Below are 288,358 nucleotides of genomic sequence, written 5' to 3'. Positions count from 1 at the left end.
TTATCACCACATTAGGTATGTGAGCAATGGGTAGAGACTCCTTTGCCCATTGTTGAAATGGAGCCACCTCTGATGTAGAACACAGCAGCTGTTTAACAGTGCACCCCAGCATTAACAACAGTTTAGGGCAAGAAGTGAAGACTGTTGTTTCTAGTTGAAGTTGCAAGAGGAATTTAGTAGACAGAATGTAATTACTGACTTAGAATTTGACCAGGATCTGGAAGTCAATACCTTGTCTCTATGAAAAACGCCACTGGATATTTGACATCTGTGTATGGTCAGGAGACTGATTTGTTCAACACCCCTCAAGCGCCATCCTGGGGCACTGGCTTATTACTGACACAGAAGTGCAACTACTAACTATGGATTCATATACATCTTTTTCTGCAGCACTTGAGAGCTCAGTGGACGTGGGTTCCCATCCTAGCTCTGACCTAGCCAGACCCTGCTCCTCTTGCATAGCTGTGGATCAGGTTAAAGGAAGCGAGCATGGAAAATTAGAAGGATTTTCTGCCATGTGCTTTGCTTCACTTCATTCAGATTACAAGAATTAGTTTCATTTTAAAACCTTTACTGAGTCACCAAGCAAAAATTTTTAAAAAACCCATAATCATTACCAAAAATTGGCTCTGGAGTAGTGTTCCATGTAGAGCTGCTCATCGGAAAAAGGAGCCAAATGAATGTCACTAAATGTTGGAAACATCATTCCTAGTAAACAAAAGATAATATACAGTAGCAAAATTCAAATGTCTGGTTAGCCCTATGGAAATATGTACAGAAAATACCAGCAAGCAATAATTGCTTTGCACCTCGAACAGACTAACATCAAATCCCATTACAGGTAATAATATGTAGTTTTTTTAAATGCAGTTATAGGTTAAAGCAATCAATAACAAAAATATCCACTTATGAAGTGGGTCAGGATATTTCAGAAGCCTGCCAAGAATGATAAAGCATTATAAGTTTTATGTTCCTATATTAGACATTTAAATCATTTTCTCTTTCTTTGAATTAAGTAAAATGCTGGATGTTACTCTAAAATACCTTTTCACCATTTCCACAATTGGAGAAACATGCTTATTTAGAGCTGACCATATTCACAACTCTTTCCACAGATATTATCACAGAAGATATGTCAACAGACTCAATCATAAATCAAACTGCAGAGTACCAACTAGGTAATCCTCAAGAGGTCTAGCATTAGCAGCTTGACATAATAATTACATGGGAACCTTGTTTCCAGATATCTCAAAAACGCTTTACAAAGCATTGATAAAATAAAGCTCAAACATGTAAAGAGAAGTATTATATCAATTTTACAGGTGGTGAAACTGAGGCATATAGAAGTTTACATAGCTCACACAACAAGTTATTGACAGAGCCGGGAAAAGGATCCAGGTGTCATGACTTACAGACCTATATTAATTAGGGACTGAATCCAATGGCCACTGAAGTCAATGGGAATTCTTCTACTGATTTCAGTGGGCACTGGATTAGGCTGCTTGATAAGATTTCAAAAAAAAAACAACATTAAAGAAATATTTTGCACACTGTTGTTTGTGCATCAATGGGGAGCAGGAGCCATAAAATAGTCATTTTTGGACTGGAACATGTTTCTTCAAACATCTGTTTTAACTGGTGCAAAATGTGGTGCACAAATGAAAGAACAAATGGCTTTCTTTTTGCAAATACAACATGTAGCAAGGGACCACAGGAATTTCAAAAAGAATCACACACCCACTCAGTAAATAAACATGCCTTTTAAGACCTGCTGCTTAGAGAATACTAATACTTCTGCAGAGTAAAACCTGGGATGGGGATTAAAGGTTTTTTAAATTGCTCATGAGACCATGCTGCTTCAGCTTCTGCTACTACACACTTGCCACTTATACAGCATTTTACATTTTCAATGTCATCTATAAACAATAATTAATTCTGGAGAAACGATGGGCGAGGTAATATCTTTTATTGGACCAACTTCTGTTGGTGAAAGGGACAAGCTTTGGAGCTGCACAGAGCTCTTCAAATCTGAGATCGATGCAGCTTGAAAGCTTGTCTCTTTCACCAATAAAAGATATTATCTCACCCATTTTGTCTCTTTAATACCCTGAGACCCACACAGCTACAAAAACACAGCAAATAATAACTAATTCTAACTACCATTCATGTGTGAGGTAGATATAAATGAGTCTCATTTACATTATACAGATGGGGAAACAGATTCAGATAAATTAAGGCCTACATCCTCAAGTGTCCATTAATTTTTGATCCCCTTAGTTTTTAAGTGAGCAACTTTAATTTCAAAGGGCCCAATTTTCAGAAGTGCGAAGCACCCACACTCCAACTGAAGATAATAGCACTTGCAAGTCATTAACACTTCTGAAAAAATCAGGCTCTACCGTATGTCAACATTGCAATGAAAGCCCAGGCTTGGACGCATGCTTAAGCCCAAACCCCGCTTCCAGCTGTACACAATTCTGTGCGACTCAGGGTTGGGCCCACGTCTCAGGAGCCTGCAGCGTGGAGGGTTTGACTTGGGTCCAAACTCCATCTATTGTAGTATTGATGCAGATCAGGCCCAGGCCCCCCAGACTCTGGTCCTGTGAGTCTGAAAATGTATCTCACAATCCCGTAGGATGGTCTTCTTAATCAACACACAGGAAATGGAAGCCACCCCTTGGTTCAAGTACAGCTGCTCCGCATTTAACAGTTCCATTTTATTCTGTCTGCTGAGCTGCGAGCATAGTGAATCTTCTCCATCATTTGTAATGGCCACCGATATGAAGAAGTCTTTTGCCAATCATGTTGCTAACTGGACAAAGAAGTGCAGCCAGATTTTGGTTAATCTCCAGTGCGAGGCAAGCACTTTAGCAAAGTGACTTTAGCAAGAGTTCCAGGGATGACGACACATACAGTACCAGGAAATATGAAAGAAGCTTGCAGCATAGGGGATTCACTGGACCAGTGCATGGAGCGGATTAAGCAGTACAAGAACGACAGGAATTTCCCATCATCCTGCCCCTTTTTGAAGGAGTTTGACTGGGTGCTGGATACTGTGCTGAGCACTGAGCCACCAGTGCTTCACAACATCCTGGTCAGCCAGGACAGTGACCTTCTCATCCCTAAATCCACTCTAGGACTGGAGAGGAGCCAGTAAGTGCCAGATGAGGCTGCCAAACTGACTCTTGTGCTCAAACTGGTCCCCAAGGAGGCTTTGCTGCCAGAGTAGCGGCAGCACATTCTGGGTCTCTATTCAGAGGAGCTTTTTGATGCCCACCCCCCCACCCCCAAGAAAGGGCCAGCTACAGAACAGGCAGCAGAAACACAAGAGGCAGAAGGAACAGCTCAGCCTGGTAAGTTTCTGGCGCCATGTTTGTTGTTATTAATATAGGGGGTTGGAAGGATTTCCAGTTTATGACCCAAATGAAAAATGTATTACAAGCCATGGGCAGCAGCAAGTATCTCCTAATGGTGGACTGCTTGGCAGTACATTGGCATCGCCCCTCTGCCCCCCAAACCACCAGGTGGAATTCAAAATGGAGACTGAGAAGTGCAAACAACAGCGAAATAAGCATTTGAAATTAACTTTTTACTGGAAACTTGCACATTCTTACAGAGATGTGCTGGGGTGTTAAAAGTAAGAACTTTATATTGCCTTTCAGAATGCCATGCCATGCAAATCAGGCATTGCACAACGTTAAGCGCCACCTGTAAAAGAGAAAAGGTTGGGTGGGAGCTGGAAGTGTGGAAGGTTGAATACAATCCAAGAGTGATGAAATCTATGCCCAAAGTATGGCCAGGGTTTTTATGCAGTCCAGAAACGTGCTGCGGGGAGGGGGTTGGCTGTTTAGTTCTGTGAGAGTTCCTGTGCATTTGCTTGTAGTCCCAGGGTAAATGTGTTCAGAGCAGCTTGCACCAGGAGCCATGGGGAGGCAGTAATTCGTTTGGATGCTAATGCAGTATCCTGTTAATTCACTCATAAATTTTGATCTAGTCCTGGGCACTGACAGCCACAAACTTTTCCTGTAGTAGAAACTCTAGACAGGTAGTCAAATTTTCAATGAAGGGCATATTGTCGCCAGCCCACTTCACTCATAGATGTGCAGCTCTGTCACCATAAGTCTGAAAATCTCTGTGACATACTCCTCCACCCCATCCAAAGGACCAAGCAGGTCTACAATTTTTAAACAAAAACCAATTATAAATAGTAACTCATCATTGTTTGTGCAGTCTTTTCACTGTGATTAACTGAGTTGTGTCCATGGAGCTTCTGGGATACACTTTTTCAAAGTATCATTTTTTGGCCTTGGAGATTCCACAAGGCGCTTTTGCCTACTGAACCTGTTGTGAAGCACTGAAACAATAATGTACTGTTTGATGTCTGCTTTTTGGCCCTTCAACCTCTGCTGGTCCTTCCACCTCAGCAATATGGGCCCACTGCAGCAGGTCCTCGGGATGTAGAACTGTAACAGACCAGTCCAAGCAGAAGTGTTTCCATGATAAACTTATCATGGACATTCTGGACAGTGCCAACAAGCGGGTGCAGCACCAAAGTAAGCAGAAAGGCACAGGCAGGCTGCTGAGCTAAAGGACAGAATTTCAATGCACCAGGAGAGGCTTGCAGCGCAGTTTCTGTAGCAGGAACATGGGCTGAGGGTGATGACAGAGCCCAGCAGAAAGACCTGTTTGAGAGGCTGCTTATGCTTGTGGCTGCTCCTGCTGCATCCACACCATGTCCTGGGTCCCCTCCATGGAACCACATGCTGTAGACCAGGAACATTTTGAACAATTCCATGGCTGGGTGGCCCATGCAATTGGGACTTACAAGAAACTGAAGAGAGCAAATCTACCACATGCAGTCCTCCCTACCCCCTGCAGGCTTCCACACATGTGCAGATGCCCACCCCTGTAAACGCCTCCACCCTCTGCAGCGGCACCAAGCGTGTGCCAAATGTGGAAGGAAGGGAAAGGAGAACAGGGTGCCGGGGTACACACAACAGCAGAGGGTTTATCTGTTAGCAATGTTTTACCGTTTAATGTGCAGTTTATGCACTGTGTTTTATTAATGGTTTTGGTGTTGGTTTATTACTGGTGTTTTGGCATGTGAATGACAGCTGGCCTGCCTGGCACTTTTTTCTTCTCATTCAGGTTAAAAAATAAAGGCTTTTCTTTTATTAGGACATTTCATTACCATTACGGCATCACATCATATAAGCTGTATTTCACATAATAAAGATAAAACACATGATAAAGGACAACTGGTAAGTTGTATCCAAACGCTATTTCTCAATACATTTTATCTACATCAAGCCATACTGTGTATCTACAGTTCTTGCCACATACCCACTTCCCCATTTCATAAGCACTTATGTCATTCACAAGTACAATCCATGGCAATCAATCCCTGCCCTCACAGTCCCATTTCATTACATGATGTGGCTGTACCTCATTTACTGTAACCATTGTAAAAGCACATTAATAAAAACACACTCCTCTTCCATGCAAATCCATAATGTGTGAGCATAGAGCATCCCTGATTTGTGTTCCCTGGGCGCATCCTGCCCCAGATGGGATAGGTGCGCTTTCCGATCCATTACTGTCATAGCTCCATTCAGAGGCAAATGGCTTACCTTTGGCTTCAAAAAGACTGTGAAAAGCACTGCAAGCCACAGTGATGCAGACAGCACTGATGACACTGGAATCCAAACAGGTCTGCAAACAGCACCAGCAGGATTTCATTTGCCAAACACACATTCAATCACCATTCTGCAGCTGCCCAGAGCATAAATAAACCTTCTTTTGCCAGGGCCTCTGAGATCAAGAGATGGCTTCATAAGCCAATGCAAACGGGGGTGCACAGAGTCCCCCAGAATAGCAGTGGGGATAGTAACTCTATTTATGACAATGCCGTCTGGTAGCAAGAGCGTCCCAGTCTATGCATGACTGTAGACTCCCAGTTGTCAGAAAAACCTAGCATGGTGCATTTTCCAGTGCAGCCCATGTCGGTGTCCATAAGTTGGCCTCAGTGTTCCACAGAGGCCTGCATGACAATGGCCACTTTGTGGTTTACATACTCATGTGCTTCTTGAGGAGAGCAAATTGTCGGCACGAGTCCCATCAATGGCCCTAGTCCAGTTTGGAAATCCCATTCTGGAAAGCCAACGATTACTTCAGGAATATTGTTTATGCCCACCACTTGTGGGTAAATCACATGCCTGATTGCCCCATGCTGCTACAGGTCTCTTGCTAACCGATTTGGCATTGGAAAGTCAACTGTGGGTAAGATGGTGGCAGAAGTTTCTGAGGCAATCAGCTTCCAAACAGCTATAACAACCTGCTTCTAGACTCATGTGGACACCCTCCTTTGTTTTTCCTGACACTGGAGGGCTGGGGCAAGCTGCTCACAAAGCTCCAGAAATGTAGCTTTCTTCATGAGAAAATTTTGGGCACACTGCTGCTCACCCAAGGTCTTCACCACAATGTGGTCCCACCGATCTGTCCCTGTGGCTCTGCTCCAGAAGTACTTGTCTACATAGGGGGTATCAGCACCTATACTGACAGTCGCAAACAGCATCAGCCAGTTCAAGTCTTCCATGTTTCCATGTGTGTATCTCCTCCTCCCGTCAGGTGCCTTCTGTAGGTCAGAAAACGATGTCGGAATGTCTATCAGCATCTCATGGATGCCCTGTCTGTTTGCTGAAACTTGAGTGAAAGTACAAGCAAGCACAAATGTGACTCCTCCATGTTGCTGGCTCCAGTTGCAGGGAGCATGCAAACCCAAAAGATAGCACAGCAGGTTATGTTGGGAACTTGGCAGCGGCAACAACTTCCTGTAATGTGTAGGGTGGATAGGCAAGTTTTCCCACACCGTACTGTCAACTGAGGGCTAGAGTGGCCACAGCTGGGGAGGGTGCTAGGAACCATGGGACATGGCGGTCTGACTTGAGTCTGCGTAATGCGCTGTGAACATTGGAGCCCCAAGTTTGCAGCCTGGGTCCAGAAACTGTAAATCTAGGGTCACCAATTAGTGTGGACACTCGAGCTTTGGGCTTGCAAGCCTAAGGTCTGTGGGCTCAAGTCCACTAACCCTGAGCTTACATCGCAGTCTAGACATACCCTAATAGTTTGTAGATGGGTACCCAAAATCAGAGGCACTAAAATTAATGGACACTTTTGAAAACAAAGGCCGAAGTGACTTTTGTAAGGCCACAGACCAAGTCCGTGGCAGAACCAAGATTAACTCCCAGTAGTTCCCAGTTCCTAGTCCTGTGCTCAGCCTATTAGCCCATGTTCCCATAAGTAGTTTAATATGCTAAAAACAAAAGTCTTCAACTTCCACACCCTGTTTTTCACAGTGTCATATGAGAAAGTCTCTCTCTTTTTAACAAAAACTATGTTAGTGATCTTTTAGTTTGTTTTCAGGAATTCACCTAGTGAAATATAACTTATGGCAACTGCAGGTTCAGACTTGCCTACAAGGAAATTTCTCAGGAGGCCCCTGGATTTAGAAGCCTCCTTCAAAACTTCTCCAACCAGTAACAGATTGAAACACAGATCGTATTGAACTGACCTGTGGATCTCAGTTGTCTCTGGCTGGATTGGACACATCACTAGAAAACAGTGGTGGTACCAAGAGGCCTTGGAATTAGGAATTTGGGTGGGGTCTGACTAGAGCTGGTGAAAACATTTCAAATTTCATATTTTTTTTCAAAGAAAAAAGAACACATTTTTCATGACGTTTCCCATTCTTTGCCCAACTCTAGGTCTTTATCTTCCTTCAGTTGCCTTGCATTTTAGTTTAACTTGCCATCATGTTTTGCATTATAAACTCTGAACTGAGAGGCAACCCTTAATGCATACGGTGGCACATTAAATTGAATGACACAAGAGGCAGCCAAGGGCAACACATCCAGCACATACAGTTTAAGTGCTCAAATAGCTGGGCTCACCGGCAAATCACAATATGAAATAGTAACAGTGGTGCTTCCAACATGCTCAAATGAAGGACGAAAATTCAACTCCCACTCCTACAGAGCCTACAGGAGGTGGTGAAACACAACACCAACCAGTGCTGTCCAGAGCCACCATTTGGAGGTCCTTCTTGTCTCCTTTCTCTGAAAACTGGCATTTTCCCCAATCCATCACTGGGCAACAGTGCTGGCATACTCACCATTTGACTTCAACCATTTTTTGGAATGGAGGTAACTTTCCAGCATCCTCTCATTGAACAGCATGTAACCCATTGGTTCAGAAATAACCACATCAACGTTCTCCGGTAAAGAGATTTCCTCAATTTTACCTGATAAAACCATGATCTTATCAGAGAGGTTGTTACTTCTCACTAGTATCTGGAAAGAGAAAGGAAAAAAAACAAGCATGTTGGCTTCTTTGATTATGCATTGTTCTACTGGAGGTCTCTGGGTAACGTGAAACCCTCTGGATTGTTCAGTATCTAGTAACTTTATCAGCCTTTGAAAAGCCTGCACTGTAATTAAACTTTAAAAAATGGTACAGACTCATTCCTTACTACAAATAGAGTTTCTAAATACCCTGCAGAGACAAACTCATAGAAGTGTGCAGAATCAGCAAGTGGCACTACAAGTTACATCATCTTTTCAGAAATAATTAGAATCAATATCTAGAAGAAAAGAATACAACACATGCACACACAAAGAAAGAGGGAAGTTAATATCCACTACAGAAGAACACACAGTAGGGATCTTTAAGATTCTTCACAAAGATCTAGAAAAGGCTATTCCTAACTGATCTACACAATCATAAAGGCATTAATGTTCTCAGGGGATGAATGTTCTCAGAGGCTGAGGAAAGTTTGAGGCAAGATGTTTCTAAACAAAAACAAAACAAGGAATAACCTTTTATAGAGCATGCACAATCCCTAGGTACTATGTGCAGAATCCTATGCAGGCTGAGAACCCCAGGGCAAACTTTTCTTAACTTTTTGATCTACATTTCTTTCATCTGAACAAGGGAAATGGACTCAGAATTTTAGGTACTGTGTAGCAAGATGTTATGGGAAGGAATAATCTCTAAAGTTACTCTGATTAGAAATGTATGTCATATTTATCTGTAATGTACAGGTCTCTTTGTAGTGCCAAAATATGTTTAGATAATGTTTAGAATTTGCCTTTAGGATACAAATACATACTATGTTATACATACTGATAACATTATCTCATGTGAACCAGTCTGAATGGGGAAAGGTTGTGCAAGGGGATGCTGTACCATGGAGCACTGTTCTCTGGGGGCACCTTCTGCAACAGCACAGTGGGAGGAGATTCAGAATGAGAAAGGGACACACCAGGAGAAGCAACCATACAAATCCATTGGCCAAATATAGTTACAGTGGGCTGCAGCTGTCAGCAAAGCCTTGAGGCTGCACCAGAGGTGACACAGAGGCTGTGTATCCTGTCCCTGGATTGAGACACACCTTCACCCCAGTCCTTGAAAGCCCATTTCCTGCTTTGTGTATGGGACCATGATTTGAGTCTATGCATTCTGCATTATAACGTAGACCACATTAAACAGGAGGGAGTTGGGGAAAAGAAATCTTTTACATGAAGGTATGTGGATTTCCAAGAAAACAGCTGATTAGAAGAGACAAATCTCCCAGTGTTTAAGTTTAGTTCAGGTGCTAGTGGAAGAGATCTTCAGACTTATTTCCACAATTCATTGTCAGGGAAAACGCCGTTCGGTGGCTGGAGTAAGCCACTAGCAATGAGTTGTTTGACCCTGAGCTACAATGAACAGGATCCAGGAACAGAAGACAGGGAAAGGCAGTGTGTATCCCCAGTAGTCAAAACAGATTTTCATGTTAGAGCTCACTTGACAAACACTATTGAGTTTGCCCCCATGAAAACAGCCTTTTATTGAACTTGATCCTACAGACAGATGTAGTTTTCTGAGTCTGGTTTCTGATATATGATTATGGGCACATATGGTATTGCCCTGGGTACATGTCTTGTTCCTCTTCAATTTTGTAAACTTTGGGAGAGTGTTCACAGAGGCCATTCAGCTATTTTACCTGTCTTGTCCATTTTGTCAACAGTTCAATAGCAAGGTTATTTAAAATGTGACTAGAATGTTCTAAAAAGACAAGGTACAATCCTTCAGCATCATGAGGTTTTTTCCAAACCCAACACAAAAAGCACATTATTGCTGATATCCAAGAAAGTTAGTTTAATTAAAGCTCCTTAATTAATGAGTCAGGAGGTCATTTGTTTAATCATATTTGTAACCAAAAGAAATAACTGAAGTGTATTTTTTTTCACATGGAAATCAAAGTAGCATGCAATTTCTTCTTAGTAAGCTAATGTTCTTGCTAAGGTAGTTATAAAAAGAATGTAATAAGTATCAACTTTCCTTTACATGGTTCTTTTCACTTTGAAGGATGCCAAAGCTCTTTATGAACTACAGAGTATATACTGTACATATGAATCACTTTCACTCCTGACTCTGGGATGGAACACAGCAGATGTTTAACAGAGCAAACTGCATAACAGTTTAGGGCAGGAAGTGAAAACAAATATCACAGCCAATCAAAACTACAGAGGGAATTGGGTTGGTAGGTAGAATGAAATTACCCAAACTAACATTTGTCCAATCCCACCCCCGGCCAAAACCAAAACACACAGACCTATTATTGTGAATACTGCTGCTTGATTCCCCCCACCCCACCTCATCACAGCCTCAAATACTCAGGAATTGGTTCATATCTTACCCAAAACACAGCACATCTCTAATAGCATGGTGTCCCCAAAACCAATACGCACTCAGCTGGAAGAGTGCCACCTAATGAATCATCATCTTCATTTCCTGCAAGACCCTGCATTTATTTGGAGGACTCTCACCCAAATCCTGTCCAGGACTAACCCAGCTTAGCCAGACAAATTTAAGAACACAACCTGTGGTAAGCCAAATTAAGTTTTCACCAAATACTTACAGTTGGAGTTAACACGGCTTCCTATAGTTAAAGGTGCCAATACTTTCTATTATCTGACTTTGTTTTCCATTGCTTTTCACTTTGCTAAACTTTAACCATTCAGGTTGAAATTTTCAATGCTGGGTGTCTGCCCTCAGACTGAAAATTTTTGGAAAATTTCAGTTGAAATAGTTCAGCCATTTCTGATGGTGAAATCAGGGAAAATTCGTTGATTTGCCCATGTAAAAAAATTCTCAGAACCATTTTGCTGAAAACCTTTAGCACATCCATTCTCTAGAGAAGGAATCTGAAATATGGCTGGGGAGTCACTCTAATGTCAGGGATGTGTCTTTTGCTAGCCCTATGAAAATTCACCCAAATTTGGCCAAATTATGAGCCTTTGGGGAAAAAATCATAGGTCACACATGCTCAGTAGAGCTGTACTTGTTTGAGAGGCAACTACAGTCTCCAAAGATTTGGTCCGTACTGAGCATGCTCCAGCTACAGGGGGCTGGGCAGAATTTTCCCACAATTGCTCCTGCCAACTGTCAGGGACAGCTGTGGCTTAAGGTATAGGAACTAGGAGCTCCTATGCTGTTAGTGCCCCAAGGTAGTGCCCAGGTGGAGTGGAGAAGGAGAAAGCCACCTGAGTGGTATACTGAGGGGTGAGGACTGGATGCAGGAGCCAGAGAGTGGGGGGCAGCACCAAGGAAGGGGAACAGGAACAGAGGGAGACAAAGGCAGGCTGTGGGAACAGGAGCAAAACAGTTTATAACCACTAGAGAACACTCTCTTCCAGAACCTGCAATTGAACCCAGGAGTTCTAAGTCTCAAACCGGTGCTTTTGCCAGTATAAGCTGCATCTCCAATAGGAGGGTTCACTGATGTAGCTATACCTGTACAGATATACTGACAAACCTTTTCTAGTGTAGTGTAGGCTTCAGATAAAACATTGACAAACTGTCTCATCCCTTTCTAGCAGCTGGTCCACATACAAGACAATAGACTACTACTGCTACCCAATTACACAATCAGCTCAAGTATTAGAGGTCTGTTCTGTGGATCTCAAGATTTGAACCCTGCTGAGCCTAGTTAAGAGTCAATATGATTCCATGTGACAGAATTTCAGGGGTGTGTTTGTTTTAATTAGGAAATTGCATTAAAAACTATATTAAAAGATTACAATTGCAAAGTCAAGCACTCAAAAATTAGGAAATGCCACAATTTCCACACATGTGCCATCTTTAGTTCTGCCCCCCTTGGGTATATGCATTACGACATAATATGTGATCATGTAATGAGGATTGCAGGAAGAAAAAGGATGATTTAATGTGGATAAATATAAAGTAATGCACATTGGAAAAAATAACCCCAGCTATACATACACTATGATGAGGGATTATTTAGCTACAACTAATCAGGAAAGAGATCTTGGAGTCATCGTGGATAGTTCTCTGAAGACATCCACGCAGTGTGCAGCAGCAGTCAAAAAAGCAAACAGGATGTTAGGAATCATTAAAAACAGGATAGAGAATAAGACTGAGAATATCTTATTGCCCTTATATGAATCCATGGTACGCCCACATCTTGAATACTGCGCACAGTCGTGGAATCCTCATCTCAAAAAAGATATACTGGCATAGGAAAGGGTTCAGAGAAGGACAACTACAATGATTAGCAATTTGGAACAGGTCCCATATGAGGAGAGATTAAAGAGGCTAGGACTTTTCAGCTTGGAAAAGAGGAGACTAAGGGGTGGATATGATAGAGGTATATAAAATCATGAGTGATGTGGAGAAAGTGAATAAGGAAAAGTTATTTACTTGTTCCCATAATACAAGAACTAGGGGCCACCAAATGAAATTAATGGGCAGCAGGTTTAAAACAAATACAAGGAAGTTCTTCTTCACACAGAGGATAGTCAACCTGTGGAACTCCTTGCTTGAGGAGGTTGTGAAGGCTAGGACTCTAACAGGGTTTAAAAGAGAACTAGATAAATTCATGGAGGTTAACTCCATTAATGGCTATTAGCCAGGATGGGTAAGGAATGGTGTCCCTAGCCTCTGTTTGTCAGAGGGTGGAGATGGATGGCAGGAGAGAGCTCACTTGATCATTACCTGTTAGGTTCACTCCCTCTGGGGCACTTGGCATTGGCCACTGTCGGCAGACAGGATATTGGGCTGGATAGACCTTTGGTCTGGCCCACTTTGGCCATTCTTATGATCTCATGGTTAAGGCAGCTGAATGCTGCCCTGAAAAACTGGATCCTAACCCTGCCTCTGCCACAGAGTTCCTATGTGATGCTAGGCAATTAACTTGAACCAAACTTCACAGGTGGTCACTAATTGTGTGTTCCATATTTTCTTGGTGTCTGAGACACTCATGGCCAGATTTATAGAGAGTTCATGACTGAAACTGACCTTAACAGGAACTGTGCTCTATAATGAGGCGCTTACATTGGCCAGAGACAAATTTGAGTGTAGACACATGCACAACTAGGTTAACGTAAGAGGACTTCTGTTGACCTAATTTTGTAGCGTAATTTGGTGATTATATTTTGGCCTCACTTGGCCCTGGATTTTACTGGAAGTAGGAGCTATGAATATTTCATATGTATTCATATAGTAGGCTTATGTTTATGAATCTTTTGTAACTTTCATCTCTCTCATCTATAGACATTTTATCTAGGGGAAAAGGGGGACACAATTTGGGATGTAAAATCCTTAACTTCAAAGTACTTAATGCAGTTTGATTGGTGATTCTGCCTTTTCATCTCATGACATGAGCCATTGATCAGAGTTCCAACTAGTGTAAAATTCCAGGTGCAAAAATATAATTCGAAGTTAAAAAATGGAACTATGTGACAACTCTAACTTTCAAAATGGTAAGTTCTTTATGACTTTACAATTAAAGTTTTACTGTCATAGCAAGTCAGTTCATCCTACGTCAGTAGCAACCAAAAGTTACTAGCATCTGATAGCTGTTCTATGGCCTAGATGAAATAACTCCAGTGTTCTCAGTTCAATTTCTGCCAGCCAGGTGTTTTTCCCTATAAAAACTGGCACCTAAATTGGCACAGATTGATTCCTTTGTAGATACAGACAGACTGAGGTTTGAATAGGTGTAGAGGTGCCATGATCCCCCGTATCAATGGAGGCCTTGGCAGGGCAGTGTGAGGAAGCTGTCCCTGCTATTGCCTGTGAAGTACCTCTTAGATGACATTTCTTTGGTTATCCACGTATCTCTTGGGCTGTCAAAAAAATATCAGAACGGCCATACGGGGTCAGACCAATGGTCCATCTAGCCCAGTATCCTTGTCTTCTGACAATGATCAGTGCCAGATGCTTCAGAGGGAGTCAACAGAACAGGGCACTTTATTGAGTGATCCATCCCCTGTCATCCAGTCCCAGCATCTAGCAGCCAGAGGTTTAGTGCCCCCTCCATGCCCATAGAATGCTTGACCCTGATGAGAAGGAAAAAGAAGAGGACTCAGGAAGATAGGTTCAGCGAGATCCTGCAAGCCAGTGCTGCATCAGACAGTGAGCAAAGGGCCTGGAGGGTGAACATGGCAGACACCATAGAGAAGGAAAGAATGGACAGGAGAAAGGCCCAGGAGTCCCAGCAGGAAAAGTAGAGGAAGATGCACCAGGACATAATGGGGCTTGTCTGGAAGCAAACACACACTCCTGTTGCCCTATAGATTCAACAGTCATGGGCTCATCATCCTTTGCAATCAACGGAGAACTGCACTACAGCACTTCCCTACACCTCCCAACATTCCACATGGCAACAGGAGCCACATCCCTACCACTACAACCGTACCCACGGGAATGGGAAGGACAACCCCAGCTTCCCTTACACTGACCTGCGGGAGCCACAGTTACTGAGTGTGTAGCCAAAATGGCCTGGAATGGACACGAATATTCTTTCCCCTTGTTAAGTTCTGTTCCATTAATTTATTTTTTAAGCTTTATTGTGTTTGTTTCTGGAATTGCATACACATGTTTCACACTGCTTTTGGTACACAAGGAATTTCTACTTTTTTTTTAAATTAATTAGTCTTTTTTGCTTCACAACATGTACTGCAGAATGCGTAGAGCTACACAAAGCACTTGACAGCTTGTTATTGTACCGGGCCACAGAACTCATAAGTTCAGTGAAAAACAAAGTGTACATATTAAAAATATACAGCAAGCACTACATAATTCAGAAATTATGCATTAAAAGACACATATTCATAAATATTCATCAAGCACTACACAACTCCTTCCTAATAGCCCCCCAAAAAACTTTAGGGCCAGGTAGAGCACGGTTCACCAAACCCATTACTGTGGCTAACTGTTAAAGTGCTCTTTCAAGGTCTCCCTCAGCACCATAGCTCTGCATTGAGTTCTTCTAATGGCCTTTGTGTCTGGCTGTTCAAACTCAGCAGCTCCCCACCTCTGCCCTTCACCCCAGCAGTAACTCCCCCCACCCTGCCTTTTGCCTCACAAATATCACTCAGGACACAACAAGCAGCTATAATCACTGGGATATTTTTCTCACTGAGAGCCAATCTTGTGAGTTACTACCACCAGTCGCTCTTCAATCTACCAAAAACAAATTAAACTGTCCTCCAGCACCTGCTGAGCTGGTTGCTGAAGCTTCCCTAGGTGCTGTCAAGGTGGCCAGCGTACAGCTTCATGAGCCAGAGAAACAAAGGGTCCCCAAGGATCTCTACTGACATTTCAACATTGCCAATGGTAATTTGCCAGGTGGGAAAGAATGTCCCTATTTGCAGTTTTTTGAACAATCCCATATTCTTAAAGATGTGAGCATCCCACATCTTCTCAGACCAGCCCACACGGATGTCAGTGAAGCATCCCTGGTGATCCACCACTGCTTGCATAACCATAGGAAAGCAGCCCTTTCTGTTGATGTACTCTGAGGCAAGGTGTGCTAGTGGCAAAATAGAGATTTGTGGGCTGTCAGTTCAGGAAGTCCATTACTGAAAAACCATCCACTTTGTCCTGCACATTGCTGAGAGTTACAGCCCTGCGTAGCAAGAGACAATTAATAGCCCTGCGTATTTGCATGACAACGGCCCCACTGTGGATTTTCCAGCTCCAAAGTGATTGCCCACACTCTGGTAGCAAATATGGCACTGCAAGGTTCCACATGGCAATTACCATTTGCTTCTCCACTATCAATGCCACTCTTATTCTGGTCTCCCAGCACTGGAGGGCTGGGGCGAGCTCAGCACACTGATCCAGGAATGTGGTCTTTCACATCCAGAAGTTCTGCAGCCACTGCTTGCCATCCCAAACCTGCATTACAATGTGATCCCACCAGTCAGTGCTTGTTTCTCAGGCCCAAAAGCAGTGCTCCACTGTCTGCAGCTGCTCTGTGAATGCCAAAAACCACCTTGAATCAGTTTTGTGATGTCCTTCAACAAACTGTCCTCAAAGAAATCGGCATCTCCCCTATTGCATCCTCTGCTTGCAACACTCATGACAACAACACAGAGCTGTGTGGGCTCTGTGCTTCTGTCAGAGATAGCGGACAGTAAAAAATGCTGTGGAGGTTTCTGAGATTTTAAACAAGGCATGAAAACTGCAGGAAATGGATGGCGCATGATGAGACCCTGATCCCTTGCTCCCAGTCACTCTGCGCGATTTGTTTTTGCCCCACCATGCATTGCTAATATCTCCCAAAAGACAGCACCCAGGATGATGGCAAGGGGCCCACTGACTGGTAGCAATGTGGTGAGTAGCAGCACCAGTGCAAGGAACCAAATATGCATGTGCACAAGCAATATACTCACTGCAGCAGCTTTATGACAACATAACTACTGTTGACTAGAAATGTAGATATGGCCTAACTTGAATACTAGCAACAACAAACCCTATGAGAGGCAAAATCAGCTTAGTCCAGATTAGTGTAGCCAATACATGACATGATCTTCAACAAGAACTTCTAATTTATAATCTGTAATACACCAGTCAAACATACGTGAGACATTTTGCAATCAAAAGATATTTCTATTAACAACTAATGTGGATCCACTGATCAGGTAGCGACAGGGGAGCTCCTGTTTTTTAAGAAAAGTGAGTCTGGAACCTAATTCTTGACCCTCATTTCCAACACCCTGCCCCCAAATGGATCTCCAGTTGTTCATACTGACCTCTTGCTAAAATAGGTTGTCTGTGAAACCTTTTTAACTAGAGACTGCTTATTTAAATATACACGCCCATATTGAAAATATTTTTGATTTCATGCACATGGCAAGTGCCGAGTGAGAGCAACGCAAGTTTGTCATGAGTGTACAGCAAGTTACCCAAACAGGCTAGAGCTCTACGGGAACTGGTGACACTGGGCAAGAAATATGATGCAAAATGAGACTAGATTTATACACACATTGACAGTGTGATAGTCTCCTACACAGCATATCACAGATTCCTGCAATAACCAACCTTGCCCATAACCAAAATAGACATGCTTTTATTATGTATATCAATGTATTTAAACTAAAGAAACAAAGTACCTGGGTAGTTTCAGTGTTTCATAACAAAGAACAGGTTTATGAAGAAAACAGAACATTCCATCTCTTTTTCCCCTTCTCTGCCTTTGATTTTTCAGAGAATGAACAGCAGGTATGTGTGTATTGTTTTTAATAGCAAGTGTCCAGCCAGTGACCTAGATTTCAGAACAATATGAAAGCAGGGCAAGAAGACATTGATGAAAAGATAAGACTGTACACACACATTCCACAAAACAAAATACTACAACTAAATTACTCTCTGATGCAATTCCATTGACTTCAAAGGAGTTGCATCAATCTGCCACCAACTGAGGGTATGTTAGTGTTTTGGTTATTTTTTCCCCTTTATCTTCTTTATGCAGCATTCATGACACATACAAGTCCTAGTCAAACAGGTGGACCTTTATTTGATCAGTGAAGAGTTTCTTGACTAATCTCAAATACATACAGGTAACAACAGATCTCTCAGGTACATCCCTCCTCATCAGGATCCCTAACCTGATTCCATTGAAGCCATGGCAAACTCCCACTGAATTAAACGGAAGCATGATCAGGAGAAGGTGTTGTACAATAAACTTCTTACCTACGATAATTTTGGAGGATGTTATACCATTTCATCCTCCACCTGGCTTTCTCCAGAGAAACCCCACTACATCTTTTATACTCTGATACCTGATAATTAAGAATATATTTCCTCTCCCTTAGCTCATACTAGTATATTAAACAAAATACTTTTAGCTTCCCCTATGTAACAGAAGAAGTGGTTTTCTTCTTGCTTATTATATAACTTTGTAATTGGTTTTAAGAACACAAATTTCTCCAAAGTACAATGCAGCTCCCAAAGACATGACAAGCAGTATAAAATATTTCATATATTTTAAAAAGTAGTCTATTTGCTAAGCCTGCCACAGGGCTTTGCCAAAATGGAAAAAGTGACAGCAGCCTTTGCAAATTAAAATGTAAATATTGAGTAGACAGCTTTTTACTTATTGATTTGGTAGCCAGAAATTTTTTAGATTCCTCTTAGGAATTGTATCCCTAAGTGCAATTGTCAGAGAGAAAACCACGTCCTCTTATCTGAAAATGGGCATACACAAGTTTCAGAACAGAATTTAAGTTTAATTTTTTCACATTTTCCAACAAAGGATCTAATTCTGCAAACCATTACTCACACATGTAGTTCTTACTTTTGTGAGTACTCTTATGCACACAAAGATTATTCACCTGAGTAAGAGTATGCAGGATGAGCTCCAAATTCAGTAATTTCAAGTTATAGCATAAACCAATTTTAAAAACTCACAACACATGTATACAATGCCAAACTGAAATCTTTTCAATTTTGAAAACTGAATTAATGGTAATTTCCAATGCTACCCTTGCTCATGGACCTCTTTGCCATTTGGGAGTTTTTACAATCACACTTTCTTTGAATATATAAAGTTTGTCCCTCCTTGGTAGCCATTCAAAAGATAAATACAAACAAAACAGGAAAGCTGACTATACAGAGGAAGCGCTGAAAATCATTACACAAAACTGCTATAAAGTGCACAAAATAAACAAACTTTTCTAATCTTTCTTTTATAGAAATTTTAGGTGCTACTTGTAACAATAGTTGATAAAAAAAATTGAACTCAAATGCAGCTTTTACATTGACAATGTGTCTAACACTTTCATACAATTTCTAATTAGGCTCTGATAAAACCTTCGATATCCACTCATATTTCAGTTGCTTATTACTATTTTTTTTTAAATCAGCAAAGGCACCAATCTTAAATGCTAACATTCACATTTCAGCTATTTTCGCTGGAATCCTCTTGTAAACAATGAGGGAAAGAACTCTGGAGGTAAAAGAACAATGGCTCAAAACTATCCTTGAGCATCATTCTGAGATGCAAAAATGCAGTCACTGGGGAGCAGTCTTGTCTATTCCCAGTAGGGTTCATAGGCTAGTTAATGCCTCATAATTATCATTCATTAAGTGTATTGCAGTAGTGCCTAACAGCCTCAGTCATGGACCAGGACCCCATTGTGGTAGGGCTGTGTAAGCAGAGAACAAAAAGATGGTCTCTCCCGAAACAGCTTACAATGAAAGTAACTGATCTACAGTACCGAAGGCAATAGATCAATCTAACAATATTAGATGAAAATCAGGAGCCCATGATAAGTACCAGGTGCTCATCTACCAATGCAGTCCAAGTTTGTACTTGGACTGATAAAATTCAAGAGGATCAGAGGCATTTAGATATTCAGAATTTTCTCACTACAGCCTTCTCAATTATCTAAGCCAGGAATAGGAAGCTAATAGCAAAGGCCAGAGACTCCGCTCTGGCTGAGCTGGGCTCAGTGCATGGTCAGGCTGGGGGAGAAGCAAACGTGCTTCCATGCCACCTTTGTAGCACCCTAATCCTGGGACTACTTAAGCCCCAGATCACATCCCCTTTTCAATCACTGCACCCTGTTCACTGAGTATAGAGAAGCATGCAGGAGCCACTAGGCTGGTTGTAGAGCACATACAAATTTCCATGTACACTGGGGGAATCCTCAGAAGGACACTTAGTGGCTTCATGTTTCTTTTGTGCACCTGGAGCAGGGCCAATGATCTGGCCTGGGAGAAACAGTTTGCCACTTTCTCGGCATCCAGTTGTGTTTTTCTGAGCAACAGTCATACGACAGCTTCCTCAAGAGAAGCCAACAACCTGCTCCTCCTAAGGGAAGAAATGACATACTCTCAACCCTTTATCCAGTGACACTCTATGCTGCAAAGTCCCTCAAACATCTGTTTTCCATCACCATTTTACATGAGCCCAACAAAACAGCACTGGATGTTAACACTCAGTGTAGCAGATGAGATAACTGCAATATTTACATCGTAAATTGTTTGCTAAGACATAATGTAAATAACTGAAAATGCAAACAGGTGCAGTTTGTCTATTTGTTGCTCAGATTACAATATGGTACAAATAAATATTAGGTAAACACTACACTACAAACAGGTGCAAGTGTTCTGCCTCTGTCACCATTTCTCCTTCATCTCTGCGGAAGTGGCAACTGCTCCCAACTCATGTGAAACACCTTTCTCAATTACATTAGCTGTACAGCATGCATGGGCACGTACACACAAATCAGTCCTCTCAAGACTACCCGTTTTTTTTTTAATAAGATCTGTACCCTCACTGTTGGTAGTGGAAGCAGCTAAATGGCAGCCTTAAGAATAATTAATTCTACACAAATCTCTTCTTCTTGATTCTCTCATAAGATTAGTCATCATGGAGCTCCCAGAAGGGCTTTCCTTTACTGGTACCGCAAGGCAAACACACTTGGATTCCACAAGGACTACTTGTTTATTTCTGATGATCCCATCACTAATCCTTGCAGTTTAATCATTTTTAACTCATGCATAGTAACCCTTTCTTCCCTCTTATTCAAGTGCTCTACATAAAAAAAATGTTCAGCCCAGTAATACTGTTTTTTCCCCGTGGCCTTACATGAGCTGCTTAGAATAACTAGGGTGACCATATGTCTGGTTCTGGCTGGGACAGTCACTTTTTTAAGCCCTGTCCCTGCCGTCTCGACTTTTTTTTGCTCTTGCCAGCTTGATCAGTTGGCAGGAGCAAACAGGACAAATGCCCACTTCTGTCAAAAAAGTGGGGTGCGGAGGAATGTGGGGGGAAGGGACGGGGAGGGGCAATGCCAGCCTCGCACCGGGGCCAGTCAGTGTTTGGGTGAGCAGCGATGCTAGTCCTGTGTGGGGAGGTGGGGGCTGGGCTTGGGCAAGCAGCTTGGGCCCACACCATGCCGGAGGCGGAGGGAGAGGGAGGGGCACTCGGGCTAGCCCCATGCGGTGTTCCTTCTTCCCTCTGGGAAATACGGTCACCCTAAGAATAACATTTTATGTTTAGACAAATCTAGTATTATTGCCAGGTACCCACTCCCAACCTTGTTTCCCCTGGTTTTGCCTAATGGATTTACTATAATGAAGTTAGAAGACTCAGATTATGCATTCATTTCATGGCTCATTCGTACACCACCAAGGAGTATTAGCTATACCCCCTCCCTCACCGCGCACCAAATTGTTTGTTTTCTTGGGCAAAGGCTGTTTCAATCTTTTCCCCCTCCTGCAGGCAAAGTGACTGTGTGGAGCAGGATCCAGCTGTCAGCAGCTGCATATCCAAGGTGTGGAGTCATGGAACAGGAAAAAAGTTGGCACACTGGTCTGAAAACCAGCTAAAGAGCTAGACACACAGGGTTTCTTTATGCCATACTACATACTGAAGCTGGAAAGAGGCTACTAATAGATGAATCAGTGCTGGTAGGGATGGAGCCCCTCTTTTATAAAATTTTCCAGTTTGCAGGCAATGTTAACAGGAAGGCACAGCACAGGATGACAGCTATGATCTCATTATTTTAAGCATGGTACACTGTCACTGCATGGGAGGAAAAAGAACAGATTATATTCCTTGGACTGTAATAGGGAGTCACATTTGATATCATTTTTTAATTCTTGCTGCAATCTTTAGGCCAAATTCTTTCCCTTACATGAGCTTAAATCCAAAGTAACTCTATTGGCTTCTCTGGAGTTACACCAGATGTACACCTGTGGTATGGACCATGGAATCTTTCCCTTTATCTTTCCTGCACAGTTTAGTGAAGCCACATGAGAAAATGTAAATGCCAGCAAATTAAATTACCAAACACTGAAAAGGTCACAGGAGTACTGCACAGTACAGAGTGAAGTAAAATTCTTAGAATATTGCAAAAGGAAATATCTTAAACAACTAGATAATTCAGCTGTAACCAGCATATCTCCTTATGCAGCACCCATTATAACTTACCCCTTAATTGCCCTATTTAGAAATCCTATGTAACCACTACACATCTGTAGGCAACACACAGCATTCATCTTGAACTTCAACCGTCTTATTGTTGTGTACTTTTGAGTGTCTGCTAGTCATTGTACAGAGTTCAAATCAGATTTACACAACAAAAAGATCTACTGCAAAACCACCATATATCTCAATAAACTACTACTGCATTACTTTCTATGGTGCAAATATAAGGAATATGATTTTACTGCAGTCAGCAAATCAGATTGTTGCATTGTTGTCATATGGCCCATGTTAAAGTGGAAAGAGCACAGAATGAGCTCACTGCAACTGAACGTGCTCTATCTTTGTTCAGCTGGCCAGAAGAAAAGGGGTTGTTGTTCCAATAAGAGCCCCCACTCCCAACTGGATGGCAGAGGTGATAGGAAGGGGAAAATTTACCTGGACAGAACAGGGAGGACAAGACGTGATGGACAAGGTGTGTGTGTGTGTGTGGAGGGGAGGAGGAAGGGGGCAGTGCCCTCCAGGGACCTGGGGGTGGTATTTATACCCCAGGTACTTCCAGAGAAGCACAAGACTGCGCGCTGCCTCCACCTGCAGGCACCACCCCCACAGCTCCCATTGGCTGTAGTTCCTGGCCAATGGGAGCTGCTAAGTCAGCGCTCTGGGCAGAGGCAGCACGCAGAGCTGCCTGGCCAAGCCTCCACCTAGCAGCTGAGTGAGAGGGATGTTGCCACTTCCGGGGAGCCCCCAGGTAAGCGCCGCCCAGAGCCCGCCCCACCCCGTCCCGTGTCCCATCCCCCTGTCCCCGCCACACCCAAACTCTGCTGCTGTGGGGGAGCATGAGGGCATGGTGGCCCGAGACGGCCCCAGCAGTGGCTGGTGTGCCTGGTGCAGGGGCTGACTGAGCTGCCCCTGATCCAGCCACACTGGCCACTGCAGAAGTCACAGAGGTTACGGAAAGTCATGAAATCTGTGACCTCCATGACAAACTCACAGCCTTAATCATGACCTGTATTATACAATTTATTGTTGAGTACTACCGTACACATTGAGTGAATAAAGTTGTGGTCTAATCCTCATACATTGCCTCGTCTTTCTTCCAGTGGGGCTGGGACAATCATAGAAATGTAGGGCTTAAAGGGACCTCAAGAAGTCATCAAGTCAATTCCCCTACACTGAGGTAGGAGCAAGTATATCTAGACAGGTGTTTATTTAATCTGTTCTTAAAAACCTCCAATTACGTGGATTCCATAACCTCCCTTGGAAGCCTATTCCAGCACATAAGCACCCTTACGATTAGAAAGTTTTTCCTAATATCTTATTTAATTCTCCCTTGCTGCATATTAAGCCCATTACGTCTTGACCTAGCTTTGGTGGACATAGAGAACAATTGATCATCGTCTTCTTTATAACAGCCCTTATCAATATTTGATGACTTATCAGGTCCCTCGCTCAGTCTTCTGTTCTCAAGACTAAAACATACCCATTTTTTTTAACCTTTCCTCATAGGTCAGATTTTCTAAAACTTTTATTATTTTTGTTGTTCTCATCTGGACTCTCTCCAGTCTGCCCACATCTTTCTTAAAATGGGGCCACCAAAATTAGACATGGTTCCCCAACTGGGGCCTCATTGCTGCCAAGTAGAGTGGAACAATTATCTTCCGTATCTTACATATGACAATCCTGTTAATGCACTCACAAAATTAGCCTTTTCTGCAACTGCACCACATTGTTAGTTCATACTCAATCTGTGATCTACTATAACCCACAGATCCTTTCCAATAGTACTACCACCTAGCCAGTTACTGTATTTCCCATTTTGTATTTGTGTTTGATCTTTCCTTCCTAAGTGTAGTACTTTGCATATGCCTTTACTGAATTTCATCTTGCTGATTTCAGACCAATTCTTTAATTTATCAAAGTTGTTTGGAATTCTAATCTTGTCCTTCACAGTGTTTGCAACCCCTCCCAGCTTGGTTTTATTCACAGATTTTATAAGCCCACTCTCCACTCCATTATTCAAGTAATTAATCAAAATATTGAATAGAACCAGAGCCAGGGCTGACCCTGCAGGATCCCTCTAGATACATTCTCCCAGTTTGACAGTAAACCATGGATAACCATTCTTTGTGTACGGTTATTCAAACAATTGCGCACCAACCTTATAATAATTTCATCTAGATCACATTTCCCTAGCTTGCTTAGGACAATGTCATGTGGGACACCATCAAAAGCTTCACTAAAAATCAAGATATATCATGTCTATTGCTTCCCCCCCAGCCACTGGGCCACTAACCTTGTCAAAGAAGGAAATTAGGCTAGTTTTTCTTGACAAAATCACGTTGGCTATGACTTATCACTCTATCATCCTCTAGGTGCTTACAAACTGATTGTTAAATAATTTGCTCCAGTATCTTTTCAGGTAGTGAAGTTAGGCTGATGAGTTTTCGCAGATAATCATTAATAGTTCCAAGATTGCTTCAGCTAGTTTCCTAGGGTGAATTTCATCAGGCCCTACTGACTTGAATACATCTAACATTTAAATATTCTTTAACCTGTTCTCTCCCTATTCTGGCTTGCATTCATTCCCCCTTGTTCTGATTTTGTCCCTACACACTTGTGCTATTCTTTTGTACTCATTCTAAGCAATCTGTCCATGTTTCCACTTGTAGGATTCCTTTTTGATTTTCAGGTAATCAAATTGCTCAAGAGGCAAAACATAGTGCCCTCTTACTATTCTTCTTATCATTCCTTTGCATCAGGATAGTTTGCTATTGTGCCTTTAATGCTGTCTCAGAGAAACTGCTAGCTCTCCTGAACTCCCTTCTCCCCCTTAGATTTTCTTTCTAAGGGACCTTATCTACTAACTCTCTGAGCTTATTAAAGTCTGCTTTTAAAAAGTCCATTCCCCTTATTCTGCTGCTCTCACTCCTTCTTTTCCTTAGAATCAGGAAGCCTATCATTTCATGATCACTTTCACCCAAGTTGCCTTCCCACCTTCAGATTCACAACCAATTCCACCCAAGTCAGAATCAAGTCTAAAATGGCTGCCCCCCGGTTACTTCCTCCACCATCTGAAACAAGAAATTGTCCCCAACACATTTCAATAAACGTATTGGACATTTTGTGTTTTTCAGTATTATTTTTCCAGCAGATATCTGGGTAAAGTCCCCCACTATTACCAGGTCTCTGGATATTTGTTCTAGAAAAGCCTCAATGAATGTAACTTGTTAATTTAACATTCTACAGTATATACTTTGGACATCTGAAACAGATGGCAAGAAATACCACAAGAGGAATGATGACTGTAACCAGGAAGAAACTGACAGAAACTAATCCATTCTTGTTATAACCCAGGCATTATATATTAGAACATTGCTAATGAAGACTCACTGTGTGTTACTAGATTTTAAGAACTAGTATGTGAAAAAGCACACAATAAAAGTGTTAAGGTTACTGAACCACTCAGTGTGCTTTATTTAACAAACTATTTTTGTCAAATTATAATATTTCATAATGTGTTAGTCAACCTTACTTTAAAAAGTAAGGAAGGGATGACAGGTTACCCACTAGTATAGGCTCTGCAGCTGTGGGAAGAAAGCCATTTTATTTACAGCAGCATTTGTTGTTGCCTTCTCTGTCACTTTTAGAGTGAGTGAACTGGTGCTTATGGCAGCTGTGGACAGGTCCCATTAAATGTAATAGATGATGTGCAACTATTTGCAGGAGCAGTGTCCCTGCACTTTTGGTACTCAGAAACAGACCAGAAGGGAAAGGAGGCTTATGTGGTGCTGAAGGAATGTGCAGATGGGCGCTTGTGCCCTATAAAGGCAATAAAAGCCTTGCTAAAAACCTGGGGCCTGCAACCAGGATCGCTGTTCATACACGATGATGGCAGCTGTCTGGCAAGGTACCGATTCAGTGCAGTATTGAGAAAAACCCTGCGCTGCTGTGGTCTTGACCTCCCTCCAAATTCGGTACTCATTCTCTCAGGATTGGGACAGCAACATCAGCAGTTACAAGGGGTTTCAGCTCCCAGCAGGTGCAGGCAAGAGGGTGCTAGAAATCATGGTGTTACAGGACTTACGTCTGCACCAAGCAAAAGACGGCAGGGAACAGCAAAACGTAACTATCTTGTTTGTTTCAGAAGCTACACATAGCATATGCAATATCTGGGTTTGTGGGTACTTTGTGGTGCATTGGGCCCACAAGAGGGCAGCTAGTATGGCAGCTGGATCTCAGCTGGGCTGCAGGGGTGAAGTTGTTCATATCGAGAAGAGACATGCAGTGGGATCAGCTCATGCCACTTCTGCACTCACTGACAGGCAATCACTGGGAGCAGACCTAGCGCATGTGGGCAAGGCTCGTAAGAAAGTAAATAAGGGGGTCACCATGATATTCCTGGAGAAAGGGGGCTCAGTGTTACAGCACAGGGACATCCATTACAATCAGCCAGAAGTTTGGGGGGATGATGGCGTACGTTGGTCAGATGCAGGTTCTGACATACAGCTAGAGGATGTGTGGGCATGGATTGGACAGGTGGTGTGATACCAGGCGGCATGCTTGGGTAGGGAGTGACCATGCTAGAAAGTTGGTATTTGGAAATTCAGTGCTCTGTCAGCTAATATTGTTTGTGTTGGTGACTGACTACAAGACATTCTTCCTTCTAAAACAATAATGAATCCACATTCCAGCACAGGGAAGGGAGTACTGTGCTCCTGAAGGTATCATAATTTGAATGAAATGTAAAACCAAGAAGCTGAGAAGGCCATTCATTAGCCCAACTTCTTCTTATGTCCAGTGTAAATTCCAATTTGGGCAACTGCATTTTTCCCACCCAACATTCTCCCTCCTGTAGTTACAACTGAATAAGGTGTTTTTCATTTCTGCTCCTAAACTGTCAGATATTGCTAAGCAGTTGTAGCATTTAACCCTAGAGGTAGTTGACATTGTTATACATATTCCCTTTTTAAAAATTATTTTCAGTGTTAATTTAGTGTTTGTGAGAATAGCTGGGCTGACAGCCTTGGGACTGAAGTTTTCTGTCTATCCACAAAAATAAAAGTGGTGCAAGCGCAGTCAGCAGCAGTGCAATCTGCCCCACCAATGTACGTTAGCCATCACCTGGAGAAACCAGCTCTCAGAGTGGGAAGGTAATTCCGTTACCGGACCTAATGGATTCTTGGTCGCTCTCTACCAACAGGGCACCAGTTATTCTAATAAAAGATTTATATTGCACCATAAGTTTATATAGCACTTGATAGAACGCAGACGTGGCATGAACTCGATCACAACTGTGAGGGGTGTGTGTCTATGCATTTCTTTATGTATAATCTACCTCTCCACAGGCTATCAGCTCATTTCATGTAAAACACTGATTAACCTACTGATAACAATGACTTTTGTTTACTTCTGACCTGGACCAAATTCAAACCTGTGATCAAAAGGCAAAACATTCCATATCTCATTTCCAGTGTCCCAGGTCATTTGAGTTCCCTTTTGTTCTTTATTATTAGAGATCGGGTATCCCATTGTCCTGAACGCTGCTAGTTAATACTTCCATTTACCATGAAATTAAGAGACTGGACCACAAATTTAACCCCACCGAACTTGTCCTTGCAGCCCCAGCGAAGTCAGAAAAGACGGTTACTCACCGTTGTAACTGTTGTTCTTCGAGATGTGCTGCTCCTATCCATTCCAGTTAGGTGTGCGCGCCGCTCGTGCACGGCTCTTCGGAACATTTTTACCCTAGCAACTCCGGCGGGCCGGCTGGGCGCCCCCTGGAGTGGTGCCACTATAGCGCTGGATATATACCCCAGCCGGCCCTTCTGCTCCTCAGTTCCTTCTTGCCGGTTACTCCGACAGTGGGGAAGGAGGGCGGGACTGGAATGGATAGGAGCAACACATCTCGAAGAACAACAGTTACAACGGTGAGTAACCGTCTTTTCTTCTTCAAGTGATTGCTCCTATGCATTCCAGTTAGGTGATTCCCAAGCCTTACCTAGGCGGTGGGGTCGGAGTGAGACGTGGCAGAGTGTAAGACTGCTGAGCCGAAGGCTGCATCGTCTCTGGATTGTTGCACCAACGCGTAGTGGGAAGCGAAGGTGTGGACAGAAGACCAGGTGGCCGCTCTACAGATGTCCTGGATGGGTACATGGGCCAGAAAGGTGGCAGACGAGGTTTGCGCCCTCGTAGAGTGAGCGGTGAGGCGGCGTGCTGGCAAGCGAGCAAGCTCGTAGCATGTCCGGATACATGCAGTCACCCAGGAGGAAATCCTTTGGGAGGAGACTGGCTCGCCCTTCATGCGATCAGCAACCGCTACAAACAGCTGGGGCGAACGCCGGAAGGGCTTCGTCCGCTCTATATAAAAAGCGAGGGCCATGCGGACGTCCAGGGTGTGAAGCTGTTGCTCACGAGGTGAGGCGTGCGGCTTCGGGAAGAAGACCGGAAGGAAAATGTCCTGGTTGAGGTGGAAGGCCGACACCACCTTAGGGAGGAAGGCCGGGTGTGGTCGAAGCTGCACCTTGTCTCCATGGAAGACGGTATACGGTGGACCAACCGTTAGGGCACGGAGCTCGGAAACTCGTCTTGCTGACGTTATAGCGACGAGAAAGGCCATTTTCCACGAGAGATAGAGCAGGGAGCACGTGGCCAGGGGCTCGAAGGGTGCTCCCATAAGCTTGGCCAGAACTAGGTTCAAATCCCAGGACGGGGTAGGATGTCGTATTGGCGGGTACAAGCGGTCCAGGCCCTTAAGGAAGCGGGAAACCATCTGGTTGGAAAAGATGGACCGACCTCCTATGGATGGACGAAAGGCGGACACGGCTGCCAGGTGTACCTTCAAGGAGGAGACCGCGAGTCCTTGTTCCTTAAGGGACCAGAGGTAGTCCAGGATCGTAGGAATAGGGACCAGGAAGGGATTAAGGCCTCTGTGATCGCACCAGAGCGCGAAATGCTTCCATTTCGCGAGGTAGGTTGAGCGAGTGGAAGGCTTTCTGCTTTCCATCAGGACTTGCTGCACCGCCGCCGAACAGTCCCGCTCCGCGTGGGTCAACCACGCAGGTACCAAGCTGTAAGATGGAGGGACTGTAGGTCCGGGTGGCGGAGTCTGCCGAAGTCCTGCATGATGAGGTCCGGCCATAATGGAAGGGGAATGGGATCCTGAACGGAGAGCTCGAGCAGCAGAGTGTACCAGTGCTGCTGTGGCCAGGCCGGAGCGACGAGAATGAGGCGGGCCCTGTCCCTCCGAAGCTTGAGTAGCACCCGGTGTATGAGTGGGAACGGAGGGAAGGCGTAGAGGAGGTGATCCGTCCAGGAGCAGAGGAATGTGTCCGACAGGGAGCCTCTGGAGCAACCCTGGTAAGAACAAAACCGGTGGCACTTCCTGTTCTCCTTGGTGGCAAACAGGTCTATCTTGGGAAACCCCCACCTTCGGAAAATTGTGAGCACCATATCCGGACGAAGGAACCACTCGTGGGCGAGGAACGACCTGCTTAGATGGTCGGCCAGCGTGTTCTGCACTCCTGGAAGAAAGGATGCTGCCAGGTGAATCGAGTGGGTTACACAGAAGTCCCACAGGAGCATCGCTTCCGTGCAAAGCAGGGGGGAGCGGGCTCCACCCTGCTTGTTGACATAGAACATCGCCGTCGTGTTGTCTGTGAACACCGCCACACAGCGCCCTTGCAGATGGGCGCAGAAGGTGTGACACGCCAAGCGGATCGCTCGCAGCTCCCTGACGTTGATATGGAGGGAGAGCTCTCGGGGCGACCAGAGACCCTGGGTGTGTAGGTCGCCAAGGTGAGCCCCCCATCCCAACGCCGAGGCATCCGTGGTCAGGGTGACGGATGGGCGAGGAGGGCGGAACGGGACTCCTGCACACACGACCTCTGGGTCCAGCCACCAGCTGAGCGAACCGAGGATTGGCTTCGTGACCGTGACCACCATGTCCAGAGGGTCACGGTGCGGACGGTACACCGACGCCAGCCAAGTTTGAAATGGGCGAAGGCGCAGCCTCGCGTACGTGGTCACGAACGTGCAGGACGCCATGTGGCCCAGGAGGCGTAGGCAGGACCGAACCGTTGTCGTGGGAAAAGCGTGCAGGTCCCGGATGATGGAGACCATCGTCTGGTGCCGAGGTCGAGGGAGGCAGGCCCTGGCCAAACTGGAGTCCAGGACCGCTCCGATGAACTCCACCCTTTGTGATGGAGTTAAAGTGGACTTCTCGGCGTTTATGAGAAGGCCCAGGTACCGAAACAGGGCTAGGATCTCGGCCATTTGACCTGCCACTAGCTGTCGGGATGGCCCGCGAACCAGCCAGTCGTCGAGATACGGGTAGACGTGCATGCGACGACGGCGGAGGGCGGCGGCAACCACTGCCATGCACTTGGTGAAGACCCTCGGCGTGGTGGAAAGGCCGAAGGGTAGTACCGCAAACTGGTAGTGCACCTTGTTGACTACGAACCACAGGTAGCGTCGATGGGGAGGGTAAATTGCGATATGGAAGTACGCATCCTTCATATCGAGGGCGGCAAATCAGTCTCCCGGATCCAGGGAGGGAATGATGGTCCCCAGGGTGACCATGCGAAACTTGAGCTTGAGCAGGTACCTGTTGAGCTCCCGGAGGTCTAGTATAGGTCGGAGACCTCCTTTCGCCTTGGGGATGAGAAAATATCGGGAATAAAATCCCCTGCCTCGCATGTCGTTTGGCACCTCCTCTATGGCACCCAAGCTCAACAGAGCCTCGACCTCTTGCAAGAGGAATTGCTCGTGAGAGGGGTCCCTGAAGAGGGACGGGGAAGGTGGGTGGGAGGGAAGGGGCGAAACAAACTGAAGGTGGTAACCATACTGGACCGTGCGAAGTACCCAGTTGTCCGTTGTTATTTGGGACCACGCCGGGAGGAAGTGGGAAAGGCGGTTGCAAAATAACGGGGAAGGATCCGGCAAAGAGTCTGATGGGCCGTCCTAGGGCATCCCATCAAAATGTCTGCTTAGGCCCTTGAGGGGCCTTGGAGGGCGCCTGGGCCTGGTTACGCCTGTTGCCCGATGGTCTACGGCGGTTTAGGCTGCCTCTGCGACTAGTATAAGGCCGTGACCTGGCCTGAGTAAATGGTCGGTATGGCTGTTGCCGGAACGACCTCCGTTGGGTAGCCGGTGTGTGCATACCCAGGGTGCGGATGGCGATTCGACCATCTTTGAGGGTCTGAATCCTGGAGTCCGTTTTCTCAGAAAAGAGACCCTGAGTGTCAAAGGGGACGTCTTGCAGGGTGTACTGCACCTCGGGCGGCAAGGTGGAGGACTGCAACCAGGAGATGCGTCTCATGGTCACTCCCGGAGCCAGAGTTCTGGCCCCTGAGTCCGCCGAGTCCAGAGCGGCCTGGATGGAGGACCGGGAGGCTTTATTGCCCTCTTCAAGGAGGGCAGAGAACTCCTGTCGGGAGGCTGTTGGGATCAGCTCCGAGAACTTGGATAGGGACACCAAAATGTCATAGGTGTAGCAACCAAGGAGAGCCAGCTGGTTGGCAATCCGGAGCTGGAGACCACCTGCCAAATAGACCTTCCGGCCCAACAGATCCATGCGCTGTGCGTCTTTAGACTTTGGCGCTGGAGCGGGTTGCCCATGTCTCTCCCGGTCATTTACGGACTGCACCACGAGGGAGTCCAGAGTCGGGTGCGTATATAGGTACTCGTAGCCGCTGGGAGGAACCGAGTACTTGCGTTCCACTCCGCGAGCGGTGGGAGGGACGGACGCCGGTGACTGGCAGATGGTAGTGGCATTCTTTTGTATGGTGCGGATAAAAGGTAGGGCCACCCGCAGCGGGGCCTCAGCTCCAAGCACCCTGGTCACCGGGTAGTCATCCTCAGCAACCTCTGCCACGGGGAGGTCAATAGCCTGCGCCACCCGGCGAAGAAGGTCCTGGTGGGCCCGCAAGTCAATCGGAGGGGGGTTCACTGTAGATGCCCCCACCACCGCCTTGTCCAGCGAGGAAGACGAGGACAGACCCTGGACCACGGCCTCTGGAGGTGGTTCTTCCAGGGGGTGGGAAGCCGCCTCGGCCACAGGATGCTCTGCCGCTACAGGTGGCGGTGGGGTCTCACCCTGTGATGATGGAGGGAGCCTGCTGAGCGTTGCTTCCAGCACCCTGCATTCGGAGCCCCTGGGGCACGGGGGGGGGGGGGCCTTGAGCCTCATGGTAGGCCCAGGGGGTCCAAAAGCCCCACTGCTGCGGACCGTGGTCCTGCCCTTGGGGGTCGGCCCGGAGATCTCCACCACTGTCCGCCTGAGAGGCGACCGAGGGTTGGCGAGAAGGCCATAGGGGGGCAGAGGCGCTCAAGGACTGCGCCGTCGATGCCGCCGGTCTGTCCCTGGACGGTGCCAGGGATCGGTGCCGGTCGTCGTGGTGCCGGGAGCGAGAGCGGGACCATCGACCGTGCCGGTGCCGGGAGGTCGACCGCGATCTCGACCGATGTCGGTGAGAGCGGCTTCGAGAGTCGCGGTGCTGGGAACGGTACCGGGAACCGGACCTCCTTCGGTACCGACGGTCTGGTGACCGGGAACGTCTCCGGGAGTGCGACCGGTACCGCGATGCGGAGCGGTACTGGGACTGCGACCGGCGCCGAGACGGGGAGCGGTACCGAGATGGTGATCGGTGCCGGGATCTGGATCGGCGTGACGGCGACCGTCTCCGGGATCGGGATCGGGACCTGGAACGCCGTCTATCCCATCTGTCAGGGGAAGGTGGCCTCATCATAGCCGGCTTTCCCACTGACTGTACAGCCCGCACCGGCGGTGCCGGGGGCCGGAGGCTCGGTGCCTCTGTGAGCTCGATGAGCTCTCTCGCCATCGAGAAAGTCTCGGGCGTCGACGGGAGAGGCAGCTCGACCGCGGTTGGCACCGGGGAGCAGGGCGGTACCAGACTCAACGGCCCTTGCGGCACCAGAGTCAACGGAACCGTGCACGGTCTGTGCACCACCACAGTTGGTGCCGGAGGTGCCGGTGGTGGCTGGGTGAGCGGACCCAACGCAGGTGCCTTGATAGGCTTCTGCTGCAGCTTTCGTTTCCCCGATGGCGAGAGGGAACGGTACCAAGGCCTCGGTGCCGGCTGCTTTCTTTTAAGAGTCTCGGTGCCGGACCGGTCGAAAACCGCTGGTGCGCTCCGTGCCGAAGACGACTGCGGAGCTGATGGTGTCGGCACCGCAGGGGTAAGCGCCGACTCCATTAGGAGCTGCTTCAATCTAATGTCCCGCTCCTTTTTCGTTCTAGGTTTGAACGATCTGCAAACTGGGCACTTATCTGCGTGATGAGCCTCTCCTCAACAACGCAGGCAGGAGTCGTGAGGGTCCCCAATCGGCATGTGCCGCTGGGAAGCCGCACAGGGCTTAAACCCCGGTGTCTTGGGCATAAGCCCGCACCGGTTGGGAGAAGAGGGGCTAAGCCCCCCTAATTCCCCTTAATCTATCTAAATACTAACTTTACTAACTATTTTAACTGACTATATACACTAAATACACAACAAGAAACAGAGAGAAGCTAGGGATGTGGAGGTCAAAGGAGCACTCCACTGTTCCAACGGCCGTCACGGGCGGGAAGAAGGAACTGAGGAGCGGAAGGGCCGGCTGGGGTATATATCCAGCGCTATAGCGGCGCCACTCCAGGGGGCGCCCAGCCGGCCCGCCGGAGTTGCTAGGGTAAAAATGTTCCGAAGAGCCGTGCACGCGCGGCGCGCACACCTAACTGGAATGCATAGGAGCAATCACTCGAAGAAGAACTTGGTCATACATCATTTTTCGGGGTGTAACTTTTCAGATGTTTTTTGATGTTTCTGGCAAATGACAAACATCACAAACAGTTCTCACTTTAATTAGCAAAGCTAAAACTCAGCAAGAGTTCTTCTATAACCTAAATTTGAAGACAGAAAAGATTTTCCAGAAAAAAAGTGGGCCTGCTCTGCATGTCTTTCCACAGTCCTTTCGGGTGCTTACACTCAACCTTTTTCTATACTTACCACCTACAAAATATATATACGATATCTTGTTTATGTATAAGCAAATTAACAAAAACTATGAGTAGCCTCTATTCAAGCATTTTTAACCACAGCATAAATAAGCAGGAAATATGAAGGTGATGCTGTTCGATTCCTAGCTCAATCTACATCTATCACCTATTTACCTTTGTTAAATCCAGAACATTTCTATAAGACATTCATTCACTGATACAAGTTTATAAAACAATGAACAGGGAGACTCTTTGGAGCCCTATATCAGAGCCAAAAGGAAAATGTTAAAAACCTACAGGTTTGTAGCTATGTATATTTGGAAAAAAAGTAAGTGTCTAATACTGCAGATGTTCTTCCTTTAAAACCCAAACAGCCTTAATTCCCAGTTGACAGGTTTCCTTATCACAAAAACCATTATTACAATTGACAATTGGCAGACAGCCCAAGGACTGAATTGGTTCTGCAGGATGAGCTACCATCTCAACTCTAGCAGAGCAAGATAGGGTCACATTGTTAGGGAAGCATTGGCAAACTTCCACTGCAGCTCCTTAATTGCTTTGTCTATGCTTAAAAGACTGGCAGTTCTGAGTGCTGTCCATCTAACATCTTTAAATTAGTATTACAACTCACTGAAAGAAAAAGAAGATATCTGGATCAGAAAGACATACAAAATTACATTATTTAGTAATCAATTACTTTAGGAGTTATTTCCCTCTCTCGACTTAAACAGGGCGAATATTATAGCTCAGTAAAGTGAGTGATTATTTCCTAAGACCAGGGAAAGAGCTGACTAACCACACTAAGGGTATGTCTACACTACCCGCTGGATCAGCTGGTAGTGATCAAACTATCGGGGATTGATGTATCGCGTCTCATCTAGACGTGATACATCGATCCCCGAACGTGCTCCCCGTCGACTCCGGAACTCCACCAGGGCGAGAGTCAATGGGGGAGCGGCGGACATCGATCCCGTGCCCGCGAGGATGCGAAGTAAGTCAATCTAAGTCGATCTAAGATATGTCGACTTCAGCTACACAATTCTCGTAGCTGAAGTTGTGTATCTTAGATCGATTCCCCTCCCCCCGCCAGTGTAGACCAGGCCTAAGGGATTGGAAATTAAATCAATAGTCAGAGCAACTACGGCCAAAATAATTTTTAAAAAAAATTAAAAAAAATACCCAGTTGCACAGAAACATCAAAAATAAGGGAAAGGCAAAAACAAATTTTGTGGGGGAGAAAAGATTTAATCATTGGTATTTTAAGGGCACTTGTGACCTTATCAAAAAGGAAGGCAAATTATTTATTATATTATTATCAGTATTACATTGCATCAAGTAGAACACCTTTAAAGATATTTTTAAATTATCAACACTAACACCACACATCCTTAGTCACGTTATAAACAGAAATCTGCAGCATTGCCATCTGCGAGATGTGGTCCTAGATATCTGCTGCCTTTGTGGTACACTAGTTACCTACAGTTTAACACCTGGTTTAACAAAACACTTACCTCGGCATATTTTGCCACTGAACTGGCTTCAACTGCATAGACTTTTCTCGCTCCAGCCTGCACTGCAAAAAATGAAAGGATTCCTGATCCACAGCCAACGTCTAGGACCACCTTGAAAACAAAAGGCACACCAAAAAAAAAAAAAGAAGGTTAGAAGGTGGATTATTTTTAAAGTTGTTGTTACATTCTTGAGTGTCTAAGTCCCAGAGGACCAAGCATGACATCCTAAAGAAATATTTAAACTGGGCAGAAAAATGGAACCATCATACATTTTATTTTGGGTGCTTACATTTAAAAAGAAACCAAAACTCCGGCTCTAGTTTCCAACTTTTCAGAGGGTGAGGATGTCACTATCATGTACCATAGAGAGTTACACTTCACCTCTGGCTTCATGCCTTGTATATCTCTCACTGGAACCTGCTACTGGGTTTCTATCTCTGAGACTTGGCATCCTCAGATTTGCTTTGTTCTGTTAGTCAGTAATAACACCAATTATTGTTGAATCCAGATAGGGGAGACTGGGAGTTTATGAGAGATTCAAATAACCTAAGACATGAAAGAGTTACTGAAAAATTGTACTGGCCACAGCTTGTGACATGTTAAAGAAGCTCAAGTGAGATTTGAGATTTTCCCTTTGTTTTAAAAAAAGTTCAAGTTTAAATACTCATAATGACAGAAAATTTGAAAAAGCCATTGAAATGGCTACACCCCACTCTGCTATACATTTTATTCTGATCTATTTTTGTATGAGACTTATTCACACGCACATAATTCATGTGTATACAACACAAATGTTTGAGCTTTAACTGTGTATTATATACATATAAGAATACAGACAGGGGCTCCCTCGTGGGCGTCCGCGGGCCGACTCAGGCCGCGCAAGTCTTTGAACCGCCGCCTTCCGCGGGCCGGGAGGCTCGCGGAGAGCGCTAGGTACCTGGCTCCTGGGTTGAGGGAAACGGTTCCCAATCCCGCTGGGGCGTACCCCCCCGCCGCCGCTCCCGGCCTACCCGCCGGGGCGGGCAGGCGCGGCGAGCGATGGACGGCACGCGCGGAGAGGTGGCTACAGGATTAAGATTTAGATAGATTAGACGTACATGCGCACACACACACATATATGTATGTATTTCATGCAATATTTTTACATATTGCTAGGACCATAAGTAGCTGGGTGTAGTTTTCAAATGAAGGCCCTGATTCTGAAAAAACTTATGCACATATTTAACTTTAAGCAAATATATCACTGCAGGACTGAGTTTTGTTTTGTTTTTTTTAAATGAAAACACTTATGCAGATGTATAACTTAACTCACATAAGTAGCCTTGTGGAGTCCTCCAATGGGATTCCTTATCGGAGTAAAGTATGCAGTGGGGGTTTCTTTCAATGTATTTTCTCTTTTCAAATGCTGGTGCCATAGATGTTGCCTAAACAGCCTGCATTTTGCTGCTAGCTTTATTACCAACACCAGTAGGTCCACACAAATCCCTCTGTACTGAGCTGCATAAAGAGTGTAGCAATGGAATTACAAGTCACTCAAGATCTCATGGTTAAAGAGATTCATAAGTGCATAGATATGGCTGAAAGTGTGCTCCACTTAAAAAAAAAACATACTTTATATGAAACCTAGGCTGTGTACTAATGAAAGCAATCCAACCGCCAGTGTATATTGTAACCAGTCTGAATCTCTGTTACACAGATACAGGGAATACTAAGGCAACTAACATTGTTTCTTTTATTTTACATAGTTTCAAATTAGGCCTTGGGGCCAAAACATTGCCTCTAATATTATTTTCTCTTCCTTGTGCAAGATTTTATTAAGCTCATTTTTTATTTCACAGACAACAGGCTGTCACAAAGCCAGTTTTGTTTCCATGCTTTGGTGGGTATTAGACAACACCTCATGCCCAGAGGAGCTAACTTCAAAACAGCGAAATACAGCAAATATTGGATAAAGGGGAATAAAGAAAAGGTAAGGGGAGGGAGCCAATGACAATCAAGCACTAGTTTCTATTTAACCACAGGGTCGAGGGAAGGATTTGTTGGTAGAAGATCTCTCAAAACCTTGTGGGGAACACTGCTTATCATAACCTTTCCTCTTTGTATATATTGAGAGGAGAGGGAAGAACCAATGGCTATGGTTAAACATTACCAATGGAATGGAAAGTGTGGCTTTCTACTTAGGGCCAGATTCTGAGCCCTTTCCTCACATCCAGCAACACACGTTACTTCTCAAATGGTTGATCTGAACTCGTGGAGTAAGGTACTGCTATAGGGCATGGAGGTGCCCCCTGCTGAGATAATGTGGTGCTGCAGGCATGCTTGCCTTGGTTTCCCTTCTTTCAGGGCCTTTTAAGAACTCCACACAGTCCAAATGGATGAGAGACAAGATTCCCCTGAAGGGGGTCTACTTTATTAAATCCAAAATAAGCTTGAACTAAAATCTCTTCCCTTGGGCTCGGGGGTTGCACAGCCTTCCTCCTTGGGGCCCGTGGTTCTCAGTCCTGGGAGCATTTCTTCCCTTAGGAAAGTTCCTTTCTCTGTGAGGACCTCCTGTAAGGAAGCCCTAATAGTCTTTTATCAGGCCCAGGTGCTCATTATCCAATTAACTGCCTAGATGGGCTCATTAAATTAGCTCTTCACAGGCAGCCTAGGCCCGGACTCCCTTTAAAAGGGCCAGCAATGTCATGACAGGCACTATCCACTGTAATGGCATAAGAACCCAGCCCCCAGTGGGTATGTCTACACTGCAAAGAAAACCCACAGCTAGCCATGCCAGCTGACTCAGGCTTGTGGGGCTCGGGCTGTGGGGCTGTTTCATTACAATATAGACTTCCCGGCTCGGGCTGCAGCTCAAGCTTGGAGGTCCACCCCACCTCGCAGGGCCCTACAGCTCATGCTCCAGCCTGAGTCCAGAAGTCTACACTTCAGTTAAACAGCCCCACAGCCTGAGCCCCATGAACCCAAGTTGGCTGGCACAGGTGTGCTGCAGGTGTCTAGTTGCTGTGTAGACATATCCACTGTGGTCACTAAGATAATGCACTGTGAAATTTCAATAAATGGAATCAGCTTTTTTTTTTTTTTCCATTCTTCAATAGCGCTTTTTTTTCCCAATAAGAAGTCAAAATATTCTTAATACAAGTGTATAGTTTTAGGACTGGCAGTTAGTGAGTTTACTCTATAAACGTATTTGCACTCATGTATTTATATCTATGTATAAGTAAATAAATAAATAAGGACAGGGACCAGCTCAAAGGCCCCAAAAGGTAGTAATTTGTGGGCGTTTCGAGAACTAGTCTGAAGTAGATGAGTGGCTACTTAAATAATTGTGAAAAATCAACATTTCAGGGCAGATTTGTGCTGTACCCATCTAATTAGAGTGAGGCATGATCCTGCAAACTCTCACACAGGTGAGTAATTTTCCACATGTGAATTTAGTGGGACTATTCACATGTGGAAAGATACACACATGCCTAAGCATTTGCAGAACAGAGATCTGCTCAGGCCTAATTTTTAGGCCTGACCAGGACCCATTCTGATCCCTACCTTTCCTCCCATCCCTTAGTCAGCGCTGCCACAGCCTTCTGCCCATGGGGTCGGCAGCAGTTGCATGCCGCATTCCTGTCAGCCACTGACCTCTGCTGTGCTGTGAAATAAGAAGTGCTAAGACAGCCAGCAGGAGTGGGGATGCAATCACTGCCACTCCGGCCCCACCAGCAGCAGTGGGAGAGTGCCTGAGGGGGTCCAGTTATTATTTCACCTGACCTGGACCCAACACTTGTAGTCTGGACCGATTGGGTTTGGGTTGGGTTGCAAGACTCTAGAATAAGGGCCTTATTCCTGAAAGGGACACCATCAGTTTAAAAAAATCAATCACAATATGCTCTAACTATTTCTACCATACTGTTGTTACTTGTAACATCTAATTATTGTCTGTCTGAAAGATTAGAAAGAGAAAATGAATTTCTCTGTTTACTGAGTGCCTTTGAGAGCACTTTTTATATAGTCTGCTTCCCTGTAGAATCAGGTCAGTTCCCCTTTGTTTGAGTGAGTCTTTCATACAAGAAAGGAGGGTGGGGAGGGGACTTTTTAAAATACAAGAAAAATGTGACTTTAAAAGTCACAAAAATTGGCTGGGGAGACTTAGGGTAGGTTTACACTTACCTTCCGGGTCGACGCGGTGAGTTCGACTTCTCGGAGTTCGAACTATCGCGTCTGATCTAGACGCGATAGTTCGAACTCCGTTTGCAGATAGTTCGAACTCTGCAAACGGCGGTGGCGGAGTCGACGGGGGAGCCGCGGAGTTCGACCCCGCCGCGTCTGGACGGGTGAGTAGGTCGAACTAGGGTACTTCGAATTCAGCTACACTAGTCACGTAGCTGAATTTGCGTACCCTAGTTCGACCCCCCTTCTTAGTGTAGACCAGGCCTTAGGGCAGGTGTAGTACATAGACTACTCAAATAATTTGTTTTAAAAATACACTTATGGGTAAAATTTTCAAAAGTGCCAAGTGACTTGGGAGTCTAAATCCCATTTTCAAAAGAGAATTAGGAAATCATTTCTAACTTTACACTTACCACCTATTTAAAAATATTTTATTTTTCATTTTAGCTTATTACTCCTAGTTATACCACAAGAAGACATCTTTACTTGGTGCCATGTTAGTGGCACTTCAACATTTGAACTCCAGGGTAACATTTTCAAAAGTGACATAGGCACTTAGAAATAATTTCCTAATGCCAAATAGTGAGGGAGACCAGACAAGAATAGAAAAAATGTATGATTAAAAAGTTTGAGGCAACACTAGTGAAAGTACTGTAGAGACAACACTTACAAGGTTGTTATAGAGAAGAGGACAATTTTAAGTAGTGCAGAGGACAACCCAAGCAATGTTTTCCAACTTTATTATTAAGGATTCATTACTTTTTAAAAATTGTCTCCATATTCTTTAGGCTTCCTTAAAACCACAAATGGTTGGTACAAGCACTTCCCACAGTTGGTTCTGAAGTAGGTCATCTGTTACCCTATTACAAACAGAATGTGTATTGAAAATACCACCAAGAACATTATCAAGGGATCCAGAATCAGTTTTTACCACCACAACTCAGACCAACTGCTTCATTCCTTCACAAGGATACTTTTCCCAAAAAATAATTGAAATGTGAAAGTGATTGCTTCTCCACCATATATGCCTTTCACACCAGGTAATTTGACTTCCTTACATCAAAGGAGCAAAGTGACAGAAATGTGAAATCAATGCAATGGCCAAACTGGCTAGGAAACAAGTAACACCTGAATCAAACCTCTTTTTGAAGATCTGGAAATTACTGTGCTCTTTTATCCTTTTCCTACTCCCTCTCCCACCCCACATCACCCTTCTTCTATATTTCAGTCTTTCATATGCCTCTATGCTTTCTGGCTTTAACAGTAAACACGGGTGCAGTATTTCTGCCCTGGTTAGCCAAAACCTAAGCAGCACTGGAGTTCTCAGATTCTCGTGGGAAAGAGTTTTCTCACAAAATATCCAATCCAATTTTTCTACCACAGTTGTTCTGAAACTTCTCATTTCACAGAATGGGGAATAGGGAGATCATTCTCTAGGTGGGTGGCCAGCAGCATCAAGTTTGTAACAGCTTTACTATTAGGTATGCAGAACAGAGGCCAAGGCAGCTCCAACAGTTGGAAAAATAAATACACCAAGAGAGAACGCAAGCAGCTGTACAGCTGTACAACAGCAATAGCTGCTAAAGGGGCCAGCAGGTACAAAATATACACAGCCCACACACTTCCACCTCCTTAATTCAGTGTAAAAGAAATGCTGCAAAATGTCTGTTAGTCTATAAGGTGCCACAGGATTCTTTGCTGCTTTTGTAAAAGAAATGTGCACAATTGGGTTCTGCTGTTCATTTTCTACCTTCTCACTATAAAAAACAAAAACACTCATTGGGGTTCTCATTGGTAGGGGGCCAAAGGACAAGGAGGGTCCCCAATCTACTGCTGTTCTACTAGTTACAGACCCTGTAATACAAGATTTCTACCTGTTCTGGTAAGAAAATTAATCAGTTGATGATGGAACAAATCAACAATCCAATACCATTCACACTCGTATGGGCCAGGTACTGGTGTTCCAGGCAAGCCCTCCCATGCTCCTAGCGCACTGGTATTGTTGAGTTGATGGGAGGGAGGGTTGTCTCAGGCATAAAAGGGGTTAAGATGTCTTAAACCCTTTTGTTTTACTTTTATGAAATTAAACAGTTAAGTATGGTTTGAGGTTTGCATAAAGGTATGACTGGCCTATTCCCACTGCAAACAGGCATCATAAAATGTATCTTAACCTTTTACTAAACACATAAAAAGAAGAAAAACCCAGTTAGAACATTAGAAACTTTAAAAAGTGAAAAGAAACTTTATTTTAACTATTTTCTTTATTTTGACTTAAGTTTTATGAAGGGGAAATGTCTTGCTTAATCATTTAGATTGTATTAAAAGTCTTGTTTTGGGGTGGTGTCAATTTTAGATGGCCATGAGTTGAAGTCAGCCTTGTTTTTTGATATTGTCTTAAAAAGCAGATAAGTGCACACAGAAAGCAGGAGTTGGAGGAAGACATTACAGGTGCAGTGCACATTCTCCCTGTAGATTGCTCTATAAAGACTTCTACCAATTTGCAGCAGGGATATTCAATTAAACTAAAAGATGGCAAATTCAAAACTGATAAAAGGAAACATTTTTTTTCACACAATGTGTAAAAAAAGTAAACAAACTGTGGAACTCATTGCCACAAGATGATGTCTTTAGGGGTCAAAATTTAACAAAATGGAGGGATAGCTCAGTGATTTGAGCAGTGGCCTGCTTAAACCCAGGGTTGTGAGTTCAATTTCTGAGGGCGCCATTTAGGGATCTGGGGCAAAAAATTGGGGATTGGTCCTGCTTTGAGCAGGGGGTTGGACTAGATGACCTCCTGAGGTCCCTTCCAACCCTGATATTCTATGTATATGGTACGATGGTTAAGCACTGGAATAAATTGCCTAGCGAGGTTGTGGAATCTCCATCATTGGGGATTTTTAAGAGCAGGTTGGACAAACACCTGTCAGGGATGGTCTAGATAATACTTAGTCCTGCCTTGAGTGCAGGGGACTGGACTAGATGACCTCTCGAGGTCTGTTCCAGTTCTATGATTCTATGAATATCCAGAGGTATGCTATGATATACATTTTGGAAAGGATATTCAACCTCATGCCTCATGATTTAAGGCAATCTCTTAACTATTAGCAAGTAGGAGGAGACCTAATCTTTTTTGTTTTGGGTTTTTTGGGGGGAGGGAGGGAAAGAGGGTAGATTGCCCCAAACCTACCTAATGCAAACTTTATCACACATTCCTGTGAAGCATCTGGGCACTGTCAGAGATAGTACACTGGACTAGATGGAACCAGTCTGAGCCAGTATCGCAATTCCTATTTCTCTCTCTCTCTCTCTCTGTATATATGTATAAAAAAGAGGTGGGCCTAAGGTGCCAAGTTCGGCTTCTGATTTCTTTGCCCAAAAATTTGAGGAGTGTTCAGATTTGGGTTTCTGGTTAGACCGCAGGGGCCAGCTGTGAAATTCCAATCTAATGTTTGGATCCAGGGTTTAGGTTCAAGTACATCTATCCTAAGGTACCTGTAATGGACCCATCACCATAGTGCCTAGGCATCCATATACTTGACACCTATTTTTGTAAACATATGTGTTACATATCAGTACACTGATGCACAAAGTTCTAGGAAAGATCAGACAGGAGAGTTCAATGTTATTCTTCAGGACACGATTATGTTTGGATCCAACAGAGCTTACCTTGTCTTTAAAATCTATGTGGTTCTGTAGGATAGCTCTGTGATATGTGGCCGTCCTCACAAAATCCTGCATCATATTCTGTTGTTGAGATAGACAGCCATAAAACTAAAAAGGAAAGGAGGAATGGAAAAATAGAAAAAGATAAAGCCCATCTTCTACCAAACTACCTGTATTTAACAGTAACAAGGGCCTGACCCTTTGCTGCAGAATCCTGAGCTAACTTTCTACCTGGTCCGGTGATTAAGGTCAGAAAAACAGGGAAACATCTATAACTTAGCTTCCACAAAACTGGCATTAGATGGCTTTGTTACCTGAAAATACTGAGCAGCAGATGCCTCTTCTGTTCGCTGATTGAAAACAGAGTGTTCCTTCTTCTGATTCCGGCACCTCTTCAGTGCATTTGAAAATGTGCTGTATTCTAGAAAAGAAAAAAAAGAAAAATAGAGCAAAATATGAAAGCTACTAACCCACAGAGAGCAAAACAGCATGTTCACAACAAGAACTCAGCGACAGATTTTGTTTGGAGTGGTGAAGGGGAATGGTGCCTCTTATAAAGTTAACTATTTATTAGCTGACACAACAGTCTCAGCTACAGTTGATTATTTACATTAAGAAAAAGTTATGTTAATGCAAAACAGCATAAGATGATGGCAGAGCTGGTAATGGAATGCATGTGTTAAATTATTAGGTTATATTACATGGTATGGAATTTTCCATCTTTCTTAAACTTTGGGGAGCCTTAAGAGGAAGGTCTCAGTATCTGAACTGATTATTGAGCACATGGGTGGACATGACACTGGTGCCCTGTGGAGAATCCCAGACAGGCCTGTTCAAGTGGCCATGAGTTATGGCTGACTCTGTTGGAGGAGTTTCTTTGTGTTGCAGAAAAGCTGGGCAAAGGGGAGTTAATGCTCAGCGTCCACCTAGAGTAGCCTCGGCCAATAATGAGAACACTAGGGATAACTGGGGGAGGAATGGCTTGTGCTAGGAGGGATCCATTTTAGGATTAAGTAACAAAAATTTGCGGAGCAGAGGGATGGGCTAAGAAACCGCTAGCTAGAGGCTGCTGAGGACCATGCACCTTACCAATATTCTAGCTAGCACCCCTGGAGCGGGCGACAGGCTGGGCGTCTGTGGATCTGAACATTTTTTACATTGGACATGTGATAGGAAAACTCAAGCAGGCCCAAAAGCAGACAACCAGATTGCTCAGCAGCTTTTGGATCTGATTGAAAAAACTGAAGCAAAACTTTTCACACAGGGAACAAAAGACAACACATATTAGAAATTCAATAAAAGTAAAATTTATTTAGAAAAGAAAAAGCTCTGAAAAGAGGTTTCTGCATAAATGGTAATAAAACCAAGCATGAAAGTCTTCCTCCTCTGTTCATGGCTGGCTCCTGAAATAAAAGTTAAAACAAGAGCAGTCAGAACCATTTTAAATAAACCATGCAATTCTAACAACTTACTGACCCCCCCAAAAAAGAGAAAGGGGACGTGGGGGAGAGAACTCCAAAACTCACAGGTTTTCAAATAAAAATAATTAATTTCTGAGGAATACAAAGTACATACGTAAGGAAGAAGTCACTTAGTGCTCTAGTCAAGTAGAAACTGTTTGAGTAGCAGCCCTTCAAACCCAGAGATCTGGAAAATAAAAATATAACACCAGTTAATCAGCCACCAATAATAAATCTCAGAATATGGTAACCAAGGGAAACAATCACCTCCTCCATCCTTTCTTCTATATTTGAGCTCCCCAAACCAGGACTTAAGTTGCACTGGTCCCTCTCTGCTGGGGACAGTTGCCACAAACAAGGCAAAGACAGACAGGTGAGACAGCAGCTGGCTTTCCTAACCCAGCCCATAAAAACTTCAACAAGTTGGACATGAGCTTTCCTAAGGGGAAACACACACACACACACACACACACACACACACACACACACACACACACACACACACACACACACACACACACACACACACACACACACACACACCATAAAAAGAAAAAAAAGTAGAGCTGATGAATCAAATACAAATAAAGGGTTCTACCCTATTGTCTTTGCTCAGGCAAACCTTAGTCAATGGGAGTTCTGTTTGAGTAGGAACCTCAAAGACAGACTCAGAAAGTAAAATTTGTAAATGTTTGGTAAAACATGGCAAACAGCATGCAGAACTCACTAGAAATTTAACAAGCTACTTACTTTTCTGTTGCTGCTACTCAGGTCTTTCAGCCCTTGTCCAGGTAGAGTCACTAAATCTGGAAAGGTGGACTTGAACAGAGTCTCCACCCTCCCTACAGCCATATATTCTGTTTCAGTGAGAGGGCTTAGCACTGATGAATAAGATAAACACATGCATGATTCCTCAAGCAAGTCTGAACCAAATCATGTAACAACCCACTGAACTTGTGGGGTAACCCAGGGCCAACTACTGCAAAGGCTTTATAGGTCTAAACCTAAGGCCTAGATAACACACTAAGGAGTATTAAGTTCAAAACCCATTGCTCTGGCGGACCCTGCCAACACCACCCCAACAGGGGATTGTGCACGTAGCAGTGGGAGAGCGCAGCAGGCCTGGCTCACTCCCAACCCAACCAGGTACACTTTGGCTGCAGAGGTAAGTACTGGGTAGGGGGAGGGAGGAGGAGCACTTGCTGCTACCATGGTGGGACAGTGGATCTCTGCTGCCACGCCTGTGAGGCAGGGGACAAGAAAGCCCATACTGCTACCACTATCTCTTTGGGAAGGGCAGGGCCCATCTGCCTGCCACTACAAGTGGGGCTCTGTGATGGGAACCCTGGGGTACAACCTGGAACTGGGGTAACATTGTGCCCTCTTAATGCTCCAGCCTGTGCTGTATCTCACAATGCTTTGCTAGTGACAAGCAGCAAACCCCTCAGGTGCTGTTATCACTCAGCACAACTGCATACAGAGCCCCACACTCAGCTATATTGCGTGAATGCTCCCTAAGCCACTCACAAATCACACAGAGAAAGGCACCAGCAAATCTCCCAAGCCCCCAGCCTTGCACCCCCGGAACATACTGTCTTGCCCTGGTCAGAAGCCTGTCTGCCCCTCCCTCAGTGTGGAGAGGACACACACCAGCCTTTGTAAACTGAGCTTAGCTTTCCCAAGCACTTCAACCAAAACACACTGGTTTTGGTAAAATATAAAACAAATGTATTAACTACAGAAAGAGAGATTTTAAGTGATTATAAGTGGTAGGCACAAAAGATCAGAGATAGTTACCAAAGAAAATAAAAAGTAAGCATGAAGTCTAAATCTTAAACCTTATTAGACTAGGCAGTATTTGGATCAAGCAGTTTTCTCACCCCACTGGATGTTGCGGGTGGGTTACAGTTCTTAATACGCAGGCTTCCCTTTTAAATCTGGGGCAGCATTCTTGTTGCTTCCAGCTTAAGTGAGGGAGGAGAAAGGTAAAAGCATAATGCCACTGTTCCCTATTTTATATCATCAGTCCATGTGCCTGGAAAACACTAGCCCAGATGTGTCCTGGTAGACTTTGCTGAGTCACAGAGGTGAGCAATCCCCCACTGTGTGATGCTTGCGCAACCCTCTTACAGCTTTTGTAAACCCCTTGATTACAATTTTCCTTCTGATTAAACAAATACTCTCCTGGGAGTGGGTTGTATGACATATCTATTAATGATACGACATGGGTGAATATGGAGGCTCCAGGATGCTGCATTGAGGTAGAGTGCCACAGGCTCCTGTTTGAAGATGGGGCCATGGTCAATGAGCAGGACCCAAGGATTAGGGTGGGGAGAGAGCCTGCCTTGCCATATGAGCCTAGGGTCCTGGACTGACTACATCCAGCCCTGGAGCAACCTATAAGCAATCTGGAATCAACATTGCCACTACATGATGCATTGCTGACATGCCCCTTTCCATCCCTCACAGCACAGAGAAAAAGTAAATTTGAAAAACCTCATTAAAAAGATACTCAGTTTCCATGGGATGAACAGAATCTTGGGAGGCCCAGCTGCTTGCCCTGCATCTAGAGGTGGGCCAGAAACTAACCCATTTCACTCTACTGCTTTGCTTCATGGGAAGATAACAGCAGAAAACAGTCCTGTGCCAGGGGAAAAATTCTTTTCCAAAACCAGCCAGTATCTTATGCCTCTTCCATTCCTTCCTAATTATTTGAAACGTGAGAGCTGGTGCAATAGCTTTGCCTTCCTTTCCTCTCCAAGGACAATCTTCACACACACACACACACACACACACACACACACACACACACACACACACACACACACACACACACACACACACACACACACACACACACACACACACACACACACACACACACTTTATCCTGTGTTAACACTTTTGAAGAGAACAGGAACCTTAACTATGACTCATCTTTGATCTCAGAGGATGTGCATGGTGGGAAGAAGAGAAAGAACTATGTTCATCTGCTTGTCGTACTTTCTCCTCTGGGTCTGGATAGATGATTGCAACAGTAATTGTCCACTTACAATCCCGGCAAATTATAAAATGAACAGACATTGGGTTAAAGAAGAAAGAATAGTGGTCCTAGATGAAGTGTTTAGACAAAAGTCTGGTCTTTTTCAGTACTGGCTTCGGATGCCCTTAGTCCATCAGTTTCCTTTACATAAGCCCTGGGTGGATGCTGGAAGAATATAAGAGCCTCTTGAAGAATGCAAAGGAGAGAAATGAGGAAAGAGACAAACATGCCTTGTGTCCCTCTCCACTCTCCTCAAAAATACAGAATTCATTAAAAAAACCCTGCAGTTGGCTACTAGAACTTGCCGTAATAGTGGATCTGTACTGCCATCCTGTTATCCAAATATCACACAAGGTACTCAAGATTCAGGAACAAAAAATACCGGCTGCATTACATCTTCTAACTCCCAGCAAGCTTACAGTAAGCTTTTAATCCTGTCTCTATTTTCTGTGTGTACCTCAGTGGCTTACGCTACAGGAACTATTTGAGCTATTTTTATATAAAGAAATATGAATCTTGATCACCATTTTTGGGTAAGAAACAATGGATCCATTCCAGCAAAATGAAAAAAAAAGTCTTAGCTGAATAAATTAAATCATCAGTTTACGACGTTTCCATGAAAAATTATTTCACCTGTTTGAAACCCCCACATCTTTCTATCCAGCTTCTGACTGAATCAACGTACCACACAAAGCTCGCTCCTCTTACTTTGTTTCCATCTACTGAAATTTAAATGCTAAGCCCCTTCAACCTTTACAAATTTCACATGTCTAAAGAGAGAGTCTTTTACTATGCAGGAAATTATATAGATAAATAACTTCAAATTCCAGATCAGCCTGCAGATAGAAATTATTATTGCAGCTTGGCGATTTGATTCTTTAAATTTATGTTTGTTCTCTTCCTCATACAGAAGACTGTTCCCAACAGGAAATCATGTAGATTTAGTTAGGCAAAAAGTATTCATTACAAGGTTATCATTTTCAGATATTGTCTGAAACCTCAGTTACTTGCATTTGTCTATGTGAATCCCACAGTAAACAGCCACAGTTCTACATGTTTACCATTAACTGTGTAAAAACTGAACGAAAAAACTGTAAATAAAATGGAAACAGAAGATAAATCAGAAGTGACAATCTGTAATGGAAAAGCTGCATACTTTGGGTTCTTTTTAGTATGAATGGGGTGACTATTTCATTCATAGATTGTTCCTGAAGGAGGCAAAACATTGCTAGCCACTCTGTCTTCTATGTTAAGCAGGTATTTCCAATAACTCCTTTGGTTCCATTTGCAGCCCCCACACTGATGTAGTATTTTTCCTTTCTGGTTAATTACCCTACTAAACACAAAAAATCTCTTCAAACGTCTTAACATTTACAACTCCTAGCTGCTGATAACCATCACAGATCTTATGAATATGTTCACGATCATATATTGACTAATGTTCTTTGATTGAAACCTAGTTTTCTGACTTCCCAGAAGGCTAGGAATTTTATCTGCTCCAGCAGATCTGGAGACATGTCCAAAACATTGCCCCAGCCACTATGAAAATGGACTAGGTATATTTCTGTATTTAACAAAGATTTTATCCCAAATTGTCTTATTTTAAATATCTTTTCAACTTCAGTATGTAAAGCAGGCTTTCAAAGCTACATGCCAGCAGGAACATTTATAATTTTACTTGGACAAATAAAAAACAGTGTCCATGTCCAGCAAAAAAAAAAAAGTTACATAACTTAAGGCTGACTGTTCTTTGTAGTCTCTTTGTTGAATCAGAATTACTTGCAAGTCTTTGTTTGAATGTAAAGTTCAAAATAATCCACCCCAAGAATGGTTAAACACACAACTGGCACATTTCTGGGTTGCCCTGATTATAACTCTACATTTTCCAACCAAGTGCCAAACACTTGGTGCAAAAAAATCTATTCTACATTCCTGCTTGATTTTCAAGAACAAACAGAATATTTACTGTTAATCCCAGGGCCCCATTTGCCTTACGAAGGTTCTAGGACTCCGTACAACATGTTTCCTTCTAGGATGGTAGTGGAACTGATTCCCTTCTCAGAAGGCTGCTGGGTTGCCAGAGATGGTGCCACACTACTACCTGCAAGTTTGATTCTGCAGTGCTGTGTATTTAAAGTACTTGGACTGCTTTGTGGTCTGTAAACCCAAGTACAGCACTATTTAACCAAGTGGCACATGGCCTAGTAATCCGAGTCTCAAGATCCAGACTCCTCTAACTCTGCTCTGACAGAGACTCCTTCTGTTGCCTTGGGCAAATTACTTAACCTAGCTGCTTGTTTCTTCATGGGTAAAACACAGTAATACTTACCTATCTACTTCACAAGGTTCTTGTAAGGATTAGATTTTCAAAAGCATTTAAAGGTCATCTGCAAAGGAAAAGATACTGGGTTTTGTGGCCCTTTTTGCTTCTTTATGTCATACAAGGATGGCCTGAAAATTTTTTGCCACCTGCGTCCCAAAAAGTTTTTTTTTTTGTGTTTTTTTAAATAGTAGAAATTCAGGTCTTTTCTACTTTGGTCTTCCTTGAAGATACGATGGACAACTTGAGAATTGGAAGGATGATATCATAATATCAAGCAAGTCAAATCAATTTGAAAGGGGAAGTGATTATAATTTTTTGCTAAATAAAATCAAAATCCCAACCACACTTATCTAACTCACAATGTTCTATGAACGGTTGAAAGGAAATATCTGTCGAAGTTTCAAGACTTCTCTCTGCAGCGCAGACATATCCTTAGACTCCATTACCCAGCACTAGAGCGGATGCAAGTAGCTCTAAGGGATTCTACAGTCTGTAAATCAGTGTAAGAGGAACTAACTTGCTCCTCACCTGTGAAATTGGCCCTCAGTCTTTGAATAAGATTCTAAATAGCTTTAAGGAGAAGACTTTCCTCATATTGCCAACATTTTAAGACAGGGATCTTCAGTTCTGAAATTAGACCTGCCAATACATTACGCACTGTACTGTGCATACATTCAATTTGGCAGATCTTCCCCTCTCCCAGTTGTTGTTTGCTCTGTGGCTTTTCTCTGATACCCCACACTTCTTTGTCAAATTGCCTTTGCAATACATCAGGTTGAGAAATGATTTTTTTCCTGCATAAAATTTCAAACCAAATGAACAATTTTTCATTTTCAAAGTTTTCTGTGAAATATTCTGGTTTTTTTTGAAAAAAACCTGATTTTTTAAATTTTCAGATATTTTTCCAATTAAAACCTGATCTATTTTGACAAAAGGGATTTAAAAAAATTAATGAGGAAAGCCACTTTTTGTAGAAGAATGTTTCGATGGAATTTTTTTTTTTTACCAGCTCTACCTCTCAGCCATCTGATGTAGTTATTAACATTACCCAAAAATCCCCACTAGTCCAAGAAAATCTATACATCCAGTTTGGTAACATTTCAGAGGCATGCTGTATCTATACTGTGTTTATACACTATTTTAGTGCTTAGTGACTGCAATGAAGCAGTTCAAAGATCCTTTGTGGGCATGAAAACGGAACTGTCTAGTCATTGAGTAAAGGCAAGTTCTGGGTGCGTTACAGTTAAATTCCCAGGATACAAACCAATAAATGAGTTTTTGTGAGGGGGTCACCCTATGATGTGAGTAGCCCAGACTTCTTTCAAGAGGGGAGCAGATGCCCCGATACTCTGTCACAACTCATGCTGACCAACCTGTACCGTACCACTGTAAAATGCCAACCAAATGCTACATGACATTGTATTAGCAACACAGCTATACTGATTTCTTTCTGAGACATGCCTAGCCTCACTGTAGATGAAACATACTCAAATATGGAACATAATATTAGTGCACCTCTCCCATCTGCTCAGAGCAGATGGAGTCTCTCAGCATTATCACCATGGGGGCCTCCAGTAATAAAACTGGAAGGGCGTGGGAGAGAAAAACAAAACAGAATATGGCAAAAAGAGAATTACGATTGGAAAAAAAACAGAGTACAAAAATAAAACCACTAGTGATAAGTCATTAAATAAATGCATACTACAATTAGCCTCTAGCCCTTTTGATTTCAGGCAGTGGAGAATAATTCAGACACATTAGATGGAACATCGGCTGGAGTCTGCAATTAGAGAGTTGTGGTTCTACTAACAGTAAATTTGGGCCGTGATCTGTACGTTTACACAGCAGTGAATTTGGTCCCATGTCTGAAACAGAGGAACACAAGACTCTCTAGGTGATGATTGGGTTATACAGAATATATGAAACCCTGCTAGGTTCATCAGCTCTTCTACTGTTAATCAGAGAAACACTCTTACATGCACAACACCAGGATCTCAAAACTCCAACCAAGGAAATGGAGGGTTAATTCTCCCTTTGATAAGGACAGTACCATTGATGATGGCATTAGCATTGAAATCAACTATATATGCTCATCAAGGATAGATTATCTTCCAAGTATCTGATGCAGAAACAAAACAAACAAATCAACCTACCCTTTTACATACTCAAGATGATATATTGGGATTTGAAGTTAGCAGTGACCTAGCAGACACAGTAACAGCAGTAGTAACAACTGCAAGAGGGGCAGCATACACCTGAAGGAAAAGTCTCTCAGGAGTCCTTGTGGACTGTCACAAGTTTGGTAGCAAAGGAATTTTTCTCTTAAAATAACAAAAAAACAAAATTCTGCAGAATGTGAGCCTTTACATAGCCATAAACATGGCAGACTAGACAAATGGAATTCAGATGTTCATTTTAACACTTAATTTATTAACATTTCAATCAACATTAAATAATTTGTTTGTGAACATGACGACTGAACATTACATTATAATTTGCAAACTAATTCAGTTATTTCTACAGCTTGTTTCCAAGTGATTTCTCTTCTGTCCTTTTAAGCTCTTCTATTGATTCCAAACTTACTGCAAAAATGTTGGGAATGGTTTTGTCCCACGCACACTAGTGGGTGAATCACTTCCCGCATCAATACAGGAGAACCTGATGCTCACAGACTTTGTCGTCAATGGGCCAATTTGCAAACACAGAGGGGATTTTATATCAACTGTGTTTTTTTGATATGCAACAGGACTGATGGCACCAAAGTGGTTCATATCCAAAATAAACCAATAATGATAAAAGGAGCCAATCACCATCATCAAACTGTCTTCTCAGCAGAATATTAAAATAGTACCTTCAATTTCAAGCTACTATAATACTACAAAAAAACTTGAGCTACAGGAAGTTATCACCCATTTTATCAACCTCATATTAAAATGGATTATACATAAACTTAAATCAGGACCGTTTTAATTATTATTTGCATTTGAGATATAGTGGAGCGTTTAGAAATAATCCTGCAAATTGGAGAGAGCAGTGTCATGAGATGTGGCTATTAAAGTTCCATCCCAACTTTGCACAAAGATTATATAATTACTGTAACTGTCCAGAACCTCTCTAATTTAAACGACAATCTCAGAACTAAAGGAAAGTGGTGGATTCTCCATCTTTTCAGATCTGTACATCAAAACTAGATGCCTTTCTCTTTTAGCCAAAATACAAGTTATTGGGGTTAATACCAGGGGTGGCTCCAGGCGTGCTTGGGGCAGCACACCATGGGGGGCGCTCTGCCAGTGCTGCGAGGGCGGCAGGCAGGCTGCCTTCGGCGGCTTGCCTGCGGAGGGTCCGCTGATCCCGCAGCTTTGGAGGACCTCCCACAAGCATGCCGAAGCCGAAGCCGCAGGACCAGCGGACCCTCCACAGGCACGCCGCGGAAGGCAGCCTGCCTGCCGTGCTTGGGGCGGCAAAATGCTTAGAGCTGCCCCTGGTTAATACAATGGTAACTGGGTGAAATGTAATGGGTTGTGATATACAGGTGGTCAGATCAAATGATCTAATGGTCCCTTCTAGCTTTAAACTCTATGAATCTATGTTAATTACAGAGAACAAACATGTTTGGTAACAGTTAATTTTCATAACTGAAGCATGGTTGTAGACCATATGCACCACAGTAAACAATTATTAGTTCGACATGGAAAATGTGTTATTGCCTAATTTTTTAGCTCTGTATCATACTTAAAGAAAATGTACACAATGCTATATGTCTACATCTAGGTACATCCTCTAATAAGGCTGATGAATATATGGGGGTGAGACGCTAGGTCCGTCATGAGAGATCAGGGACATGTTCCTCCTCACTTAATCTAGAGATAGTGAAGACTCACAGTCCCAGTGTGCATAGCGCAGGCAGAAATCAACAGATACATTAATCAGTGTGCAGATTTTAGTTTGCTGGAGTGCACTCCAGATTTGCAGGGATTATGTTTTATTAGTTTTCAAAAGGTAATGGGTTAATGGCATGGTATTTTACCAAACGTATTCCACAGTTTCAATGTACAAGCCATGGTGTGTTGACAATCATCCATGGAGTGTTTCCCACAACCTAATTTTTAATCATTTCAAAGAGAATATGTTTTGCCATGTCTTAAGATGCTGATAAATTACATAAACAAACGCATACTGTCACATTCACCTTTTAAAAGCAACACAAACCCTGAAACTACCCTCTGTTCACATGGAGGGAATAAAGCTCTGTACCTTAAAAAGCGCTGATCAAATTCCAGCCAAAAATTTAAACAAACAAAGTTTACGCATAGTGTGTTTTCTATGCTAAGTACTATAGATTAACCACAGAAAACAATACAGGGCCAGCACAGGGTACCACCAGACTTTGTGAAATATACAAACTATGGTGAGTAATGTCATTAGACTGGAGTTGAGCAAAAAATTGGAATTTCTGTCCCCATGGGAAATTAGGATACTTAAATATTTGTTTTCATCACAAATTAGGATGGAAAGTTGACATATCAGAATTTTCCCAGAATGAAGAGTTCTGAAAATTTTTCATTTAGAAATGGTGAAATGTTTTGTTTCAGCATTTTCAATTGAAACTGACCATTTGGATATTTCCAAATCAAAGTGTTTTATTTCAGTTTGCTGAACTGACACTAAATGTTTTGTTTCAAGTCAGTTCAAATTGAACTGCATCTACTGGTGGTGACACTTTGCATCATGGGAGTTGTAGTTCAGGTGTTTGATGCCCACATTCTCTCCTATGGACCAGACTGCCTACCCAGACTATATCTCCCATGATGTAATGTGTTTTGCCTCTGATCGTGTCTCATGGGACATCATGGGAGATATAGTCTAGTCAGGGAGCTTGGCCCATAGGAGATAATAGGGACATCAGGCAACTGTCCTAGCACTGCCACAAGGCAATCTGGCACCATCAGGAGATGCAGTTTAATGCTGAACTCATAATGGAACTGTTTGTTTCAAGTCATCAAAGTGAAATATTTCAATTCGGGTCAAATCAACTCAAACCAAAATATCTGCAGGGGGAGGTGCGGGTTAAGAGAACACAAACTGTGTAATAGAGGGCTACATTATTTCATTCATCCAGCAGTTCTACATACACAGCCCCATTTCATCAGGCATAATATTACATGCCAAGCTACATATAGATGGAGATGGATCCCTGAACACCTTACTTCACATAGGGTCCAACAAAACCAAGGCCCACCCTTGTTCATGACACACTGACACTCAAATGACTTGGTAGATACAGCAATTTGTAGAATAGTTAACCAACTCAATTTCAAAATAGTGCCAACATTGTCTAATACCTGTCCTGCTTAACTGATTGAACTAGAATATATATTTAAACAAGAAATTAATCCAACAAACCCTGTACTCTCACTGGAACATGACAATTGAAAATTAAGTGGGAGTGAAACACTCCAGGTGCTTAGACATTTCCCTAAGGCACAAATTTTAAAATTTCAATGCAAAAATCGAGAAAAAAAAATTATTGAAACACTCTTTGGAAATTCCAAGGGATGTCTTTGCTGAGACTGAGAACAGAGCTACCAGATAACATTAAAGGCGGCGGCAAACAAACCATAACGTGACTTTTTCAGCCAGATAACCCCCTCTTCTGAGAGAAAAACAGCTCCATTATGTAGAGGTTTACATGCAGGTGGATCAAAGAGTGGTGAAGAGAGCTATGGCTGAGCTAAAAAAAAAAAAAATCAGTTTCCAAGTAACTGTCTTCATGTCATTTACTCAGACACTTTGGCGGAATATTAATAATATTGACTGTAAAACAGAAAATCTGGAAATTTAAAATTATCCAGATCAGAACTAAAAAAAGACATGAAGGAAATAAAAAGCAAAAATATGTTCTAACTCACATGGCTACATAATAAAAGAAAAAAGCACTGGATTACACAGTTGTCACATTTGATAAACCACATTAAACTTCAAAAAATAAATATTACCATGCAGGGAGAAAGAAAACAACATGGATTAACTCCTAGATCAGGGGTTCTCAAACTTCATTGCACCGTGACCCCCTTTTGACAATAAAAATTACTATACGACCCCAGGAGAGGGGATCGAAGCCTCAGCCCACCTGATTCCCACTGCCCCAGGTTGGGGAGCCAAAGCCCGAGCCCCACTCCCCTGGGTGGGGAAGGGGTCAAAGCCGAAGCCCAAGGGCTTCAGCCTCAGACAAGGGGCCTGTAACCTGAGCCCCACTGCCCAACAAGTCTAAACCAGCCCTGGGGATCCCATTAAAATGGGGTCCCGACCCACAGTTTGAGAACTGCTGTCCTAGAGCAATGGTGGGATGTCACATGACACACAAAAGCTGGGAAGATGTGATTGATCTTTCTCCTGCTCCCTTAAATCTCCTTTTTATAATCATTTTACCAATTGCTGACCTTAAACACCAGCAATGGATACATTCGCACAGATAAACTAAGCAAGAGATTGGAGGAATAAGAGGTTCTGAAAAACAAGCAGCATGATATCACATTGAGATAACATGGCAGCAGCAGAATCAGATTAGCCCTTGGGATACCCTTTAGATCTTATTGCCTTGCAAATAGTCAGTGAGATATTCAAAATAGCGTGTAAGTTTTTGGTCCTCAGGCTCCCTCATTGGATCAAAGACTAGAGAGTCCATGAAGGTCATGACAATGGAAGCTATCACTCCAGGGGATGGCAGACTCAAAGTGCCAACAGCAAGAATAACAGACATGAAATATAACAGAAGGCATAAAAATCATTTACTGAGCCATCCAGAGAGAGAACAGAACAGCAGGCCTCAATATCACTTTATGTATCTTGGATCCTGCACTCCAAACACAGCCTGGAAAACAATGAGGAAGCACACAACTCCCTGGAAGCAACACAGGTCATAGTGGTAGCTATTTTAATGAACAACTATATTTTGATGTCTAACAAATGCTTCTTCCACTCAGCTGGAGAGATCCTCCACTGGGTTAAAACTTCAGGGCACTGTGAACCCACAGAGAGGTGAAAGCAGCCAGAGCACTCCAGGACCAGGATCTCTATTTATATCTGCAAAACTAGGGGTGCAGTTGTGCATATATACATTTTCCAATACAGTCACACTTTATTCTTATGCATTAGTAACATTTACGATTTTTTTCAGTAAATTCTATTAATTTAACCCTGTTCTAAACTGACTGTAATAAAGCAGGTCTAGGTGAAGCAAACCATCTCCTCTTTTTAGAGTCCCATGGAAAAAAGTCAGAACTTTAAAAAGATACTAGCAAGTGATTACATAGTTATATTGGAGTAGAACTTCACATGATGCATATTAAGATTCTGAATCAGCAAAACACTTAAGCAGGTGCTTAACTTTAAGCATGTGACCAGTCTCATTGAAGAATGTGAGTAGTCAATGAGACTACTCACATGCTTAAAATTAAGCATTTGCTTACATATTTTGTTGAAACAGGGCCTAAGTGTGCAGCTGAAGTTGAAAAAGCAAAAGTGTATGAATAAAAATCAGATTATTTTCAGAATCGCAGCTAAAAGACCTAGTGCAACCAAAAATTACTCAATATAGAGGTGTGCAAAAATACATGAACAAATTAACCAGTGGACAATCTAGCCATAGGAGAGCTTTTCCAGAGAGCAAAGTGGTCTCTATATGCAAATTTCACAACCAGGTCAGGGCACCACAATGGAACAAATATGTACAGGTGTTTTGCATGGAACGTAATATGAGTATTTGCATTTTTGACATGCCTATGTGCTGTTGCATTCAAGTGCAGGCATAATTTTAAAAAGTCACTATCAAATACGTTATGTCTGCTTAGGTCCATATCGCATCAACAGGTACAATTTATTCATATAGCAAATACATTCTTTTGGAAATCTAATATTTACTGTATATGTAAAAATTCTGTGCCTGGAGATCAATAACATCAAATACTTAAAGTGAAAAACTATAGCTAACCTATTTCCTTCCCCCCCCCCTTTTACTGCACCCACTTGCATGTAGCATAGAGTATTGTTGCTGTCTGATTTTTTTTTTTTAAAGGATTTGAGAATTGAGTTGATTAGGCTGTGTAAACACAACTACTGTTTGCTTGTCTGTTTGATTTCTGGAGTCACTCCTCAAATAGCAATATGCCAGGACTAGGAGGGTTGTAAAGGAGGAATCTGCATTCCTACGGCCACCCTGAAAGAGCAATTTATCCTATCATCATCATGTAATTCTGTGCTAAATTAAGCAGGGCATCTGTACTATGGAGCAGACCTACACACCAAACCTACCACAGATGGGCTACAGACTGGTTGGTTAATCTGTTCCAAATAAATTATCTTTGTTTTTGAAAGAAAAGCCTGTAGGTACCAGATACATTAACTTTCATTTTCATGGCCTGCTTGAGCCTATTCAGATGTTGCACATATGTTCAGCAGGAAATGGAGGATAAAATCTATGATTTACTGCTGTCAAAATGCTGGAAGCAGAAAGGCACAGAACAACAGTTCTCTGCCTGGGCACAAGTGGGGCATGCATTTTTCCCCATCTAGAAAAGAAATAGGACTTTGAGAACCCACAGCTACTAAAACATATTTTTATAACTATAAAAATCTCTTGAAATTTAAAACGACAAAGACTTCACTTCAAGTTTGCAGACGGTAGCATTATTTTCTCTCATTGAAAAAAAAAATTATATGCACCAATAAGGCCTAGGACACGAGACAAAAAATGGCTGCTGCCCTTTAATCTGTAATTCATAAAATGTTGTTCGCTTTCTCATAACTGGGGCACCGTTCAGTATTATGCAGTATACTATCTTTATACATTTAAAATATTATTTAACTTGTCATTCAGGAATCATGCAAAAAGAAATGCCATTTTTATTGACAACTTCAAGTTTACTCAGCAGCTGGTATATTATATTTGATATCAACAGGGTATTTTTTTTAAACAACACTTTTTTTGTGTCTCTGGGTAAAGTAACTTGCATGGATTTACATGGACATTTCACTTTAATTTTTTTCCCATTTTCAAATATAATGAAGAGAACATTGGACAATGGCTTGTTTCCAACTAGCTACACGTAATACTGTATTCTCAATTTCTTATAAATTTTTTAGCTAACAGTTCCATAATATGAACCTGTTTTAATAACTATATCAGATCTCTCTAAAGAGTAGGACCAAGCCTCATGAAATCTTTCTTTCCTGGCAAAACTGCATTTGCCCACTAATGTCCAGGCCATTCCCCTTTGGAACAGAGTGAGCTGGACAGGGGACACTGTTGACACTTTTGAGTGCTTGTTTGGAGTGACCCTTTCCTGCTGTTTGCAGCAGAGGGAAGTAGAAGAAAAAACAGACTCCTTGTGCCCTGATCTCCTAAACCTAAAATGCCCTGCAGATTTGGGACCTTAATGACTAAATGAGACACTTTGGAGAACACAGAAAACATTAAAAAAAGAAAAACTTGTCAGGCTAAATCCTCAAGACATACATCACAGATTATTTATGAAAAGATCTGTTAAACAGCTCGGAAATTTAGCAAACAGATAACTGAAAGGTCAAAGTGTGGTTTTACATTGGTGTACTGTATAATGTCAAAACACTGGGAAAGGTCAAGAACAGTCAGGATTTTAAAATAAGTTATTCAAACCCTGGCACTGAAGATTTATCCAATAATTCATCCACACAGCTATCCTGATTATTTGTCAAGTCCCCATTTATTACTGGATTGTTCTATAAACACTGTTTTGGCATTTTCATTTTTTTAAAAAAGTATTATTTCTTCTCAGTTGTGACACTATTTTGTGGGAAACAATACCGAGCTATAATTTTACGTTGTAACTATGTTGCTCTAGCAATGTAGGAGGATGCATGAATAATTTTCCCTTATAGATGCAAGTGAGATGATCTAATAATACACCGCTTTTAAAAACTGCCAGGAGGTGGTGGTGGTAGTGGTGGTAATGGTTGTGGTACCTGACCAAAGACCAGATGATCTAGAAAAAGGAAAATTCTATTCATCATCGTCATCATGTTCCCATTACACCTCTGGCGTTTACGGCAGCAACGAAGCTCCTCTACTCCTGTCTGTTTCTGGCAAGTCTTTCAGTGGTTACCCAGCTGTGCCCCAGGTTTTTCAGCTCGGCTTCCACAGCTCTTTATCATGTTGTTTTCAGGCAGCCTCATTTGTGCTTGCCTTCAGGTGTTCACCTTTTTGCTACTCTGGTGATGGAAACAGTTTCCATCCAAAGCACATGGCCAATCCAACTCCAACGCCTCCTGGTAACGATGGTGCTCAGATCCTCTTGGCTGCACTGTGTCAATAGATCTTGGTTTGAGATTGTCCTGGGCCAAAAGATATGGAGGATTTTTCTGAGGCAGGCTCTATGGAATGAAGATGGTTTGGACATGTCATACTTTCTCATTCCCCAGCATTCTGTACTATAAAGTAATGTTGAAAGTACGCAGCTCCGATAAATCTTGAGTTTAGTTTTCATGTTGTACTTTGATGATTTCCAGACTGTATTTAAGCTCCTGAAGGTGTTCCTGGCTTTACTGATTTTGTTCTGGATGTCCTGGCTTGTTCCACCATCCTGGCTGATGGTGCTGCCCAAGTACATGACTGTTTCTACATTGGTGAGAACATAATCCTCTATCCGTACTGGTGATAGTGAGGCACTATTAAAGGTCATGATATCTGTCTTATTATGGTTGATTTTCAGTCCAATTTGCTGGCTGAATGCGTTGAGTCAAGTTGTTTTTTCTTGTATATGGTGTTGGGTATGTGATAGGAGAGCAAGAATTCTAGTCATGCTATGTCAAAATTACATTTGGTCTGCAATGCACATTCCTCAGAATAAATGAACTAGGCTTTTGAATTGCCCTGCACAGGAACTAAGCAAGCTTTGAAAAGTCAATGTGAGAACATTTCTCGTATTTATGCATATGGCTATTATAATAAAATTATATTAAAGTAAATTTTGCGGCTGTTAGACTTAGGACGAATTTGATCAAGTGGAACTGCAATTATTAAAGTTTCACAAGTTCACTTAAATGCAGTTGATAAATAATTTTTTAAAAGAATGACAGTGGGATTCTTTTTCAGCATCAGTAGTACACTAATGTACAGAAACAGAATACATACCGACTGAAGGTGTATGTTACAGTACACCAATGAGCGTAGGTGCTTATATTTTGGTAGAAAAGCTAAAAACAGTAAGGAATTGCTGGTTTCAAAAGCATTTGAATTACCAAACTGTTCAATGACATAATTGTAGATTAAGAGCTTAGCCTTAAGGAAAGAACAGCTTTCAGGACAATTAAAAAACTTCTGGCTCTTACACACAGAGACTTACTTACATTTATCAAGGATGAAATGTTAAGAGTACCATATTCAACTGTTATCTGTCCTCAAGAATAAGAATGGGTTCCTGGTGGTGTTTTTGAAAATTGATGCCTTGTATATCAATGGCTGCTTAAAGCAGCAAAGACGTATACGTCTGTTAGTCTATAAGGTGCCACAGGACTCTTTGCTGCTTTTATAGATCCAGAGTAACACGGCTACCCCTCTGATAAATGGCTGCTTAGAATCTGAGAGTGATATGTCAAGTCACATGGATCATGAACTTCATAACATACTGCAGTGTGTAATAGATAATGTAGAACAGAGGGAAAAGATAGGAGGAGTTTTAGTAAAAATATTCACAGAGTAGCAAAGGGAGAGAAAGACGATTCTCAGAAATGCAAGATGTCCGTGATGCGGCAAGCACTTACCAGAATGTGACTTGAATTGGAGTAAGGCACTGTTGTACCCCAGTGTAATTAGGACAGACTCTTTGCCCACACGACAGTATTCAGTGTCTCTGTTAACCAAGCATTTAAACACACAGACTCCATCAGCTGAAGGGGAAAAAAATACTTTAGAAATTTTTAAAAATTTAAACACATAACAAACAGAAGTATAGATATCTACAATTTAAAACTGCCCTAAGCATGCACTAAAGATGGGCAATTTAAGGGGGAAATTTATTTTCCAGTACAGTGATTCTCAAACTCCCCCGGCCACCCCACAATCCACAAAATGGCTGAAAATTCATCCCCCTACCATCCATATGCCACAGGCCTTTGTGAGCTGTGCTGTGTTTGCGGGGGGGGTGGGGGGGTGGGGAGGGAGGCAGCAGTAGATGCAGCAGGAGGAAGAAAGGTGAGAGTTACACCTCCTCTCCACAGCCCTGGGTTCCCACAGGGTCTTAGCAACAGTGTAATTATACTGTTTGCTCAGCTGGTAATATTTGGAGATATACCAATCTCCTAGAACTGGAAGGGACCTTAAAAGGTCATCAAGTCCAGCCCCCTGCCTTCACTAGCAAGACCAATTTTTGCCCCAGATCCCTAAGTGGCCCCCTCAAGGATTGAACTCACAACCCTGGGTTTAGCAGGCCAATGCTCAAACCACTGAGGTGCAGGCAGTCCTGTAAACAAACCACTTTTGGGTCACACCTTTGGTTCAGAACCTGCTGCTCTAACTAGTGGAGTTGCAAAGAAAAAATATAGGAATCGAGCTGTAGCAACAAAACAGAATGAAGGAACTTCAGCAATTTTTCCTTCTTTTGCATCTTTGGCATTTGGGTGTCACTAAATGCAGTTATACTATACCACGCTGTGTGCAAAATGAAATCCACCCATAAACTCTACTTTCTACAACTTTAGTGATAATGATCCAACTATTTGGCTTAACAAGAATACACTTTTAAGAACTCTTCAGCTGAGGTAAGCACAGGCACTACTCTTTGGGGAGGAAGATCCAAAATCAGAGGGTTAGAAAATGGTGAATGATCAGATTCCCTCAGAACCATCCTTGCAGCTGTTAGGAGGTGAGCATGTGACGCAGTTTGCATATGTGCATGCCCTGTAACAATATTCACCCTTACTTCCAGCAACGAGAAAATGGCTGGAAAGCTTCAAATTTATCTGGCATCTACAAAGCAGGGGCTACCAAAGATGAAGCCCTCAAACAGGGTTTTAAACTGCCACTCATCACCATAGTATCTAAGCTCCAGTGTTTTCAGAGACAATACTCTGATAGGAATCCCAGCACTTTCCCTTTTCCCTGATATTTGGGAGTCGGGAAGAGATACCATCTCACTGTTTCCAGACAGTTGCTCCTCTCATTATAGTGTAATCCTCTGTGTAATTTTAGTGTAATTCTCTGTCAGTTAAGTGTCTAGTAATTTTTTCAAGACCTACAAGTAAGTAAATGGGTTGGTAGAGCTGAATGAGTGAGTGTCGGGCGGGGAGGGGAAGAGATTTTGGGGGACAAATGAGAAAAAGCACGGGGGAGAAGGTGGAGCATATAGTGTAAGGAAAGAAAAGGACGTAAGAAAGTGGATTGAGAGAGAAGGGAAAGAGGGTACAGACAGTCAAAATAATGTAGAAAAATATACTATGATCTGATATAGAACATGAAAGAGAAAAACTAGAGTGAGGCCAGGATGGGAAAGGTAGCACAAAAAAGCAAGAGATTTAGTAAGTTACATTTAAAAACAGTAATTCAACAGAAAGTTAATGGTAACATACTGTCCATCAAATACACTATATTTATTCTTTTAAAAAGCAGGACGTTCCACTAAAGGGAAGGAGAGATACATAACAGCACACATACACCTCGCCCCCTCTGTCCCCCTTCTGACCATTGGGCTTTAGTCCTGGGGCTAGGAGGTGTAAGGTACTTTTTTCAAACTCTGCACTTCAAAGAGATCTGCTGTGGTGAGAAATAAATACAATATAAAGATAGTGGCCACTCTAATACACATTTTATATGTTATTTTAGGCTTATCTATTCAAAACCTACAAATTTTCAAGAGTGTGTTCCCAACTTGAGCTTGTACAAACCCAGACAAATACCTACAAATTTGGGTTTCAACACACACACACACACACACTTATGTATGCATGTAGCTTCCTCCCTGGACTCATGCCCATGAACACATCAGGATGGTCCATGAGTAATACAATTGCTTAATACATATAACCTCCTCAAGTAACAAGCCATAGTGACTATGCAATCAGCTACTCCCCCACAGTTATATAGGAGTTCTCCTTTAGTTCTAGTAGTAGAGGCCTGTGCTTTTCATGGTAAATCTCTCCAGGGTTCAATCCCCACTGAAAACGGCAATATCTATATAGCCACAGTCCATTACACAGATCTCACCTTTGGGAAATGAGACATTTTCTTTATCAAAGAACCAGTTCAAATAATCTCTTTGGAACAGTGAGCACACATGCATTCAAGAATGAATTTCACTCTTTCCCTACTCTATTATGTTACTGTTTTCTCAGTGTTGCAACTTGCATTCTTCTGTCAATTTATCCAGTGCCCACAATCAGATACACTGATTGAAAAATTTAGCAGACGTTTCATGGGAGTGGTAAGGCTGATACACAGTACAAAGTTACAAAGAGGGACTGGAGCTAATATGGAAGACAGATCTATATTGCTAGATTTACTGGGTGGCTTTTTGTATAGACAGACCTCAACTGCATGAGTACAGATCCAGATTTGGAGACTTACTCCTCCAAAATCCAGGCATTCTGAGTCAGCCACTTAGACAGAAGTGAGCTACAACATATGACATCAACAAATGAATCTGGATGTGGATCCCAGCTTTTCTAAAATTTAGAGAGGAGCTGGGGAGAGCAGGTTCAATATTGTGGTTCAGGCAGATTTCTTCTTGTCATTTTCCCAGTGTGTAATATTTTCACTGCAATATGAAAGGGTGGTGCTCACATACAGTACTTTTTAAAGAGGCAGCAGCATATACTACACCAGTAACTTAAAATGTAAAGACTGGGGAGAGATCACTAGTAGAGTAATAACCTGAGTATAAGCTTCACATAATTCTCAGTAACATCAATAAGATCTGGGTCTAGAACAAGTGCAAGACATACAGAAATAGATCCACACTAGCCTTCCAAGGACTAACTTTTGTCATCTTTGGATTTATACCTAAAACTAAAACTGCACAAATCTCTGTGGTCTCAATTCACATGGTCTCATATAAATCCTTTTCTTTGGTTTCTTCTTTTGTGAGGATTCATACTCCTTGACTTTTCCTTTGAGATCTGGTAGACCAGGAGCACTTTTCAAGAAACCTGCTATGCTCATTTGGGACATGTTCAGGGCACACAAGATAGATGAGGTGAAAAATGTGGCCAAAAAACCAACTTTGGCTGTAATACCTGGAGGCTTAACTTTCTGTTCTACAACCACTTGATGTCTGCCTGAACGAACCATTTAAAGACAGGCTATACAAAATGTGGTCTGAATGATGTGCTCAAGCATGGCAAAGTTGACAAAAGGCAGGAATCTTATGAAGCCCGAAATCAATCTGGTCACTCAGTGGGTCAAGTATGCGTGGGAGTCCATTCCCTCGGAAATGACAGAAAAATCATTTCGGAAATGCTGTATCAGCAATGCGCTCAACAGGTCAGAAGATGATGCCATATTTGATGATGACACAACAAAGGCTGATGATGAGAAGGAATCTGAGTCTGAAGATGACACTGCTGACATCTATGGTGACAATGCAGGTGCAGCTATGACTGAAGCAGAGTTTAATGAACTGTTTGGTGAATCGGAAACTGATTTGGACTTACAAGGATTTTAAGACTTTTTAAAGAAGTACCTTAGAGCAATATGAGACTTTAAAATCAATAAACGGATATTTAAAACATTGACGGTAATTTTGAAGGTGACTACATATTTGTTCAGTTATTATAACAAGTTTTTTATTAGATTTCATTAAAATAATTCTAGCAAAACTTTTGAGTGTTTCTTGTGATGCCAACTTTTAAAATATAGCAGGGGTCGGCAAACTTTGGCTCCTGGCCTGTCAGGGTAAGCCACTGGTGGGCTGGGACATGTTGTTTACTTGGAGCATCCACAGGCATGGAGCCCGTCAGCTCCCAGTGGCCGTGGTTTGCCATTCCCAGCCAATGGGAGCTGCAGGAAGTGGTGCAGGCCGAGGGATATGCTGGCTGCCACTTCCTGCAGCTCCTATTGGCTAGGAACGGCAGACCAAAGCCACTGGGAGCTGAGGAGCTCCATGCCTGCAAACACTCCAGGTAAACAAAATGTCCAGGCCTGCTATTGGCTTACCCTGATGGGCCAGGAGCCAAAGTTTGCCAACCCCTGAAATATAGGGTCAGCTTATGAAAGGGTTGTACAGTTTTTGCCATTTTTACCTATTCATCTTGGGGGTCGGCTTATAAATGAATGGGCTAATAAACAAGTATATACCCTAAGTGGTTGAAAGGTCAGTTATGTCCATTAAAAAAAAAACAATCCACAACACTTCATCTTATCTAATTTTAGTTGATTATATAACTGATACTTTGTTGGACTAGTAATCAACTAGTGGTCAAATGGTCATAGTGTATGCTGATAATTTGCCCTCTCATAAGGAATATAGCAGCATTCTCAATTAACTGGAGTTCATGCATGATCATATTAGACAGTAAGGTAAGGACATGTAAATATTCTCTCTCTCTTTTAAGAAACACTACCCAAGGATCTCAAAAAGTTGTAAAACATTAATAAATTAAGCCTCACAATCCACCAATAGAACTAAAATGAATGCTCCCCAGAAGTCACTACTTAAGATTCCAGTAGATATTAATGGCACCATTTTATCACAAAGCAAGAACTCCCTCCCTACCAAACACAGCCACCAGGAGCACATTATTTGGAGGAACAATTTGGCTACCATGAGTAATTTAAAATGACAAGGCTGGGAGCAATGTTTTTTTCATATCAGGTTTGGAGTTAAGTTCTTGGAGATCTAAAACCAAGTATTAAGTAGATGTGATGATACACATGATATAATTACTGGCCTCTCAGAGTCAGAATAAATGATAACAGTCCTACCTCTTATATAGCCCTTCATCTGTAGATCTCAAAGCACTTTACAAAGGAAGTCAGTAACATCCCCATTTGACTGATGGGGAAACTGAGGCAGGGAGAGGTGAAGTGACTTGCCCAGGGTCATCCAGTGGAACTGTGGCAGAGCTAGGAATAGGACCCAGGTCTACTGAGTCCCAGATCAATGCTCTATAGAAATTACAGCCCTCCTCATTCTAAAGAAAAATACTTGCTAGAGTATCTTGTTAATGCTACAAAACCAAGCAGTAAATCATCTTCATGCTGAGCAATGATGGGATCATAAGTGAGACTATTATGAATGGCAGTGAACTGAGTTCATTAAGACAGACTAGTGATAAAAATCAAGCACTGAACCCAAGAGATCTATTAATAGTCATTAGTGCCTAATGCAGTCAAGCCAATACTTTGCTCACCGTAAAAATCTAATGTAACAGATAATTCAAGTTGGATGAAGGCTGAAGGAGCAGACGCAAGCCTGGTATATAAACTCACAATACCTAATAAGCACCATTTTGGTAGTATAGTCAGAACTGAAACTAAACTAGAGCTTCTCAGAAGCTAAGCATTACTGAAGATGGACAGCATCTTTGAAGCAATTAACAAATGTTTGAAACTTTGCTCTGAAGGGAGTTTTGATGTTGGTGGGAAATTAATAAAGTCTTCACAGGTTAAATTTGTTTCTCTAAAATGTAGCAGTCTTAAGAGTGGATCCCAAGAAAGAATTCATTTTTGAGACGAAGGAATCAAAATAACTCAAGAGTGCTGCACAAAAGAGATATTTGGACCTTCAACTGCTCTGGAAGCTATTTTATACAATACTGCCAGCCAGTTGAAAAACATCTGATTCCAGTTTCCCAGAAGATTAATCATTTATTTAGGAAAAGAGATTACAAGAGTGAGAACATAGTAAGACTATTGGAGAAGATTTCAGCACCAAGAAACAGTTTTAGAAACTTAGGAAACAGAATGAATAACTACTTAAGACTATTGATCCTTGCAGGAAAAGCACTGAGTAGCGAGAATCTGGCAATCTCATCACCTTCAATCTCTGTCTTAAAATGCAGACTATTTTATAGAAATGGAAAGTCTTGCATTACACATTTCAGAAGAAGCTAAAAGATTAGTACCTCACATGGCTTCCATATTCATCCACCCACCCACACTTCAAAGCAAACACAGGCCCTACAAATTAAAAGAAAAAAGTGAATTACAGTATGAATGTTTGGCTCACTTTTTTTGATCTGCCACATAATCTGATCTTGCTACACACCTAATTATGATTTATTGCTTTGACTGATGCTGTACCATTTGCTTAATTGGTTTATAAACAAATAAGGAAATGTGCATAATCTGTAAGTCCAAAAGTCTCTGCTAATATGCAGTGTTTAACAGTTTTTACATTCACCAATTAAAAAAATTCCCACCTGGGATGATGACTAAAATTACTGAGCTTCTATCTGCAGATTCTTTACAACTTTAAAACTTGATTTACATGATTATACTTTTGTTGATAATGTGAGAAGAGAGCTGGCCACCTAAATAGAAGATGCCAAGATGTCACACTGTTGCAACATATGAAATGACCATACTGATTAGTGCACACTGAACCAGAGTCCTGCAACTAGGTTGCTAAAAACCAATGGCATTCAGTTTTTATGGCTCATTATCTTAAAGACAGTAACAGGAATGAGAAAGTTTATTTTGAAAGGAAAGCCAACATATCCGGGAGAGCTAAGAAAGATGGAATCATAAACATCTTTAGCATCTTTTACAGAATATCTTTGGAAATAATGATACCTAGATTGCAAATGCTGAACAGGGAAGAAAAGTGTGAACAATTTAGAGGAGGCAAAGGGGGGAGAGAGGGAGGGGGAAATCACAGGTAAGAGAAAGAATAAGGTGACTAAGAAAATGAGAGTTGGTAGCACTTATATATGTGACCTTCATCTACTGAACAAGACAATGCATCTGAAGTTGCCACACAGTAATGTATGAAAGAATTCAAAGCTGTACCCAAGTAGATATCACAGTAATCCACAATCACAGGCACAATAATATGAACTGGTTTCCAACAGTAGATCTACTAAATCAACAAGAAAGTGAACAGAAACAGAAGTTCCAGTCACCTAAGCGAGAATTCTAAGAGGGGACATACTAGTACATATGGCAGGACCGGTCTGGACTCAAGTTATCTTGCTGAAATAAAATGTCTGACATTCCCTCTGCATCCAGAATTTAATATCTTCAAGGACTGGAGCCTGAAATACTGCTTATGATACAACAAAGCATGAATCAGTTGGGGGCCTCAGCACAGTCGAGTTTCATATTGTCATGGATGAGACAATGGAGAGAAGGAAATCCAGGAAATGGAAAACAGCAGTGGTCTCATCACTGCATGGATGGCAAACAGACTATAGACTGTTATGGCAAAAGAAAAACTGGTTCTTTCTATTACAGACAAACATCATGACTACCTGTTATGTCTCAGAAGTGTTAATACATTGAAATCTACAAGGTTTATAAAACTTGACCAACTGCAGTATACACACCAACTTTTATAAAATATACACCAAGTATTCCTCTTACATTAGTATAGTAGTTGTTAAAGTTATCTTTATTGCTGTATCTGTATTTTCACTGCTGGCAATAATCTGTCACTTTTCTATCAGATCACTGCCTATTTGTAGGAAGGAAGGGAAGCAAACAGAATACTTATTTTCTTTCTTTGTACTTGGTAACAGACTGCCCCACAGTGAGATGCTCAAAAGATTTACAAGGTCTACAAGATTGAAGAGAAAATATAAGTTATAATTTTATAAAATGTATGTCAACATTTATGCAGTTGAGATTGTGAATAAAGGAGGAGATGGAAAAATGAGGAGCTACTACTGAGTAGAAGGCTTCAAACAGATGAGTTATAGATCAACAATCTATATGCTACTGAGATCTATCAAATAATTCACAAGTAAATATTAGTTCAACATGGGGCCTAGAATTATGCTAGCCTGGGAATGGGTTCTCTTGAGGCTGAGCATATCAAAAAGGAACTATGGACAATGCCACTTTTTGATCTATAGTGTTTTGAAAATTAGAATTATTGGCACCTCTGTAACCTAAAAAAATAATCAGGTATAAAGATTATTATTCCTAGTGGAGACCCTCATCGTTTCTGTCATCTAATGCTTCTAGGAGTGCTGGGACAGGAAGAGGAAGTACAGTGGCAAATGGAGTGTGTGCAGTAAGGAGAGAGGGAGGTAAATATACACATTTAGTGCAAACATTTCCTCCTGAATGTTATCTACACTTCCCCCCCCCCCACCAAAAAAAATATAGTTTTAGTTTGCAATGCAAATGAGGGTCTTGGGTGTTAAGAGATTAAACAGAAAATTGCACAGTTAGGGGCATCATACACACATTTGACACGTAGTCAGCTTCATAATAGGTGATTGCTGTTATTTGTATTGGGGTAGCACCTAGGAACCTCCCCATTACAGCGACTTGTGCTAGCACAGGGGTTCTCAAACTGGGGGTCGGGACCCCTCAGGGGGTTGCAAGGCTATTACATGGAGGGTCGCGAGCTGTCAGCCTCCACCTGAAACCCCGCTTTGCTTCCAGCATTTATGATGATGTTCAATATATAAAAATGTGTTTTTAATTTATAAGGGGGGGGGTCGCACTCAGAGGCTTGCTGTGTGAAAGGGTCACCAGTACAAAAGTCTGAGAACCCCTGTGCTAGCACTATACACACATATAGTACAAATGACAATCCCAGTTCCAGAGAGCTTGCAATCTAGGCGTCAGACAGCATGTGACAGGTGGACAAAGACAGTTGGTGGGGAAAATGAGGTAATAAAATGAACAGAGTTTAGCAGAAAAATGGAAGCCACAGCTTGCCTCTTGCTTGAGCAAACTTTTAAAAGTGTTTACAGTACTATTCAGTCAATACTGCCTGACTAGTTACAGGAACCTGTATAGTCAGTTTCACTAACTGCTGTCTAACATAAAAGGATAAAAAAATATATTTCTAATGTTAGGCCTTCTGTCTACACTACAACTTTTAATCTAGTTTGTAATCAGCGAATGACATACTGCCTCTAAATGGTTTTTGTCCACACACAACATAATTAATACACAGTAGATGTATGGCATCCTGGCCAGAAAGCTAAGCTGGCTCTCTATTTTCCTCCTGTAACCAGTTCTGAACAGTGTTTTATTTCTCGTGTAAACTGATCCCTCAAACTATCCCTGTGCATCCAGTATGGCCATCCCTTCTTCTTTACAGCTCTGTGGGCAGCAATTAGGACATCCTGGAGCACCTTGTCGGGTGTGCTGATGGAGCTGCTGTGCGCATACACCCTTGGGGCACTCCAACCCTGTTGAGGTGTCATTGATAGCACTTGCTGAAAAGTAAAAACCTATTTTCATTAAAAACTGTGAAATTATTTTCATTTCAAAGGGCTGGTCTACTCTTGAAAGCTGTACTGATCTAACTACATCAGTTAGGTGGAGGTTTTTTTGTTTTGGGTTTTTTTTTATTTGTTTTCTGATCAGCGTTTGTGCTGGTACAGCTATGTGTGGACAAAGTTATACAAAGGTGCCTTATGCCAACTATTCCACTTCCTGTACAGGAATAGCTATACCTGTTTAAAGCATCTTTTCACCCGTATAACTGTGTCCACACTAGGGGGATGTACAACTTTCCAGTATAGACAAAGTCAGAGTGTTTGAAATGGACTCATTTTTTATTGCAAAGTCTTGTGGGTTTTTTTTCAATTTTCCAAAAATATAATTGCAACTGGTTATCAAAGGTTTTCACTTAACAAAAACCTGTTTTTCATGAACTTTTTTTTAAAAAGGCCAATTTTTTACACACACACACTTACTTCAAAAAAATCAATCAGCTTTAATTAAAGGACAGATGCCCTGATTTTTTTTCTGAATGCAGCACCCAAACATGGTGAGGTAGATGCAGTCACAAACAAACTCAGCTGATACATGATTGTGCTGTGTGACTTTTTCTTCTCCACATAACTATGTCTTTGTAACTGGAACGGAGATATGCATGTCACAAATTGGTTACTAAAACATGGCTGTTTTTAGATTGGACTGGTGCTTAGGTATAATGAAGGGGAAAGGTTCTCTGCTATAAATATGATTTTAAGAGTTAGTAAATGGAAGAAAAAATTTCACAGAAGTGTTCATTTCCAGTTTTTACTTAAGTTTTCCAACAAGCTCTATTTTTTCCTTTGTCTGTGCCCTTTTATATCAATTTCATGGTAAATTCACTGCGTCTTCTGTTGTATCTCATCCTACAATGTGTAAACAACATACTACAGATAGGTCTTTCTTAACTCAAGGTACAGAAGTCTAGTGAATTGACTGCACATTTGGCAGATCCCTACGATCAGACTACAAGCTCTATCAGGCTAGAACCTTTTCTTCATACTTACTCATAAAGTGCCTAGGATAGTGTGGGCATTAAACAAAAACAAAGCAAAAAAATCTGTCTGTACAGAGCATCTTTAACTTGATTAGATATAATAAAATGTTGTGTGTTATTTGAAATGAAAAGTACCAGTCTTTATATTGTAGGATAAAAAAACACAATAAAAACAAAGTTAACTGTCACATCCTGTAAACATATTTTGCTACATAAATGGCTGTCTTTTTAGTTAAAAGACATTTTTATATCAGCAGCAAGAATCTATGTTATTTATGTTCCAATGCTCATTTACATTGGTGCTCAAGTACAGGCTACATAATTCACTGCAAATAGCTCCAAATAACCAATGCTTAGAGTAGACTGGAACTGGAGTGCCAGCTCTCATTGCACCAGCCAAAGAACAGGTTAGTTATTGGGAGAGCTGCTACTCCAATCCACAGGCAGAAGGGACATTCCCCAGGTGCTGCACTCTCCTGCTCCCAGTCTCACTCTGACACCTGCAAATAGCTTCCTACCAATCTCATGGAGAGCACCACCACAAACCCTACCCCCACCACTTAAAAGTAGGCCTTAAATGGGGCATAGACCTTAGGCTGGCCCTCTCCACAGGGATGAATTTCATCCCGCGAGAATAAGGCGTATAAACAGACTGACTTCTAACTAGAATAGTATTTTTACTGTAGTCAAGAGATCCAAATCTTTTCGAGCAAAGTTCATAGTGGAGGAAACGGTTTTTAATTTAGAAAATAGGACTGTGATAGGGTGAAACCCCATCACAGGATAAAAGGGGTAACTAACCGGAGCCAACATCTATTGCACCTGTGCTGTAGTTAATTAGTGGCTTCTCAGCCACAGGGTGCTGGACTAACAGGCCACAGGTGATAACTTGATAGACCACCTGTGCCTCAAAAGAGAGAGAGGATTCAGTCTGAATGGAGGAACCACTGATACTCTTGTGTAGGGGCTTGAAGCAGAGTCTGCAGGAGAACAGATGCCTCTGGAAGACGCAGTCTGAGAGGCCCAGGGCTCAATAACAGAGTTAGGGAAGAAAACAGTTGCTCCAAAGTAGTTGAGAAAGGAGACTGAAGTCAGAGTCCAGAGGAAGAGCTGATTTGTCTGAGCTTGTGTTACCCTAAAAAAGGGATCTGAACTAGATGTTTCTCAGCAAGAGGGCTGAATGGCGCACAGAGGTAGATGGCCTACTGGGAGTGCAGGAGATGAAGCCCTTTACAGCTCTGGGCCCTGATGCCAAGGGGCATTCGGACGGTGATCACATGACTCATAACAGGGATGTATATTCATGTAAAAGTATTACACCCAAAAGACTAAAGGGAAATAAGGGGCTTAAAACAAACAAAAGGAAGTATTTTTTCACACAACGCACAGTCAACCTGTGGAAACTCCTTGCCAGAGGATGTTGTGAAGCCCAAGACTGTAACAAGGTTTAGAAAAGAACTAGCCAAATTCATTTATGGAGGATAGGTCCATAAATGGCTATTAACCTCTGTTTGCCAGAAGCTGGGAACAAGTGACAGGGGATGGATCACTTTATGCTTACTTGTTCTGTTCATTCCCTCTGGGGCACTTGACATTGGCCACTGTTGGAAGACAGGACACTGGGCTAGATGGACCCTTGGTCTGACCCAGAATGGCCGTTCTTATGTTCTTAAGCCAAGCTCGATATCCTACCACGAGGCAAGATTTCAAAAGACACACATTGTGCTTGTTGCTTCTTGCTAATGTACAAGAGCAATCTGGAAGTATGCCTTTAAAACTACACACACCGGCCCCTCAAGAGGCTTGAAATGCAGAGGCTTTAGAGTACAAGCAGAGCGCAGTTGAGTGAAAATTTTACTTGTGAAATAAAAGGAAAGGCCAATAAGAATATAAAGCTGTGGTTTTGTCCAGTACCTTAAAAAAAAGCCATTTAAACAATGAGAAGAGGAATTGAAATGTCATCTATACTGGAGTAAAGACTATTTAACCCAGATTATTCTTTGATATTGCTTGAAAGAAAAACATTTGTAAATGTCAAAAGGCATCTAAAGAGAGCTACGCTAGGATTTCACTCTTATTTTCTTCCAGGCAGAAGGCTGTGTTCAAAATTCTGACATATCGTTTCCTTATCAGAAGAAACTACCAGCATCTGGGATCAGTGCGCACAGGAGACCAAAATACAGACCCACCAAGTGTCATGCATCTCATGTGACATTTATGAATTTGGCAGGTCTGTCCCACATCTCATGGAAAACTCATACAGAGAAAAAGAGAGAGAACTCATTTAGCAGGACCAGTGTGCCCTTTAGCACCACTACATACATCCACACAATTTAAGTAAAGTAGAAGTTTATGGCTATATGCAACTTATTTACAAAATAATCAAATTAGTTCACTGACTAATTTGTATAAACATCACACAGGGAGCTGCACCAAACTTGGCAACTATGAAAATGAGTTTGCCAGTTTCACTGCCTGAGGGCTCTATTATCTGAAACTGTCAATATTAAAGAACAAAATTATGTAATTGAATTTGTTTAAAATCCATTTCTGAGTGTTAATACTCATTTGCCAGAAGGCCAAACGCATAAAATTTTCATTTGATATTTAGGCCAGAAATTGTCTCTTGTTAGACACCTTGTAGATATTCTAATTCTCGATGTAATTCATCCCATATCACACAAAGCCCAAGTAATTAGACTTTGCATGGGGAACTCAGGAGGAGTAGCGAGAGATGGGATTTGCAGATTGGTCCCTCTGGGGCTACTGTTCCCACCTACATATGGGAACATTGCATGCTGAGCACCTGCACTCCCCAAACAGTGATTTTGTGCCACTGGATACATTTAAAATATTTATCTAATAGTCCCTGACTCCACACCCATGCCTTACTTAAATCCCTCTCTCCACTCCACCTGGCTTATCAGGGTTTTCAGGGACCCCCTTCTCCAGCATGCAGAGGCTGTCTGCCTGCAGAAACCCCCATGCAGGGGCGACTATGTATTTTGCTGCCCCAAGCACAGCTGTCAGGCGGCTTTCGGTGGCATGCCTGCTGGAGGTCCTCCGGTCCCGCGCCTTTGGTGTACCCGCGCCAAATTGCCGCCGAAACCGCGGGACCGGCAGACCTCCCACAGAAACGCCGCCGAAGGCAGCCTGACTGCTGCCCTCACAGCGACCGGCAGGCTGCCCCCCATGGCTTGCCGCCCCAGGCACACGCTTGGTGCGCTGGTGCCTGGACCCGCCCCTGGCCTCATACCATCCTATAGAGAGCTAAAGCAGATGTAAATTGTGTTGGAAAGTCTGCTGCAGGATCTTTCTGCTCAGCTTAATTTCAGCTCATGAATTTCCTCTGGCAATTTTTGAAGAGCATCCCTATCTACTGGATATCAGGCATGTGGGGAACTCGTATGGCACAGTGACCTCAGAGGAACTGTTTCGAAGGGCCTCCTATCCAAAATATTAGGAATGCAAATTGGCGCATAGGCTGAACTCCTTCAGATCTCAAACAGCCCTCCTCTCTCCAGTTTTCTTGGGTACTGAATAAATCCCACTGAATTCTTTCCCAGCTCACTGGACTTATTTGACCCCAGCACAGCATTTCTACTTGGTTCCTTTTTCCGAGTCCCCTTTCTCACCATTGTTTGTCTTGTTCTTTCCCCTCCACTTTTTTTTTAATTGTTCTCTTGTTTTTAAGTTCCTCTCCCCTCCTTCTCAGCAGAAAACTACATATTGCTTGGCACAGGGCTGTATGGGCACAGCCACTGGTATTCTCCACAGTTGTGCGACATGCCATAGGAACAGAGCAGAAAAGCCTGAGCTAGCAGATTGCTGATTGAACCTGCAGCAACATACATGAGAGCTACATTCGGGACTGCCATAGGAGCAAGGAGGCAAGATGGGAGACTTTCAAGCAGTCACTTGCAACTGGCAACAGAAGCAACTGCAAAATCAGTGGCAGGGGTGGTAGTTGGCAGTGGCTATAGAACATGAATTCTCCACCCTTTAATTCCTTTGTCCTGCATCCCTCTCCTCTCTAAGGGCTTGTCTACACACTTATTTTGCGGCAAGCTGAGATGTAAATCTACATTGTGCTGGCCTGCCAGGCATCAAGTGTTCATGTGGACCCAGCTGCTGCACATTAAAAGTTCCGCGGAGTGCTCTGAAACAGGAGTAGATTGAATGGCACTAGGAAACTTTTAGTGAATAGCAGCGGGGTCCACACAGACCGTAACTGCCTGTTTGGTACAAACTAAGCATTTGTGTAGATAAGCCTTAGTCGAGATAGAGAGAGAGAGAGAAAGAGAGAGAACAGTTTTTGTGTACTACAGTTCTACTTAAATAATTGATAGCTTAGAAAATTATTTAATGAGTTCCACAAAGCCAAAAAAAAAAAAAAAAGAGTACAATTCTTACTACCCAGAATACGATTGGCAAACTAACAGCAAAAGTCTTTTGTGATATAAATTGACCCAACTGTGGATCTGAAATACATTTGGTCCTTGATAAATTGAGCAGGATGAAAATCAGCAACAATTCTTTAAGAGCCCGATTCTCAGTGTTCACATGAATACTACCAATGTTTACAATTGTAAGAATTAAAAACCAAGAGAAATCTAACCACTGACAATTGTTAGAGATAACAGCTAGTATGTCAAAAACATCAGTACTAATACATTGCATTTATTGAACCCTTGCATTAGTTTATTTTCACATTAGTTATGTTTGAAGCAGAATGTCTAATGAAACCTATTTCTAGACAAATCCTGTTACTACAGGTGAGCATCTCTGTTGCAGTCCGTCAATTAAGGTAGGGTAACTTTCATACAGCAGTATTACGTTTGACTCCATATGCAACACAGGAAAAGAACTGCAAAGTCCTTTGCTGCCCCCATGTTTTAACTGACAAGAAGGTTTGAATTTGAGTATACAAATAGGCCTTTGCAGTCTTTTGCTGATGAGTTATCAATGAACCCTGAAACAGTAAACCACAAACTGCAGGTGTCTATAAAATGATTGCTGAGCTTGGGAATAGTGTATATAACATTTAAAATGGCACTAATTCAAAGCAGTCTTAATGGATCTGATGTGGAATTCATATTGCTTTAAAACATTAGATCAGAGGCATGTGTGTTTTTAATTCAGCTACACTTAGTAGAGAAAATGTTCTGCAGGATTTATGATTCAATATCTTCTTAAACTAATAAAAATTGAGAATAAATATAATAGGACTTGTTATAAAAAAAGCAAGACCTGTGTACTAAACTGGCGGCAGGGAAATCAGAGGGACAAGCTTAATATAATAAAGTATATGCCAGACTGTAGTTGTCACTAGATGAATACTCTATCTGTGTCTCTCTACAAGCCCTTCTGGGCTGTTGCTAGATGATAGCATGATGTGGATAGGTAACTGATTCTACTAGTCAGAAGCTAGCCTACAATTCAGGTGTGTTACATCACAACTGGTTTTCTCTATAAATGGAAGATATTTTAACACTTACATGCGCTGCCTCTTCAAAGCCTAATGGTGTTGATTTAAACTGGATGAAAACAGCTTCAGACAAAACTTTAGGCCAAAAAATACATGGCAGATTTTTAAAAATTGTACTGTACCAGATGAGACAATAGCCAATCTGCTGTATAGTTTTATACTGTCCCCATCAACACAGTATCTGAGAGCCTTCATTATAAGGCTGATAAGAAATTTGCTATTCTTTCTTATCTAAAAGGTATGCTGCCCTCATCTATAGCCAACACCCAATGGTTTAAAACAAGACAAAAACATCCCTGTAATGCACTTAGCCAGTTGTATAAGTCAACACCTACATATATACACATCCTGAAGTACAAGCCTTGATTTTTTGCATATAAATCAATAACTGTACTACACAATATTAAATTTGCTTAATTTATATTTTTACCGAAGTTTTGACTTGGGCTCTAATTTTGTTTGTTTGGCACAGAACTTACTATTTTAAGAGAGGAAAGCAAAATCTGTCCAGAAAGTTCACATTGACCAATGAGGGAAAATGGGAGCATAAAACCTATATGACTTGCATCATCGAAACCATATGCATGCAGAGTATTTGATTTTATAATGAGATGTGTGGTGATGCAGATGACACATCCAAAAGCAAGAATGAAGGCAATATTCTTCCTTCGAATTCCAGGAGTGGAGGGAAACCAAAACTCTTCCTCCCTTCTTCCCTCTCCCCGTTTTTAAAGCAAGAATCCAGTTGAAATGATCCTTGGCAGCAGATACTGAAATTCACAGTCTGAGCAGAAATATGATAAAGACTTAAAAAAAAAAACCTAGAGGAACAAGTTCTGCATAATTTCACTTTCACAGCTCAGTGCTCAGTGATATTTGAAATGAAAACCCTTTATCCCCTTGCTGGAAATATGTCTAGACAGTGATTGTTTACTTGAAAAACACAGTTATCGGCAAGATCTCTATTTCTGCACATATAGCCCTACTTTACAGTTGAGAGGCAGTAGATATTTAGTTTTATTTGCTTTTGGACTGCTGTTCCTTGACTTAAGGTATTAGGTGAGCTGGCTCTCTCCTAGAGGCCTTAAATAAATACCAAAAATGTACTCCCTGACACCAATAGTTATCTGGCCAATAACACCGCGGACCACCCAAAAAAAGCCTGTATATCACAGGCTCGTTTTCCCTAAACTACTGAACTTTTGCACAGAGTGTACAGTCTTCTTGGTCTATTTTAAAATATATTTTATTGACTTTTCAAGAAAACGTTTTTAAAAAATCCCCAAAGGCAATATTCAAAATATTTAAATAAATCCAACAATCGTTATTACCAACTTCCGGCCAAAGGAATGCCAACATACAAGTCTACTGCTTTAGCTTCCGTATTCTCTCTCTTTCCTGTCTCCACAATATATTTTAAAAAATAGGTCATGTGTCTAGAGGAAGACATACATAGAAGACATTCACCACCAAAATAAATTCCCACATTGCTTCCTTCCACATAACCTTGCCCCTTCACCTATTGTGTTTTTTGCTCTGTACACACCAAATCTAAAATAAAGGCATCACACAGGCAGGGTGGGGTCCAAATGGCCATGGTTACTAAATATACACAACATGCAAGGCCTAGCTGTATATACAAACTGGTGGTCTCGCGGGCTTCTAAAACACAGAACACAGGGAGTGCTGCTAAAAGGCTCACAAAATATGTAAAGGGACACTACACTATTCCTATACACTATGCCACCCCCAGAAAATAAAACCAAAAGTCACTTTTGGTGCACTAGAAATTTCGACAAATGGTTTTGTTCTTTTAGGACTCAGTCCTGCAGTTTGCAAAAACAGAGAGAGAGGGAAGAAAAGCTGCTCCTGGGTCACCTTCTCTGCCCCTGCTTCATAATACAAATAATTGCTATTGACTTCAATGAGAGTTACTCGTATCACAAGGAGTGCAATGACAGCACATCTATCGTTGGCCTCCATTCCAGGGTGCAAGAAGGCCCAGCTGTGGCCACATCTACTCTGACACCATCCCCCATCATCTTCACAGTGTGAACATGGTCAGGCAGGGTCAGATGATCCATTTTTATGAATCAGGCAAACGACATCAGGAGTCAGGACTCTCAATCTCCCCTTATGCTCCTTTAAAAAAAGTGAGCAAAATGCAACTGTACATCTATCCAAGGTTCTTCGGTGGCCCCTGTTATTTTAGTATCTGAAACACCTCACAATCCAATGTATTTATTCTCACATCATCTATGAGGTATGTATGCCAAATATTTTTTCCTTCCATTTATCTGATGGAGAAGAAAGTGGTTTGGATTTTTTGTTTTAATTTTTAGATCCACCTCCACCCCCCTTTAGGTGAGTTCCATTTTACTGCACATTAATGTGGGTCTTATAACCCGACTTTTGCAACTATAGCTGACTATTATGCACATGCACCTGTGAGGGCTCTAGTCTATCAGCTTCAGAACTCAGCTCTCTCTTTGTATTCTGACATGTGATTTAAGCAATACAATCTGTAACCACAAGCAGATTAGGAGTCACTTTCACTGCAAAGTGTGGGAAGAAAACTGTGTCATGGATAACAATATGATTTGTTCCTATTATAGAAAAGTATGCTGATTGCTCAAACTCCATTCTGTGGGCCTCAATGGGATGAAGTGTCATGTTGTGATTACCACACAAATTGTAACCAAACAAATTACCTTTTTCAGATGACATGGTAGCACGTACAGTAAAAATTTTAGGAGCAAATCTCAAGTTATAAAGGAGGAAGCTAGGGTTGGGCAAATAGGTTGATATATAGATCCAGGAGTTCTAGTATTTTTAGGATAGTCAAATCACCAAATCCAAATATCAGCCTCAGAACCATCTTCTCCTCAGCCATGCCTCCTCCAAATATTCATTGTTCATATTAACAAAGAGTGTTACCCAACTAAAAATGGTGCCCGAGTCAGGAGGTGGGGTGCAGGTAGCTCTGTATCTGTCCTCACTGAGCTTTTGGTTCAGTCAATCTCTCGCTGGATATTCTAGATTGTTCTAGATGTAGCCGGCAAAATGAAGGGTCAGAGACTGGAGTCAAGGAGAACACTCTAAAACAACCACGGGGGTGTGCAACTGAGAAAAAGGGTTGCCAGCTTTGGTTGGATGTCTTCCTGGAGGTTTCATCACATGACATAATCCTTAGTTAAAGATTAATCTTTAATTCTTGGAGAATCCAGGACAATCCTGGAGGGTTAGCAATCCCTGACATGAGCAAAGATGTTCAGTGTGGACTGATGCATGGATGTCATTATATTTCAGCGCCATTTTGGATACAGATTATTTATTTTTTATCAATATTTTTATTTGTCTTAAAACATGCACATGTCCTTTGAGAAATGCACTGAAGAGTCACCTTGAATGTCATGCAAGTACCTTGGAAAATGTTGGATGAAATTCTTTGTTGGTATAAATTGGTGCAGCTCCATTAGCTTCAAATTGGAAAATATTAATCAGAAGCTACTACTATAAATCCTTGTGATTTACAGAATACCTGCTGTAGCACTGGACCTGCACATAGTCCAGATGCAAAGAAACCAGTAGAAGTGCATAAGCTATCTCCCTGTACCTTTTAAGGACCTAGGGCAAGAAAACCAAAAATAGCATTTCATAATGCCCTGTGTACTGTTACCAGTAAATTGATCTCACACTGTTGGCTTCTGCTTAGCTTGACATTTAAGGAGTCTGTGCACCAATCTCTTTATATGAAAATGTCTTGGAGAGGACTGGTGTAAAGTGACCAGCCTTGCAGAAATTAAAGGTTAGACAACGTTTCCTCAGCCACCTTCGCGGCTGCTTTTTTCTGTTTTTCTTTTCACCTTTCTACCTATTACTTTTACAAGTGAAATATGGTTCATGTTTCCTAAACAGATGCATCTTGACACTATTTTAAAGGACAGAAGTAATTTGTCAAATAGGGAGTCGAACTATTGTATGAGAATAGGCAGGTCTGTGAAATATGGACAGTTATGTTATTTAAATGCATTCTATATGCAAAACTATACTTCTTTCATGTTAAGAGTGATTTTTTAAATTAAGTTTATATACGTAAATACATGCAATCAATAGCTAGGTATAATTGGATACGTTCTTTTGACAATAAATGCTAAATCTCAAAACATGTTGTTTTCATTAATGTTGAAAAGGCAATATAAAATAATGCAGCACAGTATCCTCATAAAATTTTTTGTACCAAAACACAAAAAGGCTAATATGTAATTTTTTCAAATATATAAAGTCACATGGGGAAAGTGATCTGATTTTGTGTGCAAATATCTTTTAAATGTCATTAACTTGCCTCACATTTTCAATTAGGTAGCAAAAAACAAAAACAAAACAGAACACACAAGAGTGCTATATCCTCTATGACACCAAATATTTTGAAATACAAATGAAACATTCACAAATCATCACTTTATTTTGCAATTTTATGTCTTTAAATATGTTTTGATTGTCTTACTAAAGTTTGGCTATATCAGCACAAATAAAAAACTTTAAAGGGTAAATTGGCATAATATGATTCACTCCACTTTTTTTTTTTAAACAATGTATTTTAGATGGTCATTGAAGTAAAAACAACAACAAATTTGATCAAAGGCATGGTATTCTGAGCGACAATACACAGTTAAAAACTAAATTTTTAAAAAGGTAAAAAACAGGAATGTTATATTATAGCTTGCTCATCTTTACCAACAGCTACTTTAAGCACTTGTGCATGGTATAGCAGGGAAAATTCCAGCAATTAAGGATTTGTAACACTTTATTTAAAAATATAAAATGAAATAGACTACAAGATGCAAATTAACATCTAATATTTAGCACCGGCATTCTGTAGTCAAAAGAAATGTCAGGATATTAAGGAGAAACGATTTTATTTAAGAATTCATCCCCAAAAGAGAGAGACAGACAGACAGAGACAGAAAATCCAGAACATTTTTCTCCATGAAGTTCTAAGGAATCTAGTCCATTCTTCATAATCCCCACCCCCAGTAACTGGACTGTAGCCATTGCCTGATGCACAAGATTTGCTTAACCCACAGGATGCATGTGTGGAAGTATTAGGTTTCTTTAGTCAATTGCGGGGGGGAGGGGAAGAGAGAGACTTATTAAATCTACAGGACTTTAGTGGAGCTACACCAGTTAAGGATCTGGTCCATCATTTTATATCATTCCTTCCTTTTGTTTCCAAACAACATTAGAAGTATTGTAACATCTAGCCTCAAGTTCAAAGTCTTTTCCCCCAGCTCACAGATATTGTATTTGATTCAGAAATGCCTGTCATGCATGATGTGCCAAATATATATCCAGCCAATAAAATCTCTTATAACTCAGACAAACAGGGGCACCTGCACTTTGGCATGCCAAAGCACTACATCTATAGAACATAGTAACTAATAATAAAATTCTGGCAATGGTCCTAGAGTTCAGCCAAAAAACTAGAATCTCTTCCTATGTTACTTTTCCATGCATGTTTGTACATGTTGTAACTGTCTAGATGCTAGTACAGTTTTGAACAAACTCTTCATGTTTCTAATTAGCTTGCTGAACACATAACCTGAGCTACAAACAACAAAAATGAAGTTCCCCAATAATTTATTTCTGCTACAATTCTGGAAACACATTCAAACAATTCCATTTCAGATTTGGAACATTCTATATATCTGACAATATGAGATGAATGGGAGGCTTCTCTCTGGAATACACTTCTTAGTTGCCAGAAATGTTTGGCATAAAAGCAATTGGCACTGAAGTGGTCACACCATCATGATCTCAACTTGCATGGTTCAGTTTTCAGTTACCTATTATTAAACAAAGAGTCATGATTATTTGTTTTTGGACACAAAGAATCTGATCCTAGAAACATATGTAGGAGTAACACATTACTCAGTTTATGCACATGAGTACTCCCCAACTGAAGTAAATGGGGCTACTCATATGACTAAAATTACTCATACATGTTTGCAGGATCAGGAATTCTGACTGTGACTAGAATGCTTATTGGATTTATTTAAATAAATACAAAGTGACACCATCAACTTAGAAAAGTCACACTTCCACTTGAAGAAAATTTAACTACTTTGGGTACAGATAACACTCAAAATTAATACCAAGTGAAAGACTAAGAGGAGGGTTTTTTTAGTTCATTTATTTTATGATTTGACAGCATTTTGAACATAGACAGTTTCCTGTTTCCACATACAGTCAGAGAGTTGTTTTATGGAGAAACAAAAGAGAAAAAAACATTTTAAAAAACAGGAAAAAGTGATCATAAAAATTACAAAAATTGGTAGATACTTTGAACTCTCTCTCTCTTTTTTTTTTAGGTCTAAATTTCAAGTTGATAGTGCTCTCTTAAGTTGGACTGATGTTTTACCATACAAACATTTTAAGGATACGCCTGCCCTTGCTTGAGGGAGTGTTGGGAGAGGGGAGGTTCCCTTGGCTGGATTACAGCACGAAAAATATTAACATTTAAAAAGAAATATTAATATAACAATTTGCAGTAAATAAACAAAATAAAAACAGCAGTGACTGCTTGGCATACATTTGCAGCAAAACTGACAGCAGGGGTGCAAATGAACAAAAGGAAGCATTGTCCAGTGCAGCAAAATTTATATTTTGTTGCTTATGTGATACTTGTCCCCTTAGGTGGTATAGATTAGACAAAACAGGCTCTCTTGCAGGGCTAATCCAAAACCCACTGAAGTCAATGGGAGTCTTTCCATTAATTTCAATGGGCTTTGAATCAGACTGTTGCATGCTTCTGTATCAATCCATTATTTTTCTCTGTACTTGAAATATAGTAAATTCAGCAACATAAACATATTCCCCTACAAAAACAAACAAACAAACAAAAACAAAAAACCCAGCACACGTCTATTTCAGGGGTAAGTTATCCCTTGACTATATAGTTAAGAAGCTAAACATAGTATACACTCTTACTTTCACACTAATTTGCAAATTCTTACTGTTTTTAGAAAATTTAGTTCAATTTTCCTGATTCCCCTGTTCTCCATGCTTCAGCTTCCCCCGTCTGTAAAATGGGAATTATACTTCTTCCTTTCCCCTATTCTTTGTCTATCTTGTCTAGTTAAGACTGCAAATTATTAGGACAGGGACTGATTCTGAATGTATCCTACCCAAACAAAGCCTCAGCTTTGGCTGGAGTACATCAATGCTGTTGCAATAAAAAAAGGTGGAACGGGTACTCATACTATGGTGATAAGCACAGCATAAAAAGAATAGATAAAACAAAATATGCACAAGTGAATCTTGATGGTACATTACATAAAATACATAAATGCCAGAGAGAGAAGTTAACTCAAACCAGGCTGCCACAACTGTGACCAAGCCTAGTAGTATCATAACTAGGGCTCCATGTTTGTCACAGAGAGCGCAGAAGTCATGGATTTAGTGACTTCCTGTGACCTCTGTGACTTCTGCAGTAGCCAGTGTGGCTGAACCCAGGGCCAGCTGCTGGCCCCCGTGGGCCTCCCCCCACGGCAACAGCCGGATTGGCAGTGGGTCTGCCTGGGCTCCCTCCGCAGCTGGTGCTGTAGGCCCCTGGGGCTCCCCTCCGGCAGCTGGTGCCACAGGCTCCCCCCTGGCAGTCCCTCCCCCGCTAAGATTCAATCAGGGGTATTTATGGTATAAGTCACAGACAGGTCAGGGGCTGTGATTTTTTGTTTCTTGCCCGTAACCTGTCCATGACTTTTACTAAAAATACCCATGATTAAATTGTAGCCTTAATCATAAGTCAGCAAAACAGTTTGTTAATAGTGATATTTATTAGTGAGAAGAGGGATTTTCAGTCTCTTTGCTTGCTAACGTGTTTTTAGCCTTGAGGAGTTTGATGCCATCTGTAAACCAGAGACCACATTTAGAGCTGAAGTTTAGAAAAGGGGTGGTATCATCATTGCAAGTGACACACATATAACCTGCCAGTCCCTGAGGCCAGCCCAGAGCATGTGCATATGTTCAGGTAGGCCAGGAAACTCAGAGTCTGACATTATTCCTAGAAAGCTGTACTTTCAGAATTAGCACCAGAGCCAATCAAGCTGCACTTTCAAACTGTTGCTACTATTTCAAACTACAGCATATTAATTTCTAGAGGAATACATACAAGGAGGTGCAGTGGGACGGTTTTGGAAGTGGTCATTTTCATACATGTTAAGGCCAGAAGGGTTCATTAGATCATCTGGTCTGACCTCCTGTATAATGCAGACCGTAGGCTTTTACCTGTATTGAGTGCCCAATAATTTGTTTGACTAAAGCATATCTCCCAGAAAGGCACCCAGTCTTGAAGACATTAAGAAATGGAGAATCCACCACACACCTTGGTAGTTTATTTTATCCTTTATATCCATTGAAGCAATTTCACACTCAAACATGAGGGGAAAAGTTGATGACTGGGGAGTCAACCCCGCTCCTTCCTCCTGCAACCTCCAATATGGACAAAGACTTAGGAAAATAATTTCCTTCCCCAAAAGATGTTGCTGAAATAAAAGAGCACGTGAAACCCACCAAATCTAAGAGGATTTCATAGCACTACTTGGTAACTACATGGAAAACAACAAAAATCTGAGGAGATTAATTAATAAAAACTGATATCAAAAGAAAAAAGGTGAAATCTGAGGTGAGGGGATTATAAAAAAAGCATAATTAGGGAAGTGGAACATTTTGAGGTCCAATTATAAGCAAAGGGGCAAAACCTGAGAGGATTTTATATCACTATTCTAGAAACAGATAGAAAAGGACTAATATGAGACTTTATATGATAGGAAAAAATCAGAGAGGATATTAAGACAATGACAGATAATTAGAAAGAAAATTGAGCCAAATATTAGGGGACTGTATATTAATATTTTAGAACTGGGAAGAAAGGGGGCAAAGCCTGATTATTTGATAATATTAGAAATAAGCAGCATGCTCTGAGCGGATTTTATATTGATATTCATAATATGAGAGAAAAAGGGGGAATCTGAAGGGTTTTTTTAATATCAATGTCCGATAAATAACTAGAAAATGGTGATTCCCCCCAGCCTGTCATTCACACAGGCAGCAGCAAGCCCTGGACTACTGTACTTTAACAAGGGAAGGCGGGGTGATGGAGCAGGAAGGATCGATGGAGTGAGTAGAGGGAAGCAGTGAGGAATGGACAGCTGGTGGTTCTGAGGGGAAGAAGGTGGGACAGGGCAAAGTGGGATTGGATGTACATTCGTATTCAATAATTTAGTAAAAATGGGGAAAAAATCTGTAGAGGATTGTACATCTATATTTAATAATTAGTTGGAAGTTTAAAAGCCAGTCAGTCAGGGTGTGGCCAACTGTCCCACCAGCAGCTCGGAGACACTATTCACCCATATTCCATTCAGGCCCTTATTACCACCCTCATCACCATAGTAGCCCAGTCCCTTCCACCAGGGCACCAAATTGCATGACGAGCAGTTGTTACATGTGACACTCTCTCTCTTTTCCCCCCAGTGAGAAATGAGTGCGAGGGGCTCTTTCATTTAATTTATTTGATACCTGCTGCTGGGCTCTGTTATTGACTGAGAAGTGCAGCAAGCATTGGGATTGCAAAGTGAGGATGCTTGAGGAGGGTCTTACAACTATACTGCTGCTAGAGGTGTAATTTCCAGATCAGGGAGGTGTATACACACTAAGCTTTGATTGAGCTAGCATGATAAAAAAAAAAAAAAAAACAGCATATCCATGGCAGTGCAGGCAACAGCACAGGCTAGCTGTCCTAATGTGTACCTGTGGTCTTGGATGAGACTGTGCTCACCTGTGCTGCCATGGCTACACTGCTATTTTGATCAAAGCTAGTATGTGTAGGAGTTTGTTTCACCTAGGAGCAGCTCCAGAGAAAGATACAGCTCCCGCACAGACAAGCTTTACCCCTGCCATGAGCAGCTCCACTGTACTTGGAAGAGTGGACTTCAGTCTTCACCCTGATGCTTCAAGCAATCTTTAGGTATCCTGGGCCCACCCAGACCATTGTGCACCAACCTAGGGGCTAGTCTGTCTAATATACTAACATGGCCCTCATTACTGTAGTATCTGAGCATCTCACAATCTTTTGTGTATGTATCCTCACAAAACACCTGTGAGGTAAGGAAGCACTATTCCCCCATCTAACAGATGAGGAATGGAGATATGGGGGGGGCATCATGTCAAAGGTCACACAGGAAGTCTATAGCAGAGCAAGAAACTGAACCTGGGTCTCCCAAATCCCAGGTTACCACCCTAACCACGGGGCCATCCTTATTGGATTAGGGTGAAGATAATATACCTTGGTGTTGGGTGCAGTATAAAAATCTACAACACATAAGATATGTTTGGGACATCCTAAAAAACAGCAAAACCCTATCCAGAATCCAGTCTAGTCTCCTGGAGGTTCATTATGAATAACGCCTGCAAACTGTTATATCAAGTGTCCTATCATATCTATTTACACCTCTGATTCATGTACATATATTCTGAAGTGTTAATAATTAACTGTCTTGGGCTCATTGCACATCCCCTATTTTTACTTGCCTGTATGTCCAGACCTGAAGAACCATTAGTTTGAAATCTGCTTTTCTTAATGAGAGAGTCTCAGTCCATGAAAATGCGTCAAAACCTCATGTAGTTTAGCTTAGTCTTTTAAGTTACACAAGTTTTCAATAAAAACAACGTCCCACTCACCATAAAGGCTAATCAGAGAGCATCGCTTTGGACAATCAAGGTATGTCTACACTGACAACAATAATAATCTCTGGCACCAAGTCTCAGAGCCCAGGTCACCTGACTCGGGCTTGTGGGGGTTGTACTACAGGGATAAAAGGAGCAGTGTAGAGGCTTGGGCTAGAGCTCGGGCTCTGACTGACACTCTCCCTCCACACCGGGGTTGAGTCTGGGCTCCAGCCCGAACCCAAATATCTACATTGCAGTTTTAGCCCCCATAACATCTGGGCTCAGACTTGCTGCCACAGGCCTTATTATTTTATTTATTTATTTATTTATTTATTTATGCAATGTTAACATATCCTCAGTGTCCTGAGGCAAACATATACTATGGGGATGCTGTTGCTATGGCCTGTCCCACATACTTAAACTTCAGTCTGTAACCAAGATGGATGTGAGCGAGCAGGTGTGGAGCATGGGGAAGGGGGAGGAAATCACACACTCACAGTAAAGCACTGAGATACTCTGCTCTTCATCAGTTCCTCTTTACAGTAACTAAGTATCATGCTACCCAGAGACATTCAGAAACCAAAGAGCTAGTGCCTATTCACAGGCATTTTATCAGCATTGATAAAGAAAAGCAGCAGCAAAGATACAAGCAAACCATTGAGAAAGTCACTGCAGAAACAAAGTCAACCAGTTTTGCTCTTCAATGTTAACTGTTCGAGTCTCTTGTCCATTCTGACAAATACAAATACTCAGTGCAAGACTACCAGGCACAGAAGGTCAGATTGACCTCAAACCGCAGCTGACCTTGGAACAGCACACAGCTGCTCAGAGCTCCCAGGTACAAGAGGGTTAAACCCACTGCTCCACCCCTTAGGAGGCTGCAGCATCTTATTGCCTCTCACCAGGTTCAGCCAACTCAGGTGGCCTGTGTTGTGGTAGAGGGTGGAGGAGAAAGGTGTTGTGTAACCGTGGCACAGGCGCTCTCTCCCCCTCCTTGGGGTGAAGGTGTATAAATGGCGAACATTACTCTGTCATTCAGAACCTGTATTAAATGAGGAAAAGAAGGCCTTTCTTCAGCAAAGTAACACTATCCAAGAAAGCACTTAAAGAAATGCTTAAAAAAATAAAGCATGTGCTCTAGGTAGTTTCCTCAAAACAGGCCTAAATCTGAACATAGGAAATGAAACCAGCACTGACATCTAACCTTCACCAGTGAATTTTTTTTTTAAAACCACTCAAAGAAATAATGCAGTCAATATATCCACTGTGTTTGAAATAAAGGAGAAAGAAGAGTGCTCGCTGTTTCTGGATAACCACTAATTGATAACCCCACAGCCTGATGCATGTTCACTTCTTTTGGATCTAAAGGCATTATAGGGGCACTAGATTTTTCACAACTCTATTCCCCATAATTGTGCATCACCACCAATATTGTCTTTATGGCTAAATGCAGTAAAGAATTAACTAGTTCTCACTTATTTCCCACTAAAAATTAAAAAAGAGTTGTTTTATCTGATTTAGAGCTTTTTTTTTTGTAAATGGAAAAGCCTGAAGATTGATATTAAGAAGTTCTGACATGCCAGTATTTGTTATTCATCTGGTCGTGTTGTTCTAGCAGAAACAGTACAGACAACACAAGAAAAAGTTAAGTATCTATTGTGCACTCACAGTCTAATCAAGAAGAATATGAGAGATTTACTATTTAGGTTGTGAGCTATATCTGATGGTCTTGGCTACTTAGAACATGCATGGTATAGTTACATAAAGCATACTACCTAGAGCATCCCATTTTAACACTGCTCATTGTTGAACCTAAGAATGAATTAATGGTATCTACAGCAAGGTTTTTCAAATTTTGAGAATACGATCACTTACCCAGATTACATAAAGGTAACATCTCGTTAATATTGTGGTTACTATAAACACAGATGTTATGCCAGATATGCTTCAAACCTACGCAGGTGACAACCAGAGCTTGGCCCATGTGAAAAATAAGGGAAATAAATGTTCAGAGTTATTGAAAAGTCTTGAGTTATGATCTGTTCTCATTAGAAGGCATGGAACTATGAAACAGAACAGCTACAGGAAAATCTCAAGATTCCTATTTTTAATTGCATCAGATTCAGCCATACTAATTCTTCCTTCATACAGACTAATCTGCTCCCTTTCAAGAGCTGCCTAATGGAAAGGACCTGCAGTTTCCCCTTGAAAAAAAGAAAAGAAAAAAAGTAATCCTCTAAAATAGGTGTGATAATTTAAACAACCTTTAAATTATTTGTTTAATCCCTCCAAGAAATCCTCTATGATTCAATGACACTTCTGAAAGACATGGAAAAGAGCAATTATAAGCCTCCATACAGCCAGAGTATCAGGGAGGGCCTGAATTATACTCCCAAAGTACCATCTTCATGATTTTCTTAGTCTTCAGGAGCAACCATTTGTCTTCACTAAGAAAAAGGAGGATTTGCATGGCATAAAAAGTAGATAAGAAGCTACAACAGCTTTGCTGCTTAGAACTGTTTGCAATCACTACTGTACTTGAGCGGACCATTGTTGCTAATAAAGACAATGCATATGTATTTACAGCACCAGAACAGATGTACAACTACTTTTCAGTTCCTAATACAGATTTCCAAATTTGATAAATTTGGTTCAGTTTATAACTAAATTGTAAGTTTTATATGTTTTAAAACTTATCAGGAGATTAAACAATCTAAATATCTACTTGGGGGAAGTAAAATAATAGTGCAGTTCATCAAAGTAAAAAGTATCTGATGTGGGGAAATGAATGGCCCAGGGGACTGGTAACAGAGTATGAACTGTGTCCCCTTCAGATTAACTGCTTGTATCGAGCTCAGGTGAGTATTGCCTGAAAATCATTACAATTAGTGTTTTGTGGCCTATGAGAAATGAGTTGGTCTTCTCAAACTAGTTCCATATCTCAAAAAATTCACTATTGCAAATTACAGAAGTTAGCACTCTTGTGCCAAGGATTATAATGAGGGGTAAGAATCCTCCATATTTTCCATGTTTCTGGAAAATGACAATGGCATATTACATACTTGTCATCTTTACTCAGTATTGCCAATTTTACACCAGCTAAGGATCTGGCTTAAGATATGTTCTAACAATTGGGCCTATAATTTTGCCTGCTTGGGAACTAACTATAAAAAGTAAGTCAAGTTGTTTTTAATAGTGAATGTTATTAAACAGGTGCAAAAAAACCCCAGAGAAATTAAAATTAGTCCAAATAAAAGGTCTAGCTGCCGTAGCTCAAGGACAGTAAGGTTGAATTTAATAAATAAAAAAATCATGGAAACAAAGTTACCTATGCCAAGTTCGGCCTTACACAAGTGAGTTAAATTGGTTAATTCAAATAATAAGATGAACTATGCTGCCCGTTTTTCAACCCACTCCTCTTTGCGGGGCTTGTTACAAGAAGACTTTAAAAAACTCTCATCTTATGTTCCTCTATCCCAAACCAGGAGGAACAGACCAGACAAAATGATTTTCTTTCTGAGAAGGACACGAGGTCTTGCTCTTGTTTAAGGAACTTTGTTCTTCACCAGGCTGCAAGTCCTGAAAGTCATCATATCATCATGATATCCTGTGCTCAGCCCATCAGTAAGGATACATAACTGTGGTATTTTCTGCCCAACCGTTCTTCCTCCTATCCTCCCTCTCAGCTTTTCGCTGAATCCTAATATCAATTGCACTGCATTCGTCAGCACAGCAAGATGAGATGGGCCATCCAGCCCTGCTTTGTCTGAGAAGGTGGCCAACCAAATGACATTCCTGACTGGAATGTGAGCCAGGGTCCAGAGCAACAGGTGTTGTGGCCAACGAGCCAGACTAAAGCATCCATTCATGACTGACCAACGTTCCAAGATCATGGACAAAAGCCTTATTTAAACCCCCCTCCCAACCATCTTTTCTATCCTCTTTCTTTTTCACCTTGTGTCTGTCTGTTAAAACTGGAAAAGTAAATAAATACCCTTCATAAATCATGATTGACTGACTCCAATCCTTTCCTTTTCATCAAAGAAAGGCTGTTAGTAAAATAAAAAACTAATATTTTGCCTCCAAAAGAAGAAAGACTTTAATAGGTTGTAATTACATTCATTTTGCATAATTACTCAATTTCAGTCTCAAAGTTCTTGTTTTGCTTTCTTGTTCTTTCTTGCATTTTAATCAATAACTTTTTAACTTTAGAATAAGTGCTTTTGGGTGTTTGCCAAAAAACTGAGTGAAGCGGCCTCCAGAAAATGAATTGTAACATTGAAACAATGTTGGACAGTGAGAAGATTTACAACACCTTAAACTCTTTTGGCTCTTGAAATCAATAAAACAGGTATCAACAATGGCTGAGGTAGTGAGGAACTTCTTTAGTCAATGTAGCCTCTGAGATAGTACTGCCCCCCATTCTCTCTCTCTCTCTCCCTCTCCCTCTCTCTCTCTCTCTCTCTCACACACACACACACACTTACTTCCTCCCTCCACCTTTCTGCCCTAATCTAGCTGGTTTATAGGTTTGGCTTCTCTCATAACTGGGAACCGATCATGCGCTATTGAAGTCAATGTGAGTTTTACCATCTACTTCTCTGGGCAGAAAACCAAACCCCTGCAGAGGAGGAGGATACCTTAAACAATTTATATCACCTCATTAAAAAATGGATCAAAGTTGGATACTATTTCTCCAAAGATTCAGAAGTTGGAAGCTTCAGTAGAACAAAGGGAACACTTAAGATATCAAATTATGCTGTATTTAAATATTAAATAAATGTTATTGAAAACATTAGTACCAGACAATGTTATGTTGCTTCTGAGATTGAAAGCCCTGGAAAAAAGTCCAGTGTCTGCAGTCTATAACCAATAGGCTTAAAAAAAATACTAAAAATAATCTTTTTACCTCAATGCTCAAATTATTTGAAAACTGTTGGATGAAAAATTTAATCCTGAGTTAGCCAAAGGACTTTTAATTTGTCTCAGTTCAAACTATTTTGAGAGAGATGGGTATACAGAGCAGGGACATCTTCAGAACCCTACACCTTATTTTCAATATTCTTAAAACTTGCATTTTTTTAAAAAATAATCAAAAGGGGAAAAAAGGCTTAATAATTTCCCAAATTTAAGACCCAGTTCTGTAAGACTGTTTCAATTTTCAAGTGAAGAATTTGTAAAACCTTTCTGCTCAACATGCAAGTTTTTTATGTAGCAAAACATGATACTTAGATATCTCCATCTTTTTATGATGGAGTACAAATTTGTGTTCCCACAGCTTACTTCTGAAATCTTAACTGTAAAACTAGCACTTGGAGGAAAGACTGTGGTTTTGAAAATCACTATAAATTCTTATCTTCTTGATTTCTGAATTGAAGCAAATCAACAGAGCATTTATTAGACTTCAAACTATGTCTCTGATTGAAATATATTTACTGTGGAATTTGTCCTATGTAATGTTTATGTGGGGCTGTGAATAGGTTTTTGATTGGCCTAATGTACTTCCCTTGGTGATTTCCTTTTTGGTTAATGTTCTACAGATTGTCTTGTAATTCAAGACCACTCTCAGATGCCCATACTTTTAAAAATAATAAAAAGCTAAAAAAAGAAAAAATTAAAAGTTAGCTTGTGTAAGTAAACTCACACTAACAACCAATAGAACAGAAATATATTTCAGTTATCCTCGAGTCTCCTCTCTTCAGTTTACACAACTTTCTGTTTCCCCCTCCCCAAAAACTCACAAAATATACAAAGAACAAAATGCATACTTATTCCAGATGTGAATTTCGACTAGCATGAGGCTACCAGTCTCTGAATTGGGAAGTCTGTTTTGAGTAAGATAGGATAGTTTAAATGTAACTACTGTCAGGGAGAAAAAAGAAAAGCAGCAGTGTTCAGTAGAGGAATTTTTTTCTTACTGGTTGAAACAAACAAGCCTCGTCATCCAGTTCATATTTGGCTCCTATACACTGTGCAATGCAGGTCCTGTGAATAAAACTGTTTCCATCATTAACCTATTTAGGCTATCATTCTTATGTGTATTTCAAATATAATTAAATATATTTGCTAGACAGCACTACTGCATTTTCCTATACATTCTATAAAGCCAGAAAATGTAATATGATTTAAGTTTGTTTCTAAACCAAAACAAGCATGTTCTCTTTCTTATTTTAAATAGCTTGACAATAATATTGTGATTCTATAAAAAAAGCACACTAGTCTCATTAAAAATTTGCTTTAGAAGGTTCAAAGCTTTGCTGGCTTAAATTTAAGGTTGCTATTTCTTTGTATATCAAGGAGTGTTACGGGGGAACACCCCCTGCCCCCCCCCCATACGAAAACCTACAACTTCTGAAGCATGGAAATAAACATTTAAGGGTGGGTAGAGAAATATTAAATGTTGCAAACTCTTGCGATTTTATCATAAATCTTGTGATTTTGGGGATATCTCCAGAAGCTGCAATCCAGAAATTGCATGAGAATCTCAGCTTTCATTTATTTAAAAACATTTCTACCCCTCATGGTTATGGAAAAAAGCTGTTCATGAAGTGAGTGAATCCTAAAGTCTCAGAAAACAGAAGGGGGGGCAACACTGATGATTAAAAAATAACCTCATGATTTTTGAACACCTGAGGTAGGCAGTACTAAAATATTCAAAATCACTCACAGTTCGTACATACAATTCCACTGTACTATTGTAAAATCAAATCACCTTAACTCCACCTCCATATACCTCTCTCGTCTCAGCCTAAAACATCAGACATACATTGTCACCCAGCTTAGCCATCCTACGTTATCATAAAAACTACAAACTCTGGCAAACTACAAACCACAACATATGACCCACACACAACCACACTCCACCTATAATTTCACTCTCCCATAATTAGCCAGAGATGACATCATCTTTATGTTCTTATGTGGCCTCATCATCATAGTACCTAAGCCCATCACAAATATTCACGAATGTATCTTGCTTGTTACTATCCATATAAAGACCAGAGATTTGAGCCTCCCCACCCAGCTACACCGCATGGTTTAGAGACTGAAATAGGTCACATCTTATTTTCCATGTACATTTCAGAAGCAGTACACCTTTTCCCCACCCCACCATCACAGCCATATCCAAAAAATCAACCTGCTACATCCACTTTCCCTATAATGGCTGGAAATCCCACTATTCACCCTTTGAATAAGAGTCAACAAGTCTGTCCCTTTGTGGACACAGTCTACATGTTCACCTACATCCAATCCACTCAATAAATACAGGCCACACACCTGATCATCACAGCAATATAGCACATTACCTAATTACCACACTAGAGAGAAAAGAGTCAACATGTGTACAGTGTGTATTACATTTTGATTCACCATTAGAACTAGCCAAAACTTGGGATTTCTGGTTCACAAGAAATTTTGATATTTCAAAATTTGCCATGAACTGGAAATTCAGAAAACCTTTTGTTTCAGAAACACCAACACACGGCATTTCTGAAAATATTTATGCTCCTTAGGAGCCCATCCCAGGACTTCCAGGCTCCCTGCTACGCATCTGGGGGCCAATCCCCAGGTTCCTGAAAGTTTTGGCATGGCGGGGCTGCCCTGCAGCCACAGACCCTGGAAGTCTGGGCTCCACAGAAGCCCTCCAGGAGATCTGGCAGAAAACCAGGCAAGTTTTCAAATGAAACCTACCTGATGGACAGGGTTCCATTGGAACCCTGCCTGTGGTACAATGAAAATTCATTGAATCCAAAGAGTTTCATGAAACTTTATGGGTTTGACAAATCTGCGTCTTCTCTGATGAGCTCTATTCATGGTCAGCATACAAAAATATGGTTAGTATTATGTCTTTGCTCTCTACACAGCATTAAGGATATGATGAAGCCATATGGACACAACTGGACTCCGAGTAACTGTATTTGCTACCTGCCTCTCCCCCCAGTTCCCCCGAGTCAGAGAGTGAGTCTCTCTCTCTCTCTCCCCGCCTCTCCATATATATAAATATAAATATAAATTTAGCTACTCTGTTAGATACCTGCTGCTTCTGCAATTGAAGATATGGAGGCCCAGTAGAGGGCTCCCAAAGGGATGCTACTCAATTCCTATATACTACAGTTAATAGAAGCATATCCCTGCTAGATGGATAGTGGGAAGCCAAGAGGGACAGAGTTACAGTTATTTTTTGGAATAGGTGAGCTAAATGTTTTATATGTACACTTACCCAAGAGTTTTAAGGACCAAGAAAGTATCTGAACATTTTTCTACCTTCCCTTGTAAGTAAGCAGCTAAATATTTATACTTAATACCCTTATTAACAGTACTATTATATAGCACTTGTCATCAATAAATCTCAAAGTGCTTTTCAATGGAAGTATCATTGCCATTTTACATATGGAGAAACTGAGGCACAGACCAGTGAAGTGACTTGCCCAACATCACCCAGACGTTTATTGGCAGAGGTGGGAATAGAATCCCAGGTCTGCTAAGTCCCAATGCAGTGCTCTATCCACTAGGCTACACTGCCTCATTGGTTAAGATTTATTTATTTTTTAACTCTAACATTCCTTGGTACACATATGTAGCAGAGCAACATTAATCAAGATTGAGGAAGCAAGTTTTTTATTTAACTTCCCTGTTTACAAAAAACAAAAACAGCAGCGACAAAAAACTTACTAGGCCAATAGAGCTTAGTAGCTCCACAGTGTCTTCTCTCCTGCCATTCCAAAATGCAATCTGGGCATGACTACAAGTCCCTGTTGCCCCAAGCTCACACTATCCAGCAAAGCTCATGAGCACCACAGGATCTCTGGCTCCCTATGGCTTCCATTTTCTGGCACAGCTTTGGAGCTCTGTAGAATACCTGTGTTTATGGCTCCTCTGCTTCAGCTCCTACATTGCATATGGCAACGTATCTTCAGCATTCCCATGACCCCTCCACTTCTGCACAGACTTTATAAAGCATCTGTTGTGCCACGCAGACTTCACATTGGTATACTGTACATGCTTTAATTAAAGCTGAAAGGTCTATATTGGTAAATAATTTCCAACATTTAAGTTCAGTTATCCTATTCTTTACATGGTAGTGGTATGTGACTGTGTTTAAAGTTTGAAGATTTGCAGTCAAGCTGTTTTTAGCTAGAGGGACGACCCTCTCCCCAAAAGAGGACTCAGAATAAAATATCAAGTTTTTAAATCATTCATAACTTAACAATGGTAGGACTAGTAGACTTCCAAGGTTCTGAACAAATGGTCTAGTAATCACAAAATTACTTGCCCTGTGCAATGTTAGAAGTCAACAACTTTGCACCTGTGGTATAATGGAACTCTCTACAGGAAACGTAAAGCTCCTCTGTGCAAGAGATGGTTCTTCCTCAGGGGCTGGCCCAAGACTGTGGAATGGACTCCCAGAGGAACTAAGGACCATCACAAATCTCACCCTCTTCCGCTCCAAATGCAGGATACACCTCTTCAGTGTTGCCTTCTCTAGCATAAACATATAGCAACGTGTGTGTATATATATTATATTCCAAAACACTCCACTGTGTACCCACTCTGCCACTGAGGGAAAGGATAAAAGAACAAACACATGACAGAAGTTGTCCTGATGCTTAATGCACTACTGGAAAGCACTCGAATAAGATGGTGAGCATGGTATAAAACCCAGATAGAACAGAATAAATGGACGTGATGATAGGACTTATGTTGGAAATCAGGGCTCCGTTATAACTACAGATCTGCTGCTACAGAGTGCCTCCATATTGACAGTCATTTTTAATCATCTGTAGCTCAAAGACAGGGTAACCAATTTTCCTTTACACTTTGAAGAAAAAAATAGCGTGCCATTCTGCAATGAAGCCATTGCTACAAATAAAGCCTACAGCTAGTAGACAAACCATGCAAGTCTGTAAAGACCAGAACAGAACCCTGGTTCTTAAGCACCAGAAAAAACAGTCTGCTACTCCTTGAGCTAAGAGAAAGCCTTCTACCTTGGTTAAGTAGAGGAGGAACCTTAATATTTGCTCTAAGCTGCAACCATCCACCAGAGGGCAAAGTACTCCCACACAATAATCATCACAACAAATATTAATAAGTTTGCTGAATTACAACTTTTTGCCTACACATAGCCTTTGCACAATTTTGGAAGAAAATTTAGTCACACAGAAAGTTTGAAGGGTTAGAAGTCATGTTTGAGCTACAGAGACACTAAGAAACAAGTCAAGATTTCAAGTCAGCATGTCTTTTAAAATAACCTATTTGTAAAGAGAAGACACATCATGACCAATTTTATTCAATCTTCACAGAAAAGTCCTCCTTATCTTTTAAAGTAAATGTGACAACTTTCAGCCCAAATCAAAATCAAAGGGGGCTAAAATAAGGCACATAAGAGAAGTGTTTGCAATCTTAATCTCTCTCTTAATACAGTAACTGCTCAAGCAGCAAATGATAAAACTGCCATATGGCTCTAAAAAGAATCTCCCCTCACACCTGGTCTGACAGTGCTTAGGGTGCTGTGTGAATGTGCAGGAGGCGAGGACAGGGAGATGTGCAAGCCATCTAAAGAGCTACAGTTGTGGATGCATTCCCCTCTTTTGCCAAGGATGGTACTGCCCCCAATGCTATTCAGTGTCCAAAAGCCATAATTGAGCCCTTAATAAACTGGAGCCTGATCCTGTACTCACATGAGTAGTCCGCACCGAAGTCAAACACTTGCATGATTAAGGAACTGCCTTTGGTGAGTAAAGGCTGGGAGGATCAGGCCTCAATTCTGTCCAAGTATCACATGTAAATACAAGCCTTTATTAGATCAGCATGGCAGCACCGGGACAAATCTGTGAATTGGATCAGCAGCAGAGAAACCAAAGCAGCATAAAAGGCTTTGGGATTTGTTATGGACTTCAAAGGCTGTTTAAAAACCTAGACTTGATAAAAAGAATGTCTTCATTGTATTTTTCAAGTTTTCAGTTGGGTCACACGATCCTTTTCCAATTCAAATATCTGTTAACTTTAAATGCTGGTAGAAAAATAAATTCCAGTGTATTTAATGGATGATGACTGTCAGTGCTTATAAAAGCTAAGTAAGTGTATCTGAGGCATTAAAATGGACATAACCAGTCAGATAAGTGATATCCAATCTTCCAAACAATGGACCTCTAAATCCCACTCCATACCATCTTACTATCCTTACCTATGGTCAGTTTTGGGGAGAGAGAGAAGGACTGACAAATGCTACATTGTCTGACTGTTTAGTAACATGGACAAGTATCTACTAACAATTAGGATGAGATCAGACTGATTTACACTATTGACCCAAACAGGATTTTAATCTGCTGTACCACCTAATCTCACACTCCCTTGCAGCACTTTTTGGGCCCAGTCTTCCAACGTGCCAATGGGAGTTAAAGGGTGCTCAACACATTGCAGGATAGTCCCAGAGTTCATTTGTTTTGCTAACTGACAGCACTCATTTTCCTTTTGTAGCCATTACACTTTTGAAGTATTTTTTTTTACTGTGCTCTCGCTAGCCCCAGATCCCTTCCCCCTATTTTTTTTCTTATTGAAAGCCTAATGTACTAGCAAATAAGTATATAAAATACACCACACATTGAACCAAGTGACCAAAGTTCTCTTTACATTTTGACAGAGCATGTGCACAGATGCACTCTTTACCTGTGCTTTGTGTGCTTGCCCCCTTTTGAATCCTAAAATAGCATGACACATTTGCAGACAACAATAAGAAGTGACTGGAGGGCTGATCCTTGCCATTCACAGTGTATGGAAAAAGGGATGTATTTTCTTGGATTTTATTTATGAGACTAATTGAACACCACTGCTAACAGTGGTTGGACATGGCTTTGATACATTGCCTTGCAGCATTACAACCAGACTAACACAGGGAACCAGTGTGTGAGAAGTTTTAAGTGTTAACATAAACAGAGTCAAATTAATGCATCTAGGGAATGGTTTGCCCCCCACCCCCATTCAATTTCGTTGCTTTTACCCTCTTGTCTAGGGAGGAATCAAGAGCTTATCCTTCAAGGATGTTAAACAAAGACCTATTCTATCTATGTCTGGTTAATGTTAAAAATCCCATAGCACGCACTTAAAATACAAAATAAAAATAAAACAGTAGGGGGAACAGCCCTGACATTTCCGCCAATACTTTTCCTCCATAAAATTAATTGATATCAAAAGGTCCTATGTGCATTTCACAAGCACATAATGGCAGCTATGTTTTCACTAAAGCCACAGTAAGAACCTGTATCTACTAATCCATTACTTCCTAGGACATTGTGAGATCATACCATTTACCCCACTATTATCAGCGGGGTTTGGTGCTGTACAAACAAATGGAGACACAGCGCCTGTCCAGCTGCAGCGTGTCTCTCCAAACATTGCTACTGCGCTCATCACCACAGTATTGTTATTCATTACTTGTACTGCAAGAGTAACAAGGGACCCTCAACGACAGGAGGTACACAGAATAAAGGAACAGCCCTGCCGCAAAAGCTGACAAAATGCAGTGTCTTCACCAGATGCTAAGCCATGTTCTCCTCCATTCAGTCACTGTTACAGCACCTGAAGCCGCGAATGGTGCATGGAGTAACTGACTCAAGAAGGGGCTCAGTGCACTGCGGACAAGGCAACTACTGACTACGCAGGAAGAAACTTCTGTCCTGCAACTGAACATGAAAGTCAGGTGGCCGCAGTCATTACACCCCCATTACATCGAATCTCGGCCTCGGCGTGAGTCTAGAGACACAGCCACTCTGCAACAAGTTGTGCTGCCTGCCGCGGGGGGAGAGGGATTCCCACGTTCAGAGCAGCCGCCCACGCTGCGCTCGGCGCAGCAGCCGCGCAAACGAAGACGGGCTGCGCCGAGCTGCCCAGTGCGCGCACGCGCCCCCAGGGGAGAGTTCCTCAGCCCCCCGCCATCCCTCCCTCCCTCGTGCAAAGCGAGCCCTGCCCCTGCAGGGGCGAGCCCCGGGGCAAGCGGGGCCCTGCTCGCCGGGCAGGGAGCTCGCTCCCACGGCGGGGGAAGGATGGGAAACAGTTTTCAACAGCAAGCCGGGCGCCCCCCCCCCGAGCTGCCCTGTCAGGAGCAACCCCCCGCCCGCGACAGCCACCAACCCACCCACGCATCCTCGCAGCCGCGCGTGCTCAATACTTCACCGTCTGTCACAGTCACGTCTGCATCCTCCTCGCCCGGCTGCACCGCCAGCTGGAGCGCGCCCTGGTTGGGGCTGGCAAGCTGCAGCCCCCCCCGCAGCTGCTCCTCGCTCACCAACAGCAGCTTCACGCTGTACTGCAGGAGCTGGTGCTGCTGAGGAGCAGCCATGATCCCTGCCGCCGCCCAGCCTCTGCGCTCAGGCGGCTGCTGCTGCTTCCCCGGCCCAGCGCAGCGCGCAAGGGAGCTGAGGAAAAGGGAGAGACGGCGGGTAGGTTTCACTGATAAGCAAGTCCCACATTTGAGACACCTCCCGGCTCTTTCTGGCATTGGCAACGCAGCATTCTCCCCTCCCTCCCTGCCTGCCTCTACAAAGCCGGCTCAGCCACTAGCAGTTTCCCAACCGCTCGGGGTAAGCCCTGTTTGGCGACATCTCGGCGCTTGCAGCAGAACAGTGACATCTCCTGGCCACCGGCGTGGCTACACCTGCGGACCGGAGGGCAGCCATGGCTTCCCGCAGGACTCTCCAGGCAGCCGTGCACAAGCCTGGCTCACGTGAGCACCCCCGCGCTGGAGACGCCTTGTGAGGCCTGCTTCAGTGCATCTCACCCTCCTGAGGAAGGATTTTGTGGTGAAACATTTAAAACCCGCTTTCCCCTCGAAAGCACCCACGTTCCGAATGCAGCAGTTTGCCCGAAAGCTGGGTGATGTGTGAGGCACTCAGAGCTGGGTGTCAATGAAGGTCACAGTTCACATTCTAAATGTGGGAATTTGAAAATAGCAAAACATCTGGGAGCAAGGTTCCCTGACCCCTGCTTTTCACATTCTGGGGAGATAAAGGGGGAGAGGGGGCTGGTTTAAATTGGCGGGGTCCAAACTAGTCCCTATTTTTTAAATTGTATTCTGGACTTCATTTTTGTGTGTTTCAGAATGGTTGTGAAGTTAGCCAAGACACCCAAAAATTCTCTCTCCTGGCAGTGTAAAAACTGTAGGGCTGCAGCATGTAGCTTGTTTGCCCTCTGTCCGCTGAGAACTGGGAAAGGAAAAGAAAAGAACCTGTGTTATTTGGAATGTAGTAAAACACACTGACGCTCCAATCCTGTAAACTCCGAGGATGGAATCTACAAAGGGATTTAGGGTGCATCTACACTGCAAAAAGAGATCCGTGGCAGCCAGTCTCAGAGCCAGGGTCAGCTGACTTGGGCTAGCCGTTTAGACAGCAGGGCTTGGGTTGGAGCCCAGGCCCCGAGACCCACTCCCACTTGCTGGGTTTCATAGGCCCAGGTTCCAGTCGGGCCCAAACATCTCCATTGCTATTTTTAGCCCTGTAGTGTGAACAGGAGTCTGTTGATCCAGTCCCTGAGACTTGCTGCTGCAGGTCTTTTTTGCAGTGTAGGCATATCCTCAAGCGCTGCAATGCTGAGCAAAGAAATGCCTAGAAAATCACATGTACAACACTGCTATCCCTGTGGGTGTCCTAACTACTGACTAGAGTCATTCTCTCTCTCTGCCCCAATGACCATGTAAGTATTTATCCACAGTGGAACAGTCATTGGGCTACAGAGTGAGAATGACTTTGTAATCCAGTAGTTAGGACAGGAGGTGGGAGACACCGAGTGCAGGCCCCCTGCTCTAATCACTATTTCATTATTGATCCACAATGGAACAGTTTCAATAGGAGATGCTGTGGGAGCCCCACATCAGAATATCCCATAAAACAGTGATTAGAACACTCTATTGAGAGATCCCTGTTCAAATCCTTTTCCCTCTTCCGTCAGAGAGAGAGGAATTGATGCTGGGTCTTCCACACCCCCGGTGAGTGCTCTAACCACTGGACTAAAAATTAGACAAAAGTTAAGTGCCACTTCCTCCTCCTTCTCTGGCTGGATTTTGAATGGGACCGAAACCAGTAGGTCTGCTCAGAGGCTGCCCACTGGATCAAGACCCCCAACATGACTTAGGTTGCAGAACACACGTCTTCCCCCAGTTTGTGAAGTGTTCTGGGCCTTAGGCGAGAGAAAGGCATCCAGATATCTAGAGTGTGGCTACAGTGCACACACACCCCAGTATCTAAAACATAGGCACCTAGTGAGTTTAGGTGCCTACAGGGTTAAGCAGCAGCCAACTGGGAGTTTCATAGATTGCAGCAGTATTGTGCATGGGGACTTAGGCACCAAAATTGCTTCATGGATCAGACACGAGTAAGGTAGTGCACACAAGCCACCCCATTCACTTCAATGGGCCTACTTAAATGCAAATCAATAATATACGTAAGTTAACAGTATGCCTAATTTGCAGCACTGGGGCCTAAAATCATATACTCTAATTTTTAAAAACATTAATAATTATTTTATCATTCAGGTAATTCTCAATTGTTCATATCCAAGCTTATTTTAAATGAGTTTGTGAGAGTGATTTAGTAAGATAATGTATCAAATGATTTACTAAAATCCAAATAATTCAGTCATTTTCTTCCCTGGTGTTTCTCCTTTATCCTCTTTGTTTCCAGAGAACTAATAAATGTAGCCAGAGTGGTGACCAGGAGATGTCACTATTTTGCTGTAAGAGCAACGTTTTCACTGAGAACTTTTCACTCTTGACAAGAGAAAAGTGCAAGGACATTATTAGTGAGACATTTTTGCTGTAAAAGTTAAGTGCAGGGATTGCATCACAGTACAAATATGATTTATTATTTTATTATTGACGATAAACTGTAAACTTTAAAAAGTAAATTAACAGTTTAAAATCCTAAACTAGAAACACAGCATGCATGTGGACTTGAAAATGAGAAATAAATAGGCCAAATTCAAGTTCTACATGTTATCAGCATAGCAATGGGCACTTAAACCACTACTGGATTGAAATATCAAAAAACAAACAACCCCTACAAAAAAACAAATCCCCATGTAATTTGCAGCTCATTTGAGAGGTTCCATTCTCTCCTTGATGTGTGGACCTAGATTCCCCTTCTTGTCAATGTGAGTAAAAGGCAAGCATGAAGACTAGAGAAGGGAATTCACAGAATTTCCTTTAAAATATTATTATAGCAGAATTATTTGCCAAGTGGGAAAATTCTTTTTTGCAATGAAAATATTAGTGGCAGGAGATAATAACTTATTTAATGTAGATAACATGAAAGTAATAGTAAAGAAATAATAGCTTATAAACAAAAAGAATTATAAAATAGAATTGTTTTCTATTTTTAACTCTTCCTTTCCTGCTAACCACAGTAACTACTCAATTAAAAGCAAACAAGATGGGGTCTGTGGAGATTATTAAAATGGTTAATTTAAGCAATGAGGATGGTATTTTAATTGAAACTTATAACACATATGAGCAATTATATTAGCTAGCATAAAAACGACAAGGCAACCAACCCTCCTTTTCAGGGCATAAAATGAATATCATGTCAAGTCAGCAAGAAAATTCCCCCCTTCCTCCTATGGTACAACAGTATATTATTGTAGGGTTTGCAGGGTCTATTATATTTTTCTTCTTCGCCTTCCTCCAAAGCTTCCAGCACAGGCAACTGTCAGAAACAAGATATAAGACTAGATGGTTTACTGGCTTTTTCAGGTGTCACAATTCCTATGTTTCTAAATGTTAATGCTTTCTACAATGCTAATTAAATGAACACACTACAAGGACAATCAGGTTGCTAATTAATATAGGCAACAGTAGCTCATTTTGCAAAAGATGGGTGTTCTGATAACAGCTGCATTCATAGTGGCGCCAACTTAGGTTTATGGGAATGTAACATAGTGGGTGAATTCCCCCTGCTGTGCAGAGGCCGGCATGACGCCTGTGTACAACGTAAGTCCCACTTAAGCATATTTTCTCTTGATATAGTTCCCAATTTGTCTCACTCAGATGTCTTTCCTTTTATAGTTCTTTACTCTGAGGTTGCTACTAAAATTTCAAGGTGAATATTTCAGATCTGGAGGGACTTTTTTCATGGCATTACCTCCAACTGGTAGGGAATTACTCTGCAAACAGTTGGCCATTGCAGAATCCGTTTTAGGGGAGGCAAAACTGAGCTTAACTTAATCAGCAGGAAAATTATGTAGTTTGCCAGAATTCAGGGCTGCATAAATTATGGTATTTCATTTCTGGAGTGCCGGGTAGAGAGGTAAATCATCATCAGGCCTATTCTGCTCACAGTTAATAAGAAACACTACAGGACCGCCTGAAGGAGAAGGTAAGATAAAACTTTAGAACCTGGGTAATTTTCCTGCATAGAACCAGCAGGTCCCCCAAGGAAAAATGGCAGGGCTGATCTGGAACTTCCTTGTGGAGACAGTAGTTATCCAAGAAATCTGAATCCTTCAAATCCATTTTATTGAAGCTTACTGGAGAGAGAGAGTTAACAGAGAACTCAGAGTCTAATGCTTTAATGCCCTTCTAGACTAGGTCCTTCAAGTGAGGCCCATACATGTAAGGCAGGGGTGGGCAAACTTTTTGGCCCGAGGGCCACATCTGGGTGGGGAAATTGCATGCAGGGCTGTGAATGTAGGGCTGGGGCAGGGGTGCAGGAAGGAGTGCAAGCTGTGGGAGGGAGTGCAGTGTGCAGGAAGGGGCTCAGAGCAGGGGGTTGGGGTGCAGGAGGGGTGCGGTGGGGGCTCAGGGCAGGGGGTTGCAGTGCAGGAGGGGTTTGGGGTGCAGGCTCCGGCCCAGCACCACTTACCTGGAGTGGCTCCGGGGTGGCAGTGGTGCACACTGGGGCCAGGGCCCCACGCCACTTCCAGAAGCAGCCGGTACCACGTCCCTGTGGCTCCTGGGGGAGGGGGAGCAGAAGGCTCTGTGTGCTGCCCTGTGAGTACCTCCGCAGTTCCCTGTTCCTGGCCAATAGGAGGTGCGGCGGGTGAAGCCCTCTGTCCTGCCACCCCAGGGACGTGGTGCCGGCCGCTTCCGGGAGCGGCATGGGGCACACAGCGCTACAGGGGTGGCAATCCCGCGGACCGGATCCAAAGCCCTGATGGGCCGGATCCGACCCGCGGGCCATAGTTTGCCCACCCCTGATCTAAGGGAACAGTATTACTGGGAATTTCAGCAACAGTAGCTAACTTGACCTTGACTGGTAGGGCACTGGAAGATTTGACTAACCCTTTTCCCCTTCACTACAATTGGTGATAGGGCTGTAGCCTCTACAAATGCTTTTGCTAACAGGTCTGGGAGAAAGGCGGAAAGAAGGACAATAGAGAGACTCAGTAGTAACTGTCCTTATTAATAGCTTTTTTCCAGCTGGTCAACTGTTTGTAAGACCATTGAAGATTGTACTTCACCAGAAGATTAAGAGGCTGGTGTTGTTTTTTTTTTTTTTTACTGTTTCAGAGACCACCACAGATGGCAAAGTTCTGGGAAGTCAGGCTACAAAATCTGGAGAGCCTGAATTAAATTGCCTTGTCATAAAAGTTACCTTGATTTATTTTTCTTTTGGCCTTTGCAGTTTAGTCAGATAGGTTGTCACCCAAGAGGGTTATTAGGAGAATTACCAGGAGAGTCTAAGAAGGAGAATGTTCCAGAATGAGACAAGGGACCTCAGAATGAGGCACAACTGGGCTGGGGCAGGCCAGCTACCAGCAAAGTGCACCAAGTAACCAAAGCCAGGCCCCACCGGGAGCGGAGGAGGGAGGACCCGCAGGCAGCATGCAGGGCGCTGCGTCGCGCGTCCGCGCGGCGCTCATGGCTCGCCTGCCGCAGGGCAGGCGGCAGGCCAGGCCCCGGACCCGGACCCCCCCCGCCAGCCGCGCCCGTGCTGTTCGCTGTTCCCGCTCCGCGGAGCTCCGCGGTCATGCGCGCCCGCGGTCTGCGCTCGTCCGGGGGCTCCGGGACCTGGACCTGCTGGCGCGAGGCCGCGGGCGGGGGGGGACCCGCCGCGGGACCGAGGAAGGGCGGCGCAGCACACCGCGCTGCCTGGGGCAGCCTAATTTCTAGAGCCGCCCCTGGCTGGGGCATTTGGAAAACAGATAAAGGTGCTTGGATTAATGGTAAAAAATTCAGCTATATCAAAGGTGGTATGCCTGTCTGCCTCAAATGTGTGACGGAAGTGAAAACTTATGGAGTTGTGGGCTAAACTTGCAAATCCAGAGAATATAATGATGCTCCTGCATATCATACATTCTGAAACCATTTCACTGAACCATACCTGTTTATTATTTCTGTATTTGTCTGGCAGAGGAGAAATAATAACGAGCATTTGTGGGATGTGAAATCAATCTCATTCAAGGAAAAACACCTTCATCATGTGCGTTTGGCTTCTTTGTCATGAGTTGTACAGTTATTAGCTCCCTAGTGGATGAATTCCATTAACTAGTGATGCTCATAATTGTGTTTCCACTGATAGTAGGTAAAGAACTTTAGGGTCCCATGTCTGTTAAAGAGTTTGTTACTAAACTTGTATTTGCCCCAAATACAATAAAACTATCTGCAGTAATTATGGGGCCATGTTCATGTAATGAAAATGAACATATTTCTGAGGCTACTTTCACCCTGACAAGTCCTCCCTATTATAAAAATTGGTTCAAGCTATCAAACACTTTTTGTGGAAAACCAAGAAAGCTAGGACTAGCATTATCAAATACAAATGTCCACAGAAGTAGGAGGCCTCATCTTTCTCAACTGGAAACTACAACTATGCAGCATCGCTGTGTGATTCAGGAATGGCTACACTTAGGTTCTAGCCGATAACAGGTGTTACCATGGCAAATGGTTGAACAAGCCATCATTTCTCCTGTAAGACTGAATTTTTTAGGCTCCTGTCTAAAGCATTATCTTTTGACTACCACATCTGTTGTACTGGCTCAACCTGCAAACAAAAAATCAAACCCTAGGTTGGTCCAAGGATTACAACTCTAAATGACTGCTTCATCAGTACCATTCTTATGTCTCTGAACCAACTGTAGCCACGACACAATACAGTTCGTATAAAAGACACAGAGAAACACCCACAATAAGAAAAGCCTCTGACATTTTATTTCCACATTTTACACAATCTTATAGAATACTATAGATGAAAGACCATCAGTCCCCATAAGTTCTGACAAAGACGTGGATTTGAAGTATTAGAGGCTAACTTGTCTAGAGCCTTTGATGCCATTTATAAAATATTAACTTGCAACAGATTCATAACCACAGTATTACATCATCCATAGACTGTAATATTCCTCTGCAACTGCAAACAAAATTTGGCCAGCACTGCCAATGCTATTTTGAACTGTTAGGTGGCACCCCCATTTCACTGTTTGTGGGAATGCCTTATTGTATAGAATTTATGAATTCAGTTTCAAAATTATTCTATAGAAATAATAGGAATGATAACTTTCACTCCAGTTCTGTGTTTTCTGTGTATCCGCAAAAGTCATAACGTCAGTGTTTGTGAAATTGCTGTTACCAGTCCATTTTCACTGATAGTGAAAAAGCTTATCCTAAATTTGTGGTTATCTGATGCAAAGCCCATATCTGACACCCGGAAACTTGAACTAAATATACTAAGTTTGTAAAGCATCCTTCCTTACTATCTACAAGAACACAACAACATATTTTATTGAATGTAGTTCACTTATTCAGACTTTCTCAACCTGGAAGACTAGATTGGATTGATCACTGCACATTCCACAGAACGATTTGCCCACCCTTCATATATATATACACATTGGTGGTAATTATGAAAGAAGCCCCAAGATAGGAAAAGTGCTTCAGATTTACCACAGACTAAAACACCTATCCTGCAAGCTGCTCTGCACAGTTGGAGCCCTGCACCTGTGCAGAGACAAGCTGACTTTAATGTGGGTCTTCCTGCACAGAGCAACTTGCAATTTAGGAGTCTAAGGGCCTGCCAGCTGTGGATAAGGTTGGCAGAATCAGACCCTATATGCACAATATTCCTTCAGCTGTGACTATAATATGGAACGTTGGGTGTAATGGATTAGCTGCTTCATGACATCTTGATTCTTAAATAGTCTTTATATTTCATAGATTATAAATTATAATGAGTGATAAGAAACAATAGCAGTTATATTTTTATATATACCTGTATTTATTTTTATTTCCCCCCCCGGTTTGTTTTAGTTGATTTACAGGGAAAAATAGTATTTAAGATATTACACCAAACCAGGAAGAAGGGAATGATTAATAAGTACTATAGTAGCTAAATAATTATTAGTGCATATTGACTCATGATTGCATCAGCACAAAGGTCTTGTATCAGGACACCATTTTTAATTCCATCAAAACTAAAAAAAATAAAATAAAGGCAGTTTACTACAATATTCACCTGTTATAAAAGGTAGAATAAATTATTTATTATTCAAAAGTCACAGCATAAATGGATAATGGAGATAAGTGTGAAGATTAAGACCCAGTCCTTCAAAGACTTAAGAACATGCTTAATGAAGTAAATGGGACTACTTGCGTACTTAAAGTTGAGCATATGCGTAAGTTTTGGCAGGACTAAAGCCTTATTGTGTGACTATCACCACAGCAACTAGATGCTATTACAAAAGTTTAAAACCATGTAAATGTCATGAAATTCCAGGAAATGAACTATCAAGTTAATAGGCTTCTTCATAAACCTCCTAAGCAGAGAGTAATCTACTGCCACTGCTATAACCAGAAATTAAAATTTTAAATAAATCAGTTAGGGCTTTTCACACGCACACATTCTACCTCATTGCAAGTAGGGAACAATGCCTTTTGCAAGGTACTGAAATTATTTTAGCCCTAATATTATACAAAACTCTTTTTCATATCTGATACATTACTTTTAGTTATATTACTAACTTCAAAGCTATTAAATATTTCCCTAGTATGAGAGGGATGGGGACTTTAAAAGCTTTGAGGGTAAATGACCAATAGCGTTGGTATTATTATAGAATATTGCAGATACACATCACAGAGCTAGTTGGTGAATATGCAGAGCCACAGCATTCACTTACCCTCAAGGAGCCTGACAGTGGGGAGAAGTCTGGCTATTTGGTCCCATGCTGAGCCTTGAGGGCTGTGGGTGAACATTTCTGTTCTGCATGTTCCTGAAGTTTGTCTGAAGAGCTGTGGTTGAGAGAATGGGGATTGGACTATGCTACACTAGTCTTTCATTGATGGAATGTGGGCCTGCTGATGGGATGAAAGTAGCATATTTCTGAAGATTGTTTAGATGCACTCCTGGATTTGGTTTTCTTGGGTGAAGCTTCAGCAAGGGAGGGGTTCAGCAAATAGTCCCAGAGGAAAAAAATACTTTCCTGAACTTCAGAAACAATGCTGAAAGGGAGAGAATGGTGATCACTGGTTGCTACTGACCTGCAAATATATGGTAAAATGATCATATTAGGGTGGAATTCACTTTGCCACCTAAAGCCCAAGTAACTAGAGCAGATGGGAAAGTAGAATCCATCTCCCCATATTACGGCCAATAAGGATGCTGCAATGTATCCCCATCTCTGACCATTACTCCAGCCTGTGGGCTGGAATAGCAGTTGCTACTACAACCTCTCAACATCTGTGCAAGATACTAGGACTTCAAGCTGAAGCTCTTGGGGCCCTTCCCTGCACTTTGGCCTTCATGGGATCAGCTCAGGGCCTTCCTCTGCTTTGCTGACAGCTCCTCCAACCCCACTCATCCCTAAATGGAAAAGGAGACCTTTCTCCAGCCCTCTGTACCAGACTGAATTTCACACTGCAAGAAAGAAGCAGGAAAGTCTGAACTCCCACACTTGTCCTGCTGCTGAAGACAACTTCCTTTGGCAAGCTAAGTGGGCTCTGGCTTGGAGTCCCAGGTACCCTGTTAATTAGCTCGAATTTTCTGGGAATCTGCCCAGATTAAGGAATCCCAACAGAGCTGGAGTGGCTGGAGCAGTTACAATAGCAAAAATGTCTCCAGGTTATGAATGCATAGCATTTCCACAGGAAAATGTGTTATGCAGAAGAATTCTTACTAAAAACGGTTCTGCTCATAAAATAGCCAGGACAAGCTGGTAACAGCAACACTGTTGTAGTACTATTGTCAAGAAGGTTTTTATAAAAATTCCCTGCTGCTAGACTAATCCAGCCACTGGGAAAGAATGCAAATAGGATTTAGCAAAATCTGGAATGAGATCAGCCACATCAACTACAAGTCAGCGCACCAACTCTATTTGGCATACCTCTGACTGTGCCAAAAATGGATCAAGGTTTCTCAACGGCCTATGTCGGGTCCCTGTGTGCATTGATGGTTCGCTTCATATATGTAATGGCATTTGGCACAGACACTGATGTGCAACGAAATGATTGTTGCAGTTTAGTTTGCTGTGAACCATGTGGCATTTTATACTATAGATGTAAATTGCTGAGAGGAGGCAAGTTAAATAGAATTTTAAACATGATACAGTACATATCTTATTTAATTGAGAGTCTCAATAGTGTACAGAATATTACCCTGTAAAATAGAAGCAATAAAAATAAGACAGTTCCTGTTCATAAACTGTATTATTTTGAATAGTGTCTTCCAGAAATAACAAATTTCTCTGGATTTCTGCCATGTTTTGTGCTGTGGGATGCATATTATAGCAGAGTCTGGAAGAACTGGAGTAAACAGCTTTGATATATGAAGCTAATTTAAATTATTTTTCTTAATACTAATAATGGGTCAGATCATGTAGCTTCTCTCAGATAAAACTCCCAGTGAAATTGGTGGGTATTTTACATGAGTCAGGACTGAATAATACAGCCTAATGACATTTATCAGGGTGGGGGAAGTTATTTTACAGATTCTTTGTGAGTAGATGTGTGTTGGAAGAAAAACATCTCAGCGTCACTGCTGCATCAGTCAAGCCAGGTCACCTCAATCTCCAATTACAAACCAACTTAGAGGATCCATAAATGGACCCTGACTGGTCAGTGGCATAGAAAGACTGATAGTCTTATCCGGTAGGCTTCTGTGCAGATTTCAGGACTGCCTCGTATTATGCTTTCAGACCTCATCTGAAATAAGCTGATTGAGGTAAAATACAGGTAGTGACTCTGGACTGTTGTGTAGTTAGTCGAAGTCACCAAATTTGAAGAGGCAACTTTTCTTTCTTTTCCTGAACCCTGTATAAAATGTGTGTTCTGCTGTGTTGATCCTGGCCTTTCAAGATCTTTGACACGCTGGGGTTTTGTTACTTAATGGGACTTCCCCAATTAAAAATAGCATTCCAAGTCCTGCACATGGAATACCGTGTCCAAAAATGTGAGCAGTGGACCTTTAGCAGTCCGTGAAGTGCTTCTGGAAGACTTTGGAGAGATGGCTGCTGGTATGATGCCACCTTTCCTCCTTATTTCCAGGTTAGTAGAGTGCATTAAAATAAGTTAGACAACATTGAATGCTTTCCTAATATTAATAAGCAAAACTTTCACTGGGAGGAAAAGTGGTCTGCATTATTGTGCCTGGGAGACAGTCCGTGAGAAAAATTCTCTACTAAGATGTGGTCCACACTGTAAGAGAGTTTGAATACTCCTGGCTTGCAAATACAATAATCATAAATCTACTTTTTTCTCTGCAAAATTGTATGTGTAAGGATTTGGGTGGCGGAGGGATTTCTTTTTTTTACTTTTGGGCCTGGCTCTCCACTGCCTTGATCCTTGTGTAGTCATTTACACGATTTACACTGGTATAAACCAGTACCACTTTGATTTGGTAGCGTTTTTACACTCATTTTGCACAGGTGATAATGCCTGTATTAGGGATAAAGCAGTGGAAAATCAGGGCCTCTACCTGTGGTGGTCCAAGCCTAAATATTTTCTTTATATACATTTTTCAGAATTGCATGTGCTGTCTTCAGTCCTGTAATAACTTCAACTACCTTTGCTTTTGAATTCTTGACTGGCTTTATTCTTTCTGAGAAGACCCTAAGAGTAGCATTGGGCAATTGCTCATTTACGCTGAGGGTGTCTCATGTGGGTTATTCTGTTGTCCAACTTGTCTAGCGTGTATGTGAAGCCATCAGAAGAGAGTCCGCAGTGCCAGATAACTTTCAGCTATATGTCCCTGTATTATCAGGTCAGGCTGGTGGAATCTCATTGGCTTATTCAAGTGTTTTGTCAGAATGAGTGCTGAGAGGTGAGAGAACTAGCTGCATCTCAGCTCAGAGAGGATTGGAGTTATTCTGGTTAGGTGGGAAATAACTGAAATAAATGGCAGAATTGAAACTGAATCCCTCAATTTGGTGGGGTATGTTTTCTTTTTGTTATTCATGTTCTCCTCCTCTGGGATCCCCAGCTAATTCTGGATGCACAGGCAGTGGCCAAGAAAGGTGTTTACTATCTGCAGCCAGAAGGCTGTGCCCTTCTCTCAGGTGTAGACCAGACTATAATAACCCATGCCTTTGTCACCTTGAGACTTATAGTAATGCGCTCTACATCAGGGATCGGCAACCTTTCAGAAGTGGTGTGCTGAGTCTTCATTTAATCACTCTAATTTAAGGTTTCGTGTGCCGGTAATACATTAACGTTTTTAGACGGTCTCTTTCTATAAGTCTATAATATATAACTAAACTATTGTTGTATGTAAAGTAAATAAGGTTTTTAAAATGTTTAAGAAGCTTCATTTAAAATTAAATTAAAATGCAGAGCCCCCTGGACTGGTGGCCAGGATCTGGGTAGTGTGAGTGCCACTGAAAATCAGCTCGTGTGCCGACTTCGGCACGCGTGCCATAGGTTGCCTACCCCTGCTCTACATGGAGTTAATTTTGAAAATTATTTGCAAGATTTAGCCAATGCAGAATGCAGTAGCCCAATTGTAGAAGAGTGTTTCTTGCAGGAAATACATTCACATGCGCTTTAAGAGCTGCACTGAACTCCAGTTTATTGCTGGATACCATTAGAAGTGTTGGTTTTAATACATAAATCCACAAAGGGTTGGATGCTGGTTCAAGAGACTCTCTCTCTGATATCCTGGCATTTGAGAACATCTTTCATATGAATCCAACAAACTTGATTTATAAAACTTGCCAGTTGAAAATTTCACTTTATTATTTGCCTCAAATGAAGGACCCTAATCTCAGGTTACATATTGTTGAAATCTGCTGACATGTCTCCTGGTAGTGTTCCGGGCTAGCGAGACGACTTCATTGAAAGAGAGGTTCTGAACATCCAGTTGGATTTCACTACAAAAAATTTGGAGGCACTGTGCTAAACAGAGCAAAATAAAGCAAGTGTTACAAGTTCAGTCTGAAGATCATAGAATCATAGAATATCAGGGTTGGAAGGGACCTCAAGAGGTCATCTAGTCCAACCCCCTGTTCAAAGCAGGACCAATTCCCAACTAAATCATCCCAGCCAGGGCTTTGTCAAGCCTGACCTTAAAAACCTCTAAGGAAGGAGATTCCACCACCTCCCTAGGTAACCCATTCCAGTGCTTCACCACCCTCCTAGTGAAAAAGTTTTTCCTAATATCCAACCTAAACCTCTCCCACTGCAACTTGAGACCATTACTCCTTGTTCTGTCATCGGGTACCACTGAGAACAGTCTAGATACACTCTTTCTATGGCAGGTCACACTAACGAAAAATAAAGCCCTAGTGTTACCGACTTTTGCAAATTTTATCTTGAGTCTCACATTATTTGGTGTTATTCTTAAAGCATCACCTCTTAGCATCATATCATTATGTGAAAAGCTCTGTTTTAATCAAAACAAAACCTTTTCCGTTGCAGTGAAAAGCTTGAAAATGTGACCCAAGTGCACCATAAAGGCTCAGGAACCAGAAGGCAAATAAAAAAGAACCCAAAATGCATAATTAAAAAAACCCAGAATTCTAAAGCAAATCTCATGGGTTTTAGGGCCTGACTAATGATTTATGAATGTGTGGTTTTGGCAGTGTTGAAGCCACTACTTTTTTGTGTTAAAGATGCGATGACATATTTGGAGAAGACATCTGCAGAAAATTAAAATTCACACCAAGATGCTCTCCACCGTGCTTCTACTCACAACAATCCCATATTTCTACCATGTGGAAGAAAAATGTTTTTGACTGTGTAATGAATAGGAGTTTGGAAAACCAATTAAACCCCACGAATTTCCATTAACTTTAAAAAAAATCATAACTTGCAAGAGTGTCTTTTCTGCCTAGCATGTTGAGACACTTAGTATATGTAGCTACAAAATACACTAGTGATAGCTACATAAAACTGAAAATATTCTTGAAATGAGCTGAGGTGAAAAAAGGTTCACATCTGCTATTTACTCTCTCCTACCAAACCAGAACCACCTTCAACCCTCAGCACAGATAAATGCACGAGAATAAATCTTAGCTATTAACAACCTAGAAAATTTCTGAATGAAATTTTGGATGAACAATAGTAAGACACCCATATCCACTTTACCAAATATTGCATAATGAAAAGTATATACTGTACAGTATGATTCTATGCATTGTAACTGAAATTAAATAAAGCAGAGGGACTGGATTATGCTGGAAAGGATTTAACACATATGCAGACTTTAAACATGTATGATGGGATTGCTCAAGAATCCAGATATCCGGCAGATTCATCAAAAGATTTGGCTAACTCATCAAATCTTAAAGTACATTGCATGCCTGGGGCTAATGGCACAAATGATGATGATGAGAGTGATGTCACAGAATAATACATTCTAAGGCATCTTTAGCAAACTGACATTTCAATGAATTACTCAAGAGTAAAAGACGTACAGAGGGTTAATTAAACGCCATATCTCTGCTGAATAGCCCCGCAATCAGGTTAGTGGGCACAATCAGCACAAATTTGTGGACTTATCTCAATTTTCATTTTACTGTTGCAGTGTACCTTTAAAAATGAACTGAACCAACATCTCCAAAGTGCACACAGCCAAGTGGCAGACACGTTACACAATACCAAACCGAGTCAACTATTCAGCAAGAATAAAAAATACGAATTTAAAATGAAGCCTCAGAAGATGACACAATAAATGAAATGAGTTAAAATACAAGCATTCCTGTCTCTTTCTCACTCATATCTGTGCCTTCCCCAATGCCTGGAACCTTTGAGTTGACCTAATCCACCCTTTTCTTCTTCAAGTCCTTTCTTAAAATGCATTTCTTATAAAAGGGCTAAAAATCCTACTCTTCCTCTCCAAGACAGAATGGTTAGAATAGAATAATTGGAGATATACCAATCTCTTAGAACTGGAAGGGACCTCAAATGGTCATGGTGTCCAGCCCCCTGCCTTCACTAGCAGGACCAATTTTTCCCCCAGATCCCTAAGTGGCCCCCTCAAGGATTGAACTCACAACCCTGGGTTTAGTAGGCCAATGCTCAAACCACTGAGCTATCCCTACCCTGTTAATAAAACAGACAAACAGAAAGTCTATTAAATAAAAATTGAAGAACTAATAAATCTGCTAAACTTCACTATTCAATCTTTCTGTTAGTTTTTTTTCCAGTGTTTTCCATGATGTATCTGAATTGTAAGCACTTTGTCTTCAATCCTGTCCGTAAGATGCAAAACATGCTGTTGGAAGTATACAAATAAATAAGTAAAAATGACAGTTAATCAGTGGCCTCTGAGTATAGGTGAGCAGGTAGGTAAATAGAATCGTCTTTGGATTTCCAGAGAGACTGAGCAGCTATAACTAGCACTGAAGGTAGCGAAGGTGAGGGGAGCTCAGCATCTCTTGAAATAGGGCTCTAATTGCATGCATCTTTCTGGACTTATGCACATCAATATACTCTGCATTTTCACATGTGAATCCATGCAGAAAATGTAGATTAAATCAACAAAGGGCAAACTTTCATGTTTAACCACCTTCCTTAGGTTTTAGCAGCCTAGGTCACTATGGAGTGAGCCTTGCAGCCAGGGGTAGACAGACTTACATGAACTGGGTTCAAGCTATCACACTCAACATGGCAGTATGGACATTGTGGCTTGGGCTGGAGCTCAGGCTCTGAAGCCTAGGGGGTCAGGTAGGCTCGACAGCTCAAGGTCCAGCCCAACCTGCAATGTCTGTATCTGCTATTTTTAGTGTGGTAGCTCGAGCCCTGCTCACATGAGTTTACCCAGGCTGGGAAGCTTGCTCCAAGTTGCCGTGTAGACATGCCTTATGAGGGCTACAGTGCATTTTTTAAACCTGGTTAAAACATAGACCCATCCACGCTGGCAAGCCGAGCTGTTGTATAGTCTGGTTCAGCCACAACCATTTTTATACCAAGTTTAAAACAGTTGTCAAACATTGTTATTTGTCCTATGCAAATTTTTCCTTTCTGATCTTTCAAATCCCCGTCAATAAATACAGTTAATTCTACTTCATTCCTCCATCCTTTTGTCAGTCTTTCTTATTTAGACTGTAAAAACTCTTAAAGACAGCAACAGTAGCTATATGTTTGAACCTTGCCTGTTACAATGGGATCCAAATCGCAGTTGGAGGCACCAGATTCTACTGTAATAAAAGTAAATAATAATAATAATAATGATCTTTACTGGACTTATTTGCAGTGCAGATCTTACCTGTATACTCTAGGTGTGTTCCGGACAGGAAACTTTCTATTGACAGCATGGGATTCCGAGCACAGAACTAGCATAGAGATCTGCAGTGCAAATTAAAGAGTGCAAAATTTTTCTCTGTGAGGAGAACTAAGCCATATAAAACTGGGGAGGAGGAATAAAAAGGGTCAAAATAATTTTTTTTTAAAAATCTAGGCTATATTATTATGATCTGAGGTCCTAAATTATAAGATATTTGTATTCTAAATTTAAATAATAATTTGTAAAATAAAATTTTAATCTGGGTTGAGAAATGGTATGCAATATCAGTGTGAAATTAATCAAACCAATTGAGTAATAAACACATTATAACCTGTTAATACTGGGATCATGGACAGCTCGTTAGCAGAAGAAGCACTTGATTTACTCAATTATATTTTCTATGGTCTGAGGCACACTACGCAATAGTTTTTAAATTTTATTTCTAGTATTTCTAAATATAAATATTTCTTGATTTATTATGAAGCCAGAAAGGTGATGTTATTTAATTTTTCGCCCAAAAATCAACAGTACTGTCAAATATTTGGCTATACAAGAAAATTAATAAAAACAGAAGCATTTAAAATTTGTTTGTAACAAGAAAACAAATTTATTGATTTTTAAAAGACAAGACACAATTTTGTTTTGAAAAACACAAGAAAGCTAGCCTGAGTTCAAGTCTGAAATATTCAGAAAAATCCTACTATCTTTAGTATGTTCCAGTCATTTGTTTAAACAACACACTAAAAGTTAATATATATTTTTATAATTATAAAAGTTCCCCAGTTATTGTACAGTACACAATACAAATTGCCCACAAACTATTATTTAGCTCCTGCCAATTTTGAGAGGACATGATATACTAAAAGATTTAGCATTTCTCACAAAAAATCACATCAGGAAATACATATTTACAAAATCAAATACATTATACAAAAAACTCATCACGTTATTCTGTAAAGATGTTTTCTTTAAATAATTAAAAAGTATATTTAACTGTAATCCAAAAACTGGAAAAGAACATTACATTATCTCACACATACAATCTACAAAAAAGTTGCTTACCTCATTTACATAACATATTCAGTCAATTGGAAAATAAAAGTTCAAATATCTCCTAGTGTTACAATGTTTCTGTGCTTGTGGGACTGAATAATGTAATCTGCCACTTACTAAGTGAAATTTAAATGATGGCACTTGAAAAAAAATAAAAATAAACACAATAAAGGAAGTTACCTAGAAGGTAAGAAAGCCCTGAGTGATAGTAGAATTTACTGATTGGTAAGCACTACAATTAACCTAATTAAAAGTTTACCATCTCAGGCACAAATTTCCAAGTTTTCTAAAGGCACTCACTTAAAGTTTCTGTAACAGTCTTGCTGGTTACTACTGTAAATCCAAATTTTTGATGGCAACGAGTGGGGTTGGGATAGGGGTAGGGAACTTGCTTTGGTACAGAATGATTCCTTTTTTGACCAACAAATATTTAAAATCTATATACTGGGTTATTTTAATTTTGTATGTAATGTATAAATATAAGCCAAATCACCTTAATATTTCATTCAAGGAAAATTTACTTGGGCTCCTCAGCCACTCACCAATGAACCCCCTTGGCAGACATCATCCTCGCATCGGGGGATAGCTGAAGAATATGACTACTTGGGATCCCTTTAGCACTCCTTAAGTAAAAAAATCTCTTGCTAACTTCAGTAGTTAACTTTCTTGAGCCTGAAGTACTGAATCGGGTCCCTGATAATCATGAGTCAAAGGAGGTTATTCCTCCCAATTCCTATATTCTTTTGACAGTCTTTTATTGTTTTAGAGTGAAATTCAGCCCAGTAAAACAGCCCCTGCAAGATCATCTGCACCACCTGAGCCCCATGTTAAACACAGATTCGGGAAAGCAATCAAGAACACGCCCAATTGTGACTTAAATGAGGCTCAACATCTTGTGCTGGGCCTTCTTCTCTGGGATGAATTTCACCCTTAACAATCAATGTAAATTAACAATTCTTACCAAATATTTCATTACTCAGGGCTTCCAATCCCATCATCATAATTTATTTTAAAAAATTCAAACAAAACAAAAGAATTAAAACAAATGTTTGAAAATAAGGCATATTTGACTTCAAACAAAAAAGGCAGTCACTTTGTAAGTGGCTTTTACTATTTTTAAGTAAAATTGGTAAATTAAACTCAGGTCTACTGGCACATAAAATCACTAGCAGCAATGATCAAGGCATGCAAACTGAGAAGCATTTACAGTAAATTATGAATAAAAAAATTGTTAAATTAAAACCCTTTGAGTATTGCATTTGTTTTAATTATGCATGAATTTGCATTGTTTATTTGACTAAAAAAGTTTACAACATATCTGCACTACACTACTGATGTAATTCCACTAAACATCTTAATATGAGACTTTTTTGCACTCAGCTAGACTAAAGCAAGCACAGCTGCAGATAATGGTGATCACTGGTTGATACTGCAGGGAACCAGTACAATATCTACAATATTCTCATATAGTAAGGTGACATTTAGAACTATTTTTTCAAAGAGTCTCCACCCACTTCTAAATTTGTGCCCTTATTTTTGTGTGCACAATTTATTTGTGAGAAAAAAAGGTGTTTTTTTTTTCAGATGCCAAAATGCAGGTGCAAATTTATAGGTTTTTTTTTTTTTTTTTTTTTAATTCTGACACTCAGTAAGGGCCATCCAAAAGTGCTTTCACAGATGAACTTGAACCAAGTGCCTCTATCTTCTTTGTTATCCATATGCCATTTCACAGTGACAAAATGTTTAAGTGGTATAAATAAAATTATGTTCTTTTTGCAATTGCGTATATAAAAGATTGTGCAGAAAATTTAACTGCAAACATCTCAAATGTCCTGCAAAATTCATCCTTACTTATTATGACAGTTTTGTTCTGTTTTTATTCCTAAAGATTTTCATTTACAGTACTGGTGCTTTTCAATGCTACCCTAATGAGATTTTCAAAATAGTCTAAAAATAACCCTTTTTGCTAAACTCCCACCTTTTAAAGGCATTTTAAGTACTTCACAACTTGTATCTATAGGACCATATATTTGACTCCTTCATTAAATATTTATGGGATTATGAAACTAAAGGAGCTGAAGTACCATTTTGCTGTAGACAGTATACAGAGATGGCAGTGAATATTTTAGCCTAAATCAATCAAGCCAACAAATTCAAAAGTCTATATAGTATGCAAGTATTTACTTTGGGGAAAAAACATTTGTTGCAACATAACCAGACACTTAGATGTATACAATATCTTCAGTAGCCTAATAATTAAATTACCTGAAAAGATTTTCCCCTTATCATGTGACTTACAATGCTCAAAGGGTTAATGCAAGGCATTACATCAAATTAATTTTCTAATACTAGAAATAAGCACTATGTTTATGCTTCTATTCCAGTTTTTTTAAATCACCAAAGTATCAGAGATACTATAATTCCATTCATTGACTTATTTTAACCATGTATACAGAGGTTGTCCTGTTCCACAGAGACAAGGGCCCAATTTTCAGGAATTAGTACTGCTCTCCCAAATTAATATTTCAAATTCTAAAATTACTGTAAAAAATGAGTTCTACTATTACAGAGTTTATAGATTTCTTTTTATGGCTATAAATGATTCTTTTGTTCTGTGAAATCACTTCTGTAAATGAAATAACTGCAATCCATTTTAAACTAATATATGTGTTTTCCTAAACAGTGCAGATGACATCTGGTAAGAACCACAAAGATATCAGATAAGGTCTTCAAATGAAAATAAATTTGAACATAGCAGTGTTTCAGACATTTAAAAATACCTTGTTTAAATTAAACAAATTTGTATATAGACCTATACATTCCTGAATGACAATACACCAGCATTTTATTGATTTTACCCATTTGTGAAACTCAAGGCAGTAATGTTGCACATCACTTATTTTGTAGGTAAACAATTTAAAAACGATTCTCCAGATGTTGTGTAAGGAATATTATCTCAACAAAGATGCATTAAACATGCTACAGTACAAGAGTAAGCAGAAAAAGAATAGCAAGTTGGAGAGACAAAAAGTAATTTTAAATCTAGTGTACAATGAAAAATGGACCAACAACTTTGCATACATATAAAAACTTGTGAAAATTGGGCCCTGTGTTTTGAGAAAGTGGTTCAACAATACCCCCCATATTGCTCACTGCATTATTTGTGCTAAAGGGGGAGAGGGATATTTTTAAAATAATTATTCTGAAATCAGTGTCTGGATCAGATAAAATCCACAAATCACATAGGCACTGACCCTGCAATTTGTAGCATATGGGCAAACTGCTGCACCCCCTCAGAGCACCAATGAAGTTGGTGGGCTTAAGGGTTGGCACTTAAGTCCAGCCACATGCTACACAATGCAGAACTGGAGACAGGGATTTTAAATCTCTGTTTTTACCAAAAATCATTAACCATGCCCATATATTAACAAATAGCAAAAGTGTGCAAATTGATTGATTATATACATAGTGTTTGATTTATTACAACTCCATTAAATGTAAAAAAACAAAACCAGAAACCCACAAAATACCACCCAAACGTGTAAATATACATAGTATTTTACTTCATTAAAGGAGAGATCTTGTAAGAAAGTGATAGAAATGTTATTTAAAATTGACACTGTAATCAAATTATAAACATGGGAATACAAACTCTATTTCGTTCAGTTAACTGAACATGCCATGATTCCAATTTATTTTGATAAATAACACTCTTTTTCAGATCACCTCTAGTTAATTAGGATTTCTGGCATGTTAGATTCTCAGATTTACCTAACGTTCTGGTTTTCATCTAAGGCATAAAAATTACTGTTGGTTCAAACTGTGAAATACATTCCATTTTTGTATGTACTCTTATTTTTTGCACAGTGGGAACAGTGAACAACTGGGGGGAGAAGTTGAATCATGGAGGGTTTACAGGCTCCACCTCTGATAGTAATCCAAATTTGCATGTTACAATCACACTTTTCCCTCAGCATGAGCAAGTCGAACATTAAAACAATACAGGACAATGACAAGAAAACATTTAAGGTTTGCCAACACAAAAGATGAAACCAGTAAATATACCTGGTCCAATTCAGAACATCGGTATTAGAGCATTAAAAGAAACTACGTTGAAAATGGAAAATATTTTGTTATTTTTATCTTTAATTTAACCTGTAAACAGTTCATAATGCACAATGAAGGGGAATAAATATTTCTCACAGCTTAGTTTTTTTTTTAAATGAGGGGTGCAGACACGCTCTTTTGTATGGAAAAAAACAAACCAGGACACTGAAATGATATCTGGGTGAACAAAACCTATGAAACTTAGAGCTTGCATACATTTCAAATACTGTAAATGACAAACCCTATCTTGCACTCTACTCAGGGAAAACACCCATTGATTGGTGCGAACTGTAGAGCATGTAAAATTGGGCCCCAAATTCTGCAAAGTACAACACTAAGCAATTTATACTTATTTTATACATTACAAATGTTTACTAGTGTATTAGGAAAATTTACTTGATCTGTATCAGTTCTTGGAGCATATGAAAACTCTAGCAAGAAAGATGTATGCTATAAATATACTGTTCATCTCACATGCTGTTCAGCCATTTGGTACATGTAAAAAAGATCAGTCCACAGACACACTAAATAAACCAGACTAAATAACTTCTTAGTTTTTTTTCCCCAACAGGCCCTTTCAATAAAACTGAAATGTGTGTGTGTGCTTTCCTTCATTTTTGGCTTTTTTGCTTGCTTGTTTATTTCCACTATTACAAATGGGTAGATTTGTGTGCCTGTTTTAAAAATAATGAAATGTATAAAATAATCACACATGCTTGTGAGATGTTTCATGTCAATTAAAATGGGATGTACACACATTCTCTATGATTTAGCCATTAAACGTAATTGCAGACTGACACCCCACCACACATACAAATTGAAAACATGCTCTGCATTAAGTACCTGCTCATTTTGTTTACTTTCTAAAATTAAAAGTAGACAAGGGTTTAGAAAATATATAACCATGCTTGGGGCTGGGGTTAACCTACTTTGTTAACATTTGAAGTTGGCATTAAAGCTAGTTTTGCTTTCCAGATCCCCAAGCATATCTTATTTGTAATAAAGTGAAATTCAGCTAGAAACAAGAAAAAATAGGTTTATTGTCACTCTAAGAGGGATATTAACACCATTTAGTAATAAAAAATTTCCTTTATTTCTTTGAAGAATATGTAACCTGCCCTTACTTCTTAGGGAATTTGAAAATGACAGGCACACCTTGTTGAATGAATTTAAGAGTTATTAATAACAAAAAGTACTAAATCTTAGCTTCAGTTCTGTTTAAGGCACCATGTAATAGCCGAGGTACAATGATCCCTGATGTACATTCTTAAATGGCAATGGTCCATCTAGCCACCTATTCAAATTCTACACAATTGGGAATAAGTACAAATGAGGTGTGCCAGTTACACTGCCTTATTTAATTTTTGTAAAAATTTAAATCCACTTACTTTAAGAACCAGGAAATATTTTTGAAGTAAATATGATGCAGGTTGCTACATTCCTTGCATTCTATAAGTTATCTTTTATAAGAGCAGCAGATTCAACTACTAGTAGGAAAAAGACCTGGAATAGAAGAAAGTCATCCAGATGGAATGGTTTCCTGTATGTCCAGTTCAGCATAAGTAGCACATACACTTAAAAAAATCAAGTCACTTCTTTTTCAACTTCAGTATCTAACTACTACAGTCCCACTTAACAGCTGAAAGCATCTGTGCAGTGGTCTCAAATATAGAATCAGTAGTCTTCAAACAGAGGAACTGGTATGCAAATAAAATGTAAAACTGATGGTTTCAATGGAAGTTTGCATTGTTTACGTGATGGTCTGATAATTATGTACATTTATTACGTACACATTACCATTCTCTCATTTAGTCTGCATTCATGAATGCAGAAAACACAACTCTTCCTTAGATAAAGAAAACAATAGATCTTCCCAACCCTCCAGCATTATAATAAAAATTCCTAAAACTTTCCCACTGAATGCTCAGAAATGTGATCAAAATAGTAGTGTCTTCTAGTTCTGTCCAATGAAAAGCACCTTTTTATGACAAATTTGATGCATCTGCTGTCAAATGAATATGCCTCCAGTGTAAATCAAAGAAAATATTTCTTTTGATATTTCACAGAAGTGCATCTAATTAAAAAACTATGTATATTAAATCATCACCATAACTAACAATTAACATTTTAAAAAAAACTATGAAAAAATTAAATTACTTTACTTATAAGAGGACAAAAACATTAATAGTAAGCTTTGCAAAATCCTTCTTGACATGTAAAACTAAGAAAACTCTTAATATTGAGTGACCAATGTAAAGTGATTTTGTTTACAAAAATTTTTTTTTAAACAGATCTGGTAAAATACATACACCCATTCCATTTCACAATTCCAACAAAGGTAATGTTCAGCAAAGCTAAAATTTGACAACAGTCGCCTTCAGACTTATTCTTGTTTTTTCATATTAAGCCCAACATCAACAGGGCTAATGTAATCTGGGGGGAAAAAAGCTTTAATATTTTGTTAGACTGCAGTATATGTATTTCCAGTAGCACTGCATTGTCTGATAGTCTGAGTACTTGTGACAATGTGCTCATTGTGAAGTGGGGTCAGGAGGTTCTGCTGTACTCCACTCTCTAGTACTGGCTGCATGCAGCCCACCTGAAATGCCTGGGTTAGCTCTGTTTTCTCTCTCTTGGCTTGTGGCTCTCCAGATTCCTCTAGCTCTTCATCTATTTCGCTTTCAACTTCACTGCCCTCATCTGCACAAACAAACAACCATGAAACTAGCACACAGTGAAAAATAATTGAAATACTGTGAATTACTAAGGCTTTTATTTTGCAAACAACACATAAGATATGAAAAATGGAAATCTAGCTACCTGAGATGGTATAAACTGAAAATTGAGATTTTACTGGGAAAACGTCAGTGCATAATGCGAGATTCATGTGTTCAGTGAACTCTCAGCTTCAAACATTATAGTACACATTTTTAATATTGCAATTGCTTTTTTCCCCTTCAAGTCAGCTCGAACAAATATAAAAGTGTCACTAAAGTAACAATAACTTTATACTTATATAATGTCTTTCATCTGCAGAATTTAACACAAACTGAGGTGAAGAGAAGCTAAGTGACTTGCCCAAGATCACATAGCAAGCCAGTGGGAAAGAAGAGAACAGAGGCCAGATTTGCTGATTCCAAGGCTCTACTTAGAGGACCTAGAAATTTACCTGATCTCTGTTATACTTCTCACCAGGGGCGGCGCCAGGCCCCAGCACGCCAAGCGCGTGCTTGGGGCGGCAAGCCGCGGGGGGCACTCTGCTGGCGCTGCAGGGGTGGCAAGCAGGCTGCCTCTGGCGGTTTGCCTGCAGAGGGTCCGCTGGTCCCAAAGCCGCGGGACCAGCGGACCCTCCGTAGGCAAACCGCCGGACGGCAGAACGGCAAAATTCCTAGAGCCGCCCCAGCTTCTCACTATTTAAAAAGTTTGCCAAATAACTAAGTGCTTGACAAACAATGGGCGCAATTTTGCAGTCCTTAGAGAAAACTCATACAGACTATCTATACACAAATGTGTATAGATTCACCCACCAGCATGTAGCTAGCTTTGGGGTGGGATTCTGAATACCTACTAATGTATAAACAATCAGCCCTTTTAAAAGATTTTCTTATTAGAGGCCATATCAGCAGCATCCTGTAATTATTATATACTGAAACATACAGTAGATATTATAGAACACTACTTCAGAAGACTATCACAATCTAGTTTTAGGCTCTGTGCTACTATATTTTAGGGCTGTCAATTAATTGCAGTTAACCCACACGATTAACTCGAAAAAATTAATCACGATTAATCACACTGTTAAACAATAGAACCAATTGAAATTTATTAAATATTTCTGGATGTTTTCTACATTTTCAAATATATTGATTTTAATTACAACACAGAATACAAACTGTACAGTGCTCACTTTATATTTTTTTAATTACAAATAATTGCACTGTAAAAAACAAAAGAAATAATATTTTTCAATTCACCTAATACAAGTACTGTGTGCAATCTCTTTATCATGAAAGTTGAACTTACCAAAAAATAACTGCACTAAAAATACAACAATGTAAAACCTTAAAGCCTACAAGTCCACTCAGTCCTCCTTCAACCAATTGCTCAGACAAGCAAGTTTGGTTAAAATTTGCAGGAGAGAACACTGCCTGCTTCTTGTTTACACTGTCACCTGAAAGTGAGAACAGGCGTTTGCATGGCACTTTTGTAGCCAGCATTGCAAGGTACTTATGTGTCAGATATGCTAAAGATTCATACGCCCCCTTCATTCTTCGGCCACCATTCCAGAGGACATGCTTCCATGATGATGATGCTCATTAAAAAATAATGTGTTAATTACATTTGTAACTGAACTCCTCGGGGGAGAAATGTATGTCTCCTGTTCTGTTTTTCCTGCATTCTGCCATATATTTCATGTCATAGCAGTCTCAGATGATGACCCAGCACATGTTCGTTTTAAGAACAGTTTCACAGCAGATTTGACAAAACGCAAAGAAGGTACCAATGTGAGATTTCTAAAAATAGCTACAGCACTCGACCCAAGGTTTAAGAATCTGAAGTACCAAGGTGTGGAGGATGCTTTCAGAAGACTTAAAAGAGCAACACTCAGATACAGAAACTACAGAACCTGAACACCAAAAAAGAAAATCAACCTTCTGCTGGTGACATCTGACTCAGAGGATGAAAATGAACATGTGTCGGTCCGCACTGCTTTGGATCATTATTGAGCAGAACCAGTCATCAGCATGGATGCATGTCCTCTGTAATGGTGGTTGAAGCATGAAGGGACATATGAATCTTTAGGGCATCTGGCACATAAATATCTTGCAGCGCTGGCTACAACAGTGCCATGTGAAAGCCTGTTCTCACTTTCAGGTGACGTTATAAATAAGAAGTGGGCAGCATTATCTCCTGCAAATTGTAGCTAAACTTGTTTGTCTGAGCGATTGGCTGAAGTAGGACTGAGTGGACTTGCAGGCTCTAAAATTTTACATTGTTTTTTATTTTTGAATGCAGGTTTTTTTGTATATAATTCTACATTTGTAAGTTCAACTTTCATGATAAAGAGATTGCACTATACTACTTGTATTAGGTGAATTGAAAAATACTATCTTGTTTTTTTACAGTGCAAATACTTATAATAAAAAATAAAGTGAACACTGTACACTTTGTATTCTGTTATAATTGAAATAAATATTTTTGAAAATGTAGACAACATCCATAAGTATTTAAATAAATGGTACTATTCTATTATTGTTTAACAGTGTGATTAATCGTGTGATTAGTAATGATTAATTTTTTTATCACATAATTAATCGCGATTAATTTTTTAATCACTTGACAGCCCTACTATAGTTACATAATATTAAGATTTGTCTTGCTCCAGATAATACTAGTTCTATAAAGAACTACATGTTCAAGAGATTAAGTACTTACCTTTATCCATATTTCCAGGGGAAACAGCATTTAAGTCGCCAAACTGCAAAATAATAAATATTCTTGGCTAGTCTTAAAATCCATATTGCACGTCCTATTTAAACATCAAACAAAATGGTGACACAGTCCATCCTTTTTATCATGTAGTTAGAAAATTATTTGCAATTTATCTCACCAATTTTTTAAAAGAGTTACAGTCAAATAACTGCTTTGCTGCCGTAGTGAAAAAACAGTAGGAGAAACCTTTGTATTTTGACTGGTCCACCTTAATCTGAATAATTCTGATTCTATAGTGCAGAGACCAGGAAACCTTTAAACCAAGATATCAAAAATAAGATGTACGACAGCATATTTTAGAAAAGACACAGTGAAGCTAGATATATACCAGTTGTAAAAAAAAAAAAATAGTTGCCACAATTGGTAGATTAATTACCTTGAAGATTTTTCTGCAAATAAGACCGTTTGGTTTTTCTTTTTGGTCATTTTTAAATACAATCTTTCTACTGACCAAAAAGGAAGCATATGTAAAGGTGAGGATGACAGGGTGCAGAAAATCAGAGAGATTTTCACTTAGTACAGTAGCTCATTTTCCATTCCCACTAAGGGTACGTCTACACTACGGGATTATTCCGAATTTACATAAACCGGTTTAGCAAAACAGATTGTATAAAACCGAGTGCGCGCAGCCACACTAAACACATTAAATCGGTGGTGTGTGTCCACGGTCCGAGGCTAGCGTCGATTTCTGGAGCATTGCACTGTGGGTAGCTATTCCGTCGCTATCCCATAGTTCCCGCAGCCTCCCCCGCCCCTTGGAATTTCCGGGTTGAGATCCCAGTGCCTGATGGGGCAAAAATCATTGTCACGGGTGGTTCTGGGTAAAAGTCGTCAGTCACTCCTTCCACTGGGAAAGCAACGGCAGACAAGCATTTCGTGCCTTTTTTCCCTGGATTGCCCTGGCAGATGCCATAGCATGGCAATCATGGAGCCTGTTTTGCCTTTTGTGACTGTCACCGTATGTGTACTAGATGCCGCTCACAGAGGCGATTCAGCAGCGCTACACAGCAGCATGCTTTTGCTTTTGCATGATAGCAGAGATGGTTACCAGCCATATTGCACCATCTACCATACCATAAATTGGTAATAAGATGATCGTGGCTACCAGTCCTTTTGCACTGCACCATTTGCTGCTGTCCTAAGTGCCCCTGGCTGAGATCAGGGGCAACTGAGATCAGCCAGGGGCGCAAAAGCCAAAATTGGGAATGACTCCCTGAGTCAATCCCTCCTTTTTGGTATCTAGAAATAGAATCAGTCCTGCCTAGAATATGGGCAAGTGTACTAGAGAACCACTGTATCATAGAACCAGAGAGCACAGCTGCTCTGTGTCAGATCCTGCAGAAATTATGAGCTGTATGCTATTCACAGGGGGTGCTCCTGCAACAACCCCACCTGTTCATTCTGTTCTTCCCCCAGCCTTCCTGGGCTACCATAGCATTGTCCCCCCACTTGTGTGATGACACAGTGACTTGTTAGTGAGAAATGAGTGGAAGGCAGCCTCCAGCTGCTATGATAGTCCAGACAGGACATTAAGCAGTGTGTAGGAGAGGAGACCAGCATCCCACTGCTAGTCCAGGGGCAACTGAATCTTTTCTTTACACATGAAGGGTGGGGGCTGATGGAGCTCAGCCCCCTGTTGCTATGATGAAGACGGTTACCAGCCATATTGCACCATCTAGCAGGAAAAATTAGGGGCAGGCACACTTGATCGACCTAACTGATGCTAGTCGGCATGGTTACCAGTCCTTTTGCACTGCCCCATGTGCCGATAGGCTGATGATGACGATGGATATCAGTCTTATTGCACCATCAGCCACCCATGGCAGGGGGGGAGCAAGGATGTTGGTGTTGAGTGCTGCAGCATCGTGTCTATCTGCAGCATTCAGTAAAGATAGGGTGACATGTAAAAGAGTCAAGAGAGGATTGTTTTCCCTTTCACTTCTGGGGGTGGGTGGGGGGGTGCGTAAATTGCCGAGCTATGCCCTGACCCACCGCGGACACTGTGTTTGACCCTAGAAGCATTTGGAGCTCAGCCAAGAATGCAAATACTTTTCGGAGACTGCAAGAACTGTGGGATAGCTTGAGTCCTCCAGGCCATGAGCGTCCATTTGATTCTTTGGCTTTCCGTTACGCTTGTCACGCAGCAGTGAGCTGAGTCCCTGCTATGGCGTCTGTCTGGAGATTTTTTAAAAATGATTTTGAATTTCGTCTTCTGTAACGGAGCGCTGATAGAACAGATTTGCCTGCCCTTACAGCAATCACATCCGCATGGTCCATGCTGGAGCTCTTTCTTTATTTTGATTTTTAACTGCCTCGCCACACGTGCTGATCGGAGCTCCACGCTGGGCAAACAGGAAATATTCAAAAGTTCGTGGGGCTTTTCCTGTCTACCTGGCCACTGCATCCGAGTTCAGATTGATGTCCAGAGCGGTCAGTGGTGCACTGTGGGATACCACCCGGAGGCCAATACCGTCGATCTGCGGCCACACTAACCCTAATCCGATATGGTAATACCGATACTAGCGCTACTCCTCTCGTTAGGGAGGAGTACAGAAACCGGTTTAAAGAGCCCTTTATATCGATATAAAGGGCCTCTTAGTGTGGATGGGTGTGGCGTTAAATCGGTTTTACGCTCCTTAAACCGGTTTAAACACGTAGTGTAGACCAGGCCTAAGATGCATTTTACCATGGTTTACATTAAGGAAATAACATCAAAGCTAAAATAAAAAAAACCCAGCAATGAAAATGGTGAAACAAATTAAAAACTGAAGTTAAAATCCTGATTAAAATAATTATCTGACATCTTTGCCAGGATCCTTGCCTGTTTTGAGTGCAAGCTCTTTGAGTAAGATATTCCTGCATTGTAAAGTTCAGAAAATATTGTTGGTGCCTATGATGTGTTGCCAATATTTAAACAAAAAGCTTCCACAACATTTCCCCTTAAGACCTTGTCTGTAATAGAGAAATTTGAACCCATGTCTCTGCATCATTGATGCAGTGACACTAGTGCACACACCTAATGTAGATGCATTGAATCAGTGCAAGTGTGCTCACCACAGCTGTATGTGGTGGATCCTTGTCCATCTGGCTTGAAGAAAAGGGGTTTCCCCTCCTACAGTAGAGGGGGAAGTTTACACAGATGGAGCAGGGAAGAGCAGAAAGCAGCTATACTAGGTTGGGGATGGGTGGCACATCAGGACATATATAAGCATAAGAACGTCCATACTCGGTCAGACCAAAGGTGCATCTCCATCAATATCCTGTCTTCCACCAGTGGCCAATGCCAGGTGCCCCAGAGGTACCTTACTGGGTACCCCAGTTATTTGGGAAGGATGAAGTACACTATCTGACAGGGGAGCAGATTATTTTTTTCCAGTATTTAGGAAAGAATCAGTAAATATCTGGGAACCCGGAGTGGGATGTGTGGGAGGCAGACAAGCTAAACTGTCTGTGCCTCCTTGTGGCAGATGTCCAGTGCAGATAACTGTATCCCTTCTGTAACAAGTATCAGATGAAATGGACTGGGAAAGGATTTGAAGCAAAGCATTCCATAAATGAGCTGAGGAAAGGAATTTGGGGGCTCCTACACCTGGTACAGGAGGGTGCTGAGTCCCTCTCCTTTTCTAGCCCTTTTTACCTCATGCAAGGGGAGGGTGGCTGGATTTCAGCAATGGGATGGCCAGGACCAGGTTGGAGATTATGTGGCAAATGATGATGACCTGCACTGTACAATTTTATTGCTGAATATTCCCAAATACAGAGATAGAGTTGCAGTCTAATTAAATCACATCAATTGCCTCGTCTTTCTTCCAGTGTGGCCAAATAGTTGGGGTTTACATCAGGTGTATCTTATTCTGGTAATTAACTGGTTTATGCAAACTAACTAAATGCAATGTTGCCTACTAGCCACCCACACCACCTGGAAAACAATCCTCCAGTTCCATCCCTTTTTTGAATGAGAAACTGTAGAACAAAATCTGACCTATAATTTTCAGGTCAGAACAACATATATTTATATAATATATTTCTAACACTACTTGGCTTCATTCTGGTCAAAAATACAGAAAGAATTAGCCGTCCTTTTGCTATTTCATCCAAAACCAGGAAATGCACATATATATAAATGGCATAAATAAAAAAATAGTTAATCGCTTTGCCCCCAAAACTCAAAACAGTTTTGGGTTGGTTCTTATTTGAGCTAAAGAAGTTTGTCAGTCCTCAATTTATACCAGACCATTATTGAAACCCTCATGCTAAACACCTCACAGTTGGCAAATTCTATTTCAATTAAAAAGACAGAAATATAGCAACTCTACATTTTGACATATTCCTTACTATACATACATTATAATGGGGAAACACTGCAATTAAAAAAAAAGCCAGTATTTGATATAAATATCTGAATGGTTAGCAGGTGGCTACTCAGAAACATAATGATTTATTTTTCTCAATTGTGTAATGCCGTATTATGTTGTATTAAGCCACACCACAAATTAAGCTAACAGTATATGGCACTTCCCCAACCTCTATTAAAGTAAAACATTTATGGATAATATTTAATAATAATATTAAATAGATCTTGAGGGAAGAATGCTGTATGATGTCAACTTAAGTTTTGAATTGACTTAACAATGTAACAGACATAACATGATGATTCCATGGTATAAAACCCACCACATTTCAGTTAGATTAGCCACCTGCTAACTATATGGGTCCCAATCCAGCAGCCACTTATGTATGGGGTTTAATTTATGTACAAGTATAGTACCAGTGAAGCCAAAAGGACTAGTTGTGTGTAAAATCAAGCATATGTAAGTGTTTGCACAACTGGGATCTGAGACATTTATATCTAATCCAAATTATTTATTTCAGATTTTCAGTTTATTATGCAAATGTTTAAGGAAATTAATTCTTACTTTCTGCAGATAGTTCACTGAAAAGAAGAGTTTCCAACTACAGCTTTATTTTACAATGTTTATAGAGTACTGAGTTGTGAGTGCTCAATAACTCTGCAAATCAGGCAATTTATTTAGTTGCCTAAACGTGGATTAAGATACCTAACTTTGGGCACTCAAGTTTGAAAGTGTTGGTCTATTTCAAACCCAGTCCAAACCTTATGTCTACAGCAGTTATATTACTAAGCTCTTCCCACATATAATTAGACTTTACAGATACTTTGTAAAGGTATATTCCAAATTCACCTCTAAATCAAGCAATCAAGTCTCTTGCATATTATCTTACCTCTCCCATAACTGCTATAGGTGTTTCTCCTGTTGCCTGAGCAACACGGTGTTCTACTAAGTAAAACATGTACTCATCATAAAGCAGTCGGATCAGATGAAAAGAGCCAAAGCTAGCAGCACTGCGCAAGGTTAAGTCTCGAATAACCATTGAGCTGTTTAAAAATGAAAAATATATATATATAAAATAAATATTAAAATTACCCCATATTTACAATTACATGCCTTATCCCTATGGTGAATTAACTCAGAGAAGAATCTTCTGCAGTTAACATTATCCACAGACACAAAACTCCTGAGTTATGGGGTTTTTGGTGTGCAATGTCAAGGAAACCAATGCAGGAAAGATATTAGAAAATATTATTTGCCTAAATAGTCCAGAATCTATATATCATGCCTTGCTCTGCAAATATGGATTATTTTAGCATAGACCCATCCCAAATATTTCTCAAATGTTAAATAGAGTAGGTGAGTTTGCATTTTTATATTATACTATTTTCAGAGAAGTCACTTTACAGGTAAACAACTTTCCCTTTTCTCTGAAATTATCATCTGTGAGCCCATACTCCTAGAATCTAGAAGCCAGATTTTCAAAAGTGTATTTCTTTATGCATGCACACCTTTCAATGCATTGGTATAGAATCATCCCAATTTGGGGGCACACATTAAAGGTTACATGCACATCAGTTAGGCACATGCAAAAATCAGCCCTTTGAAAAACTGGCATTAAAATACAAGAAAGAAAGAGTCTTCTATTTGAATCCTAAATAAAAAACATTGTAATTATTCTAGTTTAAACAAAGATCTGAAAGTACAAAAGAAAAGATGCCTTTCAGCTATACCATCATTCGTGCCAAAACTGCAACACAATGGTAGAGATTTCTCATTGATACAATTTTCAAAGCTGGTCATGTAAGTTGTGCCAATAAGTTAGCAAGTGTACCTGTTGTATGTACAAATGCAGTTTTTGTTTGAAAAAACTCCACAATATTAAAGACTCATAAAACAGATACTATAATGGATCATCTTTAAAAAATTAAGAAATATTCTGTCAATGTACTTTATACACACAGAAAAAAAGTTACATAATGTAACCATGTATTTATATACAAACATGACACACAAAGAATATACTTTATTTACCAGCTCTTCTTTGATAACAGAAGCAGAGCTAACACAGAATATTTACTTTTAGCTTGATGTTCATCTGCATATTAAAAAAGTCGGTCTTCAAAATGAAATAAAAATAGAAGACATGGTATTTTAATAAATAATATTAATAAAAATAATTGTAGTTATATAGTGTTTCATCCCAAAGATTTCCTGAACATGTTACAAACTTAGGACCAAATTTTGCTCTCATTTGCACTTGTACAATGCTTCTGAAATAGTTCACAAGAATCTCTCCTCAACCACTGAGTTGCATTCTGGCCTTGAATTTGAAGTTAACATAACCCTACCCTTTTGAAAAATGCTATGGAATCTTTAATAATGAGCGCTCTATGCTCCGATCTTGTTTTTCTTCAATGTTATCAAAATCTCTGTGTGTGCGCACACATCAACAGCAAAGTATGAAATGCACTGAAAACATTTTAGAAGAATTTTAAGAACTACCTGTAGAAAGACCATTTTAGCAGAAATTGCCGTGCTGCTTTAGGAAAGCTGGGTCTTCCTTCATATGGTTTCAATGCTTGCATCATTACATTATCGAGCCAGGCAGCCCACTGCTCCAGAGTGCTCTGCTGCTGAAGAGTCATCTTGAAGTCGGTTTCTAGTCTCTGAACCATGTTGTCATCACACTGGCATACCCAGGAAGCCTGCTCCTATTACAGTACATAACATATCTTCAATTAACATCAATACATGAAGCTTATGCATAAAAGGAAAATTATTATAAAGATTAGATAATCAACTGAATAAAGAGGATGAACTACTCTTTCCAGGCAAACTAATGAAGCCATTTTTATTTTCAAATCCCCTATAATCTCATTCTTACAAAAAGGTGGACAAAAATAAACAAAATATGAAAATGGGCTTTAAACAAAATACATAAACTAAGAATACTATAGAGAAAAAAACAAAAATGAATAGAGAGTAATACGCAAATATTTTCATATGAAACGTCTTTAACTCTAGTCCTTCCTAATGTTTATAATGAAAATTTCATTAGTTGGTGAGTTGTAGGGAGTGTAGTGGCAGCATGTTGGGTGAGCAGGAGTACTAGTGCAGAGAGTAGTAAGCAGTGGGTGAGATCAAGGCTGTTTTGTTTGCCCGTAGGCAAACAAAATTAATCCAAATTAATTATGCGATTTATAGTGTATTTACAGAGACACTGGAATCACATTTTAAATAGAATAAATAATTTGAACACATTGTGACCATAGCAGGTAAGTGTACTACTTTTAAATGTTTGTTTGTTTGTTTTAAAGTGAGTAGGATACCCTCACTAGAAATACTACAGAATAGTTAGCTACTATTAGGGTATGTCTACACTACGGGATTATTCTGATTTTACATAAACTGGTTTTGTAAAACAGATTGTATAAAGTCGAGTGCACGCGGCCACACTAAGCACATTAATTCGGCGGCGTGCGTCCATGTACCGAGGCTAGCGTCGATTTCCGTAGCGTTGCACTGTGGGTAGCTATCCAGTAGCTATCCCATGGTTCCTGCAGTCTCCCCCGCCCATTGGAATTCTGGGTTGAGATCCCAATGCAAAAACAGTGTCGAGGGTGATTCTGGGTAAATGTCGTCACTCAATCCTTCCTCCGTGAAAGCAACGGCAGACAATCATTTCACGTCCTTTTTCCCTGGATTGCCCTGGCAGACGCCATAGCATGGCAACCATGGAGCCCGTTTTGCCTTTTTTCACTGTCACCGTATGTGTACTGGATGATGCTGACAGACGCGGTACTGCAGTGCTACACAGCAGCATTCATTTGCCTTTGCAAGGTAGCAGAGACGGTTACCATCCCTATTGCACCGTTGTAGCCCTGAGGATTAATCTGTTGGTCTGTATAAAATGTCTTTTTGATAAAAGTGTGTAGGCTGCATAGATTAATAGAATTTGCAATAAGCTGTAATGAAGATACCTAGAAACTTCTAGACCAGACATCCTGGCCTATTTCCTCTGTGATGCTGAAAGCAACCTTTAAGACCCTTACTCAGAAAAGTAATAATAGGAGACAAACCTACGCAAATTGTCTAGGGACTTTTGAATATCTGCTAACCTTTCACCTAGTTAGGTGCAAAAGGAGGGTATTTCTGCCCACAAATGTAACATGTACACCCGCAAGCTACTATATAGCTGTCATTAGTACGCACACAAAAGGTCAGCCAATGAAAACAGGTACCCTCACCTTTCTATGGGGGAAAGACAAATTTGGGCATAGGAGGAAGGATTTTTCCCTATAAAAGGTGTGATAATTCACCATTAGGCAGGTGATACACCCATCCTTCTATTCTCCATCGCCTCACCCTGCCTACACCTACGAAAGCTGTCAACTACTGATAAGTCGTAGTGTTCTGTCCTTTCACAGCTGTAAGTATGAAATAATTCTTAATTTCTACTTCACCTCTAAAGCATCTATGCTAAGAAGGGTTTAATTCATAACCAGTTTCTTTATAACTATACTTCCTCAAGCAGAGGTGTGAAATTCACTCTAGTACTATTTGCTGCAAAGTGCATTAGAACTGTGTAATATCATATCATATCTCTTAAAGAACTGTGATATTTTGTAACTTTGTAATCAAACTGCTTTTAACATTTTACATTTACTTCTTGTTTCATTGATTTTAAATAAAAGGTCTTGTTTGACTAAACTTTGTCTCAGTGTAATTCCTGTTATACCCCAATCTCCTTGTATTAAATTCTGTGAAGCCTGATTCAAGACGAACTTTATCTTCTGATCACACATATTGGCGAGCCATACCCATATTATTAATACCTATCAATTATTACTAACATTATTAATTAATTAGAAAATTAATTATTAAATACAACTAAATTAAGTGGATAAATTCCACTGTCCCTATTAACCCTCCCCAAATCAGGCAACACCGTCTGCCATGCCATTGTAAATTGGCAATGAGATGATGGTTATCAGTCGTTCTGTACTGTCTGCTGCTGTCATGGGTGCTCCTGGCTGGCCTCGCTGAGGTCGGCCGGGGGCACATGGACAAAAATGGGAATGACTCCCCGGGTCATTCCCTTCTTTATGTTTTGTCTAAAAATAGAGTCAGTCCTGCCTAGAATATGGGGCAAGTGTACTAGAGAACCAGAGAGCACAGCCGCTCCGTGTCAGAGCCCCAGAGATCCCGCAGAAATGATGAGCTGCATGCCATTCTAGGGGGTGCCCCTGCAACAACGCCACCCATTGCTTCCCTCCTCCCCCAACCCTCCTGGGCTACCGTGGCAGTGTCCCCCCATTTGTGTGATGACGTAATAAAGAATGCAGGAATAAGAAACACTGACTTTTTAGTGAGATAAAATGAGGGGGAGGAAGCCTCCTACTGCTATGATAGTCCAGGCAGTACGGAATCTTTTCTTTAGACATGAAAGGGGGGTGGGGGGCTGATGGAGCTCAGCCTCCAGTTGCTATGATGAAGACGGTTACCAGCCATTCTGTACCATCTGCCGAGAATGACCGGGAGTCATTCCCTTTTTTACCCAGGCGCCCCCGGCCGACCTCACCGAGGCCAGCCAGGAGCACTCACGCGCTGATGATGACGACGGATAGCAGTCATATTGTACCGTCTGCCACCGGGAAGGGGATGCTGGTGTTCAGCACTGCAGCACCCTGTCTACCAGCAGCATGCAGTAGACATAGGGTGACATTGAAAAAAGGTGAGAAACGTTTTTTTCCCCTTTTCTTTCGGGGGGGAGGGAGGGTGTAAATTGATGACATATACCCTGAAACACCCGGGAAAATGTTTTTGACCCTTCAGGCATTGGGAGCTCAGCCAAGAATGCAAATGCTTTTCGGAGACTGCAGGGACTGTGGGATAGCTGGAGTCCTCAGTACCCCCTCCCTCCCTCCCTGAGCATCCATTTGATTCTTTGGCTTTCCGTTACGCTTGTCACACAGCACTGTGCTGTGGCCTCTGTCTATCATAGCCTGGAGATTTTTTCAAATGCTTTGTCATTTCGTCTTCTGTAACGGAGCTCTGATACAACAGATTTGTATCCTCATACAGCGATCAGATCCAGTATCTCCCGTACGGTCCATGCTGGAGCTCTTTTTGGATTTGGGACTGCATCACCACCCGTGCTGATCAGAGCTCCACGCTGGGCAAACAGGAAATGAAATTCAAAAGTTCGCGGGGCTTTTCCTGTCTACCTGGCCAGTGCATCTGAGTTCAGATTGCTGTCCAGAGCGGTCACAATGGTGCACTGTGGGATAACGCCCAGAGGCCAATACCGTCGATTTGCGGCCACACTAACCCTAATCCGACATGGCAATACCGATTTCAGCGCTACTTCTCTCGTCAGGGAGGAGTACAGAAATCGGTTTAAAGAGCCCTTTATATTGATAAAGGGCCTCGTTGTGTGGACAGGTGCAGGGTTGAATCGGTTTAACGCTGCTAAATTCGGTTTAAACGCGTAGTGTAGACCAGGCCTTAGATATGCCCAGAAGACCACACCTATTGCCTTAGACCTCATCACAAGAGGGAGGCACTAGTTCTAAAAACAAGTGGACTCCTCATTTGCATCTCCACTAAATGAAAGTCAGCAGAACGCTTTGGGTTAGAACAGAGGAAATCGAGAGGAAAAAGCTCTGATTTCTTTCCTTCCTGGGGACAGTTGTGTTAACTGTTAGATTTGGAAAGACGCAATCAGCATACACCTCAGCAAAATGTTCCTGTTGCATTTTCTGAGTGGAAATATGTGAGCTAATACTAATGTTCAGAGTTATGGGGAAAACAAAAGAGAACACTTGATAAACTCTCTGTTTTGTAAAGCTACAGTTTACCTGGACATTGGCAAAATCAACACGGTTGAGGTCATTGAGCATCTGGTTGATTTGAGAAGTGTTCTGAAGCACAGCACGAGCTGCCTGAGCCAGGTGATTAAGAGATGTGTATCTTCGCAGAGTCTGGGCAAAGGCACTTACAGCGGCAACCTATGAAGAAATCCATTTTCTCAAATCATATTGTACTTACATTATTTTTGTATCAACTTGTCCCTTGATGATTCTTTTATATTACATTTTAATTATATATTCATTTTGTGTGAGCCATCTTACGTGTGAATCAAAGCATTTAAAATTACAGATCAAATAATGTTTTCTCATATGTTTTAAAGAATTTCAGCAAACAAAACATAAAACATAACAGCATTTGTTGTACTTGTCAAAATGCTACTATTTTTACTATAGTCATTAATGTCATTCAGGCTCACTGTTGAATAATGCAACTTTCATTCCAAACTAAATGGTAACTTAATTTTACCTTGGTTTGTATCATTCTCTGTGGAATATTGTTCATGGCATTGGAAAGCCAACCTTCAAGGCTTTTTGCAAAATTGCGAATGGCTTGGGTCAAGGCACCTAAACATTAAAGAATAAAAACCGAATGAAAAAGAAGTGCCTGTACTGAAACCTTCATGTCCTCTATATTTTAATATTCTATACTGATGAGATCTGCTGTTTTTACATACTCAGAGGCTTATCCAGTCTAGGTTCAAAATTCTTCATTCACATATATAATATGCAAAAATTATTTTATTTTCAGCTTTTGTGAGCAGAACTGACTTCTTTATCTAAGAAGCTTTTCAAATGTCTATGGCCAAAACAACAAAACACCAGTGGTGAGTAGTGTTTCAGGTATTTATGTAGAGGAAATCAATAACCGTAACAACTGTTTTGTATCTACTGAAACAAGCAGGATTCTCTTTACATCATTAATTTTCAACCTTCCAGTGCAACTAAGTGCTTTTTCTTCTCCGGTACAGAGAGGCTGCTGAAAATTGTGATTATTACAAAAGTACAATTTCCTCAAGTTAGCCCAAATTGTGCTGCACCATCACCAACATACTGCTTATTCCAGTTTTAAAGAATAAAACACATTAGTGCAGTGCTAAAAGGCAGTATCAATCAGCAAAATATAACAATACACATAACTGATAGAAAGTGGGGTTATTCTTACCGTGGAGAAGCCTCTGTTTCCCTTTCCCAGTACAGCTCCCTCAGCACTGATGAGTGGTCCACACAGGTGGTTCGAGAGAAATTTTATAGACCTGTCGATGAGCCTGTGACATCATATTCCCTTCTATAAAGGAAGAGATGGACACTAACCTGCATTTCTCAAGTGAGAAAAAGTTCTAGTTCATGAAGGGGGATGGAAGGGAAATATGTGCTGAGGGAGCTACACTTGGAAAAGAAAACAGGAACTCCTCCACAGTAAATAAAACCTCACTTTTCCTTACCTCTCACTTGCTCTCTCAAGTGTAATATATATATCTACCAAAACAGTGTCACATAAAGGAGAAAGGAAAACTATAAGTTTCAAAAGACTCATGATGAATAACGCAGTTGTAATAATGGTGTAAAAACACCTTGAAAGGGGGAAACTCTATTGTCTTTAAAAGATTTTGAATGATGAAAAGGAAACAATGCAAATGTCTGTAACCGAGTATTGATTGGGTCTATTTATAAAATCATATTTCTCTGGTAGAGTAAGAATTAGTTGTAAAGAAAAGTCATATTCTTATAGAAATATCCACTTACAACTAAAGTAACTAATGATTCCCTTTGTTAAAGTGTGTATTTTTTAAAGGAATCAAAGTTAGTTAGATCTACCAAAAAAAGATAAAGTTATTTGTCTTCCTAGCATATTATTTTGTTTTCAACTATGCAGTGGGAATTAGCAATGGGTGAACCTGGTAAGGTCTGAGCCTTGTGACGTTGCAAAATTGGGCTGGAAGTCTTATGAGAACAGGCTTTTTCATGAGTTTTCAAGGACAAAAAAAGACTTCTTTTTTCTGGTCTGTCAAATACCTAGCATACTTTTGGTACTATGCAAATTTATTTCTGTACACTTATTAATTACCTGTGCATTAATTCATGTGACCAATGGTTTTACAGAATTTCTTTAATACCGTGTTCCTTGAGCTCTAACTACTGAGTTAATTATATTAGTTATCTAAGGCAAAAGTAGTCTTTTCATGGACACTGTACAACAGATATAGTAAAACATCTCTTTCATATACTCATCTTTCAGAGCAAAGTATCTCTAATCTACTTTCAAAATAAGTGTGATTAAAAAGGAAATGAACACCTCGATCGAATAAATGTTGTCTTTTATTGCAAAGAAAAAGAGGAATAGATGATAGTAAGAGATATGTTAACTTCCAAAGCAGGAAGTTTCTTTTATGTATATAAAATAGATTATTTAACATAAAAATTGTAACCGCGAATAACCGCGAATTTCTAAAGACCTCAGAGGGAGGAGTGTCATCGTAAACCCAAAACAAATTCTGTGCCCTCTTTGTTTCAATCAAGCGAATGCATGCTACCTAAATGTGTGCTGGCCTTTACTTCTTAAGCCCTATTCTAGAGAGGAAATGAAAATCTCTTATTTTTCTTTGAAGCAGTGATTGTTCATGTGCCTTGTAACTACAAAAGACCTTAAAACGGCATTTCTGTAGACATTCTTGGTGCTGATTTGGCTATCACACAAGAAAACTAATCTAGAGAGTGACAAGGTGATCTTGCATGCAGTTAACAATGAAAGTGACCTGAGCTGCTTTTGATTTGTTACAGCCTGTGAAGTGCTGCTGTCAGTAATAAAAGGTTTTACAGAAAATGGCATTGGTAATAGTGCTGTTTGTTTCATTAGTGTTGTGCCAGCTGATTCTAACCTCAGAACTAAAAGTGCTCATCTTCTATAAGAGTACCAGAATTGCTAAGGTGATGGCACCAAGAAGATCATCTTTGTGGAGAGGGTGGGCAACAAAGCAGGTCATGAGGGCTTCTAAAGGTGGTTTAGCGAGAGCAGAGAGAGAGATATTCAGGTCCCAAGACAGGGTAGGTTTTTGTACTGGTTGAAAGGCATTGATTAAGCCATTGAGGAAGCAAACAGTGGTTGGGTGAGTGAAGATGGAGGAACTGTCTAATGGAGGGAGGAAGGCTCTGGGAGCCACCAGGTGGACTCTGAGGGAGGAGTGGGTGAGGGCCTACAGTTTAAGTTGGAGGAGGTTGCCCAGGAGGATAGGAATGGATATGGAGTCAAGTGGGTAATGGTGGTGGTATACCCAAGTGGTGAAATGCTTCCATTTTGCCTGATAGCAGGCTCCGATAGATGGCCTCCTGCTGTGCATGAGGATGTCATGCACCAGGCTGGAGCATGCTCTGTCTCTTCACGAGTCCCATCCAAATACCAGGCTGTGAAGTGGAGCAAGCACGTGTTGGGGTGTCAGAGTCATCCCTGCGCCTGTGTGAGAAGATCTGGGTGGGTGTGCAGGCAGATCGGGGGGTGGAGGGGGGAAGCAGGGAGATGGAGGAGGTCCATGAACCAGTATTGGCAAGGCCAAAAGGGGACTATCAGTATGACCTTCGCTTGATCCCACTGAATCTTGTGCAAGACTTGCAGGAGTAGGGGAAAGGCATAGTGGACTTTGTTGGTCTAGGGCAGGAGAAGGGCATCGCCCTGTGAGTCCGGCCCCAATTCCCAACTGGAGCAGAAGAGGAGGAGTTTGCAGTTCTCAGTAGTCACAAAGAGTACCCAGCACAGGGTGCCCCACCAGCGGAAGACAGAGCATCATGTGGGATCATGTAGTTCCCACTCATGGTTCGCGTAGAAAGACCTGCTGAGCGTGTTCGCTAGGGAGTTGCTGACACCCAGAAGATACACGGCTTGTAACATCACATCGAGCTTGATGCACCCTTTCCAGAGTTGGATGGCCTCTGCACAAAGAAAGTGTGACCTAGCACCGCCTTGCTTGTTGATGTATACAACTGTTGCCATGTTGTGGGACAGCAGTTGAATGTGATGTGATATTATGAGAGGGAGGAATGCCCGACAGGCAAGATGGGCAACTCTCAGTTCCAGGATATTGATATGCATTTGGCCTCTCTCGGTGTCCAGAGGCCCTAGACCATGTGACTAGACAGGTGGGCACCCCAACCAGTGAGGGAGGCATCTGTGGTTAGAGATGTGCAGGGAGTGGAGGGTGTAAACAGAGTGCCAACCAAGCCTTTGACAGGTCGGTCCACCACATGAAGGAGTCTAGGACAAACCAGGGGAGCAGGACAGACTTGTTCAAGCAGTCTGTCTGTGATTTGTAGATCAACCTGAGCCACAGCTGAAGGCAGCGTATATGAAGGCAGGCATGGGGTGTTATGGAGGTGCAGGCCGCCATGTGGCCAAGGAGGGAAAGACATTGGTGGATACAGGTGTACGGTCTGTGGCATAAAGTTGTGATGAGAGAGGTGAGGATGGAAAACGGGTCTGTTGGGAGGAAAGCTCAGCTCACGAGAGAGTCCAGGAACGACCCAATAAAAGTGATCCATTGGGTAGCAATGAGGACTGGCTTTTCCTTGTTGATACAAATGCCCAAGATGGTGAGGAGACTGCAAAGGCTCTGGATAGCTGAAAGGAAGTGGTTGCATGATGTCACAACGAGGAACAGTCATCAAGATAGGGAAACATGGAGTGGCCGAGGTGTCGCATGTGGGCTGTAATATTGGCAAAGACTTCTGCGACTACACAAGGACCAGTGGCAATGCTGAAGGGGAGTATACAAAACTGATAATGGGAATGAGCAAGCATAAAACGGAGAAATTTCCAATGAGCCAGGTGACTGTTGATGTGGAAATATGCATTTTCATATTGAGAGCCACAAACCAGGCTCCGTGAGGGGAGGAAGGGATAAGAGGGAAAGTGTGACCATCCAGAACTTGAATTTTCATATGAACTGTTGAGCAATCGGAGGTCCAGAATGTGGCAGCAGCTGCCTGTTTTTTTCAGAATAAGGAAATACAGGGAATTAAAGCTGCAGCCCTAGTAATGGAGGGGAATGCGCTCCATGGCGCCCTTTCGGAGAAGGGTGCCTGCTTCCTCTCAGAGGAGATCTCAGTGGGAGGGATCTCCAGGAGCGTGCAACGAGGGGGGAATGAGAGGAATTCGGTAAAGTAGCTCTGATGAATGGTGTCAAGTATCGAGCGGTCTGTGGTGCTCTTGCCCCAGTTGTGGGCAAACAGGTAAGACGGCCCCCAAAGATGACATGGGGAACCGTGAGAGGGGTAGGAGGAGGTTCAGAGGTCTTGATGGGGGAGTCAAAATGGGTGTTTTGATTGTTGTTGTGGGAAGTTTGAGGGGGCAGAACTGGTAGCAGCGGAGTAACGTGGTTGCTGAGAGCGTTGATGATGTTGGGACGATGCCTATTGTTGTTGGAATTAGGACTAGAAGGAGGTGTGGGGGAGGGTGAAAGCATGACCTCTGCTGCCTGCAGGTCGGGGCCTAGGTGTAAATGGTGAATGACCGCATAGTGGAGTGGGAATCATTCAGAGCGTGGAGGGATTAATCCGTCTTGTCACTAAAGAGCTTTTGGTTGTCAAAGGGAAGGTCCTCGAAAGTGGATGGTGCTTTGCCTTATGCTCCTTCCGGGGCTTCTTGGGAGCTGGAGCAGCCGGGTCAATGCACAACTCTTCGCCTGACCTGGCTCAGGGAGGCAATGCTGTGTTTCAGGGCCATCCCCACTGGGGAGCTGCCCTTATGCCCATGTCCATGCTTCTTATGCTCATGGTGGGGCTTCTGTGGCAGTACTGATGGCTCGGTTGCACAGGAGCAAGACAGAAGGGCACTCACCAGAGGTGACAGATACCATTCCAGTGGATCCGCCAGTTTCGAATCAGACTGCACACGTAGGCATTGGAAACGTACAGAGGAAAAGTTGTCAAGTATCAGAGGGGTAGCCGTGTTAGTCTGGTTCTGTAGAAGCAGCAAAGAATCCTGTGGCATCTTATAGACTAACAGATGTTTTGCAGCATGAGCTTTCGTGGGTGAATACCCACTTCTTCGGATGCAAGCAGTGGAAATTTCCAGGGGCAGGTGTGTATATATAAGCAAGCAAGAAGCAGGCTAGAGATAACGAGGTTAGATCAATCAGGGAGGATGGGGCCCTGTTCCAGCAGCTGAGGTGTGAAAACCAAGGGAGGAGAAACTGGTTCTGTAATTGGCAAGCCATTCACAGTCTTTGTTTAGTCCTAAACTGATGGTGTTAAATTTGCAAATGAATTGGAGCTCAGCAGTTTCTCTCTGGAGTCTGGTCCTAAAGTTTTTTTGCTGGAGGATGGCCACCTTAAAATCTGCTATTGTGTGGCCAGGGAGGTTGAAGTGTTCTCCTACAGGTTTTTGTATATTGCCATTCCTAATGTCTGATTTGTGTCCATTTATCCTTTTCCTTAGAGACTGTCCAGTTTGGCCGATGTACATAGCAGAGGGGCATTGCTGGCATATGATGGCATATATTACATTGGTGGACGTGCAGGTGAATGAACCGGTGATGGTGTGGCTGATCTGGTTAGGTCCTGTGATGGTGTTGCTGGTGTAGATATGTGGGCAGAGTTGGCATCGAGGTTTGTTGCATGGGTTGGTTCCTGAGCTAGAGTTACTATGGTGCGGTGTGCAGTTGCTGGTGAGAATATGCTTCAGGTTGGCAGGTTGTCTGTGGGCGAGGACTGGCCTGCCACCCAAGGCCTGTGAAAGTGTGGGATCATTGTCCAGGATGGGAACGATCAGAAGAAGGAACAGCCGGTGACAACGTGGGATTTGCCAAGGCAGTAAAGGCACATTGGTGCTCATCACTCACAGAAAAGGAGCGTGGGAAAGAAGCATGGCTTTTGAAATTGGTTTGCCAGGGCACAATCCCCAGCAGCCAAGGGCAGGGGGAATATCTCCCCGACGGGGGAAAATGTTGAACGGGGCCAGGCAGAACAGGGGTTCCGACTCTGGCAATGTGGTGATAAGAGGGAACTGGAGCAGTGTTGACCTGCAGATCCTCTGATAACCTCAGATGTGAGCATGCGGACAATGCACAACACACATGCAGGTCAACGGACGCTACTACTACTTTTCCAGCTCTGGCGCATGGCGCACATGCGCACTCATATTTGGAATCCATATAGAGACCAGCACTCAAAGAAGAACTTGTACCTGTTGAGGCAATCACTACCCCTTTTTGATCTCAGCTTCCACTCTTACTCTTGAATGATACTTTTTCCAGGGGGCCATTAGCAAGTCAGCTTCACCATCTCTGTTCTTATGGGGCCAGCCACATAAACCCAAATTTCCCTGAATCCTGTATTTAGCTTATTGTGGTGAGTGGAAGACATTTCCTCAACCTCTGAAGCAGGTAATAAACTACTGCTACTCCCACTACTGCTGTTTTTGCATTGGCATTTTATATCCAGTACTGAGACACATTCCAGAGTGCACTGTGCTAAAGGACTAAATCTGGATTAAATTTAGGGATTTTTCTTGAGCTAAATGTACTTTGTGACAGAACGGTACCTTTTAGTCATGGAATTAAAGGGTAACAGTAAAAGGGCGAGGAGCATTTTAACTCTCACTAATGCAGAATGGTAGGGATGGAGGATGGGGAATTTAGGGGAAGTGGGCCTACTTGTGTGCCTTCACTCCTGCAAAAGATCAAGATGGGAGAAACAGGCTAGGTAACTACTCCTGAAGATCCAAAAAAAAAAAAAAAAGGCGGATCAAACATCTGCCCTCTAAAGATATTTGAAGAAATGAGGGCATGGATGGGAACCCACCAGGATACCATAAAAGATAGAAAGAGGCTTGTTGGTAGTAGGTGGTCCTTGGATTAAAAGATATTTCTATCAAGCATCATACAAACAACAGGATATACAGCATATACAGCATATATAATTCTCCAAAACTAACTAATGGTATGTTCATCCATTACTGCATTTCATTCCTAATGGAAATCCTTTGTCAATAATGACAAAGGGAATGAAGAGGACCCAAACATATGCACGTATCAGCACTGGACATATATGCTCCATCAATGAAGAATTTTTTGAAATCCTGCACTGACACTGCTCCATCTAGCTCATGAAGTAAATTGAGAGTAGGCAGGAAGATATCATAGCTAATAAGCTAATTTACAAAACTTCTCTGGGGACTACCAGTCAATGCAGAGGAAGCAAGTGAAAGGCAAGGGAAAAAACAGGATCTGGTACATAAAGCAGTAAGCATATATATATATATATGGGTGTGCGCGCACACACACACAAACACACACACACACACACACACACACACATTAAAATATTCCACGATAACTTCACTTACGGAAAACATTTTTTTTAAATCAGAAACTACTTTGTGTGGATGGAATGGAAGACTATTTTAATAGCTCTTTTCTCCTTCATTCAAACCTCAATTCAATTTGTGAACTTTAATTGAAATTTTTTTTTATATTTGTTTGAGCTAGAGTGAATTCTCTTGAAAATAAGATTCCACAGAAACAGAAAAATAAACTCTACCATAAACATAGATCAAAGCCAATTAGATTAAGTGTGTAGATGAAGGTTGCTTATTTAATCTCTGTATTTAAAAAGGATAATCATTCAACATTTCTTCTTCTCTTTTCTACTTCACTAATAAAAGGGTAAAATACAACTGCAACCCACCAATATCTTACTCTTTGCCTTTTTAACTATAAAACTCAGGGAAAAAATTGTCTTAGTATATAGTTGGCATTCGGACTTTTAGATTCACAAAGCTAAAATTTCTTGTACCACAAGTAATGTACTGTACTGTATATAGTGAAGTTCCATTCTGTTTCATTAATATGTGATGGTCAGTAGCATGTTCTTACAAAGGTGTAGGTGTAATTTTTTTCTGACCTGTCTGTAACTGATATCATTAGTAGCAGTTGTATTGACACTAGCAGAAAATAGCTTTGTTAGTTACAAGGCTATCTGGAAGCACATCTCCTTTAAATATTAATCCAATTTAACTATGAAATGACTATTGTTTGGTTCATGAAGCGAACACAATGCATATGTATCTATATGGATTTTATCTGTATAGTATCATTAATTATTATTGTTAATGGAAGATCTATTCATAACATTTAGTATGACATAATACATACTTTATAAAGGAATTCAACTTTGCTGGAAACCAAGGTGAATTAGTTTCTGTCAAAAGCAGTCATAAAATGCACTGCCTGAGCAATTATGGATTCCAATAATTTTAGCTTTGTAAAGAAAACTGTACTCCTGAGTAAAACAATTTGATAATGGTTGGCTGGCCAAGGTATTATACTACAATCAGTCACTGAGTCTATCATGTCGGACATGGAACAAAAAATGTGATAGCCTGGAAAAACGAATAAGGCTAAAAATGTTTGACTTGGTACTACACCATTTTAATAGTAAAATGTAACATTAAAATTCATAACCTACCGACTTTAGTAACCCTCTGATCAACGACAACTGTTTAGTTGTCCAGAAACGAAAGCATACAGCATATACATAATTTTTATTAGCTATTCAAAGGTTAATATAAAGCCTAACCCAAAGCCTACTGAAGTAACTGGAAAGACTGATATCAGTGGACTTTGGCTCAGACCCATAGTGTGTTGGAATCTATCACGTAGACTAGAGTAAAAGGAACAACTTTTTGATACTAAAGTATAACAAAATAAATAATATACAATGACAAAAGCATAATTTTTAGGAAAATGTATCCTGAAAACTTCTGGAAGCCTGTTTCTATCCTCTTATAAATGTGGTGAAATCATCAATCCCTTTTTCTTTAAATACAATGCATACACCTACTACTACCTTTCTACACTATAAAACTAAGAGTGACCACATATACTACTCCTGTAGCCTTCAAAATCACTCCCAAAGGTTTCCTGGGAGATATTGTAGGCATAAGATCACCAGACAAAAAAAAAAAACCCTTACAAGACGTCATCTGTGTTCAACTTACTAGGAATAGGTCTAAGGACGTCAGGAATGAGAATCTCCACCAAAGCCTGGTACATCACATGGTCACAGTTACACATCCATTTCAGAATAGTCTCATTTTTGCACAGAGTAATCAGCTTTGCTTTCGGAAGTCGACTTTCTATTTCACTCAGATTGCTGGTGTGAACAAATGTATCAAATGAATAAATGAAAATGCATATACATGAAGATAGAAAAACAATGGACTTTAAAATATTGTATTTAATAAAACATTACAGATGTCTGAACCACACCCAACAGCACTGCTGCACCTTGTGTCACATGAGATTGAAAAATGGCCTTCAAATTTCTGCTACAGCATATAATTTATGCAGAGGTATGATAAGAATGGTCCTTTTATCTCAAAAACATTGAATATGTTATGAAAAGATACCTCTACCATAGTCATCCAAACCAAACAAAATGGTAAGATATACACATACAATCATTTCAAAAAAGTAATTTGTGGTAAACACTAGTTAGCGTGGACAAACATTTTAGACAGCATTAATTTAACCTGGTAAATTAAGGATAGCATGTTAGGTTTCCAGTTAGTATGTAAAACTATATTCCTATTTGATTTGACATCTGCAATTAAAGGATGATGATAACCAATAAAAGAGACATTTACTGACCTCGGTTCACTAATAGCAGTGCCATCAGCTTGAGTGGAGGGAGAATAGCGCCAGAAAGTTTGCCACAATTTTTCTATCAGGCTAAACTGAAGATTCACTACAACATCCAATATTGCCTGAAAAAAAAAAAAATAAAGCAAGTGCAGGTAGTCTTCTACCTAAATTTTTGTTAGCAGGATATGTTATGACAACATTTATATACTGGCTATATTTTGCCTAATTAGGTGGAATAGTGGTGAAATGCATGTTTCTAATCTAACCAATGATCAGATTATATATCCAGTATGTGCAGAGATACACTAATTGAAGTATAAGTGAATATGAGGTAAAAAAGAGAAGGTCTACCCAAAACAAACATATTTGATGAATTCACATAAGCAAAACTTTTAAAATAGCTAAAAAAAATCAAGGGAGACAAGATAAATTTGACACAACTACTTCTGCACTGAAGGTCCATATATCCTTTCCATCTCACATTGTTATTTGAAATAGTTGTAATAGCCACAGAAATATTCCAGATGAAATGTGGCTTAAAGCACTCATCTCAGGAAACTTGTTTTTGTAATGCTTGAAAAAAATATTTGTTTCTTAATGTAAAAAATAATGATTAATTTAATTAGATTTATACTCCCACAGCAAAACCAAAATATTGTATGCAAAATCTGAAATCTAATTTCTCTAACTGAAAAAAGTTCAAGAACAAACTTTTTAAAAACTGAAACTAATTTTCATTCTCAATATTCTATAAAATATACTAATATTGGCTATTCTTACAAAATGAGAGACTCCAGAAAAATCTTATTGTAAAATTTCCATTAGAACTGAATAAACAAACTGCTTTTTAGACAAGTTAGACACTCTCAGGCTACTCGTAATATGTTTTGTATTGTTAAATTGCATTGAGAGTGTTTGACTTCCAGTGAAATAATCAAAGGTAAAATAGTGTATATGAAATACATCCTTCTTACCTCACAGTGCTCTCTATAAAGACTCTGCAGTGATTTGATATCCTCAAACGTAGTACCATCTGGCAAAGAAGATATTTCAACTTCTCCAAACTCTGGAAGTACTCGAGATGCATCTGTTTCCATGACAACATAATGGAAGAAAGCTATTGTGGATGGTGCCAATTACAGTTTAATTAGGTAAACATTTAAAAACGATACAAAGAAATAATTTTTAAAAGGTCATAGTACCTGAAGAACAAAGACTTCCTTTATTTTTATAAATAGCAATAACAAATTATCAACACAAAATTTTAAACAAACTATTTTTTAAAGTAGGAGATATATTATACTGTAGGATACGTAACATGCTAAAATGAAGTTATGTATATCCTTCATGTCTGCACATCAAAGGCAAGCACTAAGGTATTCAGTCTACAAGATATTTTCAGTAAATCACAGAATAAAGAACAATATGTGAATTTATAGCATATTCACATTGACTAGGTTTTATTTTGCACTATTGAACAGTTTTAGTACATTCAGTAGCACATTTGTCAGAATATTCAGTGTTTACATTTGGAATTTAATGGACTTTAATGCATACCTAATGTATACTTTCAGTATATTGCATAAAAAAGGGGGAAAAAAGTGTGTGACCAGTTATGGGTGGAAGTTTCAAAAACACTTACCACTGGCCTACATATGCTTCCACTGAAGTCAATGGGAGCCAAGTTAGGCCAATGATGAGTGCTTTTAAAAATCCCAGTTTATGAGCCTAATACTACGTGTGCAATTATGTAATGGCATGTTCAAATCAGGTGGTTATATATGCAAATAGTTATTAAATTACCACTGCTGTGTGCATGTTTGATTTATATGTTCACCTATGGGAAATGCCTCATGAACTGATATATGCACAAATTGCACATTTTTGTGTATGTAGACCTTGGACCACAAGTTTTCAAATTTTGGTCCTTATAATCTATACTGTTTAGACTCAATCATTAAAAAATATAGCATACATGGCCATTTTTCCAAATAGTAATGGCTACATTGCAATTGCAAAGCTTGAATGTAACCCCATTTTACACACACATTCAGGAGTGAAGCATACAATGGGTGTGAGCACAAATATTAAGGCATCAGTTTTAAGTCTGACTTTGTAAATCTGGCACACAATATATACAGTAAATTGTGTTGCAGTATATGTTTACAAGTATAGTGCAAATATGGATTTTGCACAATTTTTCTTCTATACATACATGAGGTATGTGAAATCTTGCATAAGCTTCATGATGTAGATCATATAGTTTCTGTATATAACTTCTGGGCAGTGTTCCCTCTAATTTTTCCCACGCATATGTGGAATGAATTTTGTTATGTGCACCAATATGGAGGTGATGTGTGACACATGTGGTGAGGGTGGGACCGAGGGGTTCGGAGTATGGGAGAGGGGCTCAGTGCTGGGGCAGAGGATTGGGGCATGGGGTGGGGGGGTGAGGGCTCCGGGGTGGGGCTGGGGATGAGGGTTGGGGTGCAGAGGGGGGGAGGCAGGAGGGCTCCGGCTGGGGGTGCGGGCTCTGGGGTGGAGCTGGGGATGAGGGGCTTGGGGTGCAGGCTGCCTGGGGGCTACATTGGGGAGAGAGGACTCCCCCATCTCTCCTCCCCACAGCAGCACCTGGGCTGGGGGGGGTGGGAGAGGCACCTCTCCCCTGGCTATGGCAGGTCCGTGCTGGGGCTGGGTTGGGGCCGGAGCGTCTCTCCCCTGGCCGCGGCAAGTCCGGAGCAGGTCCGTACTGGGGCCGGTGGAGAGAGGCACCTCTCCCCGCCACAACAGGTCCATGCTGGGGGAGAGGCGCCTCTCCCCGCTGCAGCCCTGAGCCTCTGCGCGGGGCTTAGTAGGCAACCATGCAGCTTAGTGGGAACTTAGCTTCTGGGTGCCCCAATACGAATGACAGTTTTAATGGGACACCCTAAGTCTAGAGAGAATTGTGGTAATGGTATGACTTGGCATTCATGGTGATGCCAGACGTTTATTTTTATTTGTACACCAGCATAATGTACCCTCACATACCCAAAAACTGTTGATGATGTTGACTTTGGGCAATTACAGTTTGCTCAACAGATGTGCCTGTCTGCTGACCACTTCCTGTGAAACCATCTGCAACTCCATCCACTTTCTGCATAGGCTTGTACCTAAAAAATATTGGACACAAAATTAGACAAAATTATCCCTTTTATTCAACTCCTCAAAAGTCCACTGTTACACAGTCTGATTCTGCCCACTTCAGTTGCTCAATCCTTCAATAGGATTTCTCCATCTCACAAAAATCTCAATATATAAAAGTTCTTTTCAACTAGATTCTGTGGTTGCTCTCTTCCTCTCAGGAATTAATTCAAATTTAAATCTGGCTGGGGACAGAGTCACTAAAACTACGTTCTGACTGGCCAGCTGGTTGGTCTAGCTGAACTGTGTTCACTGAACAAGGACGTTGTTCAATATGTCTCTTAATACTTATCATTCAATATGTGGTCCCCTTACTTTATTTACTGTACCATATCCAAACCCTGCAATGAATATGGAATTAATACTTGCCTCATTAGCTTTTCTGTGGCTCATCACTATACTATCTGGGCCTAAAATACATTAAAGAATGTATTTCCTCAATACCCTATCCGGTAGTGAGGGCTTTCTCAGACAGAGACCAAGGCAGGGAGATTAAGGCGAAAATATCAATCTGGGTGACGTAATATCTTTTATCAAGTGAGGTAATATCTGCTGGTGAAAGAAACAAGTTTTTGAGCCACACAAAGCTCTTCTTCAGGTATATTGTGAACTTAATTAATATCCTGGGACTGACATGGCTACAATTACAGTACATACAAAAATATCAACTAATTCTGGGTATCTTAATGATTGACTGCCTAAACTGAGACACCTTAGGCCTGATTTTTCAGAGTCCTTAGCATTTTTATATTTAAAAGACTGTGCAGAGATTAACTAATTAATCATTGAACACCCCATGAAGTAGCTGAGTAAACATCTTACGGACAGAGAAACAGAAACACAAAGTGATATGCTCCACAGTAAATCAGTGGAAGAGCCAGGATTCAAACTCAGGAATTTCCTGATGCCCACCCTATGCTCAGCTCATTCTTTCAGACCATACAACCTTTCTGCAAGAGAGATTGAGCCTCAAATGCTCTGGGTGAATTCAACTGCAACTGTGAGCACTCAGCTCTTCTGAAAACAGGCTCCAGGTTCTAAAACTGAGCACCCAGAATACGAGGAACGCACAATTAATGGTCATCTGTGAAAAGTATGGTTTAAGTTAGTTGCCTCGCATCACATAGGAACTCTATGACAGAGTCTGGGATAGAATCCAATTCTCTAGGATGGCATTTAACTCCCTTAGCTATGAGACAATCCTTTCTCTTCCTGCATTCACCACACACCTTCCAACTTCTGCAACAAATAAAGCAGGGGTTCTTACAAACAACAGCCTCACTCACTGCACACCCTAGATTACAAATTCATGAGTAGGTCTATTTGAAATGCTGTATAGTTGAGTGTTTAGATTTGACAAATTCCTTCTAAAGTAGCCTGGCTAAACAGCTGAGAGTTGGGTTATATTTCCAGCCTGTATAACTCCTCAATGGGGTAGAAGGCCTTGCTCAAGAATAAGGGTTGCAAAGGACACAGAAGTATTAACACTAGTCAGTAAAAGAAGTGAGACTTCAATTCAGAGTCTCCTGGTTCACAGGGGGAGGATCTGTGTTGACTGTGTCCTGTCAAGAAGTGCACTATTTGTGGCATAATGAAGGAAGGCAGTGCGTACAGTGTTGGGATGTTCAGGATTTTTACTCCAAGCCAGGAACAAGCTGTTGTGAGAAAAACACAGATGGGAAATGGTGATTTTGAACAGTTTGTAACTCAACCAAATCTGTTTGGATTTATATGGACACTGTGTCTTTGTGGAGCTTAGTCAGAAGTTTTGCAACTAGAGGGAAATGGAAACAAGGTAAATCTGAATGTCCTCCATGGAATGGGAAAGGTGTTAACTTCCACCGTGGTCTGAATTTTTCCTGTGCAGAATAACAGAAACTCTGTGTAGGTTTCAGAAGAGTGGCAGAATTCCAGCCTGGGTGTGCTTCATTTGAGGAAAAAACAGTTACCTACCTTTTTGTAACTGTTCTTTGAGATGTGTTGCTCATGTCCATTCCATTGTAGGTGTGTGTGCACCCATGTGCGCAGTCGGAGATTTTTGCCTTAGCGGTACCCAGAGGGTTGGCAGTGGCATCCCCTTGAGTGCCGCACCCATGTGTCAGGCGCTGCTGACCCTACGCTCTCTCAGTTCCTTCTTGTCGGCAACTCCGACAGAGGGGCAGGAGGATGGTAATGGAATGGACATGAGGAAAACATCTAAAAGAACAACAGTAACGAAAAAGTAGGCAACCGTTTTTTCTTCTTCGAGTGCTTGCTCATGTCGATTCCATTCTAGGTGATTCACAAGCAGTGCCAATGGAGGTGGGCTTGGAGTTCATAGTCTTGCAGCTTGCAGCACTGCTCTGCCGAAACCAGCATAATCCCGGACCTGCTGGGTAAGCACACAGTGGGACGTGAATATGCAGACAGACAGACAACCAGGTATCAGCTCTACAAATCTCTTGGATCGGCACCTGAGCCATGAATGCACCTTGACTATCGCCAGTGGAGGCACATTTGTCAGCTCATAGCAGTATCAGATGCAGGCTGTGATCCAGGATGAAATACTTTGAGCAGATCCTGGGCGACCTTTCATCTTGTCTGCCAGCGCAACAAACAGCTGCGTTGACTTGTGAAACAGCCTTGTCCTGTCGATATAGAAGGCCAGCACCCTCCTGACATCCAGGGTGTGTAGCCTGCATTCTTTTTCGGATTTATGGGGCTTTGGAAAGAAGACCAGTAAGTCTATGTCCTGGCTGGTATGAAACTGGGAAACTACCTTGGGCAGGGCCACAACTGGACCTTATCTTTGTAGAATATGGTATAGGGCGGTTCTGAAGCAAGTGCCCTGATCTCAGACACCCTGCGGGCAGACTTAACCGCCACAAGGAACGAAACCTTCTAGGAGAGAAGGAGAAGAGAGTAGGAAGCCAGAGGTTTGAAGGGAGGCCTCATGAACCTCAACAGCACGAGATTCAAATTGCAGGGAGGGACAGGGTCCTGGACATGAAGGTATAAGACGCTCCAGATCTTTCAAGAACTGGGCCGTCATGTCATGAGCAAAGACCCACCCTCTGTTCCAAGGCAGGTCGAAGGCCAAAATAGCAGACAGGTGGACCCTGATCGATGACAGGGACAAGCCCTGAAGTTTGAGGTGCAGGAGATAATCCAGGATCGCCTGCACCGAGGCCTGCTCAGCCCGGATGCCTCGTTCCAAAGCCCAGCATGTGAATCTTTTCAACTTGGCCAGGTAAGTCCCTCTGATGGAGGGCTTTCTGCTACCAAGCAAGACCTGCTGCACCCGCGTTGAGCATTCCCACTCTTCTGCATGCAGTAGCCATGCCAAAAAGTACCATGCCTCCAGGTTTGGGTGCAGACTGCTGTGGTCCTGGACAGCAGGTCTGGCCAGATAGGGAGCTGCAGCAGGGCAGATACCGAAAGGTCCAGCAGCATGCCAAACCAGTGCTGGCAAGGCTACTTGGGGGCTATCAAGATAACCTTCACCCTGTCCTGTTTGATCTTCATGAGGACTCTGTGGATTAACGGCACTGGTGGGAAGGCATACATCAGGGCCCCCAACCATGGGAGCAGGAAAGCATCTGACAGGGAACCCCCATCCATCACCTGGAGTGAACAGAACATGTGGCATTTCCTGTTCTGATGGGATGCAAACAAATCCACCTGGGGAGTACCCCACTTTTAGAAGATCGTACTGGCTCCCTCCGTGTGGAGTGGCCACTCATGGCAAGACAAAAAGGTCTTGCTGAGGCAATCTGCTAGCACATTTCTGGTCTCAGGCAGGTGCGCGGCTACCAGATGAATGCGTGCCGCATACAGAAGTCCCAAAGTCTGAGAGCTTCTTGGCAAAGGGCTAATCACCTGGTGCTGCCCTGCCTGTTGATGTAATACATTGCACGGTATTGTCCGTGAGGACCTGCACCACCTTGCCCCTCAGGTGGGGCAAGAAAGCCTGGCAGGCCAGGTGAACCTGACATTGATATGAAGGGCCACGAAGGGAACTCCCTTCAACACTGACCCAGGGTTCAACCACCACTCCAAAGATGACAGGATGTGATCCGGCACCCTGACTACCCAGTCTAAGTCGTGTCTGTTGGGGATGTAAACTGATGCCAGCCACGCTTGCAGAGGCCAGAAGTGGAACCGGACATGACTGACCACATATGTACAGGCGGCCATGTGGCCAAACAACCGCAGGCAGGTGTGAGCTGTGGTGAGTGGGTGGCTCTTCACATGGCAGATCAGGTCTGACATGGTCTGAAAACGAACCTTTGGAAGGAAGGTTCTGGCTCGTGTGGAGTTGAGAACTGCCCTGGATGAACTCTATTCGTTGGACTGGCCTTAAGATGAATTTTTGATCATTTATCAACAGACTCAGATTGTGGCCAGTGGAACGCACCAGATCGAGGCTCCTCTGTACTTGTTCCCAAGACCTGCCCTTGAAGAGCCAGTCATTGAGATACGTGAAGACCTGGACCCCTTGACATCTCAGGTAAGCAGCCAGTGGCGCCATAAATTTTGTGAAGACCCTTGGAGCCAATGAGAGGCCAAAGGGCGGCACCATAAATTGGAAATGGTGTTCGCCCACTATGAAATGGAGGAAATGTCTGTGACCTTGGAATATGGAAATAAGCGTCCTTCAAGTCGAGGGTGGTATATTAGTCTCCCCAATCCAGGGAAGTGATGATGGAGGCCAGGGAGACCATCGGAAACTTCAAGTTCTTGAGACACTTGTTGAGGTGTCACAGGTCCAAAATGGCTCTGAGGCTCCCTTTTGCTTTTGGGATTAGGAAATAATGGGAGTAGAATCCCTTTCCTGTCATGTCCAGAGGGACCTCCTCTACCACCTCCATGTGCAGGAGGTTCTCGACCTCTTGCTCGCGAGAAGGGTCTCTGAAGAGGGACAAAAAAGAGAGATGGTAGGAGGGAAGGGTGGCCGAAAACTGCACGGTATAGCCTTGAGACACTATCTCCAGCATCCAATGGTCTGAGGTGACCCATGACTAGGCCGGACGGTACGGACGAAGATGGCTGAGGAAAGAACAGGGTGGATCCTGGGGCGTTGCTCTCGAGCGCACCCTCAAAATGAGCGTTTCTGGACCCCGGAGTGCTTTGCCGGGCCAGGTTGCGCAGATGAGCGGGAGGAGGAAGGAGGGCGGCAGCTGAAACTAACATCTTTGTCTCTTCTCCTTGTAGACCTAGGATGAAATTGCCAAGGCCTATGTGGCAGGGGTGGCCGGAACTGCTTTCTTGCAGACTGCGGCATATGCATGCCCAATGAGGGAAGGATAGCCCAAGTGTCTTTCAACCCATGCAGCCTTGCATCCTCTTGCTCTGAAAAAAGACCGATCCCATCGAATGGGAGGTCTGCTTCTTGGATCAAGGTCTGCATCTCTTGGAAGAGGCCAGCAGTCTGAAGCCAAGAGCTGCACCTCATAACCCTACCGATTCGACCACCCTAGCCGCTGAGTCAGCCATGTCCCATGCCATTTGGAGGAAGCACCGAGCCACCGTGGTGTCCTCCTCCACCAGGGTGCTGAATTCCCTGCAGTAGGGACTCCTTGAACTTACAGAGAGAGTCCAATAAGTTAAAATTTTATCTTCCTAGGAGGGCCTGATGGTTCACCACCCAGAATTGCAGGCTGGCAGCTGAACACATTTTCCTTCCAAACAGGTCCAATCTTTTGGCCTCTTTATTTTTGGGGGTCGAACTGGTATGTTCATTCTTATATTTTTCATTGGCTGCAGAGACCACCAGCAAGCCCAGGGCAGGGTTGCTGCAAAGGTACTCAAACCCTTTGGCCAGGACAAAATATTTCTTTTTAGTCCTTTTCAGGGTGGGAGGGATGGATGAGGGAGTTTGCCAGGGGGCCGTGGCAATTTTGAGGACACCATCATAAACTGGTAGTGCGACATGGGCGAGGTAGAGGCTTACAGGACATTAAACAAGGTGTTAACCTGCTCAGCCATTTCCTCCACCTCTAGGCCCAAGTTCTCAGACACCCTTTGAAGCAGGGCCTGGTGTCCTTTAAAATCATCTGGCGGGCTGGCCCTTGAGGGTTCCGCAACCGCCTCAACTGCAGACGAAGATGATGACTGTACTGCCAGGGGAGGCATCTTCCTCTGTGGGGGAGGGAGGCTTAAGGGTCAGTGCAGTCTCCTCTAGCCTGACCTCCAAGCATGCCTTGACCTCCGAGCCTGGTGCTGTCAGTGCCACCAGCTGTTGCTCCAAGGCGGCGGCAGATGAGTGCTATGCAGGGCTCATCACTATGACTGGCACTCCCCACGTGCTCCAATAAGGCCACTGGCTGTGCTGCCAAGACGGTGCCGTTGATGTCAACACGGCCTCGGGTGCCAACTTGCGCCGGTGAAGTCTAGGTGAAGGGCCTAACTGCCCCGTTCCACTTTCACAGGAGAAGAAACCTTCTCCCTCCATTTTTGTTGATGTAGATCAGAGTGGCCTGATTGTTCACTTAAAGCATGATCACCTTTGGGATATCAGGTCTCTGAAAGCACATACATGGCCACTCTATCCCGGGACATTTATCTGAAGTTTGGCTTCACATAGAGGCCAGGGGTGAAATTATGGCCCCATTTAAGTCTATGGCAAAACTCTCACTGACTTAAATGGAGCCAGGATTTCACCCCATATGTCATGGTTACAGAACTCTTCTGCATAGGTTCCTGATTCTAGGGTGGATGCACTTGCAATTACTACAATTTGAAGTGGAGGAATTTGGAAATTCTTTTCTAATTATAAATGACCAGTATAAATACTGGAGAGAACATCAGGTTTTATCTGAAAATTCTTGCAAACCAAAACAGATACTTCAACACAGCTTAGCTAGTTGCTACAGAATGTGTCATTTCACAACTTTTCAGCTTTTGGAATACAATCCAAAATGCCTAAAGGCATAAAAACAATCCTTTAAGAATTTCTAGGATTTAGAAAGAACTTAATTAAAAATATAAAAGCTAACTTAATCCTCTAGTGCTTGAAGTCAGGATTATTTTAGCATTTGCTCCAATGTGCTTTATGTGAAATATGTTGGGGAAAATTCTGAATTCTGGCATGGTGACAGAGTGACTTATCTCATGAGTTGACCAGTCACAACTGCACTGAGAAACAACTTGCAGGATCCAGCTGAGAAATGTAAAGAGAGAAGATTTTTTTCTCCAGAGGTTCAGTAAGGCAGGCAACCTTAGACATACTGTGTCTTTTATGAGTAGTAAAAAATAAAGCCTCACCAATATGGGTGATGAGAGGCTTTCTTATTTCCTTCCAAAGTGTCTAGCCTGTCTAGGTTACCTTTTGAGCTTTAACTATGGCCACGGAAAATACTTACCAGTCACTAATATATGCAATCTACCTTCCGGGTCTAATAATTCTTTTCTATAATTCCCCTACTGTTTATTTTACTCAGACTTCTTTCATTTTCCCAGGCCTCTTTATTAGTACTGAAAGAAGAGCTATAAAGGATACAGACCCATTATGGATATTACATATTTCAAAAAATTTGATTAATAAGAAAGGGTATTTGGATCTCAGAGGACTTTTACATGGCTAACTACAAGTACAGTAAAAGTATGAAAAGTCTTCAGTTTTTAGTGTCAATTTTCTACATTTGTGAGGAATTCCTATGACCATACAAAGGGCAGGGCCAACTAAAATCTTGGCCTGTCTCTCAGATATCTCCTTCTGGATGTCTAGCCATCAGTTCAAGCTCATTAACCTCAACATGTTAAAACAAAGCTAAAGCTCTCCACCAACCCACAAGCCCTCCCTGCTACTTCCTTTCTTGATCACTGTAGACAACACCATTATCCTATCACTTGGGCCCATAACCTGGGTGTCATCTTTGACTTGGGCCTCTCTCTAGGTCTTCACATCCGGCTCTCTCTAGATCTTCACATCCAGGCTATGACTAAATCTTCCAGATTCTTTCTGCATAACATCTCTAAGATACGGTACTTCCTATCTATCCAACAAACTTCCCTTATTGATACAGAAGAGTGAAAGGGGGCTTTCTTCCACCCTCTCTTGGGAATCCTGGCCATAGGATATAGCCATATCATGGCTTCTTCCTTCACTTTAATAGTTTTTTAACTTCCCTCCTGGCTTTTTAGCCTATCGTCACTGTTTTTTAACTTCTGGCTTTTTAGCCTAACGTCACTGTTCTTTAAGTACTTCATAATCCTTTGATACCAGCCCCCACAACTCTATCAGCCCTAGGCACTATAACAAAGTTCATATAACTTCCTCTCAGTGGGGTTCCACTCCCCAGGAGGTCAGAAGGAACTGGCTGGTGATTGGGTTATGCTGCCCCTTGCACTTTTGGGAGGGGGAGCATGACAAATGCATGCACAACCCTTAGAGGGCACTACTAGAAAAAAAAAGTCCAATCTTTTATGCAGGGGTGCCAGCACATCCATGAGTAGAATCCACATGCACAGGAGCTTGAGGAAAAAGCCTGCCTTTTTGTGCATGTATTTAAGGGTAAAATTTTGAAGCTGAAATGATCACATGCGAATTGGGGATGGGAGGTTTACCCCCAAAAGATTACAAAAACAGAAGGTAAGCAAAAACATATTTTTTAAAAAAATCTTATGATTTTTATGCCAATCTCATGATTTTGGGAAGTCTGACTCATGATTTCTGAAACATGGCATCCCAGGAAAATAATCTCTTTTATAACTCTGCCTCATCTCCACACATGGATTGCTGCACAGCCTGTGATTCTTAGCATCTCTTGTGGAGCTATATCTCCCAGAACGCTCTTGTTCTAGGGCTGAAACTTGGAACTGGCTGTGCTGGGTCTATAACCTTCTATAGCCAAGTGACGACACACTGGTGCAGTGCCTCCTGCTGGTTGTCTTGGGAATTTGCTCTTTTCCAGCTCCGGAGCGCCCTCTGCCGGCTGATGTCTCACCAGCCTCAGGCCCCTTGTCCCTCCTGGACCCCGGTGCTCTTTTCCTCAGGATTCTGCCCCAGCAGTACCCCACACTCTGGGTCTCCCCTCCCAGGGGAACCCCCAACCCTCTAAACCCACCTTGCCTCAGTGGCTACTGCCAGTCATCTAGCCCCCGCTCACTGGGGCAGATTGCAGTCTGCAGCTGTGGCCTGACTGGGGTGTGTCCGCAGCTGTGCCTGCTTGCCCAGTCAGCCTAGCCTTTCACAGCCACAGCCCTTTCCAGGTCTGCTTTTAACCCCAGTTCTTCAGGAGTGGGGCAGTCGCCCCACTACATTCCCTCCCACTTAAGACCACAGGAGGTGAGGGAGAGGTGTGTCTCTATCCCCCCAGCTTCCCTCTTAGCTGGGCCCACGGGAGGTGTCTCTCCTGCCACAGGTTTTCTATTAAAAGGAGCAACCTGCTTCCCTCTTCTACCATCTGGGTCCCCACCATAGCCAGTCCCGCTCCTTTGTGGGTTCCCCTGTCTGTCTGGGTCCCCACCACAAATCGTCCTGCTCCCGCGTGGGTTCCCAGGTTTAGCTGGGGCCTCTCTGCCCCAGCCCCTTTCTCTCTGGGAGTCTTGGTCCACACTACCACTTCCCTTTGGCCAGTCTCAGGTGGAGTCCGATCCTCCAGCCTCCCCCTTCTTCTCTGGGTGCAAGGCTGTCTTACCTGGCTCCCCTTGTGGCACAGGAAGCACATCCAGTGCCTTCCTTTGGCCACCTCAGGGCTAGCCTGGGCCCTGTGAGTCCCGTAGGGGCACTTCCTCTTCCTGTGCCCAGGCTCCCCACAGGCCCAACACGTTTAGAGCCTCTCTGTTGACTTCACAGGGGGCACTCTGGCAGCTCCCCATTTCCCCGGGTGGAGCCTCTTTGCTCCATTCCGGAAGGGGCACTCCCGTTTATACTGTTCCAGTTGCCCACAGGCAAAACAGTTTTTAGGCCCTGGCACCAGCCTCTAGCCCCAGGTGCCTGGCCCCCAATGAGGTCCATGTGCTCTCCCACACAGCAGCTGAAGCAGTCCCCGTTGCTGCTGGGTGAAATGGGCCACACAGGCTCTCCAGAAGCAGTCCACCATTTTCTCCACCTTCCATGTCTCAACTCTCAGATCCAGGCAATAATTCCACAGTCCTTGCCCTCCCCCTTGTATCAGGATGACCATCTATGCCCACATTCTCCACCACATGTAGCAAAGTGACGACTAAATGGTGAGGCGCCACCTGCTGGTTGTCCTGGGAATTAGCTCTTTTCCAGCTCCAGCGTGCCCTCTGCCGGCTGATGTCTTGCCTGCCTGAGGCCCCTTGTCCCTCCCGGACACCGGTGTCCTTTTCCTCAGGGTTCTGCCCCAGCAATACCCCCACACTCTGGGTCTCCCCTCCCAGGGGAACCCCCAACCCTCTAAACCCACCTTGCCTCAGTGACTACTGCCAGTCATCTAGTCCCCACTCACTGGGGCAGACTGCAGTCTGTAATGGCCACTCATCATTGGCAAGGGATTAGGACCTGTTGCCTTTGCCTATCCCTGGGCTGCCCCTTTTGTAGGCTTTCACCAAGTTCTGCAGCCTGAGCGTTTACCAGGCTGGAGCTCCCCAACTCCCTTTGCCCTTCCCCAGCACTGCTCCACCTCAGATACCTTGCTCCCGGGCAGCTAGCCCTTCCCACTCTAGGGCTAGAGTGAGACTCCTCCAGCTCCTGGCTCACAGCCCTTTTATAGGGCCAGCTGTGGCCTGATTGGGACGTGTCCCCAGCTGTGCCTGCTTCCCCAATCAGCCTAGCCTTTCACAGCTGCAGCCCTTTCCAGGTCTGCTTTTAACCCCTGTTTTTCAGGAGTGGGGCAGCCGCCCCACTACACCTCCCAAAAAAGATCAGTAAACTCGGTTATAGCTGGACTTCCATAAACTTCTCCTTTCCAGCCTCCCTTTCTTTCATTTCCCCCCAATCCATCCTACTGAACATATTGCAGGTAAAGTTACAATGGCACTATATAAATAATGAATAGCTATTGACTCAAATTCTCTACAACAAACCACCTACGTTTATTAAGGAAAGTGAGCAGAAACTGAAGAATAGAAATGCATGGCAAGATGCCTCTTTGATATTACATGGACACACACAAGCAAACTGGTAAGAAAGAAAACTGAACTGAAAACTGTTGTATGACTATGAAGGAATAGAAGTCACAATGGACTAAGTCAAAAGAAGAAGTTCTATAAACAGGCAACACCCCTTCTGGATAAGTTCTTAAGGCTTGAAGATTTTGCTTTTGCAATGCTGCCAACTTTCATGATTTTATTGTGAGTCTTACACTATGTGGTGTTTTTCTGAAAGATCCAGGACCTGGAGTCATACTATTAAGTGAGAATTTGAGTTTTCAGTGGAGAGGGGGAAAAGTTTTTATCCCTCATGGTTTGCCAACAAAAGCTGGAAAATGTGAACCCTGAAGGCTCAAAAAAACAAAAAGCAAACTGAAAGACTTCAGAATATATTATTTTTTAAAAAAAACTTTAAGCCAATCTCATGACTTGTGGTTCTGACTCATGATTTTTTAATAGGGGAATTTGGCATACTGATCCGGTATGTGAGAGCTGCCTGTAACATACCAAGCTACGTAACCTCATTTTAGTGTTTTGTTCCACCGAAGAGCTTGCTCTTGATGCTAATGGAAAAAAAGCAGCCCCTGGTTTTAAAATTAGCAAAAAGCAAATGGAAATTTTAACAGCTTGCAGCGCCACAAGCAACCAAAAGCTAAATCTGTTAATGATTATGAAATCAAAGAAACCCAAATGCTTTAATAACTTACTGTATACACAAAAACCTACAGATAATGTACAGATATCTGAAAAATATTTAGATTTTTTTAGTGCTTTTTGGTGAGTGGATCGGTTCAGAGGTTATGCTAGCTGTTAAATAGTATTTGAAGAGCTGTAACTGTCCTGCAAGTGCACTGTTGCACATCTACAATGAACCCCCAACAAGTGACCTGGCGACCTTATTAGAAATGCATCCATTTGCAACCAAAGACAGTCTAAAGAATGTGAACTTTCTTTGATGAAAACAACTTTTAAAATCTCTCATCAGTTCAATGCCCAGCACAGAGCAGTTAATTATAGCTAAGATGAAAATGAGAATCACAAGACAACAATGAACAAATGAGGGTTCCAACACTTAGCGCAACAACCAGTGTTGAGACATATCTATCTGGCTGGAAGCCAAAGCAGAACGAAATCATTTTTAGATCATGATGTTACATCAGCTCTACAACTGCACAGTTCAAACACCTGGGCTTGTTCAAAAGGAAACTGAAGGCTCTTTTCTTAAACACTAAATTGGGAATCTGTTTAGTATTATAATATCTGAATTTCTTTAACATTGCTCTAGATATTGTATTATAACCAACCCTTAGCATAGTTCTATAGATTGCAAAATTTTTATAGATTTTGATGCATTATACTGTTTTTTTGAGAAAAGAATAATGTTACACTTCCATATTTTTTAGTGTAGCTTATAAGGCCAAACTGTTTTAAAAGGGTCCATAAAGCTACAGGAAGAGAAGCTACAGACTGATAAATTGGTTGTGTTAGCGATTAGGCAGTATAATAGACTGGATACGATTTGTCTAGGAATTTAAAAAAAAATGGATAAGATTGAGGAAGTCAAGAATGGTCTCTTTACATTTATGTCCCAGAGAATGATATGAATGAATTTCTACAAGTAGCAAATGCTTTGAGTTAAGTCATCAAAAAATCCAAGGAGAGAGGTGATGGAAAAGATGTTATCTTTGGATCACACAAAAACAAAACAAAAACAAGTTTTCTGTACACTGAGACAGGGATAGAAAACACAGAGCAGGCATAATTAGTTGATACCTCCAAAAGTTCAAAGAAGTGTTTGAAATTATCCTGGGAAGGTACAGGAGGTGGACAACAGCAATTTTACTTGTGGAAACGGAGTCCATACCATATTGAATCAAACTGGAAACATGCAATGGTTATTGTACTAAGGAAGAATGCCCGCCTGGAAAGGACACCTGCTTAAATACTAATTTTCCCTAGAGTGAGACAGATGACTCAAAACAGAATATATTATTGTACATTAAATTAAAAGGATTCAACAGGCTATATCAGAGGTGGGCATACTATGATCTGCGGGCCACATCTGGCCCGCGGGACCCACCTGCCCAGCTCCTGAGCTCCAGCCCCGGGGAGGCTCGACCCCAGCCCCTCCCCTGCTGTTCCCCCTCTCTCGCAGCCTCAGTTCGCCCTGCTGCCAGCGCAACTCTCTGGACGGCGGGCTGCGAGCTCCTGGGGCAGCGCAGCTGCAGAGCTGGGGCCTGACCTGGTGCTCTCTGCTGCGCTGGCTCCAGCCAGGTAGCCCGGCTGTACCGCCACCAGCCACTGGTGCTCCAGACAGCAAGGTAAGGGGGTAGGGAGTGGGTGGATAGAGGGCAGGGGAGTTCGGGGTGGTGGTCAGGGGTGGGGGTGTGGATAGGGGGCGGGGTGGTCAGAGGGCGGGGAACAGGGGTTGAATGGGGGGCAGGGGTCCGGGGGGGAGCAGTCAGGAAGGAAAGGGGGGATTGGATGGGGTAGCAGGGGGCAGTCAGGGGCAGGGGTTTCAGGGGCTGTCAGGGGACAGGGAATGGGGGGGTTGGATGGGGCAGGAGTCCCGGGGGGGCCATCAGGGGGCGAGAAGCAGGAGGGGTTGGATAGGGGGTGGGGCGGGCCACGCTTGGCTGTTTGGCACTCCATACAATTTTGGAAACCCAATGCAGCCCTCAGGCCAGAAAGTTTGCACACCTCTCTCCTCAAGCTAGCATATGAAAAGCAGAATGTGGTCGCAGCAGTGTGAGTGGCAGGAGGGACTAGCCACCCTGAGTAGGTGCCTACGGTCTCAGATAAGCACATACTCAGGGCAACATAGCCTGTCCTGCAGCTCATTCTGCCATGGCTATCTTTATTTTTAGCATGTCTCCTCTGATGTATTGATAGAGAGCAATCATATCTCCCCTCAGCCTTCATTTGATTAAGTTAAACAAGCCACGCTCCTTCAGTCTCCTCTCCTAAGGTAGGTTTTCCATTCCTCTAATCATCCGACTAGTCTTTCTATGCACCAATTCTTCAACTAAATTCTGCACCAAATGTGGCCCAGGAGCCCCCTCTCCCCTCCCCATGTGCCCCTGAAGCCCTCCTACCTACTGTCCCCACATGGCCCTGCTCTCCCCCCATCCCCATGTGGCCCTGGAGCCCCCTCACATTCAGCCCCGGCTCAGTGCTGTCAACCCACTAGCTTCTAACCTGCTCCCAGTCTGTCCCCCCACTAGCCCTTCTGAACCCTAGTCTGTGACTTCTTAGCAGCCCTGTGTGCCCCACTCTGCCTCCATGGGCAGGCTGCTGTGATGAACACAGCTGGCTGCTAGCTGTTACAGCCAGTCAGCCGGCTGATCTGGTGCCATAGAAGCCTCTGCTGGGTGAAAGGTGGAACTGCAGCACTTCTTGGGCAGAATGTATTTTCTGCAGAAAAAAAATTCTGCACTGGACATGAATTCTGCATGTGCGCAGAGGTGCAGAATTCTCTCAGGAGTATAAGATGCTTAGGATTCAAGCAGGTATTTATTGTAATCTGAGAAAGACTCATTTGATTTTTGAGATGAAAGCAAAATTGGTCTTCAGAACTACTTTATCATGATGGAAAATGAAGTATTTACTCCTGGGGGAATTCTGCACTCCTGCAGATGTGCAGAATTCACATCCCCGCAGATTTCTTTGCTTCCCCACCGAAAAATGACTTTCTGACATGGAAGCAACAAGAGCAGTCATGCAACTCTCCCCAGCAGTATGTTTTGGGTGCCCAGGGCAGCTGGCAGAGAGGTAAATCACTGTGGGGCAGGAGGCCGGACTGGGGAAGACCTGGCTGGTGGCTCCCACCCTGTGCCAGGCTCAGCTGCTAGTCCTGGCTAGGCTGGAAAGGACTTCCTCTTCCCCTGCATGACATCCGGGGCTGGGTCAGACCCAGCCCCAGATTTCACCCCAGGCTACACGAAGCTCTGCATACACTCCCCACCCCATGCACCTATCACTCTTCAGCTGCAGGGGAAAGGGAGTGTATGGTAAGCTGCCCCCCATCTGCCTAACCCCCATGCATCCACCCTGCCACCGAGCTTCACCCCCCTCCCCGCACCCAGAACCCCCCTGCCAAGCCCCATTCCCCCTGCACCTGGACCACCCCAACGAGCCACCTGCACCAGATCCCCACCCCAACGAGCCCCAACCAGCTGCACCTGGATCTCCACCCCACCAAGCCCCACTCCCCTAGCATCTGGGTCCCCACTGAACCCCCCACACCCCGACTCCCCTGCCGAGCTCTATGCCGCCCATACACAGACCCCCGGTGAGCCCCAACCACCTTCACCTAGACCCCCTGCAGAGTCCCATTACCATTGCACCCAGAACCCCCCGACAAGCAATTGTGTATCCAGATTCCCCCCTGCATCCAGATCCCCACTGAGCGAACTGCCCGCAGATTGCCCCACACAGAACCCTCTCTACCCACACCTGGATCCCCCCACACTAAGCCCCTCCACTCTTGGATCCTGCCAGGCTGAGCCTGCCTGCCCACACCTAGTGCACCTGACACAGAGGGGAAAAGCCCTGGGATGTTTCTGGGGCAGGCACCGTCCTTGCACTGTGTCAGGGTTGGGTGCAGCCTCACTGCTGAGTCTGTGTCCTGGACGGGGGGAGCTGCAGAGTAATCTCCCACCTCTGTGCAGCCAATGGCCTGTGGCCCCCAATGCCATGCTGGAGCCTCCACATTTATTTGACAAATAAAATTTGCAGAATTTTAAAATATTGTGTGCAGAATTTTTAGGTGCATAATTTTTTATTTTTTTTGGAGCAGAATGCCCTCAGGAGTAAGTATTGTAGCTCAATGGGCAATGATCTTGTCTTCAATGCTCTCTGAACTAACATTATAGCTTTGAGACTGAATATGGATTGTAGGTCCTGACTGTTTTTGAGACAACAAAAAATGTTGAGTACACTGTATGGGATTGCTCCTCTTTCTGTAGTGCTTGTGAGATATCTGTGTTGACTTCACAAGTTTTTCTGGATTCCTTGATTTCACAGATATCAAATATTTCCTTTTGTGGTATCATGTCAGCCTATCAAATATATATGTATCTGTCTTGAATTGTCCCTAGAACCCACACATCTAAGGCAGTCTTTTTCAAACATATGCGAATCTCCGCAGTCTCCCTCTGCCATCTTGGTTCCTTGCGGTTACATACTCCAAGGGAAGACAGATAGTTTTACTGCCACCTCCCTTCCTTGGAATTTTCCAGTGAATGGAGCTGCTTTAAATTACAGCTGGAATTTCACAGAAGCACTACTAGTGGCAGCTGCTGAGAAAAAACATTTAATCAAAGCATATCTAGATGACATCGGTCATGTCGGTTCCTGGCCAGCACCTCCCCTCTTTTTGGGTAGGGATGATACGCTATGTTTCCTGATGCAAAGGGGAAGTCAATCCCAGGCACTTATCCATTGCCTTATAAGGCCACATACAACATGTAATTGTAAAATATGAACAACTGAGCTTGCAATTCAAAGTATCTTATCAGATTCAATCAATTTGGGAGAAAATAATCCAAAAGACTGCTCAGATGATAAATTTCAAGACAACTATATTATACTTTGCTTTTAGTATCAATATTTGCAACTTTATCATTGTCTTTTGGAACATTTTGTCTAACTTGTATCTGGAAACTTCAGAACAAACTTAACAGAAGTTCAATTCTGATCTCATTAGAAGTGGAATTTTAAAGACTTGTAAACAAGAATACAGTGTTTTAAGAAATATATCAGGACCATCTCTTGCAGTCTTAAACCTTTTTTCTTTTTTTGCGGAAATTCAAAGTTTAATGAAAATTATCTCTAAATCAAGAAACAATCCTGATACTTGTACAATTTTTTTAGCACTTTAGTACTTAAAACATTGTGGAAAAGAACTCACATCCAAACCTTTTTCTAACAAAGTATGGTGTAAATCTAGTCTGATTTGTCCCCAATGATGGGAATAGAACACAGGTCTCCTGATGCCCACTCTGATGCCCAGTATACTACATCACACAGCTTCTCCTTACAATACCTTTTTAAAATACCAATGGGGGAGAAAAAAAACCCATATGCAACAGATACCATCTCCATGCAAGAACAACAGTATCTATTTAGTGGGTCAGAATGGCAAATAAGTATTTTATATTAAAAAGCACGTACATAAGCATCCTACACTCCTTTAAAAATGCAAAAGACAACTTTACTTCCTTTTGCTGCAAAATGTATGCATACTAGAGAGGTTTATTTAACTACTTAATATACACAAGTAATTTCCAGAAATGCTGATAGGAGTTTGGCATCACATTTAAGCAATCCTCCCAGGTTTCTAGTGCTAGAAATATGAAAAAATGTTTATTTAGTATAGTTACAATTTCCACATTGTACCTCTGTTTCTGCTGCATGGGTTGTTGTCTCATAGCCATATATTGCATGTCCTCTTGTAGCCGATTAAGAGGAGAATCTGGCTTGACACGAATCCCATAATAATGATATTTGGAGTTCCCCCTTTACAAAAGAATAAGAATTAGGAAAAAAAAAGTTGATAAAACAAAAATTATTTGTCAGCCTGTTTTCTTTTTGCGGAAATTCAAAGTTTAATGAAAATTATCTCTAAATCAAGAAACAATCCTGATACTTGTACAATTTTTTTAGCACTTTAGTACTTAAAACATTGTGGAAAAGAACTCACATCCAAACCTTTTTCTAACAAAGTATGGTGTAAATCTAGTCTGATTTGTCCCCAATGACGGGAATAGAACACAGGTCTCCTGATGCCCACTCTGATGCCCAGTATACTACATCACACAGCTTCTCCTTACAATACCTTTTTAAAATACCAATGGGGGAGAAAAAAAACCCATATGCAACAGATACCATCTCCATGCAAGAACAACAGTATCTATTTAGTGGGTCAGAATGGCAAATAAGTATTTTATATTAAAAAGCACGTACATAAGCATCCTACACTCCTTTAAAAATGCAAAAGACAACTTTACTTCCTTTTGCTGCAAAATGTATGCATACTAGAGAGGTTTATTTAACTACTTAATATACACAAGTAATTTCCAGAAATGCTGATAGGAGTTTGGCATCACATTTAAGCAATCCTCCCAGGTTTCTAGTGCTAGAAATATGAAAAAATGTTTATTTAGTATAGTTACAATTTCCACATTGTACCTCTGTTTCTGCTGCATGGGTTGTTGTCTCATAGCCATATATTGCATGTCCTCTTGTAGCCGATTAAGAGGAGAATCTGGCTTGACACGAATCCCATAATAATGATATTTGGAGTTCCCCCTTTACAAAAGAATAAGAATTAGGAAAAAAAAAGTTGATAAAACAAAAATTATTTGTCAGCCTGTTTTTTTTTTTGCAAGGCACAGATGGTGGGCTAAGATAACTTAGAGCAGCGGTCCCCAACCTTTCCGGTGCCAGACGACTAGCTGCCGAGGAGCGTGGCCACCAGACAAGCAGCCGCCGAAATGCTGCCGAGAAGCTTCAACGCATAGAAGCGTTGCCACCAAAACGCCGCCGAGAAGTAGTGTCATCAAGAGGCGTTGCCGCTGAAATGGTGGCCATGCTTCTTGACGTTGCCGCTTTTCAGCAGCATTTTGGCGGCTGCTTGTTTGGCGGCCAGTAGGCAGGCACACATAGATGCCCCAGCGGGCACCATGGCACCTGCGGGCACTGTGTTGGGGACCCCGACTTAGAGCTTGTCATAAACATATAGCGAAGGGTAGCATAAAATCCCTCCTTTACCTGTAAAGGGTTTATCCCTCCTTTACCTGTAAAGGGTTAAGAAGCTCAGATAACTTAGTTGGCACCTGACCAAAAGGACCAATAAGGGGAGAAGATACTTTCAAATCTGTGGGGGAAGGTTGTTTGTTTTATTTCCTTGTGTATTCTCTCCAGGTCAGCGAGGAACCAGGGCAGGGAAAATACATCTCCCTAAGCCATATCTGAATGAAGCATCCAATATTACAGAAATAGTAAGTAATAGCAAGGAAATGCGTTAGATTATCTTTTGTTTTAGCTTGTGAGTTTTCCCTGTGCTAAGAGGGAGGTTTATCCCTGTTTTTGTAACTTTAAAGTTTTGCCTAGAGGGAAAATCCTCTGTGTTTTGAATCTGATTACCCTGTAAATTACCTTCCATCCTGATTTTACACAGGTGCTTCTTTTACTTTTTCTTTATAATAAAGTTCTGTTTTTTTAAGAATCTGATTGGGTTTTCTAAAAACCTAAGGGTCTGTGCTCACCTGGGTTACTCTGAAGCCTCCCCAGGAAAGGGGGTGAAGAGGCTTGAGGGGATATTTTGGGGAAACAGGAACTCCAAGTGGTTCTTTTCCTGAATCTTTATCTAACTCACTTGGTGATGCCAGCAGTAATCATCCAAGGACAAGGAAGGATTTGTGCCTTGGGGAAGTTTTTAACCTAAGCTGGTAGAAAAATGCTTAGGGGGTCTTTCATGTGGGTCCCCACATCTGTACCCCAGAGTTCAGAGTGGGGAGGGAACCCTGACAGAGCTCCCCTTTGTACTTCCCTGATCTTGGTGTTGCTTTATAGGTGGCTGTTTCAGCCTTAGGTGTATTCTAACTTTTGTTGGCTTTCAAGGGCAACTAGTGATGAAAAAAACATCGGAGGATAATTGTTGTGTAGGAAATGTCCCAGTCACACCTCCTTCTCTATAGTCATACCCTCTCATTCCTGCTATGCCAGTAATAAGGAGTTTGTGTGGCATATGCATTCCTATTTTGGCTTTGCACCAGTATAACCAAGTTTCTGTTACCCTGACATTAGATTAGCTAGGATTATATGCACTTCTGTTGGCTGAAACCTTTGGTTATCTCCTAGGAAAATATTGCAAGAATTTAGTGTCCTGAGCAAGACTCCACATACTGAATAACCTCCCTCCACTTGAGGAAGGACACATAAGTGCTACATCAGAAGCCTTGTTTTAAATAATTTAAGTAGTAAATTGAAGTTATTAATGTTTTTAAAGTGATTGCAGGGGGTTCTTCCTCTCATGGAGGATACGAAATAGCAGCTAATGAAGAGTGGTGGGCAGGATCTATGACCTCACTACCCTTCTGAAGTGATGGCATTGTGTATCTAATACTGTCAGAGCTAAGAAGTATTCGCTCTCTGTTGCTTGGTTTATACGGCTCTTTAGTTTTATGTAAGATCTATGAAATCACAAAGAGACACTTTGCTGTGCCTACAGTGGCAATTGCTGAAATTTGTAAGAATTTACCAAATATTTCAGTGATGGCCTTATAGCAGTATCTATTGAACTATATACAATGGAAAAAAAGAGTATGTGCATGGATTCTACAATATCCTAAAGGCTGCGTGCTGTTAAAACTGAACTCGCAGAGCTCACCCCGAGCTACTGAAAGTTACAAGTTTTCTAACAATCCTGGTGAAGGCTGCAAGATGCTGTCCCTGTTTCTATGGAAACAGATTACAGACAGGCAAAAAGGGGCTTTAAAATAATCAGTAAATCATCATGGATCCGACTGTGATACCTGTACTGATGATAAATAGTACCTTATACCATGTGTAGCCCAACTGACTTCAGTTGGACTATTTGTGAAGTAAAATATTACTCGGGGTGAGTAAGTGTGTCATAATCTGTCCCTGGGCATGTGTAAGCTCAATGTACTTGAATATACCCCCCCACCATACACACACCAGTGCACACGTACACACACATATGTGTTTAAAATCACCTGATATATAGTAACGCAAACAGCAGCGACCCTTAATCAAATGTTGTTAGAACTTTTGCAGCATTCAGTGGCTTAGGTTGAGCAAGGCTAAGAATATTAAAGGCACCAATGCTCCTAGAGACTTCGGGCTTGTCAGACTGTAATAATTTTGGTCCCAGACTTCAAACTTTTTAAGCACACATGGACCCCTGCACCTGTATGTAGCCCTACTGCCTTCAGTGGGGCTGAGCACAGGGGCAGTAGTCTGCCTGTGTATAGTCAAATGCAGGATTGGGGCCTTTGTAGAAAAAGATTCTAAGTACAAACATTTGAATGTGTTTTTAAACCTATGGAACTAGTGTTTTTCTCCTTATTTTAAAAAAAGGATAACATCTTTTGGCCGATATTGGGGCTTACAAGACAGGATGCAAATTGATTGATGAAGTAAGATTTCAGAACGCTTAAGAAAATAATTATCAACAGCTGGACATGGTCAATATCTTTGCATGACATGATGATAATCTTCTACCCTAAATGACCAACACAACTGCTCCTACACAAAACAACAATGGTAGACACTAGAGCATAGAGGTGAAGAGCTCTTTCTGATGCAGCTGATAGTAGACATATCTATTGTGAGTAAGGCTAAAGCTAAGAAACTCTCATCAATGACTGGACCAACATAGTTATGACCAGACAAAACTGTTCTGTGCAGCAGTAATTCAAATGCTTCCTCTCAGTTAATATTTTGAGCATAGCTTGGCACAAGGAGTTTGCCATCTGTATTTTAAAAACAAAAGTGACAACAGTGCACCAGTGAGAGGCATCCACTGGATCAGTAGCAAAATATAAATGAGACAAATGGATGTGCTGGGAAGATGTAGAGTGCAATGGACAAAATGGACCAGGCTCCTCATGGCTAGTAAAATCCAGCTATCCTTAAATAAGTTACGGTTATGTCTTTCCTCAAGAAACTGTCACCTGACAACAGTGCCAATTACTACCTTATCTTGAACCCTTTTAGTGGTGGAGAAGATTTAAGATTATTAGATGATTGTGGTGATATATAGTTTTTTTTTTTAATTTCCCAAATTATTTTCAATTTTCTTTTAACCCTGGGTGGGGTGTAGAAAATACTTGATCAACAAACTCCTTTTGGTAATAGGGAAAAAAGATCAGGTGTATGTGAAAGTTTCATTAGCTCTGTCAGCAGCTTTTGATACCACTGACGACATGCTGCTGCTGTCCTAGTATCTGGAAGGACTGGACAAGGAAATAAGAAATGGAAAAAATCTTTAACTATTCAGCTCCATGGAACTTGCTAGCAACATGTGTAAGTGTGCATCTGTATACACTTAAAAGATTTAAACACATTTTCTATCGGTCTTGCTCAATACACTATTTTCAAATTCTCATTCATTGGTTGAATGAAAATTATTTATTTTGTCAAAGCAAATAACGGAGAAGTTTCAAATTTCAAAACTCACCAATTTTGTTAGCTCCCCATTTAAAAAAGACTGTGATTAGAAATCTTTGTTCCCTTACTCTCCTTTAACTCAAACATGGCTAAAGGGTCCCTAAAGGCTCACATTTACAAAAAAGTTAATAATAAATATTTTTCCTTCAGACAGAACAAGCATAGAACATTTCAGCCTAAGAGGTAAGTGTTTGGAAAAGCTGTGAATGAGTGAATGGAATCTGCTAGAAGGCTTTAACTGTAGCCCACTACACTGGGTAAACAGAGAAAAAAAATCCTCTATTTTTACACTTAGTGTCCCTCATATTTCTTTATCATACTATACTGAAATATCACTGCATGAAATAAAAACAGTAACGACAATTTATAAATAAGGAATTGAAGCTATTTTGTAATTAAGCTGTAGAATCATGGCAGCATTAAGTAACAGTCCCTTATAACACAAACAAAAAAATCAGTTGATAAAAATTCATCTACATTAAAATCACTCATTCATTTTTATATGGAAAGGCAGAACACCCCTATTATCTCATATGTAATGATCAACCATCACTTTGTGCTCAGCATACACTTAAATTAAGTATTGGATGAAAAATAAACAAATATAATTAGATTTGTAACTCATAAGAAATATAGTAATTATTCTCCATCTGATGCATAGTTTCCAACCAACAGCCTATAGTATATTTGTATTGTTATAAATCCGCTGTGTATGTTTCAGAATTAATAAGTGATTTCAGGACAAGGAGAAATGTAATGGGTTTTTGTAACAACTTGACACAGTTTGACATTACATGAGAAATTGATAGACAAACATTTTAATATTTAAGTAATGTTTTCTTTCAGCTTGTTTAGTGTATCATATACAAGGTTCATGATCACAACGATCACCACACTTTCTCTATGCTATAATCTAAGATCTGATTGTTTTACACAGACCTGGTGCCTAGTCTCCTGGTCCGTAGCCCCATGAAAATTGACCTTATGAGTTTTCCAAAGGAGGCAGCATTGACTGGGTCCAACTTGTGCTCCTGACAGTGTCGTAAGTAATGATTGTAAAGCGTACTTCTGGGGAGACTGACTCCTTCTGCTGTTTCATAGTTGTCTAAGAGCCACTGGAGCTATTTCAAATAGGAGACAGTGAAGAAAAGTAAATTCAGATAATTTCACAACAAACATTTTAGGCTATCATTAACATAGCTGTACAATTCAAAGCTTAGTACATTTTGAGATTGCTCTTAACGTCTATTCAATGGTGACTTTTTTCTTCAAGTGAAGGCAGTTCTCTTTAGAGGGGTTAGATATGCGATGGTGTCTTTGAGTCTTTCAGAAACACATGGAAATAGCAGAACTCATAACACTTGTGACCTCAGATAGTCCCCATTTCTTAAAGTATTCAAGAGTCCAGTACCACACTTTAATTTTCTGTACATTGATCTAGGCTTTGGAGACAAATTGTTAGTACGTCAGGGAATTTAACCAATCATAAATGTATTTACGCAACCAAAGAAAAGAAACTGCTTGTTGGACTGATGGAGAGTCATTTAATCCATATGCATTATTAGACTATTGTATTGCACAGAGTTGTTTCGCTTCCCCAGGCACTCAGATCAGTTACACTATTTAATTGAACAAGATTTATTCTTTTGTTTTTTTAACCATATATAAAGAAACAAAAAACAAACACAAGGCAAGGAGCAATCTAGGTGGTGCTAAAATGAACCGATACAGCTATTAAAGATTATGGGCCCAATTCTGCTTCCACTGAAGCCAAAAGAAATTTTGTCATTAACTTAAGTGGAAATAGGACTGAATCATGTGAAAACTCTCTCTCTCTCTCTCTAGGTCATTTAATTTAGAACTTTGGTGGGTAATTTTGGAAGGTGGCAGAAAAAACACTTGCATGCTGAGTACTTCAGTGGCTCTATAGTATGAGGCACAAATGGTATCTTTTTGGGAATACTCACAACATATCTAATATAAAACTGCCACTAACAGATGAGAAAACAAACAAAAAAAAAGCACTTTAGCAAGGTTGATTACTTGTGTCAGTTTCACTCTGATCTTCCCACCAGTTTTAACTCAGTAGAAAAATGACAGCGTAAAATAAGAATATTTTTATATGATGGTTATACTTGAGTTGTGTGAAAGTCTATGGTTTCATTTTTCTAGGGGTTCCGATAATCTTTCATTTGGCTTACCATACCATGGATTTGTATCCCCCCGACTTTTCCTTTGAGTTTTGGGTTTGAATGAGCCCAAAAACGTAAACAGGAAATCAGTTGAAATTACCAAATTTCACGAGTTTTGATGTCAAAGCCAAGAGCATGATTTCAGTATGAATCTTTAAATCAGTCAGATTCGTGGATTTTACTAAAAATCTGGGCTCAGTTTTGAGTTTCTAATGAAACTCCAAACTAGGCATCTTTAAAATGATTTCAACCAATGCAACAAAATTTTGTTCTGATGCATTAGTTCTCAACAGAAATGTGTAACAAATTTTAATGTAAAGTATCAAGGCAAAACATGATTAAAATATATGTTTGAACAACAGCAAAAAGATCAGTTTACTTGATGATACTGTAGTCTGTTGCATTCATTTACTAATAAAGAGTGGTACCACAAACTTTTCAATGATAAGGAAGAGAAAACTTCTGCTAATGTTGAACATAATTCATCATTTAAGACACATCTTAAATATTTTAATGTGAAAAAATGTAATTCTGTACTCCTAATATAGAACGTTCTTTGCTCCTGCCCCCACTCTACAGACTCTCACACATTAGTACTCACTAAAATCTAGAGGTATAATTAATGTACTGGACTCTCACCTCTGTTTCAATCAGAGTCATGTGCACTTTGCCAAGTGCAAGGAGAACAACAATTCACCTAAGACCTTTTAGAGGCGATCTTCATGTTCTCCTTTTGTATGGAGAACAAAATAGAAAATAAAGTTGTAATTCTTTATTTTATGTTCTAAAATATGAGCTGAGATGGCTTCTATTGTTTTAACTTGCTAGCAGGTAATATGGATGACAGGAAGGCAAATACCCACAAGAAGAAATGTCTCTGTGTTTGACGTACTTAAATGGTTCCACGATGTAGAGCTGTTAGCTAGACTTTTAGACAATTTTGCACTTTAAATAGAATGTAATAAAACAGAGCAGTTTATCATCCTTATTTCAGCTGGTAGATCTAAAATCATTATTTAAAAAAAATACTGAGTCATAGTGTTCACAAATGTATTTTAAATTGGTTGTTTACCATTCTGATATAAAGCCTATGAAAAAATATCACTGGAAACTTTAACCTTTACCTTGGTTTATTTAAAAAAAAAAACTATTTATTTCACTAATTAAGTGACATAAGCATATCTGAGGCTAGAAACCAAGATAATTACATCTTTCAACCTTTGCATTTAATCTCTGTTAATCAGGATAGATTAAGAAGGGTGAACTATTCTTATTTTTCCCAAAGGGAAATACTGATTGACAAAAAAAATAAATAAAAAAAAATGCATTTCCCAATTAACTTCTAAATGTAACATTTGGGATTTTTTTTCCAGATGGATTATAACCTATTAGGATTCATTTTAAGTGCACTTTACTAATGATCTGAATTCTTGACAGATGTTATTTCAACTGTATCTTGCATTAGCCAATGTTGACAGAGCATAATCCAAGATAAGTATAAAACAAAGATTTTTGCTCTAGGGTGGATGTATTTCAGTGGCAAAAGGCATCAAGTGATTATTTGCTAGATTACAGTCTGGAATTTATTTGCTAGATTGCTGGAAAGAGGAGTGCCCAAGGCTGTATATAATTTTAAAAGGAAAATAATCTACAAACATTATACAGCTATTGTAAAGCTATTCTTCAATGCAGAATGAGAATTCTACATCTGAGCTGTTCAGGATGTGAATACTAGCTTGTTGACTAATAGTATTAGTAACATTTAAGGATGGATAAGTATGAAGCGTTTACATAGTAAAAACTGGCAAATTGACTCTGGCTTCACTAAAACTCCGATGTTTATACAACATTAGATTATAAATTGATTAGTCAAGTCAACCTCATGCACAAAAAGAAAAAAAGGAGGAGAAATGAAAAACTCACAAAAACGAGCAAGCATTAATAAAGGCAACCACACTCCAGAACGGCTAACAATGGAGGTATAGTACTACAGAAAGCCGAATCAGCAGGCTATTATTTTTGAGAGTTTAAGAATTTGTCATTGATGAATAGAACATTTGTAATGTCAAAGGTAATACTAATGAAATTCACAGCTTTTCAGGCCTGATCCAAAGCCCATTTATATCAAAAGTGTCTCTACTTTAACTTAATGTGCTTTGGCTCAGACCTCTGGAAATCAAAATGAAGGGTAGTTTGAGAAATAGGAAGAAAACAAACAAATTTCTTCCATGTTACACTAATTTGAGTCAGAAGTCAAAATAAATACAGTTTTAAAAATAGGCAAACTATAAAATAAATTCAACCATTTTCCGTCAATTTCTTACTTGGGTGATTGGGGCTGTCAAAGGCTATCATGTCAAAGAAATATGTTTGTGTGTCCGATACAGAATCAAAGACATAGCCCTAGCCTAATTACATACTGGTCTTTTATTGAAATTTGAAATAATACCCAAATTAAAGGAACAAAAGAAAAAAGTACTGACATGTTGTGTAATGGGTACATGTAAATATTATTAGCAGTAAGATATTTGTAAATATATAGACGTATATATACGTCTATATGTAAATAATGGAATAAAGTTACCCAAGGTAAACAGCCTATCATCTAGCTCTTGTTAGATATGATGTTAAGATATGATGTGCTTCCATATGGGACTCAAGACAAAGTAACAGCTCTCCATATCTCCAGTTTTAACATTCATTGGCCCTTTGCCAAGGTTATGATCTCTTCAGCATGGTATCTAATTAACCCTGATAATGCAATTTCTGAGGCAGCCTTCTATCTTCAAAACAACATTTCTTTTTAACATCCAAGATAGAATTTAAAAGTCTTAATCACATTTACGCTAGTCAATCTCTCTGCCCACAATTTTAGCAGTTTCTAAAGTTGTTTTCTCTTCCAGGTGTTTTAGAATCAATCATCTATTGCTTCTTGCCATCATGATGGGAAACTTTCACACAAAACTATTGGTTTTTCAGCTTCAGATTATGGGACTTTTTCAGAACAAAATATATAATTGCTTTGGTTTTATTTCTAAATTATTGTGTCTACCATCATAAATTCAATTGATATTACAAAAATAAACGTATGAAATTGAGATTTAGTTCCTTATTCTCCATTTCTGTGGTAGAGAATACAAAAGCATGATCACAGCATAGAATCAGTTTTGATTAGTAGCCTTAATATGTGATAAGGAGGGAATATATACAAATGCCAAATAATATAATTTAAATTAAACAACTTTTACCAGCTGGAAAGACATTTCAGGGAAAACTTGGACTGGCAATTATTTTATAATATATACAATAAATTAGAAATTAAGCTTTGGGAACTTTTCTACCTCTATACAAAAGTTACATTTAATATCTTTACCACTATATTTTAAAATGCTGCTTTTATACAAACAACCACTTTAGGCAAAAGTTATTCTTACTGAAAATTCTTATTTTTAAGATTTTTGAATTCAGACCAAATAAAGAGGCACAAAGAGCAACACATCTCCAGCTTTCAGAGTAATCAATTGTTTTCATTTTTTCAGCGCATGGAGGCAACATCTTGTATAAGTCATTTAACAGAAATACCAACACCACTTTATGGACCTTCAGCATTCTTTTGCCATTTTCAGTAAACTCATTATTCAGAATAAAGTAATGTGATTCTCTAAAATAATCCAAAAGATACTACATATTCATGCTGCATGCTCCACCCCCCAAAAATTATTATACAGTGCACAGATTCTTTTTAGTAGCCAATTTTATCTTAAATATCAACCACCCTCCCACCCCCAGATAATTAAGAATTTTTCAATGATTATTTTCACAATTACATTATTGTGAAACTCAGAATGTGGTAACACCTGCAGACATAATACAGAACCTAGGAAACGATGACCTCAATAATATATATGTATTTAGTGACATTTCACCTGACAAAACATAGCCATGGGAGATGCTGTATAAGATTACAAGTGACTGAGAAGGGTAGATTAAGAGGCAAAAACAAAAAACAAAACAAAACAAAACCCCACAAGCATTTAGAGATAGATTAAGCATGCAGACAAAGCAGGAGATTAGTTTACATGAAGAAGAGGCAACTTACATGGCTGTTGAGAAGAGAGCTTCTGTGAGTGGACAGACCATCAGACTTTTGCAGTGTCTCAATCGCCATTTCAATCTGATAATAGATGTCATTAAAAAAAGGGCTCAAGACAAGACAGTAATAAAAGGCTGACCAGAGAAACTTTGATAGATTGTTTAAAGTTCAACAGTAATTGCTTAAACTTCAGTCCAGGTTATTGAACAAATTCTATTAACTGCCTGATTCTGGAGACCCTGTGACTTTGGGAGGCATTTTGTTTTTAATACATACTGAAGGATCAGGCCCTCAGAAAATCCACAATTCACCCTCCTCTCTGCTCAAGAAATAAAACAAGCACAAAATTTATTTTTAAGTCACAATGCAAATATAAAGTCTGAACATTCAGTATCTTTAACCAAATGCAGGGGGTAGGGAGGAAATGATATATACTAAAGGCAACATTTTTTCTCTTTCTGCACCCAAATACCTAGAGTAAACTCCTAGATGCTCTGAATTCAATGGGAGTTTTGCCATTAGCTTCAATGGAGGCCAGATTTTACTCTTCTTCCCTGACGTAGCATTTTTTTACACATCCAAAGATCTCAGTAAAGTTGATGGAAGTTTTGGGTGTGCACATAGTGCAAGTTTCAGCCCTGAGAAAATATTCTAATTTATTCGGAATAATTTTACCTTTTAAGATGAAAATTATTATTATATATAACCCTTTAAATATACAGCAGTATTATTCCTAATGCAAATGTGTAAAGACCCCCGCCCAGTCTTTTTTTCATAACTTTGGATCTTAATGTCACTTTTGGCTGCTTCCATAGTAGTATTATTGAGTAAAATTACAGAGTAATTGTAGTTCTGCATTAAGTGTAACTGTGGCTATGGCAGAGAAAAAACATTGGAAATGACAGAGGCAATGAGATGTAAAATAGAAAAGCTTTCATGGAAACACCTGCCCACACCCACACCCTTTTTTTTAGAGTTCAGTAAGAGGACAGATAATCATGTTCACTCAGTGTGCAGTAGAAAGAGCGAGAAAGTAATTAGCCTTGTAAAATGGAAAAAACAAAAACACAGCATATTCAAAACTAACTCTAAGTTTAAAGACACTTATCTTTTTCCCGAAAGACAATTTTTATTGAGCCTCCCCCCACCATTGCCTTACGTATTACAATATTACCCACAGGTTTTCCAGTCTAATTTACAAACATCAGTAGAGTTCAACAATACACATATGAACTGAAATAGAAAAGATTTTAGAAGTCATGTATTAGACTTTACGAGCACACATGCAAAATTAACTTCTCCCTTGTTCAGTAATAATTTTATTGCAACATTAATTAAAAAGGTACTTTTCTTAATCTTTATCATTACATTTCTCTTTCAGATAGTTGTTTTTGTTTTAGAAATGCAAGCCCTTTTTATTAAGGTAAAGTGTTCAAATTAATGTCTGATTATAAAGCAAATGACGTAATTTTGACAAGGCTAAAGAACAAAAAATTTTTGCTAAATTATGATAATCTAGTCTGACCTCCTACATAACACAGGTCATAGAGTTTCACCACATAATTCCTGCATCAAGCCTGTAACTTCTGGTTGAGTTAGAGTATTTCACAGATACGTAGATTCCAAAGCCAGAAGGGACCATTGTGATCAATTAGTCTGACCTCCAGTACAACAGAGGCCACATAGCTTCCCTAAAATAATTCCTAGAAAAGATCTTTTAGAAAAGCATCCACTCTTGATTTCAAAATGATCTATTATGGAGAATCCATCATGACACTTGGTAGATTGTTCAAATGATTAATAGCTCTCACTGTTAAACATGTACATCTTATTTCCAGTCTGAATTTGTCTAGTTTTAACTTCCAGTCATTGACTCTTGTTAAACTTTTCTCTGATAGATTGAAGAGCCCATTATTAAATATTTATTCCCAATGTAGGTAATTATAGATTGTAATCAAGTCACTCCTTAACCTTCTCCATATTAAGATAAACAGACTGAGTTCCTTGAACCTATCATTATAAGGCATGTTTTCTAATCTTTTAATCATTCTCATGACTCTTCTCCGAACCCTCTCTTTTATCAACATACTTCTTGAATTGTGGACAACAGAACTAGATGTAGTTTTCCAGCAGCAGTCGCACCAGAGCCCAATTACAGAGGCAAAATAATCTCGCTACTCTTACTCGAGATGCCCTTTGTTTATAAGTCTAAGGGTTGTATTAGCCCTTTTGGTCATAGCATCGCATTGGGAGCTCATGTTCCTCTCATTTTACATCATGACCCCCAAATCTTCTTCAGAGTCACTGCTTCCCAGGAAAAAGTCCCCCCATCCTTTAAGTATGGCCTACATTCTTTGTTCCTAGATGTATACATTTACATCTAGCCATATTAAAATGCAGTTTGCTTGGGCCCAACATACCAAGCCATCCAGATTTCTCTGTATCAGTGACCTGTCCTCTTAATTATTTATCACTCCCATTATTTTTGTGTCATCTGCAAACTTTATCAATGATGATTTTATGTTTTCTTCCAGGTCATTAATAAAAATGTTAAATAGCATAGGGCTGAGAATTGATCCCTGCAAGATGCCACCAGAAACACATCCATTTGATGATTACATTGTCAGACCTATCAGTTAGCACAGCATTAGCTTTCTTCTAGTACTTCCCTGGTGTTCCAAGACTTATTGAAAATCAACATTAATGATCCAGCAAGCTCCTCAACTAGCTCTTTTAAAACTCTTGGATTCAAGTTATCTGAATCTGCTGATTTTAAAATGTCTAACTTCAGTAGCTCTGTTTAAAATCCTCTTGAGATACTAATGGAATGGATGTGACATCATCATCTGTTTTTTTCCCCCAAATACAGAACAAATATTTATTGAACACTTTTGCCTTTTCTGCATCATTATTGATATTTGGTAATTCTACCATTTCCACTGGACCAATACCATTGTTAGGATTCTTTTTTGTTCCAAATATACTTTTTTAAAATTCCTTCTTGCTGTCCTTAACACTGCTGTCCATACATTTCTCCTTATGTTCCTTTGCTTCCCTTATCAATTTTCTATAATTCCTAGCTTATGATTTATATTCATTACTAAGAATTTCCCCTTTCTTCCATTTGTTATATATATATATTTTTAAAAAAAATTATAGCTGCTTTCACACCCCTTCTAAACCAGGCTGGTTTTTTTTTTAGTCAATATGGCCTTCTTCCTTGATTCTGGCTTTTGGGGTATGTAGTAAAGTGTTCTTAAAGAATTACCATTCATCATTCACATTTTTCTGATTAAATTATTCCTCCCAGCTGATCTGGCTCATACTTTTTTTTTTATCTTTGTGAAGTTGTCTCCTTTAAAGCACAAAATATACATCGACGGTTCTTTGAAAAGGAAGTAGTGCCAGTGAGGTGAGTTAGGTTGACAGGCTGACCTGGGATCAAAGAGGCCTGAAGCAGCAGTGATCATCTCAAGAGAGAATAGCCCAGACTTGAACAGACAGAAGAATTAAACTTGAGAGATTCTGTCAGGATTCTCCACAGCAGTAGTGGAGCCTTTAACAGATTATAAAGAATTTTGCTAAAGCAGACAAAAAATAAATGGAAGATGGAGAGAAAGAATATTCTAAGCATGGTAGACCAAAAGCTTTTTAAATATATCCTCAAAAGAAATAAAAATTATAAAAATATATTAAAAAAATCTTCTCTGAAGAAGATTGTCTCTGGAGTCTTCTCTGAGTGTCAACTTTAAATAAAATATAAATAAGCCTTAAAAACCTACTATTTTTCTTAAAATTGATCAATTCAATTAAAAAAATAAGCAGAATCAATCACAATCAAAAGTTTATAATTGCTACTGGTCAGAAAACCTGCTGCAACTGAACATCCTTAATATGTCTGAAACCACACAAGGATATACATATTGACTGATTAATAAAACTTCTTTATATTATCATTTTTATATAAGGTATGTACATACTTAAAATATTAGGCATTGGTGAATATCCAGAAAGTTTGGGGTTTAGAAAAACATCTAGAAAGTTACGTTTTTTTATCCAAAACTCATTCAAACTTTTAGCCTCAGCTCTCCAAAACAGACAACTTTCCCCAATAGGCCTGGCTTCCCACCTGACATAATCCAGTCTTCTGGGAAGAGGACTGGCGGCTTTCTACTCTCCTTTACTGGCATCTTAAAAGGTTGGCCAACTCATCACTTCCCCCACAGATCCTCCATTAAGCCATCTATTGAATGTGCCAGTTCTTTCTCTCCTTTCTTCTGCAGAAAGACCCTAAACTCTCCATTGGGTTTCACTGCTGTTGGCTTTTTCACAGTTTGTGGTTAATATATCTAAGAGTACACCACACTCAGAAACACAAATCTTCAAGCTTTCACATAGGGACTTGTAGATCTGGCTCTGTGTATGCCTCAATCCCAAAGGGAAATATCATAGAATATGAGGGTTGGAAGAGACCTCAGGAGGTCATCTAGTCCAACCCCCTGCTCAAAGCAGGACCAATCTCCAACTAAATCATCCCAGCCGGGGCTTTGTCAAATCTGACCTTAAAAACTTCTAAGGAAGGAGATTCCACCACCTCCTTAGTTAACCCTTTCCAGTGCTTCACCACCCTCCTAGTCAAAAAGTTTTTCCTAATATCTAACCTAAACCTCCACCACTGCGACTTGAGACCATTACTCCTCATTCTGTCATCTGGTACCACTGAGAACAGTCTAGATCCATCCTCTTTGGAACCCCCTTTCAGGTAGTTGAAAGCAGCTATCAAATCCCCCCATTCTTCTCTTCTGCAGACTAAACAATCCCAGTTCCCTCAGCCTCTCCTCACAAGTCATGTGCTCCAGCCCCCTAATCATTTTTGTTGCCCTCTGCTGGACTCTTTCCAATTTTTCCACATCCTTCTTATACTGTGGGACCCAAAACTGGACACAGTACTCCAGATGAGGCCTCACCAATGTCAAATAGAGGCGAATGATCACGTCCCTCGATCTGCTGGCAATGCCCCTACTTATACAGCCCATAATGCTGTTAGCCGTCTTGGCAACAAGGGCACACTGTCGACTCATATCTAGCTTCTCATCCACTGTAACCCCTAGGTCCTTTTCTGCAGAACTGCTGCCCCTAGCCATTCAGTCCCTAGTCTGTAGCAGTGCATGGGATTCTTCCGTCCTAAGTGCAGGACTCTGCACTTGTCCTTGTTGAACCTCATCAGATTTCTTTTGGCCCAATCCTCTAATTTGTCTAGGTCCCTCTATATCCTATCCCTACCCTCCAGCATATCTACCACTCCTCCCAGTTTAATGTAATCTGCAAACTTGCTGAGGGTGCAGTTCACATCATCCTCCAGATCATTAATCAAGATATTGAACAAAACTGGCCCCAGGACCGACCTTTGGGGCACTCCGCTTGATACCGGCTGCCAACTAGACATGGAGCCATTGATCACTACCCCATTGAGCCCGACGATCTAGCCAGCTTTCTATCCACCTTATAGTCCATTCATCCAGCCCATACTTCTTTAACTTGCAGGCAAGAATACTGTGGGAAACCATATCAAAAGCTTTGCTAAAGTCAAGGAATAACACATCCACTGCTTTCCCCTCATCCACAGACCCAGTTATCTCCTCATAGAAGGCAATTAGGTTAGTCAGGCATGACTTGCCCTTGGTGAATCCATGCTGATTGTTGCTGATCAATTTCCTCTCCTATAAGTGCTTCAGAACTGATTCCTTGAGGACCTGTTCCATGATTTTTCCAGGGACTGAGGTGAGGCTGACTGGCCTATAGTTCCCCAGATCCTCCTCCTTCCCTTTTTTCAAGGTGGGCTCTACATTAGCCTTTTTCCAGTCATCTGGGACCTCCCCCGATCATCATAAGTTTTCAGAGATAATGGCCAATGGCTCTGCAGTCACATCCGCCAACTCCTTTAGCACCCTCGGATGCAGCGCATCCAGACCCATGGACTTTTGCTCATCCAGCTTTTCTAAATAGTCCTGAATCAATTCTTTCTCCACAGAGGGCTGGTCACCTCCTCCCCATGCTGTGCTTCCCAGTGCAGCAGTCTGGGAGCTGACCTTGTTCGTGAAGATAGAGGCAAAAAAAGCATTGTGTACATTAGCTTTCTCCACATCTTCTGTCACTAGGTTGCCTCCCTCATTCAGTAAGGGGCCCACACTTTCCTTGACCTTCTTATTGTTGCTAACAGACCTGAAGAAACCCTTCTTATTACTCTTAACATCTCTTGCTAGCTGCAACTCCAAGTGTGATTTGGCCTTCCTGATTTCACTCCTGCATGCCTGAGCAATATTTTTATACTCCTCCTTAGCCATTTGTCCAATCTTTGACTTCTTGTAAGCTTCTTTTTTGTGTTTAAGATCAGCAAGGATTTCACTGTTAAGCCAAGCTGGTCACCTGCCATATTTACTATTCTTTCTACACACCGGGATGGTTTGTTCCTGCAACCTCAATAAGGATTCTTTAAAATACAGCCAGCTCTCCTGGACTCCTTTCCCTATCATTTTAATCTCCCAGCGGATTGTGCCCATCAGTTCCCTGAGGGAGTCAAAGTCTGCTTTTCTGAAGTCCAGGGTCTGTATTCTGCTGCTCTCCTTTCTTCCTTGTGTCAGGATCCTGAACTTGACCATCTGATGGTCACTGCCTCCCAGGTTCCCATCTACTTTTGCTTCCCCTACTAATTCTTCTGTTTGTGAGCAGCAGGTCTAGAAGAACTCTGCCCCAGTTGGTTCCTCCAGCACTTGCACCAGGAAATTGTCCCCTACACTTTCCAAAAACTTCCTGGATTGTCTGTGCACCGCTGTATTGCTCTCCCAGCAGATATCAGGGTGATTGAAGTCTCCCATGAGAACCAGGGCCTTTATCTAGTACTTCTGTTAGTTGCCAGAAGAAAGCCTCGTCCACCTCATCCCCCCAGTTTGGTGCTCTATAGCAGTCTCCCACCACGACATCACCCTTTTTACTCACACTTCTAAACTTAATCCAGAGACGCTCAGGTTTTTCTGCAGTTTCATACCAGAGCTCTGAGCAGTCCTACAGCTCTCTTACATACAATGCAATTCCCCCACCTTTTCTGCTCTGCCTGTCCTTCCTGAACAGTTTATATCCACCCATGACAGTATTCCAGTCACGTGAGTTATCCCACCAAGTCTCTGTAATTCCAATCGTATCATAATTCCTTGACTGTGCCAGGACTTCCAGTTCTCCCTGCTTGTTTCCCAGGTTTCTTGCATTTGTGTATAGGTACTTAAGATAACTCGCTGATCCTCCTGCTTTCTCAGTATGAGGCAGGAGTCCTCCCCTCTCATTATCTCCCAGTATTTAAGCCCTGCCGGATTCAGTCCCTTAGGGAAATCAGAAGTGAGAAAGGAAAGAAGTTCAGTTCAAGCTATAAAAACACTCCAGAAAAGTTGTGGCAGAATATTTTATGTGAATTAGTTTGCCTTCCCCTAGTGTGTACAGCTATAAACTGCCAACTTTAAAAAAAAAAAAGTGATTTCACCTAGGAATGGCTGAATTGTTTGGATACATTAAAAGTGATCCCAAACCATCCCCCAAAACACAAACACCCCAGACTAAAATAAAACTGACACTTGATGAGTTTATATATTTTAAAAAATAATTCTAATTGTGCCATTAACAGTATGTATTACTACCATAAGCTCTTTCAGATATGAACCATGCCTCCTTTTATGTTTGGAGAGTGCCTAGAATACTGTGGTCCAGAAACAATAAATAATAAGTATGCAGATTCAAAATATTTTTAGTTATTTGTTTGTTTTAATTTTATGTGCTTTCTGATTTGGACTAAAGGCTCTCTACACTATGAAAAATGTTCCAGCAGTGTGAGTGGAAGACTGCTTGTGCTTGGTGATGCCTTTTATGCATGGCACCACATTGCTTGCTGATCAATCCCAAAACTTGTTAGAAGCAGCAGGACTGACAAACAGGAGCCTCTCATTGGCTAACAGGCATTGCAACACACTTACTGTTAAGTAGCTAAATAAATTGTTTTAAGTTTTGACATCAGAAAAATATTTGTAAAATAATCCTCTTATCACAGGGACAGTGCATATGTATTTGAGTATGGGCAGACTGTCTGGAGACTCAACTTATATCATTTAGACAGCTATTGATATTCCTATTACTTTCTTGTCTTTCCTGAACCTCTACAGCCCTCAGCAACTCCTACCTCATTCATCCACCACCTTGGATGGAACATGCAGCCTTCTTCAACATCGTTGTAAATACCACTATAACAATCAACCACTAAGGGGAAGAGAGTTCTGCAACAATGCAACTGGAGTCTTTTCTTGACCTGTCTAAACACTCAAACCAAATGTACCAATTTTACAATGTTATTAATCTCAGCTCAACTTGGCCTACACTCATATCACCATCACATACTACTGCTGCATCTCGGGTCTGGCTGCCATAACCTTTTTAGTACATAAACTATTCTTAATAACTAGGAAAATGCAAATTATTACAGCTAAACAGAATAGCTAAGTGTTTGATGGAAATAAGGAATGCCAGTGGAGGAAATGTAATGAGTAACATGAATTCTAACAAACTTTCTTCATTCCTAATATTTTCTAGATAATCAAAAAATTAACAGAATTCCTGCTGTAACCTGAGACGGGCACTGTCAAGTATTGTGGGCTCAATATTTATGTTTTGTAAAAGTTTTACAAAAGCAAATATGAATATATTTTCATGATTCAAAACAAAATATAATTTTATTTTATTTAAATAGACCTCAAACATTACAGGAGAAAACCAACAAAGTATGTGTACTAAGGAATGCCACTAGACAGCTCGTGATCACATTGTTGCCAAAAGCTCTGATGGCGTGATATGATTGCCAATGATGAACATAAACTCAACATCCAGCCAGATCATCTTAATGACTTAGCGAGATCTGCAAGAAGGCTACATCCCTTTGGGATTTGCCATGATGATGATGATACATCTCAAGATTATGCTGATACATGAGAACCATAAAGGGAAAGTGAACAAAAATAAAATAAAAGCTGTCAATGACTAGTCTATTTTTGTTGAAGAGCACAATAAGTAAACAAATAGCAAATCTGAAGAAAAATAAACTGATTTTTTTTAGATTTTTTCCACACTTTTAATAATCTAAGGTACTGTTAGTAACACAGGTTATTTTTCTTTTAAATTGACTTTTAACTTGACAGCATCCCTTTAATGTCATATTATGACACCAAAACTAATCTATCTAATCTTTTTTTAAAAATCAGGACTAGCTAAAATTTTATTCATAAAACTAAACTGTTAATTACTACAGAAGCTTTGTGATTTGATGAATGGGGATGAATGACAGCAAAATAAATAAAATTGCTTAGTACAAGTAACAAAACAGAATTAGATACCAATATGACAAAAGTGATAGAGGTTATGATAAGAGCACATAAATGGCAGTAAGCAAAGTTTCATTTGCTTCCGTTTCCTTTGTCTCCATGTGAAAATTATATAAATTGATTCAAAGGCTTGAAAAACTTTGCTGCATATTTATCACAATGACAAACAGCTTTGATACACGTTATTTAGATCGCTCAAAAGAATTCTTTAGACAAGTATAGAAAAGCGTTATGATGATGCAATTAAGATGAAGGTCACAAGTGAAATGAGTTCTAGCTATCTGAGCTTGAGTCGGCAATGCATATAAAAACACTGTACTTTATTGCTAAAGATTGGCTGCTTTATTCTTAGCTTCCAAGTAAAATTAAAACTCAGTACGTATTTCAGATCAATTAACAGTTTGAGCTGAACCTTTTACATTTCAGTCAAACCCTTGTATATAATCAGTTGAACCCATATATACCAAGTGCCCAATGTAATAAAAACATATATATACACCATTTTGCAATTTCCTGCTTAACATTTTAGCAGCAAGAAATGCATTTGCAATTTATTCAGTATCCTTAATCAAACAAATGCAAGATATCTTCTGAAGATGGGGGAAGTAAGAGGAAAAATATTATTGTAGTGATAAAAGAGCAATTTTACAAATGTAAATTATTAATTGTACTTGTTTTTCTGCACTCCTAAAACAAACCTGCTATAGTAATGTACACAGGAACACACCATATGCTTAAGACAACTTTTTTAAACACATGAAGCAAGAGCAGGGGCATGGAGATAGATATTTACCTTAAAAATGTATTTTATTTTGCAAGCCAATTATTTCTGTTCAAAATTATCACTAAACAGAGAAAAATATTGCTTGTCTTAATGTGTTAAAAAAATAATTGCTGGAAAAACCACATTTTAAACTGTCTATGCTCTTAAAAGATACATTTTTTCAAAGGCAATGTGTCATATGTGAATCAAAAATTGCCCTGGCAAATACAATTGTTGAATTGTAGATTATAATATAAAATCCTTTGTAAATATCGAGATATGCTTCTCCATATTTGGAAAAAAAACTCTAATATGGTTTGCAGTTGCAAAATTTAACATGGGACTTTCAGACTAGTAAAAATTTTCAAGTATACCAGATTTCAATACAAGTCCAGTACTCTTCACATTTTCTTAAATATTTTTTTTCCAATTATGTTTGCTATTTACATTTAATCAACAGTTTGCCCCTACTGAGCTCATCTTTTCCACTTATTTTATTCTGCTGTCACTTCAGACTGCTGAATTCATGACATGTTATTTTCTATGGCAACAGAATGGCATCATCCTGTTAAACACAAGATTATATCTGTACTGGTATGATCAGGTAACTTTCTTGCTACTGAGTTGTAAAGAGGGGACGTTTTTATTCAAATGTAAAGCAATTAATAATAGCTAAGAGAACACAAGAAAATATTTGCCATTTAATTTGCCATAGAAACATCTCTTGTCAAATTTACTTCAGTGGAGAAGACCCTCCTCTTCACTTTTGCCTACAGGAAACTACTCTAGTTCTGCCCCTATTTTGTAATCTTAGGGCTCATACTGGTTGTAAGAGCAATGGTGCAGAATTTCTTCAATTTTATTGAATTGGGCTATAGAAGGAACTAATGCAAAATGTTCTATATAAAAGCCATGAAAAGGGAAAATATATGATCAGAGGCTTTTAAATTAAATAAATCTGATTTATCAGTGACACTCTAAGAACCACCTTTTAAAATTAAAATACTGTTAAGTGCTGCAACCTATAATCCCTTTCCTTTAGTGATCACAAAAACATACACAAAACTCCTGCTTCAGGCTGAGTCTCTGTTCTCTTAATTTTCCAATATAACATGACTTAGGCTATTATTCACAGTTCTTTACGTTTTTTCTTTTCATTCATAACAGTTATCAACAAAAGAATTCACAATACCATATAGAGATGGCAGTTTCAATGTTAGGGGATTGCATTTAGTCCTTGATTATATTAATGCAATTAATTGTTATTTTACAAGATCATTTGCATTATATGATGCCACAGTAATGGGCTCATCATTTCAAATGCATACAGCGTCAAATGTTGACATATTAGTTGATTTTTACTGATTTCCTCTGTCTCCAAAACTAAAATCCCTTTGTTTTTTAGTAACTTTTTGCGCTAATATATAAATACTATTTAGTCATGCTCCATCTCGCTAGTCTTCTCCTTAGGACATTTTTCAGTTTGCTCTTTCTACTTCACTTTTCATAATTTATCTTATCCTTTAATTTCTAATGTCCATAATCAGGGCAGAATATCCTCAAGGAGTAGGTAAAAAATGTACACTATGGCTATTCAGGAAGGATACAGTAAATTTAAACCATTTTTTCTTAATTAGAATCAGGACTGATTAAGTTCTTAAGGGAAAGGACCATGTTTGCCTTGTTGTTTGTCTATATACATTAAGGTCGCCCATCACTGTGGTAACAGAATGCTTCTTGACATCTATATTTAATACACCTAGTACAATGAGGCTCTGATCCTCATAGGATTGGGGTCTTTGGGAGTTATCAGAAATAATAAATAATAATTGGAAATTACCAGAAATAATAAATAATAATTAACAACAAGCAGAACAATACTAAAAGTTAATATAATAGAACTATTCAGAACTAGTGGTGACTATTTTGAGATATGATACAAAATAAATACCAAAACTGGATTTAGAAAATCCAATGAAAGCAAAGAAGTTACATATATCTGTAGGGTTAAGATATTAGCTATAAAATTCAATTATATAAACAAAGTGGTCCTAGCAAGGTAATGTTTTTTTTTCTTTTTCAGAAAGTAGGAAAACACATGTCCAAAAATTTAAGGACCTCATCCTGCAAATACTCAAGCACGCACACAACTTTATGCACATGAACAGCCCAATGAATTAATTGGAGTTCTTCATATGCACAAATTTAAGCATATTTATAAGTGTTTGCAGGATGGGGGCCAAAATTACTTATTTTTTCAAACATATTATTTCGGTTACAGGAAACATACATAATCATAAGAGAGCACAACAGGGACCAGGAAACTTGCTCTAAAAATTCATGTAGTTCTGAATACTTACTGTAGCTGGGGAGGCCCGCATTGTATGAGTCACTGAATGAGCAGAATTTTCCATTGAATTGCCAATCAGATAGGTCCCTCCAGAGCTGCTAATGAGTTGTCCTCCTGTGACACCCATTTGAATCCCTCCAGAGCCCACCATACTATGAGATGAGACCACTGTTGTCACTTGTGCAGAACCTCCTTGCGTATCAAAGTAATTCCCCCCGGTGTTTTGGCTATACATCTGGGTTTCTGTGTAAGGGTAAGTTGTTGTTCGGCTTTAGGAAAAGAAAAAAAAAAAGGTATTTATTTGTCTTCTTTATTGAGTGCAATATTATCACTGTGGAAATGAGTATACAATAGTTGCAATCAAATTAAATAAGACTGGTGCACAACCCATGCCCCCACTGACAATAACATTTTGCAATATCTAAGCACTGAGTAATTGACTTCCATGACTAAGTATTGAAATAAGTATTTTCCCCCATATGGATCATCAGGTGGGCTTGAACTCTGACCTTTCAGATCCTCAGCATAGACAGGGCCCTGTGTATTTGACAATTTTAGTTTTTTGTCCATAGAATTTGCTGCAGAATTCACCCTCTTGTGGCAGGACTGTGTCCCAGAATCTGATTGATTTCAATTGTGTTTCTAGACGTTATTAATGCAGAGAAAAATCTCAAAAATGTGAACTGGGTTTAAACCCAATGCAGTGTCATCTGTCTGTGTCTGCAGAGAACATGAAGCAGTAGCTCTGGTAAGTGTGACCTGCCCCAATCATCTTAATCAGAGTCACTTTGAAATTCTGTGGCTGAGCAATTTGGCATTTTCCCAAGTTGCCATGGAATTCAGCTTTTTTTGTCACAGAATTTACCATTTCCCTGCAGCTGTGCACCTCATATTTTACTTCCTGTCTGTCCCCCTACTAGGGTTGCCAGGTGTCCGGTTTTTGACCGGAACGCCCAGTTGAAAAGGGACCCTGGTGGCTCCAGTTGGCACTGCTGACCAGGCCATTAAAAGTCCAGTTGGTGGTACAGCAGGGGCTCCCTACCTACCCTGGCTCCACACAGCTCCCAGAAGCAGCAGCCAGGTCCCTGCAGCCCCATGGCACATGGGCGGCCAGGAGGGCTCTGCACGCTGCCCCTGCCCCGAGCACCGGCTCCCATTGGGAGCTGCAGGGGTAGCACCTGCAGGCGCAAGGGCAGCATGAGGCACTAGGGTGACAAGATGTCCCGATTTTATAGGGACAGTCCCGAATTTTGGGTCTTTTTCTTAAATAAGCTCCTATTACCCCCCACCCCGTCCCAATTTTTCACACTTGCTGTGTGGTCACCCTATGCGGCACCTCCCTGGCAGCCCATGTGCCTAGGGGCTGCAGGGAGCTGGCGGCCACTTCCTGGGAGCTGCGGTAAGCGCCACTGGGACCCTGCAGCCCCTCCCGCACCCCAAACTCCTGTCCCAGCCCTGAGCCTGCTCCTGCACCTGAAACCCCCCTCAACCCCAACCCGCAGCCAAAGCCCACACCCCCTTCCGCACTCCAAATCCCTCGGCCCCCTCCTGCACACCAAACACCTCATCCTCAGTCCCACCCCAGAGCCCGCACTCCCCCTGCACCTCAACCCCTGCCCCAGCCTGAAGCTCTGTCCGACATCCTTAACACCTCATTTCTGGCCCCATTCGGAGTCCACACCCCCAATCCAGAGCCCATAACCCCCCACATCCCAACCCTTTGCCCCAGCCCGGAGCCCTCTCCCGTACCCCAAATCCCTCATCCCTGCCCCAACCACAGCCCTCAGCCCCCTCCTGCACCCCAAACTCCTGCCCCAGCCCAGTGAAACTGAGTGAGGGTGGGAGAGAGTGTGCAACAGAGGGAGGGGAGAAGGAGCTAGTGGGGAGCAGGGCCCCGGAGAAGGGGCAGGGGGTGGGGCAGGGGTGTTCAGTTTTGCGCGATTAGGAAGTTGGCAACCCTAGTCCCAGCTGTGCCAGAATCTATCTGGCTGCGGCCTCCTGCCCTCCAGCTTTCTCCAGAAGAGTGAGTTAATTGGATGACAGTGTATGCTGCCTACATTAAACCATGAAACCAGACACCACAGCATGAGGGAATCCAAAATTACTATCCTTCGGGACAACAAGGCCTGGGCAAGACTTTCTATGCACTTTGTCAACGCTACTCTATAATTATTCAGAAGAATCCACGTGGATAAGGCAGAAAACACCCCTTTCCTCTCAAGGGGTTGAGCATTCTGACTTAACAAACAGTCTAAGAGACTGGAATCAGAAATAGATCCCCGGTCAGCTGCTGAGCAGTGCACTACAGGCCATGACAATACATTTTAAAAAAAAAAAAGAATAAAGACTTACACTTGATTTATTAACAAATCAGCAGAGCAAGAGCTCAGTGATAATTTAGCCTTCTCTAGATTCTACAATCTATTGGCTTTTAAACAATGGCAGAATCACAGAATACATGAGGCCATGATAATAGCACAGACCAGAACTTGTTAGTCACTGTGGCCATCATGAACTCTCTTGGGATTCTCCCTTGTCATTCAGAGCCACTTTAGAAGCTATGAAGCTTCACTTTCAAATTTTTTTAATGCTTTTAAATCCTTGTGCTATACTATTATTGTCATCAGAGGGTGGAGATTCTAAAGTAGCTTTTAAAGTTGTTTTTTTTTAAATGATTCCAACCTCCTTTGTAAAGTCTATTGAGATCTATACATGAAAAGCACTATATAAGAACTAGGATTTTTTATTATTATTGTTATTATTTATTATTTCAAAAGTTTAAAAACAGCCATGAGAATTCAATCTAAGAAGACTGTAGCATCATATGGAGAAAAAAAAAACCTAGTGAAAAAATATTTGGTAAGGAGGGAGTTCCTGGATGTGCATTCTACTCTTTAATAAAACCTCTTCTTGAGAGCTGGAAGCATTCAATCTTGTGCATCACCAGGCATGCCAGTTACTAAAGTTCTGTGCATGCCCTGTTATATTTTATTGTTTACGTACCATTTTCCTCTAGAAATTTTCAAAACAAAACAAATTAATACTACTAGAAATAAAACTTCAGGGGATAAAAAAAAAGTTGTTTTACAGAATGACTGAGTTTGTAGCACGTCAAAACAGAAAGCAGATATCCAGTTGTGAATTCCGTAAATCTAGGCACTACTGTAATGCTATTACTGAAATAAATTCAAAGTTGCACAGCTGAATTTCTAACAACGGACTGTGGGCACCTACATACTGTTACTACCCTAATTTTTTAAAAAAATCCTTCAGTTTCTACTCTCATACTTTTTTTTTGGAAAATGTATATAATAATCCTGAATAAATGCACTGATACAGAAAGGGTAAATCTTGTTATTGTTCTCCCTTAAGTTTAGACTGTGTGTATGCACACACAGAGAAAGTGATTTATTCCCAGCAGACTCTATTATTAGGTTTTATGTAAATGTCAAGACTCTGATCTGTTGACTTCTATAAATTAGTGCTCCTGCCATCCCATCATGCCTTAGCCAGTACCCTAACTCTACGTGACCCTGAATTTTCTTTGAACTACTAATTCACTAGATGAGCACCATCTCTGTATTTATGTTTGTATGTAGGGGTTGTTTTTAGTTTTAGAACCACTTTTACTTATATTGTCTTCTTCAAAAATATTTCTTCCTATGCAATGAATTTTCTTCCTGTTATGTCATGTTTTCAGGGGCGGCTCTAGGCATTTTGCCGCCCCAAGCACGGCAGGCAGGCTGCCTTCGGCGGCTTGCCTGCGGGAGGTCCGCTGAAGCCGTGGGACCAGTGGATCCTCCGCAGGCAAGCCGCCGAAGGCAGCCTGCCTGCCACCCTCGCGGCGCCGGCAGAGCGCCCCCCGCGGCTTGCCGCCCCAAGCACATGCTTGGCGTGCTGGGGCCTGGAGCCGCCCCTGCATGTTTTACTAAAAAATAAAAATAAAAAAAAATTAAAAAAAAATAGGGCAGCCATCTAATTAGATAGTTTTGAAGCTGCTTAAGAATCTGAACTCGAGAATGTGCACTCAAGTTGAGCCTATAATTTTTGAGTGTTAATCATCTTTTACTTTGTTTTCAGAATCATCATTCTCCAATTGTAAACTATAAAGATTGAATTATTAATTCACATTGCTAATTATTAGCACTCTCTTACAAATAGAATTCTTGGAAAATATATGAAATAATCAAAATTATATATAATATTATAATTATATTTTTAGAATTATATTTTATATTTTAGAAAGATTGGCACATATTACATTGACAGTAAAGGGGTAGTACACAACACTTCTATGTTTAAAATGAGGAAAATGACTTTCTTTGCAATCCTATTAATTTTTCTGTAGGAGCATAAATATAAAATGCAGAATTACTCATCAGACTTTTTTGAGGACTATCCAGTCTGAGCAAGTAGAAATGTTTGTCAGAAGTTACACTTATATTTTTGAAATGTAGGTTAGCCTTACACCACACATAAACATTTCTGAAGGGATTTTTCATTGAGCTATATAGTATGGTGGATGTAAAAAAATATATGGATAGTTCCAAATAATGAATGAGGAGCTGTGGACCTAGGATTGTGCATCACATAAAACAAATATAGTACAGAAATGAGCACCAGCAGCCATATTGGTGTGCCACAGGCTCCAAAAAGACATCAGCTTCACAGGAAGAATATGATAGGCATTGGTCAAACCCAGATGGAAGCCTGTGTCCTTAGAAGTACCTTAGGTAAAGATCAGATCAGTGATGAAAATCAGATTTTGGAATGTGAGACTAATATATGAAACTACTAAAACTGCTAAAAAAAAGTAAGAAAAGAAAAAAGGACAGATATCATCTTGATGTCCTTGTTATCAGTGAGTGTAGGTGGACAAGTTCAAATAAATTACATTTCAGAGAAACAAATAAGATCATAATCTACTGTAGGAAAGCAGATGATAGCCATGAAGCTGGCATAGAAATTCTAAAGTTGAAAAAAACTCAGCAGGCACTAAGCGAGTGGGAATCATTAAATTAAGGAATTATTGGAACTTGTTTTCAGACTAGATTCTTCAAAGTAACAGTCATACAATGCTATGCACCAAACCAGGAAAAGCCTGGAAAAAAATTGATTTTTATGATTTTTTATAGGATGTGTTAACCAAAGTTCTCAAATATTATATCATAGTGACTATGCATGATTTTAATGTAAAGGTTGGAAGTAACAATAATTGGTTGGATAAAGTTATGGGCAAGTGCGTCAGGGATCTGGACATGAATCAAAATGGTGAACAACTAGCAGAAAGTTGCAGTGTAAATGACCTACTGATAAGTGGAGCAACACTCCCTTCCCACATAAAGAAACCATAAAGTGACACAGAACTCCCCCAATGGTACTACAAAGAACCAGATACATTGCTTCTCAATTTCAAGGAAGTTTTGCAGCTCACTGGCAGATGTACGTGCATACAGGGTAACAGACATGGGAAATGACCATAATCTTTGTATCATTAAATTGAAGATCAAGTTAAAGAAGATGAAGAAGGTTAAAAAAAGGCCATGAATCAAGAGTGCAAAATTAGAAGACCCAGACACAAAAAGTGCTTTTCAGCTTGAACTGAAGAACAAGTTCAGTGTTCTCATGGAGTCGAACTGAAGAAAACAAAGACACCGATACTATGTGGGAAGATACCAGAGAATGCTATCTAGAAAGTGCAAAGACAGTCTTAATAGCAATGAAATTTAAAAGGTATGGATGGTCTAGTGATGCACTTGGGAAACAGTGGAAAAAAGAAGTGTAAAGCAAAAACTTACGAATGCTAAGACAAGAAGAGACAAGCAAGTAGAAAGAAGAATACAGAGCTCTAGACAGAAAGATAAAAAGGAGTGCTAGAAGAGATAAAAAGGCATTTATTGATAGAATCTGTCAAGAGGCTGAAGATGCCAGCCAAAGAGATGAATTTACTACTTTGTATAAAACAATCAAACACTAAATAGGAAACTCTAGCAGTATTGGAGCCCTATTAAAGATGCAGTACTTTAGTACAGAACAAGAACAAAGGAAAATATGAGAACAACATTTTCAGGCTTTTTTAAATAGACCAAGTCCAAGTGAACTATTAGAAATACATAATGAAGACCTACTACCAGAGCTTGATATTGATTTAGAAGACATTACAATGGAGTAAGTTAGAAAAGCCACCAGTAAACTTAAAAATGGGAAAGTGGCTGGAGAGAATAACATTACCAGAGAGATACCTTAAAAAGTTATGAAACAGCCATCTACGAATTTCCTTGGGTTTTTGGATAGAATATGGAATAAAGAAAAGAACTCAACCCAATGGAAGAGGGGCCTTATTATAAAATTGCCAAAGAAATGCGACTTTACCAACTACAATAACTGGAGAGAAATTATATTACTTTCAGTGTCTAGGAAAATCATGTGCAACATCATCCTGGGGTTTGAGCATTGGCCTGCTAAACTCAGGGTTGTGAGTTCAATCCTTGAGGGGACCATTTACGGATCTGGGGCAAAAATCTGTCTAGGGATTGGTCCTGCTTTGAGCAGGGGATTGGACTAGATGACCTCCTGAGGTCCTTCCAACCCTCATATTCTATGATTCTCCACCTATAAAACATTTTAAGAAACATATAGATCTCCAACTTACAGAAGAACAAGCAGGTTTTAGACCACCGAGATAATGTGCAGACCATATTGTTGTTCTCAGACATATTACAGAACAAAGTGTAGAATGGCAAGCCCCTCTTGTGATAAATTTTATAAATTTCCAGAAGGCTTCTGACAGTGTACACAGAGACAGTCTTTGGAAAATTATGGCATACGAGAGAACACAAGCAAAAATTATTAAATCGCAGACCTATATGATAATGTTGAATGTGCAGTCAAAGATGGTGACAAAAATCAATCAATGCTCTGTAGTGACAACTGGAGTAAGGCAAAGTTGTATTATGCCCCCACTATTGTTTGCATTGGTCACTGACTACGTCATGAGCAAAGTAACCACAGAAGATAAGCAGTGAATTTTATGGACAAATTATAAAGCACAATTTGATGACTTTGTTTTTGACAGACATTGTCCTGATTAGTCAACATATCATGTAATGGAAGAAAAGACCCAGCTTTTGGCGCAGACAACAAGTTAGCTTGTTCATCAGCAAGGGAATGGCAAAAATATATGACCATCAAACACCCCAAAAGCAACCATCAAAGTAGATGGAGAAAACAATGAAGAAACACCAAAAGAACTAAGTTATTTTACCTCAGATGTGCCCTGATGGTGACACTATGCTATATATCAAGCAATGAATATCAAAAGCAGCACAACTTACATAAATTTGAAAAGATTTGGAAAAGTAGTATGATTGGCACTAACACAAAACTATGAATTTTTAGCACTGGCATCATGTCTGTCCTCATTCATGAAGCAGCGTCATGGAAATCTACAACAGAAATTGATAAGAAGATCAACCCATTCCAGAGTTAATGCCTGCAAAAGATTTTCAGAATTCACTGGGAAGAGTTTCTTGCAACATCAGAAATTCTAAGAAGAGCAGACCAACCTGAAGCATTAAACATGGTATGAAGAGGAAGATGAACCTTTTCAGGACACACTTTAAGGATGCCACCAACACAATTTCCACATCAAATGATAATTTGGAGACAACATGAACAGAGAAAAAGAGGGTGACCTAGAGAAACATTATGCAGAATAACAGAGCAAGAAGCCAAATCCATTAACGTGACACCCAGAAGCCTGAATAGACCAGCACAAGACCGAAATAAGTGGCAGAAACTAGTGGGTGCGTTATGCACCAGAGGGTATGAGAGGATATAGAAATAAAGAAGACAAACATAAATTTACATTTAAGGTGTTATAGCTGTATACTGGGGAACGCTAATTTTCTACAGTTACTATAGACACTCTCTAATGTGTCTAATATAAATGTTATGTTAATGTGCACAGGTGGTAATTCACCTGCAAAAGAGTCAAGAAATTCCAAGTTTTGGGTCCCATAGCAACTGTATCACAACTTCTTTTACATTTTGGCATGAATCCCATGAATCCCATGTCCCAGCATAAAGCCTGAATAAACAGGTTTTATGCAGGGCGCTCCTTGGGAGCTACACTGAACAGAATCCTTCATTCCCAAGACATGGAAAGGAAATATTGCAGTTCATGGGCTGCAATAGCCTCCATAGCCCTCCATATGCAAAGTATAGCCAGCAGATCCACACAGACATAGGTCCCCCATTCTTGCTGGTAGAGAGCAACATTCTCAAACACACAAGGGGTGGCAATTTCTCCAGCATAGACTCTCTAAACCATTAGAAGAGAAACAGATCACATGGCTTGAGGATGGATAGACTAATAGAATGCCATTGCTTCCAACTATCAAATTTCTCTTTAACTAAAAAAAACGCATAAAAGTCTAAAGAAAGGGTAGAAGGATGGGAGGGTCTACGTTTATCAGAGAACAAAAATTACAGGTAAGTAATTTGCTTTTCCCCAGAAGTTAATTATGGTAAATCTACTCCATGTATATTCTATATATAAAATAATTACATAAAATATATCTGCAACAAGAATAACTATATAAGAGAAAACTTGCACTAAAACAGGGTTGCATAATAATACATGTAGAAATTCCATTGTGACATTAAATGAATAATGTTGACAAACCATACAGCCTACATATTACTGATTACACAGACACTTCCAAAATGTGTTAAGAGAAAATAAATATGTAAGCATAAACAGCAACACAGTTTTTGTACAAGGAGACAAACACTGCAGAATCCAGTATTCAAACCAATATTTCTTACTCATGGAAAGATAAATGTTTTAAAGTCCATCGGACACATAGCATTTAAGAAAACTTTAGATTCATGAAAATTGAGTAATTAAAAAAAAGTTCTCCTGTTTTGAAGCCCATGTTCTCTGAGGACTCTTACGGCAGGGAAGAAGGATGGGTTGGGGGATCCACACTGACTACAATATCTCAAAGAAACAGTTTCTATAGATTAACCATTCTTTCTTTGTGTATGTGTCTTCATGGATTCCACTGTAGATGGCTGGCACAGAGCATCCTCTTCAGGATGGCAGGCATGAAGAGCACCAGATGCATTAGTCAAACAAGGATGGGAGTACTGCTCTCCTGAATCTGGTATTGGATCTACCAGTAAAGTGCAGTGCACAGTGTTTTACAAATGTGAGCAGACTGCTCCACCTAGCTGCCTGGCAGAGTTCAGACACTGGAACATTTCTGAAACAGGCCAAGGATGTTGCTTGAGCTCTGGCAGAGTCAGGGCTGGCTCCAGACCCCAGCGCGCCAAGCGCGCGCTTGGGGCGGCATGCCTGCAGAGGGTCCGCTGGTTCCGCGGCTCCGGTGGAGCATCCGCAGGCATGCCTGCAGGAGGTCCACCAGAGCCGCGGGACCAGCGGACCCTCCGCAGGCACGTCTGCAAGAGGTCCCCCGGAGACGCGGGACCAGCAACCGCCAGAGCGCGCCCCGCGGCGCGCCGCCCTGCTTGGGGCGGCGGAATTCCTAGAGCTGCCCCTGGGCAGAGTAAGCCTTGATAGTGGGGGAGGTATATTTGACAGCTAGCAGCAGAGATCAGACGCAGTCTAAGTTCTGCCTTGCTGCAACAGGTGGTAAGAGGGAACTGTGGGAGGGTTGTGGCTGCTATGCCCTTTATGTTCTTGTACCGGAGCACAAGGAAGCACAGGACATTGATACTAAAAAAAATTTCAAAGAAGAAGGTGGTGATTGCTGGTGTAGTAGGGCTGGATACTATCTGGAAGGGGAAATCGGAGAAATACAGTGCCAATCTCTCCTAGACTCCAATGCCCAGGTAACCATTGCACATACCACTGTCACTGAGAGGAGTCATCAAACCTATAAATTAGCTGTCAGGGTGGATAACAGAGTAATGCTTCAAGTTCTGGGAATGTGGCACACAGTCGTCAACCTCCAGGCTTTACAACTAACCTGTAAATTCCTTTTGGTAAAAGATGGCACTCAGTATGCCTGATTGAGACTGACTTCCTGAAGAAATACCATGCTATTGTGAATTTCACCAACTGTTCCCGTTCACTGTTGGGAAGGTGATTTTCCCTGTTCACTACAGATGGCCATGTGGAAGTGTGTGGAGCGGTGGCAGAAAAAAAATCTGATGGCACCTCTAAAATTGAGATGATTATCCCAGGCAGATCAAAGAGTTGGTGCCAAGATGATGAAGGCGGTCTGATTGAGCCCTAACCTTCAAATAGGCTGGAGCTCCTCACTGGACACTCGATTGGTAGGAGCTGGTGTGGCTAGCCAACGTGTCAACAAAGCCATTGGTCGCGTATCATGCTGATCCTGCAGGAAGATCACAAAACCAAGACTCCAGTTGATGTGAGGAAGTTGAAACCAGACTAGGGACAAGGCAACAAAAGGCTGGGAAGAAAGGCCCAGTGAGATGCAGAAAAGTTAGGACTTGAGTTCAAGTTTAAATAACACAGTCTGAAGCTTGAACAGATGTGAACAGTACAGGAAGTTTTGTTAGAATATGCAATTATATTTAGTCATGGTGACCCACCATCTGGGATGCCCTGGGTTAATAAAGTATTGGATCAGTTCTGGGAATGCCAGACCCATCAAACAAACACATGGAAGGATCTCCATCCATTTTCAGCAGGAGTTCAAGCAATAGGTCACAAGAAATAGAGGAGAGTGGGCTCATTAGGCCCTCTGTGAGCCTGTAGGCTGCTCCAGTGATGTTGGTGTGGAAGAAACATGGAGGTGTGTGGGTCTGTAGGGATTATCATAGACTGAATGATGCAGCTGTTAAAGATGCCTATCCCTTGCTCCACACTGACAACACATTGGATTGCCTGGTTAAAGACTGATGGTTCTCCACCCTTGACCTGGATACTGGCCAATGTAGGTGTATCCAGAAGATAACGCTAAAACAGCATTGTGCACCAAGCAGGGACTTTTTGAGCTCAACATGCTGCCATTTGGTCTGTGTAATGTGCTAGGTACATTCCAGAGGCTCATGGATATCGTGTCAGCAGACTTGCACCAGGATGAGATCACTGTGATAGGCCGAACTTTGGAAGAACATCTGCAGAAACTGAAAATCAGTACTCAAGAAGTTGAAAGGTGCCAATCTGAAAGTTAAGGCCACTAAGTGTCAGCTTTTTCTTTAGCGAGGTGACATATTTGGGGCACATGATCTCTATGGAGGGAGCAGGCCCAGATCCAGAGAAGGTGGATATGTCAGAGCATGACCTGTTTCTTGCTATGTAACCGAAGTGCACACTTTCCTAGGCTTGGCCTTCTTCTACAAATGACCCACAGCAGACTTTGCTGTCTTGGCCAGCCTCTTACAGAAAAGCCCCAGCAGATGTGAAGTTCTCTAGAAATGTGGAAGACAACTGGAGAAGATTTAAACAACGTTTGGCACTATATCTGCGAAAAGGGAATAGCAGGTTGGACATCACTGGATTACATTTCACTGCCACAGATGGTAAGAGGGAACTATGGAAAGGACACAGCTGGTCCAGCTTTTATGCCCTCCCATGGGAGCACAAGGAGGCACAGGGTGCATGAACGGTCTCAAGGGACGCTGCTATTCAAAAGACTACAATCTCATGAGCACGGGACGCATGCACAACTACACTGGGATTTACACTGACATAAAGAAGAATCTTGGGTTCCATTCCAGGCTCCAGAGGAGAATGTGCTGTAACAGGCAGACTCTTCTGCCCATTTCCTCAAGCATGATCCCTTCTGCCTCATCCCCTCCAAATTGTCCCTGTCCCAGTCCTGTTTCTTCCCCATCTCTGGCTCCTTATCCAGTCCCAGTCTCCACTGCTCAGGCCTCTCATTCCAGTCCCAGTCTCCTTGCCCATCCATTTCCAGTTCCTCCCTACCCCCAACTCTTTGTCCCCAGTCTCTTTGCCCAGCCAGGCCCAGACCTACCTGTCCCCCGTGGCTCCTCATCTGAACTCCCTCCGTCCTGGCCTCTAGTGGTTCATCCATGCTCCGTGTGCCCACTGGCTCCAAATGGCACTCTCTCTCCCCAGGCTCCTCATCTAACCTTAGTGCCTCCCCCCAGTCCCTTGTCTCAGTTGCACTGCCCAGTTAATCCCAATCAGGTCCTCTGGCTCTTCATCCGATCTTTCTCCTGGCTATCTACTGGCTCCCAGTCCCTCGTTCCCCCAGCTCCAGTAGTCTTGCCCAGCCAGTCTCACTCTCTGGCTCAGCCAGTCCCAGTCTCCCCTGGACCCCAGTCCCAGCCTCCTTGCTCAGCCAGTCCCAGTTTCCCTCTCTGCCACAGCCAGCTTGCAGTCCCAGTTTCCACCCCACAGGTTCCTTGTCCCAATCTACTCTCACTGCCACCCCTCCTCAGGGTTGGCTTTTCTTCTCTCTGCATTCAAATCAGGCAGCTTCTTCATCCATGCTGTTTGAGCCCAGCAAGACAGTCAATGAGAGCAGAGGAGAAAGAGACTCCTTGCTCTCAGTTCTGGTCCCACACACAGCATACCCTGTAGCAATCCAGAACAGCAATTGCAGGGGGAGTTCTGTTCAGCCCTGGGTTGCAGCATGCCCACTGAAGACAGAATCTTTGGGAAATATAGCTACTAAAATCTAAGATGTCTCTACTGAGCATGCGTGAAATGCAATTTTTCAAAGGATTATGGGGGCGCTAGGGCATTTCAAAGGAAAGATAGCCAGAATTTTTTCAATGGACAAAACAATGTATAATAGCTGAACTGTTCTACTTGAAACTTTTCAGACTAATTTAGCCCAAGGCCAGACACCCAACACACAAAATTTCAGCCCAAATGGTTAAAGTTTGGCAAAGTGATAAGAAACTGAAAATAGGGTCTTATAATTGGAAGAGTTGGGCAATCTTAATAACAGGCAGTGCTACCAGCCCTGCCTAGAATAGAATAGATAATTGAGTAATATGTGCAAGAGAGAAGGAAAACAAGCAGCAAGGCAGTATGTGCAGTGGGTCACTGGGAGAAGGGAGCAGGCATAGGAAGAGAGGAAGACCAAGTTGTGCTGGAAGGCACTAAAAGAGTTAACTTCAGAAGCGTCGCTACACCTGGAAGTAAAGCTGATTCTGCTGTGTCACTTTTGGATTATCAATAAATAAATCTTTGCTGACACCACACTTGCTTCTGTGTGCTCCTTGCTCCTAAATGCACTCACACCACAACACAGATGGAAGAGGAAGATAACTGGAGAAGGGGACCATGTAGAGCTAACTGAGACAATGTGACTCTTATTTCCCTCCTGCAAGGGAAAGAACACATCTCCTTAAACACAGTAAAACACGAGTAATTGTTGTAGGTGCCACAGGGAGATAGTGTAATTGCAAGTAGGATTATAATTGGAAGGGGACGTGGCCCATAATATGTGTCTTTTTTTACGATATGGTCACTTTACTGCAAAGTTAGATAATCCTTTCTATGGCTAGAATTTAAACTTACCCATAAAACTAAAAGTTAAAAAATATGACAGAATACTGTAGATGTAATTGTTAAGTAAGTCCAACTAAAACAGTTGCAGAAATATACCATGCAGAAATAAATTTATTAATTTTAAGGCAAAAGTTCTATCTGAAAATATTTAAACAATGTGAATTCATCTCCTATTTTCTCCCAAGAATTATTTCAAATGACACTATAAAGAACAAGCTTTTAACCACTGACAATTTCTCTCATTCACTTAAAAACTGAAACCAATAAGATGTCATTAGGGATGTGTATTTAACCACACATCCTGCCAAGTATGGAAATTGCAATTAATAAACTTACATAGCTCCATTTGTGTAGACTGTGTCACTTCCCTCCACATACTGCACCTGTGCTGGGTAGACATGCTGTACCTGCTGCACGGTCTGTACCTGCTGTACCTGTAAAAACAAAACAAAAACAAAAAACCACCAGGCACTTTATGGGACATGGTATTTTGCAAAAAGAATGTCCAGTGCTAAATGGTTCTAATGGTTACTAAGCAATATGAAATAGTTGGGGCACATGTCTGTTCTAACAGTTATTAAACAATAGAGAATGTGACAGCTGTGGGACAGGACTGCAATTATCACATTACGGTATTGACATCTCAGAGCCACACTCTTGGGAGTGCATGTACTCTCAGTGCCAAAGTCAGAACCACCTGGAAAACAGTGGACCACATATTTGCTCCTTCACAACAGCAGCCTCCTGGAACTCAATCCAGTTCCTTTCTATTTAAATCATAATCTACTCTCAAGAGAACTAGGGAAAGTGGATGACAAGTGTGGATCGATGCTGTTCATCTATTCTAAGAATTACATTTCCTAGGTAAGTAAGTTTCCTTTGCCTTGTCTACCCTAGATTTTTGCTCCAATGCAGCTATACTGATGTAGCTGGGCTGGTATAAATCCCTAGTATAGATGTGATGCACTGGTGTAAAAACTGGCTTGCATTAGTGTGATATACCTGAGTTTCTAATTGGGGTAAGCTGCATCCGTGTGCATCACTTTTTACATGAATGCTGTGAAACTAGTGTAACTATATCAAAACCCCCAGTACAGATAAAGCCTTTCTCTGAGTATTGAAAGCAGAGTTTCCCCACTTAAACCCACCTTTGCACTCCATTGCCCCAGGTGTCACCTACTTCAGTAGGCTCAGAACACAATTCCACCCTATATCTGGAACCCACGTCAAAAAAGTAAATGTTGCATAAATTTATGAATTGAACTTCAGGAAGCAACCTTTCCTATCTCAGTGACAGAAATATTTCTTAGACATGCTGTTGTCAGGCAGCCTTGGACCTGGTAGAATATGCCTTAAGGCCTCCCAACACTCCAATCCCCCTCTAGCATGGTTCTCATTTCATTCTGTGGCTCATCAGGAAGGACTCTTTCAGAACTTCTCAGTTAGAACATCCCTATCATCCTGACTACTTCTGCAAAATTCTGACTATAACAGATTTTTTCTACTCTCTCTTTTCTGGTACTGACTCATTCATTTAGAAAAGAGATTTTGTGACAGATTTATAGGAACTCTTCTCCATATTGACTATAAAGCCTAGATTCTGAAAGCAATCCCAAACTTTAATATTGCTGCTAAAGTTTGATAGAAAAAATGGAGGTTTTTGACATGACCCTTTTTGAAGGTTAGATTAATTAGTGCTTACCGCCAGAAGTTTTGTGAAATATTTCCTTTGTGAACCATTTATACAAAGACAGTACTGCTCTTGCACAGCCTGTTCTTTAGGAAAGGGTACCTGACCTGTTATTTTTCAAAAAAATTTAATCAAGTGGTAAAGGTGATTTCTTAACATATGACAAGACAAGGCTGAATACGTTTACTCTCCAACAAATCATTGGCCTTATAAAAGGGAGACTCAGTAAAGAAGTGAAATGATGAGACCACTATTTAATCCAAGAAAAATTGTCTTATTACTTGACTTCAAAGCAGATTTTGTGCATGAAAAGAGGTAATACAAATTATTGCATCACACAAAAATCTCTGTTCAAGAGTATTCAAACCTAGTGATGTTTTCATCCTCCTTGAATTCCTGTGCCCTCTATCTTATTCTAAATTGTTAACCCAAATCATAATTGCTCTACAAGCATTGGTGGAATCTGATCATTGAAGTCTATGAGAGTAATTTCAACAAGCTTTGAGTCAGTCCTGAAAGCACACTTTTCAACCTTCAAACGTGCCAATATGTTTCATAAGCCATCAAAATTTGCAATTTGCAATTTGTTTCACATGATAAGTGACAGAAGAATATAATAGTTTTCAAAAATAAAGTCTGTTTTTAAGGATTTTTTTTCTCCCTGTGTGAATCATATAAACAAGTTCTGTAATCTGAGATTTAAGAAGACAGACAAGCTCCATAGTTTCATCCATATTTTAAATAAAAAAAATTGTAGCAGGATAAATAGTCAGGACTTTTTAAAAAAATTATACCTTTTTGCACTCCTACAGCTTGTTTATTAATTCAGTATGCTGAAGCATAAAAATCCTTGCAGCAGTATGAATAAAAAGCAACAGATAATGCTCCACCTCCTTTGCCACCTTGCCAGAGAGCATGTTTCAGAATAAAGGTGGGAGGATGTATGTTGACTTATTTAAAAAAAAATAATGAAACCCTGTTAGGAGTTAAAAATGTTGTAACTAGAAGGTTCCATGGCAGCTGGAAATGACAGTTGAGTGACATCCAGAGTCTGAAAATCAGTTTATCCAGCAGGGCCGCCCAGAGGGGGGGGGCAAGAGGGGCAATTTACCCCAGGCCCCGAGCCCCACAGGGGCCCCCACGAGAGTTTTTCGGGGCCCCTGGAGCGGGGTCCCTCACTCGCTCCGGGGTGCCCGGCAAACTCTTGTGCGGCCGGGCGCAGGAGCTTCTGCCGCTCCTGGTCTTCGCCGGCGGGTCGGGGGTCCTTCCGCTCCGGGGCGGAAGGACCCCCCCGCTGGCGAATTACCGCCGAAGACGGAGCGGGACCCGCCGCCGAAGTTCAGCCCGGTCTTCGGCGGTAATTCGGCGGCGGGGGGCCCTTCCGTTCCGGGACCCGCCGCCGAAGTGCCCCGAAGACCCGCGTCAGGGGCCCTCCTCCGCTGAATTACCGCCGAAGACCGGGCTGCACTTCGGCGGCGGGTCCCGCTTTGGCGGTAATTTGGCGGCGGGGGGGGGGCCCCGCCGCAGGTCTTCGGGGCACTTCGGCGGAGGGTCCAGGAACGGAAGGGCCCCCTGCCGCCGAAGACCCCGGGCCCCCGGAATCCTCTGGGCGGCCCTGTTATCCAGAGTTGTAAGCTCTCAATGAAGCCTTCAGAAAATAAAAGGTTCCTTGCTGGGTCAATATTAGCGACTTGATACCACTATAGAAAAACAACCACACACAGCGCCAATATTAGAGACTTGATACTACTATAGAAAAACACTCCCACCCACTCTGGTAGAACTGCATATATTGTGTATAATTATTTGAGGAGAAAATGTAAAAGATCAGGTAACTCCCAAACAGCTTTTATTTTTGAAGTTTAAGAAAAACTTCATTCAAAACTGAATTTAGAGCTGGATCCAATACATTTTTAGGGAAAAACCATGACTTCCTATAACCAAGATACTTAAATGGTCTCTTTATGGTGATAAGTGAGAAATAATATAGCTAAAAAGCCTTTGTGATAGCCTTTGTTTTGGAAAATTTTGTCTTGAAGAAAACCACTTTAAAGAAGTGTTAAGCCTTGTTAAATAATCAAGCTATATCCTATTTTAAATTATATATTTATAAGGAAGCATATGACTTTTTCAGTTAGAAAAAGTTCATTCACTACCGAAGCCAAATCTATGTTAAACCTCTTGAGAATGTAAAAAGCAACAATGAGGCCTGTGGCACCTTAAAGACTAACAGATGTATTGGAGCATGAGCTTTCGTGGGTGAATACCCACTTCGTCAGACGCATGTAATGGAAATTTCCAGAGGCTGGTATAAATATACAGGCAAGACTCAGTCTGGAGATAACGAGGTTAGTTCAATCAGGGAGGGTGAGGCCCTCTTCTAGCAGCTGAGGTGTGAACACCAAGGGAGGAGAAACTGCTTTTGTAGTTGGCAAGCCATTCACAGTCTTTGTTTAATCCTGATCTGATGGTGTCAAATTTGCAAATGAACTGAAGCTCAGCAGTTTCTCTTTGAAGTCTGGTTCTGAAGTTTTTTTGCTGTAAGATGGCTACCTTTACATCTGCCATTGTGTGGCCAGGGAGGTTGAAGTGTTCTCCTACAGGTTTTTGTATATTGCCATTCCTAAAATGGACTTGTGTCCATTTATCCTTTTACGTAGGGACTGTCCAGTTTGGCCGACATACATAGCAGAGGGGCATTGCTGGCACATGATGGCTTATATAGCATTGGTGGACGTGCAGGTGAATGAACCGGTGATGTTGTAGCTGATCTGGTTAGATCCTGTGATGGTGTCGCTGGTGTAGATATGTGGGCAGAGTTGGCATCGAGGTTTGTTGCATGGGTTGGTTCCTGAGTTAGAGTTGTTATGGTGCGGTGTGCGGTTGCTGGTGAGAATATGCTTAAGGTTGGCGGGTGATCTGTGGGCGAGGACTGGCCTGCCTCCCAAGGTCTGTGAAAGGGAGGGATCATTGTCCAGGATGGGTTGTAGATCACTGATGATGTGTTGGAGAAGTTTAAGCTGAGGACTGTAGGTGATGGCCAGTGGAGTTCTGTTGGTTTCTTTCTTGGGCTTGTCTTGTAGCAGGAGGCTTCTGGGTACACATCTGGCTCTACTGATTTGTTTCCTTATTTCCTCGTGCGGGTATCGTAGTTTTGAGAATGCTTGGTGAAGATCTTGTAGGTGTTGGTCTCTGCCTGAGGGTTTGGAGCAAATGCGGTTGTACCTGCCTCTGGAAATTTTCATTACATGCGTCTGATGAAGTGGATATTCATGCTCCAATACATCTGTTAGTCTTTAAGGTGCCACAGGACTCACCTGTTGCTTTTTACAGATCCAGACTAACATGGTTACCCCTCTGATACTCTTGAGAATGGGCACATCTTCTTAAGGTTCATTTTCACTGCACGCTTCTTTCGGCTGTGTGTAGAATGCATACCTATCTAGCCCCCTAGTGTGGGTATAAACAGCAGTGTAGCCACTGAGACGTTGCTTAGATGGGTGGAGTAAAGAAACTCCTGAAGGGTGCGGGTATATATGCAAGTACATATTCTATATACTTGTTACTTGCCCAAGCCTGTCTACACAGCTATATTTTGCAGTGTAGTGTCCTGCTGCCTCCCTGCTGCTGGAGCCTTGCCCCTCCACAGGAAAAGACTCTCCCAACAGGGAAAGACTCTAGCAGCTCCCTGCAGTTGGAGCCTTCTCCCTCTAAAGAACCTCCTCTCCTCCCCCAATCAGAGACTTTCCTCACCGTGGTGAAAGGTTCCAACAGTAGGGAGCTACTGAAGCTTTTCGCCACTGTCAGAGCCTTTCACCAACACATGTAGTTACAGGGCTTGGCTACACTTGAGAGTTACAGCGTTGGTGGTGGCTTTACAGCGCTGTAACTTACTCCCCGTCCACACTGGCAAGGCACATACAGCACTGTATCTCCCTGGCTACAGTGCTGGTTGTACTCCACTTCGACGAGAGGAATAAAGAGAACAGCGCTGCTCTTGCAGCGCTGGGGTGCCAGTGTAAACAGTGATTAATCTTACTACACTGTAACTGACCTCCAGAACCTTCCCATAATGCTTTTAAGTAAAGATAACACAATTTGTTTTGTTGTGATGCCTCTCTTTGTTTTGTTGTGAACTCGGGGCTCCCGGAGCTGCTTATCTAAAAAACAAATACAGCTACTGTTTGCTCGAGCAGAGGCAGGCAGTGGGATGAATGTTCACAGCTAGTGTTTGCTTGAGGAGAGAAGCAGCGGGGTGGGGGTGGCGGGGGTCCGTTTTGGAGCAGCTGCTTATCTGGTCTGTGAGGAAGAAAACAAAGGCAGCTATTTGCATTTAGTGAATGAGAGAGGGGTGGGGAAAGGGGTCGGAACTTGCAAGGCAGGGAGCTGACACAGTGTCAGCTCCAAAAATCCACTCTCTCTCTCCCCCGCACGCTTCCTGTCACACTCCACCTCACCCCCCTCTTTTGAAAAGCACGTTTCAGCCATTTGAACGCTGGGATAGCTGCCCATAATGCACCACTCCCAGCACCGCTGCAAATGTTGCAAATTGGCCACACTGCAGCGCTGGTAGCTGTCAGTGTGGCCACATTGCAGCACTTTCCCTACACATCTGTACAAAGACAGCTTTAACTCCCAGCGCGGTACAGCTGCAAGTGTAGCCAAACCCACAATGTGGACACAGCAGGATTTTCATTGTGGCCTGTAGCTACATATATCCTACATGCTGCCACCAGTGAGATGTAGTGCAGACATAGCCTTAGATTGAGTAGGACACATCTCTCTATTTACGGATGGGAGGTGAAGGAGATCAGATATAGAGGCCCAATTCATTGAGGAGAATTTGGCCTGAGGAAAAACTCATCACCATTTTCAGTGTAAGACTGTAGCACTATGGAAATTTTTTTCTTTCCTTTCCTCTTCTGTTTTAGATGTCATTTTTGCCTGACAACTTTTATTTAAATGATTAACAAAAAATTAACAGTGTGGCTCAGAGAGAGTGTTCACCAGAGGCCCTTTAAATCTCAAACTGTCTGATTGGTCTTCCTGCCTGTGTGACAGTTAGGGTGACCAGACATCCCGAAAAAATCGGGACTGTCCCGATTTTGAGGAGTTTGTCCCACATCCCGACCAGAGTACAGTTGGGATGACATTTGTCCCAATATTTTGTTTCCTGGTCTTCAGTGGCGAGTCTTTTAGTTGCAGACGGTCTTTGGTGGCGGGTGCTTCTGTCTTTGGTGGCAAGGTTTATTACCCCCCCGCCGAAATACCGCCGAAGACGGTCCGCGAATGAAAGGCTCTCTGCTGAATTGCCCCCAAACTCCAGGATGGGTGAGTGTTTAAAAAAAAAAAAAAGCGCCCCTCTGTGGCGGTCCCAATATTTTCCCCTTAGCATCTGGTCACCCTAGTGACAGTGTAAGAGCAGCCAGCTATTGAGGCGTAAGTTACACAAGATACTGAAACATTTATGACATTCTGATAGTGTTCAAGCTCTAAAACTGGTGGTATTACGGATAGGGGAAGCATAGTCAGGTGAGCTGTTGGAACTGCCATGCCAGAAGACAGGAAATAAACTGACTGGCACAGGAAGCAAATGAGGTTAACAAGGTTCTAACAGTAGATTTCTTTGACTCTTCTTGTCAAAGAAGGTTGTTTCCAGCCTGGAGTAACTGGAAGAAGAGAAGGAGTAAGCAATCAGTGTTCCCCCAGTGGAAAGAGAGGCAGAATGAATGCTTATTTTGATGTAGCTTTTTAGTGATTATTTTTATTATTATTTGCAGAAGAAAACAATACCAAAACAAATTACATGCTTGAGTAAAATATGCTGCCCGAGAGGAACAAATGGACCACTAATTTATATAGTATGTGGATGTAAATGTTTGTCAACAAAAAAAAAAGTGAATAAAAATATTCAATTCAAAAATAGAAATCGTCTTGAACCATAAAAATGAAATTTTGCACAACAGGGAACTTTGAATTTCAAATGAAATGTATTTGTATTAAAACCACTAAGAAATAAACATTAGAGAAATAGGATAAAATAAATAGGGTAAAATAAGCTGGGTGACTGGGCAACAAAATGGAAGATGAAATTCAAGGCTGATAAATGCAAAATAATGCACATTGGAAAACATAATCCCAACTATAGATATAAAATGATGGGGTCTAAATTAGCTACTAACACTCAAGAAAGAGACCTTGGAGTCACTGTGGATAGTGAAAACACTCTGAAAACATCCACTCAATGTGCGGCGGCAGTCAAAAAAGCTAACAACGTTGGGAATCATTAAGAAAGGGATAGATAATAAGACAGAAAATATCATATTGCCTCTATATAAATCCATGGTACACCCACATCTTGAATATTGAGTGCAGGTATGGTCGCCCCATCTCAAAAAAGATATATTGGAATTGGAAAAGGTTCAGAAAAGGGGGAAAAAATTATTAGGGGTATGGAACAGCTGCCGTATGAGGAGAAATTTATAAAACTGGGACTTTTCAGCCTGGAAAAGAGACGACTAAGGGAGGATATGATTGAGATCTATAAAATCATGACTGGTGTGGAGAAGTAAATAAGAAAGTGTTATTTACTCCTTCTCTTAACTCAGGAACTAGGGGTCACCTAATGAAATTAATAGGCAGCAGGTTTAAAACAAACAAAAGGAAGTATTTTTTCACACAACGTGGAACTCTTTGCCAGAGACTGTTGTGAAGACCAAGACTATAACAGGGTTCAAAAAAGAACTAGATAAGTTAATGGACGATAGATTCATCAATGGCTATTAGCTGGGATGGTGTCCCTAGCCTCTGTTTGCCAGAAGCTGGGAATGGGCGACAGGGGATGGATCACTTGATGATTACCTGTTCTATTCATTCCCTCTGGGGCACCTGGCATTGGCCACTGTTGGAAGACAGGATACTGGGCTAGATGGACCTTTGTTCTGACCCAGTAAGGCAACTCTTATGTTCTTATTTATAAACAGTTTAAAAAATATCAACTGCCATGCCTATAAATAAAGCTGCATATACATTTTTTTTCCTTCTCAGATTTCAGAATCATTCTTAGTATCTTCATTAGAATCATAGAATATCAGGGTTGGAAGGGACCTCAGGATGTCATCTAGTCCAACCCCCTGCTCAAAGCAGGACCAATCCCCAGACAGATTTTTACCCCAGTTCCCTAAATGGCCCCCTCAAAGATTAAACTCACAACTCAGGGTTTAGCAGGCCAATGCTCAAACCACTGAGCTATCTCTACCCCCCCCCCCCCCCCCCGGCCTGCCCCTTAGTCTGGATTGCTTTTGGTAGGCATCACAGAAACAACACACTGCAATATTCTTAGTCCATATTCATTCATGTAAACGACTGATATCAGTTCATGATTACGTTTTGCACATGGTTTTATACTAGGTCCCAATTTTGATTAATAGAAGTGTGCATCTCTGTCTCAATGATACAGCCTCACGATCCTTTCTGCATGCTATGGCTGTGCTCTGAGATGAATATGAAGATTTGTTCAAATGTTGGTGGATGGATGTTTCTCTCTAGATAGATTACATGATCTATTTTAACTCAGCTCCTCTAATTGCTTGTGTAATATAAGGCATGAAGTAGGGGCTAGTGCCAATCCCTTCTATATTTGCTCCCTTATACTTAACAGTGCAAAATTAAATTGGGGAGGGATATGAGTGGAAAATGGACATGTTTGAGGAAACATGGAATTAAGCAAATTCCTTAGCATACTTCTGTAGCACTTAGCTACATCCTCTCTTTTTTAGCCTTATTTCCACTATTAAGCAAGAATAATTTGGCAGCCCTTTGCATCACACATTGTTGCCAGATTGGGTCCAATGTGCTCCCTGTTCTACTCATCATTTTATCTTGCACTTATATATACACAAAACTTCACATCTCTACTGTGCAAGACCAAGCTCTTTCTCTCTCTCTAAACAGACATTTAATGACTTTTATTCCCTGTGTGATCAACTGCACAATTCAATTTTGTGAATCTTTTCAAAGGAGAACAAAATAAATTAGTTTTTTTGTGCCGTCTTATTAACCTTCATTTGTAGTGTTTATGTTTACTAGTTCTAAAGGCATCTCTCTGGAGCCCTCATTACTATTGAGAGGTGTCCTTCAAAGACCACATTATACTTTATTTCATCCTTCTCTATAGTACTACTGTTGTTCAAATAAAAAAAGTCTCCATTACATATTAGAAAACAGATACTAAAAGTTAAAATTTATAGCAGTCTTAATACTAGGAAAGGGTTATATACAAACAGGAAAAAAACAGAAAAAGAAGATAGGATACAGACCTGAAAAAAAACCCATAAATTCCTAAGAAAACCCAACATTTACAGGCATGTTAACACACAAACACACTAAAAGGAGATATACCAATCTCCTAGAACTGGAAGGGACCTTGAAAGGTCATTGAGTCCAGCCCCCTGCCTTCACTAGCATGACCAATTTTTGCCCCAGATCCCTAAGTGGCCTCCTCAAGGATTGAACTCACAACCCTGGGTTTAGCAGGCCAATGCTCAAACCACTGAGCTATCCCTCCCCCCACTAAGTGTGTAAGTTAAGGCTGTCCTATCTTCAAAGAAACTACCAAACTCAGCGAATTGATAGGTAAGATCCCATGGGAAACACATTTAAGGGAAAAAAGTTCAGGAGAGTTGGCAGCTTTTTAGAGAGACATCATTAAAGGCACAAGAGCAAACTATACCAATGCATAGAAAAGATAGGAAGCATGGTAAGAGACCATCCTGGCTTACTCAGGCAATCTTCAATGACCTGAAACTCAAAATAGAGTCATACAAAAAGTGGAAACTAGGTCAAATTAAGAAGGATGAATATAAATGAACAACACAAGCAGGTAGGGGCAAAATTAGAAAGGCCAAGGCACACAAGATTAAGCTAGCTAGAGACATGAAGGGTAACAAGAAAACATTTTAAAAATACTTTAGAAGCAAAAGGAAGTCCAAAGACAGGATACGACCACTATTCAATAAGGGAAAGAAAATAGCAGAAAACAGAAACAGGGTCTCAGGACATTCTCATAAGCAAACTAGGGTCATGTGGTCTAGATGAAATTACTATAAGATGGGTGCACAACCGGTTGAAAGACCGCACTCAAAGAGTAGTTAGCAATGGTTTGTTGTCAAATTGGGAGGGCATATCTAGTGGGACCACACAGGGTTTAGTCCTGGGTCCAGTACTATTCAATATTTTCATTAATTACTGCAATAATGGAGAGTATGCTTATAAAATTTGCAGATGACACCAAACTGGGAGGGCTGCAAGCACTTTGGAAGATAGGTTTAAAATTCAAAATGAGCTTGACAAATTAGAGAATTCATCTGAATTGAACAAGATGGAATTCAATAAAGTAAAATGTGAAGTACTTCATTTAAGAAGGAAAAATCAAATGCACAACTACAAAATGGAAATAACTGTCTAGGTGCTAGTACTGCTGAAAAGGATCTGGCTCTTGAAGTGGATGACAAACTGAATATGCATCGTCAATGTGATGCAGTTGCAAAAAAGGCTAATACAATTCTGGGGTGTATTAACAGGAGTATTGTATGTAAGACACAGGAAGTAATTGTCCCACTCTACTCAGCATTGGTGAGCCCCTGCTGGACTACTACGTCCAATTCTGGACACCACAATTTAGGAAAGATGTGGACAAATTGGAAAGAGTCCAGAGGAGAGCAACAAAAATGTTAAAAGGTTTAGAAAACCTGACCTATGGGGAAAGGTTAAAATAACTGGGCATGTTTAGTCTTGAGAAAAGAAGATTGAGGGGGGACCTGATATCAACCTTCAAATATGTTAAGGGTTGTTATAAAGAGGACAGTGATCAGTTGGTCTCCATGTCCACTGAAGGTAGGACAAGAAGTAATGGGCTTAATCTGCAGCAAGGGAGATTTAGGTTAGATATTAGGAAAATCTAACTATAAGGGTCGTTAAACTCTATAATAGGCTTCCAAGGGAGGTCGTAGAGTCCCCATCATTGGAAGCTTTAAAAACAATTTGGACAAACACCAGTCAGGGATGGTCTAGCTTTACTTAGTCCTGCCACAGTGCAGGGGGCTGGACTTGATGACTTCTCAAGGTCCCTTCCAGCCCAACATTTATTTGATTCTATGAAAAGGCAGCCATGGCCAAAGTGTTAAATGCTTTTTTTGTTTCAGCTTTCACCAAAAAGGTTAGCAGTGATCAGATGACTAACATAGAGAACATCAGTATAAATGGGGTAAGATCTGAGGCTAAAATAGGGAAAGAACAAGTTGAGAATTACTTAGACAAATTAAATGTCTTCAAGACAGCAGGGCCTGATGAAATACATCCTAGAATACTTAAGGAACTGGCTGAAAAGATGTCTGAGTGATTAGCAATTATCTCAGAGAACTGGAGGATGGGAGAGATCCCAGAGGACTGGAAAAAGGCAAATATAGTACCTATGTACAAAAAAGGGAATAAGCACAACCCAGGAAATTATAGACCAGTCAGCTGAACTTTGATACCCAGAAAGATAATGAAGCAAATAAAAACATTGATTTGTAAGAAAGATAAGGTGATAAGTAATAATCAACATGGATTTTTCAAGAACAAAGCATGTCAAACCAACCTAATATCCTTTGACAGGGTAAGAAGTCTTGTGAATAAGGGAGAAGCAATAGCTGTGATATATCTGAATGTTAGAAAGGCTTTTGACACAGTCAAAAACTGTTGTAAACTCCTCAAATGTAGTTAAAGGTCTAGATAGGGCCAACTCGTATCCAAATTTCACAAAAAACTATTTCATTTGTAAATATTAAAAACACAGGATTTTTATATTATTACATATCTCTTGGTACATGTACTGGGATATACTGGCCCTTTAAGAATAGATGGGGCCAGACGACCCCATTTCCAGGAAGCTGAAACAAAGACCCAGGAAACGGCTTTGAAGAGAGGAAGCAGTCCTGAGGAATTAGTAGATGGATTGGGTGGCAGAGGACAGGACACCATACCTTTAGGAGACTAGGACCAGGAGCACTGTACTGTAGGGTGAGGAAAGGCTCTCTTCTCTTCCAGCCAATTTAGAAGCGCTCTCTAGAGGAGGGCAGCATATAGATAGCCTTCTCACTCAGAATAAGGGAGAAGATAGTAGAAGGAAGCTAGAGCCTGAAGGCTGAGCTCCAGAAAGAAATGGCTATGAGTGGTAACCCTGTGAAGAACAGATGCTGGCAAGAAGAGCTCTGTATGGGTGGCATAAGAGCCAGAAATAGCTGTGAACTCCTGGGTTGCATTGCTGAACTTTATTTTTGAGACATTAAGTACTATGTGGAACTGTTTGTGGTCATTAAACCAGCCACAAGTGACGAATGGTTCTACACATAAGAAGGGCTGTGTAAAGCTCATAAAGGGCCCAGGAGTGAGAAAGCTGAGGAAGGGCACTCTAGGGGGAGCTCTGGCCAGGAGATGGCACTCAGTAAGTGGAAGACCTGTTACACTGTGATTTCAAATTAGGAACAGCTCTCCCAATTGATTAATCTCAGTTCTTACCCACAACAAATAGTCACTTTGACAGTTAAAAGAGATAAATTCCTGACTATTAATGAAAGTAGCTAAGGGAAAGAGCCTGACCAACAGGAGTTTAGAAAATTTATTCAAAGCTGTTAAGGTAATCTGGATGAATAGGTGATTTTCTTTATTATTATTTCTGGTTACCTAAATTTCATCTTAAACCAACAATTACTATGAATAGCTATGAACATCTGGGGTTCCAGTCTTGTTCAAGTTTTACCTAGTGTTTGGACTGTCTATTACAGGGGTTCTCAAACTAGGAGTCAGGACCCCTCAGGAGGTCGTGAGGTTATTACATGAGGGGTCATGAGCTGTCAGCCTCCACTCCAAACCCCACTTTGCATCCAGCATTTATAATGGTGTTAAATATATTTAAAAGTGTTTTTAATTTATGAGGGGGTCGCACTCAGAGGCTTGCTATGTGAAAGGGGTCACCGGTACAAAAGTTTGAGAATCACTGGTCTATTGTTAACCCAGTTGATCACATCTTTTAATTGTGACGCATGATAATAAGACAAATTAGGGAAAGCTAGTCCACCCCACTTTGTAGGCTTATCCAGAACTTTAGAACTCACCCTTTGCTTTTATGTATTACGTGAACTTTAACAGCCATTCGGCCATGTTTTTAATGTCATGATAAAGACCCAGTTGCAGAATCTTATCACTGATGAAGATGTACAACTCAGAAAACGTGCAGACTGACTTTTAGAGCCCAGGCTGAACTTGCAGGGCTGGCAGTTAGGGGGAAAAAGTGTGTGAAAATGGCAGAAATTTAATATGAAGTTATTGATGGACAAACGTGGAACTCCCACAATGCCAGTTTTACAGGTTACTTTTCAGAGAAGAACTGCTCTTCAAGTGCTTTTCGTAGTGAATTGAAATGTTATCTGATTTCAACAACTTTAACTCTTCTGGGAAAATATATTCACAATAACTTTAGGGCAATGAACTTTGTCTTCTTGTCCATCACTAGCCCACTGTTGACACTATATAAAATAATAACAAAAAAGAATTTTCAGAAATCAAACCAGTGATTTTGGATTTCTTTTATCACTTATTTTCTATATTAAAATTTAAGATAAGGCATGTTTATCTAGAATGCAAAGAAATAGCTAAGTAATAATGGAATTTCACATTTTAAATTACAATTTTTTAAACCTTTGCTTATTCTTGTTTTTTCTTTGCAAACCAGAAGGTGCTAAATTGGATTGCTAAGAATTCTAGTGGGAATGTCTGAGAAATACATTAGAAAAGGTCTTGTGCATAAATATTTTGCTGGAAGACACATTTTATATTTCAGAGTTTAAATATGGTGTCCTACTAAAAAGAACTGTTACAATAGTTGTGCTGTTTCAGTAAAACTTGAACATTCTTGATGGCACTTGTTTCTAATGCGATAACTTTTAAAGACTGAGTCCAATCAATTCCATGATTTCAGAGAATATTGTAAGCATCAATGAGAAGAACCCTATTGATTTTGGTGACAATTGAAAAGGAACAATGGAAAAGTCTGATATCTATACTTAGTGCTGCAGGCAGCGCATTCTGACATCAGAGGTAACTCAGACAAGTTATCACTCCCTCTCCCTCTAGTTTATTTGCATACTTAAGTATCATTGGTTGAAATGAGTCAGTAAATTAAACAGCAGGTTGGGGCTGAAGTAGTTTGACAGATTTGGGAGGGCACAGGAATTTCAGACTAGAATAGTGGGGGCTGCTTCAGATCAAGAGCTATATTGGCTGAATAGGAGTGAGGCTGGAGATTTGCATTTTGGCTCCACCCACTCTGTGCCTGGCTCAGACAAGATCATTTATCTTTGCTCAGTCAAAACTGTTTTAGATCATCTAAACAATACCAATGTGGTGCACTGGCAAGGGGAGAGATGACCAAGGCAAGAAGTAGGGTTAAGGTTTAAGGTTAGGGTTACTGGAGGAAGTGAATAATGACAGCACTATGCTGTAAAACTGGTACAGGTATAGCGATAGAAACTGCATTCCTGCCTCTTCCGCCAGCTCAGCCATAAGCACCAAAATAGGTGACTTTCTAGTATCTATGAAAGCTCAGAATTTAGGATCTACTGTCAATTACCCCTTCAGTTAAGGCACAGTGCTACTCCAGCTGAAATATGTCAGAATTTAACCTATGCTTCAGAAACATCAACTAATACTTTCGAGCTATCCAGATATGACTCTGTCTTTGATCTTCCTTTAAGGAGGATGATAGAGAAGTTGCTGGCTGAACAACACCCCTTGTATCAGGATAGCATGGGATATTTTCAGGGGTGAAAGTAGGCCGGTACTGGTAAGAAGTGGCCACCGGTATCGGAACATACGCAGCCGACATTAAAGCGCTACCGTGGCAGCACTTTAAGGACACTCCTTAAAGCGCTGCCGTGGCAAAAGACCAGAGGTGAAAGTAAGGCAGTAAGGAGTACCGGTAAAAAAAGGAGCAGTAGTGTACCGATAAATAAGTGGAGCATTCAGTACTGGCTTACTTTCACCTCTTTTGGCTGCATAACAAAGAGTTCAAACTCAATAAACTCCAAGCTAATAAAAGCTTGGAAAGGGAAAACTCATTGTCACATTTGTTTGTTGTTTCTCTCCCTCTCCTCCAGCCAGGCTGCCCAACGTGGCTAGGATCCGCGTCCCCTCGACCCTCCCACTCAGCAGGAGCTGCACGGGCTCCCCTCTAGCTTGTAGCAAGGGGACTGGCTGAGGGAGAAGCCTCCCCAGGTAGCCTGACCCCCCAGCCCTGCCCCTTCCACCCGAGACCCCGCCCCTTCTGGGGGCAGGAGTTGGCCCCCGTACCGGTAAGTGCTTAATGTTACTTTCACCCCAGGATATTTTTGACATCATGACTTTTTTTAATTTGGTTCATGTCCTGACATTTTAGATTTAGATATAAAGAAGAAACTATTCTAGGCTCTTGATGATTTGATAACTTTTAAAAATAAAAATGAGAACTGTTCAGAAACTTTTTGACACAGCTTTTTTTTGGGGGGGGGGGTGGAAAATGCCAATATGTCAGAACTGTAACTTTTAGCAGAAAGTATCTGTTTTGATTAAAGTTTCATTAGTAAGATCAGGATGAGCACAACTAGAGAGAAAACAAGAGACTGAGATCCAACTCAGAATAGCTAATATCCTAATGTTTACAGCACCCACCTAAGATGTGTGAAACCAAAGTTCAAGTCCCTGCACCAAATCAGGCAGAATAAGGACTTGAACATGGATCTCCCACTTCTAAGGTAAGGGTTCTTACCACTGGGCTATTAGTTCTTTTTCTTATTAGTTCATGAAAAATTTCTGATGGTCTCAGTTTTATTCCAGTGGGGAAAAATTAATTTCAAAACTTTGAATTCTTTCATGAAATAGAATTCCTGCCCATCCAAAACCAAAATGATGCTCAGTAACATATCCTAACCCACATACATGGGCATGGGCTGTCTTATTTTATGTTGTACAGTACAATAGTGCCCCCAATCTTTATAAACAGATTAATAATTTAAAAAAATACTCTAACCTCCCCATGAAACTCAGTTGAGCCCAAAATCTACACATACATATGACATTTGTAGTATGCCCTGAAGGTAAACCAATAAGGACTATTTCAAATCAATTTTGAGGGACCTTCATGGACAAAACTACACAAAAGCAGCTTCCGGGAGAGATCCAGCTTGAACACGTCTGCTAATTATAACTGCAGTTGTATTACCCAGGAAAAAAAGGGAGTCTCAAGTAAGCAGATGCAAAGCAAGTAAGATAATGTTATCTTGTCTGAGTGAAGAATGTCAAATGGTTGTCCACCATGCAGATAATATTTTTGTTGCCATTTTCATGACGTTATTGACCCACCTGTGGATTGCTTTAGGATGAATCTATGTATTTCCTTCAGTTAAGTTTCAATCAGTGTTTATAATAATTAAATATAAGACACAAAGGCCTCCCTCAAAGTTCAGGTTTAATCAGCAGGACATATACACAGTCCATTTGCTTGCCTCCCTTCTTTCCCCAGTTCCCTGTCAACCTCCCAGTCCTGACTTTTTTGAGAGACGGGGGTGGCGCGGGGTGTAAGTGTCTAGGGACAATTCTACCCCACAGCAGACTTAAATAAATAAATAAATAAATAAAAGAAGGGTTCCTGGCCTCTTAGCCTGGGTTTCCAGGAAGATGTTTATTCCCTCATAGATGAAAAGGTGGTGAGGTGGAAGGAAAGCTGACAGGAAAGGCATTGCTGTTTCCTATCCTGCCTCCTCATTAATGCAGGGTATGGTAGGTGCCTTTCAACTCCCATCTACTATGCTGAATCCTGGGCAGGCTTCCCCCTCCCCCATAATGCATGCAGTTTGGCTGCCGACACCACCTCTCTTGGCCGCCATGAGGGAATCCTGTATTTCTACTGGTGACAACGTAAGTTTTGTCTGACTCAGGAGCCCTGAATAGGACATTTAAAAAAGAGTCATGTTTATTTTGGCTCTGTGCAAAGAAAGGATGTATAATATCTGAGAAAATGAGATACAAATTTGCTGTCTGCTCAGTGTAAAGGACACTTTAATACAGCTTCAGGAAAAGGGCTGTCAGTTTCACCTTTTTATTTAACTATCTCCCTCTCCTTCAGAGAAACAGTATTTCTCCAGGAAAAAAACAGAATACATTTTGCAAGGACACATCACTACACTATAAAAACAAACACTAAGCAACACAAGCATGAGATGTCATTTAAGAATGATGTAAATACTATAGAAATGTGGGAAGATAATAGTTTGCTAGACAAATGAAATGCTGTAATCAGTTTTAATTTAAAAAACCCTAATCTAAAACACTATCATTCACTAAAAAGAAGTTATTTATATCACCATAAATGTAAATATACAGAAGTTTCTGCTTACTCAAACATAGCACACGTGATGTATTACTTTATTTTCTAATAAAATTCAAAGATGCATTAGTTTTATTAGAAAATAGCAATTCTCTTTAAAAATCGCCATATCATATACATACTTAATGAACCAAATATAGATTCACTGGTTTATCTTTAGCCTAATTGCCACAAAGTGAATATTCTGTTTAATTTGTATATATCCAGGATGTCTGAAAATTGTTTTCATTTATCAACACAGAAAAAAAATCCTTGTATATTTGAATTTATATCTGAAATAAAACTAAGTGCAGCAAACTCTTAGTAAATAGCATCTAGGATAACTGCATAGGGGACATCATCTCCCTGTGTCTGTGCATGGAGGGATATCTGTGTTCATGGATAAGCTCATGACAGTCCATCTTTAACCTCCATCTTTTTCCTCCTGTAGCCAGTATTGCCAACACCAGGACTTCAAAATTAATAAGAGCACTCTGTGAGCAGGTGTGCTGGTGCAACAGCACCCCGTTTGGTCAGATGGAGTGTTGCACTGAGTTTGCAACACTGACTGACCACCCCAATTTGGTGGGGTGGTCAGTCAGCTCCTCTTGCCTGAGTCTCTATGGCAGTTCCATTCTGGGCTATGAAGGGTGCTAGTTTCAGTCCCGCTGGGGTGTGTGGATTTTCCTTTTATACTTGGCAAAGTCAGCTGGTCCTGGTAGTCAAAGGATCTGGAAACCCCTTTGGTTTTTAAGTCTCTGAGTGGTCTGTAGGGTAACTCAAATTTCTGTAGGCTTCTCCAGCCTGTAGATCTGATTGTGCCTTCTCTCGGTAATGTCTCTGGGCAGCTACTCAGCAGCTTGCTGGCATGAGTTTCCTTCTCCAGCCTGCTTGCTCCTCTGGCAGCCACCCTATACCTCTGCTTCTCAGCTCTTTTATTCTCCGAGCTGTTGTGAGGTTACCAATCAGTACTGGCTGGTAGTTCCTCCCCTTAACCATTTGTTTGCCAGGCCAGCATGGGGCCTGTACACCCCATCTCTCACACACACACACACACACACACACACACACACACACACACACACACACACACACACACACACACACACACACACACACACACACAATCACAAGAATAGCTTAAAATCATTACATTTATTTTTGCATGTCTTCTCATTACTTTCATCTTTAGGAAAAAGATGCCAGCTCCTGAAGTGCGCGTGAGGTCAATTTTCAACCTTAACCCCACTCTCTATCGCTCTCTCACACACACAGGCCTCTTGATTCACTGTTCAAAGAGGACTCCACTTATCCTCTCAATTCATAGTATGTGGGACGCATCTGTTCTCTCCCTCCTATCTATACTGGATATGCAGCTGCCCCACTTAGATTCTCGGTCTATGATCCTTCACAGTCTCCTGTTCACATTTACATTCACATTTTGACTCCTCCTCCTCATCTGCTCACACATCCACATCATTCCTAAATTCTGCCACTTCTTTCTCAACAGCTCCAGAATCTGTTCTTTTCTGTTTCCCAACACCGCAAAATCTCTTATTCACATTGTCTTTTCATCCTGTCTGAATTACTGCAACTTCCCAGGCTCTGGCCTCCCAAACACACACATTGCCTTCCTTTAGTCTATACAAAATGCTGCCGCTAAACTCATCTTCCTTGTCAATCAAGTTAATCATGTAACTCCCCTTTTTAAATTCCTCCATTGGCATCCCATATGCAGGGGCGGCTCTACCTTTTTGGCCGCCCCAAGCAATCATGCGCGGGAGGCGCCCCGGAGCCGCAGGAGCAGCGGACCTCCCGCGGGCATGACTGCAGAGGGACCGCTGGTCCCGCGTGGCTCGGCTGGACCTCCCGCGGCTGCGGACGGTTCGCGGTTCCGGCAGCTCCGCTTGAGCTGCCGCAGTCATGCCTGCAGGAGGTCCAGCCGAGCCGCGGGACGAGCGCCCCCTCCACAGTCATGCCTGCGGCAGGTCCAGTCGTCCCGGGGCTCCAGTGGACCTCCCGCAGGCATGACTGCGGCAGGTCCGCCGGCCCAGCCTGCCGCCCCCCCCCCACCACTGCAGGGGACGGGCCGCTCCTCGGCTCGCAGCGGCAGGATGAGCTGGGGCCCCAGCCTTTTGCCGCCCCCTAGATTTTGCCGCCCTAGGCACCAGCTTGTTTTGCTGGTGCCTAGAGCCGCCCCTGCCCATATGATAGCATATCAAATTTAAGCTTCTTGCTATCACCTTCAAAGTTCTACATAACTCCTTCATTGGTTATCCTCCCTTGTCAAGGTTTGTATTGCCTATGTCCGCTGGGCTCTGCCACATCTCCCACCTATGTCTGGTTATTTGTCACATTTCACAGAATCACCTCTGTACCTTCTTTCATGCAACCCCCTATGCATGATATGACCTCCCTGAGCTCATTTGCAAAGTCATTTTTATGTCGGATGGATTGCAATATGAAAATACACATTCTGGAGATCAAGAGCAGTGTACCAGTCTTTCAGGTGTAGGGTCGGGATGATTATTGCTAAATTCCATTCTGAACTTGCCCCTTTTGATGTAAATGGTCAGTGCCCTGAGATCTAGGATAGGCTAAAGTCCTCTCTTTTTCTTGGGGATAAGGAAATACCTCAAGTAAATTCCTTTCCTTTTCTGGTGGTGTGGTTCCTCCACTATTTTTGCACTGGGAGCTAGAAGTGATTGTACTCCCTGTTCGAATCTGCTGTTGTGAAAGGTGCTCCTGAACTGGGGGGTGGGGGAGGAGTGAAGACAGAGGGTGGAATAGGGAGTGATATTGCATTGTATAACCCACTACACAAACTCTTGTATCTTTGGTCTATTATTGTAATCCAGAAGTCGTGTAAGTGAGACAGTCCATCCTCAATGGGAGGAGATAGGTTAGAAATATCTGAAGTAACTGGTAAACTGCTTCCAGGCACTGAGTCAATTTTGTTGCCTGGAAGATGAGGGAGGCAGGGGCAATGATATGTCAGTTAATGATGGGCTTCTTCCAGAGAATTTTTGCAGCTCCCTGAGGAATTGTGTGAACCTGAACTGATGACACACAGGCTGCTTTTGGTACATTTGAAGTGTTTGCATTTTGGGGCTGGTGTGTATACTGAATGAGCATTGCCCTAGAAGATCATGGAATAAATTACAACTCTCAAAGGGCAAGTCCTCAATAGTCATTTGTAATTCTCTAGGGATATCACAGAAGGAGAACCAAGAATATCTGTGCATTAGTATAGCTGTTGCCATCGATTTAGATGCCATATCAGCTGCTTACAGCGCAATCTGCAATTATGTTTTCACTACCAGCTGCCCTTTAAGATGGATGGAAACTCCTCTTTAGAGTTTATAAATAATTTTTTGCTTTGTATTACAGTATATGAAATCATACCTGGCTAATACCGCTCAGTAATTAGAAATCCCCAACTGCAGCCTAGAAATGGAATAACATTTTCTGCCAAAAAAGTCTAATCTTTTAGGTTCCTTATGCTTAGAGTAGATCCTAGCTGAGTCTGGCAAGATCTCATTTGCAGTTGTAGCTACAAGAGATACCAGTACTGAGTAAGTATAAGATTACACAGACCCAGAGGATAGTACCCAGTAATGTCTGTCTGCACATTTCAAAGTGCGACCCAGTGAAGCTGGTATCTGCCACAATATTTTAGCAAAATCTAAAAGAGAGCTAGACATCCTAGTACCAAGTGTGCAAGATGTCCAATAATCTATGTGGCCTGTCCTGAACTTCATCCATGGGGATCCTGAGTGTCAAGGCGACTGTCCTCATTAACTCCTGAAAAACCTTGTAATCATCAGGAGTAGATGTTGAAATTTCTGGAACCATTGCTTCATCTTGGGATGAAAACATTGCGCAGAGATGGAAAGTTCTGTCTCCTGCAAGTTTCGTCTAGAGGAGAAACCTCCTGAGATGGTTCTGGCTGTTGTGGGGGATATAACTCCATTTTCAGTTGTTCAGGAAACAGAGATCTGAGTCTTGTACAGGTAGTTGAGACAGGTCTTCAATGCTGAGGTTATCCCCAAGGCATCCAGAAATCCCAGGTAAACTGGAATGTATAAGATGCTAAAGGCCAAGGAAGTGGATACCAGTGGTCAGGGTGCCTTTATGAGCTCCTTCCATAATAATAATGGGAGCCTCTCTTAGATGCTTTCCAGAAAGCCCAGACAACTAGGATCTTGTAGAAGGCTCTCCACTGTCCCACAAAGCTTATGAGGTAAATGAATACCTCCTCAGTGAATGGCAGTGCTGTTCCCACTGGTGTAGTGGGAATTTGCATGGGATATACTTTAGTTAATACCAGTGCAGTAGATGGTACTAGACCTAGAACTAAAGGTGGTGCCAACAGGAATAGTTTTGTGGAAGCAAGAAGCAGAGAGTCTGGTACTGATGAAATGATAAGTTATTTGGTAGCAAGATATGGTCTTGGTGCCAAAACAGTTTAAGATGGAAGCAATACAAAGGGAACAGGCATGAGAGCAGGTGGTGACACAATATACGATCTTGGCAGCATCAAAATACACCAGTCATCAGTACTAATGTTGCCAGTACCAGGGTAGTCAGTGCAGGAGGCTTGGTCATGAGATCCCAAAATGGCCGATATGGTACTGAGTAAAATATGAGATAAGTCCAAGTCCCAGTCAGCCCAAGCAGGACCAGGATGGGTGCTCAAGACCCCCGCCCCCTTTTTTTTTTTTTTTTTAAGTTTAGAGGCACTATTTACATCAAAAAGCCTCGAAGTTTTCTGAGGCCTAGATACCACACTTGGAGAGCGTGATCTGTGCCTCTTCTCCTTCCTGTTACCTCTGTCTCCTGATAACTTTCTCAAGGCAGAAGACTTGATGGCTATTTCAATGGTCTAAGAAGATAAAGCTGCAGGAGCCGTCCTGGAAGACCATTCATCCTTTTTAGTTTCCAAAGCTGAAAGGCCAGAGTCCAAATGTGGACATATCGACTGTTCAAAGAAATGCTGTGAGATGAGATTCTCTAGCTCTGAGGTATCCTCAAGAATGCTCTCCAAATGTCACACCAGTCAAGGAGAAACATCCTGTCTGAACTTCATTCAGCAGCATGACTGCTTCTCAAGACAGGCGATGTTTGAATCACATGGATTTATGGTCAGTCATGGTGCACAGACTGCTAGCAAGTACCTCCCATAAAGAAAAAAATGAAAATAAGCTCCCAAGTGGAATTCTAAACAGAAACAATCAAAAAACCTAAACCAAACCTCTTATCGCTAACTAAAAACTACATGAGTAGGGGCATGAATAGAATGTCTTGTGTGTTTGTACTCTAGTGGAGTGGCAGGAAGCAGGGGAGCTGGTGTCAGTACTGATCTCTTTGAGGTGATGGGGCCCTTATGCATGGTTGGTTCAGTGCCATATATTACCATAAGTACCGGATGACGCTGAACACCAAGAGACTTTTCAGAGCAAGGAGCACTAAAAGTCTTTTTAGTCAGTGCAGGAAGCTCAGTACAGGAGGGTCTTGGAGCCTCAACTATATCCATACCAGGATACAATGTCTCCTTGCTTACAGATTTCTGAGGCGATTAATCCCTTTTCTTCAAAGCCTCTCTATCAGGAGGCTTATGTCTCATCTTTTTTCAGGACTCTGAGCTACTCTCTGGAGATGCCCCATGTTTCTTGCCCCCTACAGTGGAGCGATGGAAGTTGAAGGCGTGCTCTAGACTAGTCAAAGCTGCTGAACAGACAGGGCAGTCAGGCCCCAAGTTGGAGGAGCTCTCATAGAATGCTCCATGAGGAGCAGCTTAAGTCTGTCCTCCTTCAGTTTCCTGGATTTGCTTCCAAATCCAATGCAGATCTTGCACATTGATGGGATATTTATCTCCCCCAGATATTGGAGACAACTTGAATGAATGTTGTTGGGGGGTAAATACCTTCTATGGGTCAGGCAGCATTTAAGACCAAGGGTTTGGGGCATAATCATCAAGAAAAAAAAACACACCTCAAACAAAGGAAAAAGCTCTAAGTGAGGTGGGAAGCCTGACCTCAAAAAAAATGAGGGGACCTTATTTAAAAAAAAACAACAAAAAAACACACACACAAAAGTGTGCAGGTAAGTTCAAAAGTAAAATATTTTTTATTAAAAGATTTAGGCACGGACAGCTGGCTAAGACTAGGGGTACACTAATCCATGGACACTCCAGAGTTCCCTTTCAGGCAATGGGCAGCTGAGAAAGCAGGTCTGCCCTGCCCTCAGATCAGAGCAAGGGGGTGTACAGAGCACAGGTAGCACAGACCATGCAGATACCGCTACCAAAAATCTCTCACCTGAGGTGCACATGCACACCTAAAGTGAAGCACCCATAGGAATAATTACGAAAAGAAGAACCAAGGTTGATAGTGGCCTGCAAAATATACAAACTCGCGTATTGCTACATAGCTGCAAAAAATAGACCAATGTGATTTTCAGATGCCTGCATACACTAAGGCATCACATCGGAGCAGGCAGATAAGAGTCCATTGCAACCACACCTACATTATCGTGTTGTGTTCCGGACACCACATTAATAGAAAAAAAATTGGAATAAGTATGAAAAAGCTACACAATTGATGATAGAGCTAGAGGGATTAATTTATGAGGAAAAATTAAAAGAACCAAATATTTACTATACATTGGCTAAGCAATAGCTAAGAGCAAGAAGGAGACAGAAAAACATAACTATCCACAAATAATGAAAGATCTAAACACTAAGGCCCCAACTCAGGAAAACCACTTTGAGACATTCTTAACTTTAAACACATGCTTAAGACCATCCCTATTTAACAAAGCATGTAAGTACACACTGACATCCTATTGACTTCAATGGGACTTAAGTATGTTCTTAAGTGCTTTGCTGAATAGAGGTGATTTTAAGCATGTGCCTAAAGTTAACTATGTGCTTAAGTAGTTTTGCTGAATTAATATCCTAGAAAGGAACAGAATTATTCCATGTTCTACATAGAAATATAAGCAGAAGTAATGGGATAAAATTAAGAGAGAGAAAGGTATGTCTGACTATCAAGAAAAATTGATCAACAATGAAAAGTATGTGGCAAGTCACCTGGGATTTTAAAACTAAATTTGACAAAATACTAGAACCTGTTTACTCCTGGGAACAAGATTGCATTGGCAAGAAAACAGATCTAAAAGGTTCTTTCCATTTCTAATGTCTATGGCTCTATAATTATTTAAAGACAGTTCTCAGTGCAAGATAACATCAATGTCATCCACACTCTCCAAAACACTCATGACAAAACTCTGATTTATTTACATGTATGAGAAAAAAAACCTTGGACACTATTTTCAATATAGGGCACAACTCTTGCACCGAATTACCTATTCCCCAAAATCAGTTTAATTTACACTGTAGATCTTGCACAGGTTCAGCTGCTGAAATGAATTCTAGGGTGGGGCTTTCAAATCAAGGGTGTCATCAGAGTTTAGCATACAACTTCCTAACAAGAAAAACACTGCTAAATTGCTTATGTTCCTTGCCCAGTACTCTTCATAGGGGCTGTGAAAGAATCTTCAGGAAGGCTAGAATAGAGGTGAAAAGTAATACTTGTTTTGCAATTATTTTATACTGATTAAAGGGGGAAAAACAAAAAAGGAAAAGATCTGGCCATTAATATTAGGAATATTTTCCTTATTAACCTTTAACATAAATTAATTTGAATATTTAATAATTTAAATTATGATTTTACATGATTATATTATTGATTATTACTACTTTATATACCTCTGATAAATGTCTTGATGATCTTATTCAAGGAATAAATCCTAGAAGCAATGTGTCTTTTTATGTAGCTCTTTTGATTTTAGCAAAATAAAATGGATAAAAACAGGCAGAAGAGTTCATTTAGCAGACCTATACTAAATCAGTCCTTCATTATATTTGAGGAAAGGCACAGCTGTGACTTGACTTTTCATGTTTTTCCAAGACTAACAGCCACCTACCTGTTGCTGTACTGGTACTTGCTGTACTACCTGCGTGGGCACTGCTGCTTGGCCAGCCACAGATGTCTGTAAAGTCACTGTTGAACCTGTGTCCGACACAGTCTCTGATGTCTGCATCGTGGTCTCTGAATAAAATTAAAATGTAAAATCAAGTTTACCACATGAATTTTTTTGCTTGTTGTCACTTATACTTATGTTAATCTTAAAAGAGTAACATTTGCCCAAATTCCAGTCTGGGGATTAGCTAAAAGATTTCCCCCCCTGCCATCACATCAAAATCTGTATGTAGTGTTATACAGGTTATTGCTCTACTTATGGCCTGCTGCACAGAAAAAAAAACAGAGAACTGAGTACTTCAAGCTTTAGATGCCAACAATAAGTAATTTTTCCTAGTTTACCTACCAGCCTGCTTTATAACAGTGTATGTTAGCTCAGTAGCAAGGTGCTTTTGAACCTATTTACTGCTGTGAAGTAAAGAACTTTTAGAGAAATTAACCTGATTCTTCTCCACTTGACATGGGATAAATTGGCTTCAACTCCATGAAAGTCATTGGAAGTTACGCCATGGTAAAACTCATTTGAGAGGAGAATCAACCCCTTTATCTTTGCAAAATAGTTAAATCTGGACACTTGAAGCTATCTATAATTAGCCCTAGAAACTGTATTTTCTATTTTATTTTTATTTAGCCAGTATTAAACATGCCTTCTTCTTATAAAGCCTCCAATAACCACTGTATTGAACTGAACACTTCAAACACAATTCATATTGACTGTCCTTAATTCTAGAGAACAAGTCATTTCTACAAAAAGACATTTTTAAATGATGGTGTATCCCATATAGTCAGTTTTCAGAAAGTACTGGCATAAAATGAGCAAAGTATATTGAAAAAGTTCAATGAGTAAAATATGTAATACCAGAAATATTTTTTTTAAAACTTTTTTCTTTCTGAAGAGTCACCGTGTGGAAGGCATTTTTCCCCCTAAGAATGCAGGCTCAAAAACTTATGAATTTAAATATTTAAGGGCATCTTCTGCTCTCACTTATGCCCCAAATATCTCTATTATTTAATAATCTTAATGAACAAAGATGTATCTGACTTATTTGTAGTCTATTATTCAGGCAGGAAATCAATCATGAAGGAACAAATGTGGAGACTTAGAAATGAGTCAGTCCTTAGTCTGTAGCTGATTCAGGTAATTTCTTAAAGCCAGTTATTTCTTGCTTCAGAAAAGTTATAGTATAAACCAGGGGTCGGCAACCTTTCAGAAGTGGTGTGCCAAGTCTTCATTTATTTACGCTAATTTAAGGTTTCGCGTGCCAGTAATACAATTTAACATTTTTAGAGGATCTCTTTCTATAAGTCTATAATATTTAACTAACTTAATGTTGTATATAAAGTAAATAAAGTTTTTAAAATGTTTAAGAAACTTCATTTAAAATTAAATTAAAATGAAGAGTGCCCCCCCCCAACCAGTGGCCAGGACCTGGGCAGTGTGAGTGCCACTGAAAATCAGCTTGCGTGCCGCCTTTGGCACGCGTGCCATAGGTTGCCTACCCCTGGTATAAACAAACAATCTATAGGCAAATGCAAAATTATACATCTAGGAACAAGAAATGCAGGCCATACCTACCAAATGGGGGTCTCTATCCAGGAAAGTATTGACTCTAATAAAGAATTTATGGGTCAGAGTGGACAAGCAACTCAACGTGAGCTCCCAGTGCAATACTATAGAAAAAAGGGCTAATGTGATCCGTGGATGTGTAAACAGGGGAGTAGTAGGTAGAAGTAGGGAAGTGATTTTACTTCTGCATATAGCATTGGTGAGACCAATACTGGAATACTGCATACAGTTCTGGTGTCCACATTTTTAAAAGGATTTTGAAAAATTTGAGAGGTTGCAGAAAAAAGCTACAGAAATGATTCAAGGGCTGAAAAAAATGCCTTACAGTGCAAGACTTAAGAGCTCAATCTGTTTAACTGATCAGAAAGAAGACCAAGAGATGACTTCATTACAGCATATAAGTACCTTCATAGGGAGAAAATACCAGATACTACATTCTTTAATCTAGTAGATAAAGTCAGAACAAGAAGCTGAAGCTAGAAAAATTCAAATTAGAAATAAGGCTTTTTTTTTTTTAAATAGTGAGTGGGATTAACCAATGGAACAAACTACCAAGGGAAGTGGTGGATTCTCCATGTCTTGACATCTTCAAATCCACACTAGATGTCTCTCTGGAAGACATACTTGAGTCAAAACACAAGTTACTGGACTCAGTACAGGATAACTGGGTGAAATTTAATGACCTGTGATAAACCAAAGGTCAGACTAGAACATCTAACAGTCCCCTCTGGCCATAAACTCTAGAATCTATAACTAAAATACTCTGACTGAAAAAAGGAATACTAATATCATCACCTATTAATAAAATACTTCCTTCACAAATCCAGACTATAGGTTCTTCACATATGACTTCAAGCACACACACACACTGACCTACCATGGCCAAATGTTCTAGAGAAGGTTGCAATGGGCCTGCATCCTCAGTTTTCCTCTGCCTGCACAAAATCATATGAACATGATGAAGTGAGGAACAAGGGAAGGCAGAAGCAGTACAATTGGAAAAGTCTTTAGAATCTTCTACATTATCTTCCTCCAAAACTGGGATTACTCATATAAGTATGGCTCAGTCTGAATAAGGGCTCAAGAATCTGGACATTAGTTGGGTATCGCTACTACTTACTAACTGCCTACATTGGGTGCTGAAGAGACAACTTTATGAAGGAGAAAGGAAGGTTACACAAGTGACACATTAGATTAAGTCAGCACCACTCAGCATGGCTAAGGGCCCAGTATAGAGACAGACTGCCCTCCTGAAGCAAGCATCTAGCACTTCTCTCAAGACTTAATGTGGGCTCGGGTGGCTCCGCCCCATTGCACCCATGAGAGATGTTAGGATTGGAGGGAGGAACTTAAGAGGGAGACACTCATGTCAGTTGATGGCAAACCAGGGAGCAGAGCTGACCTTCAATCCTCAGCTCCTAGAAAGAGGGCTAACTGCAAGCAGGAACTTCCCAGATGACTGTTGACCAACAGCCCCTCCCTGAAGGAAACGAGGGCCAGAGGCTGACTCTCCTGGAGAGATAACTATTCGCCTCTATTACAAGTGAACTCGGTTTAGGGCCACAGACAAATGAATGCCCTCTGAAAGAAGACAGCCTTAACCCAATTAAGGATCATTCATTTGTGTTAATTCCTCTTATTTCTCTTCATTAACTGCCCTGGAAGGAGAGAGACTTTAAAATGACCTGGCCAGAGGGCCATGCAACAGGAAGAGGGAGACCACCACAGCCCCAGAGCGACCTGTGAGGTACCGGATAAGGAGAGAGATACTAAGCAACAGCTGGCCACAAAGAGGCACTAGTGGTGAGTCAAACCCTTCATACCTACTGAGATCATATGGATAGCCTTTTATCTCATTTCCTTTATTACACAAGGCAAAAGAGAAACAGCATACAGGAAACCTTTATCCCAACATGACAGAAATGCATTTGATACAGATACCAATCCCTTCTTGCTTTTCTACAAAATGTCCATCACTTCAAATTTTCTGGAAGAATGACTGTCTTCAAGTGACAGAAATCTTGTCATGTGACATTCAACTCTTAAAAGAGTGGGATTTTTACAGATTTACAATTTTGTATGGCTCACTGAGCAGACAAAGTTCTCAACTACAAAATCTGGTAAACACACACAAGAAGTTTTAAGAAATATTATTTCAAAAATGACAAAAAGCATCAAAGACAATGGGAAGACTATTTCTGTAACCCAGTGTTGCTGGCAGAGAGGAACTGAGGACAGAGGGATGTAGAACATTCAGATCTGCAAGCTAATGTGTGCACACCACCTAACAATAACCTTATTTCTTTCTTCTCTAGCCAGAAATCACCTCTTTCCTGGCTGGTACAGAGAAATGAGATTATACTTTATATAATTTTCTTTCCCCAAACCAGTTTGGGGAGCTTACTTTTCCACCCCACCTCCTAAGGACCACATAATGGATTATTTTCCACATGTCTGAATCAAGCAAATTATCTCATTAAATAATGTACATAAAATAGCACACATACAGCTGCTTGGAAGCTGAACCTGAAACCTTGGAACCTGAAATTTAGGTAGGCAGATGTAATGGAAATTTGGAGAGAACACACGAATTACCAACACTATTGATAAAAAAAGTTATATGCAATCATTAATATTCATAAGTGGTCAACTCCTTTATTTTACAGTTTGTCTGACAGCCAATAATTCGACTAGCAAAATGGTCCTTAAAATTATGCTGGGCATTTGTTCCTTAATTACTCAGCAAAGGGTGCCACCTATTGAATTACTGCTCTGCTACCTACAGTACCTAGATTTTTCTGAACCAGAACAGTGAGATCACACAAAATAACAATTTGAAGTGAGGCTTTACGCCAATATAATCAATAATAATAATTAAATAAAAGCTACAGCATCAACAATCAGAGCAACAGCGTGAGAAAGGTAATGTTTTAACTTTAACCTTTGCATCATGTAGTCACGCTGTGAGCAGGGTTAGATGAAGAAGTAGTTATTCACCATGTGCAGTAACAATGGTTCTTCTAGATTTGTGTCTCTGTGGCTGCTCCACTTTAGGTTAGCTATATTTCTTTATTTTAAAAAAACTGTTTTAGTAAGATAGAGATATTTTTCTCTAATTGCCAGATTCTCCCCTTTCACCATTGGGGAAACCTTTATCAGACAATGCCCAGCTTGCCTAGATTTAAAAAATGTGACTCTTGCCGTGAGGTGACGCCTGTCTCAGATGGTCATTCATTGTGTGTCCGTTGTTTGGGGGAGACCTATATCTCCCCAAAATGTTCATACTGCAGTAATCTGAAAGTCAGGGGAAGGCACAACAAAGATCATCAGTGGACCCAGCCAGGGTTGCCCATACCGTTGCTGCATCTCAAGGATGGAGACATTTGGTTTCAGCAGCTTTCCATGTTGGTCTTCGTCCTGTCAGTGAAGAGTGCTGGGAGGAGAAACGGTTCCCATGTACTTCCTCCTATTCATCACTGGAGAAGGGATGTGGAGCCAGAGAAGTGGGCAGTTGTTCAGTTAGATCCCTCAGTACCGAGCAAGGGTGATTGCAGCAGCGAGGAGACCACTATATCCTTGCTTTGTAGAAACTGCTGTGGAGCAGTATGTTTCTGAGGTGGCAGTACCACTGATGTGGATATAGTAGGTGCCTTTGTCGAGACGGTTGGTGCCGTGGTTGGCCTGTCCATTGGTGCTGACGTCTGAATGCCAGTGGGGGTGGCATTGCCTGTTGAGTCGATCTCGGTGCCAATTCCCGCACCAGGGTGGTCGGTGCCGTGGAGGAGGAATATCTCAACTCCGTTCTGGAATGGCGGGGCTCAGCAGAGGTCCACTGAAGGATGGTGCTGGAGGTGCCTGGAGCCTCAAAGGTGCTCACTCTACTTGAACTCGGCACCAAAGAAAGCGACCTTGCCAGGGACCTCTTTTTTCTTTGAGTGTCTCTATTGGGGGAGGTTGTGGCTCACTTCCTGGATCATTTGGAAGGCTAAGCACTCCCATTAGCAGAGGTTTTGTTTGGGGAACCATCTGCTGATGTAGATTTTGCTCCTGGAGGATAGGCTGAAGGGACTTCTCCATTAAAATGATCTTGAGGCAGAGATCACTGTCATACCTTGCCCTGGCTTTCAGGTTACTGCAATATGAACATTTTGGGAGATATCGGTCTCCCCCAAACAACGGACACACAATGAATGACTGTCTGAGACAGGCATTGCCTCATGGCAAGAGTCACATTTTTTAAATCTGGGCAAGCTGAGCATTGTGTCTGATAAAAGTTTCCCAATGGGGAAAGAGGAAAATCTGGCCATTAAAAAAAAAATCTCTATCTTACTAAAACAATTTTTTTTTATAAAGAAATCTAGCTAACCTAAAGTGGAGCACCCACAGGGACCCCACTCGAAGAAGAAACAGGGGTTAGCTCACCTGCAGCAGCCTGGAGCCCTATTTACACAAGTGCTCCCACCAGTGTCTACCAATGGAGGCAACAGTCAGAAAAATATCTAATGCAGATGCCTTCATAGGGAAGGGCCTTAGTCTGCAAATTTAAGAATCTAGTAAATTAAAAGAACAAAAACAAAAATAAACCCTCTACATTTAAGGATGTAACTTGCTGTCTCTCTCTCTCTCTCTCCAGTGGAACTACAATACATCCTAACTAGTATTTTGCCAAAGGCACTTCAATTGATTAGTTCTGTAGGTTGATTTAACAGTAGATCAATTAGAATGCTAAAGCATGTTTGGGGACTATAAACGCGGCTGCCAATTTTCACTAAAGGGATAATTTAAAGGTAACGCCTTAATTCAGATCTATTCAGAAGTATTTTGGTTTGTCTCCTCTATTTCTACAATCATCAGAGGGTAGCTGTGTTAGTCTGTATCCACAAAAACAACAAGGAGTCCAGTGGCACCTTAAAGACTAACAGATGTTAGTCTCTTAGGCCTTGGCTACACTTGCAAATTTGCAGCGCTGCAGCAGGGTGTGAAAACACACCCTCTCCAGCGCTGCAAATTGCGGCGTTGCAAAGCGCCAGTGTGGTCAAACCCCCAGCGCTGGGAGCGCGGCTCCCAGCGCTGTACGTTATTCCCCACAGGGAGGTGGAGTACGGACAGCGCTGGGAGAGCTCTCTCCCAGCGCTGGCGCTTTGACTACACTTAGCGCTTCAAAGCGCTGCCGCGGCAGCGCTTTGAAATGCAAGTGTAGCCAAAGCCCTAGTCTTTAAGGTGCCACCGGACTCCTTGTTGATTTTATATCTACAATGTCCAGATTCACACCATGAGGACAATTCTTTAACATGATTTGCTCACACATCACAGGATTTTCCTTAAACATGAAATATGCTCTGCTTTACATCCAACATTTATGGCATCCCTGTTCACTGGCTTGCTGCTAGTGGCATGTCCTGGAGCAGTTTAGTTAGTATAGTTCTTTTATAGGCTTCTTCAAGTGATATTTATCAGTTACACTAATCCATTCTGAGAAACTAAATAAACCCTTGCAGTTTTTCAGTGATGCTCCACATATGTAAATGAGCTGTATATTGTTGAAGGAGAGACATGCCCAATTTCAGTCTAGTCATCTTTGCCTAATGGGACTGTCAGGTGTATCACAAGCAACAGATGCTTGTTTGACAAAGGACCTTTTTATTCTGGCTAATTAAGCAGTAGGACACACCCGCCTGTTAACAGTTCTTCTTTGTACTGGCAGTAGTGGCTGAATCATAGGAATCTACAGCTAAATAGGCCACATCTTGAAAGAAGGCTAATTAACCCCTAGGAGAAGGAAAAGACTATTGCACAAACCCAGCTGCTGCATGTGACAAGATTAGCATATCTTCAGCCTAATAGGCAAAACCCAAGCAAAGCAACTGTGTTAAGAATACATGTTTTACTGCAAATTTTGTGTACTCTAATGTTGTTTGTTAAGCTTCCTAAAGATTATTTAATACACTCAATTTCACAGTAGGGATCCTTCTGTTTTCAACACTTTACATACCAAACTAAATGGTTTAAGAGCCTGACCTTATCAACTATCTATCAAATAGTATTGTATAAATGTGTCAGCTTAATAGTAACTATTTGGTTTTTTTTATTGGGCTCCTTCATCCTGAACTAATTTACTTTTCTAAATACTAGTTTGTAAAGTTTTGTTCCACTACATACACGTTATTGTCTACACCAAATAATGTACCCGGTTTTAATTCAACGCTGAAACTAAAAGCTTGCAATTTTACTTTCAAGTGCAGCAGGAAATTTCTTTTCTCTCCTTTAGAAGGGTAAATAAAACATCTTTGAAGCCAAAGTAAATTAAATCTTCTAATCACATGCAATATTGACAAGCTTTTAATGGTCAGAATGAAAACCTAACCTTAGACCTTACCTACTCATAGTAGTGAATGACCAACACGCTCATTATGAATTTCAGGCAACATAATGACTTATACAACAAAATAAAATTCTTAGAATATGTAAGTATCAACAAATGAATTAATACAGACTGCTTAGTTCTTGAGCCATACTACAAATGTGAACCAATCTTAATAAATATTATGGATTCTTTTTATCTTTTGTATAAATTTAAATAAATAAATCAAATAAATAATTATTTCAAATAAGCTCTTACGATCTTCATTCACATTTCGTGGGCTGCATACACCTATTTCTATAATCTAGGAATTATTGTGGGGAAGTTCTATGGCTTGTGTGTTATGCAAGAGGTCGACTAGAAGATCACAATGATCCCTTCTGCCCATGGAATCTGTTAATCTATTTCTAAGGTAGAAGATAACTTCAATGCACTATTCTGAGTGGGAAAAGAAGAAAGTTTTACACATTTTTTTTAATTTTAAGGAAACTAATTTGGAGAAAATTAGTCCTGGATTGTCTGTCCCCTCTGACTCACTTAGGGATAACAAAATAGACAGGAGTAGGCAGCTGGATATTTCTGAGATATGGACTGATCTTACATATTTTATTCAGCAAAATAGCTTGTTCACCATCTCGAGAGTTCTAGGGAGGAGAGAAGGAATAGCTGTGAAATTAGGGAAAGTCAATAAACTTGATTCTGTAGCTCCATACAGCACCACTAATGCGCACCTGACTACAGTATCTGGACCCAAGAAGAAGAAGCACAGACAGCTACAAACAAGGATGGACCCTTTCTGGTAATTCCCAATGAAAGAGTCACAAAAGGCACATTGACTGGAAATTTTGATTACTGGTTTACTTCTAATTTCCCATACATGTATCACTCACTAGTCATCATAATAGAGTTCCCCATCTCCAGTTAAGCACAGATCTTTTGGCCAAAAGGATGTGGCATAGACCTCTTGCTGTGACCTACCAAAAAGTGCTTCCAAAGCTGTAGCAACATATTAGTAAAACCTGTTAGAGCATCAAAATTATATTTAATCCTGCTACGTAATCTATCAACATTACAAATATGTCATTTTAGGAAAACTAATTCTAAAAAACAATTCTTTAACATTCTCTCATAAGGTCTCCCAAGGCAAGATCAGACTCATAAGTAGGAAAGTTAGAAGAAAGGAAATGAACATTTCAGTCAACTACAGGTATCACATTTTTCTATTCTCAGACATTATTCTGTTCACTAGAGGTTCTGGCCACAACCAAGTGGAAGAAAACAAAGGAGGGAGAATCACAGGAAAGAATAAAAACTATGAATAGAGAAGGTTAAGTAAGAGTGATAAATCAACAAAACACTACTGATGGCAGGATTAGTCGGCCAAAAGTGATATCTGAAAATACCTGCACTTTTAGTCTCCAATATCTAGACACTGAACACAGTACAGAAGCCGTTTTACAGATCTCCTTGTATATTGCTTGTGCTCATTTCATCCATGAAGTTTCTATCTTTCTCACAGAATAGACTGTAGGCCTTCTTTAGAATGCCTGGTCACTGGCCTTACATGTTTCCATAAAGCATAACTTCAGCTATTTGGTGACAGATATTTTTGGAGTTTTTATTCCTTTCACTGAATGAAAAGTGTCTTTGATTTCTTATGAATGTTTATGTCCTACTCATTTCTAGCTTGTGTCAGTTCTTCTCATTTTCACATCCATGTTTTGGACAAAAGGACTGCAGTACAAACGTTGAGATCAGTAGAAGATAGAACTCACTTTTAGTGCAAAGTCAGAGCCTATTCTCAGTAATGCCTTGTCATTATGAAAACTACAGAAAAAATGGTTACCTACCTTTTGTAACTGTTGTTCTTTGAGGTGTGTTGCTCATGTCCATTCCATTCTAGGTGTGTGCGCGCGCCCACGTGCACAGTTGTTGGAAACTTTTGCCTTAGCAGTATCTGGAAGGTTGGCTGTGGCGCCCCCTTGAGTGCCGTACTCATGCGTCGATATATTAGGTGCCACTGTCCCTACGCCCTCTCAGTTCCTTCTTGCCAGCAACTCCAACAAAGGGGAAGGAGAGAGGGTAATGGAATGGCCATGAGCAACCCATCTCGAAGAACAACAGTTACGAAAGGTAGGTAGATAACTGTTTTTTCGTCTTCGAGTGCTTGTTCATGTCAATTCCATTCTAGGTAACTCACAACCAGTATCTACGGAGGTGGGTTCTGAGTTCACAGCCTCCTGGCTTGCAGTACTGCCCTACTAAAGCCAGCATCATCCCAGGCCTGCTGGGTAAGTGTGTAGTGGGATGTAACCGTATGGACAGCAAATCAGGTGGCCGCCCTGCAGATGTCCTGGAGAGGTTCCTGGGCCAGAAAAGGGGCCAAAGAAGCCTGCGCCCTGGTCAAGTGGGCAGTGACAATTGCCAGGGGCAGCACCTTCACTTGATCATAGCAGAAGCGAATGCAGGCGGTGATCCAAGAAGAAATTCTTTGAGTGGATACAGGATGACCTTTCATCCTGTCAGCCACTACGACGAACAATTGTGTCAACTTACAGAATGGCTTGGTCCTCCGGTAAATGTAGAAGGCCATAGCCCACCTAACGTCTAAGGCACGCAGTCTATGCTCCTCTTCCGATTTATGTGACTTTGGAAAGAAGACCGGTAAGTAAATGTCATGGCTTGAATGAAACTGAGAGACCACCTTGGGCAGAAAAGCCAGGAGCGGTCTCAGCTGGACCTTGTCCTTGTAGAAGACCACATAAGGCAGTTCCAAGGTGAGCACCTGAATCTCGGAGACTCGACAGGCCGAAGTCACCATGACAAGGAACGCACCCTTCCAGGACAGGAGAAGAAGAGAACAGGAAGCCAAAGGCTCAAAAGGAAGAGCCGCGAGCCGCAACAGCACCAGGTTCAAGGGGAACAGGGTCCTTGACATGTAAGTAGAGGAGTTCAAGACCCTTGAGAAATCCAGCCATCATGTCCTGGGTGGAAGCCAATCTGTCCTCGAGCAGCAGATGGAAGGCCGAGAAGGCCATGAAGTGGACCTTGGTCAATGAAAGGAACAAGCCGTGGAGCTTGAGATGCAGAAGGTAGTCTAAAATCAGCTGCAACGAGGCTCGCTCTGGCCGGACGCCTTAATCCAAGGTCCAACAGGTGAACCGTTTCCACTTGGCCGGGTAGATCACTCTGGTAGCAGGCTTTCTACTTCTCAAAAGGATCTGCTGGACATCGGCCGAGCAGCTTGTTCAACCACGCAGATTAGTTCGAAAAAAGGTCTATGAAGAACCGCTAATGCTCTACAGTCGCTAAGGCAAAAGTCTCCGACAACTGTGCACATGGGCGCGCACACACCTAGATTCAAATGATGGTTTTGTCAGTGCTTGAAGGATTAGATTAAGTTTTCCATGATATTGATCTTGGCATTGTAGTCAGACTAATATTGTCTGCTGTTTTAGGAAACTTTTTACAACTGGGCTTCTAGCACCAATACTAGGATTCTTGATACTTAGGATGTTTATTATTGCAGCAACATGCACCTTCATTGAGGTTTATTTTAATGATAATATTCACCTACCTTTGCAAGTAGTCCAGGATGATAAGGATTTGGGCTGGCTAGGGCCTAAAATCCCTTTCCTCAAGTCAATATTTCCCATACTTTGGCATATGCAAAACGCATAGCTTTTTGTCCTAAATCAAACTGTGAGCTTTTTGGAATTATGGAAATAATTTGTGAGAAGTAATTCTCTTATAAGCATCTGACACACAGCTTTTAGGCTATAAATTTTAGGCATCCTGAATCTGAGTGAACTGTGCATCATTGACTAAATACATTGTCCTCAGAGTTAGTATCAATGGTTGACTAATGGCTATGTCCAGTAGGTCTGGGAACGAGTCTCTTAGGCCAATAAAGTACTATTTATTAAGTGCACTACAGCTGTGGTTTTATTTTTCTGATAGTTCTTTGGAATGAGCAAAATTGGGAGGAGGGTGTTTACATATGATCAAAGCTCCGATTCTGTAAGGGAGCATCTGTACCTGCCTGTTAGATCCTTTTATTGTGGGGTGGGGAGAGGAAATGAGAGATTTCTGAGTCTTTGCTGAGACAAACAGGTCTAAACCACTGCAGTACCCAATATCCTGGTGGTCTGTATGAACACTCCTGCATGTAGAGTGCATTCTCCATGGTCCTTTACTAGTCTAATTGGTTAGCTGGCTCAACAGTCTGATTTCCCTTATACTCACAGCTATTACAACAACAACGAGTCTGGTGGCACCTTAAAGACTAACAGATTTATTTGGGCATAAGATTTCATGGGTAAAAAACCTCACTTCTTCAGATGCATGGAGTGAAAGTGTTTTTGTGGGTACAGACTAACACAGCTACCCCAACCACAGCCTAAGTGGAATTCTGAGGGAGTCTGTGTAAGCAAGTAGGGATGTCTGGAAGGTTTGAGGCACTGGTTCCAGGGTCTAGGGATGGCAGGACAACAGTCTCTCATGTCCCAAGGAAAGGTTCAGACTAGAAGTCTGAGCCTGGGAGCATGCCTTGCAGACCCACAACTAAGAACAGTGACCAGGTTCTCCATAGACCCAGTTTGCTTAGAAACATATGGGAAACAGTGGCTGGGTCCACTCACAACACAGCGCAGCAGCTGGTGTCCATCCAGAGGGAGACTGGGCCAGGCTGTGATAAGTATTATATTGGCTTCTTCAGAAGAGTGGAGTACTCTTATACACTACATTGGTGTACATAAGACATAGCTGTCATTCTCAATCATGATGAAGATAGCAGACAGTCTGCAGGTGTTTCATGGTCAGGTAGACTGCTCTAATTTCTAACCAATTCAGGCTCCTCTAGCCTTCTGATCCATTCCTTTGATAAGCAAGTATCCAAACTGTTAAACCCATATCTGTGTTCATCTTTGTTCTGTATAGTTCCATAACAGGGCCACCCAGAAGGGGGGGGGCAATTTGCCCCAGGCCCCGGGTGCCGCAGGGGCCCCCCACGAGAGTTTTTCGGGGCCCCTGGAGCAGGGTCCTTCACTCGCTCCGGGGGCCCCAGAAAACTCTCGTGGGGCCTGGGCCCCAGAAAACTCTTGCGGGGCCCATGCCCCTGGAGCTTCTTCCGCTCCGGGTCTGAGTATAGCTGTAGCCCTGGTCCAGCAGCTCTGACCCCAGCAGCCTATCAGCAACGCTCCAGTCACATTCTAGCTTCCATCAGTCTTGTTTACCACTTGTAGGGTGAACCCAACAAACTCCCAGATCCAAATTTTCCCAAAAACGTGTGTTCTGCACTGTCCAGCCATTTCCTGGACAGTTCAGCTATTAAAGGTTCATTGCCCCTGTAAAGAGTCAATATTCAACAATTTGCTACTTTAACTGGAGTTACCAGACAGTTCAATTTAAACATAAAATAAGTTTATTTAACTACAAAGAGATTATATTTGTAGTCACTTAAAACCTATGTATTAAAGTCAGAAATGATTATAAGAGAAATAAAGATAAAATGCTTCCTAGTAGCTAAAACTTAACAAGCTAGACTTGGCTCAAGGTAAATCCTTACCACATGTTCCCAGCAACTGCGCTGACCAAAAGTCTCAGGTCAGGATTTCCCCCCAAAGTCAAAGGGCTGGTTCTTTGTCTTCTTTGGTGAAAGAGAGAGAGAACCAGGACTGTTTTGCCTCTCACGTTTATAGTCCAGTCACCCTTTTGATATGCATTTTCCAGAGGATTATCCCTAGACATAGGTGCCGACTTCCCCGCTTTCCCTAGGTGCTCGACCCCACCTGCCCCAGCCCCACCCCCTCTCCACCCCTTCCATGCAGCCCCGCCCCTGCCGCACCCCCATTCCAACCCCTTCCCCAAGTCCCCACCCCAACTCCATCCCCTCCTGCCCCCATTCCAACCCCTTCCCCAAATCCCCACCCCGGCCCCGCCTCCTCCCCTGAGCGCGTCATATTTCTGCTCCTCCCCTTCCCTCCAACACACCACCAAACAGCTGTTTGGCAGCAGCTGGGGGGGAAGCGCTGGGAGGTAGGCGGAGGAGTGGGGACATGGTGCGCTCAGGGAGGAGGAGGAGATGTGGAGGACCACCATGGATTCGGTGAGTATGCCCCTAGATAAAATTCATTCCAACTGTGAGGAAGGAGACATGAAGTCTCATGATGAAAGAGGTTCCATGTTGTTTGTTTGCTAAAATGTCGATTGATCTGTTCCTGCTCCCCTTTGCTGCCAAAGAATGACCACTTGATAGGTTATTGCCAATTAACTTTGATAACGTCTGGCTAGAGGTATGATGACAACCCCTCACTAGTCTGGACTACACCCATACAAACAACATACCCATCATTAACTAAGGAAGTATACAGACAGAAAATCCCTTATTGTCAATACCTGAGATAATTGTATTCCTACAACAGCATTAAAAATTAGTGAAATAAGTGTTTATACAACAAAATAATGAAGAGTATTAGGAAGTAATAAATGGCTTTCCTTTTGACCATGAACAACAAAAATCTCAGTTTGAAGTCAACACTTGTGCTTACTTACAAACAGAAAAAAAATATTACACTAGCTATTTTTTGTTTCTAGTACAAGAAAAATGTTTATAATGTCCAGTATAAGAAAAGAATTTTCATCTCTATAAATCATTGAATGCTCTTATACGAAAGGTTTCAAATAACATTTATATTTTTTGCCTATTATATTTAGGTTTGATGTAATTCCCAGGAATGTATTATAAAAAAAGTTTTCACTAAACTGATTTGAAGAGAAGATGACAATGATACAGTGTAGATCAGTGTTTTTCAAAAAGTTTGGGTCGCGACCCAGGGTGACCAGATGTCCCGATTTTATAGGGACAGTCCCGATTTTGGGGTCTTTTTCTTATATAGGCTCCTATTACCCCCCAATTTTTCACACTTGCTGTCTGGTCACCCTAGTCGCAGCATGACAGGCACTGGTTGCTCTGGTCAGCACCACCTACCGGGACATTAGAAGTCCCATCAGCGGTGCTGCCCTGCTAAGGTGCCTATCTGTTCCAACACCGCACTGCGCCCTGGAAGCAGCCAGCAGCAGGTCCAGCTTCTAGGCAGGGGAGCACGGGGCTCCGCATGCTGCACCCGCCCGGAGCACCAGCTCTGCACTCTCATTGGCCGGTAATTGGCCAATGGGAACTGGGGAAGACTAGTGCCTGTGAGTGAGAGTCGTGCGCCTCCGCCTAGGAGCCAGACCTGCTACTGGCCACTTCCGGGGCGCCGCTGACCAGGAGCTGCCAGAAGTAAGTCTGTGCCCCAATCCCCTGCCCTGAGCCCCGCCCCCCCCCCCCCCCCCACCACACACCTCACCCCCCCCCCCCCCCCCCCACCCCCCCCCCCCCCCCCCCCCCCCCCCCCCCCCCCCCCCCCCCCCCCGCCCCCAGCCCCCCCACGCACACACACCTTCAACGCCTCCTTCCTGGCCCCGCCCTCACCCCCACACCTCAACCCTCTTCCCCAGCCCTGAGCCCATCCCACACCCCATCACGGGCATCAACAATTTTCTTCAATTGGGTCCCCAGAATAAAAGTTTGAAAACCACTGGTGTAGATAACTAATGACAATGATTAATGCTGGCAATGAATTATCGGTATACAGATGACCTACATAAGTTGCTTAAGTATCTTTTTAAAACAAAAGAGTTGTAACCATTTGTTTTCTTATTTCAAATCAAATTCAAACTGATGCTTTTTTCATACAAAGTCTGAATCAAGTTATTAAGATCTTTCAAGTTGAAGGCCTAATTCAGGGGTTCTCAAACTTCATTGCACCACGACCCCTTCTGACAACAAAAATTACGACATGATCCCAGGAGGGGCGACCAACGCCTGAGCCCACCTGAGACCCTGCCACTCCGGGCAGGGGGGCCAAGCCTGAGCCCCACCACCCTGGGTGGGATGGGGGGCAAAGCCAAAGCCTGAGCCCCACCACCCAAGCAAGGGAGCTGTAACCTGAGCCCTGCCACCCAGGGCTTTGGCCCTGGGTGATGGGGCTTGGGCTTTGGCCCCGGGACCCAGCATGTCTAACACCAGCACTGACGACCCCATTAAAATGGGGTCACAACCCACTTTGGGGTCCCGACCCAATTTGAGAATTGCTGGCCTAATTCATAATATGACCCACTTACACATGATGCATGTAGCAATTTATTTACATAAAGCAGTTTGGGTCCCATTGTATTAGATTCCATATAACATGCAATAAATCACACTTCCTGCCCCAAAGAGCTTACAGTCATTGAAACCACAATGTGATAGTTATAAAATTACAATCACTGATAGCAAAATACGATCTCACCTAAGCACTACTCCCAGCTATTTCCTTTCCAATCACAAATAAAAGGGGATAGCACTGGCACTTGGACTATCCTTCCTCAGCACAATGGCCAGGTTAAATTATTTACTCCAACACCCATTATCTTCGTACCAGGAAGGAGGAGAAACAGGATTAATAATCTTGTGCAGTGAAGGTGGATCAGGTAGAGGAAAGGGAACTGGAGAGAGTAGAGGGAGATGTAGTAATATCCCACAGCCCTGAGAGAAACATGATGTAAATACACTGGTTCCATTCAGCAAAGATGTCACTACAATACAGACCGCACTATACTGGACTGGAGATCATCCTCATTAATGAGGATGAGTGAGGTTCTACTGAATAATATTTAGCAGTAAAATGGGATTGAAAAATAAAAGATTTAGAAAAGATCAAAAATGCTTTCTGGGCTACAAAAGTAAGTACTGCTATTACAAGAATTCTAGAGCTCCTAGAAAGTTAGAAGTTGAGCTGATTTTTAGGGAATTTTTTCTAGATACTACAGTATGTACAAAAATGACTAACTAGTAAAAGGCACAAATTATAGGAATAAACAAAAACCAAGTCATGTCAGGTTAGAGAACAACAGTTTTGGGATACGTAAACAAGTGTCTGGTGGGGGAAGAGGAAATGATACCAAGCTCAGGAAGAACCCTCCAATGCCTAACTAATTTCAGATGATCAGAGATCCACATGGCGTATCAATCACTTTCCAAAACTAGAATTCTATGGAAGCAATTGTTTGAGGGAGAAGCAGTGATTTAAAAACACTGGGACTGGTATAAGAGGGTCTTAGAAAAAGTCAAATACCCTCCAGGATAAAAGAAAATATTGATCTTACAAGATTTCTCACATTACTAGTGAGTACAAAGTTTAACTGAACAACTCAACACATTATGCTTTACTGGGTATCTCTATGGGTCACTTATTGTATAGGAGCACTTTCAGAATAATGCAAAGTATTACATTCGTTTGTGCTCTCTGTGCTGCTAGAAGTGGGTTAAAGCAATTTGGAAAGTTTAGGTACCCCTTAAAATGAGACTTTACTATCCATTACCAAACAGTAAGTCACCAGTTAGAATTATTTTCTGCAGCTAACACAAAACAAAAATCCTATCAAAAGAAGAAGGGCCATTCCTTTGTGTGAAGAACTGAGATTTGCTATTATCATCATCATCATTATTTATTTTTGTTATTGTAGAGCGTAGGAGCCCTAGTCATGGACTAGGACCCTACTATGCTAGACTCTGTACAAACACAGAACAAAAAGTTGGTTCCTGACCCAAACGCTTGCTGCTGTTTAAGAAATCTCCCAAATCACTATTACATACAATTCTTACTTTTATTGATAAAAGAAAACACTGTTAAGGTGTCAAAGTTACAAGACAATTTAGGAGCTTTCTACTCACCGTAGTCCCACCATAGTCCTATTAACTTATTCCTTTCACAGTTTTTTAGGCTAGGTCTACACGGCACACCTTACAGCCGTGCCACTAAGATACACAGAGTAGCCACTCTCCTGCCGACAAAATAAAACCAACCCGATGAGGGACGATAGCTTTGTGAGCAGGAGAGTGTCTCCCACCAACAAAGCGCTGTCCACACCAGCGGTTTTCATCAATCAAAGTTTTGTCAGTCAGGAGTGGTTTTTTTCACACCCGTGAGAGACAAAAGTTTTACAGATGAAAGTGCAGTGTGGACATAGCCTTAGTTGTAGATACTCTCCAGGTTAAATACAGCAGTATAGGTTGTCAAATGCTGCTGCTCTCTGGGACTGAATTACACCACAGTGCACCAGGAGAGTCACAAAAATCACACTCTCCATCTTGGATTCATTTCTTCTGAGAAATAAGATATTGAACATTTTTTAATGCTTCATTTCATACTGAAAATTCATTTTGCAGGGACAGGACAGCTCAGGAGGTTGGTACTGGAGATGGTCTGTCAGCTCTAGGGAAGTAGTTACTGAAATTCTTCCTGTGGCCATATGTTCATCAAATTCCAATGGGCTGTCATGAAAATATAGCCTTGGGGTAAGAATGGCAAATCAGAAACAATTCACAGGACTTTGACTAGGAAGATAAAAGGGAAATAACCCAAACCTAAGTCCCTTTTGACTGATCACAAACTAATCTGGTTCTCCACCCCAGAAACCCAACATCTCTCCAATGCCCCTGCCATACAATTCTCCTGCACAGAAAAAGGGCAGGTCTACACTACTGCTTATGTCAATATAACGTACATCGCTCGGGGGTATGAAAAAGCCACCTCCCTGAGCAATGCAAGTTATGGCGACCTAAGTCCTGTTCTCGGCGGGAAACACTCTCCTGCTAACGTAGCTTCCGCCTCTCGCGAAGATGGAGTAATTATGCCATCAGAAGAGCTCTCTCCTGTTGGCATACAGCAGGGGTCTCAAACTCAAATGACCACGAGGGCCACATGAGGACTAGTACATTGGCCCGAGGGCCGCATTATTGACACCTCGGCCCCGCCCCCACTCCACCCCTTCCATGAAGCCCCGCTCCTGCCCCACCTCGTCCCACCCCTTCCCTGCCCCCATTCCAACCTCTTCCCTGAATGTGGGGAGTAGGGGTGGACAAAAGACAAGAGAATTTGCACAGCAGTGGATCCTCCGGCCCAGCCCCTTTAACCATTGCATAATTCCACACAGAGCTTCCGATCATACCAGACTCAACCATACAGATTCACACCCCACTTGTACAAAAGAATCCCAAAGGATAGGGGCATATACTCTTCATTTCTCATGTACAACCCACAGGCAATGCCCTTTTACTCAGGTTTTGCTTGTGGGACCAAGTGCAGCTCTAAAAAGCAGAAAGCAAATTAATCTATTTTATGCACCTTTCACTTCAGCTATTATAAATATTAGCAATTTATTACCAATGTTATAAGACTATAAAACTGATAGCAATTAATCAAACTAGTATTAACGTTTTTATTTAATGAGCAAATAGTTTCTGTCGTGACCCCTGGGGTAAACGGCCTCTTCTGAGACTTTTCTAGTCCCACAAGTAACCCCCCTTTCAAGTGTCAGGACCATGCCTCCACAACTCTTTGAAGTGAGACCACATGATCCAATCACACTGACTGGATCTCGGAGTTACACCTGCCCCTCCCCAGTTGGCAGCAATGATTCCTAGCAGGCCCATTTAGAAATTTATGGACATTAATAGTATGCATGACCCAGATTCAGCTTCTTCAAAACAAAGTATGATTTATTTGCCAAAAGGTACAGAGTGCTAAGAGAAATGGATTTAAAACAACAGAAAGACTTGTATGCATATTGTCTCACCAACACCTGGAATTCCTCTCGAGCCTGCAGGTAGACATGACTTAGCCTTGCTGCCCCCCATTCTCTTGAGGACCAACATAACGCTTCAGACCCTGACTCCCAGTCTGTGTCAGCCTGCAGCAGCTGACAACTTCCCCCTCCCTTTCTGCAGGTTAGCATATATAATGTTTTAGTAGCCACTTGAATCTTAGAGGTATGCTGGCTTGCCAGCCTGAAGGCAGCCAAGTAGGGGCATTCCTCAGTTAACAGCTCCCCAAATTGTTCTCTTAAGAAGCCATGGTATTCTCTAAGATAGTAACTTATCTCTTCCATTGTTTTGCCTTTTCTGCTTGGTCTCTCTAACTCCATAGCCAGGAACCCATCATAAGCAAACACACAGAAAGGTATGCACACTCTTTATGCAAAATAATAGATATTTCCCATTTTGTCACATCTTCCTGCAGCATATTTTTCATGAATATGAATGTATAATAAAAATATGTTATTGAATTGTAAGACATTTAGCCCAGGTCTTGACTAAAAAGTTAAGTCAACCCAGTTATGTGGCTCAACGGTGTGAAAAATCCACACTCCCAAGTGACTCAGTTAAGTTCAGCTAACTCCCAGTGTAGACAGTGATAGGTCAATGAAAGCATTCTTCTGTCAACCTAGCTAACACATCTCAGGTAGGCGGATTAGCTACAGTGATGGTAAAATCCTGCCCGTGCCTACACTGAAACACAACAATAGGTGTAGATGTAGCCTAAAACTAAACAGCAGTAGTTATATCCCTTCTAAAACCTTAGTGTATATACCTAATGCTAAAAAACATAACAAAACAAAAAAAATAAATATAATCATTACTCAGTTATTACATAGCAGTTATTTTATAAACTGTTTCCTATCAACTATGCTGTAGCAAACATTAAGATAATTCAAGAATTCCAACTGAAACTTTTTATCCAAAAAATACAGTATGGTTAAATCCAGTTTTTAAATGCTCATTATTCTAAACCAAAGGTGACAAATCTATTACTAAAATAAATAATAATAAATAGTAATAATAACGTTAAGGTTGCAAAGTCAAAACCTCAAAAATTAGAAAATGCCAGCATTAAGGCTGCCGGTGCACCTCTAATTTTGGCCTTTCTGTGTGCCATATACATTATGATAGTCTTTAATTACACGATTGCAAACTTTTTTCATAGTAGTAAGCAATATGCTCGTTACTATTTGCTGGATCAGGCCCTAAATAGACAACATATCAAGGATGGATGGATGGAGGGAAGAAACAAAAAACCTAAGGGATTGATGGCATTAAGCATGAGACTTGTTTGTTCCACTTTTTTTGTACAGACTTTTTATTTGTTCTTGTCTATGTCACTATTTGTTAACACTTCTCTAAGGCTTTATAGGCCCCAAGCAGTTTTAAAGAGGGACTTTGGCAGAGAGAATGATTACATGGCAAATTAGGTCAAGAAAGATACAGATCACAGATGTAGGAAGGTGCAAAAGAACTCCATCATGCTTTCTTTAATAAAAATCACACACAAAGCAACCATTATTTCACAGGAAGCAATTTAAAATGTCAACTATATCCTCATTTTAAATATTTAGTTGTTTTGTGACAAATTAATGAAACAGCAATATTGCACTCTTAATTGGTTAAGTACCATTAACCTTTTCCAAGGCTCCCAACTTGCAGATTTGAGTCAGCTTAGTTGGCATGCTGCCTTAATTATCCTGGGGACTGGAATACAAGCTTCACTATACTCAAGACATACCACTTTGTTTCTTTCACTATTTGTCAGCCTACCCAAAAATCGTAAGTACAAGTCCTCACATATTGAAATTCTACTTTGGGGCTAGGGTGCAAATGCATTTCAAGGGAATTGAAATTTCAAAGGGATGATGCGTCTGTGAACATGGCTGAATATCTTGATAGTCACAGTAATACTTGTGACCTGTTCATAATTGAACAACAAAAAGTGCCAAAGAATACATGGGAAGAAATTGGCCTAGTTCATACTAATAAAATAATAATACATTGTAATATTAGAGTCATTTTTCTTGATATAACAACTACCCGAGCAGCTAGACTTTTAAAACTCAGTAATAAAAGCAGATAATGAATCTTAGGACACTGAACAGACCACCCTTAACAGATCCTTATTCAGTTTTCCCTGTAATATTAATAACAATGTGTAAACTGTCTATAGCTACAATATTAGAATAGTATACCTTCCAGGATATCTGTTTAGAAAGAGTCTCCTCTCCCTATTCCTCCCCAATCCAATAAAAGCAAGGCAGAGTCCTCAATTAAAATATGAAACTAACTTCACCCCTAATCCACATAACACATGGAGACCAAAAAGTTTCCTGGTGGATTCCACTGTTGAAAACATGCCAGACCTTGCTCTTTCAATAGTCACAATAGTCAACTCACATGGCATTAGAAAAGAGAAAGTGTGTGTTAAGGAGCCACTCCTTGCGAACGGAAAACTATTTTTATCATATGAAAAATATTCTAAAGCTAGATTTAATTCTCAATTCCTTTGGTTCACTCTTAATAATTCTCAAGATATTAGTATGTCAATTAGTATGTCTGGCTTTTTGCATCATGCTGTTGAATGCAAAGTCAGTAGCAAAGAAAGCTACCATAATACATCTGTGACTTGATCAAGAATGAGGTCTCAGAGTATAGCTACACAGCAAACACTCCAAAAAACCCATGGCAGCAAGTCTCAGAGCCCAGGTCAACTGACTTAGGCTCGTGGGTCTAAAAATAGCTGTGTAGAGATTTGGGCTTAGGATAGAACCCAGGCTTTAAAAACCAGCAAGGACAGAGGGTCTGTGAGCCCTCACTCCAGCCCAAGCATCTACACTGCCACACTTAGCCACAGCAAGAGCCTGATTCAGTTGACCTGGGTTCTGAGACTCTTCTCCTGCAGAGTTTTCTTTGTTGTGTAGATGTACCCCAGCTTATCATGCATAACCAAGACCTGGTTGGAAATACTGCAGGACTGCTGTTGACACTGTCTTCCAGGTGGATATATGTTCCACATGACATAATGTAATCCTAGGGGAATTCTGCACCACTGCATGTGCGCAGAATTAATGTCCCCTGCAGATTTCTTTGCTTCGTCACAAAAAAATGGGGAATCAAGGAAATTTGCGGTGGACACACACTATTTAACATTTCCCAAGCAGCCCAGGCGTGTCTGTTTGAGCACCTGGAGAAGCTGGCGGAGACATAAATCAGCACGGGGAGGAGGTCTGGGCATGCCTGTGAGTGAAACTCCGTCCCTCTCGCTGACTATTGTGACGCACCCAGCAAGGAAGAATAGGGCTTCGGGCTGTTTGGAGGTAGGCATGAGGTAGGCTCTGTCCCCTCACACAGAGCAGAAAATGTAGTAGTCTGCCTGCATAGTTGTTACTATTATTGTTAGTTAATCATTCCCATTCTTAGTGAATTCCCCCACGAGCATAAAACAGGCATAAAAGTTTTAAGGCTCCTTTATATTGCCACAGTGGTGTGAAGGAGCCTTATTGTAAACAACAGTAAGGGAATCCTCAGCTAGGAAGATCTATGTGCTTTGTTGCTTTTTTCCTGTGCCAGAGTGTCACAATGGGGTTAGATTACAGCTCAGGATCTATTATACTTACCCATTTTTAAAAAAAAAAGACCTTGAGGACAAATAAAATGTTTATCAAGCAGTCAACAAAATGTCAGGACAGTCAGAACCAAGCATTTCCCAAAGTAGCTAGCAAGGATTATAACTGGAATGCAGGGTACTGGTTACCAAACATTTGTAACTTAACTTTCATTTCTTTAGGAAATGCTAAATAGTTATTGTGACTTTTTTCTGTATTGTAGTTGAAATAAATTACCAAAATAATTGAAACTGGCATGATTATATTGTGTTATTTTTTTTGGTGCAGAATTGCCTCAGGAGTAATGAGGGAGCATAAGGAGAAGATGCAGTTGGACCTTTTTCAATCTTACCTCAAATACAGGAAATTCCACACCTGAAAGCTAGAATGTGTCTGCCTGTGAAAATGTCCTGGGATGGGTTCAGGACAAAATTAGCATGGAAGTATAGGTCAACCCTCTCAAACAAAATGGTGTTCCTGTTTTAATGTTCTGTAACAATTACGTGGACTTTGTGCTTAACTTCTCAAAAAACAGTATAATTCTTTGGGTCCCATAATACAGCCATTAGTTTCCTCTTCTTTCAAAAGAACTTTTCAGTTCATGAATAGACATCTAGACAACAAGGCTTTTTTGCTGATTTATTCTCACAAGAGGTGTAAAATGTATTATTAAAATTCCATTAAATCCTGGAAACAACACCACTTAAACATATCCAAAATTATCAGTACAGTACATGTATTAGAGTTATAATTTCCCAAAGAAAAAAACCTAAGCTAAATTAATTTAAAAATCAAATTTTATATTTTCCTAAATCATCCCAAAGGGATAGTGGATTAGTGTTGTACTTATATGTAGGAGGATACAAGTTAAAGTGATATCTGCATTAGACTGTTGCTCCCCGGGCCAGGTGGGAAATTCTTTACAGAAAATTACAGAACACAATGTAATTTTGTACCTTCTAGGGAAGCTAATCATGGAGAGGAGAATCTATAATGCAAGTTTTGTTTGCTCATATGGCTTTACTATATTAATGGATGTAATATCCTGTATTGATAACCCTGTAATTCAATTATTTATTTTTCTCTTTGTGTCTTCATAAAGTATATCTAACAACTATAACAAGAAATGGGAAATTAAAATGTGATATACCTATTATATTAGAGAATACAGAGACCTATGAAACACATTTGCCTCATACTTGCAAAATGTACAATAAATTACTTTTGAATCAATAAACATTTTGCAGCCTTCAGCCTACCGTATACAGTGATTCGATTGCCCTGGTTGCTCCATGGACTGTGAAAGGCCAACCTGCTTGTCAAAACTTTTCCCCTCAGAATGTCAGTGATAAACGTTAAAACATAAATCTAGAATGTGGCACTTAAAGGATACAAATTATGGTTATAAACACTCATACAGTAGTTTTAAATTTTTATCAAAGGTACAGTTGACTCCATTTTAAAAATAGACATTACCATTCAGAAGTTGCTTCAATGAAAGATATTACCTCATCCTTGACTCTCTAATATCCTGGGACCAAGATAGCTACAACATTGCATACTACTATTCAGTAATATTTCCCTTAGTGAGGTATTTCATATTCTTAGAATAAAAATTGCTGTAAATATGATTGTTAAATTATCCACTGTAGATATTAAAACTCCAGTTTTTAAATGGTACCCTGTCTTTTATAAAACATAAATTTGTATGCTTATATTTATAGATATCAAAACAGATATCTCTACATAATCAGACAGATAAACAAACACACAGGCTTGTATTGAGCACTATTACAAAACCCCCAAAATAAGACATCACATATCAATAAAACAGCTCAAGCTACCTCCACTTGCTCCCAGCTGGTCAATAAAATAACCAACCAACCAACCAAATGTATGTCTATTTTTACGATAAATCAGTATTTTTCCTCTTGAAACACCAGGAAAAGTAAATATATACATAAATTCCTAAAAACATATTTTAAAAAAATCTAAATTTTAAATTTTCTAGTAACAGATATCTGATATATAAATACATAATATGTTAAAATGAAATTTATTCCTCCTAAGCAGGGAAAAAGCCTTAAAATTCACTTATTCTCCTGTTTTTAGCTCTGGAATAAACATACACTGCTATAAATCATGCTTTTTTAAAAGAAAAAAATCCCTTTAGTGCTTACCAACATATAAGCATGCAGTTTTCAGTATGCCTTCTGTACTGTACAACTTGATACTTTAGATGTATGCATAGCAGCACTTCTAAAAAGTGTGACAAAGGGTGGGAAAAGGACATACAGAAAGGAAGAGCTAACATACGTTCTATCCTGGTCTCCAATCGATCAACTTATTACATGAGTGAACCCTTGCATCTATTCAGCAAGGGATTCATGCCTTATTTCAGAGTACACCTTGGAACCAAATGTTTTGGCTTCTATGAAGTGGGAATCCAAAAGTAAAATAAACCAACCATGGAAAAGTTAATTTCTAAAAATGTTACTGATTAGTATTCTTGATTTCAATACTAAAAACAATACATTAATTTTAAAATATTTTTGCACAGATGTAAACTTGTTTACAATAATTTTTCCTAAGTATACCTATCCAGATTTCCACTAGCATAATATTTGTATTAATTTCCCAATTTAGTATCAAAATCATGTGTAAATGTGAGATGTCTGGGATACTGACTCTCTGTTTTGTCTTGAATATTGTCAAGTGCATTATAGGTATTTAAATATTTTGACAATACCAAACCAGAAACTACCTACACAAACAAACCTGGATCAAAACATATTTTCTATCATGCCACTCTACAACAGAATGTACAGTAAGTGGACTGAGGACTCTGAAGGTACACCTACATAGCAATTAAACATCGGTGGCTGACTCATGTCAGCTGACTCAGGTTTGCAGAATTGTAAAACTTCAATGTAGACATTTGGGCTCAGGCTGGATACTGGGCTCTGGGACCCTGCCTTTCACAGGGTCCCATAGCTTGGGCTCCAACTCAAGCCCAAACATCTACGCTGTAATTTTACAGCCCCACGAACCCAAGCCAGCTGACCTGGGCTAACCATGGGTGTTAATTGCTGTGCAGACATACTCTAACAATGACCCACCAGTGGGCACCTTCTCTTGAGTTAGTTCTCCAGAAAGAGAGAAACTTGACTTCAAGCAATAAATCCATTCATCATGTTCAGAGATTTTAGTCCTGATAATTCCTTCTCCTTTTCTCTTGGAATCTAGGACACATTACTTACCCTAAGCATCATTTTTTCTTTTTCCAAGCAACAGTCTTAGGTCCAACTTTGCCATATCTTGAGTTCTTCATGACTGCTGAGTATCTTTTTTATTTTAGCTAGAGTAGTTTTTTTCAGTTAGACCCACCAATTTTGCTCCCTGTGGAGCAGTTCCACAGAGATTATCAATTGTTCTCATATCAAATTTCTCTGGTACTACTCCTCTATGTTCAAAGTTGTGTATGTGTGTGTTTTGTCTGTTTTGTTTTGTTGCTTTGTACACTAGATCTGGCATTTTCAAAGGAATGTAGAGTTAGATGCCCAACTCCTACTGAAATTCAGTGGGAGTTGAGTGCTCAATTTCTTTAAGATCCTTTGAAAATCTCAGCCTAGATGTACAATTAAAGTAAAATACACCCCAGTGCAGCTGGGCCATCCTCAAGGCAGTATACACCATACAAACCCTAGTTAAGAACTTAAGTGAGGCTTGTGTGATTGACAGAGTTTCATGCAGGACCTTGGTCTGGAAATGAATGTCACCCTAAATGATTGAATCTCTTTAAAACAATAAATAAATAAATAAATCTCTTCTTAAAATGAGTTTTCCTTTCCATGAAGTAATGAGTTACCATATGTAAACAACTTCCATAATTCAAAAGGTATGTAAGTTCCTTTGTCAATTTTTCATAAATAGAAACATAACTAAAGTCCAATATACTTTGCAGGTAGGGGGGGGGGAGAGAAAAACTGATGAGAAGCAATGTAATTCTAAACAGAATGTTCATAGCTAAACATATGACAAGTAAAAGTAGACGTTAACCACAACACAGAGACAAGCAAATAAAAAATTCTCCCTTTTCATCCTTCATCCAGCTGTTACAACTTGAAATGGTTGCAATTACTAGAAATGGCAACTACATAACATTTAAAGATACAAGAATTAATACATTGTGCTGATATCATTGTGTTGTTAACACTGTATCGTTTCATGAAATAAGTATTTCACACCATGAACGCTGTACAATGTACATGTATTTACTATATAAAGTGATAACTTCTGTTACGAATACCTGCGTGACAAACAACCCAGTATTAAGAATAGGAAAAAAAAATAGGAGGGACTGGATGGCTTAGGGCATTGGTAATTGGATAAAAAAAATCTTTCATCTCAAGGTTGCTATTCCAAACATCTAGCCAAGTTGGTAAGGACCAAAAGATGTCATCAAATGGCTGTTTGGTGGTCTATGTGACATGCGTTTGGTAGTTGCAGTTCAGTTTTACCATATTTCCTGCTACCCTAAAGACTAGAGCATTAAATGGGGCTGTGATCTGGCAATCTGCTGTCCGTACACACATGCCTGTGACAGCACAAAGGCACACAGCAGTCAATAATAATATGTAGAGGCAGGGATTCATTGGCAGGCATTCAATTTTAGGATCATGACCATTCACTTAAACTACTGAAGAAGAACACATACAAAAACTTATCTTCCAAAACATAGGCCCAATCCTGCCAACACCTACTTGCACATGAACAAGGTTCACTCATGGGAGTAAAGTTATTCATGTGTGTTTGCAGAATCAGGCCTTAGGTCTGTTAGTTGTATTTAAAATAAAAAAGATTTTGAGAATTTTAACCAAATGCGACAACTGAAATATACTAGAAGGAGTTCTAACAAGTCAGTGGCTGACTGCTGTTTCCACTTATAGAAGCTAATGTCAGAGCAACAAAAAAGTAAGTACTTTACAATAATCATGCTTTCAAAACGGAACCAGTGATTATTTTAAAGCACTTACCCACCCTGCTTTTCCCCCAACCCCCTCCAATCTGACATCCATTTCTATGGCAACAGGAACGGGCAGCTGAGTTGTAAAGAAATCTCACAGATTTCAGCCATGGCTGCAGCTGTCCTCAGCAAGTGACATTTCTGAAACAAAATCTACAGACTTGAGGATCAAACGAGATTCCCTGAAGCCTAAGTCCCCAATTTTGTAAGTAGCTATGAGCAGGCACTAAGGCTAGGTCTACACTGGGCGGGGGGGGAAGGGGGAGGATGTCGACCTAAGATATGCAACTTCAGCTACATGAATAGCGTAGCTGAAGTTGGGGTATCTTAGGTCGATTTACCTGGCTGTGAGGACTGCGGCGAGTCAACCACTGCCGCTCCCCCATCAACTCCACTTCCGCCTCTCACCACGGTGGAGTTCCGGAGTCAACGGCAGAGCGATCGGAGATCAATTTTATTTTATCTACACTAGACGTGATAAATTGATCCCCGATAGTTCAATCATTACCCGCCGATCCAGCAGGTAGCGTAGACGTACCCTAAGGTTCGCTCATATAGCACTGCCTACATGATTCGGGCCTAATATTTTAACTTTGAGGAAATAATTACATCAGGGATGATTAAAGTGGGTAAACTATTTTCCCAGGCAATATTTTCCCCTTTTTCATCACAAAGATTTGATTCGCTTCAAGAAAGTAAAATCAATTAATCTTTGTTAGACCAGACCCCAGAACAATCAGAACCTTTGTAAATCAGATGATTCCTTTCCAACACTTACAGCCCAAATGATGATGATGACAGTTAGCTCTTACAGAGTTTTTCCATGTACAAATCTCAAAGCACCTTACAAAGGAAGGTAAGTAAGAAAGTATTTGAGCTTTACTCATCTGAATTGTAATGGCAGTTACTTCAGGCTCTTAACCAGAGTAGCGGCAGCTCCATGTGCACCACTCTCACTGAGGGCTGGGGCCACTGGTTCTGCATAACCATGGATACCTAGGCCCTTACCTTAGCCCACCTCAGTATCACCCACACTGTCAAGGAGGTGATCTGGAGGCTCCACTGAGTCGCTGCCACATCAGTGTCCCTTGTTACCTAAGTTCCCCTAAAAACCAACCCAGGGTCACACTTGTATTAGTTTTATTACAATGCCGCTGTTAGGTCAGATAGAAAAAAGAGATGGAGCTTATTCATACACGCACACATTCACTGCATTCATACCCTCATGCACCCACACACTTACACAGGCAGAGAGTTACCGGAGACAGCATGGAGACCGAGAAACCGAAGCATGATAGATCTGGTGTGTCTGTCTGCGGTCACGAATCCAGGCTGCTGAGAGGGTCAAGAAGCAGGGGCTTGTGTGCATGCCTTCTTTCTCTTATTTTGGAACTGGACAGCTCCTGTCATGTACACTGAGGCTTTGGCTACACTTACACTTCAAAGCGCTGAAGCGCTAAGTGTAGTCAAAGCTCCAGCGCTGGGAGAGAGCTCTCCCAGCGGTGTCCGTACTCCACCTCCCTGTGGGGAATAACGTACAGCGCTGGGGCTTTGACCACACTGGCGCTTTGCAGCGCCGCAATTTGCAGCGCTGGAGAGGGTGTGTTTTCACACCCTGCTGCAGCGCTGCAAATTTGTAAGTGTAGCCAACCTCTGAGTTTCCTTTCTGTGTCCGTCACCGAGAAGCATTTCCAGACCAGTTCCTTTCATGCATACATGCATGCATCCTTTCATGCATTCTTTACAGCACTTCATGACTGCCTTCTCAGGTCAGATTATATCAGATACACCTGGCACCTGGCTCCTGTGTCTGGGATCCTCTCTCCTTGCAGTTCCTCTCCGCCCAGTCTCACATACACTCTCTTGTTAACACTCCCTCGTTCATACTCTCTCTGAGGGATGGGATATTACAAAGCTTGGAAGTTCATACAAGTGGCAACCTGAAAAGGCCACAGAGCTTGCAAAGGTTACAAAACTTAAAAGGCTATGCTAACAATCACTGAAGTTACAAAGTTTGCAAAAAGGTTGCAGAACTTAATGATACAAGTTACAGATCTTACAATTGCATTTGAGCGGAGGCTTTACATAACATCCCTCTGCAGCTCTACCGCAATACTTAAGTGGTTTTGAGGGCCTTGTGCAGCCCATCCTCATCTAAATGAATTGCACACTTTATAAACAAACATAACTGATCTAATCAAAATACAATACAAATGTAACAAAATCACTCTACAAAACTGTCAGCAGGAAACATCAAGACAATGGCAGAAACATGCACCATCACTTATATGGGGGATGCAGAATATCATCTGATCCATATAGTCATGTATTACAGCTTCCTGAATATTTTCCCAATACATAAATGTTTAGATTCCAAGGCTAGAAGGGACTATTGTGATCATTTAATCTGACCTTCTGTATAAGCATATCTTTTAGAAAAACAACCAACCAATCTTGATTTTAAAATTGTCAACGATAAAGAATCTGCTATGACCCTTGGATAAGCTGTTCCAATGGTTAATTACACTGTGAAAAATGTATACCTTATTTCCAGTCTGAATTTGTCTAGCTTCAACTTCCAGCCATTGGACTGTGTTGTACCTTTCTCTGCTAGACTGAAGAGCTCAATATTAAATATTTATTCCCCATGGAGGTACTTAGAGGTTATAATTAAGTCACCCCTGAACCCTTCTCTTTGTTAAACTAAATAAATTAAGCTCCTTGAGTCTATCACTTTGAGTCTATCTAAGGAATGTATTCTACTTCTTGAATCATCTCCTGGCTCTTCTCAGAAACTTCTCCAATATATCAATATCCTTCTTTAATTGTACACGCCAGTACTGGACACAGTATTCCAGCAGAGGTCGCACAAGTACCAAATACAGGGGTGAAAAAAAAAGATTCCATTTTTGTTCAAGATTCCCCTGTTTATGCATCCAAGGATCTCGTTAGCCAGAGCATTGCACTGGGAACTCATGTTCAGCCAATTATCTGTCACAACTCCCGAATCTTTTTCAGAGTCACTCCTTCCCAGGATAGAGTGCCCCATCATAATTTCTCAAAAAATAATCAGAATCTTTTTGCAACAACTCTCAACATTTTGCATGCTCCAAATAGCAAGGATCAAGATCATTCAACACATTTATTTTATCGGAGGAGGAAGGGGGTTGGTTTTGCTTTTCAGGTGTCCCAAAGTCATAGGTACCCAGCTCTGTTTTGTGGGACATCTCAGCACACACACACACACACACACACACCAGAACTACACTGGTACACAGAACAAATCAACAGTTGGGCAGTGGTGTGGTAAGTGACAGATTTTTTTTAGTATACTGTTTTGATCTGGGAGAAATATCCCTATTTTATAGCTCATAAGGTATATAATGAAAGTTATTTAAAAATATAAAACTTTGACATTCAAAAAATATCATGTCTCCCCCCCCCCAGAACTTGCCCAATACATATAGAAACCCCCCCCCCACGCATGGTTAGCTCCATGCTCCTGTGAAGTTCCATGATGGATGTGAAGTTACCACCATAACGCATGATTAAAAATTACACACAGCAGAAGTCAGCAAGTTGTGTAACCTGAAACACAAACATAAGCTATATTTAATGTAAATAACACATTGATAGCCCTTCTTTTGTATTCCTTCTTGAAGATCACCTTTCAAAAGTTTTAGTTAGATTCAGCTAATACTATGTGATCCTTTTCTTGCAGTTCTCCATCAACTACACCAACAAATAAGAAAGGATAAAAAAACTAAATAAATCTAAAGTAAATTTTGTAAGACACTTGAAAACTTCTTTTGATTTTTTTTTAATTATTGTCCTTTTTTTGAAGTTAGTATACACATTAGGTCCTGGCTTCTGTCAACAGTGAAAAATCAACTTCCAGTCTTACATTCACTTTAAAGTGATTACCGTTTCCCCAAAACAATGCAGACCATGCCTCATAAATTTTCATGTATTTATACTCACAATACCTCTGCAACAAATGAAGGTTACTCACCTGAAATTTAAGTTCTTTGAGATGAACTCTATGCATTCAGAATCTCAGGATGTGCTGGTGGAATGCTTCATAGCACTGTCCAGTAGAGCACTCTCGCACTCGTCCCCTCACAGTTCCTGACCATTCTGAAGGCAAGGCTCTGAAAAGTGGAATGGTACTGCAGCCACACCTTAGTTCCTTCCACTGTCTCCTCAGGTCCTACACAGCAATCAGGACTCAAAAGACGAGAGTAAGGCGGGCAGGGAGTATGAATGAATATAATCCATCTCAAAGAACTCTGTTTCCAAGTGAGTAACAATACATTTCTTATTTGAGTGGCCTCTATACATTCCAACTCCTGGGATAGTTTGATAAGCAATACTGTTAATTGAGGAAGATTTTATTAGAATTCAGCATCCCACCTTCCTCAACAGTATTGTGCATCAGATCTAGATGCTAAATCAAGAGTAATGTTTAGTACATGTGTAGATGGAGCTCCATGTTGCAACCCTGCTGATTTTAATACATAACGGGAATATGGCTAAGGCATGCCATAGATAAACTGTTTTGGCCCTTGTAGAATGCATGCCAATTTTTATGGAAAGGAGGCCAGAGTCTAGTTTGTAGGTCTCTTCAACACATAACCCAACCCATCTGAACGAAAAATGAGGTAAGACAGCCTGACACTTACTATTTTCTTTGAATGTTATAAAGAGATTAGAGGACTTTCTAAAGTCTTCAGTCCTATTTAAATAAAAAGCTAATGTCATTTTAGCAACTAATGTGTAGAGTTTCCACTCACCTGAAGGTGCAGGAGGTCTGGGGAAAAATATCAGTAGACTAACTGCCTGATTAAGATGGAAGTTAGTAACCACCTTGCGGAGGAATTTAGGATGTGGATAGAGGACCACTTTGCCTTTGGGGAAACTGAAGAGTGGCTACACCATCAAGACTTGTATTTCGCTTACTCTTCTGGTAGATATAGTTTGTATAGTACATGTAAGTCTTGACTGACACATAAAACATCAATAAATCATTCATAGGCTCAAAGAGGGAGGAGGGGTCTCATAGGTTGAATGAGAACTAGGTTAAGGTTCCATGATGGTATGTGATCTTTGACTGGCAGATATACATTCACTGTGACCTTCATAAACTGTTTAATTGAGTCATGGGTAAACATAGATCGGCTGTCCACTGGTATATGGTAAGCTGAACTGGCAGCTAAGCAGATTTCAGCAAGGAGAAGGAGAGACCGAATAGTTTCAGATGTAGCAAGTAATCAAGTTTGGACTGAAACAGGCGAGGCCCGTTCATATAGACAAACTAGGCGGTCGCCTAGGGTACCAAGTTAAATGGGGCATCAAATTCGAGGAAAAAAGTCAAATTGTAAAAAGAAAAAAAATGAAAAAGATGAAAACAAATACAAATAAAATAACGAAGATGTCATTATTTCAATTCCCAACACGAACAGAGGGAATATGAATTATAATTAATTTCTCTACATTTCTGAGAATTAATATGTCAAATCTTTTCTTTACTGCAAAAATAAATAATATTTTAGTGATTTTTTTTTCAATTTGCAATGTAGGGTCAAGATGACCCACTCTGCAATTTTGATAAGCAACAACTCAGCCACAGTGAAATATATCAGCCAGCGGCAAGAGCTGCAATGCTAGTGACACCTAATTCTAATATACATCAAGGTTGCACAGCCAGAAATTTATGCAGAGATATCGCGAGTTGATACATGTCAAACATCCATTTTAACATATGTTGCAGGTAGATGATTAAGAATCGAGTGAACACTGTGGAAAATTGTGTTTCTTGGTGCCAAAGAATAAAGAATAATGTCTTTCAGCATTATAAATCCATAATGTGAGCATCTTTAAGCATTATTAAACCTTAGCATTATTATTGGGCTGTATAAATTATGAACTTTTCTTTGTTATAACTGGTTCACATGTAATAAATAAGGTCCATAAAAGAAAAGTAACAGCGTTAACGCTTAATAGACTATGAAAGTGATGACATCACACTCTAAGCGGGTAATCATGAGGAAGGGGATTACTTTCCAAACAACCGGTGTCAGGTTATAACGTCGAAAAAGGTCATTTTGTTTCCATGTAAATGCTGTAACTAACTGTTTTAATAGGTAAATGAGTGTATGTTACTAGTCACTGAACCTTTAAGCAGTGAAAAGATGTGTTGGGATGGCTGCAATGTGGTTTAAATCGCCAACCAAGTGGTGGGTGTGTCAGCCATCCTTAATGTTATAATGCTTGCAGTTGGGAGCACAGTACATAACAATTTTCAAATATCCCATGGCAGAACGAGGACAAAGAAAACCCTCGTAAACAAAAGGCTGAGAAGGGAAAGGACCAAACAAAACAGCAGGGATCCTTCCTGAAATATCTTCTCTTTAATCCAAATAAAGATGGAGACAGTTCACAGCATCCAGATGAAGGAATTTTACTTGGAGAGGAGGGTAGCTCAGATCCACAAAAAAAGCAGTTTGGAAACTCAAGATGATGGAAACTTACTTCTAGATGAAGGCAGCTCACAGCACCAGACTGATATGGAAATGGAGAAAATTTATTCACCTTCAGAGAGACATGCAGAAATTGAAGTAAATGTAGAAGGAAGAAAGGATGAGGAAGTTACAAACAAGTTACAGTATGGTGTCCCAGCTTCATGGCCCAGATGTGATGACAGTGTGCAGCAAATTCTCGTGGAACATGGACCCGAACAAGTTCATGAATTTCCCTTCCTTAAGGATGGAAATAAAATAAAATTCTCTGCTCAGCATTACAAGAGGAAACTCATTAATGGGGAAGAAATTCATTGAAACTGGTTACAATATTCAGTGTCGAAGGACTCTGTGTTTTGCTTTTGCTGCAAGTTGTTTAGAAATCAAGCAATTGGTACATCACTTACTGAAAATGGTTCAAAGGACTGGAAAAACATCTCTTCAATTCTCTCTTCACATGAAAGAAGTACAGAACATTTGGAATGTTTTCAAAATTGGAAAGAACTTGAATTACGATTGAAAAAAGGAAAAACTATCGAAGAAAATTTATGTGTGATTAAGGAAAAAGAAGAATATTGGCAACAAATATTAGAGAGTGTCTGATTGCTTTAGTAAGAGTTCTCGGTGGGCAAAATTTAGCATTCTGCGGCTGCAGTAGAAATGAAAAATTATACACTCCAGGTAATGGAAACTTTTTAAAAGTTGTTGAATACCTAGCTTTGTTTGATCCAGTCATGAAGGAGCATTTATGTAAAATAACAGATCATGAAACACATGTTCATTACTTTGGAAAAAATATGCAGAATAAACTGATTCAATTCCTAGTAAATACCATTAAAAAGAAAATTGTAGAAACTGCCCATTCTGCAAAATACTTTTCAATAATACTGGACTGTACACCAGATGTGAGTCATGTTGAACAAATGATGATGATCATTTGTTTTGTGGATATGGAAAAGTCTGCAGATGAAGATAATGTTGGAAGTGCTCATAAAGGAACCTTTTTTGGGTTTTGTACCACTGAAGGAGACTGGAGCATTTATGACTGAAACTATTCTACAAGAGCTTGAAACAATGTCATTATCTGTTGAAAACTTATGTGGCCAAGGCTATGATAATGGGAGTAATATGAAGGGTAAAGACAATAGTGTGCAAAGGAGAATGATGGAAATCAATCCTAGGACCCTTTTTGTTCTTTGCAGTGCGCATTCTCTGAATTTGGTTGTCAATGATGCTGCTAGATGCTGTTTGGAGGTAAGCAGTTTCTTTGATCTGGTGCAACATGTTTATGTATTTTCTCAGGCTTAACACACAGTTGAGAGATTCTGACTCACCATGTTAATTCTCTAACTGTGAAACCACTTAGTCAGACAAGATGGGAGAGTCACATTGATGCTTTGAAGCCTCTTCGCTATGGACTTGGAAACATTTATGATGCTCTAATTGAAATGTTTGATGATACTACCTTTAGTGGATCGTCTGGCAATACGGCATGTTCAGATGCAGAAGCTCTTGCAAATGGCCTTTCCAAGTTCCAATTTGTGACTTCGCTCATTTTGTGGTACAATATCCTTTTTTAAATTAACCTCACTAGTAAGCAGTGTCAGGAAAAGAACTTGAACATACATTCTGCTATTCAAAAACTGCAGCAAACTAAAAACATTCTGGAGGAATTCAGAAGTGATGAAGGGTTTGAAAGAACACTGGTAGATTCTCTCGCACTTGCTGAAGAAATAGACTTTCCAACAGAATTTGAACCAGAGCCAGAGCATTCAGCAAAAGAAATAGTTTTCGTATGAAGGAGAAGACACACACCATTCAGAACCCAAAACAAAGGCTCAACATGGATTTCTACTTTGCAGGCCTTGATACTGCTATTCACTGAATTGACGAAAGATTTCAACAGATGCAGCAGCTAGAGTCAGTATTTGGCTTTCTATATGATATCCACAGCTTGCAAAAGAAAACAGCAAAACAGATAAGAGAATTTTGTATAAAACTGGAGTCAGCACTGACTCATGAAAATTCAAAAGACATTGATACTACAGATTTGTGTAGTGAACTTCATGCTTTTTCAAGATGACTTAAGAAACATTCCACTCCTGAAGAAGTACTGAAGTTTGTTTGTGAAAATAAACTTACAGTTTTCCAAACATTTTTATAGCTCTACACATTCTTTTAACTTTGCCAGTTTCCATAGCTAGTGGGGAATGTAGCTTCTCAAAGTTAAAATTGGTAAAAACATATCTGCATTCAACAATGGTGCAAGAGAGACTTGTTGGACTTGCCAAAATGTCAATAGACCATGAAATAGCTGGAAAATTGGATCTAAAAGAACTAGTGACTGAATTTTCAAAACTTAAAGCAAGAAAAGTCATGTTTTAAGAGCACAGAGTGTTTTTTATTCAGAGTGTTTTGTAAATACAGGTTAAAGTTCATTGAAGAGTTTTCTTATTTCTTTCTATATTGATGTGGTGGTAATGGCAGTTAAATCATGGATGATTTTGGATTTGTAATAATAAAAATTATAATTAACATTTTTAATGCATTTTTATTTGAAATCGGATTGAAATATCATTTAGCTGTCATGTACAAATCTATTCTAAAAAATTCCATGTCTCTATTTTATCTGATCTCAGAAACATTGGCTGGACAGACGGATGGACAAACCGAATAATTAAGCCTCTGTTTAAAAAAAAAAGATGCTTAAAAAACATTAAAAGGAAAAAAGGGGCAAAATGTTTCCCAGTTTACCAAAAACCTCAGCCTAGATCTGCCCTTGGGGTTTGGGGGTGGTGGGCGCCAATTGCATGGTTCGCCTAGCGCACCAGTTGCTAACAACTAGTCTAGGGCCACCCCTGGACTGAAATGATGCTGACTGAAGGTGTTACATTGTTTGATGCCTAAAGAAAAAATCTTTTCCACTTGAGGTCACAGAACTTACAAACGGATTGCTTTCTAGAGTTTAACAGGATATGTTGTACCATTTCTTTAGACAAGCTAGAGACCTACAGCTCATGCTGGCAAGCGTAGAGACTGAGGGGCTAGGTGAAAGATCCAGTTGTCCTACTGAGATAACGTATCTGTAGTCACAAGGAAACAATGATATACTTCTTTAGAGACGTGAAGGAGATCCGAAAATCATTGCTCCAGCATGGGCAAAACAGTAATCAGAATTATTCTGGAACTATCTTGCTTTATCTTCTGTATCACTCTATGGATTAGAGTAAATGGAGAAAAGATGTAAAATAGAAAAATCCCCCAGTCAAGTAGGAACACATCTGAAATGGACAGGCTGTGTGCTCCTGCTCTGAAGCATTTAGCATTGTAACTGCAAACAGATCACTATCCAGATGACTCTTAAAGGCAAAGACTTTCTCTGTCAGAGGTAGTTTAGGTGGGTAGCTGCTTCTGGACCTGCTGAGTTGATCCACCAGTGTGTTGCCTTCTGCTGTTAGGTGAAGTGCTATAAAATAAATGTTATGATTAGGACCCTAGCAAATTCACGTCTGTGAAAAACGTCACAGACCATGAAATCTGATCTCCCCCATGAAATCTGGCTATTGTAGGAGTGGGACAGGGCTGGGGATGCCCCAACTGGGGGCTCCTAACATGCTCCAGGCTCCAGCAGCTAGTCCCAGCCCAGGCTGGGGAAGGATGGGACTTCCTCTTCCCTTGCAGGGGCCGTTCCCGGAGCCCGGTTAGACTCACCTCCAGGAACATCTCCTGGCTGCAGGAATGTCCATGGCTGCTGGCTGAGAGCCCAGTTCTGAAGGCAGCACAGAAGCGAGGGTGGCTGTCAGCCCCCGAACTGGGCAAAGAGGCCACAGCTCCAGCTGTCAGCCCCCAACTGTGGGGGAGGGGGGTCGGAGGCTGCTGGGAACATCTGGACATATGGAAACCATGCCACCCATATGCTGCGAACCTCACTTCTGCGCTGCTGCTGGCAGTGGCACTGGCTTTAGTTGGGCGCCCTGGCAGCAACCGCTGTTCTCTGGCTGTCCAGCTCTGAATGCAGTGATCCAGACAGCAGCAGCGTAGAAGTAAGGGTGGCAATCCCATAGCCCTCTACAATAGCCTTGTGACCCCACACCCCATGACCTTCTTTTGGGTCAGGACCCCCATGGTCACAATACCATGAAATTTTAGATGTAAACATCTGAAACCATGAAATTGACCATTTTAAAAATCCTGTGACTGTGAAATTGACCCAAATGGACCATGAACTTGGTAGGATCCTAGTTATAATGGATGCACCAGCCCCTAAACAGGTGTAAGGAATAACCTCTTCCCTACTTGTTCACATGATATCTAGATGTCGATTTAGTATCTTTCATCTGTGAGGATGTCATCAGATTTTAGTACTGAACAACCCATCTCCCTTAAAACAGATCACAGAACTGAAGAAGATTGTCTCTTCTCCATCACCAAGTTTCTGTCTGTCAGATCTGAGGACCGCTCAGAGAGGAGGAAGATGGATATCAGCCACTACTATTAATGCTGTCTTTGGATCCAGTGATGGTGTCAGAATTGGAGCAGGGGACAGATCTAGCATCACAGGCCTGGAAAATACCAGATTTGAGGAAATACTCAGCCACGCAACACTGGGCTTTGAAGTGGAACCCGAAACTGACTTGAATCTCAAAGTTAGAACCACAGAGGGTACATCAGTATCAGACAGATCTGGTAAATCTGATGACTGGCATCTGGCACTGCTAACAGTGGCAATCTTCTCCCTCAACCTCTTCTTCTTCAAAACCAATATAGCTGGAACCTACATAGCTTTAAGTTCCTTGACAGGCTAACAGTCTTTTCCATCCCCAGTGCCTTTAGAGCCATGACATCTTTGTTCCAAGACTCAAACTGGCACTGACAAATATCCCGACGACTGATATTCAGGCAGGTCCTTAAAGATAGCCATCTTCTCCCAGAGATGGAGCTGATACTTACATATCACAGCTTGATTTGAGACTCTGATGCCTACACTGGATGAGAAGATCTTCCTGCCCAAAGTATCCAGCTTCTTGCCTTTCCTGTCAGATTGGGTATAATACATCTTGCCTCCTTTTACCCATTGGACAGCTGCAGCTGCCACCACAGAGTTGGAAGTAGGATTTGTGTGAAATAGAAAGAAACTCTTGTAGTACAGCTGGTAAACACGATTAGCCTTCTTAGACACATGATTCAACTAGATCCTTTTGGTAAGAGCCCTTCCAATACTAGTTTTGTGATCTTGGAATTAGGGATGCTCAGAATATCAAAAACAGGATGAGAGGTCTCTTCTAGCTAGTGTCTCCAAAAGTAAAAGATGTTATAGAGGCAAGCTCATGAATGGCAACTTCAGAAAGAGAAGATTTTGCAGCAACTCCTATGTTGTCATTTGGTAACCAGGTTCTAAGTCAATGTCCTGGAATTCTACTTCTCCTATACGATCTTCTTCTGAAAACATATCTTGCATCACCATAGGGAAGTGATCTCTATATCCTGGTGTTATAGGCTGATCTATGAATGTTTAACTATTTGTTTCAACATGTTTCCAGGTACCAAAGTTAGGCTGTCTGGTCTAGAACTCCCTGGATCCTCTGTGTTCCCCTTTTTAAAGGTAGGTCTATGTTTGCTCTCATTCAGTCCTCTGGGACCTCACCTGTCCATCTGTGAGTCCTTGAAGATAACTGCTAATGGTTCCAAGATTGCTTCAGCTATTTCCTTAATGCTCCCTAGGATGAATTTTACCAGAGCCTGCTGACTTGAACACAAACTTATCTAAATATTTATTTAACTTGTTCTTTTCCTAATTTGGCTTGCATTCCTTCCCCCAAACACCTAGTATGGGCATCAGAGGCAGGAAATATGACAGGACAAGAGGCACATCTCTTAAAGTCTAGCTGTTTTCCTTTCATATCCACCATGGGATCTGGGAGCCTGCACCAGGGGCAGAACCAAATGGATCTTTACAAATTTAAATAAAAATATTTTGGAGTAAAACAAAGCAATTATACTGTACTAATCCTAATTAACTATGACTAAAAACTAGCTAAAGGCATGGTGTTGCTTGAAGAGGTGGATCTGAGTCAGATCTGGAGAGACTCCAGTCAGTCTGGCACTGCAGTTGGAAGGGAACTAAGGGAGGCAAAGCACCACGTTCCCGTTTATAGGTTCTCTCTCAGAATGTTCAAGAAAAGTGAAGGGACAGGCAGAAGGAGGCAAGAGAGTGCTCCAATGGGCTACAAACCGTTTTATTGTCCAAGCTGCACCGCTGGCACACCCCAAGAGTGAGAATGCATAGAGGTCACTCAAAGAAGTGCTATTATCCCCATTTTACACAACTGAGGTATCTCAGACTTGCCCAAGGTCATATACAGGGAGTCTGGAGCTGAGCAGGGAATTGAATGCTGATCTCTGAAGTCCCAGTCTAGCATTTTAACCACTCAACCATCCTTCTTCTCCAAGTAAAGTAAGTAAAACTAAAAGCAAGCATACGTTTTATACTTGTGACTTATAAAATACACAAATGGACCCCATATCTCTTTCTCAGAAAAGAAACCAAAGGTCTTGCACGCTTCGTATCATAACGGTATGCTTTTAACATAAATCAAACTATTATGTCCCTATGCTTTTCATGTCTATGTATTTGCATTGGTTTTGTCATTATTACTTGCTTTCTTTCAAGCAGACAGATTTTCAATCAATTAGGAATGAGGGGAAAAAAAATGTTATTTTAGCAATCCAAAATCCATATTCTTTTCTCTGTAATTTGCAGAGCTGGCATAGAGCTAGAACATCTTACACAACTGAAGAAGATCTTTTAGAATATTTTACCTTTGTTGTTTCCACACTAAGAGAAGTGCAAATGGCAACCCTTTTTCAAAATTTATTTCTAAACTCCACAGTGTTAAGAATGATATATTTAGGATTTTAAAAAAATAAAGCACTGAAACATTGCTGTTTCTTATAAAGAAGAACCTAGCTGTCAATCATTCTCCCTCTTGCAGCACAAATATACTTTGCAGCTTTCACTTGTCACTCCCATTATATGTAATATAGGCAGCTTAGCACTAAATCAATTTAAAGAAATGCAGAAGTTAAATACATACATTATTATGATGATGACAGAAAAGGCAATGAATGTCTTGCGGCTCCATTTGCTTTCTTTGTTAAGGAAGAAAAAGCTAATTATCTGCAGCTGTCAACCATGAAGACCTAGACCTATTTAAGTCAACATTAGCCTTGGACAAACTAAAACATTTTTCATATTTTACCCTGATTGTTTTTTCTTCTTGGAAAACAGAATTTCATTATAAAATATTAATCATCCTGTAGAACAGTGAAGCAGAAATACTTGAGACATAAAAACTATAGATTTGTATCCTTTTTCAAAAACAATTCATTGTAATATTTCAAAGACACTGATGTCCAAAATATACTTATAATATTAATTCTGTAATTAGGATAACCAAAATATAGACAGATGTAAAGCCTCTCAATGCAAAGTAATGTTTAAAAAATAATCTAAATTCATAAAACCGTTGGTTGCAAAAATATACTTTATGGATGATTAGAAGAAGCACCTCTGTTCAATTATTAAATAAAGCAAAGGTTGCAATGTGCATTGGGAAAAGAAAAACTGAAAATTGAAACTGCAATGATAAAATGAAAGTCTGCTTAAGCTCTGACATGTACGCTGAATACTTTCTCTTACTAAACTGCAGAGACATTGAGCAAAGAAATAACTTTTACTGTACCCTCTTTAAAACATTTTCCCCGCTCCATGAAATCCAACATCATCACCTTGCTTGTTAAACCCAAACCAGAATATGCAAAAACTCTGTAACTGCACTTATACTATTCATCCATTACCCAACAACAAACAGCCAGAAAATTTCACAGAAGGGGTAAACTTCTAGGCTGAATGTATTTTTATTGGTTGTTCAATGAGGACATTCAGCTTATTTCAGGACGTAACAACAGTTTGTACTTACAGCTCACCTTTAAGGCTCACATTTAGAGTTCAGGTTATTGCGTCATATATTTTCAATACAAATTAAAGATAAAATTTTAGCTTTAAATATGAATTTTCTTTCTAAAACAAAACAAATCTAATAAGGGGAAAGCTCCTTCAATGAATCTGTGTCAGGTGCCCTGACTGAGACTTACTGTGCTTGATAGAGAGATCACTCATGATGAAAACTTTCTATAGCTATAGTAGGATTAGAAAAATCAAGGTCATATTTGATTGGTTATTATATATGCTTCTGCTGCATTTATTTTATGTATTAGCTGACCTACAAATAGTATTAGTAGCAATAGACACAAAATATCTTTTGACCGTGCTTCCTACAGCTTATTCTCTCCCTTGACTTTGGGTTCCTTGCCCCTTAAAAAACAAAGCTTTATTTTGGTGTTCCATCCACATCTGCTTTAGAGACTGAAAATTGTTGACACTCAGAGTAATCATTCCTTAATATTTCCTGTTCTGTGTTGCTGCTATGGCCAATCCTTTTTTAAAATTATTATTATTTTTAATTGTGGATGCCCCTTATGTACATAGACCTGATGGATAGACGACTACTTTCTGCCTGTATCAACTCTGTTGCAGCAGACTGCCTATTTGAGTCTCTATTATTGCCTTTTGGAAGGCTGAAACTTCTTAGAACCATAGGGTTAGAAGGGACTGCCAAGGTCATTTAGTCTAACCTCCTACCAAGATGAAGGATTTGTTGTATCTAAACTATCCAAGACAGATGGCTATCCAGCCTCCTTCTGAAAACATCCAGTGAAGGAGCTTCTTGTTTTTCTTATTTATGTATGTAGACTACTGATGTAAAATTTGTGTGCCTTCATATATAGATTTCTTGAAAACTATCAAGCCAACATATCCACTCTTAGCTCAAGAAAGCTGATGCTGTTGTGCTTCTCTGACTCTAACCATTTCTCTGGAAATGAGAAATAATTTTACTAGAGGGGCAGAGATTCACCTTACCCTTTAACTCTCCCTGTTTCCCAGTTTCCTTCCTGCTCCCCAGATCCCAGTTCCAGTGTATGTACAGTTGTACAGTGCAGCATACTCAGAGTCTGCTCCCACTCCCTTATTCCTTCCTGATGTCGGCTTTCTTCTCTCCACTTCCAACAGCTCCCCTTAAACAGTCCATTTCCCTCACAGATATCTTCCCTCTTCAACTCCCTCTCCCCTTCATTAAGCCAACAAAGGCTGTGGGGGGCAAAGATGCAATTCTTAGCTCAGGACAATTTATCAATTTGTCAATTACTTTGGATTTGAATATGAATGTTCATTCATTTGGCTAATTTAAAATGATACTTCTCATTTTGTCAATGCACATTAAGCAGACTTTGCCAAAAGTTAGCTGAAGTGAGAAAGCCTTATAGTTGATTTCGGACCTGGTTCAGTGCATTGGTGTTGTCTTTCTATAATGTGATGCACATTAATGTATCAAACTTCAAAGCCATTTTCCATCTCATGTGTATCAAAAAATCTAAATATTTTTGTACTGGAATTCCAAAAATGCACAGAAAGGCAATTAAAATCTTAAACTATAACAGATAAAATGAAAATCCCAAAATTAGCAGCAGGAATTTTTAAAACTGGCATTATATAAGTCTGTATCAATGGCCCGAGTAGCAGGTACACCAGTTGGTGATGGATAATGAAACACAGGATTATGGGCATAAATAGAACATAAAAACTGAGGATGAACTTTGATATTTATGCAAATCATTATCTTGATCTTTGAACCATCTGCGGATATATACTGACCCAAGCAGTAGACTGGGATAGAATGCTCTGAAGAAATTTGAGCACATTTTGACTCCCATCAAAACTCTTTTCCCTGATTATATGTTTCAACAGAACAGATTCAACTCCTGTTGGACCGATTACTTTACATGGGAGTCAGGAGAGGTATTATTATATACTGATACATTTGATTTCTGGAAGGGAGGGTTGAATGGGTGAGCAAAAGCTTTACTCCAAGCTTTAATGCCTGCAGTATATTTTCTTTGATCACATTTTGAACTTAATTCTTAAATTATCTTGACAAACAAACTGATGAAACTTGTAAACCTTAATTAAAGACTGCTATTGATTCTTTTTATAGGGAGGACCCAAGAGAGTACGCAATGGGAGAGTAAAGAAATATGTGCTTACAAAAAGTTCACGTGTAATTAAGATTGTTTCAAATCATCACATGCAGATCAGTAAGAAGCAAAGATCCAATCATCAACAGCCATTCTTGTAATTTTTATAGCTATCAGCATGACCGATTCAGTAAGTTAGAGCCTATTACAGAAATGCCTACATAAGTTTGAATGATCAGCTTTCTGTTAATGTTACCATAGCATATAAAATGCTAGCAATAATTTCATTATACTCCAAATTTGAAAATAAAAAAGAGCATAAAACAGCAGCAGAATATACCAAATCAGGACAGAGGACAATGAGAATACAAAGAAAAAGTCATCTTCAGTAAAAGCAGCAAGATGCCATTCTGGAATGAAAATAAATTAGCCCACAAGGTGGCAGAGAAGAGACAGCAAAAATAAAACATAAAAACTCACACCTGAGTCTGTCATAGTTACAGGTGAGTCTCTCTCTTTACTATTTCTTCATGCACAGAAAGTTGTCAGATACACTAAATTTCTGACTGGGTAAGTGCACTGTTCACTTCTAAAATGTGTTGCTTATGTAAAAGTCTAAAAGACAGAAAGCATCTTTATCCTGTATTTTCTGGAGGACCCTTACCTTTCTGGGGGTGGTCTGAGCCCCACTCCCTAATTGCTTCATGTGATCTGGGGAGGGGAGATCACTGGCCTTCTGGGAGCATCTGAGCCCCCCAATGTGCCCACCAGAATCTATAGGACCCTGCCCACCCTGCCTCTCTCATGTATGCCAAGTTCTGGGGGTCTTAACTTTCTGGGAATGTCTGAGCCCCTCTCCCTCCAGTCTTCCCCCATCATGTGGGACAGGATTGGGGAAGCCTTGTCCCTCTGAGGGTATGTCTTCACTAGCAACATTAAAGCGCTGCCGCAGCAGCACTTTAACATGGTTGTGTAGTCGCGGCACCAGCGCTGAGGAAAAAAAAACACCTCCATGAGGGGAGTAGCTCCCAGTGCTGGCAGCGCGGCTCCCAGTGCTGGTGCACTGTCTACACTGCCACTTTACGGCACTGAAACTTGCAGCACTCCGGGGGTGTTTTTTTACACCCCTGAGCGAGAAAGTTGCAGCGCTGTAAAGTGCCACTGTAGACAAGCCCTGAGTGAGGGCCTTAGATCAGGCAAGTTCAGAGCATGGACCAAGGCAAGAGCACACTGAGAAGGGGTGAGGAGCTGAGAATGTGTATGATTGACATATATCAAAAACTCTCCAACACTGGGGAGGTGAGAAGGGAACACCCACTGACGTTAATGGAGCAGTTCACATGTCTCAGAGCTATTGTTTCAGGCAGTATTTAAGTCCAAACTCTTTCAGCTGAGACCATCTCATTGAGATGAATGGGTCATTTAACACTTCTCTGAATGCTATGCTGCTGATGGATGTATGGAAACCCTCCCCTCCGTTCTCTCTCTCATTTCAGACATTATTATACTCCTGGGGGGATTCTGCATGACTGCGCACCCACAGAAAGTGCCTCCTCCCCCACAGATTTCTTGTGTTTCCCTGCAGAAAACAGCAGGGAAGCAAAGGGAAGCCGCATGGGGAGGTAGGGCGATGGGAGATCATGGGTGCACTTTTTGGGGGGGAGGATTGCCCCCCTCCAGACAGAGGTGAGGCATGGGGGTGCACATGGGGTTATATGCCACTGCCCCCCCCCCCTCATTCTGCAAGTGCAGAGCTGCCCAGCTGAAGGAGGCTGTGTCTGGGCTTCACTGACTCTGCAGCTGAACGCCGTTTCCTGGGTCCTAGTGCCAGTCATGCTCCCCTACTTTGTGCTGGGTGCCTTCCTGTTTTCTATTCCATGCAACAGTGAGTGCTCGCAGTGGGACTGGGTAAGGGAGGGTGAGGAAAATGGGGGAAGGGAGGGTGACGAGGTGGGGGGAAGAGGCAGTGGGGAGGAAGGGGAGATGGAATATGTCAGGGGGAGGGAAAATGTGGGATTGAGCATCCTCTCAGTAGCAGCTGGGGCTTCCCCATTAAGCAGGCTCATCGACCCCTCACTCTGACAACCCCTACTCCACTACACCTGGATCCTTCCAATGAGCCCCCAACATATCAAGCCCCACTCCCCCAGCACCTGGACCCTCCACTGAGACCCCCACACCCAGTTCCCCCCTCCCCCTCTGAGCCCCAATCACCTTCACCTAGAGAGTCCCATTGCCCCAGAACCCCCCAATGAGCTTCTGGGCATCTAGATCTCTCACTGAGGTGCCCTCACCCAGATTGCCCCGCACATAAACCTCTGACCCCACACCTGGATCCCCTCACACTGAGCCCTTCCACACTTGGATCCTGCTGGGCTGAGCCTGCCCACCCTCACTTAATGCACCTGGCGCAGAGGGGCAGGGCCCCGGAGTGTTTCTGGGGCAAGCCCAGCCCTTGCACCTCATTGCCAAGTCTCTGTACCAGGGGAGGTGGGGGCTTCTGGGTGCTCTCCTACCTCAATGCAGCCAGTGGCTTGTGCTCCCCACTGCCATGCTGGAGCCACATTTATTTATTGATAAATACAATTTGCAGAATTTTAAAATATTGTGCACATAATTTTTAATTTTTTGGCACAGAATTCCCTCAGGAGCAATATTATAATGCTCTCCTCTAGCTAAGGTTGGAAAGCCTTTAAGTGATATTTAAAGGACGACTCTAAGTGCTGTAAAATCCACATGCTTATACAAATTGTCTTGTCATTTGCCAAGCCTCATGGCAGCATAGGGTAGGGTTAATTAGCCAAATGTGGAGGCATCTGAGCCAGGGGTTCCCAAGAGAGAGACTCCAGAAATAAGAGCATTTAATTATCTTCCCAGATTCTAGTAACTTCAGAAACAAACCCTGGGCAGAAATCTGAGAATGAACTGTTAACATCTGCAAAAATCTGCTTCCATCAAGATTTTATTGGGGCGGGGGGGAGTTGTTTTGTTTTGTTAAGAAAATAAATTACACATGCAAATGCTCACTAGGAGAGAAGGGATGATTGGAGTACAAAAGTAGGTGGCAAAAGGCAGAGGGGCTTGGGTCTCCAATGAGGGATCCAGAAGGGGCTAAATTATGTGAATGGGTGGTAAGGAAGGGAAGAGGGGTTGTGTGAGGTCAGGTAAGGCAGAGAGGGGAGGAACTAGAAGAGGAGAAGACAGGAGGGGTTAAAGAATTAGAGCGGTAGCAGAAATTGTTGTGGGTTTATGAGTGACATGGGCTGTCACTGAAATCTCCTCTTCCGTGTGTGCATACTAGGATCTGGGAGAGTCCTCCCCCTCTGCGAGGGTCTGAGCCCCTCTCCCTGCATGCTGTCTTTTCTAGGATCTGGGGAACACCCTCTTTGGGTATCCTAGCCCATCTCCCTCCAAGCTGGAATCTGGCATGGGGCTAATGAAGGTAACAGAAATTTAAACATCTGAAATCCAGAGAGTAAGTAGTTAAGATACACGTCACCCTGGTGTGAGATAACGGGGCTCACCAGAGTGTGCAGGGGAAGAGCCTGGATTGGAGGAGGGGTGGACTGGACCTGGGCAAGCCTGGCTGAAGCAGGGGCAAGAATCACATCTGGAGTGAGGGGCCAGCTCAGTGTGCAGCTCGGGCTATGCTTAATGCAGCAGCAAGATAGGGCAGCTGCAGGAGACAGCAAGGAGTAATATCTTATAGGTTAATGGCTTCTATAGCCCTAATTCATGGCTTTATGGGGCAGGAAGGAGTAGGGGAGCTGGACATTTTGGAGGGCAGGCTACATATCGTAGGGAACGGAGAAGGAGAGAGACACACCAGTCTTCTCTCACATGCTTATAGTTACTGCAACAACCATGTAATAAAACTGTCAAGGTTTTTGGACATAGACCATGGATGAGATTTCTCCCACCCTGTTAAGCAACTATACATTGCAATGCATGGCCATTATCCCCATTCCAGTATAACAAAATGTACAGGAAGGGGGAGGAGCACAGAGAAAACATATAGTAATTGTGTGGCTTAGAAGTGGAAACACCTTTGGCTTGGAACTATTCTTAGCTCTGCCACTGGCCTGCTGGGTGACGATGGGGCAAGTAATTTCAGCTCTCTACGCCTCAGTTTCCCATCTGTAAAATGCAGATGATGGTGTAAAGTTCTATGAGATCTACTGCTGAAAAAGCTATATAAAAGTTAGCTCATCTGATTATTACCTAGCCACATTAGCATATCAGATACAAATTTGGATGAGAATTCATAGAATCATAGAATATCAGGGTTAGAAGGGACCTTAGGAGGTCATCTAGTCCAACCCCCTGCTCAAAGCAGGACCAATCCCCAGAAATATTTTTGCCCCAAATGGCCCCCCTCAAGGATTGAACACACAACCCTGGGTTTAGCAGGCCAATGCTCAAGCCACTGAGCTATCCCTCCTCCCCACATTACAGCTATCTAAATGACCAACAAGCATTTTTCCTTCTGTTTGAAAACCTAGTAAATTAAATGGCAAAAAAGTTTATTAATGCAAAGTTAACATGACCAGTAATAGTTCATGCTCTTCCAGAACATCCAGTTCAGCAAAACTCAAATATTTGAAAACCAAGAAATCCAGAGTTACAGTTAATGTCCACACAGCATTAACTCTGCCCTCTTTGGGTGCCCACAACACACATACACTCTGTCTTTTCATTATGATGCATAGGTGCTACTTGCCCTAAAACACTGAGCCTACTCCTCTGACAGAATACCACACTTTTTAATCCAGAGACCGCTTTCATATCTCATCTCACTACTGATAATACCCATGGCAAGAAGCCCTAGTGCAGGGGTGGCCAACCTGAGCCACAGAAGGCGCCTGAATTTACCAATGTACATTGCCAAAGAGCCACAGTAATACATCAGCAGCCCCCCATCTACTCCCCCACTCTGCTCCCAGCACCTACCACCCACCGACAGCCCCGCCAATCGGCACTTCCCCCTCCCTCCCCGCACCTCCCCATCAGCTGTTTTGTGGCATGCAGGAGGCTTGGGGGAGGGGGAGAGGCACGGCAGGCTCAGGGGACGGTGTGGAAAGGGGTGGAGTGGGGGCAGGGAGTGTGACAGAGCCAGGGGTTGAGCAGTGAGCACCCCCCAGCACATTGGAAAGTTGGCATCTGTAGCTCCAGCCCCGGAGTCGGTGCCTATACAAGGAGCCGCATATTAACTTCTGAAGTGTCGTATGTGGCTCCGGAGCCACAGGCTGGCCACCCCTGACCTAGTGCCATGCTACTGATACAACCTACACAATTTTGTATTGAAATGATGCAGAGTAGAACCTCAAAATACACATCCATCTCCTTCTTTTGATAGCACATGAGAAGGGACTCAGGCCCAGATCTCCTCATATCACAATCAAAGTTCTATGGTGCTCCTCAAACTAATCCCCAGATCTTTTTATATCAAAATCACAGCTCTTCCAAGCTGCTCCAAAATATTTCGCCACCATTGAATACAGATACAACTAACACAGTCAATGCAGCTGAAGTGCAGGTAGATAATTCCTAGTGAATATTGCCAGCTCCTGGGGGCAGAGTTAAGGCTGCATAGGTGTTTACCTCAACTCCGTATTTTCTGGTTTTCAGAAGACTGAGTTTTCCTGAACTCAATGTCCTGGAATGGAACAAATTATCACCAGGCAACCTTAATGCCACATGAACAAAGTTTGTTTTACCATTTATTATTTGTATTTCACTAGTGCCTAAATCAGGGGTGGGCAAACTACAGCCCACGGGCCAGATCCGGCCCATCAGGCTTTGGATTTGGCCCATGGATTGCCATCCCCATGACACCGCAGGCTCCGTGCCGCTCCTGAAAGCAGCCGGCACCACGTCTCCGCAGCCCCCATAGGGCACCCTCCATAGGCACCCTCGCCTGCTGGCACCGCCCCCCCCACAGCTCCCATTGGCCAGGAACAGGGAACCACAGCCAATGGGAGCTGCGGAGGGATACCCACAGACGAGGGCAGTGCGTGGAGTCCTCTGCCCCCCCTCTCCCCCAGGGACATGGTGCTGGCCGCTTCTGGGAGCGGCGTGGTGCGATGGGGAGTCAGGGCAGGCAGGCGGGGAGCCTGTCTTAGCCCTCCTGCGTGCCACTGCCATCCCGGAACTGCTCCTGGTAAGCAGTGCCGGGCCAGAGCCCGCATCCCTTCTGCACCCCGCACCTGCAACCCCCACCGCACCCCTCCTGCACCCCAACCCCCTGCCCTGAGCCTCCTAACACATCCCTCCTTCATCTCAACCCCCTGCCCTGATCCCCCTGCCGCATCCCGCACCCTCCCACACCCCAACCCCCTACCCTGAGCCCCCTCCTGCACCCTGCATCCCAACTCCTGCCCAGAGCCCCTTTGTACATCTCGCACCCCTCCTGCGCCCCAATCCCTTGCCCTGAGCCCCTTCCTGCACACTTCACCCTCTCCCACACCCTGCACTCCCCTCCTGCACCCCAACCCCCTGCCCCAGCCCTACATTCATGGCCCTGCATGCAATTTCCCCACCCAGATGTGGTCCTCGAGCCAAAAAGTTTGCCCACCCCTGGCCTAAATGTTACAATCAGGATCAGGGTACCATTGTGCCAAGCACTGCACAAACCCAAAATATGAAATGGTCCCTGATCAGATGTAGTTACAATCTAAAAAGATAATACAGACCAGCACCAACAGGCAGACAACAAACAAGTATAATTTTAAAACATAAAAACCTTGGTAATTATTGTTTGGTTATGTTTCTTAATTCCCTAACCTTTCCCCTACTCGCTACATAGTTGTCCTATTATACAGGTGAGTAGACTTTGCATTTCTTCACCTTCAAGTCAAAAATAATCAACCAAAAAGGTTAATCTTAAAAAAATATATCTTACCCTCTCCAAGAAATAGCAGCTCTCCTCCAACTTCCTCCTCCTCAGAAAACTGAGCAAAATTGAATTATGCAGCATGCCCTCATCAACAGATTTGGGCTATTTCGGAGTAAAGAAGTGAGGGAGTGAATTTCAGCGTCAAGCCCCAACATGGACAACTCCTTGCCAGCTGCCCCTCCCTTTTAAACCGAGGAAGTTCCTGAGCTATCATATCCACTGATCGTAATTTATTTTGTACGTTATCTAAAGCAGAGGTTCTCAAATGGTGGTCCACAAGCTCCATTCAGGTGGCCTGCGGATAGTTCCCTCTAAGGTTCCCATGCAGGTATGGCTCCACTAATTAGGTACCTGGACCCTGGAGAAGACCCACATGTAATGTGAGGTAGTGGCCTGGGGAGGAATAGGGGGCAGGTGGGAGGGCGCAGTGGGGTGAGAAGAGGAGATGGGGGGAATTTGGACATACAGGGCTGCGGCAGCCAGAGAAAGAGACCACTTTCCCCAGCTCCAGAGTTGCGGCTGCCCAGGAGAGATGGCCCTCCTTCCCAGCTCCGGGGCTGCCACGGTGCGGGAGAGAGGGCACATCCATCACATCAGAAAGGTAAGACTAGTGATATTAAAATATGAGTTGTGTGCTTTTATTTTTAGAACAAAAAAAGTTAATTATTATTAAGGGTTTTTTTTATATATAGCGCTTTTATCCAAAGCGCTTTATAATAGTTAGCTAACAGTACAAACATCATTTGGAAAGGTCATTAAGTGGTCTGCCTAGACCCTCAGCAATTTTCAAGTGGTCCACGAAAAAAAAAGTTTGAGAACCACAGATCTAAAGTGCTAAGCATTGTAGTAACTAAGTGCTATAACTTGGCAATAGCACATGGAGAGAGTCTCCCAAACAAGCAGGCTTTAATCATGTAGGGCTTAAAGTGTCAAAGACCAGACTTCAAATTCTTAGGAACCCACAGGTAGCAAGTGCAGATCCCGAGAACATGTAACATACTAATAGTGAAATGCTCCACTCATCAAAAGTATGCCCCTTTTAACACAGGACTCTAAGGAAAAGATGCATCAAACACCCCTTTCCTTAGCGCCAACTGATGATCTACTGTATCTTCTGTTAGGAGTACTATTCGTATCTAGCAGTTTACAGTTTTGTGTGCATACCTATATGAAATTAGTTGCAAGTCTCATTCCTTGGCCAGTTTCTTATACCTATTGATAGAGAGAGCATTACTTACACAGAACTTCGGGCCATTCAACAAATGCCTCATTTGGATTAGAATCCTGATTTTGTCCTGGTGCTTAGCTCATTGTTGGGTGATGCAATTGTGACATCAGATATTACTTAGTCAATCATACAGCACAGCTCACATTAGGATTTACACATTACAATTCCCTTGGTTAACATGCCACAGAAATATTAGGGTTTTTTATTATTACAAATAAATCATTAATAAAATGCTTTTTGATAGGGGCACATCAACCGAAAATAAAAAAAAGAAGTGTTTTGAATGA

At 41.4% G+C, this 288,358-nt stretch overlaps 2 protein-coding genes and 1 long non-coding RNA gene across 12 annotated transcripts in view; 1 reads left to right on the top strand and 2 right to left on the bottom strand.

The window, feature by feature from the left end:
- Positions 1–102,776, bottom strand: part of LOC120408121 (histone-arginine methyltransferase CARM1-like) — a 131,655-nt gene extending 28,879 nt beyond the window's left edge. For 3 of the 9 annotated variants that reach the window (XM_039544719.1, XM_039544718.1, XM_039544720.1), the window contains exons 1-7: positions 102,225–102,776; positions 62,235–62,360; positions 43,927–44,033; positions 43,616–43,720; positions 35,789–35,899; positions 8,171–8,348; positions 618–708 (exon numbers count right to left, since the gene is read on the bottom strand). In XM_039544719.1, coding sequence (XP_039400653.1) covers positions 618–708; positions 8,171–8,348; positions 35,789–35,899; positions 43,616–43,720; positions 43,927–44,033; positions 62,235–62,360; positions 102,225–102,549 — 1,043 coding nt within the window. In that variant the 5' untranslated portion in view covers positions 102,550–102,776. Of the gene's footprint in view, positions 1–617; positions 709–8,170; positions 8,349–35,788; positions 35,900–43,615; positions 43,721–43,926; positions 44,034–62,234; positions 62,361–62,565; positions 62,588–64,037; positions 64,060–65,699; positions 65,952–101,356; positions 101,479–101,630; positions 101,823–102,224 lie in introns of those variants that run through there. The other 6 variants (XM_039544722.1, XM_039544723.1, XM_039544724.1 and 3 more) reach the window with 6 other exon arrangements.
- A 22,600-nt stretch (positions 102,777–125,376) lies between these two features.
- Positions 125,377–288,142, bottom strand: RFX3 (regulatory factor X3). The gene is made up of 18 exons (XM_039544162.1): positions 288,082–288,142; positions 278,011–278,053; positions 235,032–235,156; positions 209,251–209,348; positions 195,439–195,697; positions 182,909–182,983; positions 177,557–177,738; positions 172,610–172,729; positions 154,226–154,347; positions 152,173–152,285; positions 151,205–151,320; positions 150,553–150,707; positions 141,034–141,131; positions 140,556–140,705; positions 136,198–136,406; positions 134,585–134,738; positions 129,287–129,329; positions 125,377–126,550 (listed from the first exon to the last, which is right to left on the bottom strand). Exons 2-18 carry the CDS (start codon positions 278,033–278,035, stop codon positions 126,312–126,314), a joined length of 2,283 nt encoding a protein of 760 aa, XP_039400096.1. The 5' UTR covers positions 278,036–278,053; positions 288,082–288,142; the 3' UTR covers positions 125,377–126,311.
- On the top strand, positions 209,480–279,772 carry LOC120407878. 2 transcript variants are annotated; one of them, XR_005600297.1, is made up of 4 exons: positions 209,480–209,778; positions 223,623–223,741; positions 224,800–224,994; positions 279,722–279,772. It is a non-coding gene; the product is annotated as an uncharacterized LOC120407878 (long non-coding RNA). The 2 variants fall into 2 exon arrangements; XR_005600296.1 differs by lacking the exon at positions 223,623–223,741.
- Positions 288,143–288,358: the final 216 nt, after the last annotated feature.

Source organism: Mauremys reevesii, linkage group 6, assembly GCF_016161935.1.
Source record: "Mauremys reevesii isolate NIE-2019 linkage group 6, ASM1616193v1, whole genome shotgun sequence".
Taxonomy (NCBI): domain Eukaryota; kingdom Metazoa; phylum Chordata; order Testudines; family Geoemydidae; genus Mauremys; species Mauremys reevesii.
This window is presented reverse-complemented; position numbering and strand designations above follow the sequence as displayed.

Coding starts and splice junctions, on each gene's coding strand:
- RFX3 (XM_039544162.1), bottom strand. CDS start 278,035: ATGAGTGATCTCTCTATCAAGCACA. Junction 209,349..235,031: donor AAGTACCAGTACAGCAACAG/GTAGGTGGCTGT, acceptor TTGTTTTTACAG/GTACAGCAGGTACAGACCGT. Junction 154,348..172,609: donor CCCATGCAGCAGAAACAGAG/GTACAATGTGGA, acceptor AATATTTTTTAG/GTACAAGCCTATGCAGAAAG.